This window comes from Urocampus carinirostris, chromosome 7 (genome assembly GCF_059441175.1).
Source record: "Urocampus carinirostris isolate Australia breed hairy pipefish chromosome 7, RoL_Ucar_1.0, whole genome shotgun sequence".
Classification (NCBI taxonomy): Eukaryota; Metazoa; Chordata; class Actinopteri; order Syngnathiformes; family Syngnathidae; genus Urocampus; species Urocampus carinirostris.
The window spans coordinates 36289998-36531861 of record NC_142355.1 but is presented as its reverse complement, the minus strand read 5'-3'; the positions used below and the strand labels follow the sequence as shown (position 1 = coordinate 36531861).

General features: G+C 40.3%; 14 protein-coding genes, 3 long non-coding RNA genes, 1 other non-coding gene and 4 pseudogenes across 33 annotated transcripts; 12 read left to right on the top strand and 10 right to left on the bottom strand.

Moving 5' to 3' along the window:
- The first annotated feature begins 2263 nt into the window (after nucleotides 1-2263).
- Nucleotides 2264-11104, top strand: LOC148363202 (uncharacterized). Of its 2 annotated transcripts, XM_088340783.1 has the most exons (5): nucleotides 2264-2552; nucleotides 3657-3775; nucleotides 6986-7138; nucleotides 7623-7775; nucleotides 8408-11104. In XM_088340783.1, the coding sequence occupies exons 3-5, from the start codon at nucleotides 7042-7044 to the stop codon at nucleotides 10195-10197; spliced, it is 2040 nt and encodes a 679-aa protein (XP_088196909.1). In that variant the 5' UTR covers nucleotides 2264-2552; nucleotides 3657-3775; nucleotides 6986-7041; the 3' UTR covers nucleotides 10198-11104. The 2 variants fall into 2 exon arrangements, with proteins under 2 accessions (XP_088196909.1, XP_088196910.1); XM_088340784.1 differs by lacking the exon at nucleotides 6986-7138.
- Nucleotides 11105-16456: 5352 nt separating this feature from the next.
- Nucleotides 16457-29618, top strand: LOC148363201 (uncharacterized). Of its 2 annotated transcripts, none has more exons than XM_088340820.1 (4): nucleotides 16457-17063; nucleotides 20799-20938; nucleotides 24974-25156; nucleotides 26745-29618. In XM_088340820.1, exons 2-4 carry the CDS (start codon nucleotides 20833-20835, stop codon nucleotides 27671-27673), a joined length of 1218 nt encoding a protein of 405 aa, XP_088196946.1. In that variant the 5' UTR covers nucleotides 16457-17063; nucleotides 20799-20832; the 3' UTR covers nucleotides 27674-29618. The 2 variants fall into 2 exon arrangements, with proteins under 2 accessions (XP_088196946.1, XP_088196945.1); XM_088340819.1 differs by having other exon boundaries at nucleotides 20799-20956.
- Nucleotides 29619-33958: 4340 nt separating this feature from the next.
- On the bottom strand, nucleotides 33959-40874 carry LOC148363200 (uncharacterized). Its single transcript, XM_088340811.1, has 4 exons — nucleotides 40748-40874; nucleotides 38738-38862; nucleotides 38079-38237; nucleotides 33959-35893 (listed from the first exon to the last, which is right to left on the bottom strand). Exons 2-4 carry the CDS (start codon nucleotides 38829-38831, stop codon nucleotides 34608-34610), a joined length of 1539 nt encoding a protein of 512 aa, XP_088196937.1. The 5' UTR covers nucleotides 38832-38862; nucleotides 40748-40874; the 3' UTR covers nucleotides 33959-34607.
- A 3419-nt stretch (nucleotides 40875-44293) lies between these two features.
- LOC148363198 (uncharacterized) lies at nucleotides 44294-55134 on the bottom strand. Its single transcript, XM_088340809.1, has 5 exons — nucleotides 54724-55134; nucleotides 52715-52838; nucleotides 52403-52553; nucleotides 47621-47755; nucleotides 44294-46141 (listed from the first exon to the last, which is right to left on the bottom strand). The coding sequence occupies exons 2-5, from the start codon at nucleotides 52715-52717 to the stop codon at nucleotides 44778-44780; spliced, it is 1653 nt and encodes a 550-aa protein (XP_088196935.1). The 5' UTR covers nucleotides 52718-52838; nucleotides 54724-55134; the 3' UTR covers nucleotides 44294-44777.
- On the top strand, nucleotides 49786-49907 carry LOC148363199 (5.8S ribosomal RNA; annotated as a pseudogene; the record flags this gene model as incomplete).
- A 970-nt stretch (nucleotides 55135-56104) lies between the features above and the next one.
- Nucleotides 56105-64072, bottom strand: LOC148363197 (uncharacterized). Of its 2 annotated transcripts, XM_088340817.1 has the most exons (4): nucleotides 63943-64072; nucleotides 61179-61304; nucleotides 59416-59571; nucleotides 56105-58139 (listed from the first exon to the last, which is right to left on the bottom strand). In XM_088340817.1, exons 2-4 carry the CDS (start codon nucleotides 61270-61272, stop codon nucleotides 57043-57045), a joined length of 1347 nt encoding a protein of 448 aa, XP_088196943.1. In that variant the 5' UTR covers nucleotides 61273-61304; nucleotides 63943-64072; the 3' UTR covers nucleotides 56105-57042. The 2 variants fall into 2 exon arrangements, with proteins under 2 accessions (XP_088196943.1, XP_088196944.1); XM_088340818.1 differs by lacking the exon at nucleotides 63943-64072 and having other exon boundaries at nucleotides 61179-63243.
- A 5183-nt stretch (nucleotides 64073-69255) lies between these two features.
- LOC148363196 (uncharacterized) lies at nucleotides 69256-75469 on the bottom strand. 3 transcript variants are annotated; one of them, XM_088340813.1, is made up of 5 exons: nucleotides 75378-75469; nucleotides 74472-74558; nucleotides 73715-73871; nucleotides 71597-71752; nucleotides 69256-71192 (listed from the first exon to the last, which is right to left on the bottom strand). In XM_088340813.1, the coding sequence occupies exons 2-5, from the start codon at nucleotides 74517-74519 to the stop codon at nucleotides 70174-70176; spliced, it is 1380 nt and encodes a 459-aa protein (XP_088196939.1). In that variant the 5' UTR covers nucleotides 74520-74558; nucleotides 75378-75469; the 3' UTR covers nucleotides 69256-70173. The 3 variants fall into 3 exon arrangements, with proteins under 3 accessions (XP_088196939.1, XP_088196940.1, XP_088196941.1); XM_088340814.1 differs by having other exon boundaries at nucleotides 74472-74513; nucleotides 75378-75463; XM_088340815.1 differs by lacking the exon at nucleotides 74472-74558 and having other exon boundaries at nucleotides 75378-75430.
- Nucleotides 75470-76565: 1096 nt separating this feature from the next.
- Nucleotides 76566-92465, bottom strand: LOC148363194 (uncharacterized). Its single transcript, XM_088340812.1, has 5 exons — nucleotides 92370-92465; nucleotides 84691-84833; nucleotides 83683-83835; nucleotides 82793-82945; nucleotides 76566-78234 (listed from the first exon to the last, which is right to left on the bottom strand). The coding sequence occupies exons 2-5, from the start codon at nucleotides 84800-84802 to the stop codon at nucleotides 77210-77212; spliced, it is 1443 nt and encodes a 480-aa protein (XP_088196938.1). The 5' UTR covers nucleotides 84803-84833; nucleotides 92370-92465; the 3' UTR covers nucleotides 76566-77209.
- On the top strand, nucleotides 81415-81594 carry LOC148363195 (U2 spliceosomal RNA; annotated as a pseudogene).
- Nucleotides 92466-102734: 10269 nt separating the features above from the next.
- On the bottom strand, nucleotides 102735-104667 carry LOC148363193 (uncharacterized). Its single transcript, XM_088340816.1, has 2 exons — nucleotides 104583-104667; nucleotides 102735-104257 (listed from the first exon to the last, which is right to left on the bottom strand). The coding sequence occupies exons 1-2, from the start codon at nucleotides 104614-104616 to the stop codon at nucleotides 102936-102938; spliced, it is 1356 nt and encodes a 451-aa protein (XP_088196942.1). The 5' UTR covers nucleotides 104617-104667; the 3' UTR covers nucleotides 102735-102935.
- Nucleotides 104668-104674: 7 nt separating this feature from the next.
- LOC148363192 (uncharacterized) lies at nucleotides 104675-109602 on the bottom strand. The gene is made up of 3 exons (XR_015850968.1): nucleotides 109363-109602; nucleotides 105502-105691; nucleotides 104675-104741 (listed from the first exon to the last, which is right to left on the bottom strand). It is a non-coding gene; the product is annotated as an uncharacterized LOC148363192 (long non-coding RNA).
- Nucleotides 109603-111829: 2227 nt separating this feature from the next.
- On the bottom strand, nucleotides 111830-132436 carry LOC148363191 (uncharacterized). 4 transcript variants are annotated; one of them, XM_088340807.1, is made up of 6 exons: nucleotides 131700-132436; nucleotides 125849-125963; nucleotides 125345-125500; nucleotides 121051-121674; nucleotides 116347-116438; nucleotides 115589-115734 (listed from the first exon to the last, which is right to left on the bottom strand). In XM_088340807.1, the coding sequence occupies exons 1-6, from the start codon at nucleotides 132294-132296 to the stop codon at nucleotides 115714-115716; spliced, it is 1605 nt and encodes a 534-aa protein (XP_088196933.1). In that variant the 5' UTR covers nucleotides 132297-132436; the 3' UTR covers nucleotides 115589-115713. The 4 variants fall into 4 exon arrangements, with proteins under 4 accessions (XP_088196932.1, XP_088196934.1, XP_088196933.1 ...); XM_088340806.1 differs by lacking the exons at nucleotides 121051-121674; nucleotides 125345-125500; nucleotides 125849-125963; nucleotides 131700-132436 and adding exons at nucleotides 111830-113834; nucleotides 114098-114238 and having other exon boundaries at nucleotides 115552-115734; nucleotides 116347-116433; XM_088340805.1 differs by lacking the exons at nucleotides 115589-115734; nucleotides 116347-116438 and having other exon boundaries at nucleotides 119248-121674; nucleotides 131700-132435.
- A 3015-nt stretch (nucleotides 132437-135451) lies between these two features.
- Nucleotides 135452-159701, top strand: LOC148363190 (uncharacterized; annotated as a pseudogene). Its single transcript, XR_015850943.1, has 8 exons — nucleotides 135452-136284; nucleotides 136524-136633; nucleotides 139487-139672; nucleotides 140906-142051; nucleotides 148202-148295; nucleotides 150882-150985; nucleotides 155763-155915; nucleotides 157782-159701. The product of XR_015850943.1 is annotated as an uncharacterized LOC148363190 (transcript).
- A 916-nt stretch (nucleotides 159702-160617) lies between these two features.
- LOC148363188 (uncharacterized) lies at nucleotides 160618-180546 on the top strand. Its single transcript, XM_088340629.1, has 8 exons — nucleotides 160618-160700; nucleotides 162622-162732; nucleotides 165516-165668; nucleotides 166975-167908; nucleotides 169738-169806; nucleotides 175728-175882; nucleotides 177029-177181; nucleotides 177817-180546. The coding sequence occupies exons 2-8, from the start codon at nucleotides 162654-162656 to the stop codon at nucleotides 178917-178919; spliced, it is 2646 nt and encodes an 881-aa protein (XP_088196755.1). The 5' UTR covers nucleotides 160618-160700; nucleotides 162622-162653; the 3' UTR covers nucleotides 178920-180546.
- Nucleotides 172060-172132, top strand: trnaa-ggc (transfer RNA alanine (anticodon GGC)). Its single transcript has one exon. It is a non-coding gene; the product is annotated as a tRNA-Ala (tRNA).
- A 2129-nt stretch (nucleotides 180547-182675) lies between the features above and the next one.
- On the top strand, nucleotides 182676-190040 carry LOC148363187 (uncharacterized). Of its 3 annotated transcripts, none has more exons than XM_088340781.1 (5): nucleotides 182676-182954; nucleotides 183673-183716; nucleotides 183835-183989; nucleotides 186086-186229; nucleotides 187956-190040. In XM_088340781.1, the coding sequence occupies exons 3-5, from the start codon at nucleotides 183866-183868 to the stop codon at nucleotides 188771-188773; spliced, it is 1086 nt and encodes a 361-aa protein (XP_088196907.1). In that variant the 5' UTR covers nucleotides 182676-182954; nucleotides 183673-183716; nucleotides 183835-183865; the 3' UTR covers nucleotides 188774-190040. The 3 variants fall into 3 exon arrangements, with proteins under 3 accessions (XP_088196907.1, XP_088196908.1, XP_088196906.1); XM_088340782.1 differs by having other exon boundaries at nucleotides 183655-183716; XM_088340780.1 differs by lacking the exon at nucleotides 183673-183716.
- Nucleotides 190041-190667: 627 nt separating this feature from the next.
- Nucleotides 190668-190872, bottom strand: LOC148363186 (U2 spliceosomal RNA; annotated as a pseudogene).
- Nucleotides 190873-190915: 43 nt separating this feature from the next.
- Nucleotides 190916-206537, top strand: LOC148363185 (uncharacterized). The gene is made up of 8 exons (XM_088340613.1): nucleotides 190916-191010; nucleotides 191731-191861; nucleotides 193613-193756; nucleotides 195311-196302; nucleotides 199985-200139; nucleotides 200924-201078; nucleotides 202411-202569; nucleotides 204808-206537. The coding sequence occupies exons 1-8, from the start codon at nucleotides 190916-190918 to the stop codon at nucleotides 205872-205874; spliced, it is 2898 nt and encodes a 965-aa protein (XP_088196739.1). The 3' UTR covers nucleotides 205875-206537.
- A 1350-nt stretch (nucleotides 206538-207887) lies between these two features.
- On the top strand, nucleotides 207888-218898 carry LOC148363184 (uncharacterized). Of its 4 annotated transcripts, none has more exons than XM_088340770.1 (5): nucleotides 207888-208195; nucleotides 212672-212814; nucleotides 216204-216380; nucleotides 216518-216676; nucleotides 217385-218898. In XM_088340770.1, exons 2-5 carry the CDS (start codon nucleotides 212703-212705, stop codon nucleotides 218272-218274), a joined length of 1338 nt encoding a protein of 445 aa, XP_088196896.1. In that variant the 5' UTR covers nucleotides 207888-208195; nucleotides 212672-212702; the 3' UTR covers nucleotides 218275-218898. The 4 variants fall into 4 exon arrangements, with proteins under 4 accessions (XP_088196896.1, XP_088196895.1, XP_088196894.1 ...); XM_088340769.1 differs by having other exon boundaries at nucleotides 207888-208275; XM_088340768.1 differs by having other exon boundaries at nucleotides 207895-208207; nucleotides 217385-218896.
- Nucleotides 218899-219730: 832 nt separating this feature from the next.
- On the top strand, nucleotides 219731-228120 carry LOC148363183 (uncharacterized). 2 transcript variants are annotated; one of them, XM_088340767.1, is made up of 3 exons: nucleotides 219731-219984; nucleotides 223782-223924; nucleotides 224960-228120. In XM_088340767.1, the coding sequence occupies exons 2-3, from the start codon at nucleotides 223813-223815 to the stop codon at nucleotides 226189-226191; spliced, it is 1344 nt and encodes a 447-aa protein (XP_088196893.1). In that variant the 5' UTR covers nucleotides 219731-219984; nucleotides 223782-223812; the 3' UTR covers nucleotides 226192-228120. The 2 variants fall into 2 exon arrangements, with proteins under 2 accessions (XP_088196893.1, XP_088196892.1); XM_088340766.1 differs by having other exon boundaries at nucleotides 219733-220005.
- A 2534-nt stretch (nucleotides 228121-230654) lies between these two features.
- On the top strand, nucleotides 230655-231840 carry LOC148363182 (uncharacterized). The gene is made up of 2 exons (XR_015850965.1): nucleotides 230655-231046; nucleotides 231465-231840. It is a non-coding gene; the product is annotated as an uncharacterized LOC148363182 (long non-coding RNA).
- On the bottom strand, nucleotides 231831-233238 carry LOC148363181 (uncharacterized). The gene is made up of 2 exons (XR_015850964.1): nucleotides 233119-233238; nucleotides 231831-232375 (listed from the first exon to the last, which is right to left on the bottom strand). It is a non-coding gene; the product is annotated as an uncharacterized LOC148363181 (long non-coding RNA).
- Nucleotides 233239-241864: the final 8626 nt, after the last annotated feature.

The window sequence follows — 241864 nt, the reverse complement described above, 5'->3', positions numbered from 1 at the left end:
CTTTACAGTGTGCTTCACATTTCCGAATAGCGGCTGTGCAGCCATGTGAGGCGCTAACCTTATTGGGGGCATTAAGGGTTCAGTGTCTTACCAAAGGACACTTCGACATGTAACACGGAGAAGCCGGGATTCGAACTGCGATCTCTTGATCCCAAGACGAGCGCTCTACCTCCTGAGCCACTGCCGCCGCGGTAGTTTGTTTTAGGAGTGGTGTTTGACTTTGGCGCCATCAATTGGACCTATTTAAAAGTTCAGCTCGTTTTTTGACTTTTTTTTTCTTGTACTTCTCTCGGCGGTGTCTCGCAGGCCAGATTCGCCCTGGGGCTGTATGTTTGACATTCCTGACTTAGAAGTATTTGTGTTGTTTATTTGGTAAATAAAATAAACCTGCTTATACAAATAATGTATGTTTTGAATTCTACAAGAGGGGTCTCACAGACACAGTTTAGATGCTATTTGCAGCACAGAGGATACTATTGTGAGGCCCCCTACCTTAAAATGTAAATTTAATGTAAGAGTTTGATATGGATGTTCTCTTCAGAGAGTAGATCGTCACTGCTGTTGAACTGAAGCTTAAAAGACAGTTGGTGCCCCTCACAAATAATTTGGGGTGAGTTTCTGCTGGGGCAGCGCGGCGGGGCAGTGGTTAGCGCGTGTGCGGCACAGTTCTGAGGTCTGAGATCAACCTCCTGTGTGGAGTTTGCATGTTCTCCCCGTGCTTGCATGGGTTTCCTCCGGGCACTCAGGTTTCCTCCCACGTTCCAAAAACATGCATGAGAGGTTAATTGGTCGGTCCAAATTGTCCCTAGGTGGGAATGAGCGAGTGAATTGTCTGTCTCTGTGTGCCCTGCGACTGGCTGGCAACCAGTTCAGGGTGTCCCCTGCCCAATGCCCAAGGATGGCTGGGATGGGCTCCAGCAACTCTGAAGATGACTGCTCCAGCATACTGAGGATAAGCGGTGCAGATAATGGATGGAGTTTCTGCCGTGTATTGAACATGATTTATCTGCTCGACCGTGGTCATAAAACGCAACGTGGCTGGATTTGTTTAATCTTGCGTCGCAGAAGTTCCACGTTCCGATAAATTATTTTGCAAGACACCATGTTCAGAACATTTATTTTGGATCATTATAAAGATATCTCCTTTTCCTTCCTTCTTTAGCCAATAACATTAGCCACTTGGCTGCCAGCTATGACTCGCCGCTGTTGTTAGTTTTAGCTGCTCTGGCTTTGTACTTTAATGCCACTCGCCTTCCACTGCTACTCAATGTTAGTGACCTCTCGGAGGTCTTTGATTTAGGCAAAATACCCCCCTTTTATCCTGCATTGTTTCCACTCATATTGGCCATCGAATTCTGTAATTCAGCGTCCGGTGCTTGGCACATTATATTTGCTCATGCAATCTCTTACTGGCCATTTTTGTAGCTTCTCCCACTAGCCGCGGAAGCTAGACACATAAACCAGCTCTGATCAACTCCAACTATTGCCTCTGTTCAGTCACTCCAAGTCCGGCTCATTCTTTTAAGGTCGCCCCTTCTGGCTCCCGTAGTGTGTCTTCGAGATCAAACACTTTAGCTCCATTCTGAGCTCCAGCGACCTTGAGTAAATGGTAAATGATAAATGGTCTGCATTTATATAGCTCTTTTCAAGTCAATGAAAACCTCCCAAAGCGCTTTACAATGTGCTTCACACTTACCCATTCACACACACACTCACACACCAATAGCAGCCATGCAAGGCGCCTACCTGAGTGGTGAAATAGTACACACACACTTACACACTGTTACTTTTAAATAACATATTTTTTCAAAAATTTTGCTCTAGACTTTTTCAAGTAAACTGGTACCAAAAATCATTAATAAAAAGGAAAGAAACCAGCAAAGCAACACATTTACCGAATGTATTCGTGTTTTTTTCCAAGATGTATTTTAAAGTGGTATATTTTACCTGATGCAGCCCAACCAAAGTCTGGCAGACCCAGGAAAATCAAGTTTGACACCCTTGTTCTACAGTCTGTCTTGCTGTGATTAAATAGGTGCCGCGTCGTGTTTGTAAAGTTTATTATTACTTAATAAGGGAAACTGAGATTATTAATAAGAGGAGCCTGACAGGTATATATTTTATGAATGCGTTCCCATGTTTTTAAACTAAAAACGTAAACAGTACTGTTGGTGACCGGAACTTTTGTGACGGACACGTTCCTTTGGTACGCTTTATGGGGTGAAGCACTTCTGCTTAAAGAAGAATGGTGAACGGCGTCCAACAATGGTGAACGCAGCCTCAACCCAGTGCACAATTCTTGTGTATTACAGAGACTTCAGTGGCTGGGACCCATACCACATTTTTTACCGATATTGTTTTATGGGACCCGAAAATCCTCCAATGTTATTGTTTTAGGTCGGACCCTTTTTTTTGTGGGACCCGTAAAACTTCCGATGGTATTTTTTTTTTTAGGTCGGACCCTTTGCGGTGGTTTTAGACCGCATCTTTTTTCCGAACCAGACAACTCGAATCGTAGCAGTGCCAGCACTAAATAACTCCGTCATAATATTGTGAGTAAACCATTTTATGTTTTTCTTTCAGTTCCTGGCTTATTTTTATGGGTCTAAAGTTAGTGGCGAATGGTTGTTTTTGTCGATATTTGTGGTCTCTTTTTCGTCCTATCCGCCGTCACTGTCATTCCATATACCATACAGGCACTGAACAGTCACAAGAATACACAGGTCACATTGTGTTACTGAAAAAAAGAAGTAATTATTTACTGTTGCTTCATTTATAATGTATTAGTGTTGCCCCCATCTTACTGACACCCATAGTAGCACGTTACTCGGAAAGTAAGTAGTTACAAATTACCGTATGTGCTTACATTGAAGCTGACCCCCTGATACTGCTTTAAAATAGTCATATGAAAAACGAATATAATTGAAAAGTTTACACCAACTTGTGGAAGCAGTGAACCTATTATATTTCTTGGCTTGTGCAATCTTGAGAGCTTGCAACTGAACACAGCTGAGACACTCCATATCCATTTTGTGTAAATGGTAAATAGTCTGCATTTATATAGTGCTTTTCAAGTCAATGAAGATCTCCTAAAGAGCTTTACGATGTGCTTCACATTTACCCATTCACACTCACACACCAATAGCGGCCATGCAGCCATGCAAGGCGCCGACCCGCTTATTGGGGGCATTAGGGATTCAGTGTCTTGCCCAAGGACACTTCGACATAATCTTAATCCCAAGACAAGCGCTCTGCCTCCTGAGCTAATGCCGCCTCAAACCATTTTTTGGGGGGTCCAATATGGTTCTTTGAACATTTTTGGTCGCCAACCCCTGTCCTACGTAACAAAAGATCCACCCTAAAAGGTGTGGGAAATCACATAATTGTCCAATAGTAATAATGAATTAAAAAGATGCATCCAAGTCAAAATGGTGACCAATGGTGCGCAATAATAATCAAAATAACAAACAAGCAACCTACGCAATTTCCTTTGCAGGTGTTCAATATTAACAACTGAATAAACATGTATTATAAAAGGCCCCAAGTGTATGCATCCATACATAGTATAGGTCCACAGTTGTATCCATTTATATATAGTGGATGCCAAAGTTGTATCAATCCATATGCAGTTTAGATTTATATATTTAACCTTGCAGAAATGAAGCAAGATCCTCAAGCCTGAGCAAAATGTGCACGAGGTTCAAAGAGGAGCTTCAGAGAGAGCCAGAGGAGACGGAACATGGACTGTTGTACGCGGTTCACAAGCAACTTTAAGGTGGGTTTAACAGAGCAAAAATATCCTTGACATTCTGTTTTTCTCTCCAGTAGTCCACACCGTTCATGCTCCATACCTAATTATATTAAAACAAAATAAAAACCTATCAAGGATCTTGCAATAACTTTAATGCAAGCTATTTTGTATGAATCTGCCAAAATATTAAAGGGTTTGCAATAACTTGAATTTGTTTTAAAATTTGTATAGGAGGATAGGAATTGGAATTGTCTTTGCTGTCATTTTTACAAGAAACATGGCACTCTGGGATAAACATGTAAACGAAGACTTAAATGAAAGAATATACTGGACTGTCTCAGAAAATTAGAATATTGTGATAAAGTTCTTTATTTTCTGTAATGCAATTAAAAAAACGAAAATGTCATACATTCTGGATTCATTACACATCAACTGAACTATTTCAAGCCTTTTATTATTTGAATATTGCTGATTTTGGCTTACAGCTGAAAAAAACTCAAAAATCCTATCTCAAAATATTAGAATATCATGAAAAAGTATACAAGTAGGCTATTCAACTAATCACCTGAATAATCTAATTAACTCGAAACACCTTGCGAGGGTTTCCTGAGCCTTAAAATCACTCAGCTCGGTTCAGTAAACTAAATCACAAGTATGGGGAAAACTGCTGATCTGACTGCTGTCCAGAGGACCATCATTGATACCCTCCATCAGGAGGGTAAGACACAAAAAGAAATTTCTCAAAGAGCAGGCTGTTCACAGAGTGCAGTTTCAAAGCATAACCACAAAAAGTCTGTTGGAAGGGAAAAATGTGGCCGGAAATGCTGCACAACCAAGAGAGATGACCGCAGCCTTAACAAAATTGTGAAGAAGAGCCGTTGGTGAATTTGGGGGAGCTTCAAAGACAGTGGGCTGAAGCTGGAGTCCAGGTATCAAAAGCCACCGTTCACAGACGTGTCCGGGAAATGGGCTACAATAGCCGTATTCCCATGGTCAAGCCACTTCTGAACTCAAGACAACGGAAGAAGCGTCTGACTTGGGCTATGGAGAAAAAGCACTGGACAGTTGCAGAGTGGTCCAAAGTCCTCTTTTCAGACGAAAGCAAGTCTTGCATTTCATTTGGAAGTCAAGGCGCCAGAGTCTGGAGAAAGGCTGGAGAGGAGCAAAATCCAAGTTGCTTGAAATCCATTGTGAAGTTCCCACAGTCAGCAATGGTTTGGGGAGCCATGTCAGCTGCTGGTGTTGGTCCACTGTGTTTCATCAAGTCCAGAGTAAATGCAACTGTGTACCAAGAGATTTTAAAGCACTACATGCTTCCATCTGCTGAAAACCTCTATGGAGATGAGGATTTCATTTTCCAGCATGATCTGGCACCTGCCCACAGTGCCAAAACCACCAGTAACTGGTGCACTGACCATGGCATCACTGTCCTTGATTGGCCTGCTAATTCCCCTGACCTGAACCCCATTGAGAATTTGTGGGGTAAAGTTAAAAAGAAGATGAAAGACACCAGACCTACAAATGCAAATGAGCTGAAGGCCGCTATCGAAGCATCCTGGGCATCAATAACACCTCAGCAATGCCACAGGCTGATTGCCTCCATGCCACGCCGGTTTGATGCAGTAATCCGTGCAAAAGGATTCCCAACCAAGTACTGAGTGCATCAATGGACATTTTCAAATGTTTGATTTAGTTTTGCTGTTATAAAATTATTTTTTTACTTGGTATGAGGAAGTATTCTAATATTTTGAGATAGGATTTTTGAGTTTTTTTCAGCTGTAAGCCAAAATCAGCAACATTCAAATAATAAAAGGCTTGAAATAGTTCAGTTGATGTGTAATGAATCCAGAATGTATGACATTTTTGTTTTTTTAATTGCATTACAGAAAATAAAGAACTTTATCACAATATTCTAATTTTCTGAGACAGTCCAGTATATATATATTAGGCAAGGTAATGTATATGGGCTTAAAGAGGGATGTGCGCCACCAGGCTGTACTTGCCCAAGACACACCACATGAAACAGTGCCCCTACAACCCACTGCTTAAGGGATCCAACCAACCAGTGCTTGTCGACTTGCCTATGTTGTAAGTGCATCAGAACAAGGTCAGTGGATGATGGGGAGGCTAAGATGTGCAGGAACACCAACGGGTCAAAGCTCCTTATGACCACATTACAGTTCCAGTTTTCCCGCGGATCCTTGAAAAGTCCTAAAAGGTATTTGATTAATATTTCTAAAAGTAAGGCCTTAATTGGCATTAAAATGTCTTAAATCCAATTTTCAAAAGTAAAAAAAAAATGTGAACCCAATAAAATTTATATTTGAACTAAATATATTTAGTAACATTTATCAATTGTCTTTTTTTTATTAATTTACCAATCTACCATTGTGGCAACATCACATGATCACAAAAATGAAACTATCAAAACGATGATGTGGTTTCAGTCGGGCCTTTCAGAGCAGACTCATGTCTTGGGTCTACGCACAATACACATAGAAACTTTGGACAAAGACCTTCACTTTGGACCATGAAGTTGCTGTCCAGCGAACATTTTTCGCTTGGCTAAAAGTCAAGTAATGTGGACGAGGCACGATGTATTGTGTGCAAGAAATATCTGTGCTTTTTTGCTTGGTTTGTTTCAATTATGTTTTTTTTCCCGACTTGGTCTGAAATTTGATTTCAAAAGCCAATAAAAAGTCCTGTATTTAAGTTGCCTTAAACTGTAGGAACCATGTGTTCTGGACGAACCTATTTGTAGCAATCCATAACTCCAATCAGTTCATTTTGATCTGGTGTTGATCAGGACGATGATCGGAACTGCTAAGTCTTCCTTAGCCCAGCATCTAGGCCTGACCTACAGGCTTGTTCCTGATTCCGTTCCTTACACCTTTTTGGTCATTTGTGATTGGGCTGGCCACCCATGGAGATCCCAGGGGCTCTCTGGATTTCACTCAGGATATGATAGGTGTCGTATAAGTTGACAAAAGGTTGAAATCCATTCTCAGTCCCAGGTAAATGAGTTCATGGACATTATTGACCAGGCATTGAACCAATGACAAAGTAAAAGAGATAAAAGAATGGTCAGAAAAAGAAAACTGGCCAAAGCGCTGTTAGGTGCTGCACCCATGTGCGCTCTCATCTTGTATACCTTTCATGCATGTTATTTTCTGTATTTTCCACCTATTTGTTTCCCCTCAATTCTTCAAACCAAATGCGTTTTGTGCCCCGCAGATGTAAAAAAATATCTTCCTCCTGGATGGCAAGAGTTAGAGTTGCCTGGCATTAAAATGGAGGAGAAAGATTTGCGGCCAGTTGACCTGAAAGAGGAGAAACGTTTCACAGAGTTCCCCGTGACTGAGGCTCCTATGAGCACCACAGATCAAGGTCTGTGTAAAGTTTGGCCTGAACTCAGCCCATTTCATTTCTCTTAAATGCTTGCTCAAAGGTGGTCCCAAACAGATTTTTGTTTTCAATCAGTAACAGAATGTGTAGTATTCCTCCCTACAATTATGCAAAGATGTTGCAAAAAATTCCACCCGCTGGGGACTCAAGAAATTAAGTTTCAAATTTGACCCATCTGGCCTGTTTGCTACAGAGCTGTGACGTAATTGAAGCAACACAACACTTTCAAAATGGCATCCCATTAACACAACATGTGAGGGCAGTTCTGAAACAGGCAGTAATTGTATTGGACAAATTTCTCTGTCCTCGATTCTATGGCCGATTATAACGAAAGAATGAGCAAGGTCAGCTCAAGTCTTATAATATTTGAATAATAATATAACAAGTTTCTATTCTTTTTCCACATGTGTTTCATTCTTTCAAACAGTTTGATTTTGCAATACTAAACGTGTTTTGTGCCCCGCAGAGGTTGAAAGGTATCTTCCTCCTGGGCGGCATGAGCCGGAGTCATCTGGCGTTAAAAAGGAAGAGGAAGAGTCTCAACCTGTCAACGTAAAAGAGGAGAAACATTTCAAAGAGTTTCCCGTGACTGGGGATCCTGAGCGCACTGGAGATCAAGGTTGGTGCCAGGTTTGGCCTGAACCTCAACCGTGTGTTTTTTTTTTTCTTAAATATTCGCTATACAAGTAATAAGAACCAACCTTATTCCACATGATGCGGAAGAAGTCTGCCTTATTTAAGATGGCCCCAATTTGTACACTGTTTTGGCCGCCTACCCACATCGAGGGCGACTCAGCGTGATCAATGTGCCAACCTGACAATATGGTCTTAATTGGTTCATCTATATATATATATATATATATATATATACATATGTGTGTGCTCAAATGCTTGTAGATAGGAATGCGCTAAGCAAGGACAAGTCACAGTGACCTCGTGCGTCAACTCAAGTCTTCTGGTATCTGAGAGGCCTAATTTAACATATGTTTACACCACTAGGGGTCATTGAAATATTCACAAAAGGGTTTTAAGAAAATAAAAAGGAAAAACTATATCAGCCACAGAAATCTACTTCTAGTCACTGTACTTACAGATCAACTTTGAACTGTAATTGTTTGTTTTCTGCAAACACATTATTTTTATTTTTCATATTTTCCACCTTTACTATTCTTTTTTCCCCATTAGTTCCATTTCATCATTCAAAAAAAAAACTTTAATTGTACAAGACTTGATGTGTTTTGTGTCCCGCAGATGTTGAAATATATCTTACTCCTGGGGGTCAGGACTCAGGGTTGCCTAGCGTTAAAAAGGAGGAGTCGCATCCTGTTGAGGTGAAAGAGGAGAAACATCTGACAGAGTTTCCCATGACATTGCGGAGCGAAGACAAATGGAAAGAGCCGGTGAGATGCAGCTCCAGTAAGCACGCGACCAGTGATGATGATAACACATCACGCTCTACACACGCTAATGGCGAACAATTGTCAGAAGCTGATGCCGCGAGTCACTCTGAGGGTAAAGATGGAAATTGTTCGCAGTGTGGAAAAAAGTTTAAAAAAAAGGGTAATCTGACTTTGCACATGAGGATCCACACGGGTGAGAAACCTTTTGCCTGCTCCATTTGTGGTAAAAAATTCACTGCTAGTGGGTCCTTAAAAATTCACAAAAGAACCCACACAGGTGAAAAACCTTTTGCCTGCTCAATATGTGGTAAAACATTTGCTCGTAGTGGATCTTTAAAAACACACGGACAAACTCACGTGGGTGAGAAACGTTTTTCCTGTTCAATTTGTGGTCAAAAATTCAGCCAGAAGGATAACATGGAAAGGCACATGATAACCCACACTGGCGAGAAGCCTTTCTCCTGCTCAGTTTGTGGTCAAAAATTTGGCCGGAAAGGACACTTAAAAAATCACTCAGTAATCCACGCTGGGGAGAAAGGTTTCTCCTGCTTAATTTGTGGTAAAAAATACAGCCTTAAGGAACACATGGTAAGACACACAATAACCCACGGTGAGAAACGTTTTGCATGCTCAATTTGTGGTAAAAGGTTTTTTGTAAAAGCGGCTCTTAAAAAACACACACAAACGCATACACGTGAGGAGCCTTTTCCCTGCTCTATTTGTGGTAAAAAATTCACAAATATTTCAGCTTCCAAAAGACACAAAAGAACGCACACTGGTGAGAGAACTTTTGCCTGCTCTGCTTGTGGTCAAAAGTTTAGTCAACGTGAGTCCCTAACAAAGCACACAAGAACCCACATCATTGAGAAGACATTTGCCTGCTCCATTTGTGATAAGAAATTCACTCGGCGTAGTCACCTAAATAAACACATAAAAAACCGCAGTTGTAAGAAGCTTTTTACCTGCTCAATATGCGGTCAAGAATTCACTCACCGTGCGAATTTGAAAGTACACACAAGAATTCACACCGGTGAGAAGCGTTTTTCTTGCTCAAACTGTGGTAAAAAATTTACCGCTAGTTGGAATTTAATTGTCCACACAAGAATCCACACTGGTGAGAAACCTTTTGCATGCAAAATTTGTGGTCAAAAATTCAGTCGAAAGTGTTTCATGGAAACTCACACAAGAACCCACACTGGTGAGAAGCCTTTTGCCTGCTCAATTTGTGGTAAAAAATTCAGTGCTAGCGGGAATTTAACAATTCACTCAAAAATCCACACTGGTGAGAGACCTTTTGCATGTAATGTCTGTGGTAAGAAATTCACAGAAAATTGGAGCTTAAAAAAACACACAAGAACTCACACTGGTGAGAAACCTTTCACCTGCTCAATTTGTTATAAAAAATTCGCTGAGAGTGAGAAATTGAAAGTACACACAAGAATCCACACTGGTGAAAAACCTTTTGCATGCTCTATTTGTGGTCAGAAATTCGCTGATAATGGGACATTAAAAAAACACACACGCAAGCACAATGGTGAGAAACCTTTTTCTTGCTCGATTTGCGATCAAAAATTCTCAGATCCGGATAGAGCTCAGAAACACAAGTGTGCCGGTGAGAATAGCGGCGATTACTCTGCTTGATATCTTCTCATTTTTCAAATGAATCACATTTACTGCTAAATGAAAAGATTTGTCCCGTCTGAACCTTCCAATGACATACTTTGGGGTTACAGGCTGTGTCTTTTTATTTAAATAGTGTATATAAATTTTAACCTTAAAGCAACACTTCATAACAATCTCAAGCGTTTATCCATGATTTTATAACTCTACTTATAAAACATCCACCCAGAATTTTTTTTAGCAGTTCTTTTCTCCCGGGATCATTAATATTGACACCAAGAAACTGAGATGAGTTGCACTCATCCATGCCAAAACCTTCAACTATGCGTACTGATTTACGTGTGGAAGTAGTAGTGCTAATGTGCTGGAAGAACGATGAGCGGGTTCTTAAGTGTTTTTAAAATGCCTAAATGTCAAGGTTTTTACAGTTTATAATCACTACATTTACTGTTTTTTGAGGGCTCCGTTCTTTTCTGCATATTCATGCTACCAAAAGACGGAAACGCTGCTGGCCGCGTGAGGTATGTATTTGTAATGGCATACCGTTTTATATGTTAAATCATTTACTAGTATTACGATGATCAGCTTTCTTTTTAGCTTTTCCCTGTTGTCACGACAGCGGCAGGGGTTAATTAGAGCGGTCATCTTTTCAAATTCATTTTATTGCTCAGTTAATAATGCATGCAAAATGTGCTTGTCAAAGATTTGCAATCATATTGCTTTTTGGTAATCCACGTGTTTGTGTAGGAGCATATGATCTGTTCTGATCAAGATAATGTGTTTGAAACTTTGCCAATAAAATGCTCCGAGACCCAGCAAAAGGCTGCGAGAGTATAAGTGAGTGATGCCGCTCTCTCCCGCATGCGTGAAATCAAGTTTAAGTGTCTTTTGTTTTTGTGGTCCTGGATTAAACTCTTTTTTGACCCAGGTTAATGCGTCAATTCTATGACTCCCAAGTCGTTCATTAAGCAGGTGCCTTATGTTTATGTATATTATATGTCTTTATGGGATTCTTGGAATTGAAAGTAAAGATACATTGAATTTCTGGCACCAGGGTTTTTTTCTGCCGGAAATTAGCAAAGGACCATATTCGCCTTCGGCTTAAAGGATAAATAAAACTAAAATAAGGCTTCTGGAAGAATGAGCCTGTGTTGACATCCCAGAGAATTACACAGCATCATTTGGGCTACTGATTTCTGTATCTAGACAGTTGGCCATAATGGACGGGTCCCACAGACTTATGTTATCATGGGTTGACACTAATTGTGTTGGATGTTCAAATGAAAGAGGAATGTGTAGGTACTTATTCAAATTGATCCAATATTGCGGTGCGCATAGACGCTCTTGGCTCTCCTCTTCAGAGCTTTTTGTGTAGGTATTATATAATTGTTTTTGGGCTCTATCCACACATGCTTCGGTGTTACACCACTACACTCGACAGGAGGTTGTGGACATAGGCTACAGATGAAATTGTGAGACCATCAAGTCAAGTCATTTTTATTTGTATAGCCCTAAATCACGAAGAGTCTCAAAGGGCTTCACGGATTATTACACTATATTACACAGACTATTTTTTAGAATATTATTATACATTCCTCTGCTCTGGAGCCAACAAGAAGAGTAGGTTATTCATCTGCTATAGAGTAGAAGTGAGTTTTAAGCTTAGATTTAAACATTTCCACTAAGGTTGCAGATCGAATCTCAGGGGGAAGAGCATTCCACAGCACCGGTGCCCAGATGGAGAACGCTCTCGAACCAGCGGAACACTTCTTTGCTCTTGGGATCACCAGAAGACCGGCACTCTCAGAACGTAGGCTTCGGACCGGGACATAGGAGGAAATCAGATCTGAAAGATAAGAGGGAGCAAGTCCATGTATGATTTTGTATAATACTAAGAGAACCTTGAAATCACATCTAAGGCTAACTGGGAGCCAATGCAGGTTAGCCAAAATCGGTGTGATGTGATGGGACTTTTTTGTCCTAGTTAAAAGCCTCGCTGCGGCATTTCTTACCAGCTGAAGAGACTTGATTCTAGACTTCGGGAGACCAGAAAGTAGTGCATTACAGTCATCGAGGCGGGAGGTGACAAACGCATGAATTATAATTTCTGCATCCGACTGAGACAGTATAGAACGAATTTTAGCAATGTTACGAAGATGGAAGAAAGCGGTTCTAATAATTTTCTTTACATGCGTTTCAAAGGATAGATCAGGGTCAATTATGACACCTAAATTTTTAACTGAGTCACTCTGTCTGATGTGACATTTGTCAATGTTCACAGCAGTTTTGGGGAATAAGTCACGGCATTTAGATGGACCAATGACTAACATTTCGGTCTTTTCAGAGTTAAGACGCAAAAAAATTGAGTGACATCCACTCTTTTATCTCAATGAGGCAGGCCTCCAAATTTCCACAGTTTAGTGTGGCAGATTCGTCCAACAGAAGATATAGTTGAGTGTCGTCAGCATAGCAGTGGAAACTGATATTGTACTTGCGAATAATATCACCTAATGGAAGCATGTAAATGCTGAAAAGAAGGGGGCCAAGCACTGAACCCTGCGGAACACCACAGGTAACACTAAAGGGCTCAGATATCATTTCGCCATATTTAACACAGTGCGTCCTATCTGAGAGGTAGGATCTGAACCATGAGAGGACGGTTCTTGAGAGACCAATCCATTTTTCCAACCGTTCTAGTAGGAAATTGTGGTGCACTGTGTCAAAAGCAGCACTGAGATCCAGCAGCAGCAGCATCGAGTGCTCTCTGGAACGTTTTGCAGTCAGGAAGGAGACAGCGCCGGGGGAGGAAGTCTACTGCTCCGGCTAGGTAACAACTCTCACAAGCCACCCTGCCGGGCCTGTTTTTCACTAATGCCAGATTAACTACACATGAAACGGATGACCTAGAGCTAACTGGGGAAAAAAAACCTACATTCGTAACTTTTGTATTTTATCATCACGGAGACCTGGCTCAAAGGATCCCTAATGCTGGCGTGCAGCTAGTTGGCCGCTTTCCTCTCTGCTTGTTGTACTAAAAGGAGAATTCTTCCAATTTAGTTGTACTGTTGAACCTCATCCTTTGTTTCTACTAAAGCAATCCTCCTGTATTGCTTGTTCTATGTGTTTTTTCATTATGCTCCCTGTCACAAACCAGACCAAACTTACATGTATCACTTACACAGCATAAAAATCATCTGCCTATCCACAGCCAAACTCTAGGACTTAAATACAGTAACAGATGCATCACCCCGCCATTAAACAAAATAGTCCCTGTTATCACTCAATTCCATGAGTCGGGAACATGTGGCTTGCGCGACAGATATGGCACTTTTCATTGCTACATATGGCTCAGAGATTAAATCAAAATCATGCAAACTTTGAATGAAACCTGGTGCACACATGGCCAACACGGCACTGTTACTACAGACGGTTCGGTCCAGGTTATAAACAGCATAGTCTTCACTACAGTTTACGGTCAAGGTGTCACACCAACAGACCCCGTTTTGGCTGTACATCGCTGAGAAAGCCTCTATATATGAAAGCTAATCAAACAATTCAGGTTCACTCTTGAGACAATTTATAGTGAAGACTCAGAATAAAAAGTAAAGACACAGAAATGCTAGCCAAGCATACAGAGAAATTTGACTGGGTGAGCGGTAGGGGTGGGTGGAGCTAAGCTCACAGCGCATTTCTCACCCCGGCACCGTCTGCACTGAAAGTAAACACGTCGGTATCCGTGGTTGCAGTATCTTGTGACATTTTCCAAAATAACTCGGCACCTGGTTTGGAAAACATCTCTTTATGAAAAGATGATGGTTAAAAGGAGCCACAATCTTAAGTAGTTATAAGAGGGAGACAAGTTTTGAAGTTGTTTATTTGTTGATATGGGACAAAAGCTGTGGCATTATCCTTATTTCATAAATTTTGTCTAACAGTGAAATAAAATATGCGGATATTTTTTCATTTTGTCTAGAGAGTGGGTTTAGTTGTTTTGCTGAAGTTTGTCTTTAAAAATATGGTATGGTTATAAAAAAAATCTAAACATTTTGCTATTATGGCTCTTTGGTTCAAAAAGGTTCTTGACCCCTGCACTACACCAATACTTCATCCCGCTAACGTTGGATCACAGATACAGGACAATAAAATGGATGAGGGACTGCCTCAGGGAAAAGCCTGATCTCCTTCTTACCAACAGGCCCTGCTGACCCATCCAATTAGTTTACCCTCATTGTCCCACTGTCATGTATGTTTATTTATTAAGTGTAATGTAATGCCTATCGTTTTTCCTCTGCACATTTTTCTAACACACAAAAGGTCCCTGGTTCGAAACCGGGCGGAAACGTATGTTGGACTCGAGAGGGATGGACACTGACAGGCTGTTCTTTCCCCTTTAAGTCACGGCCCTAATACCCAAGTGGTTAAGGGATCCAACCAACCAACAGTTGGTGGATGTATATTTCTAAGGGGGAATCACAAAATTAAATCTTAAAGATTTGCTTTTCCTGTTTCTGACTGCTACGAGACGAAAAAGCAAACAAGGTTCAAAGTTTGACCAATTTCTTCTGTTGATCATTTACATTTACAGACCCCTTAGCTGCCTGTGTCGCTTCCTGTGGTGTGTCTTGGGCAAGTATAGCTTGGCGACATATCGTCCCTCTCCAACACGTTTTTGGGGGTAATGACCACGAGTAAAAGTAAAACTTACAAACTTAAATCCTCATTAAAGCATTTGTGCATCCATCCATCCATTATCTGCATCGCTTATCCTCAGTAGGGTCGCGGGGTGCTGGAGCCCATCCCAGCCATCTTTGGGCAGTGGGCAGGGGACACCCTGAACTGGTTGCCAGCCCGTCGCGGGGGACACAGGGACAGACAATTCGCTTGCTCATTCGCACCTTGGGACAATTTAACCTGACATGACAGGAGGTTCGATATCATGACCTCAGAACTGTGCCGCACACGTGCTAACCACTGTGCCGCCGTGCTGCCCAAGCATCTGTGCAAAAGTTTAAAAATGCTGACACAGGAATCTATGGAAGACCTAGAGATCCATGATTCAATTTTTAAAAAGGACATTGAAGTAATAAAAACAGCCCTAAAGCATCATTTAATCTATAAAAACGGACTTTTAAAATCTAAAGCCAATTTTTTTCATAGTTCAGTTCTACATAATTTCATTGTTTTATTAAAAATAAATTATTTTTTAACATAGTATGTTTTATTTATTTTGCTAAAAGCTTTTTATATTAAAAGGTCAGTTCTATTAAGTGATTTTGTAAGGCTTTTTCATCCAGCCCGCCAAACGAAAAGGTCAATATAATATAAAATAATATAACAATACAAACATATATAATAAATATAATATGAAATATAAAAATATATAATGATATAAACTAAAATAATGATGATGTAAATATGATGACAATATATAATAGTAAATTAAGTACTAATTAAAAACAATTTTTTATGTTTATAACAAAAATAATAATACAGAAATATTGCAAAATTACTTCAAAACAAAATGTTAAGTGCTTAAAAACAGGGACCTAATATATTGCTTTCTTTCTAAAAAGAAAAAAAAACAAGAAAAACATACTACTTAAATATCACAACAAAAATACTCAAAAAATCAACTATGGTGATAATACAAAAACACTATAATAATACAAAAATACTACATTTGAAATATTATACTACAAAAATACTACTGCAGTAATACTATAAAACATAAATACTACTATAGAAATATTACGACGGAAATACCACAAAAATAAAACTACAGTAATACTAAAAAAAGACTTTGGATATGCTACAAAAATTATATGGAAATACTACAGTTATACTATATAGATACTGCAGTGGAAAGACTAAAAAATACTTTAGCAGAAATACTACCAAATAAAAATACAGTAAATGTATAAAAATATATCTAGCGCATATTTCTGGCACAGTGGTTAGCGCGTTTGCGGCACAGTTCTGAGGTCGTGGGAACTTCCTGCGTGGGTTCAAATCCAGCTACCAGCCTTACTGTGCGGAGTTTGTATGTTCTCCCCGTGCTTTTGGGGTTTCCTCCGGGCACTCTGGTTTCCTCCCACATTCTAAAGCCATGCTTTTCAGGTGAATTATCCGCTCCAAATTGTCCCTAGGTGTGACTGAGCGAGTGAGTTGTCTGTCCCCGTGTGCCCTGCAATTGGCTGGCAACCACTTCAGGGTGTCCCCCTACCCACTGCCCACTGCGCGGAGATGGTTGGGATGGGCTCCAGCCAACCATTCATGCATGCTTTGGCGATATCCAGTGGACATATTAAAACTGTTGGTCATACGTTTGACTAAAAGCAGCCAATTTTTTTATGCTTATCTCAGCATCGTCTTGCAGGCTGTTTTAAATTAGTTGTCGGGCTTGATACGGCCCGCAGGCCAGAGTTTGGTGTCCCCCCCTTTTTAGCATAAGACATTAGCAGTACAGCAGCTGTGCGTTTGAAGGTGGCAGGAACCTTTGAGAAGGAAGCGTTCTTTCAGTGTGCTTATGGGGTGAGACACTTCCCCTCAAAGCAGAACAGTTAATGGACTACAACAATGGCTCACGTAGCTTCGTTTCATTGAACCTGCGAACCATGTTTATGTTTTGAGGCCTTAACTACATAATTATTATTATTATCATGTTATGATTATTGTTACTGTTGTTATTATTTTTATTACTATTTTTATTTTGTGTTTTAACCAGTGTCACCGGGTGCCCGTAACATACAAAGTTATTTCATTTTTTTAAGGGACACTTTTGTATATCGGATGTTGTTTTAGGTCGGAACATTTTTCGAGGCGGATATCCGGATTCACTCCGTTACATCTCGGCACTAGCACGGACACATTTGGTCGTAACTTTGTCCGTAAGTAACCAGTTTTATGTATTTATTTTAGTTTTTAGTTAATTTATCTTACTCTAGAGAGACTATATGTTTCTTTTGTCGATCTTTGTGGTTGCTATTTTATCAAAATCGTCGTCGCACTCGCAGTGTATGTCGTGTATCTATATAGCCAAGAGTGGGTCGGTTTGTTATTTTTAATGTGTTCGAGCGGTATTATTATTATTAGTATTGTTATGTTTGATTTTTATAACCGTGTCCGTAAGTAGACAATGCGTGGTCAACCGTTTGATTATTGTCGTTTACGATAATGTACACTTGCAGTTCATTGTTTCAGTATTACTGTTACAATACATAAAAACGATACAATCAAATTAAGAGAAACAGTATTCCCTCGATTTTTGCGGGTAATCACCCGTACTAATTGAATCGATCCCATGGACAAAGCATTAACCCAGTTTGGGATGGAAATAAGCTCAGAAAACGAAACAAAAGTAATGACCAACCTCTCCTATAGTATCACCACCAATAGCTTGAACCCGTCTCCAAATTAAAAAAAATTGGAGCTGTCATAATGGTGAGGTTAGGCAGAATTGACTAGAAAACCTCTAATAAAAACATTCCATTCATTAAATAACTTTAAAGGGACAATGTATAGTATTTAACGGTAGAAAAAAAATATTAAGAAAAAAACAATATTGTTTTGAATAATTAGAACAAATGCATGAGGTATCTTTTTCTCTCTTTTTTAAGTTCAAGGCTTTTGATAAAGTGTCTCATAACAAGCTTTTACAAAAACTGAAATGCTATGGTATTAGGGGAAAACTGCTTGAATGGATAACAGCATATTTATCAAATCGTAAACAATGCGTGAAAATTGATGATGTTCATTCAGCGTGGTCGGAAGTTTGTAGTGGGGTACCGCAGGGCTCAGTACTAGGACCATTATTATTTCTGCTTTTTGTGAACGACCTACCTGAGGCCATTCAAAGTAGTGACATCTCAATTTTTGCCGATGATGCTAATCTGTCGGCTTTCTTACCAAAAACCCAGGTGACAGGAACAATTGATTCTCTCCAAAATGACATTAAATCAGTTTTTCTTTGGTCCGAAAAGTGGCAACTGCAATTGTCATCTCATAAATGCTCGTTTTTACATGGTTCTGTTCCGCTGTATAACATTAATGATCATGATTTGCATGTTGTTACTGAACATAAGGATCTGGGTGTCACTCTTACTTCAAACTTAAAGTTTATCACGCATATCGCCAAAATTACCAACAAAGCCAATAACATAGCATCAAACATTTACAGAAACTTTTACAACAAGAACCCAGCATTCTTAGTTCGAATGTTTTGCGTTTATGTTAGACCCGGGTTAGAATATAACAGCGTTGTGTGGAACCCTTACTTACTCAAGGACATTAACCTACTGGAAGGAGTTCAACGACGGTATACGAAGCGGATACCTGGGATGCACAGCTTGTCATATCCGGAAAGACTACAAAGACTGAACTTGGACTTTTTGGAGCTCCGTAGAATTCGATTTGATTTAATTTTTGTGTTCAAAGTACTGCATGGAATGATCGATGTGCCTTTTGATCAATTTTTTGAGTTCTGTCGTGTTGATGGTTTACGTGGTCACAGATATAAGTTACGGGTGCCCAGACCTACCAGCAACTTGCATGGAAACTTTATTTCTTTCAGGATACCAAAAATTTTGAATTTTTTGCCTGACCGGGTTATTAGTGCAAATACGGTGCAAACCTTTAAGCAAAGGTTGGCAGAAACAGATCTGTCAAATTTCCTTAGGGGAGGGGGCGTTATAAATATTTCCAAGACAAATTATTATGCATTTCGAACCGCCTGCCCTATCATTGAACTAAAGCCCTCAGTGAATATCTTAATTGCATTAAACTGAGTCAATCGTATAAGATCCTTTATAGTTAAATATATAAAATCCTTTAAGACTAATAAAAGCACTGGTTACTTTCATTTTCCTCTATACTTGCGAGACATAAACTGAAAAAATAAACCCAGGCCATGGAGATGCAATGCTACAGGAAACTTCCAGAAATCAACTACTTAGCCCATGTAATAAACCAAACGGTGCGTAACACCATCAAGGGGCACATGGGACCCTACCAACAACTGTTGTCAACTGAGCGCAGATGAAAACTGCAGTGGTATGGTCACGTCACAATATCACCAGGATTGACCAAGATAATTCTCCAAGGCACAGTCTAAGGGGGCAGGAGGAGAGGAAGACCAAAATGGAAACGGGTCGACAACATCAAGGAATAGTCTGGTGCCAACTTTGCCACAATCACTAGTTTTTCCAGCAACTGTCAGCATCGAAGAAGGCTGTCCAAAGCAAAACATTTTCCATGTTTTGTTGGTGTTCATTTTGACAGTAATTTTTGTTAAGAATAATGGTTTCAAAACAAAGTGAGACAAAGTCCTATGTGGGAATTGAGTGGTCATTATTTCGTCTTCCATTTTGTTTTATAGATGAAAATCTTCAAAATAATTGAGTTTTACAAACATTCGTGTTAATAGTCCTAATGCGCATCAATGATAATTGGATGTACTTAAAAATATCCAGGAAATGGTAGAAGGCAGACGTCACACTCACATGTGTGTTTTGATGCATATTGGCTAAGAGATGCGGAAAAAATCCTAAGGACATTTCTTCTTATCAGCCTGTAGTGAAAAAAAGCGCTTCCGCCGCTCGTGGTAGAAACAGGGGTTGCACTACTGGCCTAAACGCAAATACAGAGAATTTGATTTCCGAGCTAGATTATTCATAAAAGAGCCACATCTGGTTTGGAAGCCATACGTTCCCAAGCCCTGGTGTAGGGTATACAATATTAAAGAACCATGGTTAACACGATGTATCCATTTACTTGTGCATATTACTACGCATGTGCAGTTTTTCTCATCCGGGATGATTTCTGTGCTGCAATGCACTGTTGGACTTGTACTACGGATATAAAGTCTACTTACGAATTTAATTCTTTCTGGGAGTAGCTTCGTTACCTGAAAACTTTGTAAGCACAGACACATTCTTTATGTAAATGCACTAATCCATTCCAAGCCCCGCTAAAGCACTGTATATTTTTTTAATAAATCATAAAAGAGCATCAGAACATGAGACAAATACGTTTAAAATTAGTTTATCACATAATAAACATAAAACGAGAGGCACATAATGTAAAAAATGTAGAAAAAAGGAAATAATAAAAATATATATTTATCTTTTTGAAAAACTGATGCAATGACATCAGCTTTTGCCTGCTTTGGAAAATCCGTCAGAAGTGCACAAGACGCATGTCATCATTATGAGCGATAGCCCGCGTTTGTCAACATATTCCGGGTGATTCCTTTCCACAAATCCTGCGATTTGATAGAATTTTTCCTAAAATGTATTTAATTTGGGCTGATTGAATGATGGGTGAGTGTTGCTGGAAACTTTCCTCTTCCTAGCCTTTGAACTCTGGTTACCAGGCAGATATTAAGCCATAGCCAGTTTGATGATGTAGAGCATTTAGTTAAAATTGCCACTAGGGTGTGCACTTTCTCGGTTTGTTCTTCGGGAAACTGCGAGCGGTGAATAGCGGCGCGTACTGTACTGTACTGGACTTTGTAACCAGAGGCAGTCTTTGTAACTAGAAGCAATATTTTCTAATTTAGGTACTTCGTAACCTGATACGTTCGTATGTAGAGACATCCGTAAGTAAAGGTGTATTTTACTTTGCAGGAAAAAAAAAGTGTGATCTTAAAAGCTGAGGAAAATGAGCACTAGGACCGCAAGCGACTTTGAAGAGGAACTTCAAGGAGCGCAAGAAGAGACGGAAGCGGATCGTGGACGGACGGATGCAGTTGGCAAGCAGACTCCAGGTGTGTTGAACAATGCAGGTGGGTCACTGTAGTTCTTCCTAGGACATCTTTTACATCTTATTTTCTGCTCCTGCAATCTATTTCACAAAGTGCTGTGAAAAAGTATTTGCTGCCTTCCTGATGTCTGTGATTTTTGTGTATTTATCACTCACAAAGTTTTCAGATCATCAAACCAATTTTAATTGCACGGGCGCGTGCCCGGCAGTGGCTCTCTGAGGGGTTGCGGAGTTGGCCAAAATCACCCTACTACTTTCGAGTCCGCACAAACAAAATATGAAAATTGGGTTTTTTAATTGGGCTTGGTCCCTAAATTCAAGTTAATTTGTCCGACTTGAGCTTGGCCAAGCTTTAGTTTTTTCCTTTTAAAAAAAAAAAATGTTTTAAAGGCGCGCTCTTACCTCAAATTTGCACTCACATTGCTGTATAAAAACATTCCATGTACGATAAGGAAATAAAATCCCCGTCCTTTTCCCCCACCCAACAACCCCAAACACCAAATACACTCACATGCACAATAGTTAGTTAGAATGAAAACCAGACAAAATAAATAACCTTGAAAATAAAATAAATACAACTATAACAAGGCACAGACTAACTATGTGAGGAAAGGCACCTGAGGTATGCTCATCCATGGGGAAACCCTTGAGAGAGAAAAAAAACTACAGAACAAAGAGATAAAAATGTAAAACAAAAAGTAAAATATATTCCTGTAAAATGTTTGAAGTAAAACAAATCACACCAAACATTAAATTAAAGGCTATATTAAAAAGTGTGTCTTCCCACAGACTGTTCGATAGGCGAGGAAAAAATTGGCTGAATGCTGCTTCACCCTAGGTTTTGTTCCATAGAAACGGTCAGCAGATCACTGCCAGAGGACCGCAAGGGCTGATGTAATAAAAGATGATCAGATAGATTGCCCAAGAAATTTAAGACATGTAAAAAGTATTAAAATCACCTTAAAATCAATCCCAAAACACACCGGGAGCCAATGCAGTGATTCCTATAACTGGTGTAGTATGATCTCGGCCTCAGTAAGCACATGTGCTGCTAATTCTTTTAGTAGCTGCAAGCTGCCAATGTTCTTTTTGGGAAAACCAGAGAACAGGGCATTACAATAATATAAACAAGAGGATAGAAAAGCATGCATCAGCACCTCTGTGTTTTCCTGAGAGAGAAATGCGCAGATTCGGGCTATATTCTTCAGATGATAAAACCCGATTGTATTTATATTTTTGATATGTGTAATAAAATTGAGCTCTGAGTTAAATAATGGCCACATTTTTAACACGATGTGAATGTCTAAAATATTGACGTTTGGGTAAGATTTGTCCCTCTGACTTTTGTGACCGGTGACTGACTTCTGTTTTGTCATGTTTGAGCTGTAGGAAGTTCTCTGCCGTCCACAACTCTACATCTAAACTGCTTTTTTAAAAGGGTATTTATAGGATTTTTGTCATCAGGGAATCTGCCAATGTACACTGAGTGTTGTCATGAATTAACTGATTCATGGAATATGAACACTGCGTTTTGTTAACTCACTGAGCAGCCAACATTGTAACATGCAACAGGATTTCAACAGCATGTCGTCAAAGTTGACATTACTGCCATATGTATGCCAGCAAAGGCACCTATTCTTAAAGCTGTAGCATCATATATTGGACACAGCTCTAAAAACATTCAAATCTAACCACAGTTGTCATCTGTATAGCTATAGAAACTGATGCCCAATTACCCCCCTAAAGGAAGCACATATATGTTAAAATGTACTGGGCCTAAAATTGAACTTTGGGGAACCCCACATTTAACTTCATGTGTTCTGGAGGAGCATGCATCTATACTGAGAAATGTGAGGTTAGAATAAAACCAGTTCAAAACAGTACAAGAGATGCCCACCAGGTATCTGAGTCTATTTAATAAACTGTGGTACGTTTAGATGAAAACAATAATTTAGATTCCTTAAATGTTTTCTGGTTGATTAATGATCGTCAGGGCCACAGAAAATACTCTGGACAGCCATCACTCAAACCTCTTCTTGGCAGTATTTTATTTAAGCTTGCATTTGGATGTTGCTGTGGCCTTGTTCTTTTTTTTTGCACTCTGTGTGTAAAAGTTGAACTACTCAGACACTTTTATGTTTGATTGAGAAGGTTTTTACCCCACCTTGTGTTTGCAGGCTTGTCCCCGGCGGAATATTGAATTATCCCTCTCAGCTCCGCCTTATTAATGACCTGTCGTGCATTATTTAAGATTCAAACAACAGAAATTTCGAACTTCACGAAAAGTTTGTGATTCTTTTACGTAAGAATTGAGATGCATTCAAAAATCTGTATTTACCCTTAATCCCATTTGTTGTTTGTTTTAAGTTGGTTGATTTTTTTTTTCTTGAGTCGAGTGCTACCCTGGATAGTGTCATGGATTCTGTAGCGCCCCTGCAGCTTAAATCGCGACCTAAAAGACGCACACCTTGCACTGTGCATCCCTTTGAGACTCCTTGTGATAAAGGGCTATACAAATAAACTTGACTTGACTTGATATTTTCTGTGTCAAAGGCAGCACTGAGATCCAGTAGCACTAGAATTGCAAGTTTATTAAAATTTATATTGTACCTGACATTATAATCTATAAAATGATCGTCTCTGTTCTTTCATTGATCCTAAAACCAGAAAGAAAATTCCCTAAAATGTGATTTTGTTTTAAATGGGAAAATAAAGAATACAGCTGAATAAAAACGTTTTTATTTTAAATCTTGATTGAAAACAATAAGTTGGACGGTAATTGTTTAAAATGCTCAAGTCTAAGTTGCTTTTTTTAGGATGGGGCATCACCACCGGCGTTTTAAAGGCGGCAGGTAAAACGCCCGCCTGAAAAGAGTAATTAAATAGTAATAGTAAGTTATAATGAGCTCTTGATAGTTTTGTGGGATATAAATCTTTGTCTTAACGTGATAAATGTTTCATATAAAACCCTAAACGGATAAAAAAAGAATCAATAGCTAGAGTTTATCAGAACTGGTCTGAGTGGCTAACTTAAGCATCTAAAAGGCCAGTAACCAGAACTTGTCAAGCGCTCACACCTTTAAACATGAGAATCGGCTAGCTTTTTTTACATAGCTAACAACAGCAGTCAGTGGCAATCCATTGCCTACGGCTAAGTGGCTAACAGGAGTGGCTAGAGAAAGAAAAGCGGAAAGAAAAATGTAAGATTTCTAAATGGCAGGACTCAGCAACCATCACTTATAAGGCTCAGCTATGTGCGGTGGATATCTGCCACCAGGACGAGCTGCCTTTGCAAAATGGTCTATTGTTTTTCCATAGTAGTAAGATGGCAGCCAAACATGTCATCTTTTTCAATTGTGTCACATTTTTACAAACTTCTGAAGCTAAATTTTTTATGAGATAGTACATGTGTTTTTGCTTATGATTTGCATCAATAGTGTTTTATTGAAATGAATGAGGCAGCGCAGCGGTTAACGCGTGTGCGGCACAGTTCTGAGGTCATGAGATCGAACCTCCTGTGTGGAGTTTGCATGTTCTCCGCGTGCTTGCGTGGGTTTACTCTGGGCACTCCGGTTTCCTCCCACATGCCAAAGACATGCATATCAGGTTAACTGACCGGTCCAAATTGTCCCTAGGTGTGAATGAGCGAATGAGTTGTCTGTCCCTGTGTGCCCTGCGACTGGCTGGCAACCGTTTCAGGGTGTCCCCTGCCCAATGCCTGAGAATGGCTGGGATGGGCTCCAGCAACTCCGTGACCCTACTGAGGATAAGCAATGCAGATAATGAATGGATGAAATGAATGAGGCATTTTTACACCTGCGGGGGTCGTCATGCAATGCACACTGGGGCTTTAAGAAAAACGAGATCCAAGCCGCGGATATTATTAAACTGTAAATGTTCATGTATGTCCCGAAAACATTCTTATCATTTTCTAAATGTTTGCAGCACTGCCATTGTTGTTTTTCATGTATAACCTTTAAAAAAAAAACTCAAAACGTTATGAGTGAAAACAAACACAAAAGTGTTTTGTGCTTCGCAGGTGTCGACAAATATGTTCCTCCTGGGGGGCAGCAGCTAGTGTTTCCTGGTGTTAAAGAGGTGGAGGAGGAGGAGGAGGAGGAAGAAGAAGAAGAAGAGAAGGAGGAGTGGCAGCTTGTGGACGTGAAAGAAGAGAACCATGACTTGCTTGTGACTAGGGCTCCTATGAGCAGCGGCGATCAAGGTCGGTGTAAGGTTTGTCCGGAACCTCAGCTTAGTTCTTTTATCTTTAATGCTCGCTAAACTAGGAATAAAAAACGTGAAACTGGATATTCTTATCTATCTACTGGATGCCAGAATAACGGAATACACAAGTGTGGAGCTTTTTTTAGCAGAACGACTGTGTTATCTAAGACGTTCCCTATCACAGGCTTCGTACGGGAGCTTCAAATCCTTGAAAATGCTAACATATTAAGGATGTGTTTTCAAGGATTGTGTTTATTTGAAATTTCAAGTAAAGGGCTGGTAAATGCTTGAAATTGTTGCCTTGTTTCTTAACAAAAAATAACGCTGACACTGCTCTGGGGTGGCTTCACTTTGCCGTTGCATTTCTTTCCCCGTGATTAACAGCGGCCTCGTTTGTTTGTGTGGCATTTTCCTATGTAGCGTTATCGCCCCCTACTGGACATGTGCATGCTAGACCTAAACAGGGGACTATGAAATATGTATTGGTGCAAGAGCTTAATTTCATTTATGGGCGTACAAAAAAAATGAAGGTAGCGTTTCCCAGTGGTAAACTGTAATGGGAAGAAGTTCCTGCAACTGAAGATGTAAGCTCTATATTGCCGTCACGTTTAGCCAACACCTAAATGGGGAGAGATTTGTCTCAAAAACAAATAACATTCGTGATTTAATCAAGATCTAAATAAAGTATGTCTTCATAAATGGTATGTGGTAAAAGTTAAGTGGTCTGCTTTATATAGAGCTTTTTAAGTGACTGAAGACCTCCCAATGTGTTTCACACTTACCCATTCACACACACGCTCACACACCAAAAGGGAGTCAGCCATGCAAGGCACCTACCTGCATCAGGGGTTCAGTGTCTTGCTCAGGGACATTGTGACATTTAACTTAGAGAAGTCGGTGAATTGAACCTTCGACCTCTCTCCCCGAAGACGAGCGCTCTACCTCCTGAGCTACTGCCGCATTATTGAAATTTACATATATTAGAGGCGCTGCAAAATACAGAATTTCCAGTTGCTTTTTTTCTTTGATTTGCACTGAAGAAATTGGAAAATTGGATTAGAAAGTCCTGTAAAAAGTGCTTGAATTTGGCCATGAAAACGGACATTTTTCTCAAAAATATTCACATACATGTATTGTTTAGATCCACAAATATATTTGTGATTTACTCAAGAACTAAAAATCATGTCTTGATAATTGCACACGCAAAATTTGAAAATTGGACATGTAAATTGCAGTTCCATTTGTGGCAAATTACATGATTCACATTGCATTTAAAAGCCAAAACGGGTCTGTGCTGACCCTAACACAAGAGGAGGATTGAAACACTTCTATTTAACCACATTTACAAATCCTCTTTAAAATGCACATGTTCATGTTTGTCTATGGACTTAAATTCTTTTCGTTTTCCATAATTTTCACTTCTGCTATTCTTTTCGCCCGTACGCTCTTTCATCATCTTTTTAAAAAGGACTGACTTACACTTATGTTGGAGGGCCCAAATGGAGTACTCTCTGAAGCCATCAAATCTTTTCTTGGCTCTTGATATCATTTTTTCCAACACTGAATGTGTGTTTCGTGATCTACAGATTTTGTAAAACATCTCCCTCCTGGAAGACGGCAGCTAAAGGTTCCTGGCGTTAAGGAGGAGGAAGAGGTGCTTCCTGTTAAAGTGAAAGAAGAGGAACTTTCCACAGAGGTTTCTGTGACTGGGGCTCCTTTGAGCAGCGGAGATGAAGAAGAGGACAAATGGAAAGAGCCCGTGACCACTGATGATGACGACACGTCACACTCTGCACACACTGATGGCGACCAACAGTCGGAAGGTGATGCCGCGAGTCATGGTAAAGGCAAAAGCTGGATGTGCTCTCAGTGTGACAAAAAATTTAAAACTAAAAAATCTATGAAATTGCACATGAGGATCCACACGGGTGAGAATCTTATGGCCTGTGCCTTTTGTGGTAAAAAATTTTCTCATCGCGGCACCTTAAACAGACACACAAGAATCCACACTGGTGAGAAACCTTTTGCCTGCCCTATTTGCGGTAAGAAATGTTCCGACCGCGGGGACCTAGACAAACACTCGAGAATCCACACTGGTGTAAAACCTTTCGCCTGCTCAATTTGCGGTAAAAAATTTGCTTTCCACGGGAATCTAAAAACACACACAAGAACACACACTGGAGAGAAACCTTTCGACTGTATCGTTTGCGGTCGAAAGTTTGCTCAACGTGCGACCTTAAACTTACACTTACAGACGCATACAGGCGCGAAGCCTTTTGTCTGCACATTTTGTGGTAAAAAATTTTCTCACCGCGCGACCTTAAAAAAACACACAAGAATCCACACGGGTGAGAGATCTTATGTCTGCTCACTTTGCGGTGAGACCATCACTTATTGTCAAGCCAAGACACATTTTTATGAAGAGCGCCACATCAAAAAGAGTCTCAAATTGCTGAATAGACCACCGTTACAACAGGGCAAAGAAAAACTCAAACTTCAGCCCGAGGAAAGTTAAGGAAATTTGAGAAAAGATCAAGCTTAAGGTTTTCCTATCCCCCTTCTAGAATGGCCAGACTGCAACGAATATTGCATGGGTATCAACAGAATATACACAGTAAACATTAAATATAAATAATAACGTATCGTGTACAAAGTCCAGTTGACGGCAACGACAAGCTTACTGCTCTACATCTTGACCAGAATCTTCTGGAAATTGCTGGCATCAGGTCCAGGTGAACACATGCACCGTGCAACTTCCAGGCACATCCTTCTCAAAGACAATAAAACCAACGTATGAAGTCATTACCCATAAGCTAGAGAATATATGTGGTTATTCCATCTAGATTGAAACACTTTCGACTGATGTCGCTGATCGTTTCTCAGAGGCCAGAGCATTCCACAGCACCAGGGCCCGAATGGAGAATGTGTTTGAGCCTACAGATTTCTTCTTGGCTCTGGGAATCACCACTAGACCAGCATTTTCCGAGCAGGAACGTAAGGCACAGTCAAATCAGAAAGTAAAGAGGGGGAAAGCCCCTTTTAAGGTTTTGTATTTTAGCCAAAGGACCTTTAAAGTCACTTAAGTTGACAGGGAGTCACTGCTGGCTAGAATTAGTGTAATATGAGGAAACGTTCTTATACTAGTCAAAGGTCTCACTGCAGCATTTTGCACCAGCTGTAAAATTTTGATACCAGAAATTGGGAGGCTAGAAAGCAATACATTAAAGTAATTGAAACAGAAATACAGGCGCTGCCCTACTTATGAACTATTGTCTCGTTCGTAAGTTGCTTTAGTGCTATATTTTGTATGTTTACGTTTAATAGAAGTATGTTTAAGGCTTGTATGAGTAACCTGTATTGTTTTGAAACTGAAAAATAAACGTGTAATGAAATAGGCTCTAAAGCGTTAGAAAGCAGGCTGAATGATAAAGCATAGTACTGAAAAACCAAGCTACACATTAGGCGTTGACATTCTGTGGCGTGTGAAGCCCTTTGAGACTCTTTGTGATTAAGGGTCTCACAAAGAAACATGACTTGACCTGGCTATAAAGATAAATAGTTAAGTAACTTTTGGAAGAGTTCGGCGACTTCCTCCTCTGTGCTAAAGAGTGGACGAAAAAGCGATCCAACCAGTTTCTCAACCGCATCAAGCTTTCTTATTCCACTTTCATTTCAAATGAAACTGCTGGCCTCTTTACACTGTACACCAACCATATTGATTGGATACACGAGATATTAAAACAAAAATGTCAAAGTTCTTAGTGCACTGAAGATACAGTATAGAATGTTTACACACGAACTAGAAAGAGGAAGCGGACTTCTTCGGGGTGGATGGCTGGGTGAGCTCTCACAGCACCACACGCCTATAGTGGCAGAAGGAGCACTACAGTACTGTCCTGTTCCCGGCAAAAAGGTGCACTTAAAATCTAATTTACAACAATGTCCGGATATTTTTCGACATCCCGGAAAAAATGTTCGTCTCTACCGTATTACGTAAGTCAAATGTTCATAAGTATGGGAGTGTCTGTAACAAACACATGAGTTATAATATCAGCATCAGTTTGGGACGAGATTGGGGGAATAATCGCCAACTTAAAAAGATGGAAAAGCTCTTCCAGTAATTTCCTTCATGCGTTCTGTGTCTGTATTAACACGCATGCTAATGTCATACATAGGACAATGAGCGGGGTCATAAGTGCTTTCAAAATGACTAATATCAAGATTTCTGCATTTTATTTAGCATATATTAACTGTATAAGGAGGGCACTGCTGTTTTCTGTATCCTTATGCTACCTCAAAATGAACATGCTGAGCGAAGTGTATAATTATATCTTAATTATATCTCATGTACTAATCATACTAGAAGCTATTAAGAAAACCAACGCTTAGGAATGGATCATATGACATGTCATGATCATGTTAATTTGTTTGAAATTTTGTCAATAAAATCTTGGGAGCAATCACTGTCAGTGTGTTTGATGCCGCCTTTCCACACATGCTTAAATTTAGCTTGAGTGTCTCTCGTCTTTGTTGTTCTGGATATAACAAACTCTACGTTTTCAGTCTCGATTGTATGACACTAAATTAGCTTGGTAAATAGGAAGGTCTGGTATCAACTCTGAGTCAAGTCGAATTGTCATGTCAAAGTGCTTAAGGTTTGCATATTCAGACTAATGTTTTGTCATGGGAATTTATGTCTGCTATTTTGTCACACTTGCTATTGTAGGTGTGGTAACCTGTATTATTGGATAAATAATTTAGAAAACTGGTTCAATTGCTGGAAAATGTGAGACTCTTCTGTCCATTCATCCTTCCATTATCTTCACCGTTAATCCTCAGTAGGGCCACGGGGTGCTGGAGCCCATCTCAGCTGTCTTCGGACAGTGGGCAGGGGACATCCTGAAATGGTTGCCAGCCAGTCGCGGGGCACACAGAGACAGACAATTTACTCACTCGATGAATATCACCTAGGGGCAATTTGGACCGGCCAATTAACCTGACATGCATGTCTTTGGAATGTGGGAGGTAACCCGAGTGCCCGGAGGAAACCCACACAAGCACTGGGAGAACATGCAAACCCCGCACAGGAAAGCCGTTAGCTGGACTTGATCCTATGACCTCAGAACTGTGCTGCAGACGCACTAACCACTCATCTGCTGTGCTGCCCCCTCAAGGGACTCTAATTGGAAATCCATTCATCAAAAAAGAATGAAAAAAATTCCTTGTGCAACACACCCGAGTGTTTTAGTTTAAAGTTGCTCAGAAACGAAGTTGAAAGGGATTCTTGTGAGTCATTTCAGGGGGGCAACATCAATTTTGGTGTTTCCAAGGCTGAAAGTTTTGGTCCTACCTATCATATGTGATTCTGAAAACAGTGATACATTCAGTTAAAAACGGTAGATACTTACAATTTAGTTTCAATCTAGTCTTTTCTGACTTTTTGCTGGAAGATTCGGCTGTCAAATCAGCCGATGGTAGGATGTCTCGAGAGGACAGAACTCTGGTCCCGATAAGGAATCTCAGCCACCACCAAATGGGAGTTTCTCTCCATGAAATCTGACTTGAAGATGGTTTGGCCTGCAGCAAAGTTTTGGCAGAGGAACTTACGCTGGGTCCCTCTGCGATTTTCATCAACGCTGGAAAATGTATCCAGAGAATGGCCTCCTGGTCCGGAGTTTGCAGGACTCCGACAAATGTCCTCGTCCACTTACCAGGTTCAGATTATCCCCAAAGATAAATCTGCCAACCCTTCTGTCAGTCATGTGAAAAATGAATTGTTTTTATAGCATTTTCCATGGACGTTCTTATGTTGCATTATTTTAAAGTTAAAATTTAACACGTAGGCTTTATTGTAATTTCATTACCCTCTGCTGCCTGTATAATTTAAAGAGTTATTTTATGTCAAGTTATTAAATTAATGAATTGTTGTCGGGCCATGCTAGTTAAGAATGCTCGTCAAATGACCATCAGAATATTATCGCAAAGGTGGTATCAATGAAATCTTCTGTAAGTCCTCTAGTCAAATTCCCATTTATATATTCCCTTGAGTTTTCCCTTTCTTAAAGATTAATGAAGTTGGAAAAAATGGAAATTTCTTTGTCATTCGTATCAACACAGTGAACATCGTTTATGTAGGGCAGTTACTGTAAAGCGTCACTAGGAGGTGCGCTTTCGCGGTCTACTGTTTTAGTGTTCTTTTTCAATGTAAACAAGTCATGTTTATTTGTGACGCCCTTAATCACAAAGAGTCTCAAAGGGCTGCACAGACCACAAATTATTGCAAACCACAGACTATTAGTACACCGTTCCCTGACCTAAAACCTACATGAGGGCAAGGAAAAACTCAAAACCTCAACATAAGGTAAATAAGGCAGATGGTATTATTGTATCTGTTTGGAGACCCCTTATTTTACCTACTACTTCTCGTAGTGCCTTCATCGTGTAAGGGTTTCTTTTGGATTGATAAGGCAAGGACGTTTTCATTTGTTGTCTAAAATATTATTTTAACATGCTGTGTATGAGATTGATGTTTATTAGTAGTGCTGTTAAGCCATGTTCACACGTTTTGTTGAAGTTTACATCGTTAAGTGTTAATGATTGTTGACTATTATATGAGGGCGGCGTGGTGGTTCGCGTGTGTGCGGCACAGTTATGAGGTCATGGGTTCAAATCCAGCTACCAATCTTACTATGCGGAGTTTGCATGCTCTCCCCGTGCTTGCGTGGGTTTCCGCCGGGCACTCCAGTTTCCTCCCACATTCCAAGAACAGGCATTTCAGGTTAATTGGCCGGTCAAATTGTCCCTAGGTGTGAATGAGCGAGTGAGTCGTCTGTCCCTGTGTGCCCTGCAACTGGCTCGCAACCGGTTCAGGGTGTCTCCTGCCCACTGCCCGAAAATAACTGGGATGGGCTCCAGGGTTAGTTTTATGCAAACATTTTCAAAGCACTGCTAGCTCGGATGGTAAGATGTCTAAATGAAACACACAGGATTATGGGTTCACTCCCTTGTCAAGGCAACAGAAACCCTAGGATTTGTGTTTTTGTTGAACCATCTACAACTGCAACCCTAGCTTTGACCAAAAATCTAATATAAGTTGTACTGCCTTGCCTGGGACCAAACCTAAAACCCTGTGAGTGTCGTACAGGCATCTCGCCATTCGAGCTATCAGTGCTGTTAAAGATGCTAACCAGAGCTCTAACCCAAATCCTAGCTCCAACAAAACCATACCACACCCTGTTTGTTGTTGGCAGTTATACAATAGCACTGTGAGCTCACATGCCAAGGTGCCTGTAATACATTCATAGTTATCTGGGTCAAGGCAGTTCAACATCTAAAATGAAAGTTTTTGTTGCAGCAACTGAAGTTATATACTATTTTAAATGCGGTTTTATCCCACTTATGCTAGTTACCTAAGTTAGACCTCAGCCTTGAGTACTTTTTAGAAGCGTGTCATAAACCGCCTTTGTTTTTGAATGTGTCTTTAGTTTCAGTCTGTGCAGATAACAATGACTTATCAACTCGCCTGGGGGGTTAGAATGTGTCGTGCTCCATTCTGTCCGAAGAGCGATGATCTATCACCGTTCTCCCAAGCTTCAAAGGACTATGGGGAAATTTGCATCAACACGGCGCGGACCAATCAGCCAGAGGCTTGAATACTTCATCGGCATGGGTGATAAGAGGGGGAGACCCTGGAACCTTGTCGTCTCCTGCACACGATTGGAACTGGCAAGGAAGAAAGATCCGTTTTGTTCAACTCTTCAATTCGGCTAAATAAATTAATATATGGACTATATCCAGCGCTCGGCTTAATAATTTCTCTGACTTTAGAACATGCTCCAACTGTAAGGGATTACAAAAGACACGGAAAGTGTCTGAGTCAGATATCAGTATAATAAATGTTAAAACCTTATACAACCAATACCATAATTTCACCTTCAACTAAAACCCACACCCTAAAATTAGAATTGCCTTGAACTTGGATTGAGCCCACAATACTGACAGTGAAACACAGGCATCTTACCATTTCGGCTAAGACAAGTCTCAACCAAAATGCTAATCCTAGCAAAGACAAAAAACATAGGATCAGGGATAGCGTTTTTGATTCAGACTAAAACTCTATCCCTGGCTCTGATAAAACCAACAACCCTAATTAGGACCACACCCTAAGCTCCAAGTTAAACCCGAACCCTAGCACCAACAAAAAACATAAACCTAGCTTCAACCAGAACACTAAACACAACATGTGTACTGGCTTGACTAGAAGTGGAACCCCAAACTCCATAAGTGCAAAACAGTCATCCTGGCAGTTGGACTACCAGTACTTCTTCCAAGTTTGACTAAAATTCTGTCCCTAACCCTACCTCCAACCAAAACTTTGGTCGTTAAAACCAAAACCCTAACTTGCTCCAACCACAATTCTTACACTAACTCAATCTCTACTCCATTGATCATGAATCCAACACCAGCACCCCCCAACTTTAGGATATGTACTGGGGATCAAACACAGTGTATAGAAACCGGGCAGCTGACAAGTTGAGCTACCGGATAGTGAATGCTCATAATCCTTACCAAAACTGTTGCACTGACTAAAACGTCAATGGTAAAATTCATACCAAAACTCCAGTTTCAGCCAGACGGATTTTTCTGAACATGGCCACTCAGGATATTTTTGTGAAAATCTCAGGGTATATATTTGAGCCTAGTAACCTCGAAAGGCTGTAATGTGATGGGTTAAATGCTCAAATATAAAAACATACAATTGGCAACAGCGCAACCGAGGAGAAGCAATGAAAAGCTGACAGACATTTTGGATTTATTTATTTATTATTGATGGACAGAATAAAATGAACATCCCATGATTCGGATAAGTTTTTTAGACCTGCAGACCGCTGATATATAGTGAACGCATAAAAACCTTGATATTTAACCAATTTAGGAGTACAGTGGTGCCTTGGCTTTCAAACGCAAGTCATTTCAAATTGGAGGTGGAGGTCTGAATTTAATTTTCCAACACAAAACATAGTTAAACTCACAAATACGTTCTTACTGATGTAAGTCCTAGTTTTTACTAAAAGGTGTTTCAAAGTCATTTAGGCCTAAACATATACATGTACATATATCTACTCATTAAAAAATAATACCTTTAAAGTGAAGTGATGATATCTTTTTGTACATATTGGCCAGCATTTTCTCCAAAAATAATTTTCTAGTAGCAGTTAATTAATCGGTGAGGAACAAATTCTTCAATAACATTCGCTAGTGGATTTTTAATTCACAACTATAAACATATGAATAGAAGCTTGACATAGTGTGCCAATAAAGACAACCTGTAACCCCAAAGCATGCTACTGTACAAAAATCTTTTTTTTCCGTTGAAAATGTGATTTGTTTGAATTCAGTGCTATGAGAATGAGAGGGAGTCTTTCACCAAAAGCTGAGCAGGTAAAAGGCTATTGACCACTGTGCGTTCTTATGTGTTTATTTAGGTTCCCACTTTGTCGAAAATCTTTACCACAAATTGGGCAGACAAAAGGTTTCTCCGCACTGTGGATTCTTTGGTGTGTGTTCAAGCTACCGCGGTCTGCGAATGTTTTGCCACAAACAGAGCAGAAAAAAGGTTTCTCACCAGAGTGGGTTCTTGTGTGTATTTTTAAGGCCCCACTTTGAGTGAATTTCTTGCCGCAAACAGAGCAGTCAAAAGGTTTCTCGCCAGTGTGGGTTCTTGTGTGTATTTTTAAGCTCCCACTTTGAGTGAATTTCTTACCACAAACGGAGCAGTCAAAAGGTTTCTCGCCAGTGTGGGTTCTTGTGTGTCTTTCTAAAGCTCTCCGTACAGCAAATTTTTGACCACAAATTGAGCAACCAAAAAGTTTCTCACGTGTGTGCGTTCTTGTGTGTTTTTTGAAGTGCACACGCTGAGCAAATTCTTCGCCGCAAACTGAGCAAGAAAAGATTTTCCCACTACTGTGGGTTCTTGTGTGTCGTTTCAAGTGCCCTATCTGAGTAAATCTTTCATCACAAACAGAACAGGCAAACGGTTTCTCGCCAGTGTGGGTTCTTATGTGTCTTGTTAAGTTCCATTTATTAGCAACTTTTTGATCACAAATTGGACAGGTAAAAGGTTTCTCACTCGTGTGGGTTCTCGCGTGTGTTTTTAGGGTTCCACAATGAGTGAATGATTTACCACAAACTGAGCAGGCAAAAGGCTTCTCGCCCGTGTGGGTCCTTGTGTGTCGTTTTAAGATCGCGCATTGAGAAAATTTTTGACCACAAATCGAGCAGACAAAAGGTTTTTCACCAGTGTGGGTTCTTGTGTGTTGTTTTAAGCTTCCTCTCTGAGTGAATCTTTGACCACAAAATGAGCAGACAAAAGGTTTCTCACCCGTGTGGATCAACATGTGCAATTTGAGAGAGTACTTTGCAGTAAACGTTTTGCCACACTCTGAGCACGTACTGTTTTTGCCGTGACTCGCGGCATCACCTTCCGACCGTCGGTCGCCATTAGCACGTGCGGGGTGCGACGGGTCGTCATCATCTGTGGTCACGGGGCGACTGGAGCTGCATCTCTCCGCTTCTTTCCATTTGTCCTCTTCCTCGTCTTCGCTGCTCAAAGTCATGGGCAACCCTGTTAAAGGTTTCTCCTCTTTCACCTCAACAGGCTGCCACTCCTCCTCTTCCTCTTTAACACCAAGAAACTCTGGCTGCTGCCGTCCAGGTAGAAGGGATTTTTGGACGTCTGCAGGGCACACAAAACACATCTGGTTATGTAAAATTAAACCGTTTTATTTAAGAGATGATGAAATGGAACATATGGTAAATAACATGAGTCTTGTTCAGCCCCTGCTATTTTTGTTAATAGATGTATTCTAAGTTTTGACTGCTAGGTGGCACCATGACTTATTTTTAAACCTTTTCACTCACACACGGGAGGGAGACAAACCAGGAAGTTATTGATCTCAATAGAATGTTTACTGCGTCAGTAACTTTATTAAAGTTGGGCTGCAATATTTAACAACTTAAAGCTGCAATCGTGACTCTAAGCCGGGAGATGGCCGCAGAGTAACATGTGATTTCCGTACAAGTAAATAGAATTCCTTAGACGCGCTAGAATAAACTCTTTGCAAATTTGTGGGGGTCTGTCCTGCACCGATCAATGTAAGATGAAAGCAGACAGGCGCAATGGAAAATAAGACATAAGTGCTCTTTGAACTCAGTTGGGCGTTGTTAACACATATTTAGTAGAGGAAATATTTAACTTTCTCAGCTTGTTAAGGACACCTCAAACCATGAACCCCACACCTTTAAGATTCAAAGCCTTCAGAAACCAATAGCTGTAAAGAAAAATGTACATTTTATGTTTGGCGATGCAGCACGGCGGCGCAGTGGTTAGCGCTTGTGCGGCACAGTTCATGTCATGGGAACCTGTTGTGGGTTCAAATCCAGCTCCAGACTTTCTGTGCGGAGTTTGTATGTTCTCCCCGTGCTTGCGTGGGTTTCCTCCGGGCACTCCGGTCTCCTCCCACATTCCAAAGACATGCATTTCAGGTGAATTGGCCGGTCCAAATTGTCCCTAGGTGTGAATGAGCGAATGAGTTGTCTGTCCTTGTGTGCCCTGCGATTGGCTGGCAACCAGTTCAGGGTGTCCCCTGCCCACTGCCCGATGATTGCTGGGATAGGCTCCAGCCCTCCCGCGACCCTACTGAGGATAAGCGGTACGGCTAATGAGATGAGATATTTGGCGATGTGTATTGAAATGTATTGAAGAGTACACACTAATAATATGTTATATTTGTTAGCCTAGAGAAAAGTGCAATGTCTGCTGTAATTGTCTATGTAAGCTAAAATATACCATCGTGACTTAATCACTGGATTCGGGTTTAATATCAAAGACCGATGCTAAAAATGTATCTTTCTTTCATTTAGATTCACTTTTCGCCATCTTTGAAAAATGGCTTATGAAATACATTTGCGGTTTGTGTGTGTTGAACACTGTTCCAGGTAAACATGTAAAGAGTCCATAATAGGGAAAAACATGAACCTTTGTTAGTGCAGAGAATAGATTTTTGGAATATAATTTGTTTTTTATTTTCTTAAAGCACCAGTGTGTGCAATTTATTAACTCTCAGTGCTGTAAAAATGAGATTAGGCCTCTCAAATATTAGAAGACCTGAGCTGACCTGGTGGGTCACTGACTCGTCTCTGCTTGGCACATTCTTATCTATTAGCACTCTTGCACCCGTACAAATGATCCAGTCTGAACCAGTTCAAATTGTTTGATCACTGTTAAATGAGGCTTCTCTTCCTGACTATGTGAGCTGACATGTAGCACGCTCTTTGAAGAAGGGTAACACTTATTTCTGAAAATATACTCAAATTTAGGCTTGAACACACTTCTATTCTATGGCTTATGAATGACCTCTATTTCATGTTGACAAAGTTTGTATTATTTGTTATTGCAATATCTGTTACAGCCTGGTCATCCTGAAAGAAGGATTACGTCATGTGCAGTCCCTTCTCAAGATTTCTTCATTTACCTCATGTTGAGGTTTTTGACTTTTTCCTTGCCCTCATGTAGGTTTTAGATCAGGGGATGGTGTCAAAATAGTCTGTAGTTTGCAATAATCTGTGGTCTGTGCAGCCCTTTGAGACTCCTTGTGATAAAGGGCTATACAAATAACGATGACTTGACTTGACACAGGATAGCCCATTGATAAGGCTGAGTCATCTCCAGCATGGGTGGGCGGCCACGCCAGTATAAGAATATCTGCAAAAACGCAGGCATCACGCTGAATAAGGCCCCACTATTGTGTATTCCATCTTTCTGGCATCTAGTAATTAGAAGACAATATGCCGCCTCCTGGTTCTTATTCTTGGTATGGGGATTATTTAAAAAGAAAGACCCGGGCTGAGATCTAGCAGACCTTGATCTCTGGTGCTCATACGAGCCACAGTCGCAGGCAACTCCATGAAATGTTTCTCCTCTTTGACATCAACAGACTCCCCCTCCTCTTCATCCTCCCTTTTAACGCCAGGAAGCTCTGACTCCTGATGCCAAGGAAGGAGATATTTTTTGCTGCCATCTGCAGGACAAAAAACACATGGTTTTGAAAAATCAAAGGTTTTTTTTGATGATGCAATGTAACAAATGAGGTAAAAGAATACTAGAAGTGAAAAATGTGGAAAAATTCGTGTTCAGAGACAACGTTTCAACGTTGGTATTGTGGCATTGTTCATACTGTATCATGACATGCGGGTTGCAGTTGACCATTCTCCACCGTGATTGGCTAGAAACGCAAAAATTTGGTTTGATTTGTCCATGTCCACGGTGTCTTTCGTGGAAGGGGTTCTTTGCTCCTAACATAACAGTTGCATGGTCCAACAGGGAACTACTCACACCCAAGGCCACTTCACTGATTTTAATTCAAACGCACCACCTCAAAATCTCAAGCGACCCCCCCCCACTAAAAACGTTTCTCTCGGATCTACACAATTTAAGAAGTTCATGCTTTTTGACTTCAAAACAGCAAATTTCCCCAAAAGTGGAGAGATTTTCATGGCTGCAGGAACTACAGGTACGAACCTGCTCTGTTCAACACGACTCCACGTCCTGGCTCTGTATACGCTGGCGCTCTCGGAAGCTCTTCTTCAAACTTGCCAGTGGTCCTCGTGCACATTTTGCTCAAGTTTGAAGATCACAGTTGTTTTCTGCCAAGTAAAATGTATATAAATACAGTATATACTACAAATCGATTGATTTAGCGATGCAATTCATTATCTATGGATCGATAAACCTTTGGCACTTTCGCCACCATGGCAGAAAATAATGAGTATGTATATTTCGTATTATGTCCAGTAGTAATCAACCAATACACATGAGGCTTTTTATGGAGCGATCCAGAGTTTGCGTGTATCATTCGTCTCTGCACTACAAGTCCAACAATGCTGTACAACATAGCAACTACCCCGGATGAGGCAAACGAAGTAAAGAGATAAATTGTGTTATGTTTCATGCTGTTCCGTTATATACGCTTTATGGTTTCTCCTAGGCAGAAATTCACTTGGGTTGATTAAGGAACGAGTTAAATGCAAAAATCGAGAGGACACTGTATCCCCCCGTTTGATTGAATCGCTTTTGGTTTGTTTTAAGAATGGATCAATAAACTAAAACTGTACATTGAACTGTAATTGTGGCGCAAAGAGGGTTGCGGACTAGTTAAAATGTTATATTTTGGGATTTATGTTGTGTAATCCATATTTGACTCTTAGGGGAAGTTTGTGATTATTGAGTTTTGTATAGCAGAAAGGGTAAGAGAAGTACCAGTATATCACCACTAGATGACAAAGTCTCACAAGTCAGAGAAGGGTGCTTGGGCCAAGTCTCACGGGACCTTACGTGATTTAGTGAGACTTGCTCAAAAAATGAACCTTAATGCCAACAATGAACATTTATCATCTATTTTGCAGGTGAGATGTATATACTGGAACCACACTGTGGGAAAGATAATATTTGTAAATGTGTGTAAAGGTCGTTTGTGATGTCTGTAAACTTTACAAAAAGTAAGTCATTAGCCATTAACCATTAGCATAAGCAACAAATAGGGCCTTGGGTGAGGTGTGCTATGTTATGCTGGGCTGGGTTAGGAGTGTACCGTGATGTTAATTTGTTATGGTGATTTGTTAATTGATTCTTGAAAAGTACCAATTGATGGTAATGCTATTTTGTATTTAGATGTCAAAGGGATCTCACGTGATTTAGTGAGACTTGTTCTATAAATGAACCTTAATGCCAACAATTGAATTGTGTGGTGTGAGACTGACATTTATCATCTGTTTTGCAGATGAGGCAAAACCACGACTAAAAACAAAAATATGTAAAACAAATGTGGAACACCAGTTGGAGCCAGCCCGTCCACCTGGGTCCCGTTACATAAATTCTCCCACTCTGCCATCATCTCCTGCCTTAAAGTTATGATCGCAGTTTCAATCAGAACATTCCTCAAGTACCATCCATCTATCCATGATTTGCACCGCTTATCCTTAGTAATGTCGCGGGGCCCCCAAGTGCGAATCAATTACTTTCTTTTTTCAACTTTTTGAGGGTTTTTAGTTGACGTTGCGACTTAATCTGAACAATAACTGGACCGCGCATGGAATCAGTCTCCACCCATGCTCGCCCCTTTCCTCTTCCTAATGTGCTGTGAGCGGTGCTAAAAATAAAATAAAAACAGATAGACGCTGTAGGAGTTGGTCATTGATAACGCAGACGTAATAGGGAACAAATTGTACTTTGAACTCTTTAGAGACAACTCAAACGACGCATCCCACCTTTGAGTCTCCATCACATTTGTCAATATAAGAACAAATATATATTTAAACGAAAAAAAAAATATTCATTTCATAGTTATGTACAATAGAAAAAAGACGCATTTAATAAATACATTTTTTGTCTATTTAGCTAGTCTACCTACACAGCGAATGTAACGGTATGTATGACCAAGTAGCGACAACAAAGATCAATTCAACAAAGCTTAAGATATATTTAAACAAGAAAAACAATCACTAAGAAATAAAATAACATAGAACGGCTTACTCATGGACAAAGCGACGACCAAGTTTTGCCGTGCGAGTGCCGAGGTAGGGAGTGAAACCGGATATCCGTCCCCCAAAAAATTCCGACCTAAAACATCTTAAACACGAAAGGTTCTGACCTAAACAGAACAATTTTGTAAGTGTGTGACAAACTATGAGTGACAAACTACACTAGTTTCCACACGACATAACACCTTGATGACACACGACTGCGTCCCTAGGTCCGCCACAAACCACATCGTGAAGTATGCTGACGACACAACAGTGGTGGGCTTCATCAGGGACGCCAACGACCTGGCTTACAGAGAGGAGGTGGAGCAGTTGGTGGGCTGGTGCAGGGACAACAGCCTGGTCCTGAATGTTGACAAAACTAAAGAGATCATTGCCGACTTTAGGAAAAACCAGCCCAACCATGCCCCACTTTGCATCAACAACAAGGCTGTGGAGGTTGTCAGCAGTATCAAGTTCCTAGGGGTGCACATTACAAACTCACCTGGTCCGTGAACACTACATCACTGGTTAAGAGGGCACAGCAGCGCCTGTACTTCCTGCGGAGGATGAGGAGAGCCCACCTGCCCCGACCCTCCCTCATCGCATTCTGCAGGGGCACCATAGAGAGTATCCTGACCAGCTGTATCTCTGTGTGGTGTGGAGGCTGCAGCGCTACCGACTGGGGTAGTGTGAGGAGGGTGACGAGGACAGCAGAGAAAATAATCGGGACTTCACTTCCCTCCATTCATGACATTGGCCAGAAGCGCTGCCTATCCCAAGCTAAGAACATTATCGGGGACCCCTCTCACCCCCATCATGGACTGTTCACTCTGCTAGCCTCTGGGAAGAGGTACTGCAGTGTGCGGTGCAGGACCACCAGGTTCCGCAATAGTCTTGTCCCCCTGGCCATTAGACTGTTAAATGGTCAATCTAACATATAGTAAACCTAAATCTAAACGGCTGCTAATCTGACTTTTTGCACTACTGGCAGTTCTTTATAGCTAGCCACTCCTTGCACATCTGCTCTGTGCACTATTGTACTTACAGCGTTATTGTTACAGTGTTAATGTTACTGTTTACCTGACTTGTTAACCTGACTGCCCATTTTGCACATCTGGTTAGCTACTCCTCTTGCACTATGGTAAAATACTATACGTACCCATAATACAATACAACTTTTATTTATATCTGTACATTCAAGGAAACTGTGCGGGTCAGATGTATCGACATTTCGTTCTGTATACACGTGTACTAGAATGACAATAAAGTAGATCTGAATCTGATAATGTAGTCCATGCCTCAAGCACTGGATTACAGTGAAACATAAAATTAGTTTATGAGACGAGGCTGCGTGAGCCATTTTGCTTTGGGCAGAAGTGACTCACAACCATAAAGCTCAAGAAAGGAAAGGTTCCTTCCCACCAAGCGCCCTGCCACGATGCTAACTTCTTACTCTATGATCAAGGGAATTAATAATTGAAAAAGGGGTGGAAAAGGACCTGATTTTCCTTCAACTGCAGTGCTGGCTTGTTGGCAGTTTTTTCTCAGTGTAACGATTGATGGAAAGGGCATTGGTCACCCTCTAACCAACAACAGAAGTGAAGCAGTCGACAACAGGAGCAAATCTTATTTTATTTTCACACATTTATTTTTTGGGCAAATGGTGTCCTATTCTAAATATGAGCAATAAGAATAAAGAAACAATGATAACCATCAGTCAATAGTTGCCAACGCAATGAAGGGTTTGGGTTTCAAAACACTTTCCTATGAAGGACACTTACAACAACAACAAAATACAAGGGCCATTTATAATTATTTTTCCAGGATCAGAAAAATCTTTTTTTTTATCCATAAAAGTAGGAATCCATTTAGATTTTTTTTTAAATTTAATTATGTCCTAAGTGGTGAGATCGGGCTTGGTAACGTTTCATGTGAGGGAGAGAACTCGTACCCAGAAAAACGGCCTGGAGAAGGATGGGGGCCGCCAGGCTGTACTTGCCCATGACACACCAGAGAGACTGATGTCCCCACGACCCTGGTGGTTCAGGGATAAGCCTTGTTTTAGTTTTAATTACTCTTTTAGCCAAAACCAAAAACGCACCTCTGAATATTTTCAGCAGAAAAATTGGCGGTGTCGAAAATTATGAGCCCATCACAGTGAAATGTATATATTATATGAAATAATGTATATCATAATGCACAGTGATAACGGAGTTTTATGCATCCCCTAGCAACAAGTATGGAATCACCAGTCTTGGGCAAGCCCTCACTTAGACATTTTATTCTGTAGAAAGAAACTTAAATCACAAACATAAAACAATCGTAAAGTCATTCCAAAGTGCAACATATTGGCATTCAGAAACACTTCAAATAAATTAAGAAAAAACTTGGAAAATAAACATGAAAATCACTCAATTATGAGGAACGAAATATGGAATCAGTGCTTTTTAAGTAGAAAATAAGGACACACCAGGTGAATTTCCTTTCCTTAATTGGACACCTAGCTTATATTAAGTCTGCCTATAAATCAGCAGTTAAACCAGTGCAGTTATCACACCTTGGAGGGCTCCTGGACTATGAATCGAGAACCAATGATCCAACAAGGGAGATGCCTCTTAAAAACAAAAGACAGGATCGTCAAACTTCTTGGAGAAGGCAATGTATGTGACAGTGCAAAATCGCCTAAAGGAAATGGGATTTTAATATAAGAAAGTGAAAAGGAAACCATTGTTGAAGCTTAAACACAAAAGTTCACTGTTATTAAACCTACACTGAAATGACCCAACCTCTTCTTTCTACCAGTACTTCTTCCAAGTTTGACTAAAATAAATAAAATAAAAGGTGAGGTGTTTAGACATCAAGTAAAAATTGTGCCATAAGCTTCCAAATTATCACCTTAATTATGACATCTATTTCCTTCAATCACAGCATATCGTTTAGCTCCTCAGTGGCTTTGCTTTGCCATTGCATTTTTGCTTGCATTAGTTTGGTCTAGATCAGGGGATGGTGTCATAAGAGACGGCTCAGCTAAAAAGTCTCTGTAGTGCGAAGTGGAAGGAGAAGAGGACGACGAGGTGAGCGGAGAAGATGAGGTAAAATTTTGGACTATTTGATAAAGTTTCAGGAGCGAGCAGAGAGAGTGGGAAAGGTGAGATGGCACAACATTCATTTGGACAGGTAACTTAAAATTAGTTTTACCTGGTTATATCAGTATCAGAAATTATTTTCCCCCCATTTTATTAACACTCCACTTATTGAAACATAAATATTTTGTTTGTTTGTTGTACATGATTCAATTGTTTGTTTGTTTGTACATGATTCAGATTGAATCGTTTCTTGTACATGATTCAATTGTTTGTTTGTTTGTTTGTACATGATTCAAATTGAATCGTTTCTCCGGCGCCGTCACGAATGGCAGCCACTCCAGCAGCTCCCGTGTTATTTTCGATTGTTCTCAGTTATTTTCGATTGTTCTCAGCTTAGGGATGCTGCTGGAAAAGTGAATTTCCCTTCGGGGATGAATAAAGTATCTATCTATCTATCTATCTATCTAAAATTCTGTCCTTCTTTCTAAAGTACTTGGAAAAAGTTGAGGCACAAATATCTGTGTATTAATTGTTTTAGATCAGGGGATGGTATCATAATAGTGATTTGCAATAATCTGTGGTCTGTGCAGCACTTTGAGACTCCTTGTGATTAAGGACACCACAAATAAACATGACTTGACTTGGTAACACAGAATAAAGTGTCAGAGTGAGTACTTGTCCAAGACTGATGATTTCGCACTTCTTACTCTAGGTTGTATAAGAGCATCCGCTGAGTGACATAGAAATTATGGAAGTATAGGAGTTATGGAAGTATGAATGAAAGCTTGAAATTTGAGGTGTGTCTTCAGGATTAAACTTTGACCACAGGCAGGATCTGCAGAAAAAGTGACATCAAACAGGGAGATTTTACCCATATTCTAACCAGTACACTTGTGCCTTTGAGCTTGGTCATGACCAGAGACTTTTACCGTAAACTGAGCAGGAAAAAGGTTTCTAATCAGTGTGGGTTCTTCTGTGCATTTTTAAGGTCCCACTATGAGTGAATTTCCTGCCACAAATGGAGCAAGCAAAAGGTTTGTCACCAGTGTGGATTCTTGTGTGTGTTTTTAAGGTTCCACAATTAGAAAACGTTTGACCACAAATTGAGCACACAAACGGTTTCTCGCCAGTGTGGATTCTTGTGTGTCCTTTTAGGGTTCCACTATCAGAAAATGTTTGACCACAAATAGAGCAGACAAAAGGTTTCTCACCAGTATGGATTCTGATGTGTACTTTTAGAGTCCTTCTTTGAGGGAACTTTTTATCACAAATTGAGCAGGCAAAGGGTCTCTCACCAGTGTGGGTTCTTGTGTGTATTTTTAAGGCTCCAATGTCCACTAATCGTAAACCACAAACAGAGCAGGGAAAATGTTTCTCACCAGTGTGGGTTCTTGTGTGCATTTTTAAGCTCCCACTTTGAGTGAATTTCATACCACAAACAGAGCAGTGAAAAAGTTTCTCGCCAGTGTGGGTTCTTGTGTGTTTCTTTAAGCTCCCATGTTGAGCAAATTTTCGACCACAAATTGTGCAAGAAAATGATTTCTCACCAGTGTGGGTTTTTGTGTGTCGTTTTAAGTGCCCTCTCTGTGTGAATTTTTGACCACAAACCAAGCAGCTAAAAGGTTTCTCACCCGTGTGGGTTCTTGTGTGTTGTTTTAAGGTCCCAGGTTGAGCAAATCTTTGACCACAAATTGAGCAGGCAAAAGGCTTCTCACCCGTGTGAGTTCTTGCGTGTGATTTTAAGTTCCCATTATCAGCAAATGTTTTGCCGCAAACTGAACAGGCAAATGGCTTCTCACCCGTGTGAGTTCTTGCATGTGATTTTAAGTTCCCTCTATCAGCAAATGTTTTACCACAAATTGAACAGGCAAAAGGTTTCTCACCAGTGTGCGTTCTTGTGTGTTTTTTTAAGGTCCCATGTTGAACAAATTTGCGACCACAAATGGGGCAGGCAAAAGGCTTCTCACCCGTGTGGATCATCATGTGCAATTTCAAATGTGTTTTAGTTGTAAAGTTTTTACCACACTGAGAGCAAATACAGCTTTTGTCGTTAGCGTTATTCACGTCATCTCCTTCCGACTGTTGGTCGCCATTGGCGTGTGCAGAGCGTGATGTGTCGTCATCATCAGTGGTCACGGGCTCTTTCCATCTGTCCTCTTCTTCATCTTCACTGCTCAAAGGAGCCCCAGTCACGGGCAACTCTGTGGAATGTTTCTCCTCTTTTACCTCAACAGGCGGCCACTCCTCCTCCTCCTCCTTCTTCTTAACGCCAGGCAACTCTGCCCCCTGTTGTCCAGGCGGAATACATTTTTTGATATCTGCGTGGCACAAAACACGTTTGGTTTAGTAAAATTAACAGTTTTGTTGTTTTTTGGGAAAGATGACTAACAAAAACAGAGAAAAACAATAGCAAAGGTGGAAAATATGGAAAATTAAGAGTGAGTTAAAGGGCACGCTATGTTACTGTGATGTGTCCTCTTTATCTATAAGCAACTCTCACACATATTATCCAGTCTGAACCAGTTAAGACCATTTGGTCACACATTGGCCACACCGAGTTGTCCTCTGCCCGGGTGGGCGGCCAAGACAGTGTGGTTAGGACTACACGGGGTATCGTAAACTGCCCCCTCCCTCACTTGGAATCCATATATGCGGGCCAAGTGAAAAGATGAGCAAAAGCCATTGTCATGTTCCCAGCCACCCGGACCACAGACTATTTGCACCGCTTCCATTCGGAAAGCGGTTCTGGAACATCCGCATCACCACGATCAAAATGAGAGAGCTTTCATCCAGAGCTGTTAAGTACATCTGACCATAACTTCAGGACAATAACTAAGAGGCTGAGAGCCACAGCACAACCCACTTTTTCTTTTCAGCCGCACCCTCATGTACATCTACAACCCAGGATATATGTTCATAGTTTTTTTTCTCCATTTGGTACATATTTGTGTTGATTTTAAACTTCTTCTATAAATACTACACACGAGTGTTGCAAAGAAAATGACAATAAAGACAGTATTGAATCTCGAATAGGGACCATCCTAGATCAGTCTACTGCCTCCTGCTGAATAATGCTCCACAGCTGTGTTTCCATTAGCATCCAGTAAATATTGAAATGAGAAAATGCAGACTCCTGGTTCTTAATGCTGGTAAGAAAGGATTTGAAAAAAGAATATTTGGAAAAAATATATAAAAATACTTCAAATCTATGTTGGCGTAACTCTGGGAGGGTCGGAGATTTTACACATATTTTCTGGAATTGCCCTGTAATATTAAATTTCTGGGGGAGTATTCAGACAGAAATAAAATTAATTATTGGTTGGGAGTTGCAGTTGGACCCAGTGACCTACGTATTAGGAATTTTGCCAGAAGAATTATTGACTGGTCTACGTACATATATACGAAAGTTTATGCTTCTGGTAGCAAAGAAAATGATCACAGTGTCCTGGCTGAAACCACAAATTAAAGCAAAATGTACATTATGGAAAAAAATCACAGCAAGACTTCAACTGAAACTAGATCGATTCGATAAAAGATGGAAGCTTATGGCACAATTTTTACTTGATGTCTAAACACCTCACCTTTTATTTTATTTATTTTCTTAAAATTTTTTGTTCTTTCTTTTGTTATTTATGGGTATGTCAATTGTATATATTTTTTGTTTGTGTTGCTGTATGATGAAGGAATCAAACCTGTCAAAATGTGTGTGAGAAATAAAAAGTTATAAAAAAAAGAAAGAAAGAAAGGATTTGAGATAAAAGAACTGGGCTGAGGTTCAGGCCGAACCTGACACCGACCTTGATCTTCAGTGCTGATAAAAGCCTCAGTCACAGGCCACTCCGTAAAAGGTTTCTCCTCTTTCACGTTGAAAGACTGCAACTCCTCTTCCTTTTGGACGCCAGGAATATCTGGAGGAAGATAGTTTCCAACATCTGCGGGGTATAAAACACAACATATATATATGTATATATCAGTGTTCTCGTTTGCCCGCGTCCCTGCATCCTAGGCGCATCATTTTTGCTGGGGATGCATAGTCTCATATCAACGTGCGTCCCCGGGACGCAACTTTTTGACACGAAAATGTCATTATTACCCGATTACTTTTTTTTTTTTTTTTTTTTTTTTTTTTTTTTAAGATTTACCGCACTCCAAACTTTTCATCAGGCAGATCCGCCATTGTTGTTTTGGTCTCACGTTTCGAGTTTTCGTCTGCACGCGCAAACGATATCTCATTGCTTCGAGATTACATAATTGTTGTGGTGGTTGTTGGCGAGGGAAGGTCAAGTATGCATATCTGTCAACCTGTACGTTTTTGCCGTACAAAGTACGTTTATTATGGATTTTAAGACGTGTACCACGTGCAAGAAAAACGCAAATTTGTCAATGCATCCGGTATACACAGACTATCACAAAAACGGCAAAGCAATCAAATCAAACGAGTTCGAGTTGTGTAGTGAAAGTCAGTCTCTTTTTAGAGAACCGACTTTTTCGGCTCAACTCATTAGCCGGCTCTAAAACGGCTCACTTGCTTTGATGCATTATATTACGAATTAATATATTGTATAAAGAAGTTAAGACAAAAAGGAAGAATAAAAGGAGAAAATGAAAAAAGACAGGTTTGTTGTGATCCCTTTAATCAGTATATTACCAACAATAATTGAATGCAGAAAATGAATTAATAATTGGAATAAGAAAATGTATTATTCTACTTAATTATATTTGCATGTATTTTTTCCTTCTACAGTGGACGTCCAAGTTACTTCATTTTTGAACTTTCTTTTATAATAAACCTCATTCATGTCGAGCAACTCATTGTCTCACAACAAAATATTCATTAACAATATATATGATATAAGGAAATACATGTACAATATAACATATTAAACTACATAAACACGTTATAAAATGTATATAAAAATATGGTGTAAGATTTTTTTGTATTTTGTAAGGGAAAATACGACGGTTTGTAAGGGCATGGAGCTCTGGAGGTTGACAGGTATGAGTATGCCTCTGAAAAAACAGTATTAGGTGAAAATCAACACAAAATTAGTCATTACTTCAGTGTCAGTATTAAGTCGAAACACAATGCATAAGTGATAACAACGGCAATTATTCCGGCACGAAAAAAACGGCGGAGAAATCCTTCGGAAGATCGCGGAGACAAGGAAAACACGTGTGTTGAAGCGAACGATTCGACAAAAGAAAATAAACAAAAGAATATAGATGAAAATAATTATTTCAACAATATTATTTTGTATAATGTAAAATATTGTTGTGAACTGAAAAATCTTGAAGTGATAACTGATTTGTATTACCAATAAATTGTGATGATTAAAACTGAATGAATATATGGATTTATATTATATATTTGTCGCCGATTTACAATTTCAACCTCGATAACACTAAACTTTGGGGACCCATAGATCTCTGTTGGGACCCATAGATTTTTGAGCATGCGAGTCCCCGGGACCAATCACTTTTCAGAGGTAAAATGAACACTGTGTACAGTGGGACCTGGCTACTTCGCGGTTCGTCGTTCGCGGCTTCAGAGCTTCGCGGTCTGTAATGGTTAAAAAAAAACAAAAAAGTTTTCGTCACTCCCAGGCCGCGTGACGGAGCGCGTTCGGCGGAAGCTGCGTCACACGGCGCGACGCGAGAAAACGCGGCGGGCGTGATCGGGCTACCCCCGTAACTGGGGGGAGCCCGCTCCTCCGACGACCCCAGTAGCGCGGCGCGACGACAGGCGGCTGTCCGCGCGCGGCGGGCGAAAGGCGGCGGACGTGCGCAGGACCCCCGTAACTGTGTCGGTGTCGTGCGTATCGCGCCCGAAAGTATCCGCGCCGCGGGTTGGGGGCTCGCTTGCGGGAGCGACCGAACGCTCCCGCGGTGCGGCGGAAATAAAAACCCTGTCGTGAATTTGTCTCCCATCGTCCCGGGCGGACGTGAAATCGCCCAGCTGTACGACTCTTAGCGGTGGATCACTCGGCTCGTGCGTCGATGAAGAACGCAGCAAGCTGCAAGAACTAATGTGATTTGCAGCTGCGATTGGCGTCGCTACTTCGCAGATTTTCATTTTTAGCGGGTGGTTTTGGTCCCCATTAACTGAGCCTAAAAAATAATAATTAAAAAAATAATAATAATTAAAAAAAAAAAAAATTCTCTTTATTGGAGGGTCGTCGCTACTTCGCAGATTTTCACTTTTTGCGGGTGGTTTTGTTCCCCATTAACCGGGTCTAAAAAAATAAAAAATAAAAAGTTTATTTTTTGTTTTTTTTTGAAAGTGCGGCGCTACTTCGCGGATTTTCACTTATCGCGGGTGGTTTTGGTCCCCATTAACCGTGATAACCGAGGTCCCACTGTATATACCTCCAGAGCTCCATGCCCTTACAAACCGTCGTATTTTCCCTTACAAAATACAAAAAAATCTTACACCATATTTTTATATACATTTTATAACGTGTTTATGTAGTTTAATATGTTATATTGTACATGTATTTCCTTCTACAGTATATATATATATATATATATATATATATATATGCTTTCTAAAATTAAATCATTGATTTGTTTTCCCCCCAATTTTGACAGTTGATGTTTGCAGCGTATTTCGGAAGGATTTGTTTAAAGACTCGGCGCATATTATACAACGACCTCGAGGTGAATAATACTTCATTCATTTTCAATTCATCACATCCACTAGACAGCATCATCTCCAAACAGAAAAGCAGCTTCAGCGACAGACTGCTGTCACAGTCTTGTTCCACGGACAGACTGAGGAGATCATTTCTTCCTCATGCCACGAGGCTCTTTAACTCCACCCGGGGGCATAAAAGCCCACATTGAACCCCACCCCCACATTCTCATATTACCCTATTTTTATTACAGTGTGTATTTTCAGTAGCACTATTTAAATACTCTACAAAAATACCCAATATAACGTTTTGATATATTCTATTTCTTTTATTTCATTATTTCATTTTTCAACACAAGGATACTGCTGGAAGCGTGAATTTCCCTACGTGGATGAATAAAGTATCTACCTATCTATCTTTATCAAATATTAGGAAAAAACACAAGTATCCGGTAGCCAAGTGAAGGTACAGGAAACAATACTTTGTGTGGTTTTGTTCCAAAAAAAAAACTCGAAAATTATCTGTGGAGACGGCAGATTATTCCGAGGAGCAAGTCCTGTTATCAGATCGCTAATGAGCAGTTCATCAAGAGCAATTACCCACAAAAGGGAAAATAATAAGATTCTTTGAATGTTGCGTACCTGAGAACTGTGGAGCATTGGTATGGATTTCATTGGTAGTGCTGGCTTTATACCAAAGTAGGTAGGCTTAGACCGGTTGAGGACTCGGGAGAGGTCAGCAGGTAAGGAAACAAAGAAAACATGGTATCGTCGAGGCTTGTGTTTGGAGTATACCCTGAGTGTTTCTTGGGTCATAAACAGCGTGCAAATGACAGGAAGTCACCCTTTTAATGTTTTGAATGCAAAAATACGGGCAGACTGCCGTTGAACGATGTTGCGCTCCAATCTCTGCTGCTAAGTCGCACTTTTTATGCCAAAGATATAAATGCAACCCACTAGGAAGTCTTTTTTTCTGCCACATGGTAGTCTTCTAGTCTGCAATTCGGCACTCAGCAGCAAGAACCACGTCCTTGGCCTTCTTACCTTCAAAAGTGGCTTCGATCCCCTCCTCCAGGAGAACTGAGACCTCAATCAGGGAGTCTGATCTTTCATTGGTGGAGGGCCAGAGGGTGTTATACCATTCCTTACATTTTTGATCTTGTAGCCATCTTCCTCGAGCCTTGTCACCCTCGGATACCTGGGATTAGCATTGTTTACAAAGTTTGAGGACCAACATGGCCTTCCGTTGCATGTAGCTCAGCTGAAGGGAGTTCAGTGGTAGCTGCAGCGTGTTTTTTTTTGCCAAAGAGGCCTACTCCCATTGTCAACGTAGCTGCCTCAACTGATTTTAGATTAAGTTGGCTTTTGCATCAATAAAGGGCTTTACATTAACATCAATTTTTTTCCCCCTAAATTAGGGATCAGTTATTTTAGAACTCTGAACATTTATTGTAATATATTCACCTTTGAACAAAGTCCATCACACAAAATATTAAAGGCCCTATAATAACTTGGACTCCTGTTAAAAAACGTATGTTATTGTAAGGCTCTTGACATTATGTTTGACTGATGCTTTTAGTTATTGAATATAGAACTACTATTATCGAACTACGAATAAAGTTATAAAATCTACCCAAATCTGTTTCGTGTCTGAATTTAAAGTCATCTAGTTCTGATTTTTCGTCCAGCATAATGAGTGTAGTCGACGAAGAAAAGGAAAGGTTTTCCTATTCCAATGTTCTGCTAAAGTTTGCTCACTGTAGGCAGAACCTTAAAGTTAGGCGACAAAACCTGTGATTATGATAGCAATCATGAGTGGCTATAGGCATTTGCTGAGATGTCTATAATGTATTTTATTTATTTCAAACTTGCTTTTTTAAAGGGGGTTATATGTAAACTTAAAAAAAAGCAGCTGGTCAAGGATGATCCAGGAACTACAGTGACCAACCTTCTCTGTTCAACGCAACTCGAAGCAGTTTGCAAACCGCGTCCGCCGGTCCAAGTTCTGGCTCTGCCTCCACTGTCCTCTGAAGCTCCTCTTGAAACGTATCTGTGGTCCTTGTGCACATTTTCTCAGGTGAGAAGATCGCGCTTGGGTCCTTCCAAGTAGATTAAGTATGTCCATTACAACCCATACTACATATAAATTGAAAAAAAAAAATCATCAAGTGTATATGAATGGATAGTAGGGCTGCACGATTGTCACAATGTGACCTAGTGAGATTGTATAAGACAAGACACTGTTTTTTTAAGGGTTTACCATTTGTAACTTGAGTAGTGGAGTCTTTGGCCAACCAAAATTGTCACCGTTTTGGTTTTACTCCGGTTTCTTCCCACATTCCAAGAACATGCATGTCAGGTTAATCGTCCGGTTCAAATTGTACCTAGGTGTGAATGAGCGAGTGAGTTGGCTGGCAACCAGTTGAGGGTGTCCCCTGCCCACTACCCGAAGATAGCTGGGATGGGCTCCAGCACCCTCGCGACCCTACTGAGTATAAGCATTGCAGATAATGGATGGATAGCGCTCATTTTAGCTGTATAGAGGGCTCCGCGCTTTGTGCTAAAAATAGTAACACGGCTTTGTGCCGGCATCTTGGAAGTCTGTCGATTACAAGCGGTGATAGCGAGAGGAGCAAATATTTACTCAGTTTGTCTATTTATTTACTCAACTAGCTTCGTTTGTGTACGGATTTTGTCCATCAACACTATGAAAAACTACGTGGAGAGTTTAGACAAGCAAGCACGCGAGCGGTACGCTGCGAAGTTGCATTTTATTGGAAAATTGGATCCCTACAATATTAAAAAAAAGGACTGGAAGTCTGATCCCGATTTGTTGCCGTGTGTGACTTACATCGAACTTGTTAACTATCTTATTTTCCACCCAAGTCCCTTTTGTGAACTGAAGGATTTTCAAAATTACAAAAGTATGGAAGCCTACGACAGATTTGTTGAGGAATCCTCTTACTGTGTTTGTCAAGGTTTGTGATGTGGCGAAAACATGCAAACATTGGATGATACTACACTGAAACTCAAAATGCTATCCCGCCCCCCTCAGCCATTGTAAATTAAAGGTGTTAATTATGAGCCTTTCATCTAAACAAAGATTGAAAATAAATACAATTGCAAACAGCGCATACTTCATGTTTGTTTGATACATGTGTATGGTGAAGTAGTTATTTAATAATGTTATCCACTGAGAGAGAAGAAATATCTCATCAAAGTGGATGAAATGCACATTTACTATGTATTCTTGGTATATACTTGTTCAACATCTAGATCTTTTAAGAATATTTTTTCAGAAATGTTACTCAAGAAGCAACACCTACAGTATTTAACCTAGCCATACTTGAATGGTGTCGACAGATGTACATGAAGTACACATGTCCCATAACCTTTTTAAAATTTATTTCTACATCATAAATAATTCAATTTACCTGTCAGAAAGTGGTCAGAACAAACACGAACACAGTCAAGCTTTGGCAAATTCGACCGGTTGATAGCTGCCAGCCACATTCGTCTTCGCCGTTCACTTTTCTCCTGAGCTTCAATCCCCTGATTGTAAACACACTTCGGAAGTCTAAAGAAGCCCTTCCCACCCTTTTCCCCTCGGCTACAACAGCCAACAATAACGCACGTATTCGGCATTACAATGTAGAATCTAACTGGTTCGCTGAACAATAACAATAAAGTGAAAAGCTTTGTGGACTTCCAAAATGGCCGCCAGCAATGCATTGTGGGTAATCTTAGGACCTCGAAGCACTAATTGACTCAAATGCAACAATTATCAGCCTAGCTTAATTGTTGCGTGTGTGTTCTCGAATGGGAAGTGACACCCCTCAACAGAGATGAATGATCCTAAATCGTTTAAAGTGAAATGAAAACGTTATTTTAACCAGCCCAACATTCTGGGTGCTCAACACCCCAAAAACTCTGAACCTAAAAAAGCCCCCGGATCTTGTAAGACCATTAAGAGCAAGTGTACATATTTGGTCTCCACGTTACATTTGATATTAAAACAAAAACAAAGGCATTTCCCACACAGCAACATTTGCATTTTCTATTTATGAACAATTTTATGAACGTCAAATCTATAATACCCCTCGAATACATTAAAAAAATACAACGCATTTGGGAACTTCACTTACATAGAGTATAACGGCGAGTTTGACGAGATAGCGACTACAAATATCGACACAACGACCTTTAGCCACTTATACACTAAAGAAAATAACTAGGTACTAAAATAACGACATAAAACGGGTTACTTACGGACAACGTTGCGACCAAGCTTTGACGTGCAAGCACCACGAAGATTTTGAGTAAAACCGGATATCCGTTTTGAAAAAGTTCTGACCTAAACCGACACCCAATCCAAAATCGGATCCGACGTAAAAAAAAAAAACCTCAAAAATTTTACGGGTCCCCAACTTCACTAGGTAACACAAAATGTTGGTTAAAAAGTAGTCTAAGCCTCACTTGATTTTTTTAAAACAAAGATATTATTACCCATACACGCCAACCTTTTGACATTAAAAACATTTGATTTTATGGCACTATTTTAATAGGCCAAACACAATCCGTCTCCAGAATGTAAGAACAATAATAGAGGTGAAAAACTTATACTATAAAGGAAAAATACTAGTAGGTTCAAATAATCGCTAGGCGTTTTAAGAGGATAAAGGCGGCTGTGCATAGGCGTAAAGCGGTAGCGTAGGGTTCACTGGAACCTGCTGCGTGAGCCATCGTTGTAGTCCGTTTGCCTTGTCTCACCCTATAAAGTGCACCAAAGGAACAGGTACTTCTTAAAGGTTCCTGTCCCCTATCAAACGCACTGCCACAATAGTGTTAAGAATTGATTTGCAACCATGGCAATAGATACAAATGGCTTACAATAATTTTCAAAACAACAAATTGTCCTTAAAAACAAAACAATCCAGTTATATGATGAGTGTGTTACATAAGCAGAAAAGAGAAGGAAAAATATCAAGTTAAAATAAGGAATATGGTCAACGCCACAATAGGCCTGGCCATATTTCTCCGCGACCTCACCTCACGTGCAACGTCATCACAATATAATTGATTCATAAACTTAATTTCTGTTGTATGGACTGTTTTTGGCTGAAATTGTAATGGGTTTTTGCTCATTTGAGGCAGAAACATTTTAGTGAATACATAATTACAATCCCACCAAAGCCGTAAAGACATAAAACATACTGTAGGACATAACAATTTATTGCAATGACTTTAAGTCAAGTCATGTTTATTTGTTTGGCCCTTAATCACAAGGACTCTCAAAGGGGCTTCACAGACCAGATTATTGCAAACTACAAACGATAATGACACCATCCCCTGAACTAAAACCTACATGAGGGCAAGAAAAAACTAAAAAACTTCAATATAAGGAAAATGAAGAAACCTTAAGACGGGATCGCACATTTTCTCTCTTTTTATTTCTCTATTTTTTCTGTTTCTATTTCTTTTTTCGCCCCGCTTTCTCATTTTTGCCTCTCTTTTGCTCTCTTACTCTTTCCTTCTCTCTTTTTCTCTACCCCCCTTAATAATAGTGTCCCCTCTTCTAATGGATTTTAAAATACAGTAATCCCTTGTTTATAGCAGGGGTTAGGTTCCAAAATGAAACTGATGGGTAAAATCCGTCAAAAGAAACCTTTATTTTATTTCAAAATAATTATACAATAAAATACTTGATTATACACTGAAACAGAAACTGTAGGTTTTATGTGAGTGCAAAACAAACTAATAGAGTGACAAAGAATCAAAGCACTATCATGTGTCAAAGCGTTGGAAGGGAAAGGTGGGATTTTTTTCCAATTCAGAAATACATTACAAAAGACATTCAAGCTTGATTTACTCATGCGGGAGCAGGAGAGAGTGGCATCACGCACTTACAGTTTCTCACCAATTCGCCACATCTCCAAGCACTTTATTTAAAACATTTAAATACAATAAAATGATAACACTCAATATGATCTACTCCTAATTTGTGGTTTCCCAAAAAGCAGTATTCTTGCAAATCTTTGACGAGCCCATTTTGCATGCATCATAACCTAAGCAGTGAAAGAAATAAGAAAAGCTAACCAGTGTCTCACTCTACAACAGGGAAAGGCCAAAACCAATGGATTCCTAGTGATATTAGTAACAGAGTTATAGTGTGTTAGGTTATGCGACACGTGGCCAGCAGCTTGCCTGTACTGTGGTAGGATGAAGATGCAAAAATAAGGGATTAGTAAATATATGAGTAAATATTATGAAAACAATGACATTTCAACATTTTAAAAACAACACATCAACACATTAGCATGAGTGCTAAGACTTAAGCAAGTGAAGCAGTATGACGTTTTTGGCATGCATGCAAATCGCAAGTTTCTTAGTGCCAGGAAGATTATGCCAGGAGCAAGGCACTGTTAAACTAGTTCCAAGTGGATTTTGGTATTAGCAAAGAAATGTAGATATAAATGAAAGCCCGAGATAGTTATGTAGATGCTTAAAGCTTAAAAAACTGGGTTATCGTATGCGATTTCAACAGATCACTCCAAATACATGGTTTTACCAAAAAATGAGCAAGCACGGCTACTCACCTTTGTGAGTTTTATTGTGTATTTTTAAGGTCCCACGCTTTGCAAACTTCTGACCACAAACGGAGCAGGAAAAACGTTTTTCACCACAGCGTGTTTTTGCGTGTCTTTTTAAATCTCCATTAGCCATAAATTGCTTACCACAAATTGAACAGGTAAAAGGTTTCTCACCAGTGTGTGTTCTTGAGTGTCGTTCCATGTGGTCCTTCCAGCTGAACCTTTTACCACAAGTTGAGCAGGCAAAGGGTTTCTCATCCGTGTGCGCTTGTGTGTGTATTCTTAAGGATACATTATGGGCAAATGTTTTAGCACATATTTTGCAGGAGTAAGGTTTCTCACCAGTGTGTGTTCTTATGTGTCGTTTTAAAGTCCCACTCTCAGCAAACGTTTGACCACAAACAGAGCAAGCAAAAGGTTTCTCACCAGTGTGAGTTCTTGTATGTATTTTTAAGGTCCCACGGTCAGTAAATGTTCGATCACAAGAGGAGCAGGCAAAAGGTCTTTCACCAGTGTGAGTTCTTCTGTGTATTTTCAAGGTCCCATTTTCAGAAAATGTTTTACCACAAACCAAGCAGGAAAAAGGTTTCTCCCCAGTGTGGATTCTTGTGTGTCTGTTTAAAGTCTCCCTTTGAGAAAACTCTTGACCACAAATGCTGCAGTCAAAAGGTTTTTCACCGGTGTGTGTTCTTGTGTGTTTTTTTAAGGTCCCATGTTGAGCAAATTTTTTATCACAAATTAAGCAGGCAAAAGGCTTCTCACCCGTGTGGATCATCACATGCAATTTCAGGGAATACTTTGTTGCAAACGTTTTGCCACACTGAGAGCACATCCAGCTTTTGTCGTTAGCGTGACTCACGGCATCACCTTCCGACTGATGGTCGCCATCCGCGTGAGCAGAGCGTGTAGTGTCTTCGTCATCAGTGGTAACGGGCTCTTTCCATTTGTCATCTTCTTCGTCTCCACTGTGCAAAGTCACGGACAACTCTGTGAAATGTTTTTCCTCTTTCACCTCAACGAGCTGCCACTCCTCCTCTTTTTTAAGGGCGGGCAACTCTGGCTGCTGCCATCCAGGAGGAAGATCCTTTTTGACGTCTGCGGGGCACAAAGCACACATTTGGTTTCGTAAAATCAAACAGTGTCTTTAAGATGACTGAATAAAACAAATAGGAAAATAAAGAGTAGCAGAAGTGGAATTTATAGAAAATAAAAGGAATGTGGTTAGGGAAAACTTAACATTTACATTTCAAAGCGGATCTAGGAGTGGAGTAAATACTTTTTTTAAAGTTGATGTCATTTTTCTTTCCAATTTCCTTCAAAGCCCTATTGTGTACAACCTATTGACCCCAAGTGCTGCAAAAAATAATTAACAGTTTGCTCTAACTTGTGTTTGCTTAGAACCTTCCTATCTATTAGCACTCTTGCACACATAATCCAGTCTGAATTAGTCAATTTGGTCACACGTTGGCAAATTGATGAGTGATCCCCCACATGGGTGGATGACAATTTAAGACAGTTTAAGTTGTCATACGCACCTTGGGTCAAATCCCTGAAGCGTGTGCCGAGTAATCTTAATGAGTGGATCATTGACGGCGAGTCGATGTTTGTGTTGACGGTGATGTTTGAAGCCCCGCAAAGCGGGTTTACCACACGACTGATTCAGGGACTGATTTGCTAGGTTTGAGTGGAATTCAGAATAAAAGCAGCAATAAAGGCTATGGATTCCCCTTCCCTGGGGGAATCACAGAAATATACTCTTCCAATTCTACACAAACTTACTAGTTCAAATCTTTGTTTTTTTTAAAAGGTAAAATTCTCTGCAAAGAGAACAAACGGCCAGAGTCCAAAAACTGGAAAAAATATTGTTTTTAAATAAAAAACAATGAACACTTTATCTTTCCTCCTTATTTCCCATTTTCATTTAAGCACATAGAAAAAGTAACAAAGAACAATTCATATTAAAACACTCTTCAAATGCATATATTTTTAGTATTCATAGCATAATTCACAACCCAGCACTTTATCGCATGCACCAAGCATGATAAAAATATTTCCATCCACATGATGGCGTAGTCGAGGAAATGAATCATCTTGAAGCCCTTACGTGTGTGTGTGTGTGTGTGTGTGTAAAGTATTTCCCTGCAGGGCTTCACTAGTTTATGGGGCTTCATTTTGCAATTACCAGGTATAAGAATGCGTTAGATAATGCATCCATCATGATGAATAAGGCTCCACAGCTTTATATTCCACCGTTACGACATCCAATAAATAGTTAAATGAGAATTTGCAGTCTCTTGATTTTTATTCCTGGTATAGCAAGCATTTAAGATAAAAGAACTAGGCTTAGGTTCAGGCCAAACATTAAACCGACCTTGATCTTCGGTGCTAAAAGGACCCCCAGTCACGGGCGACTCTGTGAAATGTTTCTCCTCTTTCACATCAATAGGCTGCCAGTCCTCCTCCTCCTTTTTAACGATAAGCAACTCCGACTCCGGCCGCCAAGGAAGAAGATATTTTTCGGCAACCTCTGTGGGATGAAAAAAAAGACAGTTTTGAAAAATTGAAAACTTTGTTTGCAATGATGCAATAGAACAAACGAGGTAAAAGAATACTGTAGCAGGTGAGAGAAATATGGGGTGAAAAAAAAAGAATGTCTTCGGGGACATGTATTGTAAGCGTAAATGCAGTATATAGCAAAAATCTCAATGTGGCATCCGCCGCATTGATTATACTGTATCATGAAGTATGAACTGCAGTTGACCTTTCTCCATCCTGATCGTCTAGAAACGTAGAGATTTGATTGGATTCATGCATTGTGGTGTCTTCTATGGGTGGGGATCTGTGCTTCGAGCGCAACAGTTAAACGTTTTAACAAAGTACTAGTCCCACACACAGGAAGTACACCAATTTTACTGTATTTTTGCGACAATAAAGCGCACATAAGTCTCCGATTTTCGTGCAGTGCGCCCTGTGTGTGATGTATAGTGCAGGACAAAGGCTTAGGACACCACGAGGCTGCTTAAGGGTGAAATGTGGGCGTTACTGCTAAAGGGTGAGGTGTGGGGGGTCACCACTAAAGGGTGAGGTGTGGGCGTGCATATAAGGGTAGGTTCACACTGCAGAGATGAATGCTCAGTTCAGATTTTTGGGTGACCACCGATGTTTTTGTAAGATTGTTTACATTTTGAACTAAATGTGACTTGTATGCTATTTCATCTCATGTGTGAACCCCACAACTGGTCCGCATGCACAGAAGAGAACACATGACGTGAAAACGCAATGCATCCATTGTTTGCGGAAGTACTCATGGATGATAACACCGCAGCTTATCTAGCAATTTGGAAGTTATTGTGCTACCAGGCACTGAACATATTTGGACCCAAATATGAATTAAATCCAAAACCTCACTTTCCCTCCATTGAATGCTTTCTGTGTTTTTGTGTGCCATGGTGTGTTGATTTCTACTCTGCGTGAAAGAACAAAAAAACTGAGCAGCCGCGGAGGATTTGAAGATGAATGAATCGTTTGTTCACAAGTGGAGTAAGCTGAAAAATGAAGTTCGACAAGTAAATCAAACACAGCTGAGCTTTCCCGGAAACAAGGCGAGGTGGTCAGAGTTGGAAGAATGAATCAAGCAGTGAATCATCGAGCAAAGCACAACAGTAAAGGAAGACTTTTCAGACCCCGTTGTTCATATTGTTACGGTGCTCTTTTTAAAATGTTGTTTGATCTGTATGTTTTACTTTGTAATCAATACTTAAATAAACATAAACCAAACTCAGTTTTGCTCCCACAGCATTTTGAAATACACACACTTATATGCTTGTCTGTGTTGTTGAAAGGCAGCCAAAGCAGAGGGCACCCGTGCCTAATAATCAGGTGTGTCCGTGTATGTTAAATACAGAAATAGAACGTGCTACGGATACTAAACCTTTTAACACGGTGCGCCCTACGGTCGTGAAATAACAGTAATTCAAACTCACGGTCTCAAACACCTAGTTCACTCTCTGTCAAATCTCAAGTCACCCTTCTAAAAATGTTCTCCTCGGATCTGCACAATTCATGTAGCTCACACTTTTATACTTCAAAGTAATAGATTAGATTTTCATGCATACAGGAAGAACAGTGACCAACCTGCTCTGTTCAACATGACTTCACATTTTGTCTCCATCTCCTCTGGAGCTCTCTGTAGATTTTCTTCAAACTCGCCAGTTGTCCCCGACCACATTTTGCTCAGGTTTAAAGATAAACCTTGTTTTTCTGCAAAGTCAAATGTATATACACACACAGAGTATATACTACATATCGATTAATACAACAATGGAATCCACAATGTATGGATTGATACACATCTAGCATTTTTGCCATGGTGGCAGGAAATAAAACGGATATGTCCAGTAAAGATCAACCAATACAACTAAAACATGGAGTAAAATTTTTTTACGTGTATCATTCATATCTGCACTACAAGTCCAACGGTGCTTTGTGGCATAAAAACTATCCCGGATGAGGAAAACTGCGCGTACGAAGTAACACACGGAGTGCCAAGGATGCATTTTTACATCATGTGCAGTTTTTGTGTATTTTTGTACTGTAGATCCTGGTTTATCATAGTGTATCAGAACCGCCGTGAAATTCACAAATTTGCAAAGTACGCACCCACTTATTTTTCACATGCCATCTGCTGGCCCCTGCACTCAGATATAGTCGACTGGGGGATATGCATCACGGCCAAAACTGTGCAGTTCGTTTTAGGCCGGTCACAATTGCAAACTTCAGGGGCCTAACCGAAAAAGAGTGCCCTGCTGGCTCCTGCTCTTGGTAATAGTCCACCGGGGATAAAAGATAGAGGCCACAACCATGTATTTTTGGGCGTCCAAGAACAGCACGCCTATCGACAAAGGTGCCTTCTGACTGTCCTTGTTCGCAGCAATTGGGGAATGGGGATAATGGATTATTGTTGCAAGTCAAGTCTATTTGTATGGCCCTTTACGACAAGGAGTCTCAACGGGCTGCACAGACCACAGACGATTGCCAACTGCAGACTACACCATCCCCTGATCTAAAATCTCAACATGAGGTAAATGAAGAAACCTTGAGAAGGGACCGCACATTAGGTAATCCCCCTTCCAGGATGACCCGGCTGCAACGTTGCAGCAGTGCAGGTGACTTTTTGGTGGTCAGAACAGCAAGTTTTTCGAAAATGTGCTCGGCTGGCGCCTGTTGACATCAATATGCGATAACAGATGCACAAAATATTTTCCCACAAATGATACACTAGAACGATTGGAAAAATGGATTGGTCTCTCAGGAACAGTCCTCTTATGGTTCAGATCCTACCCCTCAGATAGGACGCACTGTGTTAAATATGGTGAAATGACATCTGAGCCCTTTAGTGTTACCTGTGGTGTTCTGCAGGGTTCAGTACTCGCCCCCCTTCTTTTCAGCATTTACATTCTTCCATTAGGTTATATTCATCGCAAGTATAATATCAGTTTCCATTGCTACATCACCCAGAGTGACTCAGTATTTGACCCCAATCTGTCCTTTCAAACACAAGTTAAGAATATCACTAGAACAGCTTTTATCCATCTTCGCAAAATTGCTAAAATTCGGCCTATGCTAATAATTCACGCGTTTGTTACCTCCCGTCTTGATTACTGCAATGCACTACTTTCTGGTCTTATAAAGTCCCAAATCAGGAGCCTTCAGCTGGTATAAAATCCTGCAGAGGCTTTTAACTAAGATAAGAAGGTTTGCTCACATTACCCCGATTTTAGCTAACCTGCGTTGGCTCCCTGTTAGCTTAAGATGTGATTTTAAGGTTCTGTTGGTCATATACAAAATCATGCATAGACTTGCTCCCTCATATGTTTCAGATTTAATATCGCCCCATGTTCCGGTCCGGAGACTTCGCTCTGAAAATGCTGGTCTACTAGTGATCCCAAGAGCCAAGAAGAGATCCGCAGATTCGAGAGCGTTCTCCATTCGGGCCCCAGTGCTGTGGAATGCTCTTACCCCTGAGGTTCGATCTGCAACCTCAGTGGAAATGTTTAAATCCAAGATTAAAACACACTTCTATTCTATAGCATATGAATAACCTATATTTTATGTTGAGAATATCTGTATTATTTGTTATTGCAACATCCATTGCAGCCTGGTCATATTGAAAGGGGGATTACCTCATGTGCGGTCCCTTGTCAACGTTTCCTTATTTTCCTCATGTTGAGTTTTTCCTTGCCCTCGTGTAGGTTTTGGATCAGGGGATGGTGTAATAATAGTCTGTGGTTTGCAATAATCTGTGTTCTGTGCAGCCATCTGAGACTCCTTGTGATAAAGGGCGTCACAAATAAACATGATTTGACTCTTACTGATCTCTGATACAAATTAATTGTTTTACCTGGTGAATGATTTTTTTTTTCGGGGTTGCGGACATCTAATCGTAAACCATGTTTTGTGGTTCTAGGGAAACGTCTAAAATGTCAGGCGTTGAACTCATCGAAAATGATTAGCACTAAATGAGTTAATCGTGTTACGTTTCATGCTGTTATTTTGTACGTTTTATGGTTCCTACTTCCCAGAAATTCACTTAGGTGGTTATAGAACAACTTAACCCAAAAATCGAGGGAATGCTGTATCTCTACTTTTGATGGAATCTCTTTTTGGTTTATTTTAGGACTGAATATATAAACAACAAGTGTACGTAGTTTTATGTCACAACATTTGACAATATAAGAACAAATTTGCTTTCAAACGAAAAAAAATATGCATTTAATAAATATTTACAAGTTTATATGTCGAATATAAAATATTACCGCTCGAACACAATAGAAATGACCGAATTTGACAAACCAGCGACCAAAACCAAAAAGCGACCACAAAGATCGACTCAACAAACCTTTAGTGGCGTTAAAACAATAAAATAATAAAGAGGAAATAAAATAAAAAAATATAACTGGTTACTCAAGGACAAATTGACGACCAGGTTTTGCTGTGCGAGTGCCGAGAAGATAGGGGTTAAACCGGATATGCGTCTCAAAGAAGTTCCGACCTAAAACATCTTAACCACAAAAGGTTCTGACCTAACCAGAATAACATTTTTAATTATTACGGGTCCCGAACAACACTAGTTTCCACACAACATAAAAGGTGATAATGTAGTCCATGCCTCAAGCACTGGATTTCTGTGAAACGTAAATATCGTTTTTTGACACAAGGCTGCATGAGCCATTTTTGTAGTCCTTTTGCAGTTTTGCTTTGGGCAGAAGTGCCTCAAAACCATAATGCTGAACAAAGGAACGGTTCCCTTGCAAAGGTACATACCTGTCCCCCATAAAACGTACTGCCACGATACTATCTTCTTACTTTACAATCAATGGAATTAATAAATAATCCATGGAATGAAGATGGCAAAGGTACTGAATTTCCTTCAGATAACACATGTGACAAAAGAGAGGCAGTCGGCAGCAGGAAAAGCAAATCTAATTCTTAATTTCACACACTTTTCTTTTGGCAAACGACGTCCAATTCTGATAACGAGCAAGAAAAGAAAAAAAATAATAACCATCAGCAAAAATGTTCCAACCAATTGAAGGGTCTGGGTGTCAAAATACTTTTCTGTGAGAGGCACTTGAAAAATAATCAAGAATATGAGGGTCATTTTTAACTGTATTTTTCAAGTCAAGTCCTGTTCATTTGTAATGCCCTCAATCACAAGGAGTCTCAAAGGGATGCACAGACTACATATTATTGCAAACCACACAATTATTACACTATCCCCTGATCTCAAACCTGCATGAAGGCAAGGAAAAACTCAAAAACCTCAACATAAGGAAAACGAAGAAACCTCTAGAAGGGACCGCACATTAGGTCATCCCCCTTCCAATGATGACCAGGCTGCAATGGATGTTGCAGTAACAAATAATATGCAGCTTTTGTCAACATAAAATATGGGTTATTCATATTCTGTAGAATAGAAGTGTGCTTTAAGCCTAGATTTAAACAGTTCCACTGAGGTTGCAGATGTCAAAAACGTATATTACTTAAACACATTAAGACCGACAAAGCAACTGTTTTTTGGGGTTTGGGGTTTTTAAGGGTTATTGTTCTATCTTCGTTATTCATTATCCATTATCCGTTATCGGTCAGTTCATAATACGCTACAAAGCCTAGGAGCCGGGACACTTACTCTCAGCCAAAAGGCCAAGCTAAGGTCCTAGCCCTAAAGCCTTGCTGCGATCATTGCGAAATGTCCTTTATTAAAGTCCACAGTCCAAAAATCACAGCCGGCCATAGACAGTACATAATTTCAGAACCACTTGTTTTGAGTCTTCAATAGGTCACAAAAACAAAGGACGTAATGTTATCTCCACAGAGTTTGTTTGTCTAATTACTATTTTTTTTTTTATTTTTTTTTTATTTTTTTTAAGAAATTTAATGCGTTTCTTAGAGTAGCTTTAAATAAAGCAGCTGTGGACTGAATTACAAGGCCCGAGTCAATATTATCTTTTTTTTTCTTTTAAATAGATTCAAAAATCGGTGGGTGTTTTAAGGAGACAAAGGTGGCTATCTAACACGCATAACAGTGGTTTATGGAGTATGGTTCACTGAAACGAGGTTGTGTAGGCCATTGTCGCAGTGCATTTACCGTTCTGCTTTGGCCGGAAGCGCGTTACCGAATAAACCGCACTGAAGGAACGGGTCCCCAGTAAAGGTTCCTGTCCCCTATCAAACGCAATGCTACTGTCTAAAGGCTTGGTTTGCAACCATGCCAATGGATACCAATACCTTACAATACTTTTCAGAACCGTGTGCTGTTCTTAAAAACAATTAAGTGCAATTCATTGAGGAGGATGTCACGTAGGCAGGATGAGTTGGGGGTTAGATCAGGCTAAAATAAGCAAAATGGTCAACTCCACAATAGACTTGACAGTGATTCTCTGTGACTCCACCTTGCCTTGCATAAAACATTATTACAGTATCTTTCATTCATATATGTTATTTCAGTTTTATGGACTATTTATGGCTGAAACCTGAATTGCACTTTTACTCACTTAGGGCAGAAACTTTTAGGTAAACACCCCTTTACAAATCAACGCTATTAGGACATTAGATATACATATATACACTGTGATATGAAAATGTATTGCATCAACTTTGGGTTTTACTCAAATACATCACCTGTATTACAAACAGGGTTGGGTATGGTTACTTTAACTTGATTACTTTCAATTACTTTTGGATTACTCCAATACCAAATATGCTAATAAAAGACAAAAGAAACTAAATATGAATAAAATTACTAAATTTTGTGCAGGCTTGGGGAGTAACGGAATACACGGAACAGCAAAAATGATGTTGGCAAGCTGTTTGGATTTATTTTCATTTTGTTTCTTTCGCATTTTATGTTAGTTTTGCCGGAGATCAAAGAGATCAAAGCCAGGAGAGAAAGCTTACCACATGTTGTGAGTCATAATTTTATTCATATTTAGTTTCTTTTGGCGGCAGTAGCTCAGGAGGTAGAGCGATCGTCTTAGGATTAAGGGATCCCAGTTCGAATCCCGGCTTGTCCGTGTTACATGTCGAAGTGTCCTTGGGTAAGACACTGAACCCCCAATACCCCCAATAAGCAGGTTAGCGCCTTACATGGCTGCACAGATCACGGCCGCTATTGGGAAATGTGAAGCACAATGTAACGCGCTTTGGGAAGTCATTGACTTGAAAAGCGCTATATAAATGCAGATCATATCATTTCATTTCATTTGTCTTTTACTAGCATATTTGGTATTGGAGTAATCCAAAAGTAATTGAAAGTAATCAAGTTAAAGTAACCCTACCCAACCCCGATTACAAGCAAATTTAATGACATAGAATCAACGCAGGGCGGCACGGCAGCTGGGTGGTTAACACGCAGGGTTCAGAGTTCAAGTCCAGCTACCACAGCCTCCCCGTGTGGAGTTTGCATGTTCTCCCCGTGCCTGCGTGGGTTTCCTCCGGGCACTACGGTTTTCTCCCACATTCCAAAAACATGCATAATAGGTTAAGTGGCCGGTCTAAATTGTCCCTAGGTGTGAATGAGCGAGCGAATTGTCCGTCTCCGTGTGCCCTGTCACTGGCTGGCAAACAGTTCAGGGTGTCCCCTGCCCACTGCCCGAAGACAGCTGTGATGGGCTCCAGCACCCCGCAACCCTACTAATGATAAGCGGTGCAGATAATGGATGAATAGAAACAACACACTAACTTGGGTCCAAACAGAGCGTTGAAAGACAAATGTGGGATTTTTTTTCCAATCCAGAACAACTTTACAAAAGACATTTAATCTTGATTTAGACATGCGGGAGTATAAAAGCCAATTCTGGTTGGGTTGATAACTTGCAGGGAAGGACGTGATACTCCATTTATCCTTTTGGCGGCTCTTAAAATGCATCGTCGGGCCTTCCTGTTGTAGTCTGTGCAGCTGCTGCCCCGCCCAGTAACAGTTGGAAAGGATGCTTTTGATGGTTTCTCTGTATTATGTGGTCAGCATGGGTGGTAGAGCCCTTGCTCGCTTAAGCAGGCGCAGGAAGTAGAGGCACTGTTGTGATTTTTGTGATGTGTTGTTGGTGGTCCAGGAGTTATTCACTGATGTGCTCACCCAGGAATTTTGTGCTGCTCAATCTTTCTACAGCTGCGCCTTCAATGGTCAGCGGGGGCGACATGTTAGGCTTCCCTGGAAATTGACAAGAACTTTCTTGGTTTTGCTGACATTTAGTAAGAGGTTATTGGCTTTAAGCCCCATGGTCAGGAGCTTGACCTCTTTCCTGTAGTGGGTCTCATCGCCCTTGGGGATGAGCCGCGCTTGAGTTGTATCAGCCGCAAACTTCACAATAAGTTGTAGCTGTATGTTGTGTGCAGTCATGTGTCAGCAAGTGAAGAGCAGTGGACTGACCACACAACCTTGTAGGGATCCCGTGCTCAGGGTGATGTTTTATCAGAACTTGGTGCCCACACATACCGCCTGAGGCCCAGTCTGTCTGTCTAGATAGATAGATAGATACTTTATTCATCCCCGAAGGGAAATTCACATTTCCAGCAGCATCCCTGAGCTGAGAACAGTACAATAATGAAGCCAAAAGAATACAATATACAAATACCCAGTGTGACGTTGTTATGGTATTAGGATTTTGAATACTGCGCGCAAATCTATGAACAGAATATTCACATACTTGTCTTTTTTGTTCAGGTGCATGAGGACATGGCTGATTGCATTCTTTATCTCTCTCTAAATACAAACTCATATGGATTCAGGGTGGGAGACAGGGTGGATTTGATGTATGACAAGACTAGTCTTTCAAAGCACTTCATTATAATAAGTGTCGGTGCAAAGGCGGTAGTCATTAAAGTACAATAGTGAAGATGTCTTTGACACAGATATGATGGTAACGGTCTTGAGGCATGCAAGGACAGTGGCTTGCCTGAGGGAGCTGTTGAAGATATCTGTGAAGACATCCTTCAGCTCTTCTGCGCAGCCTTTCAGCACGCTACCAGGGATGTCTGGACCCACTGGTTTGCAGGGTGTTAATGGAATTAAGTGTCCTCTTTACACTGGCAGCAGGCAAGCACAGGGGCTGGTTGTGTGAAGGTGATGGTGTTCTCTGTCGGCGTGTGTTGTTCTGTGCCCCAAAGCATGCAAATAAGCAGTTCACAATGTTGAGCAGGGGGGTGTCACTCTCACAACTTTGCACTGCAGGCCAGAAGTCTCTGATAGGCTGGATGCTTGCCCTAGGCTCTGTGTTCTTGTTGTTCTTTAAGTGGGAAGTTAGCCTGTCTGTATATATTTTTTGCTTTCTTAATGCCAACGCTCTAGGCGTCTTAGACCTTATTTACATCCCCCAGCTCTCAAGGCCTTGTCTCTAGCCTTCAGCAGCTTGTGGACATCTTCTGTCAACCACGGCATCTGGTTAGCTAGATTGGTGACGCTTTTCATTTTGGGTCACATCATCAATACATTTAGTGATCAATGAACTCACTATGTCTGTGTACGACTCAATATTTATGACGTTGTCGTAGCTGGTTGTTTCTCTAGATATCTCTAGAGAAACCCAAAACAATCCTGAAGAACATAAGTGACCTCCTGTGGCCACACCCTTATTTGTTTCAGACCAGGATTGACTGCTTTCACGTTTTGTCTGTATGCTGGCATTAAAAAAGGCATCACGCAGTTCACTCTCTCACCAATTTGCACCTTCTCCGAGCACTTTATTAAAAACGTTTCAAACCAATTCATATCAGCATTAAACGTCACATGGTCCACCCCCAATTAGTGGTTTCCAAAAATGCAGTTATCTTGCAAAATTTTGACAAGCACATTTTGCATCCATCATTATCTGAGCAATAAAATAAATAAGAAAAGCTGTTCTAGATCACCCGTGCCACTTGTAAAAGACAGTGGCCAAAAACCATGGGTTCATAGTAATACTAGTAAAGGAGTATAACATGTCATATAGTTCAAGTTTTATGTATGTGCGTTAAGCCAGCAGCTTGCCTGTCCTGTGGTGCATTAAGATGCAAAAAAGAATTGATCCCTCTAAAATCAGTCTATATATCTAGAGTAAATATTATGAAAACCTTGACATTTAGTCATTTTACAAGGACTTACAAGACCACCCATTGTCTGACCATCACATTAGCATGAGTGTTAGTACTTAAACAAGTAAAGCAGTATACATAAATGACATTTTTGGCACAAATACCAATCATCTCAGTTTCATGGCACCTATAAAAAAATATGCCAGGAGTTAGGTACTGTTAAACTAATTCTGAGTGGACTTTTTTATTAACAGTGTTATGCAAATATGAATGAAAGCCCAAGTTAGTTATGTAGTGTTGATTTAAGCTTAAAATAACGTAAGGTATTTCAATAAAAAGACACACCTCATGACCCCATAGCATGCAAATGTAGTTAGGCATACACAAAGCTGGTCATTGGGCAGGAAAACATATCACACAGAGTAATCACCACTGTTCATACTTGTGCCTCTCAGCTTTATTCTGATCACAAACTGAGCAGGAGAAGTCTCTCACCAGAGTGGGTTCTCAAATGTATTTTCAAGAATTCACTCCAATGAAAATAAAATTACCACAAAAAAGGCTACTCACCAGTGTGAGTTTTTGTGTGTATTTTTAAGGTTGCACGTTTTGCAAACTTCTGACCACAAACAGAGCAGGCAAAAGGTTTTTCACCAGTGTGGGTTCTTATATGTCTTTTCAAATCCCTATTAGCTGCGAATAGCCTACCACAAATTGAGCAGGTAAAAGGTTTCTCACCATTGTGGGTTCTTGTGTGTGTTTTTAAGGTTCCGCCGTCAGAAAATGTTTGACTACAAACGGAGCAGGCAAAAGGTTTCTCACCAGTATGGGTCCTTGTGTGTCTTTTTAAGGCGCCACTCTCAGCAAATTTACGACCACAAACCGAGCAGGCAAATGGTTTTTCACCAGTGTGGGTTCTTGTGTGTACTTTAAAGGTCCCACTGTCAGCGAATTTTCGATCACAAAATGAACAGGCGTAAGGCTTTTCACCAGTGTGAGTTCTTTTGTGCCTTTTTAAGCTCCCATTTTCAGAAAAGGTTTTACCGCACACTGAGCAGGCAAAAGGTTTCTCACCAGTGTGGGTTCTTGTGTGTCTGATTAAAGTCTCCCGTTGAGCAAATTCTTGACCACAAAAGGAGCAAGAAAAAGGCTTCTCACCAGTGTGGGATCTTGTGTGTGTTTTTAAGGCCCCCCTATGAACGAACTTTTGACCACATACAGAGCAGGCAAAAGGCTTCTCACCAGTGTGGATCATCATGTGCATTTTCAAATAAAACTTTGTTGTAAACTTTTTGCCACATTCAGAGCACATGCTGCCTTTGCGTTTTCCATGTCTCGCAGCATCACCTCCTGACCATTGGTGGCCATGGGCGTGTGCATAGTGTGATGAGTCGTCATCATCAGTGGTCACGGGCTCTTTCCATTTGTCCTCTTCTTCATCGCCGCTGCTCAAAGGAGCCCCAGTCACAGGCAACTCTGTAAAATAGTTCTCCTTTTTCACCTCAACAGGTTGCCACTCTTCTATCTTAACACCAAGCAACTGTGGCTCCTGAAAATCAGGAGAAAGATGTTTTTCGACACCTGTGGAGCACAAAACACACATTTGGTCTTGAAAAACATCGCAGTTTTGATACCCGCACTACCTCAGCTGACTTGTCTCAACGCAGGGGAGCAGCAGTTCTATTAGGTCGCTGTGACTTGTTCTTGCTTGGTACCTTCCTATCTATTAGCACTCTCAGACAAACTATCCAGTCTGAATCAGTTTAGACCATTTGGTCACACGTTGGCACATTGATGACAAGGAGTTGTCTCCTGCGAATAGGGACCATCTTACATAAGGCTAGCATCATGCTGAATAAGGCTCCACAGCTGTGTATTCCATCTGACATCCAGTTATGTGATAACATGCCCCCACCTATTCCTAGTATAGCGGGCATTTCAGATAAAAGAACCGTGCCGAGGTTTAGGCCGAACCTTACACCGACCTTGATCTCTGGTGCTCGTAGGAGCCCCAGCCACGGGAAACCCTGTGAAGTGTTTCTCCAATTTCACCTCAACAGGCTGCCACACTTCCTTTTCCTTTTTAACAACAGGCGACTCAGACTCTTGCCGCCAAGGAAGATTATATTTTTCGCCGGCATCTGCGGGACAAAAAGCACACGTGGTTCAGAAAAATTGGAACCTTTGTTTTAAATTTTACAACGAAAGAGAAATATGGAAAAATAAGAATGTGTTAAGTGACATATATGTATATTTATATTTCAAAGTAGTTATGTACATCCATCCATCCAATCAATCTATTTTCTGTGCCACTTATCCTCAATAGGGTCGTGGGGTTGCGGGAGGCAATCACAATTATCTTCAGGCAGTGGGCAAGGGACAACCTGAACTGGTTGCCAGCCAGTTGTCGGTTGTTTTGAAACCGTTATTGAGACAAAATGACAATCAAAATAAACCTCAAAGATTTTAAAAGTGGGGTGCGTAGTCTTTGTGCAGCACTTTTCTGCTTTAATTTCACTTTTATCATCGGCCACGGAGCCCATTACAAAAGGAGGCGGGGGGATAACGGAAGGAGAGTGATTTCACGAGCGTTTTTGCGGTTTTCTTTTATTCTGGGATGAAAATGTCGAAAATGAGAAAATTAGTGTTTTCTAAACAGTCCAAATCCCAACACTAAACCCAAAATAGATGAAAGAAAGATTTTTTTTTTATTCAAGCGCATCCAAGAAAGTTTGGCAAAGTACTTGCACCTGCAACAGAAGGTCTGGCAGAGGCTGCAATAAGGATTTTAGCCAGAAAATGGCATCAGCAAGTAATATGTTTAAGTTACAGACAAATCCTTTAAGTAAATGCAGGAGAGAGACAAAATTTGAAGTGGTATATTTTTATTGAAATGGAACACAGGATCCGGCATTATTATTTCATAAATCACCAAATGTCACACAGTAAAATAAAATAAGCTGAAGAATGAGCTTTAGTCTGGAGAGCAGGTTTTGTTGATTTTAGACATAAAAAAAAAAATTGTTTGCCCTTAAGGCTCTTTGGATCAAAAAGGTTACCGAACCCTGCTCTAGAGCTAGCACGCTCCAGTCCAGTCTAAGATTTTCCCCCGAAATTCATCTGACACTTGAATTTAGTTGCTTTGATTGTCATTGATAACAACTTTGTGTAACTTATGTCAATTATGTGGAAAATTAATCGTTTTACAGCATTTCCTTGGACTTACTTGATATGGTGGATTATTTTAATCATCCTGCATTAACATTTGGAATGTAAGCTGTATTGTCATTTAATTAAATTCTGTTAACCGTCTGTTTTCTTGCTTTGCCAATTAAGGATACTTGTCAAATTGCCATCAGAGCTTTGACCTATCTGTATATTGCTCGGAAAATGTAGGTCTAATCCCAAGAGACAAGAAGAAATCTGCAGGTTTGAGAGGGTCACCATTCGGGCCCTGGTGCTGTGAAAAGCTCTGTCCTGTGAGATTTGATCTGCAAATTTTATGTTGATGTTGTCTGTGTATTGTTTGATGATGCCCTTAAAACCCCATTGCAGCCTGGTCATTCCGGAAGGAGGGTTTCCTTAAGTGCGGCCACTTCTCAAGGTTTCTTAATTACCTCATGCTGAGGTTTTGAGCTTTTCTTTGCCCTCATGTAGATTTAAGATCAGCAGATGGTGTAATAATAGTCTGTAGTCTTCTTGTGATTGAGGGCTTCACAAATGAACATGACTTGACCGTTTTGAGATTCTACAAGATGACAAAAAACTGCTATCAATGAAGTCTTGAACCTATATGTAATATGTTACCCTTGTCAAGCACCCATTCATCTGTTCGTTGGTCAAACAGAGAGAAGTTTGTTCTTTATGAAGGATCAATGAAATCAGACAAAACAAAAAAGAAATAACTAATAAGAATTTGTTTAAAAACCACCCGTACCTCAAACTTTTGGTTCAACTATGCAAAATCGAACGACCCACCCCTCTCTAAAGAATCCCTCTTCTGATCTACACAATTCATGCAGGTCACCCATTATGACTTCAAAACGGCCAATTTCCCCAAAAGGTGAGAAATATTCATGGTTGCAGGGACTAAAGTGACCAACCTGCTCTGTTCAACACAATTCGAATCTGTTTGCAAACTTCGTCCGCCTGTGGACGTTCTGGCTCCGTTTCCTCTGACGCTCTCAGAAACTCCTCTTCAACCTCGCCTGTGGTCCTCGTGCACATTTTTGCCCAGGTTTGAAGAGCACACTTGTTTTTCTGCCAAGTCAAATATATATACATACCATATGTCGTTTGATACAATTATGGAATCCACTATCTAGAGATTGATACACCTTTTTGCCATGGTGGCAAAAAATAAAACAGAAATGTGTGGTAGAAATCAACAAATACACATTAGTTTTTTTTAAGTTTGAATGTATCATTCTTCTCTATACTACAACTCCCACTGTGTTTTGCAGCATAGAAATGATTGTGGATTAGCGTAAAGTTCTGACTATAAGACGCATCTGATTATGAGCCATGCCCAGAACATTTTAAAGGAAAAAACATTTTGTACATTCATAAGCCACACCTGACTATAAGCCACATGTGCTCACTTTGAAACATGAGATATTTACAAAGAAAGACCATACATAAAAAGAGTTAATAATATATGGTTGCTTAACCCTTTAACGTTCCGGGTCACCAGACTTTTGAAAAACAAATATGTGTCTGTGCAATGTCACCAGTCACTAAAATAGGTGACGCAACATATCATTTGGAAGCTTAAACTCTTGGGAATCAAGATATGATGGCTATATCAAAATTTACCTATCAAAGAAACATCACGATTAGTCTGAAACGATAGTAACTCACCATTACGTACGAGCCCTGGGCGTCTTGAACATCTTTGAATGTCTGCATCAAGGACAATCCATAAAATCCAACAGTATAAAATGTTGACTACAAACACACAATAATGCCGACAGATGAATGGGAATCCGCCTTAAACATTAATGCTTCATTGGACGTTGCTTCTTGTAGTCCGTTCGTTTCACTACATTATTTCCGTTTGCAAAAAAAAACCAGACTCTTAAAATGATACCCCATATAGTAGTTAGCCCTCCCCTTTCGATTGACACCTTTTCAATAATGAGGGTCTGTTCATGCTAGTTTTATTCATGCACAAAGCGTGAAGTTACATTAAACTTGCGTCTTCCTCGACACATATATTCCACGTGTCTTACTGGCGGCCGTTTGAAAATATGCATAAAATAGCCGCATCATTGCATAAGCCGCAGGGTTGAAAGCTTGGGGGGAAATAGTCGCGGCTTGAAATCCTTGTTTAACTGTAATCATGTTACGTGTCGTAATGTCATGTTTTGTACGGTACATGGTTCCCACCTTGTAGATATTCACTTTCGTGCAGTTGGCTACGTACGAATCATTTTGTTTGTTCTAAAGACTGAAATAATAGACGGCATGTGTATTCTCTTTAGACTCAACATCACAATTGACAATAAACAATTGTGTTTTCTACATTGCATCTTATGCATTGGTCAACTATAAGAACGGTTACGAATGACAATAATGATAATAATACCACCCGAACACATTAAAAATGACAAAGCGGCCCTCTATTTGTCTGAATATCTACTCCACATACGTAGAGAATGTTACCCAATAGCAAAAACAGATATCGATGCAACAAACCACGAGTCGTTTTCAAACTAAAAATATCAAACCAGGAACTAAAATAAACACATAAAGTGGTTTACTTACAAAGTTATGGCCAAGTTTTCCCGTGCTGGCACAGCGACTAATGGCAGGGGGCAAATTTGTTCGGCTCAAAAAGAGTCCGACCTCAAACAAAATCGGACCAGATACGTTCCCATCTCAAACTACCGGTATTAGTTCGTTGATGTTACGTGTCCTGCGCTACGCCAGGTACCATCAAATATCGTCAAAGTGTACCCCACTGATTTTTATATAGCATAACCACCCTAAACAAGCGCACAAATCTGAAAATATCTTGATTTTTATTTTTTTCCCTTTTTTTTTGCTGCTGATAAATTAAACTGTGAACATATATACAACTGAAAATTTACACTATTCCACGAAACCACGAAAAATATACCCTGTGACTTTTTTGCTGCTAAATGTTATTGTACTTCTTTTCATTGCACTATCGTTACAATGCACTATTATTTCTCATTCACAGCTATTGCCCTATTTTTACATCTCGGGCCAATCTTTGTGCAATAAATTGTAAATATTTGTTTGTTTGATAACTGGTCAGTTAAGTTGTAGAAATCTGGAGGCCTGCCTTACTGAGATTCAAAGATGGAAGTCATTTATTTTTTCTTGCCTTAACTCAGAAAAGACGGAAATGTTGGTTGGTCCAGCTCATTGTCGTGATTTGCTCTCAAATACTGCCCTGAACCTAGACAAATGTTCATTTTAACTAGTCATTGCTAATGGTTTTGGACAGAATAGCTTTTTTTGTTTTTGCCTACTGTTTGCTGGTGTATTACCATCTGTAATGGTGTCACTATGTTGTTAGGTCATGTGTGTGCCCATTCGGACACGGACGGAATATGCGTGACCAGAGATTGAGAGCCGTTACAACACCGTCACCGTCCAGGACTCTAATTCGGTCATTCATGTGTTTATTGTCTTAGCCTGTGGGCAATCTAATCGCTGCATTTGTGCCTGAAACTAATTGCGGTTTGCATGCTAACGCTAACTCTAATGTTTTTTTTTTTTGCTGTTTTATGCTCACTATTAAGTTAAATACAATACCAAGTAAACCTATGAAGATCTTTTCTGTAAAGTTCGCAATCTGTGAACTGAGGCCTCAAGCTGCTGGACTGGCTCAGAAAAGGAGCCCCGCTTGTTAGTAACGTATCCACTTTGCACTCACTATACAAGAGAACTACAATATAAAATGATGAATGACCAACAAGAATATCACTGGATGTCAATTCCAAGTATTTCATTTATTTAATTCTAAGAGGACCACAAAAACAAAAAACTCCTTATAACAAATCTGAGCAGACAACAAAGAGATAAAAAAAAAGAAGTAAAGCAGTTGAGAGATCTAAAATGCAAATAACATAAGCAAGCTTCTTTTAGAATAGGTACTTAGGCACCAATCACATTTTTTCAGTTTCAAACACATTATTATGATCATAACACATCAAATGGTCAACCCCTAATAGGTGGTTTTCCAAAAAGCTCATTGTAATACTATTAAATTAGTTGACATATACAGTTGGGAGTTTTGGCCATGGAATAATGCCACGCACCTCACTGAAAATTAAACCTCAATTTTAAAAAACAATATTTCAATAAAAAGAGAACCTGTAAACCCAGAGCATGATAATGTAAAGTTAAGAGGACACAATTCAATTCTGTCGGATAGAAATGCTAATTATTTGGACAATATGCAATCATTGTGATCCTATCAAGCAGTGATCACCACTATTCTCAAAAGCACACTTGTGTCGCTAAGCTTTATCTAGATCTGAGAATGTTTGTCTGCAAATTGAGCAGGCGAAAAGCTTCTCACCTGTGTGCGTTGGTGTGTCCCACTATCAGTGACTTTTTATGCCTTAAATGTGGCAGCTAAAAGGCTTCTCACTACTGTGAGTTTTCACATGTCTACTTAAATTACTTCCTTCACTGAAACTTTTACCACAAACGGCGCAGGCAAAAGGTTTCTCACCTGTGTGCGTTCTTGAATGTTTTTTTAGAGTCGAAAGATGAGCAAATTTCTGACCACAAATCGAGCAGTTATAAGGCTTTTCACCAGTGTGGATCAAAGTGTGTGTTTTTATGTCATGACTAGTAGTGAATTTCTGACCACAAACGGAGCAGGCAAAAGGTTTCTCACCAGTATGGGTTCTTAGGTGTCGGGTTAAGTGCCAACTGTAATTGAATCTCTGACTGCAAAGCGAGCAGGCAAAAGGTTTTTCATTAGTGTGGGTTCGGGTGTGTAGTTTCAAATTCCTACGTTGAGCAAATTTTTTACCACAAACCGAGCATGCAAAGGATTTCTCACTCGTGTGGGTTTGTGTGTGTATTTTTAAGGCTTGATTAATAGTGAATTTTTGACCGCAAATCGAGCAGGCAAAGGGTTTCTCACCAGTGTGGGTTCTTATGTGCCCAATTAAGTGCCTTCTCTGAGAGAATCTTTGACCACAAACGGAGCAGCCAAAGGGTTTTTCACCAGTGTGGGTTTTTGCATGGCTTTTTAAGTTACACCGTTGAGTAAACTTTTTACCACAAACAGAGCAACTGTAAGGCTTCTCACCTGTGTGGATCATCATGTGCCATTTCAAATATTTTTTACATTTCAACTTTTTGCCACACTGTGAACACATGCAGCTGTTGCCATTTCCCTGACTCGCTGCATCACCATCCGACTGTTGGTCGCCATCGGCGTGTGGACAGTGTGACCTATCGTCGTCATCAGTGGTAAGGGGCTCTTTCCATCTGTCCTGCTCTTCGTCTTCGCTGCTCAAAGTCACAGGCAACTCTCTGAAATGTTTCTCTTTTATGTCAACAGGCTGCCACTCCTCTTCAATGACGGTCAACTCCGACTCCTGCCCCCTGAGGGGAATATATTTTTCAACATCTGCAATGCACAAAACACATTTGGTTTCTTAAAATTTAACCGTTCTGTTGTTTTTTGTAAAATGATCAAATGGAAGTAATAGGTTTAAATAATAGCAGACATGAAAAAAAATAAAAAATCGTGAATATTTAAGGTTCAAAGTAGTTTTGTAAGTGCAGGTTATAGATATTTTTTAAGTGGATATCTACGGCTGGGATCATTTTTTTCCTTAAACTCCAGTGTGTACAATTTATTGACTCCTAGTTGAGTAAAAATACAAGAGTCGGACTTTCAGATAGCAGAAGACTTGGGCTGACCTACTGTGACTTGTCGTTGCTTGTGGTGCCTTTTTATCTATAAGCACTCTCGCAAACATTATGCAGTCCGAACCAGTTTTGAGCAATCGGTTACACGTTGGCACATTGATGAGGCGGAGTCGCCCCCCCGCGTGGGTAGGGCCCAAGGCAGTATACAAATAGGGACCATCTTATGCCACTTTTCAATACACGGTTCTGGCCTGCCTCAACTCTCCTTTTTTTGTTTTCCATCAAGTCAAGTCACATTTATTTGTGACGCCCTTAATGACAAAAATGTCTGAAAGAACTGCACAGGATTACAATTACACCATCGCCTGATCTTAAACCAAAATGCGGGCAAAGAAAAACTCAAAACCTCAGCATGAGGAAAAACCTTGAGAAGGGGCCTCACAGAAGACTTGGTTCTTGGTCCCTGGCACTACAGATTTTGGTACCCCCTCTGTCGATGTTTCAAGATAGTGCCACGGACTAATAAATCATGCCAGTCACTGGCAACCACTGAATAGTCAGTGACGTCCATCCCTGCAGACTTCTGATATATCAGAAAGGATCTTCCCCGAGGGCTGCATCCAAAACAAATTGCAGCTATTTACAAGGGAAATAAATGGTCACACATCTGGTCCTAACACTTCGCCATTGTGTGTCCGCCTACTACCTTTCCCAACAAAGTACATTTTGGAGTTATGGCTACCAGTGATTACGGCCTAGGTAAGTTGGCGAGGAAGTGGTCCCAACTGCTGGATATTATGCTGTAGGGTAAGCTAACTTACGTAGCTTATATTAGCATGGGTGCTCATTCATAGTAAACCATAAAAAAACACATGGCTTAGTATTTCCTTTAAGTCTTGAAATCCCTCTTTGAATGTTTGCCATGTTTCATTAGTATTTTTAAACACATATACTCCTTAACCTGTTTGAGCAAAAGCACAAGTTTGTCTTGTTAAATCTAAAAGCACACCCTCTGTTGGTAATGTTAAATAGTTCATCCTAAATCATGAGGTCAATAAAATGAAATTATAAACATTTTGTATTCATTTTGCTTCATGATTTTACTGTAATTATGGCTTTTACTACATTTTCAAACCGTTTCTTATTTTAATCGGTCACTATTGGCCAAAGGTTTTTGGAGATAAAGGAGGCGGTTCCTTTTTAGCATTTACATGCTCGTATAGGCTAAAGCGGGGTAAAACAAATCCTGAAATTGACAACAGACAGCTAGCAACAAGCAATGTCCATTGATGCATTATTTGTCGGCAGTATCACGTGCTTTGGAGTACGTAAAAATTTTACACAGTTGGATTCATTGCACTCACGGACGCAAGGGAACCACGGTTGCATATTATCATGAAACTTGATGGCTGCAAGACAACGTCTTTGGTGAGCTACCCTGGCTTGATATTTTTGGGGTATCTCTGTTGAGACTAATCGCAATTTTCTGTGATGAATATATTTTTAGATGAACTGCATAATTTTAATCCCTAGAGTTTTTCTATGATATGTGGTATGACTTATTTTGTACACACACTATGTCTGAGACACGCATTTGCTTCTCAACAGAATGTTAAGGGGGTTGATAAAGTTTGACTGACCTTTCAGACTCTTGTGAGCGTTCTTACAGTAGCACCTTAGAGTCCGGTGCGCCTTATGTATGGAAAATATGTGACAACAGACCATTTTTTGAAGGTGCGCCTTATAATACAATGCGCCGTATAGTGCAGAAAATACGAAACATAAGCAAAATTATGTGCAACATCTTTGACTTAATCATTTTGCAGTTGAATCTTACATTCTTACAGTTGATATTTTTATCTCGTCTTTCTAGAAAAAGAAAAAAATTCAAGTAATACGAGAATTGAGCAAACATGATATGCCAGTGGAGATTTTTTTTTTCTTTCAAAATTCTATCTTTGTTGTTTTAGTATTAGGGAAATTTTTGACATCAGTCAAATCCGTGCAAAATGTTCACTTTGATTTGTTTTATTATTCATTGTAATCTTAAAAAACATCATCAAACAATATAAATTATTATTGTACTGCATCTTGAAAAGATTCTAATTAGGACATAGAAATAGTAATCTGCTGCCCCTTATTTGACGGGTCATCTGAAGAAAGAAAACAATGGCATGCTTTTCGGCAAAGATAAGATTGGGAAATTTTCCTGCAGTGCTAGTCTCACGGCACACTAGTGTGCCCTGGCACAGTGGTTTAAAACAGGTCAATATAGCAATCTACAATTGTCCTCTGCTACCGGTGATCGAGACTACCTGGATTAGGGGGCAAGACGGGATTGGTCCAACATAAATATGAGCGGTTTTAAAGGTATTTTATTAAAAAAAAGTCTGATATAATTCCAGGCTTCAACACCCTGCAATCAAGAGGAGACATTCACAGTTGCAACCTCACCTGAGAGGGATGCACCTGCAGACCCAGCCAAACACTTATTTGTGCACAATTGTATTTTTATTATTCTAATTTTGTGTGAAGATAATACAAACAAATATTTGTAGGTATAAGTGCTTCCCCTTGTTGTAAAATTGTTTTTTTTAAAGATTCTGGTAATTGAAATGCTAAAGCCCCCAACATAACAAGACCAAGACGAAAATGTGTCTTTTAAAAAGGTCCAAAACAAAAGGTTTATTTATATCCAATCATTTATCTTCAGGTAGTTAGGTGCAGTTCAGAATCAGAATCACATGTATTATCAGTGGATTCCTACCACGAATTTACGGTTGCACTCCAGTTCGAAAAAAAATACAATATAAAGACTAATAAAAAGAAAAATCGAACGTTTTCACCCCTAATATAAAGTATTCACATCTGAAATAAAAACTTAACACAAACGGGATGTTGCACTTCAAGCCAACAGGTCAACATGACAACTGAAATACCTTGCATTGTAGTTCTGGACTTGTGAACTATCCACGCCAAATAAGTGCCCATAATACAGCAATACAACAATGTTGTAAGTTTGATTTTTGCAATCGGGAGATGGAATAAGAGCTTGCTCTGTCCACTCCACGCATCGGCCCAGTATTGCAGTACCTCCAGGAACAGTGCATTCGCAATGATCGCGGCAAGGCTTTAAGGCTAGGACCTTAGCTTGGCCTTTTGGCTGAGAGTAAGAGTCCCGGCTCCTAAGTTTTGTAGCGTATTTTGAACTGACCAATAACGGATAATGGATAATTGATAAAGAATATAGAACAATAAACCTTACAAAATCCCCACCTTGCATTTACACAAAGTTAGGGAAACTAAGTAAATATAGTAAACGAAAAGAAGGTAAAAACACTTTTACTGCCCAAGCTTTTTTAGAAAAGAAATGAAACTATTTTAGATTCATAGGAATATCCAAGAACATCTAAAAAGATCCACTTGCCTTGAAAATAATGATTTATTACAATATCTTAATAAACATTATATGCACTCATAATCACATAGTCCTCGTGTGATTATATTTTATGGTCCCAGAGTCACATCGGTCATTACGTTACACCCCTAAAAAATTAGTTACCCCCTATTTTAAACCTTTTCTAAACATTTTAAATTTGGTACGGCATATATGTGACACCAAAATGTATTTATGGTTGCAAGTTTGGATGGAAAAGAATCCAATTTGATGTCGTGTAGGTCGCTATTTTGACAGCAAGAGGGAGTATGTCGCCTGTGCATGGAGATGACATCTAGCTACCATCCTATAGTTACGACTGTAATGGAAAAGAAGACTCGGAAAAGTTCTTAGTGCCTGCGAGATGGAACCATGTAGTGGAAAAGAGGCTATAGACAAAGCAGACTTCTTCCTCATTATGCTGAAAAAGGCTCAAAAGCTGCATATTTCATCTTTCTGACATCCAGTAATTTGATAAATGACAACATGCCGCTTCCTATTTCTTATGCCTAGTATCACTGCTCACGGATCCTTAAACGCCCAGGGTTGTCAGGGCACCAATTCCTGTGGTGTATCTTAGGCAAGTACAGCCGGGGCCTGCCCATTCTTCTCCAGGCTGTTTGTTTGGGTAAGAATGTGCTCCCCCACAAAAAACAGACAACTAGTTTCCATGGTTACCAGTAGACTGAGAATTATTAAAAAAAAAAAATCTTCAGAAAAATGAGGCACAAGAATAATACACAACCTGTGCAAACGTAATAAAATATGCCCATAAAGGTGAGTAATAACATGTTTCCAGAATGTTTCAAGAAAACCTATAGGGAGCCTTAAAAATAAATAAACGACATTGAGGCTCAGGCCAGAACCTTACACTGACCTTGATCTCCAGTGCTCATAAGAGCCACGGTTACGGGATACTCTGTGAAATGTTTCTCCTCTTTCACATCAAAATGCTGCCGCTCCTCCTCCTCATTTTTAACATCAGGCAACTCTGGCTGCTGAAATCCAGGAGGAAGATATTTTTCAACATCTGCAGGGCACAAAACACATTTGGTTTTGCTGTATGAAACTTTTTTATAGAAATGAGGATGTGGGGGTCGCAGACTGTTCGATTAGGCCTCTTGCATATTAAATAAAATACCTGAGCTGACCTTGCTTGGCGTATTTCTATCTACAAGCACTCTTGCACACACAAGCCAGTTTGAACCAGTTAAGACCATTGGGTCACACATTGGCGAGGCTATGGTTCCCAACCCCTAACGCTCACGCATGGGTGGGTGGCCAGGACAGTATAAGATTAGGATCCGTTAAATAAGGTAGCCTTTTTCCGCATCATGCTGCCGTAGCTGTATTCGGCCTTACTGGAATTTCTAATAATTACAATACTGCAATTGAGTTGCATTGGTGTGTCCATGCCCTGCAAAGTGGATTACATAGGATGCAATATTGTTATTTTGGCGATTATTGCACGCTGTTGTTCGTTGCTATTGGCTAATCATGTTTCTGATCTTTGTTTTTTCACACCCTTTGGAACAGATTCGCTTTAGTTACCTTGAAGATGTGATAAAAAGAAAAGGCTTCGGGGAGGGCTTTTAGAACAGGTTGGCCTTTCTTATCAGAAGGCTTATCTCCCTGCAGGCTCAAGATCTGTTGATGTCTTTCTTTTTAGTTTTGAGAGTCTACTAAACTTCAATCCCCACGCTAGAATAGCAAGTATCTAAGATTCATGAAAAAAAAGCTGAGGTTCAGGCTGAACATTCCACTGACCTTGATCTGTGGTTCTCATAGGAGCCCTGGTCATGGGCAAATCTGTAAAGGTTTTTTCCACCTTTACTTCAACAAGCTGCCACTCCTCCTCCTCCTTTTTAACAGCAGGCAACTCCGACTCAATCCACCCAAGAGGAAAAGATTTTTCGACATCTGCGCGGATCAAAACAGATTTGGTTTTACAAAATCACACTGTTTAAACAAATGGAGGAATTGAATAGCAAGATGTGGACAATATAGAAAATGAAAATAATGTGTTCAGGGACATGCATGAAAGTTTTAGAAGATGACAGCGTGCACAGGTTCGGCAGCTAATGGCTCTCCAGCTAGTTTTTTTTTTTTAGTTTTCTTCTCTGTCTTACCTTCTCTGTTGGATCCACACTTGGCCTAAAATGTCTCTAGTCACCAGAAACTCGTCAACCTGGATTAAAACTGGATTTCAACTTCTACGACAGCAGTCATATCCCCAGGGGCATCCCGAGAGTCCAGGGATCTTAGTGGGTGGTCAAACCAATCACAAAACGACCAAGACGGCGGAGGGAGTGGAATCAGGAACGAGGCTGCAAGTTAGTAGGCTATTAACTTCCTGACCAACGCTACATCAATCGCCCACAAAATGTAAGGATTTGAGATACGCATCTCTACAAACAACTCTGTCCATTACTGTTATGTGGTCATGAAGGTCTTTGAGAAGTTTGTGTTCCTGCATGTCAAAGACTCCCCACCGTCCACCATTGTTCGAACGCATCCACAACTAAATTTATCATAATATTTTCCATCTTTTTACATTGTTATTCTGGGTTTCCAAGTCTCATCTTTGAAACAATGTTCACTATGCTAATGTTTGGTTAAATTAATATAAAATTACATTGCTAATTTAATTTAAGTTATTGTAGGACCCTTGATGGTTTTTATCGATTTTTAACAGGACCTAAGAATGGAACATGTACGGTGTGGGTGACTTCCTGAGCTGGAAACATGGATGTACCAGGAATGACAGAGACCAACCTGCCAGGTTCAACACCACTTGATGCTCCTTGCGAACCGCGTCTGACAGTGCACATTCCGGCTCTATCTGCTCTGGTTCTCTCTGTAGCCCCTCTTTGAACCTCGTGCACATTTTACTCAGGTATGAAGATCGCAATTGATTTCTGCAAAGTCAAATATACACATTGTAAATATATACCACATATGGATTTTTACAACGTTGGCATCGGCTATCCAAGATTGAAAACAACTGTTGCCTCTGTAGACAATATGGTGGGAAATAAATTATTCTTACAAACAATTTACTGACCAATTGAATCAAAGAGCCGAGTTTATTCTTTTCAAAACTCGTCTCCACTTTTTGGAGCACCACATGCAATCATTATGTCAGGAAAACGGATGAAAAACCTTGTTTAGTTATTCTGAAGGGTGGCTACAGACACTTTAGGTGAATTACCGTTTTTGATAGCACCATATACTTAAATCAAGACACACACACTCTTGGATTTATGAACTACTTTACTAATCATCTACTGAAGATGCTTGAATAGAAGACAAATCAATAATAAGAAAAAAAACAGAACACTAGAAGTTGAGAACTTAAATTGGCAACATTTCGATAGACAACATTAGCTTGATTATTACATTTTTGTAATTTGATACAATTCCTCCTTTAACGTCACACCAATACCAAAACCTAGCAACAACGAGAAGTTCTGCGAAGTTCTGCGTCGATGACGACGACGGCCCAGTCATTACTTCCTCAGCTGTAGAGCGATGAGTAATCCCGGTAGGCTTGAGAGCTGGTTAGGTTGAGGACCATAGGATGCGGAGTGTTGAAGGAGAGGTTAACTACTGGTTGCTTGAGGCCTTCTCTGAGGTTGCTGGCTTTGTCCCACCGGTTTGGCCGCTCGCTTGATCAAGCTTGGCTGCTTACTTGGCAAGGTTCTCTGATTGCTTTTTGAGGTGAGACTTGGTCAGAACCGGCCAGAATTTTGATCCAGTTCTTGTTAGGATATGCCTTCTTGCTGGCCAAATTCAGACTGCAGTTGCGAGTTGAGACGTGTACCAGCTCTCGGTTCCGGTCCCCTGGGAAGGACGGACCCCCTGGTGTGTTGTCGTCACGGAATCCTTTGATGCGCAACTGCAAGCTGACTCCCCCCACCCCAACCTCACGTCCCACCAGTATCAGTCAGATAACATATCTATGTGACTTTAAACCCGGTGTTTACTTCACATGTCTTGACATTGTTTGATCATTCTCTGACATTGCAAAACGGAATTCTGACCAAAGGTTGAATACTCTATAACTCACACTATATCTGGAATAGAGGGAAGATTGAGACTATAAATCCAACCTGACCGTGGTGAACCACTTAGTGAACCTCTGGTTGAACCAGTGTAAGGCAATGTCTAATTAGTTCATGAGGCTTTCCTTGACCATCCCACTCAACTCACTCCCAATGCAATTTATCGTTAAACGTGTTCCCAAACAGATTCTTTTTTACAACCAGGCACATAACGTGTGTTGAACCTCCCCCAATTTATGCAAATATGGTGCAAAATAATTCACGCTCCAAGGGATTAGAGAAATTTAGTCCCAAAGTTGACCCATTTGGTTTGTTTGTGCTAGAGCTGTAACGTCACTGAAGGAACACAACACTTTCAAAATGGCGAATCCCATTAACACAACATGTGAGACCAGCTCTGAAACACATAGCAATTATAATGGACAGCAAATTCGTACCACTCATTTCTACATAGAGGTAGGGAATTCTGGATTTTCCATTGTATTTTCTGTTTTATGTGTTGCTGTTGGTATATTTTATTTTCTCCGCTTGCTCACCGTTAGCGTCAGGGCTGCCGTGTGCTTTCCTGTTTTATTTGCTACTGGTTGGCCCTCATTGGCTGCCCAGTGTGCCATTTTGCCAGTTTTACTGTGTGCCTTGGATTATTCCCGACTCGGACTGGCTACCCATTTACAGTTGTAGCGGCTTTTCGTTGTTGGTTCCCGGTTAGCCTGGCTGTACACCACGTGTTTTGATCGGCTAGCCTGGCGTTGGTTTGTTTATTCCCGGCCGAGATCAACTTTGTTGCCATATCGGCTTTCAAGATGGCGGCGCATGGATACATGCTTGCGGCTAGCTCTCCAGCTAATCTTCTATTTATTGCCGTTCTCTTGTCTTTTTTGCTTTCACTTTTGGACACATGTGTGGCCAAAAACACTTACAGTAGGGACGAACTTATTCGGTTGGGTGGGCGTCTAAATTTCGACTTTTCGGGCACTTTTTATACCGCCTATGATATACCGAGAGAACTTCAAAGAGACCCGGCATCCTTGTGGACATCTATTCCTCTTAATAAGCGACGGCGCCGGCGCCGTAAAGAAAGAAAACAGAAGCGCGGTTGCCGTGCAGGTAGATGTGTGAAGCGTGTGAAGTCTAAGCAGCAAGATGGACGCGAGGATGTAACTAATTCCACCATTCATTCCTCGCCGGACAACCGAAGCTTAACGCACAGCGCCCACAAAAAGCCACGGCCGAGGCAGCTTTTGAGGATCTCGACAAAGACTACAAAGAGTTCAGCTAAGTCAAATGATTCAGCAAAGCTAAAATTTGGTTTGTTAAATATTAGATCGCTTGCTCCAAAAGCTTTACTTGTTGATAACATTATTCGTGATTATAAACTGAACTGTATGGGTCTTTGTGAAACGTGGTTGCGCCCGGATGAGTATTTAGCGCTAAATTATGCTTCTCCCCCAGACTACGAGAGTAGTCATATAGCACGCACGTTGAAAAGGGGTGGTGGTGTTGCGCTAATCTCTGAAAAATCGCTCAAATTTAATCCACGTACCTCTAATAATTACAAGACGTTTGAGGCTCTTGTGAAGCGGTCCTCTCTATTGTCAATTGATGTAATAACTATCTATCGTGCACCTGGGCCATACACAACTTTCTTAGATGAATTTGCTGAACTTTTGTCTGAACTAGTAACCTATGCAGACAAAATTAAAATAATGGGAGACTTTAACATTCATATGAACTCCCCACACAGTTCACTTACCGTATTTTCCGCACTATATGGCGCACCATGTTATAAGGCGCACCTTCAATGAATGATATATTTTAAAACTTATGCCATACATAAGACGCACCCCATTATAAGGCGCTATAAGTGCATGCTGGTTTAAGATCAGGTAATTGTGCAATTTTGTAATTGTAATCCTGTGCAGTCCTTCGAGACATTTTTGGGATTAAGGGCTATTTACGGTAAATAAATGTGACGACTTGACTACAGTAGAGAATGTAGTTACTTTATGCAACCTCTAGATGTTGCCACGCTCAAGGGAATGTCAACAAAATATTCAAAAAGGTCAAACTTTATTAACAAACAAGCTTTCCACAACTCCATTCACTCCCAAAATAAATAAACAGCCGTTTTATTATTTTCTCTGAGGTAAAGCATTTTCGTGACACATCTTTGAACAACATCGACATATCATTTTATTTTTTGTCCATTTAGTCAACACGCAAAGAAAAAAACGTCTGATACTGTTATTTTAAATGAAACGTTAGTGCAATCGCAATAAAGTGACACTCGTAATGTGCAAAAACAACGAGTGCAAAGCAATAACATAATAACTGTAAAATGTAAAACGTAAACACACAAAAGAAAAACAAAGATCACTCTATAAGCTCCTCATCGACGAATCCCTCGAATTCTTCTTCTGCTGTGTTCGAATTGACCATATCTCAGTGAATGGGCCATCCAACACGTCCGGTATTTTTGTGCCAGCGCTGTTGCCTTCATACGTATAGTTATCGTACTGACACTTCTGCTTGCCGCTCTTTGTTGAACAACCCACTGTTCAAGTGTCTCCTCTAACTCTGGCCATCTTGCTTTATTGCCACGGAAACTTTGTTGAGTTTTCCTTACTTGGCAGAGCTTATCTTCATCCTTTCTCCACTTCCGTACCATCGATTCATTTAAGTTTAACTCTCTCGCTGCCGCTCTATTGCCGTGTTGTGCTGCGTGACTGATCGCTTTGAGTTTAAACTCGGCGTTGTACGCGTGTCTCTTAACAGGAGCCATTTTCTTATACAAATGCACGTATGAAAGAGAATCTCGCTCTCTCTCTCTCTCTCTCGCTCTCTCTCTCTCTCTCAAACGTGACATTCTGAATAATTCTGCGTTTGTTTAAGGTAAATTGTGCTTTACATCTTCACCAGTCATAACCCTGGATTCAGACAAATACTGTATTTGTTGAATATGAATTAAGCAGTTTAATGGGGTAGCCATTTTGCCACTTAGTAAACAAATACAACACGAGCCCCGGCAACTACCAATCGTTTAATATTTCCCAGTATGCACAGCGCGAAAAATGGAGTCGGCGGCTGTTTCTCGTAGTTGCGAGACCTTGCGAATTTAATATTGAGCCATATATAAGGCGCACTGTGTTATAAGGCGCATGGTCAGCTTTTGAAAAAAAACAAGACTTTTAGGTGCGCCTTATAGTGCGGAAAATACGGTACTATTGCGTTTAGTTCTCTAATTGATGCATTTGGTTTTAATCAACTGGTTGATTTGCCAACCCATAAAAATGGGAACACGCTAGACTTGATTCTGACTCGAGGAGTCTTAACCTCAAACATTATGGTGTTACCGTGTATTACCATTATCTCGGATCATTATTTAGTGACATTTGAGGTGCTAACTAAATGTAGTGTTAAAAAAGCTGAAGGATTTAGCGGACGCAATATAAGCACTGGCATAGTTTCTGAGCTCTTTGAACTCCTTCCTGGAGCAGTTGCATCCTTTCCTAAATACAATGGCTCGCTTGACTCACTCATGAATGAGTTCAATACCACCCTGACTAGTGTGCTGGATTCAATAGCGCCCATAAAACTAAAATCACGTCCTAAAAGACGCACACCTTGGTTTACTGATGAAACCAGAACCCTTAAACAAGAATGCAGGAAATTCGAGAGAAAATGGCGCGCTACCAAGCTTGAGGTTTTCCATCAAACCTGGTGTGACAGCTTGTTAAAGTATAAAGCGGCCCTTGCCTCTGCAAAATCGGCCTACCTTTCGAAGGTAATTGCGTCTCAAAAGAACAACCCCAAAGCCCTTTTTGACACTGTAGCATCGCTTACAAGGCAACAGACTATCGCAGATAGTTCGACACACTCTGCTCCGGACTTAATGGTCTTCTTCACTAAGAAGATTCAATGCATACAGGAAGAAATTGCTAAAGACAGTATTAGTACCACACGTATTAAAGGACTGAAATTTACAGATGCACGACAGGGTGGCTGCCCTGGGAAAATGGCCGGTTTTAGTGAACTGTCACTTGATGATCTCAAACAAGTGGTGAATGCGGCCAAACCGACAACTTGCCAGTTCGACCCGCTCCCAGGTTCACTTATTAAAAGTCTTTTTAGCGTCCTTGGGCCTTCAGTTCTAAATATTATAAATACATCACTCTCCTCAGGTGTAGTTCCAGCAGCTTTTAAGTCCGCCGTTATTAAACCCACACTGAAACGACCCAACCTTGATCCAGAAATCTTAAGTAATTACAGACCTGTGTCAAACCTACCTTTCCTCTCTAAAGTACTCGAAAGAGTAGTGGCACAGCAGCTGAATGCTTTCATATCCGAGAATAACCTTTTTGAATCCATGCAATCAGGATTCAGGGCTAACCACTCTACTGAGACAGCTCTGATCAAGGTAACAAATGATCTCCTAATGTCAATGGATTCTGGCGCTTCATCACTTTTGCTGCTGCTGGATCTTAGTGCTGTTTTTGACACAGTGCGCCACAATATCCTTCTAGAACGGTTGGAAAAATGGATTGGTCTCTCAGGAACCGTCCTCTCGTGGTTCAGATCCTACCTCTCAGATAGGACGCACTGTGTTAAATATGGTGAAACGACATCTGAGCCCTTTAATGTTACCTGCGGTGTTCCGCAGGGTTCAGTGCTCGGCCCCCTACTTTTCAACATTTACATGCTTCCATTAGGTGATATTATTCGCAAGTACAATATCAGCTTCCACTGCTACGCAGACGACACTCAACTCTATCTTCCGTTGGAGGAATCTTCCACACTACACTGTGGAAATTTGGAGGCCTGTCTCACTGAGATAAAAGAGTGGATGTCACTCAATTTCTTGCGTCTTAACTCTGAAAAGACCGAAATGTTAGTCATTGGTCCTTCTAAATGCCGTGACTTATTCTCAAAAACTGCTGTGAACATTGACAAATCTCACATCACACAGAGTGACTCAGTTAAAAATTTAGGTGTCATATTTGACCCTGACCTATCCTTTGAGATGCATGTAAAGCAAATTACTAGAACTGTCTTCTTCCATCTTCGTAACATTGCTAAAATCCGTTCAATACTGTCTCAGTCTGATGCGGAAACAATAATTCATGCATTTGTTACCTCCCGTCTTGATTACTGTAATGCACTACTCTCCGGGCTCCCGAAGTCCAGAATCAAGTCTCTTCAGCTAGTACAAAATGCCGCAGCGAGGCTTTTAACTAGGACAAAAAAGTACGATCACATAACACCGATTTTGGCTAACCTGCATTGGCTCCCAGTTAGCCAAAGATGTGACTTCAAGGTTCTCTTAGTATTGTACAAAATCATACATGGACTTGCTCCCTCCTATCTTTCAGATCTGATCTGCCACTATGTCCCGGTCCGAAGCCTACGATCTGAGAGTGCCGGTCTTCTGATGATCCCGAGAGCAAAGAAGTCTTCTGCTGGTTCGAGAGCGTTCTCCATCCGGGCACCGGTGCTGTGGAATGCTCTTCCCCCTGAGATCCGATCCGCAACCTCAGTGGAAATGTTTAAATCTAAACTTAAAACTCACTTCTACTCCATTGCATACGAATAACCTACTCCTCTTGTCGGTTGAAAATAGTCTGTGTAATATAGTGTAACAATCTGTGAAGCCCTTTGAGACTCTTCGTGATTTAGGGCTATACAAATAAAAATGACTTGACTTGACTTGATATTTATTATGTTCATTAAGTGAAATGAAATGATCTGCATTTATATAGCGCTTTTCAAGTCAATGACTTCCCAAAGGGCTTTACAATGTGCTCCACTTTTCCCAATAGCGACCTTGTATTGCAGCCATGTAAGACGCTAACCTGCTTATTGGGGGTATTAGGGGTTCAGTGTCTTACCCAAGGACACTTCGACAAGTAACACAGACGAGCCGGGATTCAAACTGGGATCCCTTGATCCCAAGACGAGCGCTCTACCTCCTGAGCTACTGCTGCCCCAGTGGGTATGGAACATATTAACAGATAAATGCATCGAAGGAATACTGATTTTCTTGTTTAAATCTATTTTGTTTGTTCAGCACTTGGAAACAATAAACAGCCATCGCACATTGTCTTAAGTCTCCACATCAAAATTGCCAATGAATGAAGGAACGGCATTCTCTCAATGTCAAATAATGCATTTTCTATTCACGAGTAAGTCTATGAATGTCAAGAATTATAATTATATTACACAAACAGATTAAGACTGACAAAGCGGCCCTCTTTTGTCTAATCGCGTTCTACACCCACAACAGCAGTGTGACAAAACAGAAATCACAGAGATAGACAAAACAAACCATTTGTCACGTTTTGTCACTAATTTAAAAAATATCAACTATGAACTGAAATAAACGCATTTACTTACCAAGTTATTCCGCGCTAGCACCACGACGATTGGGACCGGAACCGGATGTCTCCAAATCTGATTTTTTCTTCTTCTTTGGGTACAACGGTAGTTGGCATCCATCGCTTTGGTGCATTACCACTCTCTATCACCAAATACCCGTCACCTCTTCTATCTCTCAAACCCTGTCAAAAAGCCCCGCGCTTCTAAAAAAAAACGGAAAAGTGTCCTCATTTGAGGCTCACTGTCCGAACTCAGCAAACTTTTCATTGAAAACTCCATCATCCCCCACTTCCAGCAGACCTCTTTTCATTTCTTCTCTTTGGGCACTGTACACCTGGTAGTTCATTATTACATGCTCCACAGATTCTTCTCTCTTCTCCTCTTTTGCCATGTTTCCCCATCAATTTCAAAGTTTTGTTTAAGGCAGTGTGTCCAATCCTCAAACGTGACAACACAGTCTCAGCCCTCCTGCATTCACCAATAGCCCTTGCTGTCCTAACCAGGCCTTGAATCCCATACATGTGTGTGAATATCTAACCTATTCGCAGAATGAGATGTTTTAATGCTCTCAAGGACAGATACAGAATCTGAGCAAATTATGATCTTCTTATATTCCCCATCTCCACCCACTTAAGTGCCACCAACTCTGCAGTATACACCCCTAGACCATTACTCGTTCTTTTCCCTATACTTATTTCCATACCTGGCACAGCCACCCCAAAACCCGTTATCCCTGTTTCTGGGTCCTTCGCCCCATTTGTAAACACCTGCACCCAATCCCGATCGTCCTGACCCATTAAGTACCCGAAGACTGGTAGCTAAACAGGTGCACTCTTCCCAAAATCTGACCTGAAACGACATCCGACCAGAAATTGTCCGACCAAATAAACACCAAAAAAACCACATAAAAAAATTAATTCTGAGTTGTTTTGGGCCAAACCAGGTACTGCATAACAATATAAGAAATATGTCCAGTCCTAATTTACTGTGTTTCTCGAATAATAATTAAAAAAAAAAACGCACAGATCTGAGGCTGCGTAAACCGTTGTGTCGATCTCTATGGTTTCTTTCTTCTGATTTGGGCGAAAGACGTACTGAAGGAACGGGTCCCTCACAAAGGTTCCGGTCACCATTTTGACGCTAAGCGACCACACTACTGTACTAACTTTAAGGTTTACAAACATAGGATTGAATTAGAGTATTTATAAATATCATTATTATTACAAACTGTGCTAAATATTGGTCCAAAGGGCGCGAAACGGCAGCTGGTTAGCGCGCAGTCCTACGATGCAGAGGTTCAGGGTTCAAGTCCAGCTACCGCGGTGTACCCGTGTGGGGTTTGCATGTTCTCCCACTGTCTGTGTGGGTTTCCTCCCACATTCCATAAACACCCATGTCCGGTTACATGGCCGGTTCAAATTGTCCCAAGGTAAGAATGAGCGAGTGAGTTGTCTGTCTCTATGTGCCCTGTGACTGTCTGGCAACGAGTTTAGGGTGTCCAAGGATGCCCAAGGATAGCTGAAATGGCCTCCCCGCAACCCTAATGAGGAAAAATGGTGCAGACAATGAATGGATTGGTCCAAAAAGTCTCGACAGTTGCTGTTGGCAACGACAAAATCAACATCATGCTAGCTGGGCTGCACTAAAGCATGTGATCGAAATGGGGAGCAGGGCACGTGCTCTCACTTGGTCTCCTTGCGCCATCGTTGCTCACTCTTTTCAATTACGTCCGAGCGTATTTTAAAATTTACAGGAGTGAATGCTTATTTGTCTCGGGTTTTACTCAATGTATTGCTGTTAGAGAGTAAAATGGAAATGGACAGGGGGGGCTAGAGGGTTAAGGATAGAAAGGATAGAAAATAAACATTAACACAAGGCACTGTAACGTTACATTGTTTTGCAACAACTCAAGGTTTTATTCAAACCCATTTCTTGCTTAAAAAACAAATTTAGTGTCCTAGTATCAACACACTAGCATGGGTCAAAACAGAAGGTTGGAATAGAAAGGAGGTTTGGCTTGATCCAGAATAAAAAAAGAAGAGTCGAGCTTGATTTTTTGCATGTAGGAGAAAGAACGCAGATTTGAAAAGGAAATAAATGTTTTTGAGATGAAGTGTTTGAGGAGTGTGTTAGGAGTGACAAGATTGGATGGATTGAGAAATGAAAATGTGAGAGATGGAACTCGAGTAGTAGTGGAACCGAGAAAGCGTGTGGATAAGAGAGAACTCAGTTGGTTTGGACACATGGAGAGGATGGATGAGGAGCGAATGTTGAAGAGGACCTACAGAGTGAAAGTAAATGGAAGGAGACCAAGAGGAAGGCCGCGATTGACCTGGATGGATGGTTTTATGTATGTATGTAGGTAGGTAGGTAGGTAGGTAGGTAGGTAGGTAGGTAGGTAGGTAGGTAGGTAGGTAGGTAGGTAGGTAGGTAGGTAGGTAGGTAGGTAGGTAGGTAGGTAGGTAGGTAGGGAGAAAGTAGTGTCACACAAACTCTCTCAGGGATTTGCCACTTCTCCGAGCATTTTATTGACAAAGTTTTAAACACATTTACATGATCATAACATATATGGTACACCCCAAAGAAGTGGTTTTCCAAAAAGCTCATAGTAATACATTTAGATCAATTATAATGTATAGTAATCATATGCATCCTGCAGCCTCCTGGTGACTTGGGGTTGCATGATGATGCAGAGAAGAATGGAGTCAACTCTAAAGAGTACATATAAAAGTAAGTGTATTAACACCTTGAAATGTAGTCTTATTAAAAGTACTTATGACTCCCCTCATCTTCCGACTACATTAGCATGACTGTTATTACTTAAGAAACGTTAGCATTGCTGAAGGTTTTATGAGTGAGTAACACTCATCTCAGGTTCTTTGGGCCAATGATAATGATGCAAAGAGAAAAGCACCGCTAAACTGAAGTCGATTTTTCATCAGCTGTTATGAAAATATGAAAGAAAGTGGTGCTTTAAACTTAAAAATTCTATACAATATTTCAATAAAAAGAAACAACCTGTAACCCTAAAGCACGTTAATACACAATCGGTTTGTTGTCGAAAAAGTAATTGATGGATGTCAAAGCTGAAAAAAATAGAACATATTAAGTATTGTGATCGCCATTCTTCTCAACAGCACGTTTGTGTTGCTGACCTTGATCCTGACCTAAGAATCTTTGACTGCAATCTTCTCATCAGTGTGGGTTCTTTTGTGTTTTTTTTTAATAACCAACTCTCAGTAAATTTCTGACCACAAACCGAGCATGGAAAAGGTTTCTCATCAGTGTGGATACTTGTGTGTCGTTTTACGCCCCCCCTTTGAGCAAATTTTCTACTCCAAATAGAGCAGGCAAAAGGTTTCTCACCAGTGTGAGTTCTCATGTGGTTTGTTTCGCAAAGAGTGAATCTTTGACCACAAATTGAGCAGGCAAAAGGTTTCTCACCCGTGTGGGTTCTTGTGTGTCTTTTTAAGGCCTGGTGTTCAGCAAATTTTTGACCGCAAATTGAACAGACAAAAGGCTTCTCACCAGTGTGGGATCGTGTGTGTTTTTTTAAGTTTACACTCAGCGTAAATATTTTACCAGAAACGGAGCAGGCATGTGGCTTCTTGCCAGTTTGGGTTCTTGTGTGTTTTTCCATTTGTTTCTTCAGCCTGAATTTTTCACTACAAATGGAGCAGGAAAAAGGCTTGGTGTGCAATCTTGTGTGTCTTCCTAAGTCGCCTTTTTGCTTGAATTTTCTACCACAAATTGAGCAGGCAAAAGGCTTCTCACCGGTATGGATTCTCATGTGTAATTTCACATAATTATTTGTTGAAAACGTTTTGCCACACAGAGAGCACATTCTGCTTTTGTCGTTTCCATGACCCACGGCATCACCTTCCGACTGTTGAGCACCACCATCGACGTGTGCAGAGCATGCCGTGTCGTCATCATCAGTGGTCACGGAATTACTGGAACTGCATCTCATCTGTACTTTCCTTTTGTCCTCTTCTTCATCTTTGCTTCTCAAAGGAGCCCCCCAATCACAGGCAACTCTGTGAAATATTTCTTCTCTTTCACCTCAACACGCAGCCATTCCCCCCCTCCTCTTTAACGGCAGGCAACTCTGGCTCCTGCATCCGAGGAGGAAGATATTTTTCAACATCCGCGGGGCACAAAACACATTTGGTTTTGTCATACAAAATGCTTTAAAGTTTTTTTGTGTCAGATGATATATTAGGGAAAAGGAATAGCAGAGGTGGACAATATAGTAAATGAAAAAGACTCGTTCAGGGACGAATGTGAATATTTTGTAAGGAAATTATGGTTTAAATGGGCCTTTTATACTCTTATAATTTCATATACTTTATACCTTTATATACTCTTATATTTTTGTACTCTTATATCTTGAAACATTTATATTTTTATAGTATACTCAATAAGTGTGTGGTTTTACGATTTCAAGTTGTATTCAGAGGCAAGCACCTTCAAGGTCAAAATAATAAGTTCCCAAGCACCAAAAAATGTGTCTCTAATTAAAAAGCTAAAACTTGAAAGGCCACTAACAGTTTCTCAGGCTACTCCTAATGCCTCAAGATAGCCTACATTTTTAGTGCCGGAAGGGTCGCTCGAAAGCTTGCTTCCCTCATTCCAAGTCTGCTAGAGAGCATGCCTGCCTGAAATTACAGAGAAGCATTGTGTTATAAAGTCTCACTATCCTTGTTGCTCATTTATTATACTCGCACGCCATTTAGCGACTAACATTATACACTGCATTATAAAATGTGATTTCAGTCTAAACCAATCAGATTTGTTTCCTGTGTTCAAATAATCTTGTTTAAACTAATCAGATATGTTGTTTCGTTCTTGTGTTTTCCAATAAAAAAGCCTCCTGCCAGGGTGGAGTATGTTTTCCTCCCTGAGCCAATCTTGGAACCACGAGCCTCCAATGGAAGGGCTATCAAAAACCTATATCTCTGACTCAGAGTGTGTTCTTTTATTCATTCTACTACAATCTCAAGTTTTAACCTTAACACATTTACTGATCAAAGTGGATCTGTAAGTGCGGGGAATAGAAACGGATTCCTGCGGCTGGTATCGCTTTTTTTGTATTTACTAAATCCCAAGTGTGTATAACTTACTGACCACTATTGGTGTTAAATAGGCTAGATTAGGCCTCTCAGATGTTAGAAGTCTTGAGCTGCCCCGTTAGGACGCAGTGATTTGTCATTGCTTGGCGCATTCCTATCTATTGGCACGCTTGTATATATGATCCAGTCTGAACCAGTTTAAAAAAAAATTCTCACGGGTTGGCACATCTATAAGGCTGCGCTCGTGGGCTGCCACGACAGTAAGAGAATAGGGACCATTTTGGACAAGGCAGACTTCTTCCACATCATGCTGAATAAGGCTCCGCAGCGATGTATTCCATCTTTCTGGCATCCAATAAATCGTTATGAGAGAAACTGCATTCTCCTTGTTCTTACTCCTGGTATAGCAAGCATTTAAGATAAAAGAACTGGGCTTAGGTTCAGGCCGAACCTTAAACCGTTGTAGTAATTTTCTTTACATGCATTTCAAAGGATAGATCAGGGTCTAATATGACACCTACATTTTTAACTGAGTCACTCTGTGTGATGTGTCAATGTTCACAGCAGTTTTTGAGAATAAGTCACAGCATTTAGATGGACCAATGACTAACATTTCGGTCTTTTCAGAGTTAAGAAATTGAGTGACATCCACTCTTTTATCTCAATGAGGCAGGCCTCCAAATTTCCAGTTTAGTGTGGAAGATTCCTCCAACGGGAGATATAGTTGAGTGTCGTCTGCGTAGCAGTGGAAGCTGATATTGTACTTGCAAATAATGTCACCTAATGGAAGCATGTAAATGCTGAAAAGAAGGGGGCCAAGCACTGAACCCTGCGGAACACCACGGGTAACATTAAAAGGCTCAGATGTCATTTCACCATATTTAACACAGTGCGTCCTATCTGAGAGGTAAGATGTGACCCACGAGAAGACGGCTCCTGAGAGACCAATCCATTTTTCCAACCGTTCTAGTAGGAAATTGTGGTGCACTGTGTCAAAAGCAGCACTAAGATCCAGCAGCAGCAAAAGTGATGAAGCGCCAGAATCCATTGCCAGTAGGAGATCATTTGTTAACTTGATCAGAGCTGTCTCAGTAGAGTGGTTAGCCCTGAATCCTGATTGCATGGATTCAAAAAGGTTATTCCCGGATATGAAATCATTCAGCTGCTGTGCCACTACTTTTTCAAGTACTTCAGAAAGGAAAGGTAAGTTTGACACAGGTCTATAATTACTTAAGATTTCTGGATCAAGGTTTGGTCGTTTCAGTGTGGGTTTAATAACGGCGGTCTTAAAAGCTGCTGGAACTACACCTGAGGAGAATGATATGTTTATAATATTTAGAACTGAAGGTCCAAGGACGCCAAAAAGATTTTTAATAAGTGAACCTGGGAGCGGGTCGAACTGGCAAGTTGTCGGGTTGGCCGCATTCACCACCTGTTTGAGATCTTCAAGTGACAGTTCACTAAAACTGGACAATTTCCCTGTACAGCCACCCTGTCGTGCATCTGTAGATTTCAGGCCTTTAATATGTGTGGTATTAATAATGTCTTTAGCAATTTCTTCCTGTATGCATTGAATCTTCTTAGTAAAGAAGACCATTAAGTCATGAGCAGAGTGCGTCGAACTATCTGCGATAGTCTGTTGCCTTGTAAGCGATGCTACAGTGTCAAAAAGGACTTTGGGATTGTTCTTTTGAGACGCAATCACCTTCGAAAGGTAGGCCGATTTTGCAGAGGCAAGGGCCGCTTCATACTTTAACAAGCTGTCACACCAGGTTTGATGGAAAACCTCAAGCTTGGTTGCGTGCCATTTTCTTTCCAATTTCCTGCATTCTTGTTTAAGGGTTCTAGTTTCATCAGTAAACTAAGGCGTGCGTCTTTTAGGACGTGATTTTAGCTTTAAGGGGGCTATTGAATCCAGGACACCAGTCAGGGTAGTATTGAACTCATTCATGAGTGAGCCAATCGAGCCATTGTATGAAGGAAAGGACGCAACTGCTCCAGGAAGGAGTTCAAAGAGCTCAGAAACTGTGCCAGTGCTTATATTGCGTCCGCTAAATCCTTCAGCTGTTTTAACACTACATTTAGCTAGCACCTCAAACGTAACTAAATAATGATCCGAGATAACGGTAGTACACGGTAACACCATAATGTTTGAGGTTAAAACTCCTCGGGTCAGAACCAAGTCTAGCGTGTTTCCATCTTTATGGGTTGGCAAATCAACCAGTTGATTAAAACCAAATGCATCAATTAGAGACCTAAACGCAATAGTAAGTGAACTTAAGTGTGAAAATGTCAAAATAACAATAACGAAACCGAACACATTGAAAATGCCAAGACCGCCCTCTTTTCATCGTATCACGTGCTTCACCTACACAACAAATAAGGCGACATAAAAATTCACACAAAAAGTATCAGACACTTTTAAACTATAAAAAATAACCCAATGAGTAAAATGAAAGCATGAAATGGGTTACTCATGGACAGTTATCCTGTGCTAGCACCGCGACCACCGTGACCGTAGATATTCCGATTCGAAAATTGATCCGAACTGAAGCACTTTCTGATGAAAAGGGGTTCTGGCCAAAAACAATAACATTGAAGGTGTTTTCCTCCCAGGCTACACAAAGTACCAAACAAAAATATTGGCGAAAAAGTAGCCTAAACCTAACTAAATGCTTTGCAGTAAAACAAAATTTTTGGTCAGCCAGACTGGTCCCTCCCACCAACTAGAAAAAATGACACAGTTGCTATGACAATGTCAGGCTCACGCACGATGATTTGTTTATGCAAGTAAAATACAATTATTTACGTGTTACGTCTCGTTTGACGATGGCAAGATATCAAAAACGTTCGTCTTCCCGGTTTTTCTGTTGATAATTCGACAATTCATTTCAGCATAATGAACTTCATGTTACGAGTGCATAAGTCAGGTCAAGTCAAGTCATGTTTATTTGTATAGCCCTTAATCACAAAGAGTCTCAAAGGGCTGCACAGATCAAAGACTATTACAAACTACAGACTATTATGACACCATCCCCTCATCTAAAACCTACATGCGGGCAAATAATACAGAGATGTTGTCGACATAAAATCTAGGTTATTTATATGCTATAGAACAGAAGTGTGTTTTAAGCTTAGATTTAAACATTTCCACTGAGGTTGCAGATCGAATCTCAGGGAGACGAGCATTCCACAGCACCAGGGCCCGAATGGAGAACACTCTCGAACCTGCGGATCTCTTCTTGGCTCTTGGGATCACTAGCAGACCAGCGTTTTCAGAGCGTAGGAATTTCAATACCAGTGAATTGAGTAGGAAAAGGCAAAATAGAAATGTTACCTGCTTAAAAGTGATTTATATACAGTTTGCATTCACAACAAATAAAAGAAGAAATGGTTTAATTTGTAATACATTCCCAACAAATGCAAGCTGAGATGGTTTTGGTGACATTTTCGCTATTACATTCCCAAAAGTAAGATAAAAGTGAGATAAAACCAGGTAATATTGGTTATAGTTACGGGAGTCACGTTTGCGCGCTCCCGCTAACGGGTGCATTTCTCTGCATAACACCTGTTGAGTTCTGCCGAACAAAGAAAAGGGTTCAGAAAGTGAATGAAATGATTCGAAAAACTCTTGGGATTATTTTGAACAGAGCCATTGTGTACTCCTAAATTGTATATGCTACAGTATGTATGTAAATACTGATCCAACTTTGCTGAAATTCACAAAACACTGCCGGTTATGGAACACATTACCTGAAAATAAATTCGAAAGAATGCAGTTTTTCTTCATTTGTATGCGTCACCTTCGTTTGTGGAGAGATTGAAACAAATAAACGACAGGTTAGCAATATCTCAAGTGTCTAAATTACATTTAGGAATACATAAACGTAAAATTATGCATAACTCTAAAATCGTAAGTCTAAAATGACAAAATATAATACCAATTCTACATATTACAAATGACAAAATCGCCCTTTTGTCCAATTACGTAGTCAATCTACACAATGTCGAAAATGGCGACCACAAAAATCTACACAAAACCATTGTCATTTTTAAACTGGAAACAAAATAAACCAAAAACAAAAATAGAAGCATTTAATGAGTTACTGACGGACAAACTGCAAAGATTCGGAGCAAAAGCGGATATCCGTCTCAAAAAAAGTCTGTCTTGAAACTCCATATGACTAGAAAGGGTCTGACCTAAATCAATAATTACTAAGGCGTCACTTGTCCCGGACTTCAATAAATCCAACACATCATTAGAAAAAAAGTCACCCATTTATGTTATTTTAGTTATATGTTGTACTCACGCCTATGTCAATGAGGGGAATATTTTTTTTCTTTAAGAACAGCGCTTTGATCTTTTAACCCTTAATTAGAATCCCATCAAACCCCTGTATATGTAAAATAAACATAGTCATAAGGAACCATAATATTACAAATCATTGCAACTATAGGTTTTATTTCATTAAGTGTCACCGCAGCTTAACAAAATAATTTGGTGTCTTAGAATCAACATACTTACTTGGGTCAAAACAGAGCGTCAGTAGGGAAAGGTGGTTTTGTTGAAACAAGAATAAAAAAGACAAGACACTAAGGTTTGATTTTTCACATGCAGCAGAAAGCAGCATCACACACACTCTCTCAAAGATTCACCGCTTCTCTGAATATTTTATTGACAACGTTTTAAACACATTAACATGATCATAATATGTCATATGGCCCACTCTGTATAAATGGTTTCCCTAAAAGTTCACACTAATGAATTAGTTATCATGTAATTGTATGCATCATGCAGCCTGCAGGTGTCCCTGGGGGTTGCACAAGGATGCGGAGAAGCCCTTCTTCTTAACTTGAATAGTACATATATGGGTTAATATATACAACCCTTTAAATGTAGTTATATGTTAAAGTATTTATAATTTCACCATATTAGCAAGAATTTTATTATTATATTTTTAAATTTTAATATAAAGCATTTTGCACAGCTTGAGTTTTTTTGTAAGGATAAATAACACTCTTCTCAGGTTTTTCGTTCCAATGTAAACGATACAAAGAGAAAGGCACCGTTAAAATGATTCCAAGTGGATTTTTCATCAGCAGAGTTATGAAAATATGCACCGCTTATCTTCGGGACGGTCGCAGGGGCGCTGGAGCCTATCCCAGCCATCTTTGGGCAGTGGTCAGGAGACACCTTGAACTGGTTGCCAGCCAGTCGCAGGGCACCATCCTTCACACGCTCATTCACACCTATGAGCAATTTGGACCGGCCAATTAACATGACAGGAAAGTTTTTGGAATGTGGGAGGAAACCCACGCAATAACAGGGAGAACCAGCAAACCCCACCTCTGCACCGTGGCGCTGCACGCAAACCACCCAGCTCCGTGCCGCCTTATTTATAAAACAATGTTTCAATAAAAAGAGATACGCTAAAATACCAAAGCACGCTAATGAGTACACAAATTTGTCTATGTAATTTGTTTATGTCAATGCATAAAATATGAAAACAAATTAAGCAGAGTGATCTAAATGTTTCTCACCAGTGTGAGTCCGGGCATGTTGTTTTAAGATCCCACGGTGAGCAAATTTTTGACCACAAACGAAGCAGGCAAAAGGTTTCTCACCAGTGTGGGTTCTTGAGTGGCTTTTTAAGTCAGCATTACGAGAGAATTTTTTACTACAAAACGAGCAGGCAAAAGGTTTTTCACCAGTGTGCGTTCTCATGTGTTGTTTTAAGATCCCGCGTTGAGCAAACTTTTGACCACAAACAGAGCAGGCAAAAGGTTTCTCACCAGTGTGTGTTCTTGTATGTTGTTTTAAGATCCCATGTTGGGCAAATTTTTGACCACAAGTTGAGCAGCCAAAAGGTTTCTCACCCGTGTGTGTTCTTGTGTGCTCTTTTAAGATTCCACTTTGAGAAAATCTTTGACCACAAATTGAACATGCATAAGGCTTTTCACCGGTGTGGGTTCTTGTGTGTTTTTTTAAGTCGGCATTCCGAGAGAATTTTTTACCACAAAACAAGCAAGCAAAAGGTTTCTCACCCGTGTGGGTTCTTATGTGTTGTTTTAAAATCCCACTTTGAGAAAATCTTTGACCACAAATTGAACAGTCAAAAGGCTTCTCACCAGTGTGGGTTCTTGTGTGGTTTTTTAAGGTTGCATTTTCAGCAAATGTTTTACCACAAACATAGCATGCTAAAAGTTTCTCACCGGTGTGGGTTTTTGTGTGTCTGTTTAAGGTCTCACGTTGAGCAAATTTTTGACCACAAGTGGAACAATCAAAAGGTTTCTCACCAGTGTGGGTTCTTATGTGAATTTTTAAGGTCCCATTTTCAGCAAATGTTTTACCACAAACATAGCAAGCAAAAGGCTTCTCACCAGTGTGGGTTCTTCTATGCATTTTTAAGTTCCAGTGCTTAGTAAATTTTTTATCACAAACGGAGCAGCCAAAAGGCTTCATACCCGTGTGGATCATCATGTGCAATTTCAAATATTTTTTAGTTGTAAACTTTTTGCCACACTGTGAGCACACGCAGCTTTTGCCATCCGCGTGACTTGTAGCATCAAGCTCCAACTGTTGGTCGCCATCGGCGTGTGCGGAGCGTGACCTGTCGGCATTATCAGTGGACACCGGCTGACTGGAGCTGCATATTACTGTTTCTTTCCATTTCTTCTTTTCTTCATCTCCGCCGCTCACACCAGCCTCACTTACGGGCAACTCTGTGAAATGTTCCTCCTCTTTCACCTCAACAACCTGCCATTCCTCTACCTCCTTTTTAAGAACAGGAAGCTCCGGCCACTGCTGCCCAGAAGGAAGATAGTTTTGGACATCTGCAGGGCACAAAACACACATTTATTTTCTAAAAATGAAAAATATTCTTGCACATTTTCCAGTGTGAACCAGTTATGACCAATTGATCACACAGTGATGAGTAGTACCCCGCGTGGGTGGGCAACCAAGTCAGTAAACCAATATGGACCATCTTAAATAACGCTAACTTCCTTCGCATGTTAAATAAGGCTGCACAGCTGTGTATTTCATCTATCTAGCATCCAGTAAATCGTTTAATAAGAATATGCTAGTTCTTATTACAAGTATAGCAAGCATTTAAGATAAAAGAACCAGGTTTAGGTTCAGGCTGAAAATTACACTGACCTTGATCTTCACTGCTCAAAATGACCCCATTCATGTTCAACTCTGTGAAATGTTTCTCCTCTTTCACTTCGACAGGCTGGCATTCCTCCTCCTCCTCCTCCTCTTTAATGTCAGGCAGCTTCTGCTCTTGCCGCCTAGCGTTAAGATATTTTTTAACATCTGAAGGACACAAAAAACACATGGTTTTGTAAAATCGAACATTTTTCATTCTATTTACTTTGAGACTGAGTAATGGAATGGAACGAGAAAAAAAGCAAAGGTGCAAAACATGGGAAATGAAAAAAATGTGTTCAGGGATATACATATACATTTAAAGTTCAAAGTGATACCTTTGATATGGCAAATTTTTCAAAATAAATATCTTCAGCTTAGATATTGTATTCCCTTAAAGTGTCTGTGTGTATTATCTAATGACCCTTTCGTGCTGTAAAATTACTTCTTTTAAATAAAGTGCTATTGATTCAAATCAGAGGTAAGATCGGGCCTAAAAAATTCAGCCCGACCCGACCCGAGTTGCAGGTAAATAAACCCGAACCCGCGCAAAATTGATAGATCAACTTCATTTAATAACCAGAAACTTTAATTTGCCGCCAAAGTAAACATAAAGCTTTACTCCGGCCATGCGTTCAGCCAAAACACACCGAACTGTGTGTTTCGGCTGAACTACGCAGCTTCGGGTAGACTTGAGGCAGATACCCTCAATGTCAATCAATCCTTTTGATTCCCGTGATTAAGGTTGCAGACGCTTGATAAATTCTCGTTACTGGCCTCTTTTCTAGCTTCTGCAATTAGCCGCTAATGTTACACCGATTCTGCCCGAATCCAGCTATTTTGTTTGGCATATATATGTATTTTTGTTTTTAACGAAGTAGGAATGGAAAATGTATGGTCCGGTGTCCGAGAAGCTAGACTGACCAACCTGCTCTGTTCAACACAACTTGAAGCTGCTGGCAAACCACGTCCGTCCGTCCACGTTCTGGCTTTGATTTCTCTATCTCTCGCCAAAGCTCCTCTTTGAACCTTGTGCACATTTTGCTCTGGGTTTAAAGATCACGCTTGAATCCTCTCAGCGCCGGGCGGATTTAAGTCCGTATGGACTTGCGATGGGCCTGGAAACAATAGTATTATATGACTTCAAAAAAAAAAACGTACGTTACAGAAAAAGTTCTGGACGCATTCATTTATTATATTAGGTCTATTATGTCCTGCTGACGAAAACACTTACTGTACATACACCCTGCATAACCAATGGGGATATCAAGACCTTCTGAATAAACATTGATAGTTTTTCCCATGTCTATTCTTTAGATAGAGAGATAGAGAGATAGATAGAGAGATAGAGAGATAGAGAGATAGAGAGATAGAGAGATAGAGAGATAGATAGATAGATAGATAGATAGATAGATAGATAGATAGATAGATAGATAGATAGATAGATAGATAGATAGATAGATAGATAGATAGATAGATAGATACTTTATTCATCCCCGAAGGGAAATTCACATTTCCAGCAGCATCCCTGAGCTGAGAACAATCGAAAATAACACGGGAGCTGCTGGAGTGGCTGCCATTCGTGACGGCGCAGGAAGAAACGATTCAATTTGAATCATGTACAAACAAACAAACAATTTGGCAAGTATTCTACGATATTACAGTTTTCCCTTGGCATTTTGTGGTCCATGATCACAAAATTTCTCTTTTAGCAGCGCCGTGGATAAATACATACTTGATGGAATTTTGGGTTCACTTTAAAAGTGCCAGTACACTAAAACCAATCGCCGTGCTATCATTGTCATGAAGTTAATCCCAAACACATTCAGATAGAGACAAAATTTTTGTTATTTTAGCTATTCACATAAACACAATCCAAAATACAATAAGATAATTCATGTGGACTTTAAGTGGACAATATCCGCTCCAACTTGAGGCTTTCCGTAACCGAATTGGAATAAGTTTAGCAATTATAGGCCTTTTCACTTTTTATACCCCTTTTTCAAAGGACGAAGTAATTGAAGTAATTGTACTCAGAGGGCTGTAATTCATATCTGTCAACCTGTACGGTTTTGCAGTACGAAGTACGTTTTTTATGCATTTTAAGACGAGTACGACGTACAAAGAAATCTGTACGGAAAAACGCAAATTTGTCAATGATGGGTACCATCTGGTATACACAGACTATCACGAAACGGCAAATCAATCAAGTCAAAGGAGTTCGCCGCGGAAGCCTCTATCTCTGTATCATTTTTTTTCGTTACAAACGAAGCGAGCGGTTTGATGCTAATGTGCGCATTCGTCTGCCGCTTAGGGATTTATCATCATGCATCATTCCGGAAAAAAATAAATATGCTGTACGATTATTTTGTATTTTGTGCGGGAAAATACGACAGTTTGTACGGGCATGGAGCCCTGGAGGTTGACAGGTATGGTAATTCCTCATTGATATTCTATCATCAAGTAGTGAAACGGTATGGAAATGATTGTGGGTGTGTGGTTTTGGATTGGGAAGCTCAATGGGGGTCAGGCAGAAGATCCTGAGACTATAAAAAGATTAAATCCATAAAAGAAATAGCTTAAATGCTTAGAGAAGCTAAACGAACAGTTTGGTACATTCTAAAACAAAAGGAGTGCCCTGTTTGGCAATTCAAAAAGGCCTGGACGTCCACGGAGGACAACGGCGATGAATGATCACCAAACACCCTCAATGGTAAAGTCAAATTAATTTACTGAAGTGAAGAACACTCCTGTAAGTGGGTGTATATGTCTCTAAGTATACAATAGAGATAAAGTACTAAATGAAAGTAAGCACAGAGGGTTCACCAATAGGCGCGAGCCATTCATCAGTCCCAAAAATAGACTGACCAGACGACTTTGCCAAAAAACACTTAAATTAGCCAGCCCAATTCTGGAAAAGTGCTCTCTGGACAGATGAGACAAAGAAAAAAAATGAACCAGAACAATGGGAAGAAGAAAGTTTGGACCAAAAAGGCAACAGCACATGATCCAAAACACGCCACATAATCTGTGAAACATGGTGGATGGAGTGTGATGGCACAGGCATGCTTAACTTCTAAGGGCACCGTGTCAGTTTTATCCAGTGATGACATTACAAGTGAAAGTAGCCGGATGAATTATGAAGTATATAGGGATATACTTTCTACTCAGATTGAGCAAAATGCTGCAGAGTCATATAGATTTTGCTTCACAGTGCAGATGGACAATGACCTAAAGCATACAGCAAAAGCCACCCAGGAGTTAGTAGGGGAAAGGAGTAATTTTTTTTGCAATGTCCAAGTCAATCTCCAGATCTCAATCCAGACGAACATGCATTAAACGTAATCAAGACAAGGCTAAAGGCGGAAAGACCCGTAAACAAGCAACAACTCAAGGCTGCTGCACGTGCAAGTGATTTGCATCAAAATATAAACCCTTTTGTTTATATCATGTATAATTGTCCAAGCAAGGTTTTGGGTGCTCTGAGGAGAGTGATAAGCAACAAGAGTAAGAGTATAGATGTTAAGAGGGGACTGTATGAGAGACTTATTGTGCTGTGTTGTATGGTGCAGAGACTTGGAGCCTGAACGTGGATTTTAGAAGGAAATTAAATGTTTTTGAGATGAAATGTTTGAAGCGTATGTTAGGAGTGACAAGAGTGGATAGACTGAGAAATAAAATTGTGAGAGACAGAACTGGTGTAGTAGTGGAACTGAGCAAGCGTGTGGATAAGAGAGTACTCGGTTGGTTTGGACACATGGAGAGGATGGATGAGGAGCGAAGGTTGAAGAGGATCTACAGAGCGAAAGTAAATGGAAGGAGACCAAGAGGAAGGCCGCAATTGACGTGAATGGATGGTGTTATGAGTGCACTGCAGGAAAGATATCTAAATAGTGTAGGCAAGAGCTCTTGTTGTTAATAGGAATGCGTGGGATGTTTAGACGCGTTGTAAGGGATGGGCAGGGCACCCGTATGATGCGGCAGGGGTAAACCAGTGAATGCTGTTGGGCTCTGCTGTCGAACAGAAGAGTGTGTTGTGTCACCCTGACCCAAGTGACATGGCCGCTTTTTTGTGTCCCGTTTCATCAGGACGACCAACTTGGGTGTCGAGGTGCTTAACTTGTTTGGGTGTTTGGGCATTTGAGTTGGCCATATTCCAAACATTTTTGTGTATGTGTGTTTGTGCTACTTTTTCCCTTTATTACTTTTCTTTGTTTTTGTATGTGTTTATCATGCTGTAAGTCACAGCTCTCGAGGGATATGACCAGGGTAGATAGATAGATGGATAGATATATAATTGTCCAATTAATTTTGAGTCCTTAAAACGTGGTGTGTGCTATGCAGAATATCACTTGATACCAGTGGTTTTGGGACAGATTTTTTTTTTTTAAATAAGTGGAATATATTTCCTTTGATTTATTTGAACTTCTTTGTTTTGTTGAAGAACTGAAACAATAAACAGCGAATGTACATTGTTTTAGGCTGCACATTACTATTCACAATGGATTAGGATAGGTGTTTTCTAAAGGCAAATTATGCATTTATTAATCATGACCAAGTCTACAAGTATAAATAATAATAATAATAATAATACCGATTAAACACATTAAAATTGACAAACCAGTACTCTTTTTGTCGAATCACGTTGCTTACTCCACCTACATAGTGCAATGGCGTGTTTGGCAAAATAGCGACCACAAGGAGCGACAAAACAAATCATTTGTCACTTTTAAAGTAAAAGAAACCTCATCGAGGAACTCAAATCAAATGCACATAAGGGCTTACTCACAAACTTAAGACCATCTTTTTCTGTGCTAACCCCGCAACGATAGGGAGTAAGACTGGGCATCCATTTGGGGAAAGGGTTTAGGGACCAGGAAGTGTCCCACCGAAACCAATAACTTCGGATCCTGGGCTTCACCGGGTAACGCGCAACAATATCGGTTAAAGGGAATTCAAGCCCCACCCCAGGATTTATTTAAAAATAAACAATGTGCACTGAAGAGAACCTTCGTGAACTACTGTTGCGTATGCCATTCTGCTTTGAGCGGAAGTGCTTACCACAATAAGCAAAGAAACGAGTGCCTCACAAAGGTTCCGGTCTCACATAAAACGCACTGCCACAATACTGCTACGGTTTTAGTTGACAACCATGGGAATGAATAAAAATAGCCCCCAATAGAGGGCTCCGAGCTCTGTGCTAAAAATAGTAACACGGCTTTGTGCCGCCATTTCGGAAGTCAATCGATCAAAGCGGTGATAGCGATAGGAGCAAATATTTACTCAGTTTGTCTATTTATTTACTCAACTAGCTTCGTTTGTGTACGGATTTTGTCCATCAACGCTATGGAAAACTACGTGGAGAGTTTAGACAAGCAAGCATGTGAGCGATACGCTGCGAAGTTGCATTTTATTAGACAATTGGATCCCTACAAAATTAAAAACAAGGACTGGAAGTCTGGTCCCGATTTGTTGCCGTGTGTGACTTACATCGAACTTGTTAACTATCTTATTTTCCACCCAAGTCCCTTTTGTGAACTGAAGGATTTTCAAAATTACAAAAGTATGGAAGCCTACGACAGATTTGTGTCTGGTTGGATTCGGGATGTGTCTGTGCACACAAGCGAAGGTGATGAAAAAAAAGATAGTGAAAGGGAAAGCTCTGCATTCTCGGAGTTTGTCTCAGCCAAGTTTACAACCATGGATCATCGTTGACAAGTCATCATCGATTCTGTGTGAAGAATATTTTTTCAGAAATGTTACTCAAGAAGCAACACCTACTGTATTTAACCTAGCCATACTTGAATGGTGTCGAGAGATGTACATAGGGTACACATGTCCCATAACCTTTTTAAAATATATTTCTACATCATAAATAATTCAATTTACCTGTCAGAAAGTGGTCAGAACAAACACGAACAGTCAAGCTTCGGCAAATTCGACCAGTTGATAGCTGCCAGCCACATTCGTCTTCGCCATTCACTTTTCTCCTGAGCTTCAATCCCCTGATCGTAAACACACTTCGGAAGTCTAAAGAAGCCCTTCCCACCCTTAACCCCTCGGCTACAACAGCCAACAATAACGCACGTATTCGGCATTACGATATAGAATCCAACTTGTTCGCTGAACAATGACGATGAAGTGAAAAGCTTTGTTGACTTCCAAAATGCCCACCAGCAAATGCATTGTGGGTAATCTTAGGACCTCGAACCCCTCTATAGTTTTCAGAAAAAAAGCTGTTTTCCTAAAGATAAAAATATGATCATTGGCATAGGCACAAGTAAGAAAAAAAAATCAAGTTGTAATAAGCAAAACGGTCAACTGCGCTACGGAGCTCATTGTTCTAGTACAATAATGGGAAAAACAGTTTGAAGAACGCAGAAAGAAGTCCAGCTTTTCCAATTTTCCTTCAAATGGTGCACTGGCTTGCTTGGAACTTTTGTGTAAATGTCAATGGAAAGACAATTGTAGACCTTTGACCTTGTTTGCTGTCGGCAATAAAATACAGTCTTATTCTTATTTAAATGCTATTATTCTTTGAGGAAATTACATCCTTTCCTTATCAGGGGCAAGAAAAATAAGATAAACATCAGACTATTTTCAAACCAACAAAGAGTAGTCACTTATTTCTCCTGGGGGGTCCGCACGCTTTTGTTTTTATTTCTAATATTATTTTTTATTAACCCAAATGATGCTGGGCAATCTTCTGTGTTCGTCTTCCCTTGGATGTGATAAAAATCACAATATTATTCATTCGGAAACCTTGTTTCAGTAATATTTTCCGCTGGAAATTTACTGCATTCTGAATTACAATCCCATCAAACCCATAAAAATAAAAATGTAAACAAAACCTCAGGCAAGGTAACATTACAATGTGATGCTCTAGGTTTTATTCAAGTGCATTCTCTGCTTAACATACTTATGGAGTATCCTAGAATTAATGCATTATCATGGGTCGAAATTAACTTTTTCAGAGAAAGGCCAGCTTTGTTCAATCCACAACAAGGACAAAATACACTCAAGCTTGATTTACGCATGCAGCAGGTGGCATCACACACTTACAGCAATTTGTCGCATCTGTGAGCATTTTATTGACCAAGTTCCAAACACAATAACAGGATCGTAACATGTCATAGGGTTCTCCCTTTATAGGTGGATTCTGAAAAGGAAGTATTCAAGTACATTAACTGAACAATTCAAAAAATGGGAAAAGTTGACCACACTAGTTGACAAATTCCTCTCGAGTGACAACAGGTCCATGCCAAAAAGAATTAGGCTCATAGTAATACTAGTAAATGAGTTAAAATTAACTCTATATCATATACATGGGATATATATGCATATAATGCGGTGAAAAATGTAATCAATTTAAAACTCACAATACATGATGAGTAGATACATAAAAACATCAACATTTGTCATTTTTAATGTACTTTTGACCACACTCATTGTCCCACCACATTAGAGTGTTTATACTTGAGACAAATAAGTAGTTTGCATCGTTGTAATTTTTTGCATGTATGTTGCCAGGAGAACCACACCATTAAACTGGTTTGAAGGTAATTTTTCATCAGGAGAGGGAAAGAAATTTAATGGAAGCTTGAAATATGAAGTTTGTCATAAGATTGCTGGGCAAACTTTCGACCACAAATTGAGCAGCCAAAAGGATACTCAATATGGGTTGTGTGTTGTTTTAAGAGAAATATTTTGACCTCACCCCCGGGACCCTACTGAGGACAACCGGTGCAGCTAATAAGATGAGATGAGATTTTGACCTCACAGAAGCTAAAGGTTTCCCAACCATGTGAGTTTGTGTATGTATTTTCAAGTTTCCAGGTTGAGCAAACTTTTTGCCACAAATAGAGCAGACAAAAGGTTTCTCACCTGTGTGGGTTCTTGAGTGGCTTTTTAAGGTGCCACTTTGAGTGATTTTTTTACCACAAATGGAGCAGGCAAAAGGCTTCTCACAAGAGTGAGTTCTTGTGTGGTTTTCCAAATGCTCTTTCTTCCTGAAGAGTTGTACACAAACCAAGCAAGCAAAAGGTTTCTCACCAGTATGAGTTCTTGTGTGTACTTTTAACGTTCCACGACGGGTGAATTTTTTGCCACAAACAGAGCAGATAAAAGGCTTATCACCCGTGTGAGTTATTTTATTTTTTTCCATATGGTTTTTCTGCCTGAAAATTTCACCACAGACTGAGCAGGCAAATGGTTTCTCATGTGTGTGTGTTTGTGAGTGTATTTTTAAAGTAAAATTATGAGCGAATCCTTTACCGCAAACTGAACAAGCAAACGCCTTCTGACCAGTGTGGGTTCTTTTGTGTTTATCCAAGTTTTTCTGCCTGAAATTTTCACCACAGAACGAACAGGAAAAATGTTTCTCACTCGTGTGTGTTTCTGTGTGTAATTTAAAGGTACAATTTTGAGAACATTTCTGACCACAAACTGAGGAGGCAAAAGGCTTCTTACCAGAGTGGGTTCTTGCGTGTTTGTTCAATTGGTTCTTCTGCCTGAATTTCTTACCACAAACCAAGCAAGCAAAAGGTTTCTCACCAGTGTGGGTCCTTGTGTGTGTTTTTAAGTTCCCACTATGAGTGAATTTTTTACCACAAACAGAGCATGCAAAAGGTTTCTCTTTCGTGTGCGATTGTTTGTGTATTTTTAGGTTACAACTCCGAGCAAATTTTTTACCACAATCTGAGCAGGAAAAAGGCTTCTCACCAGTGTGGGTTCTTGTGTGTTTTTTTAAGGTGTCGTGTTGAGAGAACTTTTGACCACAAACAGAGCAGGCAAAAGGTCTCTCGCCAGTGTGGGTTCTCATGTGTTTTCTTAATGTCCCATGTTGAGCAAATTTTCTGCCACAAATTGAGCAAGTAAAAGGCTTCTCACCAGTGTGGATCATCATGTGAATTTTCAAGTAAAACTTTGATGTAAACTTTTTGCCGCACTGAGAGCACGTGCCGCCTTTGCCGTCAGCGTGACTCCCGCTATCAGCTGCCGACTGTTGGTCGCCGTTAGCGTGTGCAGAGCGTGACGTGTCGGCATCATCAGTGGTCACGGGCTTACTGGAGCTGCACCTCACCGTCTCGGTCCATTTTTTCTCTTTTTCATCTCTGCTGCTTAGAAAAGTCCCAGTCACAGGAAACTCTGTGAAATGTTTCTCCTTTTTCACCTCAACAGGCTGACACTCCTCTTCTTCCTCCTTTTTAACTGCAGGAAACTCAGACTCCTGCCGTCTAGAGGGAAGATGTTTTTCGACATCTGCAGGGCACAAAAAAAATGTTTTTTAAACATAAAAAAACTTGGCACATTCCATAATTGGTCACACATTGGCGCGTTGTGACCCGTGTGGCTGGACGGCCAAGACAGCGTACGAACAGGTACGATTTCAAAAATGCAAACTTCATCTTTCTGGCATCCAGTAAACAGCTAAATGACCATATGCAGTATCCTGGTTCTTACTACTCTTATTGTAATTAGGATAAAAGAACCAGGCTGAGGTTCAGGCCAAACCTCACACCGACCTTGATCTCCCCTGGTCAAAGGAGCCCCGGAAACGGGCAACTCTGTGAAATGTTTCTCCTCTTTCACATCAAGAGGCTGCCACGCCTCCTCCTCCTTTTTAACGCCAGGCAACTCTGACTCCTGCAGATATTTTTCGACATCTGAAAGACAAACACATTTGGTTCTCTAAAACCTATTTTTTTTCATTGAGCAGAACGTGTTCAGGAACATACATGAACACTCAGTTTAGTATGGTTTTGCAAATGCAATAAACAGAAAATCTTTCAATGTGGATATGTGCAGCTCGGATTATTTGTGTTTTTTTTTCTTTTAGTATTATGTGGGTACCATTAGTGTACTTCATCCACTTCAATAAAAAAAAAAAAATCAACCACGATAATAAGTCATGTTTATATTAGATTTCAGCCCTTCAATATGTGCTGTATTAACATTGTCTTTAGAAATTTCCTCCTGTATGCGTTGAATCTTCTTATTAAAGAAGACCATAAAGTCATGGGCTGAATGGGTAGAACGATCTGGGATAATCTGTTGCCTCGTTCGCGATGGTACAGTGTCTAAAAGGATTTTGGGGTTATTCTTTTGTGCCGGAATCACCTTCGAAAAATAAGCTGATTTTGCAGAGGCAAGGGCTGCTTTATACTTTAACAAGTTGTCACACCAGGTTTGACGAAAACCTCAAGCTTAGTAGCGCACTGTTTTCTTTCAGATTTCCTGCAGTCTTGTTTAAGCGATCTAGTTTCATCAGTAAACCAAGGCGCGCGTCTTTTAGCAAAAACAAATGTACGACCTCATAAACATGATTTCGGGTTTAGAAATTAAAAATTATGACACAACATGAAGAAGCTGATGAGTTTGGCCGCCATGTTACCACTCGAGAAGCCCGATTTACCATTTTGCAAAGACAGCTGTCCCAGTGTAGTTTTTTAGCACTTAACGACCAATGACAGCACACAGTTGAGCACTGCAAGTGATGGTTCCAGTCATTTATGCATATTTCATGTTTCTTCCCACTTTTTCCTACTCTAGCCACTCATGGCAGCTACTTGGCTGCCACTAGCCACTATAGTTAGCTGCACCATGTAAATATAACTTATAATTTGCTGATTTCCGTGATTAAGGGCACAGACGAGACATAAATTCTGGTAACTGGCCTTTTTAGTAGGCTCTCCCTCTCTCAATCTTCTCATTTTCTGTCTAATTTTCTTTGTTTCTCACTCTCATTTCCTCTCTCTTTTTCTGCTTAATCTACTAGTCCGACCCCCATGAGATGTTTTATACCATGTGGTCCCTGAGCTTTAATGAATTCGACACCCCTGCTCTGAGCATTTCATAATAAATACAATTTTAAAATGCCAGTTATTGTAAAGGCCCTTGGAATTGTGTTGTATATTTATTTGTATGATTATCCATAAATTGGGTATGGTCCCATGTTCGAGGAACTAGAAAGACCAACCTGCTCTGTTTAACACAACTTGAAGCTGCTTGCAAACTGCGTCCGCTTGTCCACGTTCTGGATCCAACTTCTCTAGCTCTCTCCAAAGCTTCACTTTTAACCTTGTGCACATTTTTCTCAAGTTTGAAGGTCAATCTTGATGTCCTTTAGGGCGGGGCTGGTTCAACTCCTTATGATCCCTTTCTGGAAACAATCATGTTATAAGACTTTCCTTAAATATCCTAAGTTATTTCCTAGTCACAAAAAGTGTTACATAAATCCATAAAAACCAATGGGGTTATCAAAACTTTTTGAAGAAACATTATCCACAGGGTTGGGTAGGGTTACTTTAACTTGATTACTTTCAATTACTTTGGGATTACTCCAATACCAAATATGCTAATAAAAGACAAAAGAAACTAAGTATGAATAAAATTACTAAATTTTGTGCAGGTTTGGGGAGTAACGGAACACATGGAACGGCAAAAATGTTGGCAAGCTGTTTGGATTTATTTTAATCTTGTTTCTGTTGCATTTTATGTTAGTTTTTGCCGGAAATCAAAGCCAGGAGAGAAAGCTTACCACGTGTTGAGAGTCATAATTTTATTCATATTTAGTTTATTTTGTCTTTTATTAGCATATTTGGTATTGGAGTAATCCAAAAGTAATTGAAAGTAATTAAATTAAAGTAAGCCTACCCAACCCTGATTATCCACTTACAGAACGAGTGTGACGACCAATCGGATAATAACTTTTAAACTAAAAGAAAACTAATTTAATTAGGAATTCAAATAAAGGCACAAATGGTTTACTCACAAAGTTGAGACAGTCTTCCCATGTTAGCACCACCACGCTCGTCAGTAACACTGCATGTCTGTCTTGAAAAAGCCTCCGACCTGAAACACCATCTAAACAGATAGAGTCCCACTTGAAACAACCTTATATCCCGGGATACACCAGGTACTACACAACAATCCTTGTGAAAAGTAGTCCAGGTCTCACTCACTGAATTTCAATAAAATAAACAATGCACCGTTGTGAACCACTATTGTAAGGAATGGCGGCCTCACAAAGGTTCTGGTCTCACAATTTATTTTTAAATTGAACATTCCATCATTCAAGTCATGTTTATTTGTATAGCCCTTAATCACAGGAAGTCTAAAAGGGCTGCACAGACCACAGATTATAGCAAACCACAGACCATTATTACACTATCCCCTGATATAAAACCTACATGAGGGCAAGTGAAAAACTCAAAAACCTTAACATGAGGAAAATAAACAAACCTTGAGAAGGGACCGCACATGAAGTAATCCCCCTTCCAGGATGACCAGCCTCCAACGGATGTTGCAATAACAATTAATACACAGATAGCATCAACAGGAAATATAGGTCATTCATATAAAATAGAAGTGTGTTTTAAGCCTAGATTTAAACATTTCCACTGAGGTTGAAGATCGAATCTCAGGGAGAAGAGCATTCCACAGCACCGGGGCCCGAATGGACAACGCTCTTGAACCTGCGGATCTCTTCTTGGATCTTGGGATCACTAGTAGACTTACGTTTTCAGAGCGAAGGCTCTGGACCGCAACATAGGGGACATTAAATCTGAGAAAATTAGCTGAAGAGCTTTGAGCCGCTGCGTTCATGCGCGCCGCCATCATTATTATCAAATTCGAAATTAAGTTGGTATTAAACAATCAAACAACAACAAAATGTCAACAAGTCCCAAGGGAGCAGAAAAGTGCTGAAAAATATAGAGAACAAAAGAAATAAACAAAGTAAAACGAAAAATAATATGTATAACATGGTTTAATTCGAAACATGTATATCATTTGGACATACCAGAGAGTAAAAAGCCTGGAGAACGAAGGCTGGGAGGGACGAAAGCAGTTGATCGAAGTGTCCCAGGGAGCATGGACCAAATGGGACCTCCCCAGAGGTAAGATTATGTGGGGAGATCTATCGAGACTGAACCGTTCTGCATATCTTTCCTGCTATACGCGGTTTATGACACACTGTCGACACCATCTAATTTGCACAAGTTAGACTTGAGAACTCTTTGTGCACGCTTTGTGGAGAAAAGGGTACCATTGCACTCATCCTGTTTAGGTGAAAAGTAGCACTCAGCCAAGGAAGATACAGGTCGTGCCTTAATAAGGTGCTCAGGACCCTTGCTACCACATTGGAGCAGGAGAGATGTAAGAAACCAAAACCACACGGGGAATATAATAGAAAAGCTCTTTGAACACAGTTGGGCTTTCTTTACACAAACTTAATAGAGAAAATGTTGACGCTTCATAATACGATGGCATAAAACATGCCAAATTCAGTTAATAACAAGGGAACAAAAACATCATTTTTAACCAGACTTATAATTATTCGTTTAAAGCGTGGTCTATAGAGTCAGCTTGCCAAGAAACTTCACAACAGTTTCAAGCATTTAATCAAAAATTGAAGCACTTTTCAGACCTTGAAAACACAATTAAATTAGAGCATTTTCAAGGACTTCAAGCACCTGTGCTACCTCTAATCATATTGAAGTTGTACTTTTAGTCAGAATGCCTTTTCTCTCTAATGTTAGCATAGCAAGTTGCTACATGATGGCAGCATATTCTTCTTGAGGTTCAGCCTCAGCTTTATTCTTCAACAGCAGTGTTTCCACTTTTAAGGGCAACGACAAGGCATTTTTCTGTCTTTTGGGATTCGCTTCCATTCTTTCTGTGCCGGAAGCACAACAGTCACGTTTCAAAATATTTTCAGTGCCGAAAATTCGGTACATCCGTATCCATGGTATCATCAGAGCTATGAAGTTTCGAATGCAATTACCTGAACACATAAATATAATGCAACATTATAATTTAATGCAAATAATTTGGGTTTAAGTGCTTGCAAAGCCAGAGCTTCCAAACATTGAAAATAATCAGATACAAATGATTTTCCAATTTTAAATTTTGGGGGGGTTAGTAGCATTCGGGAATGCCGTTTTAAGACGAAAGTGAGTTTTAGACAATATTAGATCGCGGTTACGGCAAATATCCAGCAAAGGTGGATATTTGAATATCACCATAAATATCAAAGGATTAATCTGCATTGTCAATGAAAAAGTGAGCACTGCATTGCTGTTGTTTCAGGATTTTTGTAGTTTTCATTGAAAAAGCATCTTTCGTAATGTGCAATAAGCTGGCATAATAAACAATGGACTATTCATAGTTTTGATAGCTAAGCCAAAATAAATTGGGGTCATGGAAATGACGCTTTAAAAATGGGTGAAAACAGAGCATTGGAAAACAAAGGTCAACCGCTCCACCATTTTCTTTGGTACTTGTTCAATCCAAAATGATGACATCGATTGTGTACAAATATTTTGTTTTTCTTTTTATTTACTGACGTTTTTGGCTGTTCCCAAATAAAAAAGGACAACAGACACTCAAGCTTGATTTAACGCATTTGGGAGAAAACAGCCTCTCTAAGGCTTTTATTGTCAAGGTTATAAACACTTAAACATGATAATAATTAATTTCCTTAAAACCTCAAGGTAATAGTAGTAAATTACAGTGTCTGAAACTCATGATAAAAAGTTAGCGGAACCAGGGCAGACAACTCTGAAAAGTTGCCTGCCCCATTTTTCACAACTTGAAACACAATAAGACGACTCATCGCAAAAAAAAAAAAAGATTGTTGCAAAGTATTGATAATCATAATACATAACAGAACAACACTTTAAGATTAAGTTTATTATAAATCTACTGATAACATTCATTGCATGTATATGACATCGCTGTTTTCCATCTGAAATCAGTATGTACATGTATTTACTCGTCTTCATTCATGCAATATTTGCGTTGCGTCGTCTGCTACAAGCCACGTGAACTCCTCTTTCACGATGATTTTCATGTACTTTTACGTTTTGTAGCATCATAAAGTGTGTTAGCTTTTTTTGAATCTTTCTTCTGGGGCTGAGGTTTCGGCTTGATTGATAACCACTCCTCATTTTTCTTGTGTTCTCTGTGCGTCTACATTGGAAGAGTAATAAAGCAAAAATTTGATTTTGGGGAGAAAAAAAACTAAAATATTGTCGCCCCCCCCCCGGGCAGAGACGTTTTGTAAGTTGTACGCCCGACGTAAAAAATGCAAGCCCCAGGCGTCCGAGCAGACGTTATTTCAGACACTGTAAATTAGTTTATATATGATAATGTGTCAATAACCATGGTAAATACACAAAAGAAACTTGACATTTACAGGTACAGTGGGTGCCAAAGTCTTTCCAGGTTGAGGTTTGAATTCATTTTTCCCATTAGAAATATTTTTGAACTCAAGAATCCATTCTGGCTTGTATAAAAAGGCTACTGCATTTTCAATAAAACGTGTATCAGACCAGCAAATTAGTCTTAAACATGGAGATGTTTGTACATAAATGAAATTGTTTAATATAATATCTTCGAAGTGACGTGATGACATCTTCTTTCTCTACCATTGTAATGTACATTTTATTAGGTATTTTTTTCTCCAAATACCCTTTTTATGGCAATTAAATACTTGTGGGAGGAAAAATTATCCGATAACAAATTTGTCTCATCCTGCACTCGGTCATTCACAGAATAATTACGATGAACTTCTTGAGTTTAATCACTTGATTAAGAGCTAACAGTTCTCGAGCAGGCTAAAAGCCTAACTAAGCACTGTGGGTTCTTATGTGTCTCTTCAATCCCCCACTTTGATTGAATTTTTGACCACAAATTGAACACAAAAAAGGTTTCTCATCACTGTGGATCCGGTTGTGCTTTTTCAAGCTTCCACGCTCAGCAAATTTCTTGCCACAAACAGAGCAGGCAAAAGGTTTCTCACCAGTGTGGGTTCTTGTGTGTACTTTTAGGGTTCCACTTTGGTTAAATGCCTTACCACAGACAGAACAGGCAAAAGGTTTTTCGTGCGTGTGGAATATTGAGTGTATTTTTAAGGACCCACGTTGAGCAAAACTTTGACCACAAATTGAGCAGGAAAAAGGCTTCTCACCTGTATGAGTCCTTCTATGTGCTTTTAAAGTCCCACTTAAAGCAAATTTCTTACCACAGATAGAGCAGGCAAAAGGTCTCTCACCAGTGTGGGTTCTTTTGTGAGTTTTCAAGATCCTACAATCAGCAAATGTTTGACCACAAATGGTGCAAACGAAAGGTCTCTCACCAGTATGGGTTCTGGTATGTTGTTTTAAGAGCCCACTATCAGCAAATTTTTGACCACAAATGGAGCAGACAAAAGGTTTCTCACCCGTGTGGGTTCTTGTGTGTCTATTTAAGGTCCAATATAGAGTGAATTTTTTACCACAAACAGGACAGGCAAAAGGTCTTTCCCCAGTGTGGGTTCGTGTATGTGTTTTTAAGGCCCCATTTTTAGCAAATGTTTTATCACAAATTGAGCAGGCAAAGGGCTTCTCACCAGTGTGGGTTCTTGTGTGTGTTTTTAATGTCCCACTTTGAGCGAATTTCTTACCACAAACGGAGCAGGCAAAAGGTTTCTCACCTGTGTGCGACCTTGTGTGTCTTTTTAAGTCCCCTCGAGCAGTGAACTTTTGACCACAAACTAAGCAGGCAAAAGGTTTCTCACCAGTGTGCGTTCTTTTATGAGTTTCCATCTCATCCTTTCGCTTGAATTTTCGACCACAAGTTGAGCAGGTAAAAGGTTTCTCACCAGTGTGAGTCTTTGTGTGCGCTTTTAAATTTGCACTTTGAGTGAATTTCTTTCCACAAATTGAGCAGATAAAAGGCTTCTCACCAGTGTGGATCATCATGTGCAATTTCAAATAAGACTTTTTTTTAAACGTTTTGCCACACTGCGAGCACATCCAGCTTTTGCCTTTTCCATGACTCGCGGCATCACCATCTGTCTGTTGGTCGCCGTTGCCGTGTGCAGAGCGTGATGTGCCTTCATCGTCAGTTGTCACGGGCTGACTGGAGCTGCCGCTCACTGGCTCAATCCATTTGTCCTCTTCATCATCAGTTTCTTCGCTGCTCAAAGGAGCCCCAGTCACGGGCAACTCTGCGAAATGTTTCTCCTCTTTCACCTCAACGACCTGCCACTCTTTCAGATCCCCTCTAGCGCCAGATAACAACTCCTGGTGCCGAGGAGGAAGATATTTTTTGACATCTGCGGGGCACAAAACACATTTGTGTTTGTAAATACGTTTTTTTTCCAAAATAAATATGCAATTGGGGCAGCACGGCGGGGCAGTGGTTAGCGCATAAGCGGCACAGTTCATGTCATGGGAACCTACTGCGTAGGTTCAAATCCAGTTTGTTTGTTCTCCCCGTGCTTGCGTGGGTTTTCTCCGGGCACTCCGGTTTCTTCCCACATTCCAAAAACATGTATTTCAGGTGAATTGGCCGGTCCAAAATTGTTCCTAGGTGTGAATGAACAAGTGAGTTGTCTGTCCCCGTGTGCCCTGCGATTGGCTGGCAACCAGTTCAGGGTGTCCCCTGCCCACTGCCCGGAGATGGCTGGGATGGGCTCCAGCCCCCCCGCGACCCTAATGAGGATAAGCGGTACAGCTAATGAGATGAGATGAATATGCAATTGTATAAATTGGGAAAAGGACAGAAGATGTCAAAAATATGAAAAATGAAAAGAATGTGTTCAGATACAAACATGAACTTTTACAGTTCAACGGTGGTGTCCTAAACATGTTAGATTAGGCCCTTAGATATTAGATGTGAGACTTTAGTTGACCCGCAGTCGGTGTGACTTGCCCTTGCCTTGATAAAAAATAAAACAATGAAAATTGGTAACAAAGCTGTACCAGCATGAATCACAACATGCAATAAATGCCTTCAACCAAAATCTGGCAGACATGATTTCAGATGATTTACAGTAATCATAGAAACATAGATTAATAGAGCACATGACATTTTTGTGGACACATTTGAACACTTATGATCAACATTGCCCACGCCATGTTGCCACGAATCGGTGAATTGTTAAAAAAAAAATACAATTGACATTACTGAATCTTTTTTAGATCAACCAAGCATAGATCTTAATGTCTTAACTTTCGAAAATTTTATTAAAGCATTTTAATGCAGATTGAGGCCTTATTTTTAGAATAATGAATTCAATGCCTTTTAAGACTTTCAAGGATCTGCGTGAACCCCGTCTACAGAATAGACACTTATCATCTCAAGAGGAGTCCAATATTCCTGCGCAACATTGAAAAGCCATTCTGCCGCCCGAAAATATTTTCATTTTGGTTGATAATCTTAAAAATGTCCCTTATTTACATCTTCATCATCGTCGGCCAGTCCAAAGCTGTCCCTTATGTTCACGCGATGTTGCAGAGACGTTTCAACCAAGAGACGCACACAAAATCCAGAGCCTTGATGAACTCTCAGTAGATCACATCCATTCTGGGGGCCTTTAACCCCCTCAGTGACTTCAACCCTATAGATATGAGAGTCTACCTCAGACTGCACAGGCTCTGCTTTCTCACAGGAAGATATGATGGTGGGATTGGGCAGGTCTTGGAAGTATTCTGAACACAACGTCCGAGGTCAAGGTCGGTAGTGCCGCCTTTTCGACTGGACTCATTGTCCTTTGAGACATTTTTGTGATTAAGGGCTGTATAAATAAATGTGACTTGACTTGAATGGCACGATGCTTTCCTCCCACCTAAGACACCGGATGGTGGACAAGAATTTCCTCATAGCCGTTCAGAAGTAGTCTTCCGTGGCCTGGCCAAACTCCTACCATTCCCGAGTTTTGGCCTCGGAGACTTACAGCACCGCATTCCGCTTGGCCAGCCAATACCTGCCAGCGGCTTCCAGAGTCTGACAAGACAGGAGAGCCCGATAGAACTTCTTCTGCTGTATGGCATCCCTTTTTACAGCTGACCACCAATGAGTCTGAGGGTTGCAGCCACGGCAGGCATTGACTACCTTCTGGCCACAGCTCCGATCATCCGCCTCAACAATGGAGGCACAGAACATGGTCCACTCGGACTCGGGCCTCCCTCCAGACATGGGTGAAGTTCTGCCAGAGGTGGGAATTGAAACTCTCTCTGACATGATATTCTGCTAGACATTTCCAACAGACGCTCAGAACATTCTTTGGTCTGCCAGGTTGATCGGCAACTTCCCCCAACATCAAGGCCAACTCATCACCAGGTGGTGATCAGTTGATACCTCCGCCCACTCTCGATCAGAGTGTCCAAAACATACATCCGCAAGTCTAGGGGTCCTACAGCTTAAGGAAAATTAAATTCAAGACTTTGTAAGACCTTTTTAATGCCTTTTGAAAGCAAATTTAAGAGCAAGTCGGCCGAAAAAACACAATTAAACTGACAAAAGACCACGTGAATTCGGGGCAATTTTAAGCAAGTGGTATTTTTTTAAATCACATTTTGGTCAAGTTGAAAATCTTTTATTTGAAAACCATAGCACTCTCCACATTTTCAAACATGGAAAACAATATATAAAAGGGATGTTTAGAGTACATAATGGATTTTCAGTCAAAACTGGCAGATAACTGCTAATTCCAAAGAACTTTTCTGCTACATCTATAAAGCATTTTTATCATGATGTATGAAAAATGACATTTTTACTAAATCTAATTAGCTCAAACAAATATAAATGTTATTCATGTGCTCAAATTTTTGAGACTTTCAAAAATTGGATTTAAGAAAGTTTTAATGCCAATCAAAGCCTTATTTTTAGAATAATGAATTGAATGCCTTTTAAGACTTTTCAAGGATCCGCAGAAACCCCTAAGTCTAATAAAACAACTACAAAGCCGATCATCCAACTGCGGCCTAGCGTGTCCTGGCGCCAGGGGCACATATGTTTAAACATGCTGTTTGTTCTGGCTTGCGTGACAGGCGCAAAAGTCCAATGACGAAACACCACTCGGCTTAAGATCAGGGGATTGTTCTTCCCAAATTACACCCTTTCAGATCTAACCGTCATTGCCCGCACGAGCGTTCAAGTCCCCCAGCAAAACGAGGGAGTCCCCGGGGAGCGCTCTCAAACACAGCCTACAGACTTCAAGAATGGTAGGTACTCTGAACTGCTGTTTGGTGAATGAGCAGAAACAATAGAAAGGCTAGCCTCTCGTTTAACTGGGGTGAACCCCAACGTACATGTGCTTAGCTGAGGGGCAACCATTATGCCAACACTGCAAACAACTCCAGAGTGGAAGAGACGCAACCCCTCGAAAGGGCTGCTACCGGAGCCCAAACTGTGTGTGGAGTTGAGTCAGACTATATCTAGTCGGAACCTTTTAACCTCACACACCAGCTTTGGGTTCATCCCCACCAGTAAGGTGACATTCCATGTCCCAAAAGCCAGCTACTGCAGCTGGTGATCATTGCCCAAGGACCCCTTCTTTGACTGCCACCCAGCTCTCTATGCAGCCGAACCCTTTGGCCCCCCCTACAGGTGGTGAGCCCATGGGAAGGTAAACCCATGTCACCCTTTCGAGCTGGCTGGCTCTAAAGAGGCCCCCGTAACGCGCGTCTGGGTGAGGGGAATCGTGAACCACTGTTTTTTTTCATCATAAGTGGTCTAAGAGCTACTCTTCGTCTGGCCATAACCTCAGAACGGCTTGTCATGGGTGACCCCACAAGAGGCTTATATACCCCAGACAACATAGCTCCTAGGATCATTGGGACAAACTCCATCCACCACGATAAGGTGGCATTTGACGGAAGGGTTATCGTTTGCTTTTGTTAATTAATGATTGATGCTGTTTTTGTGTGTGCAAGAATATGCAATCTACTGGTTTAAGATTTAAGAACCGGATTGAGGTTCAGGCCGAACGTTACACCAACCTTGATCTTCGGTGCTCAGAGGAGCCACAGTCACGGGCAACTCTGTAAAATGTTTTTCCTCTTTTACTTCAACAGGCTGCCATTCTTCCTCCTCCTTTTTAACTCCAGGCAACTGTGACTCCTCCCCCCCTGGAGGAAGAAATTCATTGCAGACAACTGCAGGACACAAAACACACATAGTTTTTAAAAAATAACATGTCATTGCTATGTGTTATAAACATGGGAAAACCCTGGAACCCCGTGTCTTCTAAACGATTGTAATCTTGGCACGGCAGAAAGACCCGATTTGTTCAACTCTTTGATTCGGCTAAAAAAACTGATATATGGACTATACTCGTCGCTCGGTTGATTCAATTTCTCTGACTTTTGAACATGCTCCAACTGTAAGGGTTTAGACAAGACACATGAAGTGTCTTCGGAGTCAGATTTCAGTTTAATAAATGTTAAAACCTTACATAACTCAATACAAACTTCATGTAAATATAAATATCATGAGTCACATACCTACGGTCCTCTTGTCTTGCTTTACGTCCTCAACAAACATGGTAGGGCCACTGCTGGATTCTTGTGTCGTCTTAAGAGAGAGTTGTGTCTGTTCAAGCTCGATTTCACGCAGTATCTATATCATAATGGAGAAAAGGTCAGCCAAATAGAATTGAATCGTCTTTATTTTATATCAGCATTGTAAAGTGTCTAATGCAACTAGATTAGAAATGACACTACAGGATAGACATTTATAAAGACTTTAGGGAGGAAAATTCTATTAAAGACTGTCAGGATATGTAGGCATAAATACTTAAAAAGAAGTGCTTAGAGACGAGCCCAAGTTATTAAAGTACAGGTCGTTAGCGTTTCCTGCCTGGCATTGCAACCTATAGCACCTCATCCGGTGACAATGGCTCAGCTGCCGGGTTGTCAGTTAGGAACAGTCAATCGTCAACGTTTCGCTTCTTTAATCGCTAAATCTGACAGATGTCCATGCCCTGCGGCTGTTTTAAGGGTTTCGGTGTTCTTTCCCCAGCTCCTGTCCTTCCTTCTCAACTAGGGAAAAAGGCCGCTCTTCTCGGACTCCTTTCTGGTTTCTTGTGTTCTGCTTTTGGTTCTGTGTGGGACGGTGGGTACTGGGTGTTGCTGATCATGTTGGGGATCGGGTTCAACTGGTGGGCGTTTTTCTTCTGCGCCATATATGCTTTCAGCAACTTTGGGTCCAGTCGCACTGTGGTTTTCTACCCTGCCTCTGGTCTCTCTTTTCTTATCCTCTGGAGTGGTATAACAATGGTGAAATGCTTAATAATGCTTTGTAACGGCAGTGCAACATAACGTATTGCAATTAAAATAATCACATTTGAAACAGTCTTCAGCATTGAAATTGTCGAAAATGATACAGGCACTTGGATCAAAACCTCCTCTAAAAGAGTACCAAGGAGGTTTTTTTTCAGGATGAGAAGATATTCGAAATATATTAAAAACTATAAATGTATCATTTCAGCTAGGAACGAACCCAATGCTGTTAGGCAGAGGAAAGAAAAGCTACTGGACTAATTCTTGAGTGGTTAAAATATTCGAAGCAACACCAGTCAATGTTAATTCTAACTCAAGCCAGCAATTGAATCAACAAAAAACCAGACAATAGACACCATGTGACATAATACAGACACTCCCCTACTTCTAACAATTGGACTCACGAAAAACGGTAGATACGAACATTGTTTTCGGGATGTCGAAAAATATCCGGACATTGCTGTAAGTTAGATTTTGTATTGTGTGCACCTTTATCAGAGTAGAGGACATTACTGTAATGCTTCATTCTGCTGCTACCGGCAGGTGGCGGCGCTGTGAGAGGTCACCCAGCATCCTACCCGAAGAAGAAATCGGGCTTCTAGTTCCTAGTTTGTATGTAAACATAGTGTACTGAATCTCCAGCACTCTAAGGACTTTGACATTTTTATTGTTTAATATTCCGTGCATCCATTCAATATGGTTGGTGTAAAATGTAAAGAAGAGGCGAGACGTTTCTTTTGAAAATAAAGTGGAATAAGAAAGCTTGCTGTGGTTGAGAAAATGGTTGGATCGCTTTTTTTCATCCACTCTCTCCCACAGAGGAGGACCTCTTAAAGCTATCTTCCAAAAGTATGTTAAACACAACTTTATTTATCTTTACAGAGCACATTATTTTATGAAATGTTTATTTTTTTAGAACAAAAAAATCACAGGTTACGTAAACAAGCCTTAAACATACTTATGTAAACCTTTAACATACAAAATATAGCACTGAGCAACTTACGAACAAATTCAACTTATGAACGTTCTCATTCGTAAGTAGGAGAGCCTCCGTGACAGTAAAAGAACAATCTAATTTGGTGTTAGATGAGAAATCTTGGTTTACGAACTCAGTTTTATTTCTATTTTGTTTTCTCTTATTTCAGTTCATTACCTTTTATTAGTAGCAAAATGTACATTTAAGTGCAATGATAGGGTTTTACACCCAACCTAAACCTGTTGTCAGAATTAAAAGTTACACAAAAATACAGTTCAAGTTTTAATGATGATTGAAATAATGACAATAAGATTCAGAAAATAAGCAAAAAAAAAAGACAAGAACGTTCATCACAGAAGCAAAGAAAACAATTCCGTTGTTTTCCAATTCAGAGATTCAAAATGCCCAAGGAACCAATGAATTTTCACAGGACAGAAAAAAACTGGCTAAACTGGTCTAGTTAAGGCTTTTTTTTTTGTAAATTTTGACTCAAGCCGTCACCAGGTGGAGAGTTTTGAGGTTTTCCAAGCAATGTCTTAAGAACAATTGCTATTGATAATTTCAGGTACTGTCTGTTGTCTTAGTAATGACATAAAACATGCTGTTGGTTCTTGCTAGGATGTCCAAGATCTCTTTGATGCCTTTTCTTAAAAAGCTATGCTGAAACTGGTGTTCTGACATATTTTCCTAATCGAGCTTATTTATTCGACTGGAACAGTAATATAACATTTTCATTATTTGCGTGTATTTTAAATAAAATATATTCAATGACTAATTTAATAATCTCGCCCAGTAGCAAGGAAGCGTAGAACACCGGCAGCATCTTTGCAAAGAAAATATTTGCGAACCCCCAAAAGGTTGCTTTTGTAGGACCTTTTTGCCTCCTACAAAACGCCAGTCCAGATCGGTAATGAGTAAATTCAGTTTTCTAAGAAAGCAAGTAAAATGGAGGAAAATAGTGGCTCACATAACCAGTTCACATTTACAGCAGCTTAGTTCACACATAAGTTAAACTTTAGAAGCATTGACGTTCCTTGGTTTGTACACACCTTAAATACTTTGTTATTATTATTATTGAACCCATCAACACTAACAATCAATTGTTATTAAATATGTGTTATTGAATATACTGGACTGTCTCAGAAAATTAGAATATTGTGATAAAGTTCTTTATTTTCTGTAATGCAATTACAAAAACAAAAATGTCATACATTCTGGATTCATTACACATCAACTGAACTATTTCAAGCCTTTTATTATTTGAATATTGCTGATTTTGGCTTACAGCTGAAAAAAAACACAAAAATCCTATCTCAAAATATTAGAATACTTCCTCAGACCAAGTAAAAAAAATAATTTTATAACAGCAAAACTAAATCAAACATTTGAAAATGTCCATTGATGCACTCAGTACTTGGTTGGGAATCCTTTTGCACGGATTACTGCATCAATCCGGCGTGGCATGGAGGCAATCAGCCTGTGGCATTGCTGAGGTGTTATTAATGCCCAGGATGCTTCGATAGCGGCCTTCAGCTCATTTGCATTTGTAGGTCTGGTGTCTTTCATCTTCTTCTTAACTATACCCCACAAATTCTCGATGGGGTTCAGGTCAGGGGAATTAGCAGGCCAATCAAGGACAGTGATGCCATGGTCAGTGCACCAGTTACTGGTGGTTTTGGCACTGTGGGCAGGTGCCAGATCATGCTGGAAAATGAAATACTCATCTCCATAGAGCTTTTCAGCAGATGAAAGCATGTAGTGCTCTAACATCGCTTGGTACACAGTTGCATTTACTCTGGACTTGATGAAACACAGTGGACCAACACCAGCAGCTGACATGGCTTCCCAAACCATTGCTGACTGTGGGAACTTCACACTGGATTTCAAGCAACTTGGATTTTGCTCTTCTCCAGCCTTTCTCCAGACTCTGGCGCCTTGACTTCCAAATGAAATGCAAAACTTGCTTTCGTCTGAAAAGAGGACTTTGGACCACTCTACAACTGTCCAGTGCTTCTTCTCCATAGCCCAAGTCAGACGCTTCTTCCGTTGTCTTGAGTTCAGAAGTGGCTTGACCATGGGAATACGGCTATTGTAGCCCATTTCCCGGACACATCTGTGAACTGTGGCGTTTGATACCTGGACTCCAGCTTCAGCCCACTGTCTTTGAAGCTCCCTCAAATTCTGGAAGCGGCTCTTCTTCACAATTTTGTTAAGGCTGCGGTCATCTCTCTTGGTTGTGCAGCGTTTCCGGCCACATTATTCCCTTCCAACAGACTTTTTGTGGATATGCTTTTAAACTGCACTCTGTGAACAGCCTGCTCTTTGAGAAATTTCTTTTTGTGTCTTACCCTCCTGATGGAGGGTATCAATGATGGTCCTCTGGACAGCAGTCAGATCAGCAGTGATTTAGTTTACTGAACCAAGCTGAGTGTTTTTAAGGCTCAGGAAACCCTCGCAAGGTGTTTCGAGTTAATTAGATGATTCAGGTGATTAGTTGAATAGCCTACTTGTATACTTTTCCATGATATTCTAATATTTTGAGATAGGATTTTTGAGTTTTCTTAAGCTGTAAGCCAAATTCAGCAATATTCAAATAATAAAAGGCTTGAAATAGTTCAGTTGATGTGTAATGAATCCAGAATGTATGACATTTTTGTTTTTTTAATTGCATTACAGAAAATAAAGAACTTTATCACAATATTCTAATTTTCTGAGACAGTCCAGTATATTGTATAAAATGCACGCAAATAATGAAAATTGTATATTACTGTTATGATCGAATCGGGCTCCAGTAGGAAAATATGGCAGAACACTGGGAATAACACATACTTGTTCGCTAATTAAAATACCGTAAATTCCGGACTATAAGCCGCTACTTTTTTCCCCAAACGTTCAACCCTGCGGCTTATTCAGTGATGCTGCCAATTTATGTAATTTTTCTAACAGCCGCCAGCGGCGCTCAAGTTCAAGGCACATGACGCAGCTTACAAGCTAAACGCAATCGAGCAGTCCGATAAAGAAGGAAACAGAGCTACTGCACGCAAACTTTACCTTGCGAGCGTGTTATTGAATAAGGGAGCGTAGGACGACGTCTATATGACAAAGTCTCTTTTCCATACTAAAGGAGGACAACTTTGATGACGTCAGTTATAGGGAGAAAGATGAGAACGGTTTACTGTGATTTCTACATGTACGGTATGTTTTTTTAACAGACCCGTCAACTGTATTGCGAGCATGTTTTTAGTAGCGTTTTGCTACCCTTCACAGGCACGGTTTGAGATAAAAGTTATAATATTATTATTAAAGCTTTGAAAACTCTCTTGGTGTACCGTCTTTCTTTGTAAATATGTGTAACCATGTATAATATGTATTTGCAACTGTATATTTTTGTAATGTATTTATTTGTATTTATTTTGGACACTTATTCTGATAAGTCTTGCACTGACCAATTAAAAAGAAGGAGCGTAACAGACGCGGGGGATGACAGGAAGTGGGGACCGGTAAAGGTGAGTGTTTGTGCACACGGCAGACAATAGTGGATATATATTTTTCCCACCCATACCTTTGGAAATATACACTTTTTTTCCTTGAAATACTTTTAACGGGACCCGGACTCTGCAGGTCTGCATCAAATTTTAACTACCGGTATCATTTTCCGTTCATTTTGCCGGCTGTGGTTTTTGAACTGTGTACTTTATGTTCAGTTAAAATCGCGGGACTCAAATTAGGGTCTGGGTTAATTTTGTGGTTGTATTACATGTTTTAATGTAGGCGCATGCGGCTTATATACAGGTGCGGCTTGTGTAAGTACAAAAGCGGTTATCCTCCTGAAATGTGGTGGGTGCGGCTTATAATCAGGTGCGCTCTATAGTCCGGATTTTACGGTAATGTATTTGATAAATGAGTTATTTGACCAAGTATTTAGTACAACGTGTTTCCTAACAAATTTGAATATTATATATGTCGAATTATCCTTGTATTTGTTCTGAACTCGCTATTTAATGTGGTTGCATTGGCCTAAAAACAAAACAACCCCACGATATTTAGGCTAGCCTTAATTTGAAAGCAGAAACACAAAAAGTAACTTTGTTTGCTCACCCTGAGTCTTTTGCGTTTTTTAGCTGCACATCGAATGGCTTTGGACTTAAGCGTCGGTGCTGCCAAGCTTTCTTCTTTCCTTCTCGTCGAAGTCCGCTGTTCCATCCGAAGGAAATCCTTAGCTTCGGTGAGTTTTGGGTTGCACTGGAAAGACGGCTCGGCGAGGGCAAGTTTACCATTGGTGACCGTATGCCTTGCAGAGTCTGTGCGCACGACGAGCGAGCAACCTGGGGTGGCTGACGTTGAAGATGTCGTCGGACTCGAAGTACTCTCAACCGGCAGCAAAGGAAAAGACCGATTTTCCATTTCCTCCGATATACGAATCGCAGAGAGCGTATTGACTGTCGGTACAGCCGAAGGTTTCAGTTTTGCCTTATAACCCATCTCTTTAGCAACACTGCAGATGTCCTCGAAGCAATTCTCCTCGAAATGCGCCGAACACAACAAAGACCACGTCGTAGGGCCTTCCCACACTCGCGTGTTCTTCACGAATTGTGTCCAATTTCTCGCAACATTTTCGTCTTTCGGCCAGCGAAAAAGACTAATACCTTGAGCCGTAACATTACTGCATCCGCCAGCGACACAACGCCTAGGCATTCTCTACAAAACACGACTAAAACTGAAACTATGGCGACGGTTTCTCAAGTTGAAATATGCGCTAGCTTTTATTGCAGAAAACAAATGTTGGGCTGAAATTAGAGTCCGACCTGAAACAAAATCCGACCAGGTAGGGTCCCACCTAAAACTAGAAGTTTGTACTGTATATTTAAGCTTCTCGTGCTACCCTTGGTAGCCATTCTTCCATATATCCACTATCTGCACCCGTAACAGAGTTGAAATTTGATTGTTATAAGTTTTTTTAAATTCTCACAAAATCATTGTTTTTGTTGCATTACTGTTAAAATTCTGGTACCGCATTCATTTGCTAAGCCATGGGCGTGTGGGACTGTCTTTTTCGTTTGGTACTTTATGGGCTTCTGCGCTTGTCGTACCTTCAGCTCAATCACATCGTGCTGAAGGTAAGCTGTGCCCAATATCAGTTCGGGTAAAAGTTCAAATTTTGCTAAATATAGGAGCTGCTTTCACGAACTATTTTTGAATATAAATGTATATAAGTTGTGCCAAGTGATGCATAAAAAAGCACTAATTAAAAGTAAAGAATTGCAGCTTGAAGCGATGATTACTCATGTAACGGGTGTAATAATAACTTTTGTTTTCATTGAAATTCTTGCTGAAATATGTTTGTATAGTTTATGTGTGAGCATCCTGCAAGGACGAGTCCAACAGTGCCACCTGCTGGTATGAGGTAAGGTTTGGTTTGGCTTCTGATTTAGTGACCGGAAGGCGGATATTGTTGGCAGTCTACAGTGTGCTGCTAACGGTAAGCCACGATCTTTTGATGCTCCGCAAAAAGTTATTTGTAAACATTAAAACCACAGCTGACAAATCTCTCAACATGCACAGTAATGTGATTGATGTTGTCAAGCTGTTTGGATTTATTTTCGTTTTGTTTCTGTCACCTTTTACGTTAGTTTCGACGGACGTTGCACGTTGTGCTAAAATGCTAATTCCCCTTATAGTGTTGAAAGCCAGCGGAGATGCTAACCACATGTGTGGATATCTTGTGACTCATTGCAGGTAAACTGTACCCGTTTTTATACTCGTTATTGTCATTATTTCTATTTTCTTATATATATATATATAAAAAGTATGATGTTGGTTAAAATTCAGTTTAAAGAAAAATATGTTGAATTCATTGTAAACGTTAAAAAAACACTATACGAGCTGTTAAAAGTATCTTGTTAAAATGTAAGTAAAAATGTATTGTCATGGTTGATGTTCTAAAATGTATTTTATGTAAACTGAAAAGAAAGCTATTTGATACGTTTAGGGCAGTCTACAGTGCGCTGCTAACGTGTTGAAAGCCAGCGGAGGTGCTAACCACATGTGTGGATATCTTGTGACTCATTGCAGCAACTGTAATAAAAGCCTCATCATCCAGTCCAGCGTGAATGTGGATCTTTGGTGGGACGGGTACACCGCGGTTACACTCAGATGGACTTGAACCCTGAGCCTCTGCACCGTGGGGCTGCTGATCCTGAAACTGAAATACATTGATTCTGGCACTGTCCCTTGGTCAAACATTTCTGGTGTGAAATCTTGAACGTTATAGCTGATTAGATTAACAATGGTTTGCCTTGTAATATATGCCTCTAAAGTATATCAAAGCCCAAATAAACATATATTGTCAATCTTATTATAATTTTAGATAAATTCTACATTCAGAAGTGCAAACACACGGGTGGAAACTTCTTTGATGGGTTTTTAATATGTATTCATTTATTTAAATATATTTTTATTGCTAATATTATTATCATCATTATTTTAGCATCTGTCGTTTGGAAGGAAGGTTTTGATTCACTCGTAAGAGAAATATACACGTAAAACACGTAAGGCTTTTTGAGAGCGACAACTGTCAGTCCCGTTTATTGACAGACCCAACTCTGAACTGAAAACTCAAACTTCCTCAAGTCCCACTCTCGCACTAACTATCGCGACACTCGGACCCCCACTTACGTCATGATTATTTTTATTTTTAACGCAACATTGTAGTGGAATATTTGCACGGAAATGTGTGTGCGTTATGTTAAATAAGGCATGAAAAATGGCATGTACAACAGTAGTTCACTTTAGTCCACAATTTTGTTTTGCATTTGTTTTACAACTTGTTTTACAGAGACACGTCAGGTTATTCATGGATTACCTTTATTTGGCATATAGTCCTAATATTGTGTTGGATTTAGTGTAAATTATTATTCATGTCAGATGTAGTTTCAGGTCGGACCCTTTTCCCTAACGGATATCCGGGTTCGCTTCCAATTTTGCGGTGCCAGTACGTACAGAATAACTTGGTCATAACTTTGTCCGTGAGTAACCGATTTAATGCTATTATTTAAGTTTTCAGTTTAATTTGTCTATTTTAAAGGTAAATGATGTTTTTATGTTGATCTTTGTGGTCGCTATTTCGTCATACTTGTTATGTAGGTGGAGTACGTAATTACCGGTACATGAAAAGCGGCTATTGTGTTTGAGTACGGTAAAAAAAAATGGTTTCTTGTCTCACTTATGATTACTAAATGCACAATTTGCTGTTTATTTCATTTATCTCAACTGTAATTTGTAGACATCAGACAAATTACACTTGCTATATATGTATATATATATATATATATATATATATATATATATATATAGTCTTTCAACAAACAAAGGAGACCCGAACTAGTGAAGAGAAACGGAGTCCCTTGATTTTGGGGGGTTAATGTTCTCCATAACTAGCCTTGTTTGTGAATTTCCGCTTATATGATCAGTATTTACATTTAAACTATAACGTATACAATTTAAGAGTACACAGTGGCTGTGTTTTGAAATCCTCCCCTGTCACAGATGTAGTGGACTTTATTGTATATTTGCCATTTTGTAGTGTTATTCGAATTCATTTCATCCATATCCTGCAAGATCAATGAAAAAATTACAGTGACTGCAAATAATGGTAAATATAAAAATTCATTCTTAGTACTGCCATGTATGCAAAGAACAAGACAATATAAAGTTAAAAAAACTGCCAAATGTTTTTTATTTTACCCTCAAATGCTTAGAGGAGACAGTGAGAGACCTTTATAAAAAAGCTCTCAATTCTGCTCACCTTTTACTTTGCAGGGCAAAACCTGAATGGTCCAATGTGTTGACGTGATTCTAGGATGTCAAATGACAGCACAACAATATCTGGTGCATGTCCTGAGACAAGCATGATAGAAATACAGTGTGGTGTTTGAATTATCTCCCTGTCATTCCTTACATTGTGTATAACGTTTCAGTGGAATGTAAGTCAGTGAGTGAATAAGCGGTTGGTTTCGAACACAGCCACAGTATTAGTCAATGCTTCTAGGAAACCAAGTTCTAGAACAACTTGTAAACAGCAGCAGTGGATCAAAACTTAAATGAACAAATGACGTCTATTTGCGCAATCACATCGCTCGTGCTCTCCCCACTGATCAGATTGCTTATAAACGGCATATATGATAATGATAATATAGTTGTATAAAGTGATTGCAAGGAGGGATGTTGCCTCCATACACCAATCAGTGCCTAGCAAACAGAAGGCAGTTCTTTAATTGGTTTAAGTGTATTGGGACTTGTAAATTGAGACCGAAATTCCTCCAAGTACGTATTTATCTGTGGCGTTGCTAACAGAGAAACTAGCGATCTACAGACGACATGAAAGGTAAACTGCAAAATGGCATGGGAATATCCATCTATCCATTATCTGCTCCACTTATCCTAAGTAGGGTCGGGGGGGTGCTGGAGCCAATCCGAGCTATCTTCGGGCAGTGGGCAGGGACCCTCAACTGGTTGCCAGTCAGTCACAGGGCACACAGGGAAAGAGAAGTTAATTCACACCTAGGGACAATTTGGACCATCCATTTACCCCGACATGCATGTTTTTGGAATGTTGGAGGAAACCGGAGTCCCCGGAGGAAACTCACACAAGCACGGGGAGAACATGCAAACTCCACACAGGAAGGTTCGATTTCATGACCTCAGAACTGTTCTGCACACGCGCTAACCACTGCGCCGCCGTGGTGCCCTGCATAGGAATATTTTTTATATAAAATGTTTCACAAAAAGAATAACAAATAGGAAAGAGCATTAGTGTTTATTCAGAAGGACTTAATAACTTCATGGTTATGCAGCATTAATATAATACTTATCGTCACTAGGAAATAACAGCTCCAATAACATAAACTCTTTTTTACCTTGCAGAACTCTAGCGTGCTCCTCAATCCTGAGCAAAATGTCCACAAGGCTTGAAGAGGAGTTTCAGCGAGGGCCAGGGGAGAAAGAGACAGAACAAGTTCTGTTGAAAAGAGGAGGTTGGTCACTGTAGTTCCTAGAACATCTTTGACATGCTGTTTCTCGAAAACCACCCGACCATAGTGTTCCATACTTTATTCATAAACATCCATCCTTCGTCTGTCTCACTTATCCTCACTCGGGTCGCAGGGTTGCTGGAACCCTTCCCAGCAACCTTGGGGTAGTGAAGATCCTCAACTGGTTGCCAGACAATCGTAGGGCACACAGTTGCAGACAGCCATTCACATGCTTACCCATACCTAGGGGTAACTCGTACTAGCGCTGCAACAGAGAATCGATCAAATTGATTAAAATTGACTTTTAAAAGCGTTTGGCATCGACGTAGATCATCGATTTATGCGTCTCTCAGCACGTCAATTCGTTGCCAATAAGAGGGCATACTTGTAGTTCCCTTTGGTCCGGCAGAGGACGCCAAATACGTATTTTGATGCACCAGGCCAATAATAGAGCCAAATTCATTATTAAAGCACTTTTCAGACACCGAAATTCAACAAAAAAGTGCTGTATAAAAACATTGAATCTACAAAAAGATACAGACATTGTTGTTAAAGTTAGATAGAGGCGTATATTTAACCCCCAAAACTTTCATATAATATTTTGACCTCAGAAAGCTGACAACCAGACACTGTTATTACCTATATTTCATGTTGATGATGTCGGTGTATTGTCTGTTGATGCCCTTGCATCATCCATTGCAGCCTGGTCATCCTGGAAACGGGATTACCTTATATGCGTCCCCTTACCAAGGTTTCTTTATTTCCTTATGCTGGGGTTTCTGAGTTTTTCCTTGCCCTCGTGTGGGTTTTCAGGGGATGGTGTAATAGTAGTCTGTAGTCTGTACAGCCCGTGTGACTTCCTGTGATATAAGGCTATACAAATAAACATGACTTGACTTGACGATACAGTTCATTAATTTGCTTTTCTTTAGTTATTGTATAGAGATTTGGGGAAATGCATACAAGAGCAATATAAAATTGCAAAAATAAATTATAGAAGAAAGCTCTTCAGATTGTGTATAACGGTGGGTATTAAAAACACACAAACAAGCTGTTTATAAAATCCCAAATGTTCAAATTTGAAAATGGTGTGAAACTTAAATTTTTATTATTAGTATACAAAGCAAGTAAGCAACATATATTCATTATTTGTTGCCCTACAGAGCAGACACTCATCATCCCAGGGGAATCCACAACTTCAAGGTACAATGTCCTGGCACAACATTGAAAAGCCATTGTGCCACCCAAAAAGCTATTTATTTATGGAACATTTAGATGATGACCCTCAAAATGTCCTTTATTTACATCAGTTTGAAAGTAAAATATATACTTAAAATATTTTGGATATGTATGCTAAAAAAGATTAATATCTCAAAACGTCCTTAGAGTGCTATATGAGTCACTAGCTACAATATTATAAGTTTGAAATGTAATTAATTTTCTAGTTTTCCTTTGTGGGGTAAAGTTCTGTTTTCTGGTTATGATTTTTAAATATGTCCTCGCTGCTAAGAAAAACATGGAAAAGGGGAAGGCACTTGTATGTTCTCACCGTGCCTGTGTGGGTTTTCTTCCGGGCACTCCGGTTTCCTCCAACATGCAGGTTAATACATGTCAGGTTAATTGGCCGGTCCAAATTGTCCCTAGGTGTGAATGAGCGAGCGAATTGTCTGTCCCTGTGTGCCCTTACAACTGGCTGGAAACCAGTTCAGGGTGTCCCCTGCCCATTGCCCGAAGATAGCTGGGATCGGCCCCAGCACCCCCGCGACCCTACTGAGGATAAGCGCTGCAGATAATGGATAGACAATAGCAGGTAGTGGCAATTCATTGCCTGCAGCCAAGTGGCTAAAATGAGCTGCTCAAGGAGTAAAAAGTTGAAAGAAAAATGGAAGATTAATGAATGACAGGACTGAGCGACCATCACTTATAGGGCTCAGTGTGGGGTGAGTGGCCGTTGTTGGTTAAAAGAGCCACCGAGACAAGCTGCCTCCGTCATTTGGGACTCTATATTAGTAAGATGGGGGGCAGACATGTCAGATTCTTTAATTGCATTGTTTCCCATATCATATAAAAACACCTTGGAGCTGCCAGGGTCTCATTGGTCCCTGCTAGGGTCTCCAACTCGTATTTTTTTTTAAAAAGTCCTCTCACTCACTTTTGGTTAATTGTTTGATTGGTTGATATGATTGTTTTTGTTCGCTGGGAAAACGAGTGCAGTGTTGGGAGGAAGGACTGCTGCAGCAGAACATTGACTACAGAAACTCTTCTAGAGAGATTGCAATACAGAGGACAAAAAGGACATTTAAAAAAATGAGTCGAAGCAGGAAAATGATCCTTATTTTAATTTTATTATTGGCTCCAAAACATTGTGTATTCTCTATCACAGGCAGAAGAATCGGAGGGGGACACGCCTTTGGGCACACCCATACCCCCCTAAAATGTCCCCCTACCGGGGTCTTACAAAATTCTATGAGAAACACTGAATTTTGTCATATAATTGCAAACTTCTAAATCTAAAATCATGTTTATGGAATAATGATAGTTTATGCTTATTTTTTTAATCAATAGCATTTATTTAAATGGATGACGTATCTTTACACCTCAAAGGGGTCGTAAATAACACTTACTGCGGCTTCAAGGAAAAAAAGTCTATGGAGCAGATATTCTTGTTGCAAATCATGCTATTTTCTTTATGTAAAGAGTCATTTTGTACTGTAAATGTACATGCATATCCCTGAACACATTCCTTTCATTTGCCATATTTTCTACCTCTTTGTTTCCCCCTTTTGTTCCACTGTCTTGAAAAATAGTATTAAAACGGTTTGATTTTACAAAACCATGTGTGTTTGTGTCCTGCAGATTTTGAAAAATCTATTGCTCCTGGGGGGCAGAAGCCAGAGTTTCCAGGCGTTAAAGAGGAAGAGTTAAAGGAGGAAGTGGAGGAGGACGAAAAGGAGGAGGAGTGGCAGCCTGTTGATGTTAAAAAGGAGAAACATATCTCAGATTTGTCCGTGCCTGGGGCTCCTTTTATCAGTGGAGATCAAGGTCGGTGTAAGGTTTGGCATTAACTTCAGCCCGGTTCGTTAACCCATTCGATACTAGACGTTTCTCTCAAATGAGAAGAGCCAGTCAAATTTTGCCATTTTAACTCATTTTGGAAGGCCTACAGAAAATTTAGTTGTGTAGCTAAATAGGCATAGGACATATGAAAAGAGAGCTTGAACCATCATCTTTTATTAGAAAATATAGTTTCTACCATTGTTTTGTAAAACAACAGTTGAATATTACTAAGTCTCTTGAAAAGACTAGTTTCCAAGCAAACCTCTGAGAAAAACGTATTCTTATGAAAGGATTTTCGAGCAGAACTTTCACTTAGGTGCTTTCTTTTCTCTATATGAACAACGCTTTCCATAAACACATTGGCACTTTGCTTGCAATATACAATTTTATTGCAAGAACACTGAAATGATGCATGAACTTTGGAAAAACTTTTCAGCGCCCAATGACGGTGATCACGAAACGCAGTAACTGGCGGTGGATTTACAACTACGCCTTCAGCTCTATATCGAATTAGTGATGTTCACGAAAAGCCGGCTCTTGGAAATCAATTTTATCTGTGCGGACTCAGGTGGGGCGGATGCGATTCTGCCGTCATGCCTCTGCTGCGCACCCATTATCAGAGTCAGAGGGATGTCTGACAGAGGTCTGCGTCAGACTGCAGCCGTTATCCCTGCTGCGCCGGATGGGCGCCGCACCCCGTACGGCCTGGGAGCACCACTCGATGAGTGGAGACAGATCTTGACAAAGCCACTCCTGCCATTTAGTGGAAATTTTTCATATAGAAATCATTCTCAGAGGCTTAATATTTACTAAAGAGCTGCGCCGAACCCTTTACAATCCATCCATCCATTATCTTGACCGCTTATCCTCAGTAGTTTAAAAATAGTTTTTTTTTAATTAAATCAGTCAACTACAAAAAGACGTTTACAATTTGGCACTAGGGAACAATGCTTCTTAAACGTTTTTATACGTTATGACATTGAATGAGTTAACCTTTTCTCGCTATACCAGGAATAAGAACCAGGAAATTCTATATTTTCATTGAACTACTTACTGCATTTTAAAAAGATGGCATACTGTGGAGCATTATTCGGCATACTGCGAAAAAGGTTTGCCGTATCTATAGCAGTTTCTATTCTTATTCTCTTTTTGTCATCTTATAAAAATACAACAAAACGATTTGATTTCAAAGAACCAAATGTGTTTTGTGCCACTCAGATGTCGAAAAAAATCTTCCAGCTGGGGCTCAGGAGCCAGAGTGGCCTGCCGTGAAAGAGGAGGGGGAGGCGTGGCAGCCTGTTGAAGTGAAAGAGGAGAAAGATTTCACAGAGTTGCCTGTGACTGGGGCTCCTTTGAGCAGCAGCGATGAAGAAGAGGACAACTGGAAAGAGCCCGTGACCACTGATGATGACGACACGTCACGCTCTGCACACGCCGATGGCGACCAACAGTCGGAAGGTGATGCCACGAGTCACGGAAATGGCAAAGGCAGCATGTGCTCTCTGTGTGGCAAAACCTTTACAACAAAGTCTTATTTGAAAATGCACATGATGATCCACACTGGTGAGAAGCCTTTTACATGTTCAATTTGTGGTCGAAAATTCAAGCGAAAGGACGAGATGGGAAGACACATAAGAACGCATACTGGTGATAAACCATTTGGCTGCTTGGTTTGTGGTAAAAGATTCATTCGTGGTGGGCAATTGGATAAACACACGAGAACCCACACGGGTGAAAAACCTTTTGCCTGCTCCGTTTGTGGTAAAAAATTTACTTCAAGTGTTTTCTTAAAAAAACATACAAGAACCCATACTGGGGAGAAGCCTTTTGTCTGTTCAATTTGTGGTCAAACCTTTGCTGAACATGGGACCTTAAAAAGACACTCAAGAACCCACACAGGTGAGAAACCTTTTACCTGTGCTATTTGTGGTAAAACGTTTGCTCAACCTTGCAACTTAAAAGCACACACAAAAACCCACACGGGTGAGAAAGATTTTACCTGCTCAATTTGTGGTCAAAAATTCACTCATAGTGCAACTTTAATAAACCACACAAGAACCCACACTGGCGAGAAACCTTTTGTCTGCTCTGTTTGTGGTAAAAGGTTCACAGCTAGTGGGACCCTAATAACACACACAAGAACCCACACGGGTGAAAAACCTTTTTCTTGTCCAATTTGTGGCAAAAAGTTTGCTCAAAGTGGGATTGTAAAACAACACACAAGAATCCACACTGGTGAGAAACCTTTTCCATGCTCCGTTTGTGGTCAGAAATTTACTGCGAGTGGGACCCTGAAAAAACACATGAAAATCCACTCGGATTAAAAGCCTTTTATCTGCTCGGATTGCGGTCAAAGATTCTTAGGTCAAGATTAAGCTCAGACACACAGGTGTGCTCGTGAGAATGAATAATGGTGATCTCTCTGCGTAATGTGTTGTTATTTTTATGTCATTGACATTAAACAATTTGATTTGCCACAGAATATATTAATTTGTGCATTAGCATGCTTTGTGGTTACAGGTTGTCTCTTTTTATTGAAATATTGTATATACTTTGGAAATTTAAAGCTCCACTTCAATTTATATTTTCTAAACGACTGATGAAGAAATCCACTCAGAATCAGGTTAGTGGTGTATTTCGCCTTGCACCGTTTACATTAGCACGAAGAACCTAAGATGAGAGTTATTATCCACACTCAAAACTTCAGCAATCCAGACTGCTCTACATTTCTTGTGTAACAATATTCATGCTCATGTCGTGAGCGGCGTCTTTAATACTTTTAAGACGACTTCATTTTTAAGAAATTGTACATACTGTATTTTCTCATATGTAGTCTTTAAAGTTGACTCAATTCTTCTCCATATTCTCGTGTTCCCCCAAGTCACCTGCAGGCTGCATGAGGGACATAAATTCTGTACACGATACTAGTATACTAATATTACTCTGAACTTTTAGGGAAACTACTTGGTCGAGGCGGACCATATGAAATGGTCTGATCATGTGAATGTGTTTAAAACTTTGTCAATAAAATATTTGGAGAAGCGGTGAATCGCTGAGAGTGTGTAAATGCTGCTTTCTACTGCATGCAGAAAAATTAAGCTCGAGTGTCTTTTGTATTAGTGTTTCGAGCTTGAACAATACCTGTCAACGCTTTGTTTCGACCCATGTGAGAGTTTCATATCTATGAGCGTAAATTAGTATGTTAAGCATGGATTGCACTTAAAAATATAATTGTAATGCTACGGTGCCTTGTATATTTGCATATTTATAGGTTTGATGGGATTGTCACTAAGATTGCAGGGGTGCCGGAGCCCATCCCGGCCAACTTCGAACAGTGGGCAGGGCACACCCTCAACTGGTTGCCAGCCAGTCGCAGGGCACCATGAGACAGACAACTCACTCACTCATTCACACCTAGGGAGAATAAAGTCTGTCCAATAAACCTGATATGCATGTTTTTGGAATGTGGGAGGGAACCAGAGTTTCCGGGGAAAATCCACGCAGGCACGGGAAGAACATACAAACTGCACGGGCAGGGTGCTATAGCTGGAATTGAGGGGCTATGCTTACCACCCAGCTGCCGTGCCGCCTCACTGGAAATGTTTCCGCCAAAAATGAGTTGAGTGGATTCTCGGTAAAAAATCCCAAATTAGGTTTCCAGATTGATTATCTTGTTGTGATATTATATTTTAAGTCGTGTGTATTTGTATAGTCCTTAATCACAAGAAGTCACAAAGACTATACAAACTACAATTCCATCATCCCCTGTTCTAAAACCTGCATGAGGGCAAGGAAAAACTGAAAATTCACAGCATGGGGAGAACAAACCTACAATTACACAGACTGGTAATTTGGTTGGATGGACTTTGCTGATCTGATTGAATGGATTAAAGAAAAGAAAAAAAAACTTTCTCAAGTTACTCAGTACTTAAAGTAGATTTTTCACCAAGTACTTATAAACTTTTACTCAAGTTGAAGATACATTAGAAAATGCCAACATTTCATTCACTTCTGGTGAATGTCGCTTTGGGCAGGAGAATTTGATGTCATTGGGTGGTTACCAAGATCATCAGGTGTTTCGACCCTGAACCACAACACCCTCCCATTGGCTGCCGGCAGTGTTGGCCAAATCACTGCCCATCTCTTCATCTGGCTTCCAGCTAAGTTTCTCCCTCCTGCTCCATAACTAGCAATAGGCTCTCTTGCTGCCTCCCGCATCCTGCGAGCTGCTATTTTTCCTTCCCTCCCTGTCACTCCCACAGCTGTATGCTCCACACTGACTGTGCAGGGAGTCCTCTCCAACTGGGGAGAAACAAGCCTGCCATCATTCCCCCTGAAGTCATCAAAGATGTTCTGATATTTGGCTGTCTTTCTTATGGATGTGTCCTCGCATCCCTCTTCCCATGGGACTGGCAGTTCTATGAGGATGATCTACTTTGACTCTTCAGATCACATGACCAAATCTGGCTTTAGGGTTGTCTGGATACCCAAAGGAAATTGCAGTCTTCCCCCCAGGGCTACCTTCATTTTCCATGATCATGCCTTCTGTAGTAGTTTGCTTTTTGTTGTTATGGTGGTTGATGGCTTTCTTCCTTCTCAAACAAATTTGATAAATGGTATTGTTTTCCCATGTGGTTGCTGTCTCTTGCATCGCCCATGCTTCAAAGTGTAGGCCAGGGTCGTGAGCATCTCATTGTGGCGCCACCCGTATCTTCCTTGGGTGAGAGATACATTACACACTGACAGAATGTGCGCCATGGTGCCCTTTTCCAAACAAAGCTGGCAAAATGAGCTCTCTTAAGACCCACTTGTGCAAGTTAGATTGTGTCGGCAGTTTGTCATAAACCGATCATAGCAGGAGAGAGACGCAGAACGGTTCCATTTGCCATAAATCTCCCAATGTGATCTTTCCCTTTTGTAAGTCCCATCTGGTCTATGCTCCCTGGGAAGCAAGTTTCACTGCTTTCACCCTCTGGCCTTCCTCTTCTAGGCTTCGTACACCCTCCTTAATCATAGCTCTTTGGTCCTTGGTTCCTGCCTATGTCCATTTCTGGGTGTTGGAAGTCCCAAGGCCCTGTCTTCCTGTGCATGGTGCTCCGATGATGTCACAGAGCTTCAGCATACTTTCAGCTAGTGCAACAGCTGGTCCAGCTGCCCACTTGCATCCAGATCTTGTGAGAATACCTGCCCTTCTAATTTGTTTGTCACGGGAGTCTATGTATGTCATTATGACTCTGCACTGAGCTACTGTACCTTGAATTCCTCCACCACGGATGATGGAGGAAGTTGAAGCTGCCCTGATCTTACTTACAGGCCTACTTATGTGAAGGTTGGAAGGATTCCCTAAATCCAGGAGTACTTGCTGATCTTCTTCTCCACTCCTTCTACGCTTGTCATCGTAACGTCATACACAGTCATCAGCCACATGAATCTTGGCAAAAACTCATGCTGACACAGACCTGCCTTTAATTTCCCCGATAGCCGTGATTTTTTTCGTCCAATGTCATTCGTCCGTATGCTTTTCTGTTCAAGTGACCCTGTTCTTGTCAATGAGCAGATCATCAAACCGCTTTCCAAGGCGCTCGATTGAATTGTCCTCTATTGGTGGAATAACTTCTCATAATAATAATAATAATAATAATTTCCTTGTATTGTCATTCTGTGTAACAATGTACACAGAACGAAATGTCGATTGCACCTGACCCGTTGTAGCGAGCCGATGCAGCCGCAGCCAACAGAGGGCGCCGCCGACCACTTTTTAAGTCTTAGGAATGACTCGGCCGGGGCGCGAACCACCGACCTCCCAGACTCAAAGCGGGCGCCCTCATGGTACCCACAGTTTGATTGCCTTTGTCAATTGTCCTTTTCTGATCACCATTGCCCTGGATTTATTTTTCTTAAACTTAATTCTGGCCCATGTCGTCAAATGGTCCAGAACTGTAAGCACCCACCTCGCCTCCACATAGGTTGTGGTTGTCACTGTGAGATTGTCTATGTAACCTCTTATTGGGCGTTGTCGTATACCCGAATCAATGCTGGATTCGTGCAAAGCAACTGCTGATCATTCTCTTGATGTGCTGAGGGATCAGGCAATGATTTAGTGCTGCATGGATGAGTGTGTGAAGGATTGATTCATAGGCCTTGGCCAAATCCAGCCATACAACAGTCAAGAGTAGGAGTACTTTTACTTGAGTAAGTTGTTTGGCTACTTTGTTCACGTCATTATAATAGTCATTTGTTAGTCTTTAGAAATGATCACATTGTTTGAATCATATAGATACAGATTTTTCAGTTTCTGATATTATTTCTCCCCACCCTTTTTATCTTTACTCTCTAAAATCAATGCAATGTGTAAAACCCGAGAAAGGCATTTTCTCATGTAAATGACAAAAATGTTTTGCTGTTATTAAAAGGAAAGGGTCCACTAAATGTCAATGCTATCACTACAATCCTAGTGAGGATAAGCTGCACACAGGATGGATGGATGGACGTCACTGTGATGAGTAGTGCAACCAAAAAAGTAAGGCTACAAACTACAGAGACTTAAAGTCAGCAAAAGGCACCCCTTTTCTTCATTATTTTACCCAGCATTTCACAAAGAAAGACAAAAAGAAAGGAAAGCATTTTTTTAAATAAATAAAAATTAGGGAAGAACAAATAAGAAAAAGAAGCAAAGAAGGAAAACTGGAGTTAAAAGGTAGGGGGAAAAAAACGTAAAAAGGAAAATGGAGAAACATTTAAAAAAGGAAAAAAAGGAAAGGAGTTTAAGAGAAAAAAATCAAAAACGAAAAAAAAAGATTTTCTCTTCCTTTAATTGTTTTATTTTTATTTTTTTTCTCGAGTTTTACTTTTTGTCTTCATTTTTTTTTTTTTTATCTTCTCTTTAAAAGAAATAAGGTCCGTTTTGGTCACTGAGAGTCTCCGTAGTTTTGTCATCTTTCATTGTGCTTTTAACACTCGTTTTCGGTGGCACAATTGAATACAGCGACATCTAGTGGGTAAATAATACACACTGTCCTTATAACTTTCCTATTAAGGCCGGGGCCTCAAACCCTCCTCCTAGGGCGGCAATTGACAGCTATTTCGAGACCCCAGATCGAGATCCTGTCACATGTTTTGTTACCTTTATATTTGTTTCTTTGTACAACTGGTTATAACGTTACGCAACGTTGTAATGCAACTTTTGTATGGGAGGTTGTATGCATTAATTTTCAATAAAGATTCTTTGGAAGAAAAAAACCCACTCTTTTACATAAGCACGAGTAAGAAGTCAAGTCATGTTTATTTGAGACGCCCTTAATCACAAAGAGTCTCAGAAGGCTGCACAGACCACAGATTAGTGCAAACCACAGACTATTATGACACCATCCCCTGATCTAAAACCTACATGATGTAACAATTGAGGATTGTTTGATTTCTTATTTTTAGCTGTGGTATTAAAAGGGGGGAATTATGTGTTTATATTGTTGGAGACCTGCAAAGAAATTGCTGAGGTTGTAAAGGCAGTTCGTTAGCTTGTAAATGAATATTGCGCACAGTTATTCGTTATTTTGGTTCACTGTTCGTTGCTTTTACCATTATCTGTTACTGTGGTTTGTTATTTTGCTATTTACATAATTGTCCTATTGGCCATTTATGCTGCTGATCTTTGATTACCACACCTTTTGGTGCTGATCTGCTTGTTGTAGCTTTAAAGTCTTAAAGAAGTGAAAAGGCTCAGGGCATGGCCTTTAGAACAGGTTGGACTTTATTATCTGAATGGTTCTCTTCCTGTCTTACTTGCAAATTCCTTCCTGTCTTACTTGCAATTTCAAATCAATGTATGTCTTATATCCTTAATTTAAGTGTATAATACATTTTAAAATTCATTTTGGAATTCCATCAAGTCAAGTCACATTTATTTATACAGCCCTTGATCACAAAAATGTCTCAAAGGACTGCACAGGATTACAATGACACAATTAACTGATATTAAACCAACATGCGGGCAAGGATCAACTCAAAACCTCAGCGAGATGAAAAAGAGAAACCTTGAGAAGGAACCTCACATGTGGTAATGCCCCTTTCAGGATGACCAGGGTGAATTAGATTTAGCATTACAGTACACAAACATAGTAAACACTAGGTAACATGTTGAAAATTTGTCCGGATAGTGCATGACAGCAACTATTATCACTATTACCGGTATTAGTATACAACTCTCCCAATGCCCCCCTCCTCCAGCCCTGAAGAATATATTAAGTAAAAATTGATAAAATGGTCGACTTTACTACGGTGTTCTTTGTTCCACGTTTTTACTCGATGCTCTTCCGCCAAAGGCAGGACGGTGCATTGCGACGACGGCAGTATTTCGTGTGGCTTTATTTTGGTGCCCTTTGTTTAAAAAAATGTTGGAATTATAGTTATAATTTTAATTTTAGGAAGTCTAGTATTTACCAAAATTGTTGATTTGGACCGTCTGGGACCCGTAACAACTCCTATATTATTGTTTTAGGTCAGATCCTATTTGGTCAGATTTAGTTTCGAGTCGGACGTTTCTACGACGGATTTCCGGTTTCGCTCCCGATTTTTGTGATTTCAGTACAAGAAAACTCGGTCATAACTGTCCGTGAGTTACTCATTTAATGTTCTTATTTTTGTTCTGGGTTATTTTAATTATTATTTTAAAATGACTATTGTTTTTTGTGTCGATCTTTGTGGTCGCTATTCCATCATAAATGGTGTGTAGGCGGAGTACGTGATTAGACGAAAAGAGTTACGGTGCCAGTAAAGGACAATTCGTAGTCATAACAGTGAGTGATTCATTTAATGTGTTCTCGGGTGTTTGTTGTTGTTCTTGTTTAAAATTGACTTTTGTGTCGGTCTTTGTAGTCGCTATTTCGTCATACTTGTTGTGTGGGTGGAGTAGACGAAAATATGGCGCCTTTGTTAGGTTTCATGTGTCCGAGTTTGGAATTATCGTTGACATTTCTGGACTCATTCGTTATTAGAAAATATACAATTTTGACGTTTATTTAATTTATTTCCAAATTTAATGCGTAGAATTGAGTCAATGTTCACTTGCCGTTTGTTTTTCACTCTTTTAACAAATAATGAGACACAAAGTCAAGTCTTGTTTATTTGTATAGCACTTAATCACTAAGAGTCTCAAAGGGCTGCACAGATCAAAGACTATTACAAACTACATACTATTATGACACCATCCCCTCATCTAAAACCTACATGAGGGCAAGTAATACACATATTATCAAGATAAAATATAGGTTATTCATATGCTTTAGAGTAGAAGTGTGTTTTAAGCTGAGATTTAAACATTTCCACTGAGGGTGCAGATCAAATCTCAGGGGGAAGAGCATTTCCACAGCTCTCGAACCTGCGGATCTCTTTTTGGCTCTTGGGCTCACTAGTAGACCGGCTTTTTCAGAGCAAAGACTCCGGACTGGAACATTGGGGGAAATTACATCTGAAAGATATGAGGGGGCAAGTCCATGCATGATTTTGTATAATACCAACAGAACCTTAAAATCACACCTTAAGATAAAAGGGAGCCAATGCAGGTCCGCTAAAAGCGGGGTAATGTGATCAAACTTTCTTGTCTTAGTAAAAAGCCTTACCGCAACATTTTGTACCAGCTGAAGGCTCTTGATTTTGGACTTCGGGAGAGCGAAGAGTAGTGCATTACAGGAACCGAGACGGGAAGTAATGAACACATCTGACTGAACAGCATAGGACGAATTTTAGCAATGTTGCGAAAATGGAAGAAAGCTGTTCTAGTAATAGTCTTCACGTGTGTTTGAAGGGACAAATCGGGGTCAAATAAGACACAAACCGATAAAGGGAAAGTATTCCCTCAATTTAATTTTCGGTTATTGCGTTTCATACTCTATCATGTTTTGGAATTTTCTGCAAAGAAGGATCGTTATTTACATACCTAATATAGCGTATACAATTTAGGAGAACACAATGGCTGTGCTCAAAACCATCCCCAATTACGGATGTAGTGTACTTCATTGTGTTTGCCATTTTTTAGTGTTATTCAAATTAATTTCATCCACTTAAGTGGGGGATTAGAACGTACCCATTTGCATTGCAATATTGAGAGAACAAGCAATGAACACTACTTTGTGCTTATTATACGAAAATGCATCGCGGTAGTGTTTTGAAGTTATCCTGCAAGATTCCCCCCATAAATACAGTGACTGCATTATAAATGGTAAAATATTTAATTCAATGTCAAAACTCATTTGTATTTAAAAGATAAAATTTGCAATGTCTTTTACTTTGGTGCTGTTGTTTGTGTTACGCATGGACGCTTTAAGCCTAAATGTGACTCGAGTCAGTCTGTGTGTGCAGGTGAACACTGTGAGTTACAACCAATAGTAGCTCTTTTGTGAATGCTGGTACTGCTTGTTATTTTGTTTTTTAATTGGCGACGAGAATTAATCAGCGACTGAGTCCATCATTGATCACACCGAGGGACATTACAGACAGAATTGATTAACATAACCGCCAAAGTTTTTTTTTATTCAACCTACAAATACTCAAACGAGACTTTTTAAAATGATCTTTCTCAATTCTGCACACATTTTACGTTGCAGGGCAGAACCTGGCAGTTCGGATGTGTTTACATGATTCCTTGATGTCAAATCGCATCTCAACAATATCTGGCACAAATCCTGAAGCAACTGCGATCAGGCAAAATACAGTGTGAAATTTGAATTATCTCGTCGTTCCCGACATCATCTACCACGTTTTTTGAATGGGAAGTGAGCAAAAAAAGTGGCAAATTTTGAACACAGCCAAAGTGTAAGTCCATGCTTCAAGCAAGCCAAGTACAAGCAAAACTTGTAATTAGTGGCAATGGAGCACACTTTTAGTTGAGAGTAGTAAACAACATGGTTCTTCGCTGATTTTGGTGAGGGATAAGAAAATCAGAACTTAAATGTGGAAATTACTTCTATTTGTGCACTCATTTCGCTTGTGCTTAAGAGAAACTAGCGATCTACTGACGACATGAAAGTTGAACCGCAAATTCGTGAGGAAATATTTTTCATATCCTATTTTACGTAGAAAAGAACATCAATGTATATTCAGACGGTCTTAATAACTCCATTGGTTATGCAGCGTTTATATAATACTTTTTGTTTCTAGTAAATAGTGGCCCTGATGACATGAACTTTATTTGACCTGGCAGAAATCCAGCGGGATCTTCAAAGAAAATGTCCACAAGGTTCAAAAAGGAGTTTCAGCAAGCACCAGAGAGGGAAGAGCCAGAACAAGTTGTGTTGAGCAGAGCAGGTTGGTCATTGTAGCTTTTAAGACATATTTTATATCTTATTTTCAGTCATTGAAGTCCACCTCACCATATTGTTCTATACCTTATTTTTAATGTATGAACTGTATGTATTTACCGGAGCCATATCCACCTAGTGGGAGGTGGCTAGAGCCGAGAACACACTTACATTGTTGACTCTTTTGGGAGATTTTTACAGAGGAGGGGCTTCCCAACCGATGTGTTGGAACACCTGTTGGACCCAATTCCAACCCCTAATCCTGAGTGCCAAGCAGGGAGGGAAGGCCACCGAGCTGGTTAAGGCTGGCTTATTCATATTGAAAAATAAGATGAATCTGATCAAGATTTCAAAGTCTTAACAATGATTCATGTTTTTTTTAAATAGGAATCTAAATTAATGTTGGCCCTTGATATTTTTGTTGGATTTTATAGTTTGTCTGCGACTGGCTGGCAATCAGTTCAGGGTGTCCATTGCCCGAAGACTGCTGGAATGGGTTCCAGCTTCTCTGCGACACTAGTGAGGATAAGCAGTGCAGAAAATAGATGGATGAACATTTTGTTTTTAACATGATTGCACCAAAAATCAAAGGCCTTACAGTAACTGGGAATGTTTCTTTTTTTTATATACCATATGAAACAAAAAATTGCTAAAAACAAAGCCTATATCTGGAATCAGCAGAAATAGTGTAACTTTAATCATGGAGATTGGCAAGCTTTATTTCCATTAAGCAGCTAACAAGAGTGGTTACTGGTGAGCCATTGCCTGTAGCCAAGTGGCTGTAATGATTTGGCTGGAGAAAGAAAAAGTGGGGAAAAAATGGAAGATGCATGACTTAAAATATCAGTTCAGTCGGGCCGGTCGGGCTGCTCTCTAGTGTTTTTTTTCCTCTCCTTTTTGGAGGATCTACACAGCATGCACTTACTTTTACTCAAGTTAGTATTTAGATAAAGAAAATGCTTAACTCAATGTTGAACTCAAAATCACTAAATCCAAAGAAAATTTCCTCCTCGGTGTTAGGGTAAAAGATTCGTGGATTCCCCCTCCACCTCCCTCACATCAGACGTCCTTTCTGCTTCTTGCCATTAGCTTAGAAACTTACTGCTTTTTGGCCAGATATTTCACTATTTGCATTTCTTAATCTGCAGGATGTTTATTTGTTTTTGGTGCCATTTCGTTCAGTTTCACTTTCGATCGCCGCACAAAATGCGCACTCCGGTGCCGAGCCGTTCATTTAGGGGCTGGGCTTGCAGCGCACACTTCATTTGAAGGACTCTGCCCCAAGTAAACCCCAAGCTTTGTAGTTCAGCCGAAACACACAGTTTGGCGCTGAAGTATGCACGGCCGGAGTAAAGCTTGGTGGCAAATGAAAGCTTTAGGTATTTTCAGGCTTGTTTATCAAATCAGGTGAATCAGTCGGGTTTGGGCGGGTTCGGGTTCATATACCCACGACTTGGGTGGGGTCGGGGTGAATTATTCAGGCCCAATCTTCTAGCTCTCAGGCAGAGGGAAGAAAAGCCACTGCACTACTTCTAGGTTTGATGAGTGCTAAAATTAATAGAGGAAACATCTGAGTCAATATTAATTAAAAAAAAACGGGCAATTTAAAGGACTATGAACAAGACAATAGACAACATTTAGCATATATTACAATAAAAAAAAACACGCTTTTTTGGTTGAAGGTGTTAGATGAAAACTAAGTTTGTTTAATCTTCGTTTACTAACCCTGTTTTGTTTATATTTCAATTTGATGACTGGTCATTACTCTAATTTCAGTAGATAACCTTTAATATTTATTATTAGTTGCAGAATTTACATTTATGTGCACTAATAGGGTTTTAGAATCAACCTGAACTTGTTTAGTGTGAGTATTTAAAGTCACACAATAAGACAGCTCCCGTTTAAATGAGAATGACACGAACAAGCAAATAAATATAAGAACGTTCATCAAATAAGCAGAGAAAACACAATTCAGATCTTTTCCCATTCAGGGAATTCCAAATCTATCTCTGGTATCTCAAACTTCGAGAGTCCACTGTCAAGATCAAACGAATAACACAATTCCTATTGCAACCTTGATTCAGAGCTCTATGATAAATCACATCCATGATGTGGATACTTCGTAGGGCTGTACGATTTTGGAAAAAAAAACCCGTATTTTCCGCACTATAAGGCGCACCGGGTTATAGGGCGCACCCCCAAAAAATAGTTTTTGGTCCTATATTTTCCATACATAAGGCGCACCGGATTATAAGGCGCTACAATGGGAATGTCGACAAAACAGTCAGGTAGTTCAGTCAAACTTATTACCCCCTTAACATTCCGAAAGCTTGCAAAGAAGCTAATACGTGTCGTAGACACGTGCGGATGCGGTGTCTGTACGATGTCACTCAAACGCATCGTTCCAAATATAATTCGGAAGATTAATGTCTTGGGATTCAAAAAATGCCAACCATTCCTTAGTTTCTAATTTCTTTTTCGCTCGCAGCTTTACTGTGCATATGACAATAAACACTTGGAATTCAGTTTAATTTAAAAATAGAACACATTGAGATCAGTCTGAAACAAGATACTGGGAAAATATATAGCCGCAGTAGCTCACCGAAGTCGTTGTGTTCAATAATAGTGTGCAACCATGGTCCTCTTATCCGTGAGTGTAGTAAACCCAGGAGAGTAAAATATTTACAAATATAGTACAGAATAGTAAAATACTGTTATCTCTATGGCGTAGTTCTACCCAACATGCTATTCACAGTCATCTTTTTCGGCCAATTGCAGGCTTTGTTTTGCGCCTTTAGCCTATGCGAGCCTGTAAATGATAAAAAGGATCCGCCCCCTTTACCTGCGAATAACTTTAGCCAATAGTGATGGATTCAAATGATGATTGACACATTGGTTAGCCAATGAAACGCCGGTAAATAAATCCCAGCATACACCGCGGACTACTTTGCGTTCGGGGGGAAATCTAGTCTGCGGCTGCTGCATTAGTTGCAAGACTTTGCGACTTAATATCGATCCATAAATAAGGCGCACTGTATTATAAGGCGCATGGTCAGCTTTTGAAAAAAGAAAAGGCTTTTAGCTGCGCCTTATAGTGCGGAAAATACGGTAATTGCGATTTTTCTGACTTAAATCACGATTTGATTTTAAAAGAAGAGTGCTTTTTCTGTGCTATTTTTTTCTCGTGTAACATAAACATAGTGACATGCAAACAAAACTTGAGATGATATACTTAAAGACAAATAGTAGACAATTGTAACAAAACTTCAACTATAGATGTACAAACAAAAACAGAATTGTAGTTGAATAAATCGTCTTTATTCTTATTAAACAAAATGACAACAAAATTGGAAGGCTATTCAGTGTAAGAAAACGATTAAGAGGCTGGCAAGCTACACGCTTGAGTTGGGTCCCCGCGACTTCTGCAATGTCTCTGTGATGATTAAAATACAAGAGTCACAAATGTAGTGAATTTCCGCAACATTGGTAATGGATCTGGCGTTTGTGACTAGCCACGTTCAGCAGTGGTAGTTAGCTTTCCCTTCCAATACCGCCTCAGTCAATTCCCGGACGTGATAAATATCCAGACAGCACCCGCTGGCGATCAACTTTTCCACGTGCTTTTCTGACTTTCCTCGGAGTCCGATTTAATTAGTGAATTTATTTTCGATGTAACAAGCCACTAAAGCTACAAGCTGTGGCGTTTGCTTTGGTGGCAATTTTTTGCACGCTGTGCATGAACGACTGGCAGCTTACACCAGCCTATCAAAGTTGTGCGCAAACGACTTGCAAACTTTGCCTCGCCTTTATTTGTTGGTGCCATTAAAACCTGCTTCTGATTGGCCGGCGCTGTTAAACCACAAATGTGACAATTCTTGTTGGCCAAACACTGTGTCAATCAAATCACAAACGGGAACTATGAATCTTTGACAAAAACGGTTACACTATCACACTACGTCTCATCGCAAATTCTTAGTCTGGGGTAGCTCGACACTCGAATAACCGAGATTTCCAATCATTCAAGGCAGTGATTTTCAACCACTGTCCTGCGACACACTAGTCTGCCGTGAGAGATTGTTAGATGTGCAGTGAGAAATTATTTAATGTCACTTTTTAATCAAACATTTATGAATCCATCCATCAATTATCTGCACCGCTTATCCTCAGTAGGGTCGCGGAGGTGCTGGAGCCCATCCCAGCTATCTTCGGGCAGATGACACCCTCCACTGCTTGCCAGCCAGTCGCAAGGCACACAGGGAAGGAAAATACGCCCGCTCATTCACACCTAGGGACAAATTGGACCGGCCAATTAACCTGACATGCATGTTTTTGGAATGTGGGAGGAAACCGGAGTGCCCAGCGGAAAGCACGACGCAAGCACGGAGAGAACATGCGAACTCCACACAGGAAGGTTCGATCTCATGACCTCAGGACTGTGCCGCACACACGCTAACTACTGCGCTGTCGTGCTGCCCACATTTATTAATCATTTTCTGCAAATATGTTCTGGTCAAGTGTCTGTGCTTTAAAAACAGGGGGTATTATAAATTATATTGTAATTAAACATACCGTTCATTGTCATTTTATAACATTTTTGGTTAGTGGTGTGCCGTAAAATTTTTCCAATGTATAAAAACATGCCCTGGCTCAAAAAAAGGTTGAAAAATACTGACCCAAGGAATTAAGGAATTTCCCTGGAGGGAAAAAAACAGGGCCAACATTTGTTTGGTTCAGGGTTTTCAGCTTTTTAAAGGGGGTTTTACATGTGTGTTTGTTTCCTGCAGATGTCAGGAAATATCTTCCTCCTGGGGTGCAAGAGCCAGAGCTTCCTGTTGTTAAAACAGAGGAGGGAGAGTTTCATCCTGTCGTTGTGAAAGAAGAGAATAATTTCACTGAATTTCCTGTGACTTGGTCTCCTTTGAGCAGCAAACATCAAGGTCAGTATAAGGTCCCGTCACATCTGGCAACAACTGCGCGCAACAACACAGGCGAAGAGAGTCAGGTGCACGGGGCACTCTTTGAAGGAGAATGGCACGACACCAATGGCATCGAGTATCAAACATGTTTGATCATTTTGGCACTCTGTCGGCAAATTTCTCAAGTGTGCGGATCACACAAGAAAATGGCGTAATGCCCTCTTCCACATGAGCTCTAAATATAAAACACCGCAGAGTTGACTTTAATCCTCAGGGAATTCTGACAAGCAAATGCATATTGGTCCCCAATCTTGTAGCAGACAAAGGTTCACAGCCCTATCGGGGCAGTTCTGGGACGCCTCGCTCAATGGTGGCAATGTAATTTCAGTATCTATGTGTCTATTTAAAACTAAAACGCCGTGAAAAATTATTTGCCCCCACCTGATCTGTGTTTTTTGCATATTTATCAATAGCAAGGGTTTCAGATCATCAAACCAATTATAATATCACACAGAGACAACCCAGGGAAATACAAATTGCAGTTTTGAAATGCTGATTCCTATAAAATCCAAACCTATCTGGTTTTATGTGAAAAAGTAGAGACTCTTCACTACTTCATGTTTCAGCTATCGCTGGTTCACTCCTTTGTGGGGAAAAAACGATTTAATTAAGGAGAAAAGGGGGTCAGCTAAGATTCACACAGATTGTCCAGCGCCCCTTGTCATGAGATCTCCGATGCCAATTCATATAATTGCGTCTTTCACAATGTATTGTGACCAGACACCTGCTCTGTGTTTACTACATCTCGCTGAGAAGTGTTTGTGTCCCACGTCTTTGTCTCGCTTTTTCGATCTCATTTGGCAGGGCTTTGATCAAATGACCCCTAGGTTTCAATGTGTTCTCTCTCTCGCATTTGGTGGGTCGGCATGTCGCTCTAATAAATGCGGCCCCCCAATAAAAGTGCAAAACTACTTCACAAATTTTCACTTTTCGCTGTTGGTTCTGGTTCTGTAATAGTCCTCTGAACCTAATCGTCAGTTGGGCCAACTTTGACAGCAACAACAGAAATCAAACATTTACAATAACTGGAAATTTGTCTTTCACAACGCTGGAGACATTTTGGCCCACTCTTCTTTGTAAAATTGCCTCTCATTTTGATTCATGTTCAAACTTTGCTACTCCAAAACCTTAATTGTTCTGCCTCAGGACCATGACAACTTGAGGGGGGGTTGAGAGAATTATAAATTCTGGTGTTTACCAGAAGATCCGGAAAGAAAATGTCCAGCCATCAGTTTGTGCCCTCAAACTTAAGTGCTCTTGGATCATGCAGCAGGACAATAATCCGAAACACACCAGCAAGTCCACCGAAGTCCAGATTTAAATCCAATTGAGATGCTTTGGTGTGACCTTAAAGGGGCAGTTCATGCTAGAAAAGCCTCCAGTAGGGCAGATTTTAAACTATTTTGCAAAGAAAAGTGGGCACGAAATTTCTCCACAGCTTTGTGAAAGACTCTTTACCAATTATTGTGAACGTTTGAGTTCTGTTACCGCTGCCAAAGATGCCCAACTTGTTATTAGTTTCAGAAGGCAGTTACTTTTTCACATGGGGCCATTTACGTTTGTATTTTTTTGCCTTAATGAATTGAATCAAGATTTCAAAGTTACATTTTTTATTTACGTAGGTTGTCTACGTCTGTTATTAAAATTAGTTTGATGATCTTTAAGCTTTGGTGAGTGACAAATATGCAAAAAACAGAAATCAGGAACGGGGCGAATAGTTTTTTTACGGTATTGTACCTTATGCTCCTCTTCATAATTGCTATGTGACTCTGCTAGTTGCTATTTTGAATGGTCACCAAAACTAAATGTTTGTTTTGTGCCCTATAGATGTGCGCAAAAAATATCTTCCCCCTGGGCGGCAGGAGCAGGAGTTGCCTGACGTTAAGGAGGAGGAGGAGGAGGAGGAGAAGGAGGAAGAGGAAGAGGAGGAGTGGCAGCCTGTCAAGGTGAAAGAGGAGGAACTTTTCACAGATTTGCCTGTGACTGGGGCTCCTTTGAGCAGCGGAGATGAAGAAGGCGACAAATGGAAAGAGCCCGTGACCACTGATGATGACGACACGTCACGCTCTGCACACACTGATGGCGACCAACAGTCAGAAGGTGATGTCGCGAGTCACAAAAACGGTAAAAGCTGGATGTGCTCGCAATGTGGCAAGACATTTAAAAAAAAGTCGGATCTGAAATTGCACACGATGATCCATACAGGTGAGAAGCCTTTAACCTGCTCATTTTGTGGTAAAAAATTCACTCACAGAATGACTTTAAAAAACCACACAAGAATTCATACGGGGGAGAAACCCTTTGCCTGCTCAATTTGTGGTCAAACATTCGCTCAAAGTGGGAACTTAAAACAACACACAAGAATCCACACAGGTGAGAAACTTTTCAGCTGCTCATTTTGTGGTAAAAAATTTGCTCGAAGTGGGACCTTAAAAATACACACAAGAACCCACACTGGTGAGAAACCTTTTGTCTGCACCTTTTGTGGATCAACATTTGCAGATCTTGGGACCTTAAGAACACACACAAGAACCCACACAGGTGAGAAACCTTTTAGCTGCTCAGTTTGCGGTCAAACTTTTTTCCGGAACGAACTCTTAAAACGACACACAACAACCCACACTGGTGAGAAACCTTATGTCTGTTCAATCTGTGGTCAAACATTTGTTAGTCAAGGGACCTTAAAACGACACACAACCATCCACACTGGCGAGAAACCTTTTGACTGTTCATTTTGTGGTAAAAGGTTTGCTCAAAGTGGGACCTTGAAAACACATATACGAATGCACACGGGTGAAAAACCTTTTGCCTGTTCATTTTGTGGTCAAAAGTTCATTAGCAGTGGGACTTTAAGAAGACACACGCGGAAGCACGCTGGTTAGAAACCATTTGCATGCTCAACTCGTGAAAGATTTTCTGTTTAGGATCAAGCTCAAATGTGCTTGTGAGAAAAGCAATGATAGCTGCGTGATATGTTCTCAATTGTTTGCGTTTACTTCAAATAAATCACATTCACCACGATTCTTAATGATACATTAACATGTTCTGGGGTTACATGTTGTGTCCTTTTATGGAAATACTGTTCATAGATTTTAATCTTTAAGCAACACTTCACATTTCAAGAGGTCTTTTTTCTACTTTTAATGATTCTCCTGATGAAAAATCTACCTAAAACTCTTGTAATGGTGCAGTTCACTTGGCTTCCTTTATACTAATGGTCAAAGACTAAGATAAGTGGCATTCATTCATGCCAAAAACTGCAACTATGCAAACTGGTTTACGTGTTGTGTTACACTCATGCTAACATAATCGGGGCATATGTACTTTTAAATGAGTAGTGTTGATGTTTTTTTCAAAGATATATATTTACTCGTCATGTATTCTTTAAAGAAAGATTCCTTTCCTTATTCTCAAATTTTCATGTACCACGAGATGCTCTGGCTGCGTGTTCCATATTGTTATAAAATGTGTGATAGTTAATATGATAACTCATTTACTTGTAGTATTACTAGCCCTATTCATTTTGGATTTTCCTTGTTTTCTAAAGAATGGCAAAGGGTTACTCGAGCAGTCAGCTTTTTTCATTTTCTTTATTGCTCAGTTAATGATGTATGCAAAATGTCCTTGTCAAAGATTTGCTTGGATACTTTCGGTGATTCCACCAATTAGGGGTGGACCTTATGACATATTTTGATCATGTAAATGTGTTTGAAAGTTTGTCAATAAAATGTTCAAAGAAGCGGTAAATGGCTGATTGTAAGTGTGCAATGCTGCTCACTCATGCGTGAAATCAAGCTTGAGTGTCTTTTTTTTTTTATCTGGATTGAACCAAGCTGTCCTTTCTTCTGCCAATGCTTCGTTTCGACCCATTTAAGTGTGTGGATTCAATGACACTAAATTAGTTTGTTATGCAGGAATGCACTTCAATACAACCCCGAGTTGTTGCAATCAGTTGTAAATTTTCAGCGCCTTATCTTTATATCATCTTTATGGGTTTGAAGAGATTTAAATGATGGACATTTTAGGCACAGGAAAATTTTTGCCGAAAATGAGCAAAGGTGCACTTTGTTTTGGCTGAAAGAGTAAATTAAACCGAAATTAGACTTCCAGATAAATGATTGTGGATTACTTTGCCTTTAATAATGGCACCTGGTATTGTTGTGTGGTGCTTACTACAAATCGTCGCGTTGCCAGCAAGGAAAAACTAAGTGAAGTGCTAAAAACGGGGACCTAGTTATACTATTTTCTCGAATTGTGGTCGTTTCAAAACCAGTTTGATAAAGCTAATCTATTTAAAAAAAGAAAAAAAAAAAGAAGTATAACATGTCACATGTGGCCCATGACTCCAAATAGTTTGCAACCCCTGGAGTGAGTTCTAGTATGGATGCAAATGATCAAGTAATGGGGGGGCCCTAAATCTAATTTTGCTTAGGGGCCCATGAGGGTGATCCTGCCTATATGTCATGATTGATTGATAGCAATCAAACAAGAAGGAAGCTAAATGGAGGAGGGACCAATCGTTGCTGTTCTCGGAATCCTTACATTTCATTGATTTATTTGGTAAGCCTGTATATTTAATGACAGCGCGCGGATGGACGTGACGGCATTACAATAGTGACCCGAGAATTAGGTCAGACCGTTTTCGGTCAGATGTAGTTTCAGGTCGGACCCTTTTTCGGCACGGATATCCGGTTTTGCTCCCGATCTTTGGGGTGTCAGTAAACGGAAATTTGATCATAATTGTCCGTGAGTAACCGATTTAATGCTTTTATTTTAGTTCTTGGGTTATTTCTTCTTTTGTTTGAAAGTGACTAATGTTTTGTGTGGCAATTCTTGTAGTTGCTATTTTCATACTTGTTGAGAAGGTGGAGTACGTAATTAGACGAACAAAAGGATGTCTTAGTTATTTTTCATGTGTTCGAGTTTGTTTTTATTTATGACATTTGTTGACTTCCCTATGATAAAAATGGGAATCATTTGCCGTTTTTCAATTATTTGCAAATGTAATATGAAAACTTAATAGGCAAGAGAACATTGTCTTATTTTATTCAGTCTTTCAACAACAAAGGTAACACAAACGTCATCCCCTCGATTATTTTATTTCAATCAAGCTGTTCCATAACCAGCCGTGTTTTGTGAAGTTCTGCGAAAAGGGGTCATTATTTACATACTTAATGTAGTCTATACAATTTAAAAGTACAGTATACAATGGCTGCGGGGATCAAACTTCCTGTGTGGAGTTTGCATGTTCTCCCCGTGCTTGCGTGGGTTTCCTCCGAACACTCCGGTTTCCTCCCACATTCCCCCAAAAAACATGCATGTTAGGTTAATTGGCCGGTCCACATTGTCACTAGGTGTGAATGAGCGAGCGAATTGTCTGTCCCTGTGTGCCCTGCGATAGGCTGGCAACCAGTTCAGGGTGTCCCCTGCCCGAAGATAGCTGGAATGGGCCTCAGCACCTCCACGACCCTACTGAGGATAAGTGGCGCAGATAATGGATGGATGGATGGACAATGGCTGCGTTAACAAGGCATCCCCAACCACGGATATAGTGGACTGTATAGTGTGTTTGCCCCCTCACATTGCAGTGTTTCAATTCTCTCCTCGTACTTCCCCACATATATTTTAATTTTAGTGGATAGCAAGTGAGTGAATTAGCGGATCCATTCAAACACAGACACAGTTAAGGTCCATGATAGACATCAGCAGTGGAGGAAGCTTGTAATTGAGAGTAGCAAACACGCACGGTTCTTAACTGATTTTGGTGAGTGAAATGAAGAGCATAACTTAAATAAGGAAACAACGTCTATTTGCGCAATAATGTTTGTGCTTTCCCCCCAATCAGATTGCTTGTAAACCACATGTATGACAATTATAGCATAGCCGTATACAATAGCAAGAACACTCCAACAAGGGTGCATGCCGTCTCCCAACCTCTAATTAGCGGAAAGGAAAAAGAAGGCATTTCTCCGATGGGATTGAGTGTAGTGGCGCTAGTAAAATGATTGTAAATTCACCAAGTACATATTTATCCTTTGCCCTGCTAATAAAGAAATTAGCAATCTACAGAGGACATGAATGTTGCGTGAAATGCCGAGAGAATACTTTTAATATCGTATGTCACATAAAGAATAAGGAGAAATAGGAAAGCGCATCAATGTTAATCAGGGTTGGGTAGGGTTACTTTAACTTGATTACTTTCAATTACTTTTGGATTACTCCGATACCAAATATGCTAATAAAAGACAAAAGAAACTAAATATTAATTAAATTATGACTCCCAACTCGTGGTAAGCTTTCTCTCCTGGCTTTGATCTCTTTGATCTCCGGCAAAAACTAAGATAAAATGCGACAGAAACAAAATGAAAATAAATCCAAACAGCTTGCCAACATCTTTTTTGCCGTTCCATGTATTCCCTTACTCCCCAAGCCTGCACAAAATTTAGTCATTTTATCCATATTTAGTTTCGTTTGTCTTTTATTAGCATATTTGGTATTGGAGTAATCCAAAAGTAATTGAAAGTAATCAAGTTAAAGTAACCCTACCCAACCCTGATGTTAATTCAGAATGTCTCAATACCTCCATTGGTTATGCTGCGTTTTTATAATACTTTTCGTCACCAGGAAACATTTGCCCTAATAACATAAACTCCATTTGACCTGGCAGAAATCAAGCGTGATCTTCAAACCCTGAGCAAAATGTCCACAAGGTTCAAAGAGGGGGTTCAGGGAGCGCCAGAGGAGGGAGAGCCAGAACAAGTTGTGTTGAACAAAGCAGGTTGGTCATTGCGGTTTTTATGACATCTTTGACATCTTTCTTTTTCCGCTTTGGAAGTCCACTCATAATATTCCATACATTATTTATATTGAAAAATAATATAAATTTTATTCAACAAAATATCAACATCCTCACAATATTTTTTTTAAATAGTAATCAAAGTTATTGTGGGTCCTTAATATATTTGTGGGATTGAATGTTTTGGTTCTTAACATAATTCCACAAAATATCAAGGTCTTACAATACCTGGGAATGTTTTTTAATTATCTCTATATGGAGCCCAACATGTCAGAAAGGAGCCAATAGCTGGAGTCAGGCTGAACTAGTGTAACTTCAGTGGCAAGTGGCAGAATCTACTAAAAAGGCCAGTAACCATAATTTTTCAAACATCTGCACCCTTAAACAAAGAAATCGTCAAGCTTTATTTACACGGAGCTGCTAACATTAGCAATTAGTAGTTCACATTGTTGCTTTCAATGTCAATAAAGATAATTGTAATTCTCTAGTTTATACCCATACCAATAAAATCCTTCTTCTGGATACTGAATAAGAAAGTTTTTTTCTTCTTTCGCATGTTAGTTTCCATCCGGATAATAAGATGAATGGTAGGTCAAGATGAAAACTGGAGAGATTCTTTTACAGAATATTCCGGGCACATATTAGGTCAACAGATCTGCACAAAGTACTGTTGGAGCGAATAAAGCATGACTTAGTCAACAATCAATCATTACTTGCTTTGTTTTTCAGTAATAACTATAATGAAAGGAGACGGGTTATGCCCACGATAACACAGACATTAAAATATTGCACAAAATGCATATGATTATAGGTGTTAACTGAATCCCTAATGCCCCCGATCGCAGGTAGTTGCATTGCTAACGCTGCTATCGGTTAGTGTGTAAAAGGGAAAAGTGTGAAACACATTGTAAAGCGCTTTAGGAGGTCTTCATTGACTTGAAAAGCTATATAAATGCATTTACATCGACATTGACAGTAGTGAGTCTTTGCCTCTAGTCAAGTGGCTATAATGATTTGGCTTGGGATGGAAAAAGATGAAAATGCATGACGGTGACCATGACTTTAAAGACTCATTTGTGTGCGGTAAGTGGGCAATAAGCGCTAGAGTCATCAGTGAGACAAACTACCTTCATAAAATGGTCATTCAGGCTTCTATGGTAGGAAGATAGCGGCAAAACATGTCAGGTTCTTCAATTTGTGTTTCATAATCACAATATTCTAAACCTTTTTTTTTTCTAAAGAGATTATACATGTGTTTTTGCTTATGATTTGAATCAATAACATTTCATTTAAATGAACTAAGTATTTTTACACCACTAGGGGATTGTTATTTTGTACATGGTGTTCCAAAAGTCTTAAGCACATTTGAAGTCCCCATATCCCCTTAACTATGAATACTAGAAGATAAAAGTTTTACAAATTTAAAGCTAAATTCATTAAGTACTGTGTCAGGCTATTGATTTTTTAAAATTTGTTTTCAGACCCAAAAAAGGCGTACACTCAACCAGACAAGCTGTTTTGTGTGCCTGAATTTGCAAAAACTGAATCATGGACTGTTTTTCGATGTGCATCTCACACTACATTTTGAAATGAAGCGCTGGGAAGCAACTGAAAGCTGTTTTAATAGCACAGCAGCGCTTTCTCACGAGACCCCGCGTGTCTAATGAAAATGCTATTAAGGCGAGCTACAAGGTCGTGACAATTTACAGTGTCCAAAGAGCTTCGAATGCATGTTTTGTGTTAGTGTTAAAGTTAATGGTTCAAAGAATGCCAGGATGAATAGTCGACCCTCACACATTTTCAGCTTACCAAATCTCACCAGCTCTCTGAAAAGTTTGGACACCCTTGCCTTAACCCATACAGTTGTACAATAAAAGAACAAGATTTTTTTTACTTGACGATTTGACAGAACAGAAGTTATTCGTAAAAAAAAATTTCTCTAAAGTACAGTACTTTTGTTACACAAACACTTGACCCTCTAAGTTTGGTTTGTACTTTAGTAATAAATGTTTCTACTCAACAGGTTTTGACTATAGCGGTACATTTTGATTATCAAATTTTAGCCAACAACCTGCCTTGTAAAAGTAAATATGATTTTTAAAACCTACATGAACTTCCTGAGCATCAGCGAGATTCCCCAAAAGTGACTATGTTTTGTGCTATGTCAAAGATAGCCGGGAATCAATCAATGGTGAGACGTATCTCAACATGCTGAATAACTGGTAAATAGATAAATTGACTGACAACGAGTCCAATGACTCCGTTTTCCAACAGGATGGAGCGCTACCATGCTGAAGCCTCGGGGTTAGACAGTTTCTGAACATAACATTGCCAGACAGCTAGATCAAGGGGTCCGGGTTGAATAATCACCATCTCATGTCCAGGCCAGACTGATCGCTGATTCATTTTTGTGGGGAATTGTGAAAGATTTTTCTATGTGCTTCCAATTCATGAGAAGTTGATAAGCTGAAGTCACGAAAAACGCTTTTGCAACCACTGCCATTGCAATGCTGGAATTTGCCCGAGACTTTTGGAAAACACTGGGGCTACAAGAAAAAATATCGATGCCTCAATACTCGCGTTGAAAATTTTGCTAGTTACTGCATGTGCAGACTGACTTTTAAGCGTAAATGTACATTTATGTCCTGAACATTTAACATATTTTCCTCCTCTGCCTTTTCCTCTTTTTGTTCCTCTTCTTCATCTTAAAAAAATATAACAAAACCGTTTGATTTCACAAAACAATGTGCGTTTGTGACCCGCAGATGCCGAAGAATGTCTTCCTCCTGGGGGACAAGAGCCAGAATTTTCTAGTGTTAAAAATGAAGAGAAAGATTCGCTGCCTGTTTATGTGAAAGAAGAGAAAAAATCCACAGAGTTGCCCGTGACTCGGGCTGGTTTGAGCAGCGAAGTTCAAGGTCAGTATAAAGTCCCGCGCACACCTAGCGCCAACAGCGAGCGACGCAGTTGTCGATCAGCAATTTGCTGTTTGCGTCATGTGTAGGGGGGGGGTCACTTTTTAGGGGAAACCGGTGCAATGCTAATGGTGGTGAGTATCAAACAAGTTTGATCTGTTTAGCGCTCGGTCGTCAATTCCTCAAGTATCCAAGGGATAGAGGAAAAAAGTGTAGTGCCCTATTTCCACAGCACACGCGCTCTAAATATAAAACAGTGCTGTGACAAATTTGACTGAACTTTCTTTGAATCCTTGAGGAACGATGACAAGTAAATGCAGTTTGGTCCATTACCACGGTAACCACCAATGACAACAGCACTGGTGCTGTCAAAAATTGTGCTCACATTTTATCACAGACTTCATTCCCGTTGTCTTTTGGCAAATTAGTAAATATGTGCTTAACGGGAGTTGGTCAGATCTCCCCAGATAAGAATTAAACAAAGGTTTATCAAATAATCACCGCATGTTCACATTGTTTTCAATGTGAAAACACAAAACGGCATTGCTAAAGCCGACATATATCAGGGACCTCTGATCTCATAGCAGACAAAGGTTCTGCGATAGAGGCGCTCCTTGCTCAATAGTGGCAATGTTACTTGAGAATATATACTGTACTTATTTTTAAAATCTACTTCGTGCTCGTCTTTGTAATCACTATCTGACTCTGTGGTAGTTGCTATTTGGAGTGGTCACGAGTGCTATAAACATGCGATCTTGGTAACTGTAAGGAGGTCTAAAAACGGCGCAGCTAAAACAATTCTGGGTGTGCGGCTGCAGAGCACCGTTGGTATTCTGCAGCCAAAGGCGTTGATGCCAAATACTTCATGCGATTTGCGCCTGGTCGTTGCCAGGCTCAAGGTTCGGCCTGAACCTCAGCCCAGATTTTTTTATCTTAAATGCTCACTATACGAGTTATAAGAACCAGGAGACTGCATATTCTTATTTATATATTTACTAGACGCGATAAAGATAGAATACACACCTGTGGAGCTATATTCAGCAAGATGCCTGCCTCATCTAAGTTCGCCCTATTCATATACTGTCTTGGCCTACCTGGCCCACCCACGAAGGAGACAACTCGGCCTCTTAAACGTGCCAATGTGTAACCAAATGGTTCAGACTGGAAGGCGCCAAGCAAGAACAATTCTTCACTAATTCAGACTGGATAATGTGTAATCGTTCCTAAAGATAGAAATGCGCCAAGTACCTTCATAATGTTAAAATGTGTTTGATTTGACCAAAATCAATCTATGTTTTGTGACCCTCAGTGATCAGCAAAAAATATCCTTCTCCTGAGTTTCCTGGCATTAAAGAAGAAGAAGAAGAGGAGGAGGAGGAGCAGCTTGTCAACATGAAAGAGGAGAAACATTTTACAGAGTTGCCCCTGAGCACCGGAGATGAAGAAGAGAACAAATGGAATGAGCCAGTGAGATGCAGCTCCAGTCAGCCCGTGACTACTGATGATGACGACACTTCATGTTCTTCACACGCCCATGGCGACCAACAGTCGGAAAATGATTCTGCAAGTAACGCCGATGGCAAAAGCTGGGTGTGCTCTCAGTGTGGCAAAACGTTTTCAAGAAAGTATTCTCTGAAATTGCATATGATGACCCACAAGGGTGAGAAGCCTGTTGCCTGCTCCATTTGTGGTCAAAAATTTACTCATCGTGGGAGCTTAAACAAACACATAAGAACCCACACTGGTGAGAAACCTTATGCTTGCTCGGTTTGTGGTAAAAAGTTTGCTCATCGTGGGAACTTAAACAAACACACAAGAATCCACACTGGTGAGAAACCTTATGCTTGCTTGGTTTGTGGTCAAAACTTTGCTCATCGTGGAAACTTAAAAAACCACACTCGAACCCACACTGGAGAAAAACCTTTTGTCTGTTTTGTTTGTGGACAAAAGTTTGCTCAACGTGCGACCCTTAAAAAACACACGAGGATCCACACTGGTGAAAAGCCTTTTGCCTGCACAGTTTGTGGTCAAAAATTTGCTGAAAGCGGGACCTTAAAATCACATGCACAAACACATACGCGTGAGAAGCCTTTCACTTGCCTAATTTGTGGGAAAAGATATACTCAACGTGGGACCTTAAATAAACACACAAAAAGCCACAAGGGTGAGAAACCTTTTGCCTGCTCAATTTGTGGTGAAACATTATCTTATTGTCAAGTCATGTCAAGACATTTATTTGAATAGCTTTTAATCGCAGGTAGTTTCAAAGGGATGCACAGTCCACAATTATGGTAGTTACAATATCCACTGTTCTGAAAACTACATGAAGGCAAGGAGAAACTCAAAAAAAAAAACTCAGCAGGAGGAAAATTAGGAAACTTTGAGAAGAGATCACGCCTGAGGTTATCCCACCTACAGGGTGACCAGGTGTTGCAAGACTACCAACAGATCGTACTTGGTCAGCATTTAATAGAGGTAACAACAGAAATACCAAAGGTCCAGTTGATAGCAACGACAAGCTTCTTGCTCAAAATCTCAAGCGATGCAGCAGGTTTTGGAGGATGGCATGCATCAGGACCAGGTGAAGGCGTGCACCTTACAGGCCTTTAAAGAAAAGAAAACCATTAGGTAAACATCATCCATAGACTACAGAATATCAGTCTCTTAAGTTTCAATTTAAACATTTCCACTGAAATTGCGCGGCATTCATCAGCACTGTCTCCAGAAGGGACAGTGCTCTCAAGTTTGCAGATTTTTTTTTTACTCTTGGTATCACTACAAGAGACTTTTTTCCAAACAGAAACACTGGGTGTATTCAAATCAGAGAGATAAGATTGGGCAAGTCATATATTTTAGCCACATTTTAAACTTAAAGGGAGCCAGTGCATGTCAGCTAAAATTGGGGTAGTATGAACAAACTTTCTTGTCCAAGTCAAAAGACTTGCTGCAGCATTTTGCACCAGCTGCAAACGTCTGATGCCAGACATAAGGGGAGAGAGTAATACATGACAGTAACCGAGACAAGAAATAACAAACGCAAGAGTTCTAATCTCAGCATCAGGTTGGGATGGCATTTGGGGAGATCTTCGTAAGCTTGCAAAAATGGGAATAACTCCAGTAATTTTCTTAATGCATTCTGTGTTTTAAGTATTAACACTTATGCTATGGTTGTAGGACAATGAGCAGGGTCATAGATTCTTTTAAAATAACTGCTGTTAATTATATACCTTTCTAAGAGGGGGCCATTCTCAGCATCCTTATGCTACCACTAGACGAGGATGCTGCGTGACACGTATGATTATATATTAACCCATTTTTAGGGAAACAAACTATGACAATTTATGTTAATGTATTGGAAAAAAAATTAAATGCTCGGAGCAGTGGTGAATCATTGAAAGAGTGTAACTGTTTGATGCCGCTCTCTCCCACATGTGTTAATCAAGCTTGAGTGTCTGTTCTCTTTTTTTTTCCCGGAAGCCCGCCTTTCTCTGCCAACGCTTTTTCGACCCAAATTATTGTGTCTATTTTATTGTAGTAATATAGCTTAATCAACGGGAATGAACTTAAATAAAATCAATTGTCATGTCACAGTGCCTTATTTTATTATTTTAATATATCATTGTATATGGGCGGCATTAGCTCATGAGGAAGAGCGCTTGTCTTGGGATCAAGAGGTTGCAGGTTCAATTCCTCTGTTATATGTGGGCAAGACACTGAATCCCTAATGCCCCCGATAGTAGTTAGTTGCCTTGCATGGCTGACGCTGCTATCAGTGTGTGACTGCGTGTGAATGGATAAGTGTGAAGCGCTCTGGGATGTTTTCATTGACTTGAAAAGTGCTGTAGAAATGCAGACCTTTTACATTTATATTTTATATCTTAATAGCCTTGATAGGATCATAATTAGGTATTGTTGAGGGATGCCTTTTTCCTTTCGTTTGTTCCGTACAGGCTGGGGGGGAAACGGAATACATGTAACGGCTATACATAATTCGGTTACTGTACAATAAAAATTATCAGTGGACAATGATCAAGTCCTGTGTGCGTTAGTTTTATTTTCCTTGTTCCATTAGTTCTGTTTACATAGACCATGTCCTTTCACGCCTCTCTCCGCCGTCTTATGTATTCCCCACACTTGACCGGTGCGCTCACTCTTAGATACCCGCACAGCTTCCCCAAGTGCCCAAGGAAAAACTTGTACTATATGACCAAATCTTTGCAAAACTAACAGAAAAGTGCCATAAGATTACAGTGCAACTAACAAGACAACATCAACAAACAAGTATGAACATGTAAATGAAATAACATGAAGTTAAAGGATTAAAGCAATTTATTGCCTGGGGTTGTGTGCCCCCCACACACAGCATCCTTACAAGCATCTATTCATTCACTTTCAGATACTCATTCACATGTGTCTCACATATACAGATATACAATTCACTGAAAGAAGAATTATTTATTTTCATCATTTTAATCTCTGAGACGGAAAAACATGACGAGAGATCACAGAATTTGTTGGAAATTAAGAAAAAACTTGACGGTTGAAAACCACATTGTGTTCTTAATTTGCCTTTTATGTGAACTAAAGCAGTAATCTTGTTAGACAAGTGAGAGTGTTGTTTTTGCTCTATAAACTATACTATGTGGTTAAAATGTAAGCACTTTTTGTAGGAATATAGCAACTACCTGATTTCGGTTTCCTCTCTTTCTTTTTCAAGGTTACATTGTTCATTTATCCTACACAAAATTTTGTAATTTGATTTATATTTAATTTATTTTGTCTTTTATTTGCTATTGGAGTTATCCAAAAGTAGGTGAAAGTAATCAAATTGTATAGATGCAATTTTATTGTACAGTACTTGATATACGTTACCGATTAAATTTTTCATCAAGTAACTAATAACCGTATCGGATTATAATTCTAAAGTAACCTTCCCAGCCCTAATTCTGCATACAGAGAAGGGCTTTTTTAATAGAGGCGTTGTTTTTTATATATCAGAAAATATTCTGGGCATAAATCAAGTTAAGTCATTTTTATTTGTATAGCCCTTAATCACAAAGAGTCTCAAAGGGCTGCACAGGTTATTGCAAACCACAGACTATTATTACACCATCCCCTGGTCTAGAACCTACATGAGGGCAAGGAAAACTTAAAAAAAAAAATACCTCAACATGAGGAAAATGAAGAAAACTTGAGACGGGAACGCACATGTGGTAATCCCCCTTCCAGGATGACCAGGCTGCAGTGGATGTTGCAATAACAAACTATACACATATATTGTCAACCAAAAATATAGGTTGTTCATATGCTATAGAGTAGAAGTGTGTTTTTAAATGAAGTAACACACAATGGCTGTAGTTATATACTTGAGGGGAAAAGGGCAGTCCATGATAATCTATTACAAGTCAAATTGTCACAATCACCCGGATCGGGAACACCTGGGTTCAGGATTTGGCGCCAACAGCCAGGACAGCTGATTGGCGCACCCTGTACATTTAAATCCCCAGTTTACGGTAACACTTTTATCCGATTGTACTATGCGATCTGTTGCCATCTGCTCAGAAAGCCCGTACCTCCGACTCTTTGCCTGCCTCCTGTTTTTCTACCTGATCTCCGTTGCCGACCCGTTTCCGAATCTGCCTACGACCTGCCCTGCCCGCCTGACTCCTGATCTCTCTTCCGAACACAACGACGCCCTTCTTCTCCAGCCCCAACCAACAACACGACGACTACGCCTGTCCGCGACCATTCCCGCCAAGCCTTCACCCGCCTGTCAAGTCTCGACAATCCGTCAAACAACGGATCGAAGATTCACGTCTTGTCATTCCTTCCTTCCAATAAAAACCAAGAAACAAGTGCAAGTGATCTCAGTTTTCCATACATCCTGCCTGACACAAATATACAGTCGAATGGAGCACTATTCTACTCATGACTGTCTCGTCATCTTTGGTGAAATTTTATTCCAACCAATCAACCCTTAATGAGGAAATGAAGTTAATTTTGTTAAAACGGATGAAAGCTGGACTCTACTTCGTGTGATCTTCACAGGAATGTGCTTGTATGGACATCTGAACTTGATTAGATAATTTTTTCCAGTGCTTCTTTGTGTATTTCTCTCAAAGTCTCTGAATAGGCTTTTCTTTGCCTGTTTGTGTGCGTCCTTATGTTGACCTCCTGACCACAACATATACCCCTCTTAACTGCTGCATGTGAGAATGCTCACTTGGTTTCCTTAGTTTTGTTCAAATGCAATTTATTTCATGTGCAGGATTAATAAGTACAATTACTTTTTTTAAGGTTATTTCTTCATTTAGATTTCTCCCACTTGTCAGCAAATATAGCGAATATTATGTTTCCCTTTTGATTTTTTTTTTTTGTATTATATATTTTTGGTGTTTCCATAGTGCAGTGGTTAGCACGTTTGCCTGGCATGCGAAAGGTCCCCAGTTCGACACCAGGTGGAAACATATATTGGCCAGGCTGTAATTGCCTGAGCCACACCACAGGAAATGTGGTTAATGGATCCAACAAAGTGTAATGTAAAATATAACAGAAGTTATATAATTATGATAAGATAAGTGAATACGTTACAAATAAAGTATATTATCATAATTATTTAATATGTTTAGTCAACTATACTCATATAGTATTCATTGAAACATGTAATTTTTTATAATTTAACAAGAAAGTTTGATCACATTACACTGATTTTAGCTAACCTGCATTGGCTCCCTGTTAGCTTAAGATGTGATTTCAAGGTTCTGTTGGTATTATACAAAATCATGCATGGAGTTGCTCCCTCATTTCTTTCAGATTTAATTTCCCCTATGTTCCGGTCCGGAGCATTCGCTCTGAAAACGCTGGTTTACTAGTGATCCCAAGAGCCAAGAAGAGATCCGCAGTTTTGAGAGCATTCTCCATTCGGGCCTCGGTGCTGTGGAATGCTCTTCCCCCTGAGATTCGATCTGCAACCTCAATGGAAATGCTTGAATCTAAGCTTAAAACACACTTCTACTCTATAGCATATGAATAACCTATATTTTATGTTGACAATATAAGGAGATGGTGTCATAATAGTCTGTAGTTTGCAATAATCTGATCTGTGCAGCCCTTTGAAACTCTTTGTGTTTAAGGGCGTCAAAAATGAACATGACTTGACTTGATTGTTGTCTTGCAAAGATTCTCATGAAGTGTTGGATTCAATCCAGTCCTCCCTTGCATTTAGTCTTGCTCAAGAAAAGGGATTCACTCCACAACTGTTGACTTGGGACTCGCTCAGCCACTTGACAATACATTTTCATGAAACTAACAGACTAGTGCTGCACCAAATTATCAGCGCTTAAAATGCATTATCGGTTTTGACTCTAAGAAAAGATACAAAGAATAAATGTATCCCAAAAGGAAGTTGTCATGAGCATTGTCCATTCGGGACCCGGTGCTGTGGAATGCTCTTCCCCTTGAGATTCGATCTGCAACCTCAGTGGAAATGTTTAAATCTAGGCTTAAAACACACTTCTATCCTATAGCATAGGCATAACCTATATTTCCTGTTGACAATGTCTGTGTATTATTTGTTATTGCAACATCCATTGCAGCCTGGTCATCCTGGAAGGGGGATTACCTCATGTGCGGTCCCTTCTCAAGGTTTCTTCATTTACCTCATGTTGAGGTTTTTGAGTTTTTCCCTGTCCTTATGTAGGTTTTAGATCAGGTGATGGTGTCATAATAGATAATCTGTGGTCTGTGCAGCCCTTTGAGACTCTTTGTGATTAAAGGCATCACAAATAAACATGACTTGACTTTTGAATTTTACCTGGTGACTATGCAAAGGTCGTTGGTGCAATTTCTCCTGGGATATGCATGGTATTCAAATATACAAGTGATGAGGGAGCTCAACAAATCTATGGACCCGTCTCTGGACGAATTGTGTGCAAATTCACATGTAGAAAGGTTTCTTCATTGCCTTCTGATGTGAAGTAAAACATTTCTTGATATCCGGAACAGGAAAGCCATTAAAACAAATAATATTTGCAAACATTTTGGCATTTCTATGCGACTTTCTGTTTTCCCGCCGGGATATTTGATTTGATTGTCTTTTATTTATTTATTTATTGGTATTTTGTTTTGTTGGACAGTTTGAATGTACTGTTCATGCAACACTGTGGTAAGATGTTTGTATGGAAATGTTTCTGTGTTTGGTCAATAAAGCTTTAAACACAAACCTCCAAACAAGCGAGCACTTCATCCAACCATTTTTTGCACCGCTTATCCTCAATAGGGTCGCGGGGGTGCTGGAGCCCATCCCAGTTATCTTCGGGCAGTGGGCAGGGGACACCCTGAACTGGTTGCCAGCCAGTCGCATGGCACATAGAGACAGACAACCATTCGCTAGCTCATTCACACCTAGAGACACTTTGAAACGGCCAATTAACCTAACAAGTATGTTTTGGGAATTTGGGAGGAAACCGGAGTGCCCGGAGGAAACCCACGCGAGCACGTGGAGAACATGTAAACTCCACACGGGAGGTTCGATCTCATGACCTCAGAACTGTGCCACACACGTGATAACCACTACGCCGCCGTGCTGATCACTAGCACTCCATTTGAAGGAAAATCAAACAAGCAGTATTTTTTGCCATCTCCAAATTAATCGTTTTTCTTTCTTATTTTCTACCAAAACTAGAAAAATAGCAGATATAAGAGCTTATTTGAACTTGATTTTTTTTCTCGCTACCTGTCCTGCCTATGCAATAGCTTAATTAATAATTATCATAACTTTATTTTCAAGAAGTTCAGCACTACATTCTAAAAAGTATTGAACGCTATTTTTCAATGTTGTATTTATTCCTGTGATTTAAAATAAAAACAGAATTGTGGCTCTGCGGTAGACCAGAACCTTTGTAGGGTCATTGTTCCTTGGGTGCTCTTCACGGGGGGAGCTACTGCTACACAAAGCAGAACGGTAAATGAACTACAGTAATGGCTTACAGAGCCGCATTTCAGTGAACCATTTTCATGTTTTACAGAAATCCAGTACGTGGCAAAAAGAGTGCTTTTCACCAATATGGTCGAGAGCTAATTTGTGCTGTTGGGGGTCCGTAATACATGCGAAATTATCATTATATTTTTAGGTCGGACCCTTTTTTTATACATGATAATGTTTTCTGACGGAATTGTTTTCCAGACGGTTATCGGGATTCGTTCCCAATCTTCACGGGCAAAACTTCGTTGTGACTTCGTCCGTGAGTAACCCGTTCTCTGTCTATATTTGATTTACTAGTTTTTTTTAGTTTAAAAGTTACTAAATGTTTGTTAGGTTCATGTTTTTGGTGGCAATTGTCAAACTCCCCAATCACACAAGTTGTGTACGTGGACTACCTCAATAGAGAGGGCGTTTTCGTCATTTTTAATATGTTTAAGAAGTATTATTATTGGTATCATGCAAGACATAAACTTGGTCATAATTCGAAAATGCTGTTCAGGGAATGATTTGTTGAGTGTCAATTATAATGTACACAAAAATAATTAAATCAAATGAAGAAAAACGGTATTCCCGCGGTTTTTGCGGTTAACCGGTTCCATAACAACCCTGTACTATTAAGTAAATATCTGCAAGGTACGAACCATATAGAGCATGCGTCTCCAACGTGTTGCCAACGGGCACCAGGGTGCCCCCTAAGAACGTCTCAGGAGCCTGCGGACCTCTTCCGACAATAGCTCACCAGTATTAGGTAATGAAAAATATGATTGGTTTATTAAGTTTATTTAACCCTACTTGCAATGATCAACCTGGTAATAACATAGTAACAACAAAGTAATAACGTGTCATAACATGGCTTTCTCGTCCCAAAATCATTTTGTGTATTGGTGGATTTCTCTAGGATGTTACTATTTTATCATATCCCTCCTTGGCGAGAATGCCACTGGTGTATTCAACCATATATAGTGTAAGTCCACAATTGTATTAATCCGTACGCGGTAAATGCCACAGTTGTATCCATTCATACATACTGGTTTGCAAAATTGTTTCAATCCGTACATCATATATAATTAACTTGGCAGAAATCAAGCGGGATCTTTTTACCTGAGCAAAATGTGCACGAGGACCACTGACAAGTTACAAGAGGAGCTTCAGAGAGCGCCAGAGGAGTTGGAGACAGAACGTGGACGGGCGGACACGGCTTGCAAGCAGCTTCGAGTTTTGACGAACAGAGCAGGTTGATCACTGTAGTTCCTGGAACATCCTTGACATAGAGTTTGATTTTTTTTTTTTTTTTTTTTTTTTTTTGCTCTGGAAGTCCACCAGACCATGAACTTCCGTAACTATTTAAAAAGAAACATATTTTCAAGGGCCTCACAATAACTTACATTTTTAGAATAGAAGATGCTCAACATTGCCAAAAAGTACACACAATGCCTTGAGTGGTGAACCAAGTGTTAGAGAGTAAAAGTAGCAGAAAGAAATAGCTAGAAATACATCAACATATCAAGAAATCACGTCATACCTATATATGTCACACAATACATAATCATCACTGTGGCAGCTGCTGTACCTCATTGTTGCCTTGGACCATAATATTTTCCTGGATCGGCTAGAAAAATAGATTGGTTTCACAGGAACTGTCCTCATGGTTTAAGTCCTACCTCTCACATAGGACGCATTGTGTTAGGTATGGTGATATGACCTCTTAGCCCTTTAATATTATCTGCGGAGCCCCACAGTGCTCAGTACTTGGTCCTCTTCGTTTCAGCATTTATGCTTCTGTTAGGTGATATGATTCGCAAGCAGCGTTATATACCAGCTATTTATGCCTGACTTCTGGAGACCAGAGAGTAATACATAACAGTAATCGAGACAGGAGGTAACAAACTCATCAATTATAATCTCAGTATCAGGCTGGAACAGCATAGGGCAAATTTTTGCAAAGATTAAAAAAAAAAACTGTTCCAGTAATTTTGTAACGTGTAACTAAAAGGACAGATTGGAGTCAAATGTGACACCTAAATATTTGACCGAGTCACTCTGGGTGATATTACATTTGCAACGTTCAGAGCAGTGTTTAAGGACAAGTCACAACATTTAGATGGACCAATTATTAACATTTCAGTCTTTTCAGGGTTGAGGCGCAAGAAGTAAAAACCACAAGACAAAAAACACACATAGCTTTTGTTATTTCTTTCTTCAATCTTGTTCTAGTGTTTTTTGCTTATGATTTGAATTTATGAAAATGAATTATCTATTTTTACACAAGAGGGGTCATTATATAATGCACTTTGGGTGTTTGGCTCCTCAAAAGCTATCCAAGTTGAAAAAAATCGAACGGTTACATTTTAAAAAACGTTGAGTGTTTTGTTCCCTTCAGATGTCGAGAAGTATCTTCGTCTTGGGCGACAGGAGCCAGATCTCCCCGGCATTAAAAATGAGGAGGAGGAGTGGCAGCCGGTAGACGTGAAAAAAGAGAAACATTTCACTGAGTTGCATGTGACTGAAGCTGATTTGAGCTCAAGAGATCAAGGTCAGTGTAAGGTTCGGCCGAATTCGTAGCCTGGTTCGTTAATCTTAAATGCTTTGATACTGGGAATTAGAATTCCGAGGCAGCATAATATCATTTATCTATTTACCGGATGCCTGAAAGATGGAATACACAGCTGTGGAGCCTTATTTTGCCTGAGGCAGAGGTCTGCTTTATCTAAGATGGTGCCCATTTGTATCCTGTTTGGCCGCTCACCCACACATGGGAAGACTTAGCATCATTAATGTGCCAATGTGTGACCAAAATGGAAATGATTTTGACTGCAACACATGTGAAAAAGTACTAATAGATAGGAATATGCCAAGCAAGGACAAGTCACAACAACCTCAAGTGTCAGCTCAAGTCTGATGACATCTATGAGGCCTAACCTAACACATTTGACACCACTAGGGATCAATAAATTGGACACACTCCTGCTTTTAGAAAATAGAAATAAAAAATTATACCATTTGCAGATATTCACTTCAAAATATATATACCGCACTTACAGATCCACTTTGAACTTTAAATGTTTATGTATATTTTTCCACCTCTGCTATTATTTTTCTCAATTTCATCATTTCACCAACTACAAAATAGTCCAATTTGCCAAAAGCAAATGTGTTTGTGCCTTTCAGATGGAGGTCAGGGGGCAGAGTTACCTGGTGTTAAAGAGGAGGAGAGGGAGTGGCAGCCTGTGGGTGTGAAAGACGAGAAACATCTCACGGAATTGCCCGTGACTGGGGCTCCTTTAAGCAGCGAAGATGAAGAAGAGGACGAATGGAAAGAGCCGGTGAGATGCAGCTCTAGTCAGCCTGTGACCACTGATGATGACGACACGTCACGCTCTGCACACGCTGATGGCGACCAGTCTGAAGATGATTCCGCAGGTCACCCTGATGGCAAAAACAGCACTTGCTTAGAATGTGGTAAAAGGTTTTCAAGAAAATATTCTCTGAAATTGCACATGATGATCCACACTGGTAAGAAACCTTTTGCCTGCTCCTTTTGTGGTAAAAAATTCACTCGAAGTGGGAATTTAGAAATACACACAAGAATTCACACGAGTGAGAATCATTTTGTCTGCTCAATTTGTGGTAGAAATTTCAAGCGAAAGGATGTCATGTTAAAACACATAAGAACACACACAGGTGAGAAACAATTTTCATGCTCCGTTTGTGGCCAAAGATTTGCGCAGAGTGGGACTTTAAGAAAACACTCAAGAACCCACACTGGTGAGAGACCTTTTGCCTGCTCGATTTGCGGTAAAAAATTTGCAGAAAGTGGGACCTTAAAAACACACACAAGAATACACACTAGTGAAAAACCTTTCGTCTGCTCAGTTTGTGGTAGAAAATTCAAGCGAAAGGACGAATTGGCAAGACACACAAGAACGCACACTGGTGAGAAAAATTTTGCCTGTTCCGTATGTGGTCAAAAATTTGCTGAGAGTGGGACCTTGAAAAAACACTCAAGAACCCACACTGGTGAGAGACCTTTTGCCTGCACTGTTTGTGGTAAAAGATTTGCTGAGAGTGGGACCTTAAAAACACACATAAGAACCCATACCCTTGAGAAACCTTTTGTCTGCTTAATTTGTGGTCAAACATTTGCTGTTCGGAGGACCTTAAAAAGACACACAAGTACCCACCTTGGTGAGAAACCCTTTAGGTGCTCTGTTTGTGGTCAAAAATTTTCCCGGAATGAGTACTTACAACTACACATGAATGCACACGGTTGAAAAACCTTTTGCTTTCTCCATTTGTGGTCAAAGATTCTCAGGTCAGGATAAAGCTCAAAGACACAAATGAGTTGGTGAGCATAATGATGATCACTGCTTGATACCTTTTTTTTTTTTTTTTTTTTTTTGCATTAACATCATATGAATCACATTTACCACCACTCTTAATGTTACATTCACATGCTTTTGGGTTACAGATTCTCTTTTTTTATGGAAATCCTGTCTATAAAAATGTATCTTAAAGCAACACTTCATATTTCAAGTGTTCATATTTCATAACTCAAGTGATTTAAGAAAAAATCTACTTCAAAATTAGGCTAATTGTGCAGTTCTCCTGGCATCAATAAAACATTGCACTAAGAAACTAAAGTAAGTGTCGTTTATCCATGCCAAAAACTGAAACTTTGCAGACTGCTTTACATGTCAAGAATGAACACAAATGATAACTTTGTCGGACAATGAGCGGGGTCATAAGTACTTTTTAATAACTAATGTCAATGTTTTTTTTAATATATTTGCTCATATATTCTTTATTGGAAAATTGTTTCCATTATTTTCCCGATCTTCATGCTACCACACGACGCTAAGGCTGATTGATACTCATATTTATATTATGTTATTAAGTTAATATGTTCACTGATTTACTAGTACCACTATGAAACCCATTATTTTTTACCTTGAATGAGAGATGAAATAGCAGTCAGCTTTTCTTTTCATTTCTTCTCTTTCCTTTTATCGCTCAGTTAATGATCCATCCATCCATTATCTGCACCGCTTATCCTCAGTAGGATCGCGGGGGTGCTGGAGCCCATTCCAGCTATCTTCTGGCAGTGGGCAGGGGACACCCTTAACTAGTTGCCAGCCAGTCGCAGGGCACACAGGGACAGACAATTCGCTCGCTCATTCACACCTAGGGACAATTTGGACTGGCCAATTTACCTGACATGCATTTTTTGGAATGTGGGAGGAAACCGGAGTGTTGGGAGGAAACCCACACAAGCACGGGGAGAACAAGAAAACTCCACACAGGAAGTTCGATCTCATGACCTCAGAACTGTGCCACACACGTGCTAACCACTGCGTCGCCGTGCTGCGCTCAATTAATGATGCATGCAAATTGTGCTCATCAAAGATTTGCAAGAAGAATGCTTGTTGGGAATCTACAGTAAGTAGGGGGGGAGTTTATTGTGTTATGATCATGTTAATGTGTTTGAAACACTGTCAATAAAATGCTTGGAGGAGCTGCAAATATGTGAGAGGGTGTAAGTGTGTGATGCCGCTCTTTCCCCCATCCATAAAATGAAGCTTGAATGTCTTTGTTGTTCTGGATTGAACAAAGCCAGCCTTTTTCTGCCAACGTTTTGTTTTGACCCATGTTAGTCTATTGATTCAATGACACTAAATTTGTCTGTTAAGCAGGGTATGTACTTAAATAAAACCCAGAGTACACTGTAATGACAAAGCACCTTATGTTTATGTGTATTCATATTTTATATTCTCATAGTTTTGATGGGATGTTAATTAGGTATTCAACGAAAATATTTATGCTTGAAATGAGCAAAAGTGCTATTCTGGTATTGGCTATAAATGGTCCATAATACTGAAAAAAAGCTTCTGAATGTATGATGTTGAGATGAGGTTACATCTAAGGTGAGGTCACAGAGATTTGCTGTTAGGCATATTGTGAAGATTTCCATTTTGTTTATTTTTACCCGATTTGTCCTCCTTAAGTGAGACCCTCATCAAAGAGAGGGTTAATTTAATTTTTATGGACAGCACTTAATTCTGAGAAATATTAAAAACTATTTGTATTAATGCCCGTGGTTGTAAACCTTATTAATATTGCATACTTGCTAACATTTTGATATTTAAGATCTGTAGATTTGATGATGCACTGTGTTTTGTGCGAGAAACACAATCTGTCTCTGGATAATTAAAGAAAACAAAACATAAATGCATACCTGTCATCCTGTACGTTTTTGCCGTACAAAGTACTGAAAATATTTTATGAGACAGTTGTGGCAAGCGCCCTCTTCTATGCGGCAGCGTGTTGGGGAGGCAGCGTCATGAAGGAGGATGCCTCTCGTCTCAATAAACTGGCGAGGAAAGCGAGCTCTGTTGTGGGCTCAGAGCTGGACAGCCTGAAAACAGTAGCTGAGAGACGGGCACTGAAAAAGCTGCAGTCAATCATGGACAATTAATCACATCCACTATTATCTCCAGACAGAAGATTAGCTTCAGCGACAGACTGCTGTCACTGTTTTGTACCACGGACAGGCTGAAGAGATCTTTTTTTCCTCATGCCATGAGGCTCTTTAACTCCACCCGACGTAGTAAAGGCCCACATTAAACCACACCCCCTACATTGCATATTACCGAATTTTATTGCAATGTGTATTCTGTGTAGCACTATCTAGATACTCTATATAACACGCTACAGTGGGTATTAGCACGTCACATTGGGTATTTGTATATTGTATTCTTTTTGCTTTATTATTGTATTGTTCTCAGCGCAGGGATGCTGCTGAAAATGTGAATTTTCCTGCGGGGATGAATAAAGTATCTATTTATCTATCTATTATGCATTTTAAGATGTGTACGACGTACAAAAAAATCTGTACGGAAAAACGCAAATTTGTCAATTATGGGTACCATCCGATATACACCGACTATCACGAAACGGCAAATCAATCAAGTCAAACGAGTTCGCTGCGGTAGCCTCTATCTCGGTATAGTTGTTTTCGTTGCAAACGAAGCGAGCGGTTTGATGCTACTGTGCGCATATGCATCTACCGCCTGGGAATTTCCCATCATGCATCATTCCGTTGTAGTTGTGTAGTGAAAGGAAGTCTGTCTCTTTTTAGAGAACCGGCTTTTTTGGCTCATCTCATTAAAGAGAGCTCTCAAACAGCTCACTTGCTTTGATGCATTATATTACGAATTATTATGTTGAATAAAGAAGTTAAGAAAAAAGGAAGTATAAAAGGAGAAAATTAAAAAAGACAGGTCTGTGGTTATCCCTTTAATCAGTATATTACCAACAATAATTTAAAGCAGAAAATGAATTAATAATTTGAATAAGAAAATGTATTATTCTACTTAATTATATTTGCATGTATTTTTTCCTTCTACGGTGAACGTCCAAGCGACTACATTTTTTAACCTTTTTTATAGTACGTAAACATTATTCATGTCGAGCAACTCAGTATCTCACGACAAAATGTTAACAATATATATGATATAACGAAACACATGTGCAATCTAACATTTTAAACTACATAAATAAACACGTTTGAAAAATTTATGGTGTAAAATTATTTTGTAAGGGAAAATACAACATTTTGTAAGGGTATGGAGCCCTGGAGGTTGACAGGTATTAAATGTGCTTGTTTGTAACCGGAAGTGGCAAACTTTTACCAAAACGAAAATCTAATGGGGTCGTTGGAGCGGTTTATTCACGCACAAAGTCTCGTCTCAAAAGCGAGTAGTCGTTCAATAAAATATTAATCTCGAGTAGATTTTATTTTAATTCGAAAAAGCGTTGTTGGTTTTTTTTGTCTCTTGTTTTTTAACGTCGGTAAGAATTTTTAAGGGGCAAAAGCAGTACAGTACAGTACAGTACAGTACAGTACAGTACAGTACAGTAGTCAAACGCGTAAAACGGTCGTGTTGCCAGGCAGGGTATTGCGGCTGTGCCTTTATAGGAGACAGGAACCTTTGTGAGGAACCTGGTCCTTCAGTGCACTTTATCGGGTGAGGCACTTCCGCTCACAGCCGAACCCAGAATAAACTACAACAATGCAGCATCGTCTCACTGAACTACTTTTATGTTTTATAAAAACCCATTGCAGCCTGGTCTATTTTTCAGCAATACTGTTGTGTGTTACTTAATATAGTTTAAGTTTTTTTTTGTTTCACTTTCTAGCATTTTTGAATCGGATGTTGTTTTAGGTCGGAACATTTTTTTGAGACGGATATCTGGTTTCCTTCCCATCTTTGGTACGAGCGCCGCAAAACTTGATTGCATCTTTGTCCGTGAGTAACCTGTTTTATTCCTTTAATTGTAATCCTAACTATATATATATTTAGTTTGAAAGTGAATAGAGTTTTTTTGTGTCGATCTCTAAGGTCGTCATTTCATCAAACCTGTCATACTTGTTGTATAGGTTCAGTACTGTACCTAAATACTCTAGGCAAAACAAAAGAGCCATTTTGTCATTTTTAACGTGTTGAAGTGGTATTTTGAGATTAATCATTTTTAAAATCGTTCACAGTAAGAAGATAATTAATTTTCCGTTTAGGAAATAACTTTACTGTCTATTGCAACACGGAGACTTAAGACAGTGTACATTTGCCGTTTATTGTTTAACTCTTACAACAACCCCGCCCAAAAAGATGTAATTGAATGAAGAAAAACGGTATACACTTGATTTGTGCAGTTAATCAGTTCCATAACTACCCATTAAAAGGAATAATATAAAGTATACACAATAACAGTATTATACTTAACACAATGAATCCATTTGCTTGTGAACATTACTATGAGTGAGCAGTTTCCCCTCAATGAATCCATTTGCTTGTGAACATTACTATGAGTGAGCAGTTTCCCCTCATCTGGGATCATTTTTATGCCTCAAAGCACTGCTGTGCTTATAATTTAGAGACAAATGATATATCCAACTCCAGCTTACTCTCCAAAAAAGCCTCTTCTTTATTGGCTGATTTCTCCTGGCAGTTTTCATTTGATCTTTAGATCCCATGACGCGAATGGAACCAGTGTATCCAGCCATATATAGTGTAAGTCCACAATATATTCATGGTAGTCACCACAGTTTGACAAGCCACAGTATCCTCTCATACACTATACGGGAGAGCAGTTACAATGTAGTATGGACATATAAATTTGACAATGCAGGAACCCCGCCTGGTCTTCCTTCCTGAGAAAAATGTGTACGAAGACCACAGGCACATTTCAAGAGGAGCTTCAGGGACCGCCAGAGGAGGCAGAGACAGAACTTGGACTGGCGAACGTGGTTTGCAAACAGCTTCATGTTGTGCTGAACAGAGCAGGTGGGTCACTCTAGTTCCTGGAATTTCCTTGGTATCCTGTTTTCTGCTCTGGAAGTGCTGCACACTAGAATACCCCACACATAATTCATATTAAAAAAAAAAAATCCTGTCAAATTACGTATCACGGGTCTTACATACTCCTTGATATGATCTATTTTTCTCCTAAAGTCCAACAGACTATTCTATTCTATAACTAATTCATATATATTTAGATCAGGGGATTGTGTAATAATAGTCTGTGGTTTGCAATCATCTGTGGTCTGTGCAGCCCTTCGAGACTCCTTGTGATTAAGGGCGTCACAAATAAACAGGACTTGACTTGATTAAAGAAAATATCCAGGCTCTTTAGATTCATTTTTAAGACATTGAAGATATTTAAAGGCCCATGATATCTGTATCAAGGGCCTAACTCTGCTCCCAATCCAGCACATCTTATCGGGCTGTAAGATGGTGCTCTTATAGGGCCGCTACAGGTGATGCAATGTCCAAGTCCTGAGAAATCTAGCCTAAGTGCTGGAGGATTTGTTGACAGGAAAGCAGATCATCACCACATTTGAAGGACTATTGTCAAAGTAGAACAAATTGACAGGAAGATGCAGTTCCACACAGAGATGACCACCACTTCTCTCCGGTCAGATATAATTGTGTGGTCAGCCAAGGCAGGAGCAAGCTTTTCCTGAACAGGACTAGGTTTCTCTGGAGGAGGGTATCAAGGCAGCCTTTGAATATACAGAGGCAAAGTACTTGGAGCTGACTGCTGAGGGCCAAAATGCAGACTTGAAGAGTACCCTTCATACCAGGGGTGTTATTATTTTTTAGCTACCGACTGGGGTAGTGTGAGGAGGGTAACGAGGACAGCAGAGAAAATAATCGGGACTACACTTCCCTCCATTCAGGACATTGGCCAGAAGCGCTGCCTATCCCATGCTAAGAACATTACCGGGGACCCCTCTCACCCCCATCATGGACTGTTCACTCTGCTAGCCTCTGGGAAGAGGTTCTGCAGTGTGCGGTGCAGGACCACCAGGCTCCGCAATAGTCTAGTCCCCCTGGCCATTAGACTGTTAAATAGTCAATCTAACATATAGTTAACTTAAATCTAAACGGCTGCTAAATCTGACTTTTTGCACTACTGGCAGTTTTTTATAGCTTGCCACTCATTGCACATTGCTCTCTGCACTATGGTAATTACAGCGTTATTGTTACAGTGTTAATGATACTGTGTACCTGACTTGTTAACCTGACTGCCCATTTTGCACATCTGGTTAGCTACTCTTCTTGCACTATCGGCACTATGGTAAAATACTATACGTAGCCAATTACAACACAACTTTATTTATATCTGTACATTCAAGGAAACTGTGGGGGTCAGATGCATCGACATTTCGTTCTGTATACACGTGTACTAGAATGACAATAAAGTAGATCTGAATCTGAATCTGAATAAAAAATGTGACTCAGCTGCATGACTGGAAGTTGAGTGTTGGAGTGCAATGTCGCCAACCACAGTTTATATTTTTGCATGGAGAGCAAATAAAAAGTATTTCTGCCCACCCCTTGCTTTTCATGACCCAAGAAACACTGGGGATACACTCCAAACACGTGCCTCAACGAGACCACATTTTCTTTGTTACCTCACTTGCTGACTTTTCCTGAATGAGGTCGAAAGCAAATCTAGAGATGAAATGCTTTCCCAACGCTCCACAGTCCCCTGGAACATAACAGTCTGAGGATCTCATTTTTTTCTCTTTTTTTGGGTAATCGCTCCTGATGAACTGTTCATTACCGTTCTGATCACAGGACTAGCTTTAAATAATCTGCCGTATATACAGTTAATTTTTGTGTTTGTTTATGATTAAAACCACACAAAAAATATTATTCTTTCTTTCTTTCATTTGCTATCTGATACATGTGGCTTTTGCTTATTATTGAATTAAATAATGTTGAATTCAAAATTAATGAATTATTTTCTACCACTAGGGTAATTTTACAAAACGAACTGGGTCTTAAAACAGATGCAAACTGCAGATGTCCAAGTTGACAAAAAATTAAATGGTTCATTTTTTAAAAACCCATATGTGTTCTTTGCCCCGCAGATTTGGAAAAGTATCTACCTTCTGGTCATCAGGAGCCACATCTTCCTGGTGTTAAAAAGGAAGAGCAGGAGTTGCAACCTGTTGATGTGAAGGAGGAGAAATGTTTCACTGAGTTTCCCGTGACTTTGAACACCGAAGATCAAGGTTGGTGTAAGGTTTGGCTTTAACCTCAGCCTGCTTTATCAATCTTAGATGCTAGCTATATCAAGAAAAAAACAGGGGGCGGCATATTCTCATTTAAATGTTTACTGGATGCCAGAAAGTATAAATAAGCGGCTGTGGAGTTGGGCTTCACAATTTTGGGAAAAAAAACCTAATTGCGATTTTCTTTTTCAGACCAGTATTGCAATTTATGGTCGGAAGAGAGCCAAAGAATAGCGAGAAGTTTGTAAAATATTTCTTTATTTTTTCAATACATTATTTTTCTCTTTAGATCCACACATTGTTTTGGTATATATTTTTCTAAACACACATATATAACACACCGTAAAATTTAGACTATAAGCCGCTCCCAATACATTTTTCAAGGAAAAAATCATTTTTTACATAAATGAGCCGCACCTGACTAAGTCGCATGTGCCCACATCAAGCCGAGGTACAAACCATAAAGTCGGGGTTCATTCCCTGGCCGTCTTCAACTTCTTTGAATGTCCGCGAAAAAGAATTTGTTACACCAAGGACAATCCATAGAATCCAACCATGTAAAATATTGACTCCAAAACACACGATAATGCCGACAGATGAATTGGAATCTGCCCTAAATATTCCGGCTTCGTTGGACGTTGCTTCTTGAATCCATTCGTTTCAACACATTATTTAGGTTTACAAATAAACAGACTCGTAGAATTATTCTCGATATGGTCGTTAGCGCTCCCCTTTCTAATGCCACCTTTTCCATGGTAATTCCAGGCCTGTTCATGCTAGTTTTACACATTCACAAAGCACAAAGTTACATTAAACTCGCTTCTTCCTTCACATATATTACATGTGTCTCACTCTTACCTTTACTGCTCAGGGCGCCCCTGGCGGCCGTTACAGAAAATGCATCAATTAGCCGCATCATTGCATAAGCCGCAGGGTTGAAATCTTGGGGGGAAAAGGCGCAGCTTATAGTCCAAATTTTACGGTGTGTGTGTATACTATATAGACGCTCCCCTACATACGAACATTCGAGTTACGAACAACGGTACATACGAACATTTTTTTCGGCATGTCGAAAAATAGCCGTACATTGCTTTAAGTTAGATTTTGTATTGTGCGCACCTTTATCCGAGTAGAGGACAGTGCTGTAGTGCTTCTTTCCGCCGCGTGGCGCTGTGAGAGGTCACCCAGCATCCACCCCGAAGAGGAAATCCGGCTTTTACTTCCTGGTTTGTGTGTATACACACTGCACTGTATTTCTAGCATGCTAAGAACTTTGACGTTCTGATTGTTTAATATCTCGTGCATCCATTAATATGGTTGGTGTAAAGCGTAATGAAGAGTCTAGACGTTTCTTTTGAAATGAAAGCGGAATAAGAAAGATGGATTCGGTTGAGATAGCCTGGGCCAAAGGTAATGATGGTTATTTTAGGCCCGACAATAGCCGAAATTTGAATTGGGTCTTATTATCTTATCTCTGACTAAACAATACACATTGGTGCTTTAAGAAAATGTCCACTAAAAGACGATACAGGCCACTGATTTCCACATGAAAAGTTTACCCTATGTAGAAAATGACTTTGAACTGTAAATGTTTGTATATGTCACCAAAGACATTTATTTTCTGCATATTATTCCCCTCTGCAATTCCTTTTCCCTACTTGTTCAATTTCATCATCTCAAAAAAAGTTTGATTTTCAAAATCAAATGTGTGTTTTGTGGTCCACAGATGTCAAAAAATATCTTCCTCCTTGGGGGCATGAACCAGAGTTGCCTGCCGTTAAAAAGGAGGAGGCGTGGCAGCTTGTTGAGGTGAAAGAGGAGAAACATTTCACAGAGATGCCCATGACTGGGGCTCCTATGAGCAGCGGAGATGAAGAAGAGGAGAAAGAAAAAGAGCTCGTGAGATGCAGGTCCAGCCAGCCCGTAACCACTGATGATGAAGAAACGTCACACTCTGCACAAGCCGATGGGGACCAACAGTCGGAGGGCGATGACACAAGTGACACTGACTGTAAAGGCAGCACCTGCAATCAGTGTGGCAAAAAGTTTAAAAGAAAATATTATATGAAATGGCACATGATGATCCACACGGGTGAGAAACCTTTTGCCTGCACAATTTGCGGTAAAAGGTTTACTCAACCTTGTTACTTAAAAGGCCATGCAAGAACCCATACTGGTGAGAAACCGTTTGTCTGCACTGTTTGTGGTAAAAAATTCACTCAAAATGGGAACTTAAAAATACACGCAAGAACCCACACCAGTGAGAGACCTTTTGCCTGCTCAATTTGTGGTAAAACATTTGCTCGGAATGGGACCTTGAAAATACACACGAGATCACACGCCTGCCCCATTTGTGGTAAAACGTTCACTCAAAGTGGGAACCTAAAAATACACAAAAGAACCCACGCGAGTGAGAAACCTTTTGTGTGCTCAACTTGTGGCGAAACATTTGCTGATCGTTGTACTTTAAAAAGTCACAGAAGAACCCACACAGGTGAGAAGCCCTTTAGCTACAGTATGTGGTCAAAACTTTTCATGGAATGAGCCCTTTAAACTACACACAAAAGCACACGAGAAACTTTTTGCTTTGTCAAAGATTCTCAGGTCAGGATATAGCGCGGGGGCACAAGTGTCCTGGTGAGAATAGCGTTAATCACTCTACTTGTTATGTTTTAACCCTTTTGCATTAACATATATTGACCACCACTCTTAATGTTACACTTGCAGGCTTTGGGGTAACAAATTCTCTTTTTATAAAAATGCATTCTGTAGATATGAATCTTGAAGCAAAACTTCATATTCCAAGCTTAAACATTTGCATAACATTCCTGATAAAAAAACACTTCAAAACCAGTTTAATAGTGCGGTTCTCCTGGCATAATTTAAATTTCAAACTAAAGTGAGTGAATGGTAAATGGTCTGAATTTATATAGCTCTTTTCAAGTCAATGAAGACTTCCCAAAGCGCTATTCAATGTGCTTCACACTTACCCATTCACACACACACTCACACAACAATAGGAAGGCAGCCATGCAAGGCGCCTACCTGCTTATTGGGGGAATTAGGGATTCAGTGGCTTGCCCAAGGACACTTCGACATATAACAGAGGAGCTTGGAATCGAACCTGCGACCTCTTGATCCCATCCATGCCAAAAATGCAACTTTGTTGACTGCAGGACAAAAGTGAGGATCATAATTACTTTTAAAACTTATATATTCTCTATTTGAAAAGGATTGTGTTCTTCTCTGCATCTTCATGCAACCACAAGACCCTCAGGCTGAGTGACCCACATTCTGAAAGAATAATATCTTATATGATTAAAATATTAACTAATTTACTAGTATTTCTACAAGACCCATTCTTTTTGGCCTTGTACAGTTTTCACAAGAGAGGCAGAGGTCAACTAGAGCGGTCAGATTTTCTCATTTGGTTTACTGTTTCATTAAAGATGCATGCAAAATGTGTTTGTCAAATATTTGCAAGTATACTGCTTTTTGAGAATTAATCAATAAGGCTAGGACCATATGAAATGTTATGATCATGTTAATTAATTTGAAACTTTGTCAATAAAATACACGGAGCTCCTGGAAATCGCTAAGAGGATCGAAGTGTTCGATGCCATTCTCTCCTGCATTTATAAATCAAGCTTGAGTGCCCTTTGTCTTTGTTCTGGATTGGTCAAAGCTGGCCTTTCTATGCCATCACTCTTGTTTACCCATGTTAATGCGCCAAGGATATCACACTAAGCAGGGAATGATTTTAAATAAAACCCAGAATTATTGCAATAAATCGTCATGTCCCAACACCTTATGTTGATGTGTATTCATATTTTATATCTTAATTGCTTTGATGGGATTGCAATTAAATATTCATCAAAAATCTGTCTGAAAAAGGACTATTCCGGTTTTGGCTAAAAACGGTCCATAATTCCAAAATATAAATAAGGATTCTAAAAATATATATATAAAGATGACGTTACATCCAAGGTGACACTAAGAATTACTGTCATGCCTATAATGAAATTTACCATTTTTATTTTTTTACCAGATTTTTTTTCCTGCTATAATTGTGCTCCCTGTGTGTGACCCTCATCAAAGAGTGGGATAATCAATTTTATTGATTATTCTTAGAAGTGTTGAAAGATAGTTTTATTAATTCCAATGGTTGTAAACTAAAACTTTTGCAGTACTGCTTAAATGCTAACCAACTGAATTAAAAAGCGGTACATTTGGTTGCACAATGTATTTTTGTGTGCGAAACAATTTGTCTTTGGAATTTAAAAAAAGAAACGTGCTTGTAATCAACCAGAATAAAAATCATTTTACCTAAATTGAAATAAAATCCTATCGTTTGTTATTTAAATACTTGGCATGGCTTCAAAATTTTACTTTTTTACGTCTGTCCAAGGTCCTAGCCACGGGGCCAAGCAGCGATCAGTGCGAATGCACTGTTCCCGGAGGTACTGCAATACCGGGCCGATGCGTGGAGTGGACTGAGCAAGCTCTTATTCCATCTCCCGATTGCAAAAATCAACTACATGATCCACCGTGAATTTCACAATTACGGGATGGGCCAAGAAGCTATCAGTGCAAATGCACCGTTCCATGATCCTAGAACGGATAATGGATAATTGATAAAGAATATAGAACCTCTACAAAACACCCCCTGTCCCCTTTTTAGATAAGATGTTGTTTAAGGTCGGAAACTTTTTCATGACGGATATCCGGTTTCGCTTACCTAAGTCCGTCGTACGAGCGCGGCAAAACTTTGTCGTAACTTTGTACGTGAGTAACCCGTTTTATATCTCTTTTTAATTCCTAGTTGTTATATATAATGTAGTTTAAAATTGACGAAAGGTTTGTTGTACCGATGCTTGTGGTTGCTATTTCATCAAACTCGCCATTATACTCGCTGTGTAGGTGTTGTACCTAAATAGACAAAAGATGGCCGCGTAGTCAATTTTAATGCGTTCTAGTGCTATCTTATTTTTTAAAAATCAAAATGTCAGAAATCACGGACATTGGCCTTTAGGAAATGCTTCTATTATCAATTTTAATGTGGAGACTTAAGACACTGTACACTTGTCGTTTATTGTTTCAGTCTTACAACAAACCCCCCAAAAGAGTCTATCAAATTAAGAAAAACTGTCTTCCCTCTGCTTTTGCGGTTAAGCTGTTCCATAACCACTCGTACTAGATATATCTTTATGAAGTGAGAACCATATAGAGTATACAACACAACAGAATGAATCAATTTACTTGTGCACATTACTACAAATGAACAGTTCTTTCTCCTAGAGCTTTCCATTTTATCTTCTGTTCCACAGTGAGAATGGCAACGGTGTAATACCTTATATATATAGTGTAAGTCCACGATTGTATTGATTATTTCAGTATATGGTCGACGCCACAGTATCCATTCAGATGCACTGGATGGAAAAGTCATTTCCATCCATTTGTAGTATGGATTGAAGTATAGACGTATACATTTGTCATGGCAGGAATCCAGTGTGGTCTTCCTGCCTGAGAACAATGTCAAGGACCACAGGCAAGTTTGAAGAGGAGGCAGTTCCAGAATGTCGATGGGCGTACACGTTTCGCAAGCAGCTTCGAGTTGTGTTGAACAGAGCAGGTTGGTCATTCAAAATCTTTAAATATCCTTGGTATCCTGTTTTCTGATATGAAAGTCCCCCCCACCATAATCTCCCATACCTAATTGGTATAAACAAAGTATTTATGTCACTAAATATCACTGGCCTGACATGCTCCTTGACCTGATGGATTTTTGAGGTTTTTTTTAGCTCTAGAAGTACAGTTGACCATACTATTACTTAACTATTTACTTTTTTAATTGATCAAAAAAATATACAGTTGACCATACTATTACTTAACTATTTACTTTTTTAATTGATCAAAAAAAATATCCATGTCCCTTCAATACTTTGATTCATTTTTTTTAAATTAGTTATTTTAAGTTCCTTGCTACAAATACCCTATTCTGCTCCCAATGCAAATCTCAGCAGAGCTGAGAGTTGGAGCCTAATGTTGTCCAACGACAGTCCACATTTTTGCTTGCAGAACAATGAGAAAGGATGTCTGCTTGCTTTTCATGACCTAAAAAACACTTTAGGTAAAATCTTATTGCGTACCTCAGTGAGCCCATGTTTTCTTTGTTACCTTAAATACGAACTTCTTCCGAGCCCTCAACTGATTTACGCCTTGCCTCCTGACTTTGGTACAATGCCAATCCCAGCAATGAAATCCCCACCAACTGTCCACATACCTCGGGTACGCAACATTCTGAGGAACTTGTTTTAGTTTATGTGGGTAGTCGCTCTTCATGAATTACTCTTTAGTGATCTGATCACAGGAATAGCTTATCAGAATAATTTGCTGTCATCTAAGAATTGTTGTGTTCGTTTTCGTTCAAAACCACACACATTTTTTGTGTTTCATTTGTCGTCTAATGGCTCCATGTGTTTTTTTGCTGACTAAATGGTAAATGGACTTAATTTATAGTCAAGTCAAGTGTTTATGTGTGACACCCTTAATCACAAAGAGTCACAAAGGGATGCACAGACCACAGATTATTGCAAACCATAGATTATTATGACACCATCACCTGATCTAAAACCTACATGAGGGCAAATAATACACAGATATTGTCAACATAAAATATAGGTCATTCATATGCTATAGAATAGAAGTGTGTTTTAAGCTTAGATTTAAACATTTCCACTGAGGTTGCAGATCAAATCTGAGGGGTAAGAGGATTCCACAGCACCAGGGCCCGACTGGAGAACACTCTCGAAGCTGCGGATCTCTTCTTGGCTCTTGGGATCACTAATAGACCAGCATTTTCAGAATAATCTTTTGCCTCGTTAGCAATGCTACAGTGTCGAAACTGATTTTGTTATTCATTTGTACCGCAATCACTTTCAAAAATAGGCTGATTTTTCAGAGGCAAGGGCTGCTTTATACTTTAACAAGTTGTCACACCAGGTTTGTTATAAAGCGCTTTACAATACGTTACATTTTTACCCATTCACAATCACACTCCGATAGCGTAGTCAGCCATGCAAGGCGCCTACCTGCATATTGGGGGCATTCGTTCCGTGTCTTGCCCAAGGACACTTCAACATTTAACTCTGAGGAATCGAGATTCGAACTTGTAACGTCTTTGGTTCCAACACGACTGCTCTAGTCCTGAGTTATTGCCACCATTGAATCTACAATGTTTACACCACACATGCTCGTCATATAATACACACTGGATCTTACACCCCCCCACCCCCTAAAATGATGCAAACCGCGGCTATCCAAGTTGATAAAAAAAATCATTGGTTCAATTTTAGAAAACCATGTGTGTTTTGTGCTCAACAGATGTCGAAAAGTATTTTCCCTCTAGACGGCAGGAGCCAGATCGTCCTGGTCTTAAAATGGAGGAGGAGTGGCAACCTGTGTATGTGAAAGAGGAGAAACATTTCCAGGAGTTGCCCGGGGCTGGTTGGAGCACCAACGATCAAGGTCAGTGTAAGGTTCAGCCTGAACCTCAGTCCGGTTCGCTAATTTAAAATGGTCGCTATACGTTGTTTAAGAACTAGGAGGCGGCATACAGACGCTCCCCTACTTACGACCATTTGACTTACGCAAAATGGTAGATACGGACATTTTTTGGGGGATGTCGAAAAATATCCTGACATTGCTGTAAGATAGATTTTGTATTGTGCACACCTTTTTCCGAGTACAGGACATTACTGTAATACTCCTTTCCGCCACTACAGGTGTGGCGCTGTGAGAGGTCACCCAGCATCCACCCCGAAGAAAAAATCCGGCTTCCTCTTCCTAGTTTGTGTGTAAACGCATTGCACAGTATCTCTATCGCGCTTAGAACTTTGATATTTTTATTAGTTACATTAATATATTGTGCATCCATTCGATATGGCTGGTGTAAAGCTTAAAGAAGAGGCGAGCCGTTTCTTTTGAAATGAAAGTGGAATAAGACAGCTTGATGTGGTTGAGAAAATGGCTGAATCGCTTTTTTTCCGTCCACTTACTACCACGGAGGAAGAAGTCGCCTAACTCTTTCAAAAGTAAGTTAAACTTAACTTTAATTATCTTTATAGTCAAGTCATGTTTATTTGTATAGCCCTCAATCACAAGAGTCTACAGTATTAAAATAAAAATACACAAAAACTTCACATGATGTAAAAATTCATCTTTGGCACTCAACGTGTTAGTCTCAGAGGGCTTCAAAAACCACAGAATGTCAACGCCTAATGTATAGCTTTGTTTTTCAGTTCTATGCTTTATCATTCAGCCTGCTTAGTAATGTTATAGAGCATATAATTTTATTAAGTTTATTTTTCAGTTTCAAAACAATACAGGTTGCGTATACAAGCCTTAAATATATTTATATAAACCTTAAATATAAAAAATATAGCACTGAAGCAACTTATGAACAAATTCAACTTAGGATCGATCATTCAGAATCTTGTTCGTAAGTAGGGCAGCGGCTGTATTCTCATTTCACTATTTACTGAATGCCAGAAAGATGTGTTACACAGCTGTGAAGCCGTATTCAGCAAGATGTGGAAGAAGGTTTCCAATATCTAAGATTCTATTCCAACACCGTCTTTGTCGACTCAGCCTTATCAATGTGCCAATATGTAACCAAATAGTTTTAACTGGTTCAGGCTGGAAAATATGAGCTAAAAGAGCTAACGATTAGGAAGGTGCCAAGCAAGGACAAGTTGGAGCAACCAAGCAGGTCAGCTCAAGTGTGCTGAAATTTAAGAGGTCTAATCAAAGATACTTTTACACCACTAGAGTCAATGAACTGGACATATTTGGGCTTGAGAAAATACCTACCAAAAAGTGATACAAGCCACTCATATCCACTTTGAAAAATTGTATATTTACTGCATTTAGAGAAACACTTTGATCTGTAAATGTTCATGTATGTCCCAGATCACATTTTCACTTTATATATTTCCTACGTTAGCTATTCTTTTTCCATTGTTTTCAATTTCCTTAAAAAAAGTTTGACTTTCAAAAGCAAATATTTTTTGTGCCCCACAGATGTTAAAAAATACCTTCCTCCTGGGCGACAGGAGCCAGAGTTACTTGTTGTTAAAAAAGAGGAGGATGAGTTACAGCCTGTGGACGTGAAAGAGGAGAAACATCTCACGGAATTGCCCTTGAATGGGACTTTCTGTAGCAGTGGAGATGAAGAAGAGGACAAATGGAAAGAGCCGTTGAGATGCAGCTCCAATCAGCCCGTGACCACCGATGACGACACATCACGCTCTGCACACGCCAACGGCGTCCAACAGTCGGAAGGTGATCCAGAGATTCATCCCGACGGCAAAAACAGCATGTGCTCGCAGTGTGGCAAAAAGTTTTCAACAAAGTATTATTTGAAATTGCACATGATGATCCACACTGGAGAAAAGCCGTTTGCCTGCTCCATTTGTGGTAGAAAGTTCAAGCGGAAGGATGTAATGTTAAAACACGTAGGAACACACACGGGTGAAAAACATTTTGCCTGTTCAATTTGTGGTAAAAGATTTGCTCAATGTGGGACCTTAAACAAACACACAAGAACCCACACTGGTGAAAGACCTTTTGCCTGCTCTACTTGTGGTCGAAAGTTTGCTCAACATGAGACTTTAAAAAAACACACAAGAACCCACACTGGTGAGAAACCATTTGCTTGCTCAGTTTGTGGTCAAGAATTCGCTCAACATGGGACCTTAAAAGCGCACGCACAAACACATACAGGCGAGAAGCCTTATACCTGTTCAATTTGTGGTAAAAATTTCACAGCCAGTGGGAATTTAAAAAAACACACGAGAATCCACACTGGTGAGAAACCTTATTCCTGCTCTGTTTGTAATAAAACATTTACTCATCTCGGGAACTTCAAGATACACACAAGAATCCATACTGGTGAGAAACCTTTTGCTTGCTTAATTTGTGGTAAAAAATTCAAGCGAAAGGACATTGTGAGAATACACACAAGAACCCACACTAGTGATAAACTTTCCATGTTTAATTTCCGGTCAAACATTTCCTGATTATAGGATCTTAATAAAACACATAACCCAAACAGATGAGAAATATTATGCATTTTCTGATAGTGGTGAAAAAAATCCTGATAATGGACCTTAAAAATATAGACAAAATTTCTCACAGGGGTGAGAAACCTTTTGTCTTCTCAGGTTGCGGTCAAAAGATTTGCTAGTGAGAATAGCGGTGATCACTCATTCTGATATTCTTATTTTTCCAAGACATCACATTTACCACTGAGTAAATAGGTTTGTATGCGTTAGAATGCTGGGGGGCCACAGGTTGTCTTTTCATTTAAATACTGTAAATTATTTTTAAGCATCATTTGATAACAATCTCGAGCTTTCATCTTTTTATAATTCTGTGGATGAAAAATTCACTCAAAACGAGTTTAACTGCACTTAAGATACAGAGATGTGTGGCATTTATCCATGGCAAGATCTTAATGTGTGGGATCATAATGACTTAAAACAGCCATCCATCCATTATCTGCACCGCTTATCCTCAGTAGGGTCGTGGGGGTGCTGGAGCCCAGCTATCGTCGTGCAGTAGGCAGGGGACACCCTTAACTGCTTGCCAGCCAGTCGCAGGGCACACAGAGAAAGACAAGTCACTCGCTCTTTCACACCTAGGGACTATTTGGACTGGCCAATTCACCTGACATGCATGTTTTTGGAATGTGGGAGGTAACCGGGGTGCCAGTAGGAAATCCACGCAAGCACGTGGAGAACATGCAAACTCCACACAGGAGGTTTGATCTCATGACCTCAGAACTGTGCCGCACACGGACTAACCACTGTGCCGCTGTGCTGCCCCTACTTAAAACAAAAAAATGACTTAATGTCTGTTTATATATTTAGTCATCAAATATTTATTGGGATCCATTCTTATCTGCACCTTCATGCTACCATGAGACAGGCAGGCTGCCGCCTGCGTGACTAAAATAATTATAATGTGTTATATAGGTAATGTGTTATCTCATTTACTAGTATTACAATGAGCCCTATGGCCTTTTCCTGTTGTCACAAGAGACATAAGTAGACTAGAGCGATCAGCTTTACTTACTTTTTTTTATTGCTCAGTCAATGATGCATGCCAAATCTATTCAAGAATACTGTTTGGGAAAACACTTATTAGGGATTGACCGTAAGACATGTTATTATCATGTAGACTTTGTCAATAAAATGCCCTGAAAAGTGGCATATTGCATTCGTAAAATCAAGCTTGAGTGTCTTTTGTCGTTGTAGTTCAAGAATGAACAAAGCTGGCCTTTCTCTGCCAAAGCTCATTTTGGACTGATGTTAACGCGTAAATTTTATCACACTGAATTATTTTGTGAAGCAGGGGATGTACTAAAATAGAACAGATTTGTTGTGAAGTTATATACTATTTTATACACTGTTTTATCTTAGCCAAATATTCTTGTCCTAAATCTGACTTCAGTGTTCGAGTGCGAACTCTGGAAGAAGGGTGTCTTAAACCGCGCTTTGCGTTGGAATGTGCCTTTTGTTCCATTCTGTGCAGATAACAATGACACGTGAAGTGTCTTCGGAGTCAGATTTCAGGCTAATAAATCTTAAAACCTTACAGTTACAATCAATTATAACGCTACTGTTCATTATGAGTATATTTTATATCTTCATAGGCTTGATGGGATCATAATAAAAATGCACTGAATTTGCGGGCAAGGAAAAACTCAAAACCTCAGCGTGAGGGGAAAAAAGAAACCTCTAGAAGGGGCCTCACAAGTGGTAATGCCCCTTCCAGGATGACCATGGTGGAATAGATATAGTATTGGGTAACAGTACACAAACATAGTGAACAAAAGAGGTACATCAGGCGGAAACGCCATGTAGGTAGTTTTTAACCAGTGCTCTCATCTTATCTTGTAGGGATCTTTTATTGTTTGCATCTTCATGCTACCACTGGACAGGCAAGCTGCTGGCCACTTGACGTGTATACTTAACACATTAACTATGTGACCTAGTAGAACAAATTTACTGGAATTACAATGAAACCCACTTTTTTTTTACCTTTCCCTGTTGTCACGAAAGGAACAGGTTAGCTAGAACGGTAACCCTTTCTCGTTTATTTTATTGATCAGTAAATGTGCTTGTCAAAGATTCAATAGAATACTGCTTTTTTGGGGAAATGACATTTTTAGGGGGGTTTAGAGGTTAGGGTTTAAACAAGCGCTCCGCACAGAGAGGAAGTGAAATAATTCTTTCATCACTTTTCAATGAGAAATAAAATCATATATTTTGTCCATCACGCTACCCCAACCAAAAACATATCTGCAGAAATTTCATCATAATGTTTAATTGAACAACACTGAAGAAACATTGCTTTTACACTATGAAATATAAGCTTTACAAAGAATACCTATCAGTGTAAATCATTTTTTTCCTCTCCAAATACAGCTATTAGTAGCTAACCCCTTGGTAAAGTGAGTACACCCTAAAGTAAAAGTTCCTGAAGTTCAATATTTTGTGTGGCCACCATCATTTTGCAGAACCAGGTTGATTCTCCTGGCCATGGATTTAACAAGAGCCTCACAAATTGCCACTGGAATGCTCTTCCCCATCCTTAATGACAACAGTACAGAACTCGAGATCTTGTGCGTCCCCACTTTCCGCTTGAAGTTGTTCTATTGGGTTTAGATCTGGAGACTTGCTTGGTCAGTCCATCCTCATTACCCTGAGCCGTTTTAGAAAATCCTTGGTCATCTAAGAGATGTTCTTGGTGTCATTGCCAGGCTGGAACTTTGCCCTTGGACCCAATTTTGAGAGGGAGGGGATCATTCATTTCTTGCTCCAGTATTTCACAGAATATGCTTGCGCCTATGTCTTCCTCGATGAAATGCAATTCCCAACGCCAGTTGCACTTTTGCATCCCCAAACCGTGATATCCCAACACCATGCTTGACTTTTGGCAGGACACAAACATTTTTGTACTCCTCATCTGGTTGCCTCCACACATGCTTCCCACCATCTGAGCCAAATAAATCCATCTTTGTCTCGTCAGACCGGAAAGTATTTTTCCAGTAAGCTATGGCCTTTGTTTACAGACCTTTTTTAATTGTGCCAAAGCTATGTTGTTTCAGTGATTTTCTATTAAACATTATAATGAAATACATGCAGGTATATGAGGGGTGTACTCACTTTTGTGAAATACTGTGACTGGTGTTTCCCCACTGGCTTAATTTTCTGCATGAGTTTCGTCGTAAAATTGGTTATAATTTGCAACGTTGCAATGCAAGTGTGTTTTCCGATTTCCAATAAAGATTTAAAAAGAAAAAAGCGACATCGGGAAGGAGTGATTGTGATACTTCTGTCATTGTAACATCACTGTTTAGCAGTATTATTTATTGGGGGGGAGAAAACATAAGTAGCATAAAAATAGCAAAATATTTACAAATATTATAAGTTTTAACTGTCCTTTGGTTGGGGGAAAGCTATTTAGCATTATTGTGGCAGTACATTTTGATGGGGGTCAGGAACCTTTGTCAGGGACCCAGTTCTTCAGTGCGCTTTATAAGGTAAGACAGTTTGCCCCACAACAAAACGGTAAATGGACTACAACAATGGCTCGCGCAGCCTCATTTCAGTGAACCATTGTTATGCTTCACATACATTCATTGAGGCCTGGACTACATTTTCACAAATATTGTCGTGCATTACTTAGCGTACTTGGGTATTTGTAAGACGTTTGAAGTATTTGTTTACGTCGGACCATTTTTGGAATCGGATGTTGAAGGTCAGACCTTATTTCAAAACGGATTTCCGGTTTAACGTTATCTATGTAGTGCTCGCACGAAAAACTTGGTCGCAACTCTGCCCGTGAGTAAACCGTTTTATGTCTTTATTTTAGTTTGTAGTTATTTTCTTAAATGTAAGGTGATTAAAGGTGAGTTGTGTCGACATTTGTGGTCGCTATTTCCTCAAACTCGGCGTTATACTAGCTATGTAGGTAGAGTACCTAAATAGACAAAAGGGGGCGCTTTATCATTTTAATTAGTTCATGCGATTTTATTGTTATTTACATTTTTAAATGGTTCACAAATAGGACATGCATGATTTGCTGTTTACGAAATAGCCTTCTTTATTTCAATTGTAACATACGACAATGTACACACGCCGTTTCCTGTTTCAGTCTTACAACAGCCCCAAAAAGATGAACAATCGGTTCCATAACCACACATGATAAGTCAATATCCGCGAAGTAGGGATTATATAGCCGTACCATGGTTAACACAATGAATCCATTTACTCGGGTGCATTTCTGATAGCGTGACATTTTCCGAATCCTGGATGTTTTTATGCCACAAAGCAATGTTTGACTTGTCATTCAGAGACCAATCATACACACAAACTTCGGCTTTCTAGCCACGAAAGCCTCTTGTGTATTGATTGATTTCTCCTGGAGGTTTCCATTTAATCTTCTGCCCCCACAGAGAGAATGGCACAAGTGTATCCAAACAGATATCGTGTAAGTCCTCGATTGTATTCATCCTTATATGGTAGACTCCACGGTTTGACAAGTCACAGTAAATGACCAAATACACTGGATGGAAAAGTTATTTCAACCCAAATGTAGTATGGACATATATATTTGACTTAGCAGAAATCAAGCGGGATCCTACTATCTGGGTAACATGTGCACAAAGACCGCAGACAAGTTTGAAGAACAGCTTCAGAGAGTGCCAGAGGAGTTGGAGCCAGAACACAGACAAGAGGACACGGTTGGCCAGAAGTTTCAAGTTGTGTTGAATAGAGAAGGTGGGTTATTCTTGTCCCTGGAACATCCTTGAAATACTGTTATTTTTTAAATTTTTATCTAAGTCCAACTTACCATAATATTCCATAACTAAAAATATCGATCAAACTTACTATCAAGGGACTTACAATAACTTTCAGGTTCAGGGATCTCTTCACCACCTGGGTTGTAGGGGCACCACTTCCTGTAATGTGTCTTGGGCAAGCACAGTCTGTCGGTGCGAATCCCTCTCCAGGGCCCTTAATATTTTTGTGATGCACTTTTTGTTCACATATTTATTCCATAAAATGTAAAATGCCCTAAAATAACTTCCTACATATATTGCTAATTAATATAATGTAGAGCCCTTGATTGATGAGATGACCAACTCATTCATCGGAAGTGGTTGGGGCTGACACCTTGCCAATCTCAAGTAGGAATTTTTGAAAATGACACTCCAGATACCAATGAAGTCACTTCAGATGGGCTACATGCAGGTGAAGGCCAGTTTGGTCCTCGAACTTTATACCGTATGCTAAGTTTCTGACTGGCTGCAAGTCTAATGCCCAGGCTAAGTTTTCATCACTTTTTTGGTTCAAAGTCAACCGCAAGGAAAGGAAGGAAATGGTGGTTGTAAGGGTGACAAGTATGTAGGAAGACCGCTACAAGATCAAAGCTGCAAGGAAGGGTATGACACCCTCTGGCCCTCCGCCAAGACAAGAGAAGTTATTCTGTTCAAGGTTTCCCTGGAGGAAGGGATCGAGCGCAACATCATCTAACGACATTCTGCCCATATGCATGAATTCCTTTTTGTGACCCAAAAAAGACTCAGGGTACATTCCAAACACGTACCTTAACAAGATCACAGTTACTTTGTTGCATTACCTGCTGAATTCTCCCGAGGCCTCAACCGGTCTACACTTCCCTACTGTGGTATAAAGCCCACCATAGCAATGAAATCCCTACCGGCTTCACAGTTTCCGGGTACACAACATTCTTAGAATTTTCTTCAATCTGGGTAATCGCTCTTAATAAACTGCACGTTAGCAATCTGATCACAGGACTAGCTTCTTGGAATATTCTGACGTATCCACAGATCAATTTTGGCTTTGATATTAAACCAAATCACACAAACTTTGATTGTTTCTTCTCAATTAGCTACCTGATGCATGTGTTTTTTTGCTTAATACTTGAATCAACGGTATTTTATTGAAAGTTAAGTCTATTTCACCACTAGAGGTTGTCATAGACACTGTCTTTAAAAATGTTCTCCCTGAAATGATGCAAATCAAAGCTGTTGAAAAAAAAATCAATGGTTCTATTTTATAAAACCATGAGTGTTTTGTGCCCCGCAGATGTCAAAGATTATCTTCCTCCTGGGCGACAGGAGCCAGGTTTTCCTGGAATTAAAAATGAAGTTAAGGAGTTGCAGCCTGTCGACTTGAAAGAGGAAAAACATTTCACAGAGTTGCCCATGACTGGGCCTGGTTTGAGCACCGGGGATCAAGATCGGTGTAAGTAACTTAAATTATTGCTATACCGTAAATAAGAACCTATAGGTGGCATATTCTCATTTAACTATTAACTGGATGCCAGAGAGATGGAAAACACAACTGTGGAGCCTATTCTGCTTGAGGCGGAAGAAATGTGCCTTATCTAAGATGGTCCTTGTTCAAGATTCAATATTGTCTTTATTGTCATTAAATGAATTATTAAAGACATTTTTTCAATTAGGCACAGAACATATCTTGTTTCGCCCCACAATTATGCAGATGTGTTGCAAATAGATTAGTGCGCCGGGGGACTAATTTAGTGTCAAAGTTGACTCATTTGGGTCATATGGTCACTGGATGAAGACTATGGCGGATCCCGTTGAAAAACAGACAATTGTAGTAAACATTGATTGCATGGAGTTTATTTCTGCCTTGGAAGATTGGACCTTAGCTAAGCGTTTCACTGGGGGATTTGTGACTGTTTTGTCAGAGTTGCGTGTTTTGATCACCAAAAGTTGCGTGAGTTAAGTTTACCTGCTGCCGTTATAGTGCGCGTTCCTTTTTTGCTTAAGCCTCCTTTTATGTAGGCTTGTGTCGCGCGGTTGATATGTTGTCTGCCTAGCTTCCCATTAGCGTCGACGCTGCCGAAAGCTTCCAGATTTATTTTGTCTAGGTTAGCTCGCGTTAGCACCTGGCTAGCCTGCAATGTCCATTGGTATATTTTCACCTCGGTTCGTGTTTGTTGCAGTATCCGCTATTAGTTGTTGGTTCCCGGTTAGCCTGGCTGCCAACTGCATGTTTTTGGTCGGCCAGGCTTCTGTTTTTCCACCAATCGGTCTCGGCTCTCTTTAGGAGCCGGCAAGCCTGCTGTGTCTATTGGTTTATTGCTGGTGTTGTACCTATAAGTTTCTCAGTCTGTTACGGGTGGTACAGGTGTTGCTGTACCACTATCCCGATGAAAGTGGTACAAACAGTCTGTGGCCCGGGTGGCTTGGATCTGTGGCGATAGGCTTCGCTCTCTTCTTGACTCAACCCGCATAAGCCCGTCAGGCAAGGGGCGGCCCACGATGTCCTTGGCAGTGCTAACCACCCTATCCATTTACTATCTTGGCTGCCCACCCACGCAAAGGAGGATTCGACCTCGCTAATGTGATCAAATCGTCTAAACTGCTTCAGTTGTGGATTGTTTGGAGTCGGCTTGCATAAGGAACGCATTAGAGGGGAAATTCCGTTCTGTTTATCCCGAGTGTAAATGTCAGCGAATATTATTAATAATAATCGCCTTGGACGAAAGACTGGTGTTCGTCCTGCCAAGATTTCTTGGCCAAGATTTCTTGGCAGGGAGCATGCCAGGTCAAACCGACCCAAATCAATTCTTGGAAGCCGACCCCAAGCAGTTCTTGGAACTTACATAAAGATTACAAAACGTCCTGTCTTGTGGCGTGCATGAACACGTGCAAAGGGGACGGGGGAAAATAGATGTATTAGGATATAAAAAATCAATTGTCTCTGAAGACGAACGAGACTTCGAGATTTCTGTGGACGAGATCACAAGTAGTCTCAAAGAGCCGCACAGACCAAAGATTATTGCAAACCCCAGACTATTATTACACCATCCCCTGATCTAAAACCTACATGAGGACAGAGAAAAACTCAAAAACCTCAGCATGAGCAAAATGAAGAAACCTTGAGAAGGGGCTGCACATGAGGTAAGCCCCCTTCCAGGATGACCAGGCTGCAATGAATTTTGCAATAATAAGTAATACACAGATATCGTCAACATGAAATATAGGTTGTTCATAAGCCATTGAATATAAGTGTGTTTTAAGCCTAGATTTAAACAGTTCCACTGAGGTTGCAGATAAAATTTTAGGGGCAAGAGCATTCTATAGCACCGGGGCCCGAATGTAGAACACTCTCAAACCTGCTGAAGTCTTCTTGGCTCTTTGGATCACTAGTAGATCAGCATTTTCAGAGCGAAGGCTCTGGACCGGAACAAGGGGTCAATAGGTTGTACACACTGGGGCTCTAAGAAAATAAAAAACAAACGATAACAGCCACGGAAATGCACCTAAAAAAATATTCACTGCACTTACAGAACCACTTTGAACTGTTAATGTTTGTTTCTCAAAACATTCTCTCAATGTTCCATATTTTTAACCTCTACTATTCCTCTTCTTTATTTGTTCCCTTGCATTATCTTAAATATAGAAAAAAAGAGTTGATTTTACAAAAAGAAATGTGTTTTGTTTACCGCAGATGTCGAACAATATCTCCCTCTTGGAACGCTGCAGCGAGAGTTTCCTTGTGTTAAAGAGGAGGAGGAGTGGCAGCCTGTTGCCGTGAAAGAAGAGGAAGCCTTCACAGAGTTGCCTGTGACCGGGGCTCCTTTAAGCAGCGAAGATGAAGAAGAGGACAAATGGAATGAGCCGATGACATGCAGCTCTAGTCAGCCCGTGACCACTGATGATGACGACACATCACGCTCTGCACACGCTGATGGCTACCAGTCGGAAGGGGATGCCGCGAGTCAGGCTGACGACAAAAGCTGGATGTGCTCTCAGTGTGGCAAAACCTTTTCAACAAAGTATTCTATGAAAACTCACATGAGGATCCACACGGGTGAGAAGCTTATGGCCTGCGCCTTTTGTGGTAAAAAGTTCACTCACAGGGGGGCCTTAAATATACACACAAGAACCCACACTGGGGAAAAGCCTTACGCCTGCTCCGTTTGTGATCAAAAATTCCCTCGGAGAAGGAACTTAATTGGACATATGAGAACGCACACTCGCGAGAAACCTTTTGCCTGCTTGGTTTGTGATCAAAAATTCGATCGATGTGTGCAATTAAATGAACACACGAGAACTCACACCGGTGAGAAGCCTTATGCCTGCTCCGTTTGTGGTAAAACATTTACCTTGAGCGTGTACTTAAAAAAACATGCAAGAACCCACACTGGTGAGAAGGCTTTTGCCTGTTCAATTTGTGGTCAAACATTTGCCGAACATGGGACCTTAAAAAGACACTCAAGAACCCACTCGGATGAGAAACCTTTTGCCTGCTCCATTTGTGGTAAAACATTTGCTCTACCCTGTAACTTAAAAAGACACACAAGAACCCACACCGGTGAGAAACCTTTTAGCTGCTCGGTTTGTGGCAGAAAATTTGCTCAACACGGGAATTTAAAAGCACACACTACAACCCACACAGGTGAGAAACCTTTCAGTTGCCTTGTTTGTGGTAAAAGATTTGCTAAACATGGGAATTTAAAAGCGCATACAAACACACACACACTGCTCCATTTGTGGTCGGACATTCGCTCATAGCGGCACTTTAAGAGCACACAAAAGGATCCACACTGGTGAGAGACCTTTTGCTTGCTCTGATTTTGGTCAAAATTTTATTTACTGAAGGCATTTAAAGAACCCATTCTCGTGAGAAGCCATTTGCCTAGTCAGATTGCCTGCAGAAATTCTCAGGTCAGGATAAAGCTCAGCGACACAAGTGTGCTGGTGTGAATATCTTCATATTTTTTGCATTGACAGCAGTGAAATTATGTTTCACACAGAATAAACGGTTTTGTGTAAACTTAATGATACATCAGCATGCTTTGGGGTTACAGGTTATCCTTTAAGCACCACTCAGGATCGAGCTTAAGCTTTCCATCATTTTCCCAACAGCTGAAGAAAAATCGACTTAGAATGAGTTTAGCGTTGACTTTCATCTATGCTACTGTGCAAAGTTGACTCAATTTTTCTCATCCTCGTGCTACCCTAAGATACTTGCAGGCTTGTACGATTACATTATAACTCATTTCAAAGTATCATTATGAGCTTTTTGGGAAACCACTTATTAGGGGTGGACCATATGTAGTGCTATGATCATGTGAAAGTGTTTGAAAAATCGTCAATAAAATGCATGGAGAGGTGGCAAATCACGGCAAAAATGTAAGTGTGTGATGCTGCTTTCTCCTGTCTGTGTCATATCAAGCCTTGGGCATCTGTTGTCTTGTTAGTTTATTTGGCTTTTTATATTTGGTTATGTTAAGAAAAAACACAAGAGAAATGGCAGGACGGGACAAACTTATACTCTATAACAGCACCCGATAGTTGTCAACAGAGGAAATATCGTTGTGATATAGGCTTCGGACTGACTCCAAACGTCCTTTTTTGGTCATTCCTCCAGTGGACAAGTGAGAAGATTTATTATACAGTTTCAGATTCTAGCAAAACAATTTTCAGAAACTATTCAAAACAAGTTCAGAGTGACCTGGTGTCTTTATTAAACTGAGATGCCCTCCTAACTCTTGACAATCTGGTTTTAATTAAAACTTCTCTCGCTTAACTGATTTTGAACATGAGCCTAAACTTGAGGTCGGAGTGACCAGATATATTATTGTGTTCAGCTTCCTTTTCTGGACACTTGCTGTAACTGTAGGTTAATGCCGGTCCTAAATGCCAGATAGATAGATACTTTATTCATCCGCATAGGGAAATTCACACTTCCAGAAGTATCCTTTTGTTGTTTATTAACAGGATGGCCTCGGGGTGCTGTGTTGTAGTTTAGCAACAGCGGAGTGGATGACGTCACACGCTTGGCCAAAAGTTCGAAGTCCCTGCAGCAGATGGAAATCTTTGTGCCCAGGGTTACACCACCTCGTGTTCACGTAGATGGCGAGTCCACCTCCTCTCTGCTTCCCGCAGGCTTTTGTGTCTCTCTCTGTCCTAACAGCACGGAAGCCGGGTAACTCCACGTTAGCGTCCGGGATGCCAGACGTGAGCCACATTTCCGTAAAACACAGCAAACTGCACTCCCTGTACGCTTAGAGTTTTTGACCAGCACAGCCAGTTCGTCTGTCTTATTTGGTAGAGAGCTCACATTTACCATGATTACGGACGGTACCGAAAGCTTATAACGCCGCTAGCCGCTTAGCCTTCACCTTAGCTCCGATTCTGCAGCCACGATAGCCCCCCCTATCACTCCGGCACGAGAATTTTTCAGTGCAATGTGTTGATTCATCGAATAAACGCATTTTTGTGCGTTAAAACCCATAACGATAGGATAGAAAGTAATCCAAAGTGTAGTTGTCAAACGGGATGAAAAACACAGAAGATAGAAGCAGACAATTAAAACAATAAATCACAAAAAGAGTGAAATAACACGAAGCTGCTGGAAAGGCACATATATATATATATATATATATATATATATATATAATGATGTTGATACTAAGACAAAATAAAAATCTAAATGATCTTTTTTCCATTCTGAAAAATGATTTTTAATGTTGGTAGCTCTGGCTTTGAACGCGATGATCTCAGTCATTGCATTAAATTGTAATGCCGAATGGATGATGTTGTGATGGGTTCGCGTTTAAATAGGCGATGTCGCAGAGGAATTTGGGTTACTAATTTACAAACAGATTTGCGTGAGGTTAAAAAACTAAGGTAAACATTGGTTTTGTATTCTTGTTTATTTTGTTTTTTTTTTTCATTTCGTGGCCCTGGTCACTGTGGGAATTTTATAAAATTTCGCAAAAACCCGCTGTGGTGAGAAACCTTTTGTGATCTTGTTTTAGATCGGAACGTTTTTCAAGACGGATATCCGGTTTGTTACTACTCTCCAGTTGCCAGCTCGGCAATTCTTGGTAACATTTTCCGTGAGTTAACCGTTTTATGTCTTTATTTTTGTTCCCAATTTGTTAGATAGATTAAAACATGACTAAAGGTTTGTTTTTTCGATCTTTGTTTTTTTCGTCATACTCGTCAAGTTCACTGTTTGGATTGATTACGTATTTAGACAACAAAGTACTGTTGTTGTTTTTAACGTGTTCTACTGGTATTATTTTTATATTTGACATTCATAAACGTGTCAATGGTTAGAAAATGTATTGTTTACCGTTTATGAAATCACGGTTCACGGATCCCTGAACCGCATGGGTCGTCGTTAGCCCAATAAGGACCCAATTCTGGACAGCTTTCTCTACTGTTGGCGGTTCCAGGCCTGTTTTGGGGTCGTGGCAAAGTTGGCACCAGTCCATTTCTTAATGTTGTCTGCTCAGTTCATTTCGTTTTTCCTCTACTTCTACTCCTGCCCCTTTGATCTTTGCCTTGGAGAATGATCTTGGTCGGTCCTGATGACGTGACGTGACCATACTACTGAAGTTTCCGTCTCGCACAGTTGATGACAGTCCTTGGTAGGGTCCAATGTGCCCTCTGTTGGTGATGCACACAGTTCCGTTTGTCACATGGGCCTAAGTAGCTGGTGCCTTGAATTTCCTGTAGCATTGCATTGCCATGGCCAGGATTTTCTTTTCGAGTTTGCTGTGAGAGGAAGATGGAAGTCACCAGCGCTTGCATGAGTCCAGTGTTCTCGTTTGCCCGCGTCCCTGCGTCCTAGACGCATTATCTTTGCTTGGGACGCATAGTGTCAAATCAACGTGCGTCCCCAGGACGCAACTTTTTCGACACCAAATTGTCATTATCATTTTTTAACATAGATTTACTGCACTCCAAACTTTTCGTGAGGCAGATCCGCTATTTTCGTTTTGGTCTCGCGGTTCGAGTTTTCGTCTGCACGCCGATCTCCAGTTCGAGTTGCGTAGTGAAAGTCCGTTTCTCTTTAGAGAACCGGCTTTTTCGGCTCAACTCATTAAAGAGAGCTGGCTCTCAAACGGCTCACTTGCTTTGATGCATTACTGTACATATGTTACGAATTATTATGTTGTATAAAGAAGTTAAGAAAAAAGGAAGTACGTAAGGAGAAAATGAAAAGACAGGTTTGTGGTGATCCCTTTTAATCTGTATATTAGCAACAATAATTTAATGCAGAAAATGAATTAATAATTTGAATAAGAAAATGTATTACTTATTCTACTTAATTATATTTGCTTGTATTTTTTCCTTCTACAGTGAACGTCCAAGCGACTTCATTTTTTTTTATATATAATAAACCTCATTCATGTCGAGCAACTCAGTGTCTCGCAACAAAAATTTCATTAACAATATATATGATATAAGCCGGGCAGCACGGCAGCGCAGTGGTTAGCGCTTGTGCGGCACAGTTCATGTCATGGGAACCTGTCGTGGGTTCAAATCCAGCTCCAGACTTCCTGTGCGGAGTTTGTACGTTCTCCCCGTGCTTGCGTGGGTTTCCTCCGGGCACTCCGGTTTCCTCCCACATTCCAAAAACATGCATTTCAGGTGAATTGGCTGGTCCAAATTGTCCCTAGGTATGAATGAGCGAATGAGTTATCTGTCCCTGTGTGCCATGCGATTGGCTGGCAACCAGTTCAGGGTGTCCCCGGCCCACTGCCTGGAGATGGCTGGGATGGGCTCCAGCCCCCCCGCGACCCTAATGAGGATAAGCGGTACGGCTAATGAGATGAGATGATATAAGCCAAGGAAACACGTGTACAATATAACATGTTCAACTACATAAATAAACATGTTTGAAAAAAAAAATATTTTTTGTATTTTGTAAGGGAAATACGACAGTTTGTAAGGGCATGGAGAACACTAAATTTTGGGGACCCATAAATCTCTGTTGGGGCCCATAGATTTTTGAGCATGCGAGTCCCCGGGACCCATCACTTCAGAGGTAAAATTAACACTCATTGAGTGTGATCTTTGATTTCACTGCTATGTTCTTGTGCCTCCAGATATGTTTAAGTCTTAGTTTAGGTTTAAGTGTAGCTGTGGTTTGAGCTATCATGGCCATAATTTCTGGTTCTGACCCCTCTTTTGATATGACAGCTCCAAGATATTTATAATTGGTGACAAGTTCTAGTTCTCTGTGGTTGATGGTGATGTTTGTGGTGATACTTTGGGGATTGTTGGTCATTATTTTAGTTTTTTTTTTCTGGTATAATTTTCATCCCATACTCGGTTGATGCTTTTTCAAGGCGATTGACAGTGAGTTCCAGTTCATCTCCTGCCAATCTGGCAATATAATCAGCAAAGTGGAGATTCATGATGTTGGGTACCCCAATACTGAATGTACCTTCATGCTGCTCCAGAGCTTTGGACATGATTCTATCCATTAAAATGTTGCATAAAATTGGAGAGAGAATGCAGCCTTGCCTCACACCGGCTGAGGTTCGAAACCATGCTCCATGTTGATCAGTACCACACTTTTGGCATTGGCATACAGTTGTTCAATGGTCTGAAGTAGTTGGTGGCTCATGTACTTCTGCATGCTGGCCCGTAAAGCAGTATACCTACACCCTACCAAAACCCTTCTTGAAATCCACAAAAATTTGATAGAGGTTTCTCTGGTGTTGTTGAAACTTCTCCATACCTCTGCTTATTTATTGTCAATTATAATGTGGAGACTTCAGACAATGTAGACTGGCCTTTTAATCAAACAAAACCTCATCTCATTAGCTGCACCACTTATACTCAGTAGGGTCGCGGGGGTGCTGGAGCCCATCTCAGCAATCATCGGGCAGTGGGCAGGGGACACCCTGAACTCGTTGCCAGCCAATCGCAGGGCACACAGGGACAGACAACTCGCTCGCCCATTCACACCTTGGGACAATTTGGACTGGCCAATACACCTGAAATGAATGTCTTTGGAATGTGGGAGGAAAACCGGAGTGCCCGGCTGAAACCCACGCGAGCACGGGGAGAACATACAAACTCCGCACAGTAAGTCCGGTAGCTGGATTGAACCCACACAGGAGGTTCCCAAGACCTTAGAACTGTGTCGCACACGCGCTAACCACTGCCCCGCCGTGCTGCCCATCAAACAAAATGATTCAATCAAATGAAGAGAAACGGTATTCCCTCAATCTTTGCAGTTAATCTGTTCTAAGAAAATATTCGCAATGTTGGAACTATATAGAGCAAGGGTCTCAACATTTTGCCGTGGGAGCCAGGTTGCCCCCAAATACCTGAGTATCTTGCGGACTAATTCTGAAACTAACTCCCTCGTGATGGGTCATAGTGATTGTCTAGGGAATTTTATTTTATTTTATTGCAGCCTCAGTCTGCCCAAGAACGTGCATATCTTAGACAAACTCAAAAAAACTTTTTTTTTTTTATATCCTTTGGGGCGCTCGGGTAGGCGTTCAGTTTTATTTGAAACAGACCTTTTTTGCACTTACCATTTTAATGCTACACTAACAAAAAACAAAATATGATTACAAGCATAAAGTCACTCTCCACCCCTTCCCTCTTTCTTGCTTCTTAATGTGTTGCGAGTCTCGGAACAACAATGCTCAAAGTAAAATAGAAGCTGATAAATAAACTATCTGACCTCAGTTGGGTATTGTTAACACATACTTAATAGTTAATATTTACTCTCAACTTTTTAAGGATGCCTCAAACATCACACCTCACCTTTAACTAGGATTGGCAGCCCCTGATATAGGGTATACAAGACAACAGTACCGTGGTTAACAGAAGGAATCAATTTACTAGTGTGCACTACTACGAATGTGCAGTTTACCTTATCCAGGATAATTTTTAAGCCGCGAACGCGAAGCACTGTTGTACTTATGGTTTGGAGATGAATGATGCATGCAAACTTTGGTTTCCTGGTCAAATAAAGTCTGTTGCTTGATTTTTCCTGGAGGTTTCCGTTTTATCTTCTTCCCCCATGGCAAGAATGCCACAGGTGTATCCATATTATTATTTTATTTTTATTAATTTCTAAATGAAACGGTAAAAATGTGTAATATTGCACAAAACTGTGAACACGCATACCTTGTGAATTATATTGCTGCGAGATGTTGTTGCACTTCTTTTCAAGAGACTATCGGGACGATTCACCATTCTTTTTCATTGCATAGCCAATTATTATAACTTAAGCCAGTTTACTAAGCGCTACATTGTAATTCTTTTTTTTTCTGGCTATTTTTCCTTGTAGTTTTTTTAAACATATTTTTTTCTTTTCAAAGTATTAATTACGTTTTACCCTGGAGTGCCATGTTTTAGCAACGCTGATATAATTGACAATAAAGACTATTCTTTTCATTTCAATTGTATGTACACTAGTCTTAAGTCCACACTTGTTTGCATTTTTATATCGTAGACGCTACAGTTCTTACCATTAATATATGCTGAATGGCAAAGTTATTTCAATCAATAACTAGTATACATATTTACACATTACTTGGCAGAAATCAAGCGTGATCTTCAAACCTAAGCAATATGTGCATGAGGTCCAAAGAGGGGCTTTGGAGAGAGCCAGAGGAGATGGAGCCAGAACGTGTTACCTCGGACGCCATTCCTGGGCAGCATCGAGCTGTGTTGAACAGAGCAGGTTGGTCACTGTAGTTCCCCTGGACATCTTTGACTTGCTGTGTTTTTGTTTGTTTGTTTTTTTTTCTCCAGAAGTCCACCGTTCCATATCTGTGTTGTATAAAAATAATTCAAAGTAACAATGGTCTCAAAATGTCTTGGATTCATATTGAATAATTTAATTGTAATAGCAATGGTCTTGTAATGTTTTTGTTTTTTAATGTTTTAATAGGAATTAAAAGTCGAATTGTCTCTATTGTCATTGAGAGCAACATAGTGAGCATTATTTACAATGTGGCACTCCAGGGGAGTGTTGCACAAAACCAAAACAAGGGATTTATCAAAAACGCTGATCTTTTACTTCCATATCATCGGCATCAATGTCCGTTCGTTGAAGTTTCTCTTCATCCTCGAACTATTACTAGCGAATGCAAGTTGGTCCATTACCGTGGAAACCACCAATAAAAACCCAAAAAACTACTTCCATGTCACATCTTCATAAAGTCCCAGACTGGCAAACTTACCTCGAGATGATGTCATTACCGACAATAGAGTACCGTATTTTCCGCACTATAGGGCGCACCGGGTTATAGGGCGCACCCCCAAAAAAATTGTTTTGGGTCCTATATCTTCCATAGATAAGGCGCACCGGATTATAAGGCGCTACAATGGGAATGTAGACAAAACAGTCAGATGATTCAGTCAAACTGATTACCCCCTTAACATTCCCAAAGCTTGCAAAGAAGCAAATACGTGTCGTAGACACGTGCGGATGCGGTGTCCGTACGATGTCACTCAAATGCATCGTTTCAAATATCATTCCGAAGGTTAAAGTCTTGGGATTCAAGAAATAACAACCTATCCTTAGTTTCTATTTTCTTTTTCGCTCGCAACTTTACTGTGCATATGACAATAAACACTTGGAATTGAGTTTAATTCACTCAACTCATCACAGCAACATCAAGATCGTTCTAAAACAAGATACCGGGAAAATATAAAGCCGCATAGCTCACCTAAGCTCTCATGTTCAATAATGATACGCAATCATGGTCTTCTTACAACCGTCAGTGTAGTAAATCCAGGAGAGTAAAATGTTTACAAATACAGACTAATGAAACATGTTTCTTCATGGCGTAGTTTAGCAAGCTTGCTATTCAGTCATCTTTTTCGGCCAATCGAAGGGTTTGTTTTTGCCCTCTAGCGTATCCGAGGCTCCAAAAAACTTCAGCCAATAGCAAACGATTTAACGGATGATTGACACATCTTTTTAGGCCAATTGCAGGTTTTGTTTAGGCCCTCTAGCCAATCCGAGGCTCCGAATAACTTCAGCCAATAGCAAACGATTTAAATGATGATTGACACATCTTTTTCGGCCAATTGCAGGGTTTGTTTTGGCGCTCTAGCCAATCCGAGGCTCCGAATAACTTCAGCCAATAGCGATCGATTCAAATGATGATTGACACATTGGTTAGCCAATGAAACGCCGGTATATAAATCCCAGCACACACCGCGAACTACTCCACGTTCGGGGGAAAATCGAGTCGGCGGCTGTTGCGTAAGTTGCGAGACCTTGCGATTTAATATTGAGCCATATATAAGGCGCACTGTATTATAAGGCACATGGTCAGCTTTTGAAAAAAAAATTAAGACTTTTAGGTGCGCCTTATAGTGCGGAAAATACGGTATTTGACTGTAACCAATAACAACAACAGATCTACAGATTAAAATAGATACGGAATTGTAGTTGAAGAAATGGTCTTTATTGTCAATATACAAAAGACTACGATATTTGAGGGCTTCTCAGAAGAAAGCAATTTTGTTAGAGGCTGTCTAGCTGCACGCTAGCATTCTCTAACCACAACTTCAGCCAGGTCTCAGTGATGATTGAACTACATTAGTCACAAATGTAGCAGTTTCCCTTGAGTTTTAGCTCCAGGTTATCCGTTTCAGGGGTAATGGATCTGGTGTTGGTGACTTGGCAGGAGTGGCTGAAGAGAGTTGTTAGCCTAGCTGTAGCACTAGGTCGGACTTGTAGCCTAGGGATTGGGTTTTTCCCGACGTTGCTACATTCGATTCTCAGATGTGATTACAATCCACGGAGCACCCGCTGGTGATTACTATTTCTTTGCGCTCTTCTGACATTCCCCAGTCTGATTTAATTAATCGTTTTTGTTTTTTTTCCAATGTTACGAGAAGCTAAAAGCAGGCGTTTGCTTTCCAGTTTGTTTTGCTTCGTTGTTGAGTTGTGAGCCTGGCCACTCTGGCTGTTTGACGGACATTATACAGCATAGGCTGCTCTATGCTGTCAGTCGTGCAGACGCAGTCACGCCCACCAAACAGACATACGATTTTTCCCTCGTGTTAGCTGTGTGCTCTCAGTCTGAACAAAATAAACGATACGTTGATGTCAATGACGATAAAGACAATTCAATTCAAAATTCACAAAGCAGTGAACCAGCAATAACCGAAGTGCGGAGTAGCAAGAGATTATTTCGGAGAAGAACGTCTTTGGGCATCGCCCCAAAACACATGCAGGGTATATGGGGGAAAGGGAGAAACCATTTCTTTCGTTACAAGAGTTGACACAGCGTTTCTTATTTGTCTCTCTGAGACATCAGCTTTTATCCCCTCTGTTCAGAAATTTCACGTGTCCTCTTTCGATTCTCCAAAATTACATGATTTCCCTGAAGGTAGTTGGAGAAGACGTCTTGACCCAGCCTACTTTCTGTCCATTTCGCAACCCCAGATGTTCTCCCTCAAGCCGCAGTGTTTTTTCCTCTGACGACACTTGTTTTTCTCAAACCCTCAGCGAGCTCCATCGGCAGCCCGAAGCTGACCCACGTTTGAGCTGACCCACGTTTATTTATCGACAACAATTTCTGAACAGTGCTCCTATTTTACGCGACGCAGCCCTCATTGGCGTTTTCTTTCCACGCATCTTCAATGGTCACATGGACCAAAAACACGTGATGTAAATCACTCGGAGCTGAAAACAGCCAAAGGCATCAAGGCCAAATTCCCCACCCGTTTGGACCCAGGTGTGTTCCAGGGTTAAAATCTAAGAAGAGATGTGAAAAGGTTTTTTTTTATGACTGTTTAAACCTCCAGCTTTACATCTACATTTTAGTTTTAGATACTCACTGCACCCTGCCATTAAGTGCTAAACGCAGCACTGGGACAAGCTAGATGTGCAATATCGTCATCGTAGTACTAAGATGGCGGCTGAACATGTTTGCCTCTGCTAAGAGCGTCTCAAATTGTGTAAAATTTCTAAACTCCAAAGCATGTTTACGATATTGTACATGTTTTTTTGTTTATTATTTGAATCAATTGTTTTCAACCCCATCTGTTCCAAAACAAAATAAAAAAAAGGTTTGATCGTACAAACCATGTGTGTTTTGTGTCCCACAGAAGTCAACAAAAAATACCTCCTTCCTTGGCGGCGGGAGACAGAGTTGCCTGTTGTTAAAATGGAGGAGGAGCCTGTTGATGTGAAAGAAGAGAAATATTTAACAGCATCGCCCATGACTTTGAGCAGCGGAGATGATGAAGAATCCCTATACTGGCTTGTCCGCCGGCCCACTCGGGGTACGACCTGCCAATGTGTCACCAACTGGCCTTAACTGGTTCACACTGGATAAAGTGCGAGAGTGCTTATAGATAGGAAGGCCGCCAAGCATCACTATGATGTTTAGAAACTCAAATGTTTGTTTCATGCCCCGCAGATGTCAAAAAATATCTTCACTCTGGGCGGCAGGGGTCAGAGTTGCCTGTTGTTAAAAAGGAGGAGGAGGACTGGCAGCCTTTTGAAGTGAAAGACGAAAAACCTAACGCGGAGTTGCCCGTGACTGGGGCTCCTTTGAGCAGCGTAGATCAAGGTCGGTGTAAGTAAAATAATGGTACTATCCCCTGATATCCACTTAAAAACATTTCTCTTCACTGCACTTACAGATTTTTATTTGTACTATATATGTTCATGTTTGTCCCTGAACACATTCTTTTCATTTACCATTTATTCCATTTCTGCTATTTTTTCCCCATTTTTTTCATTTTATCATCTTTTTAAAAAAATGTATATTTTACAAAACCAAATGTGTGTGACGTGGATGGATGGTGTTATGAGTGCACTGCAGGAAAGAGGTCTAAATCTAGTGGAAGCTACAGCTCTTCTTGGTGAGGGAATGAGTGGAGAGGTGTTGTGAAAGGATAGTGGGATATTTGGACGCGTTCTAATGGATGGGCGGGGCACCGTATGATGCGGCAGGGGTAAACCAGTGAAAGCTGTCGGGCCCTGCTTTTGAACAGAAGAGTGTGTTGTGTCACCCTGATCCGAGTGACATGGCCGCTTTCTTGTGTCCCGTTTCATCTGGAGGGACGAAAGCATGACCGACTTGGGTGCTGTGGGGCTTGTTTGGGTGTTTGGGCATTTGGGATGGCCATGGTCCAAAAATCTTTGTGTGTGTTTTTTGGTATTTTTTTCCCCCTTCTTCTTTTCCTTGTTTTTGTATATGTGTTTGTCTTGCTGTCGGTCACCCCTCTTGAGTGATATGGCCAAGATAGATAGATAGAAATGTGTGGTTTGTGCCTTGCAGATGTCAACAAATATTTTCCTCCTGGGCGGCTGGAGCCAGAGTTGCCTGTTGTTAAAAACGAGGAGGAGGAGGAGTTGCAGCCTTTTGACGTGAAAGAGGAAAAACAGTTCACAGAATTGTCCGGGACTTTTAGCAGCATAGATGAGGAAGAGGAGAAATGGAAAGAGCCGGTGAGCTGCGGCTCCAGTCGGCCCGTAACGACTGACTCTGACGACAAGTCAGGCTCTGCAAGAGCTGATGCCGACCAACAGTCTGAAGGCGATGCTGCGAGTCACGCTGACGACGAAAGCAGAAAGTGCTCTCTGTGTAGCCAAACGTTTTCAACAAAGTTTTACTTGAAATTGCACATGATGATCCACACGGCTGAGATGCCTTTTAGCTGCTCTATTTGTGGTCAAAAATTTGCTCATCGTGGAATGTTATACAAACACAGAAAAACGCATACTGATGAAAAACCTTATGGTTGCTCGGTTTGTGGTAAAAAATTTGCTGAAGGCGGGAACTTAAAAAAACACACAAGAACCCACACCGGTGTAAAACCTTTTGTCTGCTTAATTTGTGGTCAAATGTTTTCTCTTCGTTTTAACCTAAAAAAACACACAAGGACCCACACTGGTGAGAAACCTTTTGTATGCTCTATTTGCGGTCACAAATATGCTCAACTGGGGAACTTAAAAGAACACACAAGAACCCACACCGGTGAAAAACCTTTTGGTTGCTCAATTTGTGGTCAAAAATACGCTCACCGAGGGAACTTAAAAAAACACGCAAGAACCCACAGTGGTGAGAAACCTTTTGGTTGTGCAGTTTGTGGTAAAAAAATCTCAGGTCAGGCTAAAACTCAGAGACACAAGTGTGCCGGTGAGAATAGAGGTGGTAACTGCGCTTGATTACAGGAATAAATTGCCCTGCCATTTATTTTGAGTAATATAGAACAGCTTTTAAGCATCCAAACAAAAATATAATTGTCTTTATCCTTCAGATGGGTTGAAATTATATTTATTGTTATTTTTCATCCTACTCGTGATCAGAATGGGACTTTGTGTGTAAAAGAATAAAAGCTTGTTTACTTGACTAAACTTCTGTCACTATAAGACGACCAATGTCTTTCTGATAGAGCTTTATGTTCCTGCTGGGAGCCTTCACTTGGAAAATGCTAATCTACTAGTGATTCCTAGAACCAAGAAGAAATCTGCAGGCTCAAGAGCCATCTCCATTCCGGTCTATGTGCTGTGGAGTGCTTTCCTCCTTGCGATCGATATGCAACCTCAGTGAAATTGTTTAATACTTAAGACACTCATTTTCTACACTTTGTTTGAGGTTGATCTTGTTCTTTTTTTTTTTACTGCCCTTGAAGAGAAACACAAGAAACAGCCTTCAAACAGGTTTTAGATTAGAGGATGTTGTGGTGGTCTGTGCTGCCCTTTATGACTGTTTGTATTTAAGGGCTATGCAAAAAACATGAATTTTCCTTTGTTAGAAAAACGATAATTTTGCAAACAACAGATGGAGCTGTCAGAAAGAATAAAACAATCACGACTACTGACACCCTTAAATTATTTGCTTTTCTTGTTATTCTGAACCACAACTTAAAAAATGGACACCATACTAGAGTTGACTATTTTGCTTATTTTAAAACCCCATTGAAGCACGGCGGCCCAGTGGTTAGCGCGTGTGCGGCACAGTTCTGAGGTCATGAGATCGAACCTCCTGTGTGGATTTTTCATGTTCTTCCTGTGTTTGCGTGGGTGTCCTCCCACATTCCAAAAACATGCATGTCAGGTTAATTGGCCGGTTCAAATTGTCCCTAGGTGTGGATGAGCGAGCGAAATGTCTGTCCCTGTGTGCCCTGCGACTGGCTGGCATGTAGTTCAGGGTGTCCCCTGCCCACTGCCCGGAGATGGGATGGGCTCCAGCAGCACAGCGACCCTACTGAGGATAATCGGTGCAGATAATGGATGGATGGATAAAACCCCAATGTGTAATATTTTACAGCTTGATGACCTTGTTGTCTAATGCTGCTACGCCGTGCTCTGTAGCACTGGTTTTCATTCGCAAGAATCCAGACAAAAACGGCGGCAACGACTAGATATGGATTTCACCGTGTAAAAATGAAAAATTTACAAATTTCTCAACCTATGATTTTTTTTAGGAGGCACTAAAAAAACTACACTGTACCTTTAACTAATTGCGTTTTTTTGCCCCCTTGTGCTACCCATGTGATTAGTGCAAGAATGAGTTGTATTTTTGAGATTGACAGCAATCTATTCCCAAATGTCTTGATATATAATATACTAAAGCTAATAAATGTCAACAGGAACCCTTGTAAGGGACCTGTTCCTTCAGTGCGTTTTATTGGTTGAGACACTTCCGCCTCGAGCAGGAGGATGAATGTCGAGTGCAATAATGGTTCACGCAGCTTAATTTCAGTGCATTTCTTTCTTTGATGAGCACAGTAAATTTGGCCTTGATTTATTGTTTATTATTATTTTTCTATGGTACACAGTTTAGCTCTAAGCAGTTCTGAATTTACTTTTAGGTCGCAAAATTTCTGGACGGGTGTTGTTTGATTCTGTCCCTGTCGTCGCGGTGCCAGCAAGGTAAAACTTGCTCTAAACTATGTAAGTAAAGGCATTCATTTTAGTCCCTAGTTTCTGTGTTTTATTTTAAGGGTGACTAACGGTTTTTTGTGTCAATATCTGTGGTTGCTGTTTAATTTTCTTCATTCATGGCCCATTTTGATGTGTAGACTTGAGACAACATTCACTTGCCGCTTATTGATTCAGTCTTTCAACAAAAACAATAACTATACAAACAAAAAAACACGACTTTCTCATTTTCTTTTTCGGTTAATCTGGCACCTAAGAAACACGAAGTGTTGTTTAGCTATGACAACTCGCGAAGCCGGTTGGGAATAAACACACCACGGAATGTGGCATAACTGGCGCTAACGCCAGGCTAGCCGTCCAAGCAACACACGGTAGGCAGCCAGCCAGCGCCAACCGGGAGCAAGCAAAACAAGAAAGCCCTCGGCAGCACCGATCCTAAAGGGGAGAAAGCCGTGAAAAATAATACCAACAGCGACACATGCTGGGGGAAAAACACAAAGGAAAGGCCACAATCGCCTACCTCCAGGCAGAAATGAGCAGTATGCATTCGCTGTAGACTACAATGGCTGTCTATTTCTGAGCTGGCCTCAAATGTTGAAAGTGGTGTGTTCCTTCAAGGTTCACTATCCAGGGTTTCATTCATAAGGGCTTTTTACTGGCCTTTGATGCAATAATGCAGTTGAATATAATATCGACCAGTAGAAGCAATATAAATTAACTTTCTCTCTCCACATATAAAGGCATATAATTTTACAACACACTGTTTATTGATTTATGTTAACGAAAACAATTGTCTCAAATGCAGTAGGGCATCATTTTTAGTCTTTTGGACACATTTTCTCCAGCCTTTGAGAACACATGTTCCAGCAGAACTGATAATGCAGGAAAAGCCAGGAATTATCTTGTATGTGTAAATGTAGGAGCATAAGGCCAATTATATAACAAATGACTGAATTGGTGGGAGTAAAGCTGACAGTATTTTTCTGCAAACAATTCTTCAGTTTTGGTAATATGTTCGAGAGCGCAAAGCACAGTTCGATTTAAAGGATTGAGACGTGTGGTACAAGCAAAATCTGGCCGACTTGATTAAAAAGCTTACCAATTTTCAGGTTTACCAATCTATATAATTTGTAATTCCACAGTTGTATTTATCCATATATGGTAGAACCCACATTTGTATCCATCCAGCTATAGTGTAAGTACACAGTCTTTTTCATTAAAGTCTTCTTCCGGAGTCTTACTGGTAAGGACGCTTCTCAAACTTGCTCCAGACTTGCTCCTTCTTTACTTCCTTGTGCTATCACTTTGGATTTTTATTTGTCCTTTTTTTGCTGCTGCTGTTTTTACTGCTGCTTTTTTTGTTTTCTCTTCTTTCCAACCAGCTCAACAACTAAAAACAGAAAATGTCAAAGCAAGTAACGCCAACGACATGGGCTTGTTGAAATCAGCTATGGAAAGATTGAGAGAATTACTAGATGAATCAAGATAAACAGGGAGGGAAATAAAAGAAGAATTTCAAAAGATCGACCACAAAATGGAGAAAATGCTGAACAAAATGATGGAAACAAAATAGGAACTGAGAGCGGAAAGAAATTACGCAAATGTAGAGACTTGATGGGACTTAAGAAAAATGTGGTGAGATCGGAATTATATAACATAAGTGAAATTAATATTTTCAAAATTTCACATTCAACCTCACTTGTGCCTAACTGTTCCAAGGACTTACTCGAGTTCTGTCTAACAGGTTAGTTTCATTATAAACACGAACAAAAGCTCTATGTAGAAAAAAATTGGGGCAAGTGTAAAGGAGCTTTTTTTTGTTATTGGTCTGTTAGAGAGTAAGAGGGGGAAATGGGGAAAAAAAATCCGACATTGTAGAATACTGTATTTATCGTGATTTAAACAATGTGATAATTTTCTAACTGATTAACAAATGATTGTTATAATGAGATAAGATATCACAATTTGTCTATATGATTGATGGAAGAAGTGTCCAATGTTATTTTGGGGACCTTTGGCTTCAAACTGTGATCCCTTTTTTCTTTTCTGGTGATTTGTTCATTTTGTGATGTGATGTTTTTTGCAACATTGATTGAAAAGAAAAACATGAACTAGCCAAATCATGTTTATTTGTGACACCCTTAATCACAAAGAGTCTCAAGAGGCTGCACAGATCAAAGACTATTGCAAACTATCAATACAGACTATTATGACACCATCCCCTCACCTCAAACCTACATGAGGGCAAATAATACACATATTATCAACATACAATATAGATTATTTATATGCTATAGGGTAGAAGTGTGTTTTAAGCTTAGATTTAAACATTTCCACTGAGGTTGCAGTTCGAATCTCAGGGAGAAGAGCATTCCACAGCACCGGGGCCCGGATGGAGAACGCTCTCGAACCTACGGATCTCTTCTTGGCTCTTGGGATCACGAGTAGACCAGTGTTTTCAGAGCGAAGGCTCCGGACCGGAACTTAGGGGGAAATTAAATCTGAAAGATATGAGGGAGCAAGTCCATGCATGATTTTGTATAATACCAACAGAACTTTAAAATCACATCTTAAGCTAACAGGGAGCCAATGCAGGTTAGCTAAAATCAGGTTAGTGTGATCAAACTTACTTGTCTTAGTTAAAAGCTTCGCTGCAGCATTTTGTACTGAAGGCTCTTGATTTTGGACTTCGGGAGACCGGAGAGTAGTGCATTACAGTAATCGAGACGGGAAGTAACAAACACGTGAATTATAATCTCTGCAACTGACTGAGACAGCATAGGGCAGGGGTCGGGAACCTTTTTGACTCAAAGAGCCATAAAAGCAAAAAATATTAATTTTATTTTGGGAAAGAGCCACACCATATATTATGAGACAAATTTACTAAATTGCTAAACCCGCGCCCCAGACAAAAGCTTAGTCTTCAGCACATTTATTTTTGATGATTTGATAAAAATGATGAAAAGAGAATAATGCCAGAGCCCCTGTCCCAAAATCAACAAACATACCACTTTAAACTTGTCTCTTTCTTGTAATTACTCAAGATCGGTTAAACTCCTTTTGACCCTTTTTTTCATACATATTGGTTTCAAAACCAGATGCAAGCAGTTATTGTGTAAAAACGTCACAACATTCTGCAAATAGGGAGCCTGATGAGCTCACTTTTGGCGCAGACGGCGTAGGGCGAGAGATGGGAGGGAGTGCTTGCACTTTTTGCATAGCTCCACCCATCCCTCCCACTTACCCAATCAAATGACTAAGTTCTCTTCCGGTGTTTTGGCGTATTTACAGTTCTGTGGATTCATCATAAGGTATCTGAACACTGAACACAGATTATATAGTGAACTTTTATATAAAGGATTCTTTAGCGTTGTACAGCCAAAACGAGTTTTTTTCCCCCTTTTTTTGTGTGACACCTTGACTGTAAATTGTAGTGAAAAACGTGCCCTATATATACTGCGAAGTAATACCATGTTATTTAGCTTTGGTTTTGCTTTGCGTGTACCTGAATAAGATAGACTACTCAAGTTTTGAACAAGATGGAGAAATTTTGCATGCAATCAAATTTGTCTCTGAGCCACAGATACTCATAGAAAGAGCCATATATGGCCCTGGCATAGGGCATATTTTAGCAATGTTGCGAAGATGGAAGAAAGCCATTCTAGTACTATTCTTCACGTGTGTTTGAAAGGACAGATCGGGGTCAAACTACTATTTATAGCGGATGCCAAGGCTGTATCAATTCTTATATCTTGATGTAGTATTTATTCATATATTTGACTTGGCAGAAATCAAGCGTGATCTTCAAACCTGAGCAAAATGTGCACAAGGTTAAAAGAGGAGCTACAGGGAGAACCAGAGGACACAAAGCCAGAACCTGGACGCTTGGACGCCATTCGCATGCAGCATCAAGTTGTGTTGACCATGGCAGGTTGGTCACTGTGGAACCTGGAACATCCTTGACTTCTTGTTTCCTGCTCCAGAAGTCCCCCACACTGTACATGTTCAGTACTAAAATTCTATTAAAAATAACTGTCAAGGGTCCTACAGTAACTTTAATGCAATGTCATTTTGGTCTGAATAAGACAAGATATCAAAGGCCTTGCAATAACATGGATTATTTTTATGAATAGGAATTAGGATTGTCTTTATTGTCATTGATTATGGTGTACAGTAGTGACGAAGGTTTACAAAATGAGGTTTGGCACTCCAGGATATGCATGTAAACATACTTTAAAGAAAAAAACAAGATAAAAAATATATTGTATACTTGCCTAAGTTGAATGTCAGTCTAACAATAGAGGATGGGGAGTAGTCCTCGATGTGCTGGAACACAAGCCTCTCAAAGCCCTTCATGACCACATTACAGTTCCAGACGAAGATGTTCGTAGCGATTCGTAACTCTCAACCATCCATTATGTGAGCAATGGATCTGGTGTTTTTCAAGAAGTTGCTTGAGAATGCTCGTCCGTCCGTTAGCCCCTTGAGCTTAGCATCCATGCCCGACAGACAGCCTTGTTTCTGCTTCCGCTCCCTCTTAGTCGCTTTGTGATTGGGCCGGCCACCCACGGAGATCCCAGGGCTTTCTGAATGTGTTCAAAAGTGCTTATAGATAGGAACCGCAAAGCAAGGACACTTTATAGCGACCTAGCCTATTTTTTTTTAATATTTGATGCTTAATCTAACATTTTTACACCAACAATGGTCAATGAATTGTACATTTTGGGGCTTGGAGTAGATTAAAGAAAAAGATATCAGCCGCATATTGCCACTTTCTACTCACTGCTTTTATAGAACCACTTTTAATCTGTAAATTATCAAGTTTTTCCCCGAAGACATTTTTTTTAATTTTTCATATTTTCCACCTCTGCTATTCGTTTTTCCCATTTCTTGCATTTCATCATCTTACCAAAGGACAACAATACAGATCGATTTCACAGAACCAAATGTGTTTTGTGCCACTCAGATGTCGAAAAATATCTTCCCGCTGAGGGTCAGGAGCCAGAGTGGCATGCCCTTAAAGAGGAGGGGGAGGAGTGGCGGCCTGTTGAGGTGAAAGAGGAGAAAGATTTTACAGAGTTGCCTGTGACTGGGGCTCCTTTGAGCAGCGGTGATGAAGAAGAGGACAAATGTAAAGAGATGGTGAGCTGCAGCTCCAGTCGGCCCGTGACCACTGATGTTGATGACAAGTCACGCTCTGCACAAACCAATGGCGACCAAAAGTCGGAAGGTGATGCCGCAAGTCACGTTGACGATAAAGGCAGTATGTGCTCATTGTGTGGCAAAAAGTTTACAACAAAGTATTACCTGAAATTGCACATGATGATCCACACGGGTGAGAAGCCTTTTGCCTGCTCCGTTTGTGGTCAAAAATTTGCTCTCCGTGGGAACTTAATAAGACACACGAGAATGCACAGTGATGAGAAACCTTATGTTTGCTCATTCTGTGGCAAAAAGTTTTCTCACAGTGGGAACTTGAAAAAACACACAATAACCCACACTGGTGAGAAACGTTTTATTTGCTCTGTTTGTGGTCAAAGATTTACTCGGATAGAGAATTTGAAACAACACACAAGAACCCACACTGGTGAGAAAACAAATTCTTGCGCTATTTGTGGTCAAACATTTACTCAGCGTGTGCACTTAGAACAACACACAAGAATTCACACTGGTGAGAAACCTTTTGTTTGCTCAATTTGTGGTCAACAGTTTGCTCAGCGTGTGCACTTAAAAAAACATACAAGAACCCACAGTGGTGAAAAACCTTTTGGTTGCTCAATTTGTGGGCAAAAATTTGCTCAGAGTGTGCACTTAAAAAAACACACAAGAACTCACACTGGGGAGAAACCTTTTGCCTGTCCAATTTGTAGTAAGAAATTTGCTGATCGTGGGACCTTAAAAATACACGCAAGAACCCACACTGGTGAAAAACCTTTTGTCTGTTCAATTTGTGGTCAAAAGTTCACTCATAATTCTAACTTAAATAGACACATAAGAACCCACAGTAGTCAAAAGCCGTTTGCCTGTTCTGTTTGTGGTCAACGATTCTCTCAAAGTTGGAACTTAAATAGACACATAAAAACCCACAGTGGTCAGAAGCCTCTTGCCTGCTCAGTTTGCAATCAAACATTCTCAGGTCAGGCTGAAGCTCAGCGACACAAGTGTTATAGTGAGAATAGAGTTGATCACTCTACTTGATGCATTTTCGTTATTTTGCCTTAACATTAAACACATCACATTTACATCAGAAAAAAATGATTAGTCTACTCATATTATTACACTTGTATGCTTTGGGGTTACAGATTGTCTTTGAGAAATACAGTTGATCCATTTCAAGCTTAGTGCAACACCAATTATCAGAAGATTGCATTTATATTTACATAATTTTGAATTAAAAATCTTAGAGCTAGTGTCTTGGTGCGTTTCACCTGGCATTATTTATATTGACACTAGGAAACCGAAATGATTGGCATTCATTCATGCCAAAAACTTCCACTTACAGGACTGCTTTGTATGTCTGAGGTTACTTATGCAAATGTAGTTGTGGTACGATGAGTGTGCTTACAAGTACAGTGGTGCCTCGAACGCCTCCAAGCCTGACCAGATAAATTTTCTTTCGCTTTCAACTGAATTTTTGTTTGTGTTCCTCGAGCCGAGAGAGTAACCTTAGCTTAGTGTTCCTTTCAGATCTCGACTCTTTTGAACTTCTCTCGCTATTTATCATCTGAAAAATAAAAGTGGGGGTACGAGCATAGAGGGGAATAAAAAGTGGTTAAATTTACTTTGTTTTTAACGCCAGTCGTTGCTGTTTTGAAATGTTGAAGAAAAGAACTGTCAGGACCAGAAGGGAGACAGGACCCACTTGCGTTACGTTTCTCTAAGTTTTATTGGAAGAAAGGAAAGGGTTGCACCCATGATCCGGTGATCGCTGGGCGCGCGAAGCAGGTTGCTTTGAAAGCGAAAGTGGGATTTTCGTGGCGAGCGATGGCGGTGTGGGGAACAGAAAAACGTGTCAGTAGCCGGGACAGGAGAGCAAAAACGTGGTCGGGATCGGAAACGAGTCGAAAGCCAGGAGAGGAGAGGCGACGTGGTCAGGATCAAAAAACGAGTCGAAGCCGGGAAACGGACAGGAGCAAAAACAGGTGGGAGTCATGGTCGAAAAATGCTTGCCTACAGTAAACTGAGGTTCGCAGATGGACTCACAACAGGTGACAGACGTGGGTTTAAATAGTGACAGAGAGCCAATCACAGTCCAAGGCAGTTGGCGCCAAATGAGCGGGCACAGGTGCTTGACATCAAGATCATGACAAGAACTGATATACGTGATAATATAAGTATTGTTCCACTTGTTTGTTGTTGGTGTCCAGTAGAGTTAAGATGACGCAAACACAAGGGGAAATTGAAAACTGACAGAGGTGTTAAACAGTATAAGTAGCTAAATTTAACAAGACGTTTACTTTAATATTTCTAGAATATGACAGAGTTCAGAATGATAGACATACGTTATTAAAGAATTTGTTCCTTAGCAATTATTTAAATGCTATGAAACTAGTCTTTTTGAATGGAAATGCTGGCCAAAATTTACATTACGAAGGGCCGAAAAAAGATCTCATCACATCACTCTAAAAGTATTATTCTCAATAATTTTATATGAGTATCTACATGTGTAGGGTCTAAATTGCTAATTCAATAAAACAATTATTTTTAAATTGAAGTAGACTTTATTTGGGCCAGAACGGATTAGTAAGTTAACCATTGTTTCTAATGGGAAAAAAAATTCAGACCTCAACCTCCAACATGGAACTACTTAGGATTGAATGCTGAGGCACCACTGTACTTTTAAAATAAATAAATGTCAAGGTTTTTTTGGTATTTACCATGTATTATTACTGTTATCTGCTCTATTTTTTCCGCATATACATGATACCGCGAGAAGGGCATGTAATTATCTGTAAACTCATTTACTAGTATTAAAATGAGCTTTTAGGGAAACCACTTATTCAGGGTGGACCATATGACGTGTTATGATCATGTTAAAGTGTTTGAAACTTAGTCAATAAAATGCTTGTAGAGGCAGCAAATCACTGCAAGAATTTAGGTCTGTATTGCCTTTCAAGCTTGAGTGTCTGTCATCTTGTCCATTTTTTTGTTTGACTATTTTTATTTAGGCACAGAACAAACACAACATCAGCAAATGAATAATGAAATGATAAAATTAAATATTTGCGCACAATGCATGTCTTTGTTGTCGATGAACAAGGACGGAGGAAAAAAGCCCGATGTTCGACCTTTGCCTACGCTCTGTACGATCCGTGTTAAATGCATCGTTTTAATGCTCCAACTTAGCTTGCCAGAGCTACCAAATATCACTTTTTTTTTACCTCGCCAGTCAATAGCAAAATGCGAAGTATGCATTTTCTATGAAAACCATGCAAAAAGGGGGGGAAAACTCGAGCAATGCTTGGATATTTATTGTGCATTATCGCTTTTTCCTGGACTCTTGCGGTAACTGAAGGTTCATGGCGGTCCTAAATGCTACTACGAAAAAAATGTCAAAATCTGGAAATTCTCTATCTGTTCTAATGATTTTCAGTGTTTTGCAATTTCTGGATTAGTAAGCACTTGAATCAAATCCAACGTTGTTGCATCAAATTGTAGTGTTTTGTCCATCTACCTTGGTCATATACCTCAAGAGGGGTGACCGACAGCAAGACAAACACGTATACAAAAACAAGGAAAAGAAAAAAGTAGCAACAAACACAAAAAAATTGACCATGGCCAACCCAAATGCCCAAACAAGTTAAGCACCTCTGCACCGAAGTTGGTCATGCTTCGTCCCTCCAGATGAAACGGGACACAAGAAAGCAGCCACGTCACTCGGATAAGGGTAACACAACACACTCTTCTGTTCAACAGCAAGTCCCGACAGCTTTCGCTGGTTTACCCCTGCCGCATCATACAGGTGCCCTGCCCATCCCTTAGAACGTGTCCAACATCCCACAATCCTTTCACAACACCTCTCCACTCATCCCTATCACCACCATGAGCTCTAGCTTCAACTATATTTAGACCTCTTTCCTGCAGTGAACTCATAACACCATCCATCCATGTCAGTCCCGGCCATCTTCTTGGTCGCCTTCCATTTACCTCTGCTCTGTAGATCCTCTTCAACATTCACTCCTCATCCATCCTCTCCATGTGTCCAAACCAACCGAGTTCTCTCTTATCCACACACTTGCTCAGTTCCACTACCACTCCAGTTCTGTCTCTCACAATTTAATTTCTCAATCTATCCAATCTTGTCACTTCTAACATACTCCTCAAACACTTCATCTCAAAAATATTAAATTTCCTTCAGAAATCTGCGTTCAGGCTCCAAGTCTCAAATCTCTGTTCAAATTGTAATGTTACAATGCCTTATGTTTAAGTGTATTTACATTCTAAACTTTATAGCTTTGATGGTATCATAATTCGGGAGGCATCAAATTTTTGGCACTGAATATTTTTCTGCCAAAAACAAGAAAAAGTGTGTTTTCAGTTTCGACATGAAGAGTAAATTGAAGGGCAGCACGGCGGCGCAGTGGTTAGCGCTTGTGCGGCACAGTTCATGTCGTGGGTTCAAATCCAGCTCCAGACTTTCTGTGCGGAGTTTGTATGTTCTCCCCGTGCTTGCGTGGGTTTCCTCCGGGCACTCCGGTTTCCTCCCACATTCCAAAGACATGCATTTCAGGTGAATTGGCCGGTCCAAATTGTCCCTAGGTTTGAATGAGCGAATGAGTTGTCTGTCCCTGTGTGCCCTGCGATTGGCTGGCAACCAGTTCAGGGTGTCCCCTGCCCACTGCCCAATGATTGCTGAGATGGGCTCCAGCCCCCGTGACCCTACTGAGGATAAGCGGTACGGCTAATGAGATGAGATGAGATGAGTAAATTGAATTGAAATCAGGCTTCCAGGGGTTCATGGATCAGGGTTTGTGTTAGCTTAGAAAATTACAATAAATTGTCTATTATTTTTCTTTACTTTTGGAATTAGTGACCCTCAGAGGTGTTAGATTATGTTGTCACTTTTGCATGTGTCTTTCAGCCATCCATCAATCCATTATCTTCACCGCTTATCCTCAGTAGGGTCACGGGGATGCTGGAGCCCATCCCATCCATCCTCGGACAGTGGGCAGGGGACACTCTGAACTGGTTGGCAGCCAGTTGCAGGGCACACAGGGACAAACAATTTGCCCGCTCATTCACACCTAGGGACAATTCGGACTGGTTTTTGGAATGGGAGGAAACCCACGCAAGCACAGGGAGAACATGCAAACCTCACAAAGGAGGTTCGATCTCATGACCTCAGAACTGTGCCGCACACGCGCTACCCACTCCGCCACTCCACCATATTCACTTAGTTGTTATTAATGCACACCATATTTATCCACATATTTTAATAAAGTATTGACTTGCTGAATGTATTCTCTTATCTGTACTTACTCACCATTCCTTTTATCATACAACCTTGAAGATTTAGCTGTGTACAGTTACTTCTTCTTTTTGCCTTGTCATGTGAGTTCTCAGTGTGTTAGTGCTGCGTGTTTCATTTTTGCAAATCCACAACCCTCGCTTACAAAAACAGTAATCTCCCATTCGTTGATACCTTTTGGGGGGAAGAGCACTCCTGGGCCCAATCCCAATTCTCTCACTCGGCCCTGAGAACCCTCCAGTGAGGACCCTCGATAGAGGAGTGCCGTCCGCGAGTGGAGTGCAAAGTGGAGATGGTTTGGACAAGACTTGCAAGGTTCCACCCCTGTCCAGGAGATGGCGGTAATATTAATTGGCTGTAGACCTCAGTGACGCATTGGTCTACGTCACATGTAAACAACTCGAGTCTCAACCTGTAGTGTGTCAGTTGGAGAGTTCGTGCAACGTTAAAAATGCCCGCTACTGCTGTGTTATTACCGATTGCCTGAAAGCTCATCATCTTTTCCGTGTTTCCAATCAACGGAGGAGAAATGTGCTATACTGAAGACAGCTTCGGCGCTATGTAGTGCTGATTCATCTTTACAAGGTACGTACACTCATTAAAAAAAAATGACCCGTTCGGTCAAATACAGTAAGAGTTAACATACAATGCACGTTCACATAATACCCTATGTTTGTGTAGACATAAATGGCAGTCTACTTATTAGTTTCTTAATGCCATTTTATGACATATAGTAGGGGTCTTGAATCTGTGGCATGACGAAACGTAAACAAACACAAGAACAGTCCACCTGACCCTTTAGCTGACATAATATTGTCACCAAACTTCCCTGTACGACCCAAAAACCTTAGTTCATAAGGAATTTAATTCAAAAGAGTTGTCATTGAATATAAAAAGGTCATTTCAACATTTTTTCATGATGCTTACATCACAGTTAAAGCGGTCTTTTTCTTTTCTATGCCCACATTTATGTCTAAATTGTTTGTTATCTATTGTGTTCCAGAGTGGCTGTCCCATAAGCGTGGACAGGTTGGACAGGAATGTTCCCATCCTGTGCTTATGGTTGGATGTGGAGTCAGAACTCATTCAGGACTTAAGGTTGAGCAAGAAGGTTATGTGGGCCCTGCAGGAGCTGCTAAAGAGGGAACAGGGCCATGGCTGGAGGTCCTGATCTACGTGTACTGGCTGGTCCACGCTCTGTCCTACCGTGTGGTGTCACGGGTCTTCAGGGTTCCCAGGTCCACCGTACAAAGAATTGTCCACAGTTAATATGGAATAAATTGCCCAAAAGCCATATTTTAGGCTCTGGAAGTCAGACCCACATTTGCATTATGTGCTTTTCTGCATTACTATTCAATAAACATCTTCATTTTGAGTAACACCTTGGTGGTTTATTTCATAATGATGTGAGATACTGTGTGAGAACAGAAAACAACTACAAATCACTCCAGCTTAAATAATAGTTTACTTTCAGAAAAACAAACTCACATTGGGCCAAAATACATAATAGTAAATAAATAATGTGTCACAAATTTTAACAAAAATATACCAATACTTCCATAAAGCTGGAAACACAAACTGGAACTTCATTGAGTTCTTAAAAAAAAAAAAAAAAAAAAAATCCTTTTATAAAACAAAGGGAAACATTGCAGAGATGTCACTGTTCTGGAAATTTGTCCACGAGCTTCCCAAAAAGGACGGGAACCGCTCAGTTTTGGCCAGTTTCTTCGAGCCTTTTCCTCGCTCCGGCAGACTCCGCTTTCAAGAAGTCAAGGAGTGTATCGTGCTTCCTTTTTTTCTGGGTGATTTGGGGTTTGGCGCCGGATTAGAAGGTGCCAACGACGTGCCCGGTGGTGTGGATGGCGTGGTAGCTGTGATGGTGACCAGCTCTTCCACGGGACGTTCTACAGTGGCCTTTAGGTTGGGTGGAAAAAACAAGAATTACTTAATGCTGATGTATTGTACAAAACAACTGTGTATAGGATGCTCAACAAGTTGATATGAGACAGGAAATTATAGGATGTGTTCTGGATAATTATTTGATAGTGAATAGATACAAAAAAATGACATGTTATTCTTATGGCTGTAAGAGCTTTCTATTGGCCAGCATCACATATGCTTTAGAATTGTCTCCACATTTGGACAACATTTTGAGAAGGTAATTAGTTTACTTAATATGTGTTTACAGAGAAGGCAGTGGACTATGTGATAGTAATTTGTTTCAACTGTATTTCCACGTGAAATTCGTAGACATTACTCATAATGCATGATGAAAACTAATGCATTCTGATCTCACATGAAAGAATCATATTGTAAATAAAACACGACACCCGAAATTGTGTGCAGTAAACAAAGGCTTATGTCCAGAACGGTATTCTGACTATGCTCCAAGTAGATGTAAAAGCACGACTCGTTTAAGATAAAAACAGGGATGGGCTGAACCGTGATTTTCTGCACAGTTATCCTACTTTACAGTTTGTAGCGTGAAGATTTTTTTTGCCAGCTCCCGAGGTAGATTGGTGCACTTCGTAAAGTAGCGATTTTGCAATGTTCGTGTTTTAACGCGAAAATACGATTTTCTATTGCATTTACGTCTAACTAAGATATCTCAATACATTTTGTTGCAAATACATGCGTGGTTGTGGAAAACTACTTACATTTGTGCGGTTCCTTTTCGGGCATGTTTGTTGATATTGAGAATTCGCAAAGCCTTCTGGGTAGTCACTTCGCTGCCAAGTGAGGTCGAGAGCCCCCTCGGTCTTGAAGTGGTTACGACAGGGGTCGGGAACCTATGGCTCTTTTGATGACGGCATCTGGCTCTCTGAAAATTTCTGAACGAAACAAATTTTACTAATAATGTTACTTTAGCAAAATAAATAATAATAATAATAAAGTCAGAAAAAAACATGTCAAAAAAAAAAAATAAATACACACATTTTAATTTATATATATGTAACGGGTGTAATAATAACTTTTATTTTATTGAAATTCCTGCTAAAATATGTGTATAGTTTTTGGTAAATGTCCTGCAATGCTGAGTCCAACAGTGCCATCTGCTGGTATGGGGTGGGGTTTGGTTTTGGCTTCTAACATGTGACCAGGAGGCGGGGTTTTGTCAGTTTTACCAGAGTACTACAAAGGTAAGACATATCTTTTGGTGCTCCACAAAATAAGTTAATTTTAAACTTTATAACCCCAGCTGACAAATCTCTCACCATGCATAGTAATGTGATTGATATTGTCAAGCTGTTTAGGTTTATTTTCGTTTTGTTTCTGTTTTACTAAATATTAATTCCCCTTGTAGAGATCAAAGAGATCAGACCCAGCAGAAAAAGCTAATGTTGTGACTCATCCATTTGCAGGTAAATTGTACCCATTTTTATACTCATTATTGTTTTTATTCCTATTTTTCATATACATTAAAAAAAGGATGATGTTGGTTAAAATTCAGAGTAAAGAAAAACATGTTGAATTCATTGTAAACGTTAAAAATCCACTATACGATCTCTTGTTAAAAGTATCTTGTTAAAATGCAAAGATTTATAAATGTATTGTGATATTCTAAAATGTATTTTCTGTAAAGTGAAAAGACAGCTCTTTGATATGCTTTGTTGTCAGTTTTACCAGAGTACTACAAAGAGATCAAAGAGATCAGACCCAGCAGAAAAAGCTAATGTTGTGACTCATCCATTTGCAGTCCAGCGTGAATGTGGATCTTTGGTGGGACACGTACACCGCGGTTACATTGGTGCCGTGACCCGTGACTTCTATCAAACTCTCCGAACCGAGGACTGTCCTACCTGCCACATTGTTTCATGATGCCATCAGCTCACAGTATTTAAAATTGCTATACAGTGACGTGTTACGCAGGCTCCTGATTTATTTTGTGATTTTGACTCATTTACATATTTGAAACATGTTTAATCAGAGCACGAGTGACATTTCTGAGGGTGTAGCTGATCAGATGACAAATGTTATTCAGGAGATAGGACATACATTGGCTGATAGCATTTTCTCACGTATACAGTCACACAATACAGTAGCTCCTAGCGCTGCTGCCACACAAGATGTAGCAAACACATTGAGTAAGCCAGGTTATGTGTCAGATGTAACACAGGTTCAGGTGGTTACACAGAGAAAGGTTAAAGAACCACCATCATTTAATGGGGATGGCTCAGACTCAATAAAATTACATGAGTGGGAAGACCTAATGAAGACATTTATTAGGAAGAGTAATGTGAGACTTGAAGAGCAAGCAGAGGAAATCCAAATGCATTTGAGAGGAAAAGCTAAAGATGTAGTTAGGTTTGGCATTAGAAACAGTAATATAGACGTCTATACCCGCCCTGACATGATTTATAGTCTCCTCAGGAAACACTTTAGCTGTACCAAGTACTCTGCTGTCCCTTTAGCTGACTTTTATTCAACTTTGCCCAAACACCAGGAGGACCCCTATGACTACTGGCTGAGACTAAACAGAGCAGCTGACCTTGCCTCTGAGTGCTTGAGTGAGCAGGGCAAAACATTTGACAACCCTGAAATAGAGGTCACTCGCATGTTTATTAGGAACTGCCCATGCAAGGAACTGGCACTCACTTACAGATCAAAAACCATCGAAAAGTGGTCAGCATGTGAGGTACTAGAGGTGCTGAATGAATACCACGCTGAGAAGAGCTACAAAGCAGATTCCCTACAACAACCTGCGAATAGAGCGGAAATTGCCGTACACAAAGCTGAGGTGAACCATGGTCCAACCCTCATGCACGAGCCACCTCAGACTTCGAGCCCACAGTATGTCTCTCTAATGGACGTTATTAGTATGTTGGAGAAGGTTCTGATACGTGTTACCTCAAACCAGTTTCAAGGGAGAAGGCGAGCTCCAACCAGGCGACCTGGAGACAGAATTAATGGTTTCACTGACAAGCCATGTATCATTTGCAAAGAAGTCGAACACAGTGCTCTCTCTCATTGCCGAGACAAAAACCTTTGCTTTCACTGCCATGCCCCAGGGCATTCTCGACGTGATTGTCCAGTGACGAAAGTTGTCCCACTGCCTCAGGGAAACTAACTGATCTGCGCTTAGGGGAGAACAGTGCAGATCAACTGAGTATACCTCCCACCACTAATGTGATGCCTGACATGCAAGATAATAAATCAATTTATGAGTTGTATAGCAACAAGATACCTCCATCGAAGAAGCTGATCTTTCAGGGGTTTCAGAGAATAGCGGAGACTGACGAACTGTTTTACACACCTGTACTTGTGCAAGAAGGCCCCACTTTCAGAGCGCTATTGGACAGCGGGTCGATGGCTTGTACAGTAAGTGAGGACACAGCTAAGTACCTCCTGCAGCAATTCCCTGATATGATGAGTTACACGGCCGATGATTATGTCATTGTAGGCTGCGGTGGACACCAAGTTTCTCCCAGAGATATGTACGACATTCACGTCACAGTTTACGGGTGCCAAATGATAATACCAGTAATGGTGGTGCCAGGCCAGACAGAACAGATGATCCTTGGCAGCAATGCCATCAAATATATTTTGACTCAATTGAAAAGTACTGATGGCTATTGGAGATTAGTTTCCACTCCTGACAACGGTCTGTCCGATAACCACAGTCAATTCCTGTCAATGCTTTCCAACACAGAGAGATGGAGAGGTGATTGCATTCCAGACAAGGTAGGGACAGTAAAGATCAAGAGTTGCGTGACGCTGAATCCACGGACCGAGTACGTTATTTGGGGCAAGTTACCTGAGTTGGCCGGGGCATCAGCGGGCAGCACAGTGGTCGTTGAGCCAACCCAATCTAAGGCTGCGCCCAGACAAGTCCTTGTCGGACGAGTTGTTACTCCACTCTGGGGAGATGGATGGGTGCCTGTTAAAGTCTTTAATCCCACGGACAGAGTTGTGGTGCTGAGAAGAAACAGGAAAATTGCAGATGTGTCTCCTTGTATCGCAGCGGAAGACCTGCCCAATGCAGAGGAGGTCAAGTGCAACGTGCAGAGTGTACAGAGCAAAGAGGTCCGACCCAGGTCAGAAGAGGACATGATGCGTGCATTGGAAGCTCTGGGACTGCAAGACATTGACCTGAAGTCATGTGAGGTTTCGCTGCAGTGTAAAGACAAGCTCCTTCATATCATCGAACAATTCGAGTCAATCTTTTCTCGCCATAAGATGGACTGTGGAGAGGCCAAAGAGTTTGTACATCGTATCCACCTTGTTGATGATAAGCCGTTCCGTCTACCCTACAGACGTATACCACCAAGTCAGTATGAAAAACTGAGGACGACTCTGAACGAGATGGAAGAGAAAGGAATTATTCAGAAGTCGACTAGTGACTATGCATCTGCGCTTGTTCTCATATGGAAGCGGAATGGAGAACTAAGGGTATGTACTGATTTCAGAAGGCTTAATGCAAGAACCATAAAGGATGCCTACCCGCTACCGCATCAAGCTGATGCTTTGGCCGCACTTGGGGGAAATGCCTTTTTCTCCACAATGGATCTGACGTCAGGCTACTACAATGTCCCCTTGCACCCTGACGACAAAAAGTACACGGCATTCTCCTCACCATTCGGCCTTCACGAGTACAACCGGCTCCCTCAGGGACTTTGCAACAGCCCAGCAACATTTATGAGGATGATGATGTCAATATTTGGTGATCAGAATTTCATGAGCCTATTATGTTACCTTGACGATCTGATGGTGTTTGCCCCCACAGAGGAAGTTGCACTCCAACGCCTGCAGATGGTGTTTACTCGCCTTAAGGAACACAACCTCAAGCTCGCACCCAAAAAGTGTTTTTTCCTCAGACGGACTGTGAAATTTCTTGGGCATGTCATCAGTGAGGATGGAATTCGGACTGACCCAGAGAAAGTGAGAGCGATAAATGACGTACAAGTCGCTGATCTAATGGAGTCGGATGGCAAGACGCCATGCCCTAGTAAAATCAGATCTTTTCTAGGCATGGTGATGTATTTCCAAAGCTTCATTGAAGCATGTTCTGCGAAGGCAAAACCTCTGTTCAGGCTCACATCTGAATCTGGTGACAAGCATAAGCGCAAGAGAGCCCGCAAGAAAGGTCAAGTGAAGCTGACGCCTGCAGATTGGTCCGATGCATGCCAGAACGCCTTTGAAACACTGAAGCACGACCTCGTGACAGGTGTCACTCTGGCCCACCCAGATTTTGATGCGCCGTTTATTCTGGCTGTCGACGCATCCTTTGATGGGATTGGAGCAGTCCTGTCACAGCTGCCACCTGGTGGAAAAGTAGCCAGACCAGTCGCCTTTGCAAGTAAGACGCTCTCTCGCTCCCAGCTCAACTACCCTGCACACAGGCTCGAATTTCTTGCCTTGAAATGGGCGGTATGTGATAAATTCAGCCATTGGTTGAAAGGAAGACACTTTACCACGTGGACCGACAATAACCCACTTACATACATTTTGACCAAACCAAGACTTGATGCGTGTGAACAGCGGTGGGTAGCGAAGCTAGCTGCATACAATTTTGACCTGAAGTACATTCCCGGCCCAAAGAACATCGTAGCCGACGCTCTGAGCCGTGAGCCATTTGTACGGTCATGTGTGGGTCATCGCCTTGTTACCGAGCCCTATACTTCGCTCTTGGACCAAGTCAACAGGGTGAACAACAGTACTGTGCAAGAGGTGTTCAGAGTATCCAACAATTGTCACGCTGTTGTAGACGAGAGTGCTGGGACATCAGACGAGTCAGTAAAAAGGGCAATTCCATCAGGCTCCAATGGTTCTGTGACATCAGAAGAAGTTGCTGCTGTCTTCAGTGCTCAGTCCACTGGTGGCGTGGGTCAAGTGATGGGAACAGATGCCAACTTCAATCTTCTGCAGAAGGGAGATCAGTCAACGGCACTCCCACAGAGTCAGCTTGTTGGTTTACAAGAACAGGACAACACAATAAGCAGAACCATGTACTTTGTGCATAGACACAAGAGACCTACCAGGCGTGAGAGAGCTATCGAATCGCCTAGTGTGATGAAACTACTGAAGCATTGGAGCAGACTCACCATACAGAATGGCATGCTCTACAAAATAAGGAAAGATCCTCACATGGCCAAGAAAATCTTCCAGTTTGTGGTGCCTGATTCATTGAAACAGAAAGTCCTTCAAGGTTTACATGACTCAGCAGGTCACCAAGGCCAGAACCGTACTTTGTCTCTGGTGAGGCAACGATTCTTCTGGAATGGCATGGAACGTGATGTTGTGAATTATGTCAAATCCTGTCAGCGCTGTGTAGTAGGGAAAACACCGGAACCACACAACCGTGCACCACTCAAGAACATAGTCACCTCTGAGCCTATGGAGTTGGTCTGTATAGACTTTTGGACTGCTGAGCAAGAGAACAAGTCTGTAGATGTCCTGGTCATAACTGATCATTTCTCCAAGATGGCGCACGCCTTCCCTTGCAGAAATCAAACCGCCAAACAAGTTGCTCGCCGTCTGTGGCAGGATTTCTTCCTTGTCTATGGTTTCCCACGGCGTATCCACTCTGATCAGGGAGCTAATTTTGAGAGCAAACTGATCAAAGAGCTTCTAGAGATGGCAGGGGTGCAGAAATCCCATACCACTCCGTACCACCCCATGGGAAATGGTATCGCAGAACGATTCAACCGAACATTGGGAGATATGATCAGAACCCTTCCCCCTCAGCCCAAAGCAAAGTGGCCACAAATGCTGCAGCAGCTCACATTCTGCTATAACTGCACAGAGCATGAGACAACAGGGTTTGCACCGTTTTACCTAGTGTTTGGTAGGATCCCTCGTCTCCCTGTCGATGTCATGTTTCAACATGCTAATACCAATGATGCTGTTGTCAGCTACTCTGACTTTGTACGCCATCTGAAGAAAGATCTACATGAAGCTGCTCAAATTGTACAGAGGAATACTCTCAGAGAACAGACTCGTCATGCCAAGCTGTACAACCGTAGGGCCAAAGGATCACCTCTCGTCGTGGGAGACCGGGTGTTGATCGCCAACAGAGGTGTCCCGGGGAAACGCAAAGTTGCAGATAAGTGGGAGTCAACCCCGTATGAAGTCATATCAGTCAAGCCTGATCTCAATGTCTACAGAGTCAAGGATTGTCTGACGGGCAAAGAGAAGGTAGTTCACAGGAATTTGCTGCTCTCTGTTAGCTTCTTGCCCTGTGAGGATGATCTGGCCAGCGAATCTGAACACTCAGAGTCTGACGCTGCTATGCATGGAAGTGATGTATGCCCTGATTTACCTGACGCGGTTGAAGACAGTGATGTCCGTACAGTAAACTGGGTGATACAGGCAGGTGAAGAGCAAGTTCATCCAGAGGTAGAGGATAACTCACTAGACAGCAGATCTGATGCCCAGTCCGACTCTCGCAGTGTTGATACATCCAGTCGAGGAAGTCAGCACATCCCCGAACAAGATGTTGACCATACTTCAAGTGACAATACGGAAAGCCCATCACAGTGCTCTGAAAACATGATCCCTTTGGGTATGGGTCTCCCAGACGAGACCCCATTGAACACTGACCATCTGGACGCAGACTCCCCTGATACTGACTGTTTAGACTTGACTGCCCCAGACCTTCAAGCTCAGGTTATTTGTGCTCAACCTAACCGTTATGGTCTTAGGGTCCGCCAGTCCATCAGGCCTCCTAGTCGTCTTATTTGTCAGATGAATGACCATGTGGTAGGTGACAATCCTCTGTCCGCAATATCTGCAAGTTCCTAGTTTAAGTTCAGTAGAGATGCACTTTCAGTTTGAGTAACAAAGCTTGAGTAAGAAACAAGAATTGTGCCTATGTGAGCACTTACAACTACAGGAACAATGTTTGATATTTCAGAGATGTAACAGGCATCTTTGAGTCTGTGCTTAGTTAGGAGTTTGATCGCCTCCTTTCTTTTCACACTCCTTTTTGGGAGAGTTTTAGAACTGACATGCACTTCAGTTTGTTCCTTGTAATACTGTACCAGTTTTCGTGTCCTCTTTTTCATCAGTATTTGCCTTTTTGGCATGTGATTTTTTTTTCTGTTTAGTGTAGCACTCCCATATTTAGCAGAATTTCAGGGGGGTGTATGTAACGGGTGTAATAATAACTTTTATTTTATTGAAATTCCTGCTAAAATATGTGTATAGTTTTTGGTAAATGTCCTGCAATGCTGAGTCCAACAGTGCCATCTGCTGGTATGGGGTGGGGTTTGGTTTTGGCTTCTAACATGTGACCAGGAGGCGGGGTTTTGTCAGTTTTACCAGAGTACTACAAAGGTAAGACATATCTTTTGGTGCTCCACAAAATAAGTTAATTTTAAACTTTATAACCCCAGCTGACAAATCTCTCACCATGCATAGTAATGTGATTGATATTGTCAAGCTGTTTAGGTTTATTTTCGTTTTGTTTCTGTTTTACTAAATATTAATTCCCCTTGTAGAGATCAAAGAGATCAGACCCAGCAGAAAAAGCTAATGTTGTGACTCATCCATTTGCAGGTAAATTGTACCCATTTTTATACTCATTATTGTTTTTATTCCTATTTTTCATATACATTAAAAAAAGGATGATGTTGGTTAAAATTCAGAGTAAAGAAAAACATGTTGAATTCATTGTAAACGTTAAAAATCCACTATACGATCTCTTGTTAAAAGTATCTTGTTAAAATGCAAAGATTTATAAATGTATTGTGATATTCTAAAATGTATTTTCTGTAAAGTGAAAAGACAGCTCTTTGATATGCTTTGTTGTCAGTTTTACCAGAGTACTACAAAGAGATCAAAGAGATCAGACCCAGCAGAAAAAGCTAATGTTGTGACTCATCCATTTGCAGTCCAGCGTGAATGTGGATCTTTGGTGGGACACGTACACCGCGGTTACATATATTTTCACCTGCAACTTTTCGTTCAGGCACGCAGCTAAGAGCCAATCTGTTCTCCGGTGAGCGGGAAGGTCCGCTACCCGGAAAGTCTAATTTTAATTCATAATTTACAACAATCTGCACAAGTCATTTTGAAGCAAAGAAGAAATATTTCCTTTCGTTTTTGGTTAGCTTTTTTTATGCAGGGTGAACCCTTCTAATCAAGATGACGAAAAGGAAAAGCGATGAAGATTACCGTACGTTTCAGCAGGAATGGACAGAGCAATTTGCCTCTATTGAGAGAGCAGGTTGTGCAGTGTGTCTTATATGCAATGATAAAATTTCCTCGGTGAAACGGTCAAATATAAAGAGACACTTCGACACACGCCATGCCACATTTTCAGCGAAATATCCAGTGGGAGACAACAGAAAAAAGGCCTGTCAAGAACTACTTTCTACAGTCCAGGCGAGTCAGCAGCAGCTCCGTGTATGGGCCAAACAAGGTGATTTTAACTCTGCTAGCTTTGCTGGTTCTTTAGCAATT

Coding starts and splice junctions, on each gene's coding strand:
- LOC148363183 (XM_088340767.1), top strand. CDS start 223,813: ATGTGCACAAGGTTAAAAGAGGAGCTACAGGGAGAACCAGAGGACACA. Junction 223,925..224,959: donor AGTTGTGTTGACCATGGCAG/GTTGGTCACTGT, acceptor TGTGCCACTCAG/ATGTCGAAAAATATCTTCCC.
- LOC148363198 (XM_088340809.1), bottom strand. Junction 47,756..52,402: donor AGTTGCGTTGAACAGAGAAG/GTTGGTCACTGT, acceptor TATACCCCGCAG/ATGTTGGAAACTATCTTCCT. Junction 46,142..47,620: donor TATCAGCACTGAAGATCAAG/GTCGGTGTCAGG, acceptor TGTGCCACGCAG/ATATCAAAAAATGTATTCCG.
- LOC148363196 (XM_088340813.1), bottom strand. CDS start 74,519: ATGCAGACATTCAAAGATGTTCAAGACGCCCAGGGCTCGTACGTAATG. Junction 73,872..74,471: donor CCCAGGGCTCGTACGTAATG/GTGAGTTACTAT, acceptor TTGACTTGGCAG/AAAAACAAGTGTGCTCTTCA. Junction 71,193..71,596: donor TACGAGCACCAGAGATCAAG/GTCGGTGTAAGG, acceptor TGTGCTCCACAG/GTGTCGAAAAACATCTTTCT.
- LOC148363193 (XM_088340816.1), bottom strand. CDS start 104,616: ATGAATGGGGTCATTTTGAGCAGTGAAGATCAAG. Junction 104,258..104,582: donor TTTGAGCAGTGAAGATCAAG/GTCAGTGTAATT, acceptor TGTGCCCTGCAG/ATGTCCAAAACTATCTTCCT.
- LOC148363200 (XM_088340811.1), bottom strand. CDS start 38,831: ATGTGCACGAGGACCACTGGCAAGTTTGAAGAAGAGCTTCCGAGAGCG. Junction 38,238..38,737: donor AGTCGTGTTGAACAGAGCAG/GTTCGTACCTGT, acceptor TTTGTCCTGCAG/ATGGCAGCAAAAAATATCTC. Junction 35,894..38,078: donor TATGAGCACCAGAGATCAAG/GTCTGCTAGATC, acceptor TGTGCCCTGCAG/ACGTCCAAAAATCCCTTCTA.
- LOC148363188 (XM_088340629.1), top strand. CDS start 162,654: ATGTCCACAAGGTTCAAAGAGGGGGTTCAGGGAGCGCCAGAGGAGGGA. Junction 162,733..165,515: donor AGTTGTGTTGAACAAAGCAG/GTTGGTCATTGC, acceptor TGTGACCCGCAG/ATGCCGAAGAATGTCTTCCT. Junction 169,807..175,727: donor GTATTCCCCACACTTGACCG/GTGCGCTCACTC, acceptor TTAACTTGGCAG/AAATCAAGCGGGATCTTTTT.
- LOC148363202 (XM_088340783.1), top strand. CDS start 7,042: ATGGAGGAGAAAGATTTGCGGCCAGTTGACCTGAAAGAGGAGAAACGT. Junction 7,139..7,622: donor TATGAGCACCACAGATCAAG/GTCTGTGTAAAG, acceptor TGTGCCCCGCAG/AGGTTGAAAGGTATCTTCCT. Junction 7,776..8,407: donor TGAGCGCACTGGAGATCAAG/GTTGGTGCCAGG, acceptor TGTGTCCCGCAG/ATGTTGAAATATATCTTACT.
- LOC148363185 (XM_088340613.1), top strand. CDS start 190,916: ATGTTGTTTAAGGTCGGAAACTTTTTCATGACGGATATCCGGTTTCGC. Junction 191,862..193,612: donor AGTTGTGTTGAACAGAGCAG/GTTGGTCATTCA, acceptor TGTGCTCAACAG/ATGTCGAAAAGTATTTTCCC. Junction 202,570..204,807: donor CACCGGGGATCAAGATCGGT/GTAAGTAACTTA, acceptor TGTTTACCGCAG/ATGTCGAACAATATCTCCCT.
- LOC148363187 (XM_088340780.1), top strand. CDS start 183,866: ATGTGTACGAAGACCACAGGCACATTTCAAGAGGAGCTTCAGGGACCG. Junction 183,990..186,085: donor TGTTGTGCTGAACAGAGCAG/GTGGGTCACTCT, acceptor TTTGCCCCGCAG/ATTTGGAAAAGTATCTACCT. Junction 186,230..187,955: donor TTTGAACACCGAAGATCAAG/GTTGGTGTAAGG, acceptor TGTGGTCCACAG/ATGTCAAAAAATATCTTCCT.
- LOC148363201 (XM_088340819.1), top strand. CDS start 20,833: ATGAGCACTAGGACCGCAAGCGACTTTGAAGAGGAACTTCAAGGAGCG. Junction 20,957..24,973: donor AGGTGTGTTGAACAATGCAG/GTGGGTCACTGT, acceptor TGTGCTTCGCAG/GTGTCGACAAATATGTTCCT. Junction 25,157..26,744: donor TATGAGCAGCGGCGATCAAG/GTCGGTGTAAGG, acceptor CGTGATCTACAG/ATTTTGTAAAACATCTCCCT.
- LOC148363191 (XM_088340805.1), bottom strand. CDS start 132,296: ATGCCTAGGCGTTGTGTCGCTGGCGGATGCAGTAATGTTACGGCTCAA. Junction 125,964..131,699: donor AAAAACGCAAAAGACTCAGG/GTGAGCAAACAA, acceptor ATTATGATATAG/ATACTGCGTGAAATCGAGCT. Junction 125,501..125,848: donor GCAAGACAAGAGGACCGTAG/GTATGTGACTCA, acceptor TGTGTCCTGCAG/TTGTCTGCAATGAATTTCTT.
- LOC148363197 (XM_088340817.1), bottom strand. CDS start 61,272: ATGTGGTCGGGGACAACTGGCGAGTTTGAAGAAAATCTACAGAGAGCT. Junction 59,572..61,178: donor AGTCATGTTGAACAGAGCAG/GTTGGTCACTGT, acceptor TTCATCCCACAG/AGGTTGCCGAAAAATATCTT. Junction 58,140..59,415: donor TTTTAGCACCGAAGATCAAG/GTCGGTTTAATG, acceptor TGTGCCCCGCAG/ACGTCAAAAAGGATCTTCCT.
- LOC148363184 (XM_088340770.1), top strand. CDS start 212,703: ATGTGCATGAGGTCCAAAGAGGGGCTTTGGAGAGAGCCAGAGGAGATG. Junction 212,815..216,203: donor AGCTGTGTTGAACAGAGCAG/GTTGGTCACTGT, acceptor TGTGTCCCACAG/AAGTCAACAAAAAATACCTC. Junction 216,381..216,517: donor TGTCCGCCGGCCCACTCGGG/GTACGACCTGCC, acceptor CATGCCCCGCAG/ATGTCAAAAAATATCTTCAC.
- LOC148363194 (XM_088340812.1), bottom strand. CDS start 84,802: ATGTGCACGAGGTTCAAAGAGGGGCTACAGAGAGAACCAGAGCAGATA. Junction 82,946..83,682: donor TATGAGAACCACAGATCAAG/GTCAGTGGAATG, acceptor TGTGCCCTGCAG/ATGTTGAAAAATATCTTCCT. Junction 78,235..82,792: donor TATGAGCACTGGAGATCAAG/GTCAGTGTAAGG, acceptor TGTGCATTGCAG/ATGTTGAAAAATATATTCCC.